This window comes from Eubalaena glacialis, chromosome 15 (genome assembly GCF_028564815.1).
Source record: "Eubalaena glacialis isolate mEubGla1 chromosome 15, mEubGla1.1.hap2.+ XY, whole genome shotgun sequence".
In the NCBI taxonomy this organism is placed as follows: domain Eukaryota; kingdom Metazoa; phylum Chordata; class Mammalia; order Artiodactyla; family Balaenidae; genus Eubalaena; species Eubalaena glacialis.
Window position 1 is genome coordinate 53,513,133 of NC_083730.1, and position 288,358 is coordinate 53,801,490.

Sequence of the window (288,358 nt, forward strand, 5' to 3'; positions counted from 1 at the left end):
ATCAGCTTATTAATTTCTACAGATAAACCAACTGGAATTTTGATGGGGTTTTGTGTTGAATTTGTAGATCAAATTGGGGAATATTGCCATTTTAACAGTATTAAGTCTTCTGATCCATGAGCATGGGGTATCTCTCCATTTATTTTGGTCTTCTTCAGTGTCCTTCAATAATGTTACGTAGTGTTCAGAGTATAAATTTTCACTTATTTTGCTAAATTTATTCCTAAATATTTTGTTCTTTTTGGTGCTATTTTTAATTAATTAATTAATTAATTAATTTGGCCACAGCTGTGGGGCTTGCAGAATCTCAGTTCCCTGACCTGGGATTGAACCCGGGCCAGAGCAGTGAAAGTGCCGAATCCTAACCACTAGACCACCAGGGAACTCCCCTTTTTGGTGCTATTTTAAATGAAATTGTTTCCTTAATTTCTTCTTCACACTGTTCATTGCAAGTGTATTGAAATACAGTTGACTTTTTGATCTTGTGTCTTGCAACCTTTCTGAATTCATCTATTAGTTCTAATAGTATTTCTTTAGTGGATTCATTAAGATTTTCTGTATTCAAAATCCTGTCATCTGTAACAGAGATAGTTTTACATTTTTTGCAATCTGGATGCCTTTAAAGTTTTTTTCTTGCCTTATTTTCCTGGATAGAGCCTCCAATACAATGTTGAATAGAAGTGGCAAGAATGGTCATCCTTGTCTTATTCCTGATCTTAGGGAGAAAAGCATTGTCTCTCATCATTAAGCATAATGTTAACTGTAGATGACTTTTATTATGTTGAGGAAGTTCCCTTCTTTTTTTCTAATTTCTTTTTTTTTTTTTTTTAATTTATTTATTCATTTATTTTTGGCTGCGTTGGGTCTTCGTTGCTGCGCGCGGGCTTTCTCTAGTTGCGGCAAGCGGCGGCTGCTCTTCGTCGCAGTGCACAGGCTTCTCATTGCGGTGGCTTCTCTTGTTGCGGAGCACGGGCTGTAGGCGCGAGGGCTCAGTAGTTGTGGCACTCAGGCTCCGTAGTTGTGGCTCGTGGGCTCTAGAGCGCAGGCTCAGTAGTTGTGGTGCACGGGCTTAGTTGCTCCGCGGCATGTGGGATCTTCCCGGACCAGGGCTTTAACCCGCGTCCCCTGCATTGGCAGGCGGATTCTTAACCACTGCGCCACCAGGGAAGTCCCTGTTTTTTTTGGCCGTGCCTTGCAACATGTTGATGGGATCTTAGTTCCCTGATGAGGGATTGAACCCCGTGCCCCCTGCAGTGATAGCGCAGAGTCTTAACCACTGGACCGCCAGGGAAGTTCCTCTTTTTATGTTTTTGTTATGGAAGGGTGTTGAACTTTGTCAAATGCCTTATATGTTTCTATTTGAGATGGTGATGTGGTTTTTGTCCTTTACTCTATTGATATGGTGTATTGCATTAATTGATTTTTGGATGTTAAACCAACCTCGTTTCCTGGGATAAATCACATGTGGTCATGGTATATACTCCTATTTTATGTTGCTGGATTCCATTTGCTAGTGTTTTGTTGAGGATTTTTGCATCTATATTCATAAGAGATATTGATATTCTTTTTTCCTAAGGGGAATTTAGGAAGTTTCAAAAAGTGTGCAGCCGCTTCTGCTGTCTCTTGAGAATTGTCCACGTGTGCTGTCAAAAAATTCATTATTAGAAAAGATTTGTGAGGGGAAAAAACCCACAAGTTATTGTTTAATCCAAGCTCCCTTCTTCGTTTATTCAAGAAACATTTTTTGAGCACTTACCAGTCAAGTTTCAAAAAGTAAATTAATGACTATGACCCTTTGGTCTCAAAGATCTCAATTAACAATACAACTAGTTAAATCTTTTTGTGTGAATAGAAGGTCTAACACAGTCTCACATATAGCAGCTTGTTGTTTATCAATGTAAGACCTGATAATTTCATTTTTATTCAGTATTAGTTTAGTTTGTTTTGTGGAACAGAATAATGCAGCTTTGGAAAAATCAATACTTCTGGTAAGATCTACAGCACTTTTGCTACAAATGTCAACTTCTATTTGCATGGTTCTTTACTGTTCTGGTTGTTCCTGCTTGTTAAGCAAATTTTGTCAAAGAAAATAAGTTAAGCAATAACTAGGAAATAACAAGGCCTGAATTGAATTTGTTCACCTCTTAAAAGAGTTCAGGGAAATCTCAGGTATATAACAACCATTTATTTCAAGCAAATTCTATTGGGCAAAAAATTTCTTTGTAAGGACTGTTTAGCTCTGAAATAGGTTTTCTAAATATTGTCAAGGAAAATTAACTTTTTAGTTTATTTGTGTTTTATGTGGAGACAATATATCTAGTATTTTCTTGGATAATACAGTTTGATAAGCAATTTTACATTGGGCATACAGATAAGAAAGAGTGAAAGCTTCCTGGTGCATGGGGTATTTCTAAAAATCTGTATGTTTCTATATGTGCGGACACTTGTACCTCTAGTTCCTGACAAAGTCCCTCAGTATGTTTTTGTGCATGTTTACTACTGTCTGCCCGAAGCCTAACTAGGTCATTTTTCCTCCCTAGAGACTAGGAATAGGGGCTGTGCTTGAAACTCTACTTCTGGAAAGATTTATTTTATGGAAATTTCAAAGCAATTGGATTGACTTCTCCTAAAGAAAAACTACACTGATTATAGTTCCTGCCCCCTCAGCCTTCCTTCTTTTAAAATAACATTTCTTGTTGTTAGCTTTTTTGTGTCGTTTGCAAAAGTAGTACAGACTCGATGAAGAAAATTGGGAAAATTCAGTAAAGCACAAACAACATTTTGCTCCCACCGCTTAGAGCTAGCTCTGGACATTTTTTCTTTAAATGCTAATGGACTGTTGTGAACTGTTCTGTCAGCTGCTTTTTTCCCCACTTCTACCATTTTCTACTTTTTTACAGCGACTACTGTCCGCTCTTGCTCTACCTGCTGTCGCAGCCCTGGTGGGCCTATTCCTCCCTCCGCTGTCCTGGGCAGCTGGGTGCCGCCCCGCCCACCGCAAGGCTACGAGGCCTGCGAATGCGCGGCCTCTTTAAGAGGCAGGCACCGGGGGCGGTCCCTGCGCGGATTGGCTGAGCTCGCAGCCACGTGGCGGTCCTAGCAGTAGCGGCGGCGGCGGCGGCGGCGGCGGCGGCGGCGGCGGCGGCGGCGGCGGCGGCGGCGGCGGCGGCGGCGGCGGCGGCGGCGGCGGCGGCGGCGGCGGCGGCGGCGGCGGCGGCGGCGGCGGCGGCGGCGGCGGCGGCGGCGGCGGCGCGGCTCGCGCGTCGGCCGTGGGGCTCCTGTGGGGTCCCCGGGAAGGGGCGCAAATTAACAGATGTGCATGAGGAGGTGCGTGGTCGGCCTCACGTTTTGTACCTGCTACCTGGCTTCTTACCTCACGAACAAGGTGAGGAGGGCGGGCGCGGGGTGCTGATGACTGCCCGTGGGGGATCTGAGTCCCCAAATCGTGTGTAGAACAAATATTGCCTCCAGCTTTTTATCTGATTTGTTCCTGATGACGATGGAGAAGAAAACGACTCTGTGTACGATGCTCTTTTAGAAATAAGATTTGTTGGACGGTGCTGTCCCCATTCCTCGTCCTGTAATGCATCCTTTACATCTCCTGGGAAACTGGATTTTTTGACTGGTGAATTTAATTTTTGGATATGTGGACCACTTTTTAAGGAAAGAAAAAGCAATTGGCTCCTGTTCCCTTGAGGAGGAAGAGTAGGCGAAGAAATCATACACATCCTGCTTTCTCTTCTAAACATGCCCCTGCCCCAGAACCCCACAAGGTTCCAGAAGCCTTTAAATAGAAGATATCAGTCCATCTCCATCTCTGCCTCACACCACTGATTCTCAAACCTATTTTTTCTATGTCTCCATCCCAGGCACTTCCAGTATATTCAAGAGTTTTTCATGGAATTATATAAAAAAAGTAAGATGTAAACTTAATTTTGTTTAATGTCGTAAAACCCTTTTAATGAAGAGGCAGAAAAGCAGTGGTACCATGTTTTTGTTTTGTTAGGAGAGAGAAGCTGGCCTTGGATTTGGTACCATGCAGGGAAATGTTGGATCCCTGTGGGCTAGAGTGGGGCATCACCCCCTGTCCTGGACTCCAGGGTGGACACCAAGCCAAAGTGGCAATAGGGAGCTCAGGACCACCTTCCCCCACTGTAGGGTCTTGACTGCTCTCTCCCCACTCCCTCTTGAGAATAAAACCCTGTTCTCTGGAAAAGAACTATTAACAGATAGCGATAAATGAGCATTTGTTATCGTCATGAACATTGTTGAGGATGATGTAGGTCATGGCCCACATGCTCAATCCTTTCTCTGTCTCAGTTTTACAAAGAAAATATCATGGAAAAGTGGAGGGGAACAAACTGAATTGTGTGAGTAAATAGACTTCAGAGAAGAATGAAGGTCCATTTCTAGGAAACACAGACCAGAGCACAGGTAGTTAACCATAATTGTGGCATTTAGGAGCTCATACAAGGGGAATTACGTGTTGATTAATCCATGGGGAAAAAAAATATAAATGTAAACTTGCCCAACACCAGTCTATTGCGCTTTTCAGATCGTGTGAAGTATCAGTAGAACCCTTGCTTAAAGCCATTTAATGGTTTTTAGGCTTTTAAAAAATTCTTAAAGTGTTCAGTCATAGAAAAAAATAGAAAAAGATACCCAGAAAGATAAAATACAGTTCTCCCATTCATAATGTGCTGTAAATTTGGTTAAAAGACATAATAGAAATACAAGTTGACCTTAGCTGAGTTGGCTTTAAACAAATCCTTAAAAAACACATCTAAAAATGTAATATACCTGAGAAGAATTAGGAAAAAAAATCCTAAGAATGCAAAAACCAAACAAAACCCTAAAAATGGAAGGAAAACAAAGGAAATAATGAATAGGATGCAGTTCTTACTTGAAGAGAAACATAGAAGGCGGTGGATTTTTAGGTAAACTGGGCAGTAGATAAAGTGGATACCCCAAGAAAACAGACAGTGTCCAGGGGTTTGTCCGGTTTTCTCTGGAGCTGCCGCAGTTATAACATGGCACTTCCAGGGTCTGGGAAGATGCTGAGGGGTCAGATGTCCACAATATCTGGCCCAGCTGCTGTGTGTTCCACTTTGTTGCGTCCCCAACTGAGAGATGGTCAGGCTTCTGGTGACCCTGGGGAAAGCAAGTCCCCCCTCTCTTTTTTTTTTTTTTTAATTTTATTGCAGTATAGTTAATTTACAATGTTGTGTTAGTTTCAAGTGTACAGCAAAGTGACTCAGTTATACATATACTTATATTCATTCTTTTTCAGATTTTTTTCTTGTATAGGTTATCACAGAATATTGAGTAGAGTTCCCTGTGCTATACAGTAGGTCCTTGCTGGTTATCTATCTTATGTATAGTAGGGTATGTATGTTAATACCAAGCCCCTGATTTATCCCTCCCCACAACGTTCCCTTTTGGTAACCATAAGTTTGTTTTCGATATCTGTAAGTCTGTTTCTGTTTTGTAAGTAAGTTCACTTGTATCACTTAAAAAAAAAAATTAGATTCCACATGTGAGTGAGAGCATATGATATTTGTCTTTCTCTGTCTGACTTACTTCACTTAGTCCCTCTCTTTAGTATGAATTGGAAGGTCATTTTTTTTCCCAGTGTGTGATTTTTTGGGGAGGAATAAAAAAAGCCTTTTTGAAACTTGAGTATACTTATGTTTCTTTAGTAGGGATTTCTTTGATTATATGGTCTATCAATTCTCTATAATTTGAAAATGTCCATTAATTTGGTATTTGTTTTTCAGTATGTCCTGTCTGTCTTGAAATTTACCTACCCTACATTATTCCAAGGGTGAGTATCTTTTATGCGCTTTATATACATTTGTAGGAAATGTCCAACCAGCATCATTAAATGTTCTTCAAAATATTTTTAATGACTGCATAGATTTTTTCATTAGATAGACATACTGTAATTTATTTAGTCATTCTATTAATGGCATTTGAGTTGTGTCCCATTTTGGGGGTATAAACACAACAATGTTCTCAGACATTTTTTGCATTCAAATCTGCCAAATTTCTAGCTATTTCTTTGGAATAGATTCCTATATAAGAAATTTAGATTAAAGAACATGAATTTCTTTAGTAGTCTGCTTGAATATTAAAAAATTCTTTTCCAGAATCTTTTTACCAATTTACATTGTAACCCAGCCTGTGTATGAAAGTTTCTATGATATTGTACTCAAACCATGACTGTTACTTTTTCCCTCTCTCTGCTGATTTCATGAGCAAAAAATGGTATCACATTATTTTGTCTTATGATTTCTTAGATTATTCATGAAATTAGACAGTTTTCTTATGTTATCTACTTGTATCTCTTTTTTTAGTGAATTGTCTATTTGTGCCTTTTACCCTTTTATTTTATTTTTTCTTTTTTTAACCCTTTTATTTTTACTAGGCTTTTAGTATTTTTTTTATTATTTAATGAATTCTTCATATTTAAAGGATGTCAACCACTTTTCTATCATATCTATTGGCATTTCTTTTTTTTTTCAATTTTTTCTTTGCCATTTCATTTTGTTTATAATTACCTTGATTATTTAGTTTTTTTAAGTGACATCATAGAGAATTCATTGTTTGAACGTAGGAATGAAGCAGCAGAGAGAAACACAGATGAATCCAGTGTGTGATCTTGTGACTGAGCGATGCTATTATTAGAAAGAAGATAGAAAATGATGTAGAATAGGGTCAACAGTCTAGAGAAATGGTAGAGGCAGCATCGAGTGCTCTGGCGTTCACATTTCCCTTTCTCACCTCAAACCTCCACCCCCACCCCCTTCTTTTTAAAATATATATTTTATTTTTAAATTGATCGTTTCTTTTGTGATAGCTACCATTGCTTTTATGTTTATTCTTCTCTATCACAAGACGATGTAGATATTCACCTATATGTCATTAAAGCTTTTTTCAATTCTTAATTATGATCCGTTTATTTTAGTGTATGGTGCAATGTGAAGAAATCATTCCTCCCCTAATGGTTTTTTATTTATACTAGCCCCATTTATTATATTTTATTGTATAATCCTTCCTTTTGCCTTTGGGTCATTAGTATCATATGTAAAGTCATTTTTCTAGGGTCATTTTTGAGCACTTATTTGTCAGTTTTTATGGAAAAGGGCTAGTGGTAAATTGTTTTCATTATTATAACATTTAAATATGTGGCAGAGCACGCCATCCCTCTTCTCTTTTTCCTTTTTTTTTTTAAGTATCACACAATTGCACACAGAAAAGCAGGGATAGAGATCTTAATATCAATCAAGGTTGAATTCAGGACAAAAACATTAAGCAAATGAAGAAAGCTGTGTTACAATGCTAAAGCAATGCAGTTCAAAATGAAAAGACACATTATAATGCTGGAGCATGCAGTTCAAAGTGAAAATAAAATAGTGATGAATATCTGTCAACCAAACAACAGGGCATCGTCATTTGTCAAATAAAAACAGCAGGAATACCAGGGATAAATAGAAACATACTAGTGATAGGAGACAAATTTACTACTATTTTTCCATGACAGATCAATTGGACCAACAAAACACTAGAACATATATATATATTTGATAAATAATACAACTAATAGATAAATATCAAACTCTGTATCTTGAAAATAGAGATTATGCCCCCCTTTCGAATGCCCATGGAATATTCACCATGAATAAAACATCAATTATTTTTAAAAAATATAAAGCAATTTTACAATCCCAGTGCACTAAAACCAGATCTTTATATCAAAAACAAAAATCCCTACCTACAGAGGGCTCTTGAACATATAAAAAGATATTCTTCATTCATAAGAAAATATAATTTTAAACTGTATTGAGATATATTTTTACCAACAAGATTTGCAAAATAAAACTTCAAAATTTGATAACGTAGCATTGATGAGGATGTAGAAAGCAGGTGCTCTCATATATTGATCATCGGTGGCAAACTGGTACAATATCTATGATTGGCACTTTGGCAGAATATAGCAATGGTTTGAATCCTTCAATCCAGCAATTCCACTTCCAGTAATTTACCTGAGAGGTTTACTTGCATTTATGTAAATGAAATATGTACAAAGATGTACATGTGAAACATTGCAGCTGTTTGTGACAGAGAGCATTTTTATTTTTTGAATTTTATTTTATTTATTTATTTCTTATACAGCAGGTTCTTATTAGTTGTCTGTTTTATACATATTACTGTATATATGTCAATCCCAATCTCCCAATTCATCCCCCCCTCCCCCGCCACTTTCCCCCCTTGGTGGCCATACGTTTGTTCTCTACATCTGTGTCTCTATTTCTGCCTTACAAACTGGTTCATCTGTACCATTTTTCTAGATTCCACATATATGCGTTAGTATATGATATTTGTTTATCTCTTTCTGACTTACTTCACTCTGTATGACAGTCTCTAGGTCCATCCACGAGAGAGCATTTTTTTTTTTTTTTTTTTTTTTTTTTTTAATTTATGGCTGTGTTGGGTCTTCGTTTCTGTGCGAGGGCTTTCTCCAGTTGTGGCAAGCGGGGCCCACTCTTCATCGCGGTGCGCAGGCCTCTCACTATCGCGGCCTCTCTTCTTGCGGAGCACAGGCTCCAGACGCGCAGGCTCAGTAATTGTGGCTCACGGGCCCAGTTGCTCCGCGGCATGTGGGATCTTCCCAGACCAGGGCTCGAACCCGTGTCCCCTGCATTGGCAGGCAGATTCTCAACCGCTGCGCCACCAGGGAAGCCCAGCATTTTTTTTTAATAATGACTTTTTAAAAAAAAAATATTTATTTATTCGGCTGTGTCAGGTCTCAGTTGCGGGTGTTAGTTCCCCCTCGGCACGTGGGATCTTAGTTCCCCGACCAGGGATTGAACCCTTGTCCCCTGCATTGGAAGGCGGATTCTTAACCACTGGACCACCAGGGAAGTCCCAGAGAGCATTTTTTAAACAACCTAATTTTCATCTATACAGAACCAATTAAATAAATTATATTGTATTCCTAATGGAATACTATTCAAATGTTAAAAAATAAGGAAACTCTTGTGTATTGACAAGGAAAGGTCTTCAAGATTCATTTAATGGAGAACAAAAGCAAGTCCATAACAGTATAGTACATTACTATCAAGTAGAAATGTGTGTATGTTTTCCTTATTTAAAAAAAAGATGAAGACACTAGTAAGAATGGTTACATTAGGGAACCACTAAGGTGGTGGATAGGGAAGTGCAGATAGTGGACAGGGAAGGGGAGAAGACTTTTCACCACTTTTTTATGCTTTTGAATTTTTGTTCTTTATATTATCACCGATATGTTATTTCAGATGAACTTTAGAATACTTCGTCGTTTCTCCATAATATTTCACAGCAAAACTTAAAAAAAATATCATCCATGATCGTGTATATTTCAGTCAATAAAGCTGGGATATTGTTTTGTCATTTTCTTTTCTTTTTTTTTAATTTAATTTTATTTATTTATTATTTTTGGCTGCACTGGGTCTTTGTTGCTGCACGTGGGCTTTCTCTAGTTGCCGTGAGCGGGGGCTACTCTTCGTTGTGGTGCGCAGGCTTCTCATTGCAGTGACTTCTCTTGTTGCGGAGCTTGGGCTCTAGGTACGCGGGCTTCAGTAGTTGTGACTCGCGGGCTCTACAGTGCAGGCTCAGTAGTTGTGGCACACGGGCTCAGTTGCTCCGCGGCATGTGGGATCTTCCCGGACCAGGGCTTGAACCCGTGTCCCCTGCATTAGCAGGCGTATTCTTTTTTTTTTTTTTTTTTTTAAGATTGTGAAATGAATTTTATTTTATTTTATTTATTTATTTTTTTTAAACATCTTTATTGAAGTATAATTGCTTTACAATGGTGTGTTACTTTCTGCTTTATAACAAAGTGAATCAGTTATACATATACATATGTTCCCATATCTCTTCCCTCTTGTATCTCCCTCCCTCCCACCCTCCCTATCCCACCCCTCTAGGTGGTCACAAAGCACCGAGCTGATCTCCCTGTGCTATGCGGCTAGCAGGTGTATTCTTAACCACTGCGCCACCAGGGAAGTCCCTGTTTTCTCATTTTCTGATCCTGATTGTCCTTTCACTTCTCTCCGGGTAGAGGGACTTAGGGAAGTTAGTGGGAAAAGGTGATGTTTTCACCTGAATTGCCTTTTCCCCTCCTTCTCTGTAGATGTCAGACTGAATGCACCTCCCCCGATAGAATGTAAGGTCTACAAATACAAGAATTAAACAACAAAAAAAATCCATTTTGTCACTGGCGTATCCCTGATGCCTATAACCATGCCAGGCACACAGGAGGCACATAGTAGGGCAGAATAACTCATTCTAAGAAAATTGATCGCATGCATATGCCAGTCACTGTTTTAGACACTTGGACTACTTCAGTGAAGGAAAGAAAAATCCCTGCCCTCCCAGGGCCTGCTCATTTCTTCTTCAGTTTACCTGTGGTGAATGGTACCTTCTATCCAGTCGCCCTACTCAGAAACCTGTGTTATTCTTGATTTCTTTGTCTCCTTCACCCCAACGTCTTCACCCCAACTAGGACCTCTAAACATCTTTAGAACATGTCCACCTTCTTCATCGCCTCTTCCTGGGCCACTATCATCTCTCAAATCACCCTAACAACTCCTAACTTGCTTCCTGGCCCCTGGTCTTGCTTCTCTCAGCAAACATTCTCTCACTTGTAAAGAGACAGAGCTTTCCCCAAGGTAAATGTGGCAGTGTCGCTCCCATGCTGCAGACCCTTCAGTGGGTCCCCAGTTTGAAGCCCCAGCTCGTTGACGATTGACATGGCCCTTCGTGACCAGCCCCCGCCTCGAGTACTCACATGCTAAGGTCAGGCCAATTGAACCTCTCTAAGAAGCTTTGCTGGAGCCATTGTCTCTCTTACCTGTGGGCCCTGGTCCATTCTGGGCCTCCCGCTTTGAACAGGCTTCAGCCTTTTGCTTGAATTTACTTCCTCTAGGAAGAGTTACCCAACCCCCTAGACTGGATTAACTGCCTCTGCTAGGGTGTTTTGTGCTACCTGGTACTCTTCCCATTAGGACTGTATCACACTTTATTGTAATTATTGGTTAATTAGCTTACTTCTCTCTAGACCAGAGTTTCTCGGCCTCAGCACCATTAGTATTTTGCACTGGATAACTCTGTTGTGGAGGGCTGTCCGGCACGTTGTAAGGTGTGGGGCAGCATCCTGGCTTCTACTCATCAGGTGTCAGTAGCAACCCTTCCTCCATCCCCAGTTGTGACAACCAAAAACGTCTCCAAATGTCCCCTGGGGGGGAAGATCCACATGATTGAGATCCACTGCTCTAGACCAAGCTGTTGGAGGACACGACCCATATCTGTCCACTCCGCCTGGCGGTGTCATTGAAGTCTTCACAAGGGAGGCATAACACCTGGATCTTACAGGATGAGCAGGTGTCCACCAACATGGAGGAGAAGGGAAGACGTTATGGGTCACGAGGGCCGCATGTGCAAACTCTAAAAAGTATGAAATGGCCTGGCACATTACAGGGGCTATGGCCTGTTCGGTGTGGCTGGAATGTGGCTGCCACTGGCAGATGGACAGGAGCTGACCCTGGAGAGGGGCAGCTGCAAGTCCTGGAAGGCTTCTATGTCACATGCAAGTGACTTTGTCCTGTAGACCAGGGGTTCTCCAGTGTCCCAACACATGGGCGTGCTGTAATCACCTCCGAGGTAGGTGTCTCAAGTCATAACTAAAAATAAGGTTTTGAAATTTATGAATGACTCACCAAAAATAGAGTAAAAGCAATTAGTGTGGAACAGGATATAGTTATGCCTGTAGTACTGGTCACTCATTTGGCATTTTGCTGTGCTTTCTGCAGTGGGAGAGGGAGGGGTGTTTATCTTGTCACCTGTACGCCACCTAAACTCTGCATGTGAGGAAATGTGTCTCACGTGAGCTTCATGACCCCAAGTGTGTTGCAGCAGAAAAGAGGCTGAGGGCTGCTGCCTACAGCACCAGGAAGAATCAGCCATTTTTAAAACAAGCAAGGAGCACAATTAGGTTTGCATTTTAGAACAAACCCTTTGGCTGCAGGATGGAGAATGGATGGTACAGGGCAACCCTGGAGAGAGGGGGACCGGTTAGGGAACTGATGCTATGGTCCAGGTGTGGGATCATGAGAGTCTGAATTAAGCAGAGGGATGGAGGGGAAGGCTTCGGGTTTCAGAGAGGTTACGGGGATAAAGTCAATAGGATTTTGTAAGTTGTTGAGGGAGGTGATGACAGAGGAGGGCTGGGATGACATCTAGGTTTCTGGTTTGGTTGATTAGGGATAGTAGGAGAATGACCAGGATGGGGAGAGGGAAGTTCAAGGTAATGTTTAAGGCATGTTATCATCGGGAGCTTGTGGGGTATCAGGGTGGCCATATCCTCGTGAGAAGGGGGATATGGGAATCATTAGTGCAGAGGTCATGGAGAAGTGGTGGCTGTGGGTGAGATTGTTCGGGAAAAGTCTAGAATAAGAAGAGGAGAACAGCAGTGTCAGCACTGACTGGTACAGCTGGACTCAGGGAATAGTAGAGGTTGAGAAGGATGGGTCTGAGAATTGGGATAATAATTTGGAGAAAGTGGGAGAAAGGAGTTGTAAGAAGGATCACATGTGTATATTTGTGTCACTCGACAGATCTGCGGGGGGTGGATGGCATTTGAGACCATGGCACTCTGTTAAATTCACATTGGCCATTATCCTTTTCAGGTGGCAGACATTAATTGGTGGACTTTTGCTTCATGTGTCATGGAAACTGGGCTGGGCGGAGATCAATAGCAGTTCAAGGTAGGACCACCTCTTCTGTGCTTGATTCATGACTCATACCCAGCTTCCTTGTGTATTATTTAACTTCTTCTGGTGTTACATTGGGAAACACGGGTGTTTGAGTTGTATGATCTCTTAATTCCCTTCTAATCTTGAGATTAAATGATTTTATAATCAAATAGAGCTCAAGCAGTGTTTTCCTGGTTAATAATGCCACTCTTATAATAATAAAATAAATTGAGATATACAATTTATAATACCGTATTAATTTGGCTTTGTTTTAGATCATAGGACCTCTATGAATAAGTTATTAAATCAGCTTTAAATTTTTGGGGTAAATTTTTAATTTTGAAATTATTTCCTGCTTACAGAAAAGTTAGAAATAGTACAAAGAAGTCCCATATCCTTTACTCAGATTCCCCAATTATTATTTCACCTTGCTTCTCTTATCAGTTTCACTTGATATATACATAAATATATGTATATATGTAATTTTTTTCTGAATTATTTGAAGGTAAGTTGCAGATTTTTTTTTACTTCTGAATTGTTGAGCATGTATCTCCTAAGAGCAAGGATGTTCTCTTACATCCTACAGTAGTTATCAAAGTGAGGACGTTAACATTGATGCAGTACTATTATCTCATGTATAGACCGATTCATATTTTGCCAGTTTTCTCAGTAATATTCTTTATAACCCTCTCCACAAAAATTTGATCCAGGGTCCGACTCAGATCACACATTGTTGTTATGATCCTATTAAGACCGCTTTTCAAATAGATTTAAAAGAAATGTCAAAGACAATGACATTTTTCAACCAAAATTGTAATCCGAATTGGCTATTCAGTCCTGCCTCACCCAAATAAATCCTCATGATTCTTTGAGAACATCATGCCTTGCCTGAAATGATGCACAAAATGAAAAGAAAATGAAGTCAAGGTTTACATGAATAAGGTAAACTACCGAACTGAATGATCAGGCCAAATCATTTGCCTCGTGGTCCAAGTTATTTGCCCAGCTTCTCCATGAATTAGATTAACTGCTTCATTGCTAAGTCATCCCTTGGCTTGGCGCTCTGGAGAAGCTTTGAGAATGAGTCCAGTATGAATATTAATAATTTTGGCTTCTTCTGAAAATATTTAACTGGAGAGCAAAACACTGGTATGAAGACGTTTGACAAGGGGGAGACCCTGGGAACTTAGGCGTGGATTAATTTCCCTGACCCTATTACGTCACAGTCCATATTCTGAAAGACTATCACACGCAAGATGCTTAACTAATCCAAAGGAGTAGTTCATTAAGTCATAATTTTACATTTCCATGGTAGAGTGTCCTCCACTTGATAAAACCCCAAAATATAAAATTTTGGGATTTTATATGTGATATTAAGCACAGGTCTTACTTTATACTCCATTGTTATGATAGATAGTTCAATGAGAATGGGTCTTCATTTAAACGAATAGGAGCCCTGAATTCACAAGCCCTGTGATAGTTCTAAGATTTAGTTAAATGATGAAGCATTTTGACTCCAAATAGTTGAATGTATTCCTCCACAGAAGCAAGAGATTGGACTAGAATCAGGGAATTGGCCGTCAGATTTTGGACTGGGGTCCACTTCTGATCAACATGGATCTTCCACTTTTACAGTGTTCCTGACTATGATTATCTTGTAATTTCTGATGTGAATTATTTACTTGTTCATAATGGTCATTTAAACATTACCTTAGGGAATTCCCTGGTGGTCCAGTGGTTGGGACTCTGTGCTTTCCCTGCCCAGGGCCCGGGTTTGATCCCTGGTCGGGGAACTAGGATCCCACAGGCTGTGCGGTGCGGCCAAAAAAAAAAAAAAATTAAAATAAAATAAACATTACCTTAGTCATATTTCCTTAAAAGCGATGCCATTGTTCATACTCAAACATTTTTTTGTATGTAAAATATACATAACATAAATTTTACCATTTTTAAACATTTTTTAAGTGTACAATTCATTGGCATTAAGTACATTCACAATGTTATGCAACCATTACCACCATCCATTTCCAGACCTTTTCATCATTCTAAACAGAAACTCTGTACCCATTAAACAATAGCTCCCCCTTTCTCCTTCCACCACCCCCCCAAGCCCCTGGTAAAGCTCTGTTCTACGTTGCCTCTATGAATTTACCTATTCTAGGTACCTCCTTTAAATGGAATCATACAGTATTTGTCCTTTTGTGACTGGTTTATTTCACTTGGCATAATGTCTGCAAGCTTCATCTATGTTGAAGTATGTGTGAGGATTTCCTTCCTTTTTTAAGGCTGAATAATATTCCATTGTGTGTATAGAGCACATTTTGTTTATATACTGCATTGTATACCGCATTTTGTTTATCCATTCATCCATTGATGGAATTCTTCATATTTTTATTGCTTTTTTTGGAGTGGGGTAGAGGGGATGACTAGTAGAACTGGGTGAAGTCAAAGATTCTCAAGATGCTTTTCCTGGAAGAAGTGGTCCTTGACAGAGAAGGATCCAGTAGACACTGTTGTCCCTTTAACTTGCATGATGCTAGGTGCCACCCATCTCAGAAGAGCCATAATCATATCCCTTTTTGGTCCCCTTGCTAAATCTCCCAGAGACTTTTTCACCTCTATCCCCTGGACTTCCTTAGGTGGTTTCACAGCCACGCACACATGATGTCAGCTCAGTTAAGCTTCTTGTCAAAGATTCTAGTGTCTTAGTTTGTAGTGGGTCTTGTGGTTAATAACTGTTGTCACAGCTCAGGATTTCTTGTTACCATGGGCCCTGGGCAAAGGGGTGTTAGCAGGTAGCAAGCAGCAAGGACCCAGCTCCCGTGCTCCTTTGTGTGTGCCCGGGCTGGGTTTGTGTTTGCTGTGGCTGCTGTTTCCTACTGGGCTTGGTTTTCCAATGATGTCATTAGAGAACCAAAGCCCAGCTTTTTTGTGTGACTGTGTACTTGTGCAGAGATAGCAGAGGTTGGGCTCTACTATAAATGGAAACAACAGCTGGAAGACAGTTTGGAGACCCTGATGGCATGATGGAATGTCATCATGGAGTTATAGTGATGGGGCTGGAGGGTGGGCCCCCAATTGGTCCTTAATAGCATATGCCATAGAGAACTCATTTAGACTGTCCTTGTAGCCTGGAGCACAGCAGCAGAATCCCAGATTCCCTTGCAAACAAGTCGCAGACCCTGGCACCATGTTTCTTACATTGCAAAGAGGCCATACTTGCTGTGTTGGTCAGCCTCTGGCCACATCATGTATTGACTCCACCCAGTGATCTGATGGAATCATTCTTCTCCCAGGATGTTTGCCTGGCAGCCAGTTGTTACCACCAAGTGTTGGATGATGCCCTGGAAGCCTCTGTCTTGGGAAAGATAGCACTGGTTTTCAGTCACAAGCTTGTCATTATGAGGTGGCAACTGTTGTAGCCAAGACTTTGCAGAGCATTGAAGTGATTTTTCTAGCAGATGTTGGAAGTCCTGTGCTGAAAGCTTTTTGTATTTCCAAAACATGATCCTAAATGAACATTGTGACCTGTTTCAGCTGACTGGAAGTCTGGTAGCACAGTGAGACCATGTCACTCTGTTAGATTCTAGAACCATCGCTGAGGACCGACTCAGGCATGATTTCATTGGAGACTTTAGATGCCATCTCCTGGCTCCTATATTACCAGGCTGCATGTTTAAATAAAAACATTTTGAAAGTAATCTTTAACCTACATGCCACTTTTTGTCCACTATGCATATGAGAGTAAAATTTTGATTCTCAAGGTTTTCAAGTATGAGAAATTCTAAGTTAAAAAACCTATGCCATAATACCTTTGTGACCAGAGATTTCTAATAGATGAAGAAGCCCTCACGCCATAATTTTACATTAAGAGTCTTTGCTGGGGAAGCATAACGAATATCTTTGATAAAACCTCCAAATTAACTCAGCCTTCTCCCTAAAGAAATGAATAGTGAGACAATCAGGGTTGAGATTGTACTTCTTTTTAATTATTGATTATTTATTGTTTTTTAAGTGAGCTAGCCCACCTTTATGAAAGCTACTGGTGGTTGGAATTTCCCAAATCATGTTGTAATGTATTGATATTTCATTTTGAGTGACTCTTATAGTTTTCTAAAAAGTCATCTCTGCTCACAGAGGAAAGTTAGCACTCAAATTCATGTATTTTTGATATTCTTCCCAGTTGTTTTCTCTCCAGAGGAATGCTTTACATATATACATGTGTTGAAATTACTTTTTGGGGATAATACAGTGAACTTTCAAAACTTCTTCAGGAAACATGCTTAGAGCCACCAAAAGGATAAAATATTGAATAAAACCTGATTGGTGTTGGTGTGATGATTGGGGTGGTACCTGGGGGGAGTCCAGGAGGCCAGTGATGGTAAAAGGACAGGAGTTTTTGAAGTATCAGCTTTATTGAAGTATCATTTGAAAATAAAATTTTAAGATGCTTAAAGTGTACAATGTGGTGATTTACTGTATGTATATATTGTGAAAGATTCTCACCATCTAGTTAATGAACACATCCAGCACCTCACATATTTATCTTTTTTTTTTTTTTTTTTTTTGGTGAGAACATTTAAGTTCTAGTCTCTCAGCAAATTTCAGTTATACAGTACAATGTGATCAACTGTAGTCAACATGTTATACATTAGATCCTCATAGGATACATTATTCATCATTCATGAGTAATCAATATACATTATTCATCTTGCAGCCGAAAGTTTGTGCCCTTTTACCAAACTCTCCCTGTTCCCCTCACCCCCCAGCCCTTGACAACCACTTTTCTACTCTCTGTTTCTATAAGTTTGACTTTTAAAAAAAGATTCCATGTATAAGTGATGCCATGCAGTGTTTGTCTTTCTCGGGATGGGATTTTTTGACCTTTGACACCTGCAGGTCATGCCCACGCCACTCAGTGCATAGGAGTCTGCTGAACTCACGATTTGTCATAGATGCACCACGTGTGGAAGTCACTCTGAGTCCATATAACCCTTTCTGGCCTCTTAAGTCCATGGTGTGAAATGTAAACCTCCCCAGGCTGAGATCAAAGGAGTTATGTCTTGCACATTAGGTTGGATTTGCAGGCCCTCGCGGACTGTGCACGGGCAAGGTGCTTGTACTGGGTTTTCTTTCTTTCTCACATCTATTAGAGATGAGATATGTGTCTCTTCTATCCTGCCTCACTTATTATTCGGGGACCTGGGTGGCCTATATTTCTTTTTCTTTTTTCTTTTTTGGACTATATTTCTTAGTACTGACTTCTCTGTTCTGTGCCATGCCTGCCATCTGTCTCCTAAGGCTCACTTAACTGCACATCCAGCCTTGGTCCTCCCAGGGGAGGGGTGAGGCGCCCGAGGGTACCACCACTCGAAAGTTCCAGACGTTGGGACCCAAGCTGCCTTACTCTAAATCAGGGGTCAGCAAACAAGAGCCAGAAAGTAAATGTTTTAGGCTCTGTGGGCCATGCAGTCTCTGTCACAACTATTCAAATCTGCTGTTGTAGCGGGAAAGCAGCCATGACAACGTAAACGGATGGGTGTGGCTGTGTGCCAATAAAATGCTATTTTCAGCAACAGGCAGCAGGTGGGATTTGGCCCGCGGGCCCTTGTTTGCTGCCTCCCGGCTCTAAGCTATCCTCTCTGAGAAACGGTGTCATCACAGGGTTCTTGGGTCTAAGTAATATTAGAGCTGGACAAGGGAGTGTGGCCCTCTGTGAGTCAGGGAGACAGTAAGGAATGAAGGAGAAAGGTCTAAGAATAGGAGGAAGCAGCGAGAAAAGGGAGTAAGACACTTTGAGGACCATATTCACCAGGAATGGACCAAAAAGATGAAATTAGGCGTCTTCTATAAGTAGGAAGTTAATGTATGCAGAAGTCCTTTTGAATTGTAAAGCAAATACTGATTTTACAGTTATAAGGTGTGTTACTGTTTTAGGCAGTGCCAATCAATAGTCAACACATCAACTTTGGTATCTTGGTCAGGTGTTATTTTCATGTTTGGAAACTGCTTTGAGGTCACTAGGTGTCAGTATAATGCAGAGAATTTTTAAGAATTCAGCTCAAGGATCCCGCCAGGCTCCCATGAACAGATAAACTGAGTGTTTTCAGGGAGCAGATGTTCCCTCAATAATGCATTCTCTATTTGAAAAACAAATGTTATAATTTAATTAGCCTTCCTCTCAATAACAACAGTTTTATGATTCATGCCAACAGACTATTGTTAGCTTCTTGTAAAATGCTTTATTCATCAGGGTTCTTAGGGACAGTAGAGCGTGCACAAGCAGAAAAGAAAAAGTACACGATGCAAACAAGATGCAACATTTGTGCTTATAACTCACGTAGGAAAAATTGCATATCACCACTATTTTCAAAGCAGACCCTGTAGCAAATGGTCCTTCAATAGAGTACAGCCTGCAGTCTTTCCCCCAAGGAGTTCCTGTGAGATCCCTCCTACACACACACACACACACACACACACACACACACACACCCCTCCTGGCTCAGCCCTCACACCACAGAGGCTCGAGATTCTTTCAGGACCTCCTCAGGATTTAATCCCATCTTGCCTCCTTTGATGGCACGTAGAACAATGTAAGAATAAACCAGCACAGAAGGCCCAGATGGTGCCACCTTATGAATTAAAGGTGGAGAGGAGGTGCCTTAATAGATGTGCCTCGTTTGTTCCTAATGAGCAGGCTGTTGGGTGTCTCAGAATCATGCAGTGTTAGAGCTGCCAAAGAGCGTCTCAGTCAGCTCAGGCTGCTGTCACAAAAGACCACGGACTGGGTAGCTTAAACAGCAGACATTTATTTCTCACAGTTCTGGAGGCTGGGAAGTCCAAGATCAGGGTGCCAGTGTGGTTGGTTTCTGTTGAGGGTTTCTTGTGGGTTTATAGATGTCTGCTTTGTTCCTGTATTTTTACATGGTGGTAGTGTGTGTGTGTGGGAGAGAGAGAGGGGGAGAGAGGAGGCATGCTCTCTTGTGTCTCTTCTTACAAGGGCACTAATCCCATCATGAGGGCTCCATCCTCATGACCTGATTACCTCCCAAGGGCCCCGCCTCCAAATACCATCATACTAGGGATTAGGGTTTCAACATATGAATCTTGGGAGGACATAAACATGCAGATCATAGCAGAGAATGAGTCAGTATAACGTCTCTGGAAGGCAATTTTGTAACCAGTTACAAACTTTAACGTGTGTGTCTTTGAACAGCAATTCCACTTCAGGAAATGTATCCTGAATATTGTGAAAACATCATAAATATGAGCAGAGGATATATTCAAGGATAATCATTACTGTGTTAGAATAGTAAAAACCTAGGATAAGCTTAAATGTCCAGCAGTAGCCTGGTATTCAAGTATTAATAAATTGGGGATGACTTTTTTGACATGGAAAGATGTTAAGCAGGTTATAAAACAACCTGTGCAATTGGATCTCATTTTTGTTGAAATGTTCATATATGTGCATATGGATGCTGTTTGGAAGGAGATGTAACAAGGTATTAACAGTGGTTATCTTTGGGTAGTAGGATTGTAATTGTAATGTTTTTCTTGATAATCTGTGTTTTCAAAATTTTCTAACATGGAAGGTACCACTTTTTAATAAGAAAAAGAGATAAATTATTATAGGAAACAAAATAACTGCCTCCATTTCAAGTTTCTAAGTTCATGTCTATTGAAGAAAAACATGTTTGTTTTTTAATGCAGTTGGTTTTTTGTTGTCACAGTTATAGGTTACACCATGATCGTTACAAATGTTTATTGAATTTGAAATTCTTAGGATTCTCGCATTGGGGCCATTTCAAACAGGCAGATGGCAGGATATGGAACTTTTTGCTTGCATCCCTGCCTTTGACAACTGAGTAACTGTAAGCACCAGCAATTCTGTTCAGGGCAAAGTCTCTGAAGCGCTTGAGAAAAGCAGAGGAAGAAATGTGAATTAGGGTCATGACTGCAGTTTCCTGATGTATCTTGCTGCTTTGTACCAAACTAGCAAGAGAAGGGAAAACTTTTTTTTTAAGTTACAAAAATAATACATGGTGATTCATTCAGCAAGTATTTGAGTGCCTACTGTATATGCCAGGTATTGTGTTAGGTGTAAGCGGTGCATAATGAACAAAACAGACAAAAATCCTTGCCCTCGTAGAGCTACATTCTAATTGATGCAGACAGACAAGAAACAACTAAAAATGTAAGTGGATGATGTAATAGGTGTAGAGAAAAATAGAGCTGGGTAAGTGGATAATGTGTATGTGTGTGTGCCTGAGTGTGGGCCAGTGGATGGGGGGGGGTTGTTATTTTATATAGGGTGGGTAAGAAGGACTCATGGTTAAGATGACTTTTGAGCAGAGATTTGAATACGTGAAGGAGTGAACCATGCAGGTATCCGGAGGGGGAGGGCTCCAGGCTGAAGAATGTTTGATGATCAACAGTGAGGTCAAAAGCAGTTTTATTCCACTTGTAAATGGAAACATCACCGTAGATATCTTTAAATACCTAAACAACAATAATAATAAATAATAAAAAGTGTAGTCAAGTAGTACATATGTAGCCTCCAGAAAGGTACCAATTTATATCCCACAGCAGTATATGAAGGCATTAATTTTATGACCCCCTATATAAGATACCATTTTTTAAAAATTGCTAGTTTCTTGGGCAAAACTTGGTATATCATTGTTTTATTTTAAAGTTCTTTTAGTATTAGGGCAGTTGAATAACTTTTCACATGTTTATTGCCATTTGTGTTTCTTGTGTGTGTGTATGTGTATGAGAGAGAGAGACACACACACACACACATACATAGACAGACAGGAAAAGGAGAGAGAAAATTACCTCTTTCTGTCCTTTGAATGTTTTTCTTTTTTCTTTTGGGGAGTTGGTTTTTTTCTTATTGATTTGTAAACACTCATTATACATCAAGGATATTAAACTCCAACCTGTTTTATATGTTGCCAATGTTTTTCCTGGTTTGCTAATCATCTTTTCATTTTCTTTATGGTGTTTTGGCCAACTTATGTAGGTGGATCTGTCAATCTTTCCTAGTGGCATCTGAACTTGGAGTTATGTGTGGATAAGCCAGAAGGAGAACATTTATTGAGTGTTGTTGTTTTCAATGTGCCACGTGCTACCCCAAGTGCTGCGTATTCATTCTTTTAGCTAATTGGCTCAATAGCCTTCTGAGCATTATTATCCCCATTTTATAAATGTAAAACTGAGCTCTCACTGCAAACTAGCTTTAGAGTTGGGATATAAATCAACTAGCTTTAGAGTTGGATATAAATCTGCTAAATAGGAAGGTTTGCCTGACCACGTTCTTTCTACTACACAGAGCCTCCTGCTCTGTACTTGTGCATCCTTCCTACTCCCACCTCTAGATGACCTAGATGACCCCTAGATGATCCCAGCCCTAGATGCCCTGACCTAGAAGAAAGGGCACAGCCCAGGGACATGTGTGAAGTTTGTCCATCCCTTAGAGCTGTTGGTTAAAGTTTTCAGCTAACTTCTGGAACATTCCTTGGGAGTGAAGAGAGCTAATTATAATTTCCAAAGATTTGAGCAACCATGTGAATGTTATAAGATTATACTCTCCAGTGCCCAGAACCAGGTACAATTTCCATCACTTATTGCTATATCTCCTGAGGAAAGAATCCTCAGTTTTAGCAGACCTAACTAGGATGTAAAAATTAGTTTCCTTTCTTTCTGAAGAAAGGATTTTAAAGAAATACTTCAAGAGATGGCAAAAACACAAAGAAGCACCACCCTTGTAGCTGGTCCTCACCTTGTCTCCACACTGCCTGGAAGAGTATGGAAAATTCAGTCATCATGAATTTTATCTGCCCCGGTAGCTGTTGAAAGGTCTGACCCCTCCATGTTGTAAGATCACACTTACAGTCGTGGAAACCCTGGAAGCCAGAGGTCCAAATTCTAATTCCTCGAGCAGCCTGTGTATATTTTTTCTGGTTGAAGTTCTTCCTTTTTTTTTTTTTTTTTAACAACAAAAAGAAACTTATGCTTTATTGAGAGAAAAATTCTACTCTAGTAGTAAGATATAGAGGAAAATTTAGTCAGACCTTGTGCTATGCTCCGTACTTACAGAGATGGAAATTTTTTTTTTTTTTTTTGCTTAAAATAACACAGATTTGTTATCTTACAGTTCTGGAATTCAGAAGTCCAAAATGGTTTCACTGGGATAAAAAGTCTTTGGCTGTAAAGAATTTGTTACAATTAGGAAATTTTTCCCACATATTTTATGTTACAAAACTTCGCAGTACATCTTAAGTTTTCAAAGTTCCCAATTCCTTTTCAGAAATTTTTCCCCAGAAAAATTTATATTTATGCATATCTTCTAATTTTGCCTAAACTTTCTTTTTGAAGTTATTTCTTTGTATTTTAGGGCGGAAGGGTTAAAATACAAGAGGTTCCATAGCGCTGTTTTCTTTCCCTCACGTCCATGGCCATTCAGATACCCTGACGTGTCCTGAAGTATGTACACGAGTAGGCAGGAGTTTTCTTTGTTTAGGAGTGGGTGGAGCACGCATGTCTGGGGCCTCACTGACCTTCCATTCTGAAGTGTCGGGCTTGCCGCAGCTGGGCCAGCCGCTGTTTCACCCTGCACATGCCTTCCTTCTTTCCTCATCGTCCTCCCCACAGTACATGCTCTGGGCTTCCTTCTAGGGCACAGCAGGCTATGGGACTTGGCCCTTAATGTCTAACGGGAAAGCCTTTTCCTACAAGAGTAGCAATTGGTCGGTATTAGCTTGGCCCGTTAGGATGGAGGCTGGCATTTCCATTCTTTGTTCACCTTTTGGTTGGAAGTACAGATGTCTGTGATCGCAGCAGGACTAGTAATAGCAGAATATTTCTCAGATAACTAGCTGCTTGAGCTGCTACCAGAGCAAAATCATGTTGTGTTTGCAGCTTATTTATTTATATATCATTGTCTCACGTTAGATTTTTATGAGATCCTTGAGGGTAAAGTATGAGAGGCGGTTAAAAGCAAGGTTTTAAGTCAGACAGGCCTGAATTCAAATTGTAGCTTTGCCATTACCAGCTTTTCTGACCGTAGACAAATTACTTAAACTCTTTGTGCCTCGGTTTCCTCATCTGCACAGTGGGGGTAATAATAATAATAATAATGATGCTTTCCTCGTGAGATTGTTGTGCAGATTTTATTTTATTATTATTTTTTATTTATCTATTTTTAGATAAATATTTTTTGGCCACGCTGCACGGCTTGCAGGATCTCAGTTCCCCCACCAGAGATTGAACCCAGGCCACAGCAGTGAAAGCCTGGAATCCTAACCACTAGGCAACCAGGGAACTCCCACAGATTTTTAAAAGATTACAGTGTAGAAAACATTTAGCACAGTGCCTGGTTTGTAGCAAGGGCTCAAAAAATGTATTGGTGATGCTGCTGGGTTTTTTTTTGTGGTTTGTTTGTTTTTTTAATTAATTAATTTATTTTTGGCTGTGTTGGGTCTTTGTTGCTGCGTGCGGGCTTTCTCTAGTTGCGGAGAGCGGGGGCTACTCTTCGTTGTGGTGCGCGGGCTTCTCATTGTGGTGGCTTCTCTTGTTGTGGAGCACCGGCTCTAGGCGCGCGGGCTTCAGTAGTTGTGGCTCACGGGCTCTAGCGCGCAGGCTCAGTAGTTGTGGCGCACGGGTTTAGTTGCTCCGCGGCATGTGGGATCTTCCCGGACCAGGGCTTGAACTCGTGTCCCCTGCATTGTCAGGTGGATTCTTAACCACTGTGCCACCAGGGAAGTCCCTGATGCTGCTGTTAATATTAACTCTGGCACTGTGAGCACCTTGCAAGTTGCTGTGAGTTTGGCTGAATGACTATATACAGGAAGTAGGGTTTGAAGGCCTTATCTGAGACTAGAAACATTTTCATGCCCTGTTCCCTGGGAAGTTGTACAAAAGCAGGTCTGATGATAGAGTGCCTGCCCATGTTAATAAAATTAACAAAGAACACTTCTTGAACAGGCTCCATCCCAGGAGAGCAGTTCATTGAGTTACTTGGGATTATTATGTTATATCCTGCTGGAATGGCTTCATTAATTTATATTTATTTTAGAATAACTCTGGGAGCTTGAATTAGCGAGCCGAATGCATTTGTAACTGATGGGGGAAGGAAGTGGCACCCTCAGTGATGTGTACTCTATGGAAAGACTGGGATTTTGCTTTTTAAAACTTTATTTCAACATAACTATACTTACAGAAATACACTCATATTGGTTATTAGAATGCAATTTAACTTATCCTACACAATTTGGACCAAAAAACTTGCTACATGGTTTGTTTTAAAAAAGAAAGAAAAAGCATTTGCAATCTGGTTTATTTTTCATCTATTACAAATGTGTATAAAAGACCTACCATGAAATGCTGCTAAAGCAAACAGCATGAACCTTGAGAAATTAAACTTTGGTTTGTCTCTGAAAAATAACACGTATTGCACTGTAAAAGTTTATAAAATTGGTGCCACAAAACATTGTTGTAATGTTTCAATGCCAGTTCACAAAGTTCAATAACTAATGGATGTTGATAAGGTTGGGGAGAGCCTATGTGTATGTATGAAAATATAAAAGCTATCCGATCTAGTTAATATTGCATGCAGATCACAAGTTTACTCAAACCAAGATTCAGATAATTTCTTAAATCTGAATTAACACTACCGGTCCAGTTCATCTGCTGTCAACAAGGAAACTGCACAGTAGCTGTTTTTCTGATTTGTGCAAAAAAGAAAATGAAGTTTCTTCCCCCAGGTTTTCAGTCTAGAACTGAAACTACAGGAAAGGTATTCTGAGGAGAGCAAGATTCTAAACTGTGTTGAAAAAGCAGTTCTTGGGACTGCCTGTCCAGTGGTTAGGACGCCATGCTTTCACTGCCAGGGGCCCGAGTTTGATCCCTGGTAAGGGAACTAAGATCCTGCAAGCCACGCAGTGTGGCCAAAAAAAAGAAAAAGAAAAAGAAAAAGAAAAAGCAGTTCTTGGTGTGGCCACAAGGGAATCAAAGAAATGTGCCCTTGAGAAGTCCTTGGAGATTCCCTAAACTGGCATCCCAGGTTAACGGTTGAGGCTCAGCACGTGGCCACCCAGCTCAAGTTCAGGCACTCTTTTCAATTCCATCCGTTCACACTGTGGTTCCTTTTGTTGTGGTTCTCTGGAGCTGTTTGGTACCTTGCCTAGGTAAATAGCCTTTAAAAATTTTTTTAAATAATTTGGCATGTGTTCAAAGCCTCCGGCAACTTAAATTCCAAAGAATAACATTCACTGCTTCTTAAAAAAAAAATCAGATCTGTTCTTTCTCCCAACCTGCAGGAAACCTTTTCCATCTCCAGCTCGTCTGTGCCCGATTGTGGGATCAGTAACGCCACGTCGTTGGCTGAGTGATGGACTGTAGGCAGGATGGCTTGGTCAGCTTCCGTCCCTCTCAATGATACAGAGCGAATCATGCTTCACAAGTCACCTGGGGATGTTTAGACAACCATGAGTGCTGTATTTGGTGTATGGGAGGGTCATACCTTCCAGCGAGGTCTTTTGGACATAAAGTGACAGAAATCTATGGCCTCTTTCCCTTTTACAGATCTGATGTTTTGACATGGCTTCCTGCTTCAGTGCTGTTTGTGGGTATCATCTATGCTGGTTCCAGAGCACTGTCCAGACTGGTAAGTGTTAGAGGTTTTGGGGGGGACAGTCCCTTTCCCTTCTTCCCCTTTGCCTTTAACTTGTTGCGCCTTGGATCAATAGGGGACAAAGCAACAGCTTTAATGATGGTACAGCTAGATTGAAGAACAAGTCTTGGGGCTCAGCCAATGTGGCGCGCTCCCACTCCCTGAATTGAAGATAACCAGATAACAGGGAAGGACCGACTTGTTTTACAGGATGGAGAGCTGCAGATGGAGACGCAGGAAACCGGAGTAGTGATACTTGTGGAGCTTGCTCTGCGTGGATACATCCCGTCCTTGGGAGCAGGGAGGGTGGGCTCAGTCTGCTCCTTGCTTCCAGGGACCGTGACCCTGCCCATCAGTAACACGGCCTGGGTGGGCTGGGCTTAGTCGTGGGTTCGCATGCTTGGCACGGAATTGATGCCCAGTACACGGGGACACTAGTGAAACGTGTTCATTCTGTCCTCCCACCCAGACCCCAGGACTGAGCTCCTCAAAGGAGGGTACTGTGAGGAACAGATTTCTTCCAGTTATGTTATATATTATATGGAACTCCAAAAATTTAGTTATTTTGCCACCAAAGGAGAATCCATAAATATCAGCATTGACCAGAGTCTCAGAACGTGGCTTAAAAATCAGGAACTTCTTTTTTTCATATAGTTAAGGTTTTTGTTTTTTTTTTAATTGGGGTATAGTTGCTTTACAATGTTATATTAGTTTCTGCTGTACAATGAAGTGAATCAGCTATATGTATACATATATCCCCTCCCTCTTAGACCTCCCTCCCACCCCAACCCCCATCCCACCCACCTAGGTCACCACAGAGCACCAAGCTGAGCTCCCTGTGCTATACAGCAGGTTCCCACTAGCTATCTATTTTACACATGGTAGTGTTTATATGTCAATCCCAATCTCCCAATTCATCCCACTTCCCCCTCCCCCGCCGAGTCCACATGTCCATTCTCTACATCTGCATCTCTATTCCTGCCCTGCAAATAGGTTCATCTGTACCATTTTTCTAGATTCCACATATATGCGTTAATACACGATATTTGTTTTTCTCTTTCTGATTTACTTCACTCCGTGTGACAGACTCTAGGTCCATCCACGTCTCTGCAAATGACCCAATTTCGTTCCTTTTTATGGCTGAGTAATATTCCATTGTATATATGTACCACATCTTCTTTATCCATTCGTCTGTTGATGGAACTTTAGGTTGCTTCCATGTCCTGGCTATTGTAAATAGTGCTGCAATGAACATTGGGGTGCAGGTATCTTTTTGAATTATGGTTTTCTCAGGGTATATGCCCAGTAGTGGGATTGCTGGGTCATATGGTAGTTCTATTTTTAGTTTTTTAAGGAACCTCCATACTGTTCTCCATAGTGGCTGTATCAATTTACATTCCCACCAGCAGTGCAAGAGGGTTCCCTTTTCTCCACACCCGCTCCAGCATTTGTTGTTTGTAGATTTTTTGATGATGGCCATTCTGACTGGTATGAGGTGATACCTCATTGTAGTTTTGATTTGCATTTCTCTAATGATTAGTGATGTTGAGCATCTTTTCATGTGTTTGTTGGCCATCTGTATGTCTTTTTTGGAGAAACATCTATTTAGGTCTTCAGGAATGGTTTTATACTCTAATTGCTGTTTTTAATCTATCAGAAAATGATTGTATTCTAATGTTTGAAAAAATGCGAAATTTTCAAACAATTCAGTCTTTTAACGTAAAGTTTGTTGTTATGTTGGCCCCTTAGGCCTCAGATCTGAAAACAGTAAAAACAAAATCTGCCTCTCTGGATAACAATAGTATTGTTAGGACAACTCCAAAGCTGCAAAACAGTGGCTGAGAATTAACTGCGATAATTTCTAAATTAAATCGATAATTTCTAAATTAAATCATCATTTTTCTTTCATGATTCATAAGCTTGAGTAGATGGGATGATGTGTGCGATGGGGGAGAAAATAGCCTGGGTGACCTAAGAAGTGAGACACAGAGCACGTTGGTGCTGAGCCCAGAACAGGGGGCCAGGCTGGCTCTCAGCTGCTGCTCTTGATGCTGTCAGGCTCCTCCAAGTCCATGGTCTCACTTTACGGCCTCTGGCCTGCAGGGGGAGCTTCCTCTTCTATAGCAGAGTATAGGATTTGACTGGAAAACAAAAAAACAAAAAACAATCTATTGTTGTACAAAAGTTTTTGAAATTTTTTGTAGGCTCTGGATAGTTATGGATGCCAGGGTTTTGAAGTTTGAATAACTAAGGTGTTGTGCTAATAATGATAATAATTTTTTGTTTGTATAGTGCTTTTTCATGTGTTTCCGGAGTGATTTCCTTTGTATCTTTTCATGTGAGTCTCACAGTCACCTGATATGTGAGGCAGATGTTAATAACCTGGCAGAGGAAAACACTTAGGTGTGGGAAGTCTTGGTAACCTGTCTCTAGTCCCAGGTAATGGCAGCTCTTCTGACTCCCCACCTTTTGCCTTTTCAGATTTGTCTCTTTAGGATCAATGTATATGGATTTTAGAATGAGCCCAGGGTACAGTAGTCATGCATAAACTTGAGACTCTTGGTTGCAAGTGTTAGAAAGCTCACCAACTGGTCTAAGTAAAGGGAAATTTCCTGGTTCACATTAATGAAAAGTCATAGTGTAGAAACTGCTTCAGGCATGACTTGACCCAGAGGTTCCAATGACCTACTCAGAATCCAGCTTCTGTCTCTCTTTCAGTTCTGCTCTCTGTCTTTGCTTCATTTCACAGCCAGGCCCTCGCCTCATGGGTGTTGTTGACTTCAGGCTGACATCCTCACAATTTTAAGTCTAATGGAAAGACTGTCTTCCTTGTAGCTTCTGCATGAGTCTCACAATTCACTCTGATTGCATCAGTCAGGGCCACTGCCCATCCCAGGTCTAAAAGCTGGATGGATTTACATTGATTGACCAGTCCTGGATCATGACTTTTCTGAACCATTCACTGTGACTGGAGAGACTCAGAGCACTGTTTGGCCAGCCCTGGTTATACAGGATCCCCAGCTGGACCCACAGACTGAGAAAGGGTGAGGCAGATGTTTTATATTGGAGTGCTTTACCAAGGAAGGGATAAGGAGACTAGGTGGCCAAAAAACCCTCAAAAGTCCATTGTAAATGTCAATCTAGTACGTCTCAGGCAGATGGAGAGTTCTGTAACCTGGAACAATGCTTCTCAGAGTGTGGTCCACAGAAGGTGATAGCCTGTGAGCTCTTTGTTACCTGTCTGTAAGGAGATTGTGCCAGAATGAACATCACGCTTGGCACTAAACATGCTGATTAGTTTGAGCTGACATTTTTTTTTTCCATAGCAGGACTTTTTGAGGAAGGGAGCAGTGCACTGACTTATATTCTGTACGAGCTCCTTATCTTTTAGAGGGACCGCATTTGAGTGCCCCTGGCCTAGAGCACAGACTTCTCTCATAGGCAGAACGAAGCTGCTGCAATTCAAACTCTGAGCAAAGGGAAACAACCCCAAACCAAATATACCCGATTAGAGTGGGAGGAGGACAGAAAGGAGACACTTATTAATGTTTTTTTTAGTGAAATAACTCAACCCAGCATCTGTTCTTTGTTTTCTGAGTTTTTTGTTTTTACATAGTTGCTTAAAAATTTACAGAGTGGGTGAAACACGAGGCACTCGTACAGCTTGTGTTAGATGGAAAACCCGTGTCAGTATGCTGGTGCCAGGCTGGCAGTTTCATGAATCCACGAGGACCTGGGGGAAACATGCTCAGTTAAAATCCGTGGGTGTGTTGTTATGCAAAACACTTAGGAAGTTGCTCTGCTCCATAAAGGCCTCCTTTATCTGACAAGACTTTGAAGCTATTCTTCTGATGTGCAACTCCTGAGAGCAAGCTGATTTAACTCTGCAAAGGCGAGGTGGGGACAGTTCTTTATTGATTTTTCTACCTGGAACTCACAACCGAATGATAGAATTAAGGGAAGGAGATGATCCTTGTGGCTCTCCATTCAGCAAGTATTTATTGGGGAATCTACTTCTGGGGGCTTAATGAGGAATAAAACCTGCTTCCTGACCTTGAAGAGCTTCCAGGGGAATCCGTGAGAGACACACAACTCACCATGGGAACAGGCATCGTGAATAGTCAGCGTTATATATGTGTGCCGGGCACTTCCTATTGTCAACCCTCATGACATATGAAGTTGGACTTAATTACTCCCATTTACAGTTGAGGAAACTGAGATGCAAATTATTTGGCCAAGGTCACCAACTAGTAAACGTTAAAGCGGAGATGCAAACTCAAGCCTGTCCAAAGATAGTGGTTCATCTGCAGCGCTTACCCTCTTTCCTCCCTAAATCACAACAAGCGAAGGAGAGGAGCCCATCAGGATGGAGCTGGGAGGAGGGGAGAGGAGCCGTGTGGCTGTCCTCCCTTCTACATGGGCTAATTTGGCTCTGCTTCGCCAGCTTTCCTGCCCTGAGTAAGGTCACAGTGATGAGGGCTGATGGCATGAATGTCAGTCTTTGGAGGGCCAGGACAACTTCAACCAGTCGTTATTACTCTTATTATAATTTCCCTGCCGCAGCCCTTCTCAGCTGGACAGGATTGCCTCAAAGCCTGTGCTGGTGAGTGTTTAGAACAGATGTGCAGATCCTCATACTCGGGAGCTTGCCAGGGAGAAGCCATCCCAGTGCTGGTGATCTGGTTGCTCAAACCATGCTCTTTTCTTGCTTAGGGTCAGCAGTTGGAAGACTCTGCAAATCTAAATTGAGGCATCTGGACAGGACTGGCCTTGGTTTCCTACCCAGCACTTTGATCTTGAGCCTTCCCTAACTGCTTGTCAGGGTTTCTGTCTTCACTCAACACAATGGAATAGAGATTGGCCGGGGGTGTCGGTGAGGAAACACACATGGATAATCAGACTCGCGTGGAATGAAATTACTCAGTTAAGCAAACTGGAGCCTGTGGGTTCCCTCCCGCTTGGTTTGGCTCCAATATCATGTAAGGGATCTTGGATCCATAGGGAAAAGAACGTAAATGTTGATCTATCAATAGAATGGAGACCCTTCCCCTAAGGTTCCCTGTCACTGTGGTTAGAGGCAGTTCTCCTCTTTCACATGGTTTTCTCATCAGAGGTGATCAGAGTCCGATTGCAAGGATTACTTAAGATGTGGGCGCAGTGGCAAAATAATAACCCCCTCCTCTGCATTTTAGTTATCTTCCTGCTCCATCTAAAGATGTTTTCCATAACCCTTATAAAATGACTTATTAAAGCTGGGCTCCAAGGGGAAAACTTCATGACGCTGGACTTAGCAGTGATTTATTGGCTATAACAGCAAGACACATGCAACAAAAGAAAAAAATAGACAAATTGGACTTCATCAAAATGAAAAACTTTGGTGTATCAAAGCATGCTGTCAACAGAGTAAAATGGCAATTCACAGAATGGGAGAAAATATTTGAAAATCATCTATCTGATAAGGGATTAATATCCAGAACATATAGAAAACTCCTAAAATTCAACAACAAAAACCAAACAACCTGATTGAAAAATGGGCAAAGGACTTGAATAGACATTTCTCCAAAGAAGATATGCAAATGGCCACTGAGCCCATGATAAGGTACTCAATATCATTAAGCATTAGGGAAATACAAATCAAAATCATGAGATACCACTTCGTGCCCATTAGGATGACTGTTATCAAAAAAATAGAAAATAACAAGTGTTGGTGAGGGTGTGGAGAAATTGGAACTCTTGTGCACTGCTTTTGGGAATGCAAAATGGTACAGCTGCAATGAAAAACAGTATGGTGATTCCTCAAAAAATTGAAAATAGAGTTACCATATGACCCAACAAAAAAATTGAAAGCAGGGACTTGAGCAGATATTTTGTATACCTGTGTTCACAGCAGCATTATTCACAGTAGCCAAAAGTTGGAAGCAATCCAAGTGTCTATTGACAGATGAATGGATAAACAAAATAGTATATCAGTACAATGGAATATTATTCAGGCTTAAAAAGGAAGAAAATTCTGATACATGCTACAACATGGATGAACCTTGAAGACATTATGTTAAATGAAATTAGCCAGTCACAAAAGGACAAGTCCTGTATGATTCTACTAATATGAGTTACTTAGAATAGTCAAATTTATAGAGACAGAAAGTATTGGTGCTTACCAGGAGCTGTAGGCTGGGGAGAATGGGGAATTATTGTTTAATGGGGACAGAATTTCAGATGAAAAGAGTTCTGTGAAAGGATGGTGGTGATGATCGCACAACAATGTGACTGTACTTAATGCCACTGAACTATACAGGTAAAAATGGTTAAAATGGTAAATTTTATATGTATATTTTACCACAATTAAAAAGATATGTTTATAACTCCCCTCCCCAGGCTACAACAGAGATTTTCTTGAGGATTATATGGGGGAGGGGGATACGTTCTCACTCGCCTCACTCAGAGCCCTTTCGGGTGCTGTAAGAGGTGCATATTTAATTTAACTGAATTCATTCCTATGCACTCGTGTAAAAAGGGTGAGAAAAATAGCAGTTCACTGAGAGCAGGCCAACCTGCCCTCTGTAGTAACACGTGCATTTATGCCCCCAAGTGAGGTTCTTATTCCCATGCATCTTACAAGCTGGTATTCTAAGCTGCCTGTTTTTCAAACAAAAAGGCCCCTAAACACAGGTCAGCTACTTTATGTGATGAGCAGATGAAGGAGGGAGGTGGCCTCCAAGCTGGTGCTGGAGATACTCTGGCAAAGAGGGAGTCTGGTCCTCTGCCCTCAAGGAGTTGGCCAGGGAGTTCCCTGGAGGTCCAGTGGTTAGGACTCGGCGCTTTCATTGCCAAGGGCCCGGGTTCGATCCCTGGTCGGGGAACTAAGATCCCGAAAGCCAATAGATGCAGCCAAAAAAAAAAAAAAAAGGGTGTTGGCCAGTTAATGACAGAATGATAAAATTAATGTAAATAAACACTCAAATTTATCTCATGCCAATCAATTTGTGAATATATTCATTTATATGTACACATAAACATATTCAAACACCTCAACCGTCTTCCCAAAAGGATGTGTTGTGGCTTAAAAGAATAATGATGATGAAAATAAGATAAGCATTTCGCATGAATAAAATTTAAAAGAAATCTAGGTCAAGGGTAACTGAAGAAGAACTAGATGAGACCACAGAGAGACTTAGCACATAGAAATTTATGCTATAATATCTTATGAAATAAATACAGTTGGGCCTTGGATTCAGCTCTCATCTTTCTGCAGCCGAATAAAGAAGTTACGAGACTCTCAGTGCTTGTAAGAGAAAAGCGGGTTGTTGCCGCAGACATGCTTCTTCCTTGCTGTCATGTCAGGTCCTGAGTCCTCATAAAGGGTAAACTGGGCTACTTAGGGTCTTCAATCACGTCCTTATAACAAACACAATGGTAACCTGATTTCTGGGATTCTTAGTGCATTTTGGAGGCCTAATGACAGCACAGTTCAGTAGGAGTGATTCTCTGGGGCTAAAATCTCTGCTCTCCAATTATCCAGCTCCCTTCCTGTAGGAACAGTTATTTCTGGCATGCGTGATTTTGATGAAAGCTAGGCAGCCAACAGTTCAAAGGTACATTCTTTGGCAAGGGCCTGGCGAGCAATTATTGTATATTGCAGATTAAGGCCACATCCACATATTTAAAAATCACCCAAATTGAAGGTAGGATTGATGTTTTTCTATAAAAACTTAGAAGTTGACCCAGGACTTGGCTAAGGGAGTCATCCCCACTCCTACAGCGTGACCCGAGGCCATGCCTGTGGGCAGGGCCAGGATTTTCCATAGAAAACTGTTTTAAGTCAGTTCCAACACCTGAACAAATAACAATCAAGGCTTGAAAATTCCACTCTGGGAAGCATGGGAATAATGAAAAATCTTAAGTAATAGTTACCAATTTCTCTTTACATCCAGAGAAAAATTTCCAATGGTACATGGATGCAATGTTAAATTATAAGTGAATGTTAAAATTTTAAGAATAAATTAGTTGCAAACTGTGCCCCTAAGTAATGAAATGAATTGGACTGTAGGGTAGTTGAATTTGGTCAATTACATTTTGTGTCAAAAGTGATAACTTGGGCTTCATGGTAGTTGATCTTGAGCCATTTTTCCTGATGAAAGATGGTGGGGACCTTTTGTTATTGAGGCCGTTCCTAGAGCCTTGATGTGAAAGAACAGACTTGTTTTTCTGTTCTCTTTAGCAGCAAGCTAGTGTCTAGATCGTCTAAAAGTGGTTTCAAATTATTAAGAGGCAGGTTAAAAAGGAGAACCAAAATATATCCTTCCTTTTTTCTCATCCGTATAACGGGAATGTTAATAGTATCTCCCTCATAGATTTATTATGATGATTCAATATGTAAAAGCAATTAAAATGGAGTCTGGGGGCTTCCCTGGTGGCACAGTGGTTAAGAATCTGCCTGCCAGTGCAGGAGAGATGGGTTTGAGCCCTGCTCTGGGAAGATCCCACATGCCGCGGAGCAACTAAGCCCGTGCGCTACAACTACTGAGCCTATGCTCTAGAGCCTGCGAGCCACAACTACTGAGCCCGTGAGCTGCAACTAGTAAAGCCCGCGCACCCTAGAGCCCATGCTCAACAACAAGAGAAGCCACCACAATAAGAAACCCGCACACTGCAACGAAGAGTAGCCCCGGCTCCCCGCAACTAGAGAAAGCCCGCGTGCAGCAACGAAGACCTAACACCGCCCAAAATAAATAAATAAATTTATTAAAAAAAAAAAAAAACGCACAGTAACAGCAGTAACATTTTTTAAAAAAAACAGAGTCTGGTACATAGTAAGTATTCAATATATCTTAGTTATTATTGTTATCATATTTCAGAACTTTTTTTTGGTTTTTTTGGCTGCACCATGCGGCTTGTGGGATCTTATTTCCCCAACCAGGGATCAAACCTGTGCCCCCTGCAGTGGAAGCGTGGAGTCTTAACCACTGGATTACCAGGGAAGTCCTCATTTCTCAGAACTTTTGTCTGATTTCACAAAAATAAGTCCTGCTGAACCTCACTCCATAAAGATAAAAGGCAGGTTTTCTAAAATAATCAGTCACTGGAGTCTCTTGAACTAATAACGTAGTTCAGACTGGGGCTTCGTGCACAGAGGTAGAGGCCAAGGGAAAATCAGTAATCATAAATTGCAGACTGCCTTAATACTGTTTTTGATAGATCTCTGTGGAGGCTGATAAAATCAGTCGTAGAATTACTGTTTCTAAAGCCTGTTAGCTCCTCCGTCGAAAAAATGGCTTGAGAAAATCAGATTAAAAAATTTTTAAGTGGAAATGGAAGATATCCCTTTAAAAAATGGCATAGAGTTTACTCCGAGGTCATCTGTTTTAGATCATACCAGTTGTATTGCTGGAGGAAGCAGACTGGCAGGATTTGGAACACAATGGTATTGGACTTTGCACAGTTGTAGGTCCAGGAAGTTTACACTGGGGGCTTGCTGTAATTTGGCTCCTATAACATCGAGGCTGGGAGCGTGGGCGTTGCCGTTACTGGGTTGGAGTCATGGAGTCATACCCAGAACTAGTTGTGAGCTCGCCAGCAAGCTGCCCCATCACTCTAAGCTTCAGTTTCCTTGTCTGTAAATCAGGGCAACAAGCATCCGTGGATACAGTTGTTGAGATATGGTTTAAATAAGAGAATGCAATTAAAATAATTAGCACTGTGCTGAACACATTGTTGGTATCTATTATTAGAGAACTTTAATATCAGTTCTGGGGACTTCCCTGGTGGTCCAGTGGTTAACACTCCACGCTCCCAATGCAGGGGGCCTGGGTTCGATCCGTGGTTGGGGAAATAGATCCTGCATGCATGACTCAACTAAGAGTTCGCATGTCACAACTAAGGAACCCGCATACTGCAACTAAAGATCCTGTATGCTGCAACTAAGACCTGGTGCAGCCAAAAATAAATAATTAATAAATAAATAGTAAAAATTTTTTTTAAATTTAAAAAATCAAAAGGCAACTTTCTTTAAAAAAATTAAAAATAAAATAGAATAAAAAATAAAATCAGTTCTGTATGTGTAGATAGATCCTTTTCCAGAATCTGATCAGAATCTCCTAGGGGGATGGAGAAACCTGTCCATGGTTTATAAAATTGAGAAAAGTAAGCCTCCTTGAAGTCTAGAGTTAGGGTCTAGAGTCACCCTAAATCTTGTTTCCTTACTGATTTTATATCAAGGAGGCAAAAGCATTTTAAATCAGGGCTTAATTTTAAATAAATAAGATCCAGGTTGCCCTTTCATTTTCATGGCACGTACTACAGGATTAACCTCTCTAAGATTTTCTGTGCTATCTTCTTAGGCTCAGACCTAGAAGGCCAGGGCCCATGTTTTCCAAACATGAGCCCAATGGATAAAGCCAATTAAAAAAAAAATCTCTTTAATAATCTTAAAATACATAAAGAATAATTGAAAATATAAAAGTTTAAGAGGGATAAAAAGAAGCACAAAAGATGAAAAACATAGAAAATAATTAAAATAAAGGATGATTTTAAAAGGAAAAAAGTTTCAGCTGAACTTTTAAAGGAGTAGAGAACGTTAAAAAGGCAAGAAAAATGTAAGGTGAGAGCTCAGAATGAAATGAAACAGTGCGAGTTAGAACAAAATACTAAAATAGAGCAGAGCTATACAGTTATAAAAGTCTTAAAGACAAGGTAAAAATATATACTCCCAGGGACTTCCCTGGTGGCACAGTGGTTAAGAATCTGCCTGCCAATGCAGGGGACACGGGTTCAAGCCCTGGTCCGGGAAGATCCCACGTGCCGCAGAGCAACTAAGCCCGTGCGCCACAACTACTGAGCCTGCGCTCTAGAGCCCGCGAGCCACAACTACTGTGCCCACGTGCCACAACTACTGAAGCCCGCGTGTAGAGCCTATGCTTCACAACAAGAGAAGCCACCACAATGAGAAGAAGCCCGTGCACCGCAACGAAGAGTAGCCCCCGCTTGTCGCAACTAGAGAAAAGCCTGCATGCAGTAATAAAGACCCAACGCAGCCAAAAGATAAAGAATAAATCCATCTGGAAGTGGTTGGGCAGCAACATCTGCTTAAAGACCCACTTAAGAGTCCTCGAAGCTGGAATAATTTCCCAGCTCAGGGTCCTCCATCGAGGCCACTAAGCGTGGGCTTGGTACCTCTTAATATTATTGACAGCCTTCATGCCGTGCTCCTGCATTATTTCCATCATTCCTCCCTATAGCTCCAGGTCGTAGATATTGTTATCCTCATACTACAGAGGAGCAAACTGTTTGGATACGTGCCCTGCTCCACTAGCAGATGATGGAGCTGGAGCCTGAAGCCCAGCTGATGCCAAAACCCATGCATTATTCTTGATCTTTTTCTGCTTTCCAGGAGACATTATCAGCAGCAGCAACAACAAAGACAATAGCACAATCCCTCGCCCCTTAATCCCTCCCCTTTACCTTGTCAAGATTATCTATCAAATTAGGAAAGACTGCTGTTCTTAGCAAAGAGCCCAGCGATAGTCAACGTGCAGTGGGTAATCTGTGTATCTTGATAACCCACTGGAGTGTTACATTTTTTTATATCTTCTCTCTCCCCGCCCCCCTTTTTGGGGGTACAAAGTTGATCCCAGTTATCCCATCATTTACCGCAGTTCAATCTCCTAAATATTTCCCTCACGTGACCACTTTTCTCCATCTTTGCTGCCACTACCAAGTTCAGGCCACCGTCTTGTCATTCCTTGTATTAGTTTCCTGTAGCTGCTGTAACAAATTACCACCTACCTAGGTGGCTTGAAACAACAGAAATTTATTCTCTCCCAGTTCCAGAGGCCAGGGGTCTGAAGTGAGGACCAAGGTGTGTCAGCAGGGCTGCGCTCCCTCCAGAGGCTCTAGAGGAGAATCTGCTCCTTGCCTCTCTCTTCCAGCTTCTGGTGGCTGCTGACACGCCTTGGCTCGTGGCTGCATCATTCCAGTCTTTGCCTCTGGGGTCACATCGCCTCCTCCTCTGTGTGTGTCAAATCTCTGCCTATCTCTTAGGAGGAGACCTGTGTTTGCATTTGGGACCCACTCAGATAATCCAGAGTAATCTCCCCACCTGCAGATTCTCACCTTAATCACATTTGCAAAGGCCCTTTTTTCACCCTATGAGGTGACATTCATGGGTTCCAGGGACTAGGATGCAGCTATAGTTTGCAGGGCCGTTTTTCCGTCTATCACACCACTGAACTTTTGCAACCATCTCTTCCTCCTTTGTCCCACCCAGCAGTCCAAGGTCCCCTAAACACACAGATCAAATTATGCACGGTGGGCTTTAAACTCTTTAGTGTCTCTTATGGGCCTTGGGATGGTCCTGATTCCCTGATACGGCCCGTGATTACCTCTCCACCTTCCTCTCCCCACTTTTCCCTTCCACACTATATTCCACCCCACTCAACTCCCCCTGGTTCCCCGAGGAGGTGGGCTTCCTCGCTCCTCTGGGCCCTTGTGTGTGCCTCCAGCCCTCTCCCGCCTTGTCTCTTTTTGCTGGGCTGATTCTTTTTTTTTTTTTTCTTTTTTCCCTTTGGCCGTGCCATGCGTCATGCAGGATCTCAGTTCCCCAACCAGATATCGAACCCACGTCCCCTGCGTTGGGAGTGCGGAGTCTTAACCAGTGGACCACCAGGGAAGTCCCTGGGCTCGTTCTAGTTCATCTTTCTGTTCCCGTTTAGACTTTGGACTTCACTTCCTCTGAGAAGGCGTGCTCTGCCCACGCTGGGTTGGTCATGCCTTTCGGTGCGTTCGGTCAGAGCTCTTACCTCAATAGGGACAGCCTCTCTATCATGTGTCCACCTGTTCACAGGATGTGTCCCCTGCACCTGGCATGGCACCTGACACACAGTAGGTGCTTAATAAATGATGAGAATACCCGTGAGAGGGGAACCTCTACATCCACCCTACTGAGCACAATGCTGCAAGCAAGAACACTGATCCACGCAGAAGAGTTTTTGCTGGAGAGGAATATCAGTGTGAATGCCAAAAGCTCCCACAGATCTCTATTTTTAAGCATAAATCAAGAATTATGTAATTATGAGATCCAAGAAAATATTTTCATGCTTATTCCTTTGTTTTCTTTCAGGCCGTTCCTATGTTTCTCACTTTGCATAATGTAGCCGAAGTTATCATCTGTGGGCACCAGAAGTGTTTTCAGAAAGAGGTAAATGATTACGCAAAAGGCTAGTTTCACTTCCCTTGCTTGAAATTTCAAAGACGTGCTTTTTATGTATGGTCCAGATTAGTGTCTGCCTTTTCCTGCCATCTGTTTCCAGTCAAGCCTGCCTGACGGTGGTCACTAATTTCAAGGATCATGGTTTTGACATCCCTTCAGTTCACCAAACATACGTGGGGATGCTTGTGCGTCTGAATGGACCTCAACCCCAGGCCAGCGCTGAGCCAGGGCCTGGGAGGCCGAGGTAGAGATGACTGTGGGCCTGGATGGTGGGGGGGGGCCATTCCCCCCCTCCCCCCACCGCATCCCAGCACCATGAGGAAATATTTGGCGAGCTTCCCACAGGGTGCTGGGAGCTTTAGCCCACCCTGGGGACATCCTCTTTTCTTCCCGACCTCAGGTCTGCCTTCCACCAGTTGGAACATGTTTCCTCACCTTCCGGGCCTCCATCCGTGAAAAGGGGAGAGAAATGTCACCCACTCAAAGAGTCGTTGGGAGGACACCATGCAGCACAGGTGCTAGTAGGTGCTCCCAACACTTTCTGGCACATAGTAGGTGCTTTGTACCTACTATGTAGTTTAGCTATGATTTTTAACGTTATTGGTGGTTTTAGTTTGGTGCCTCTTTTGAGAGTTCCTTTTTTCTGACATCTGCCTGTTTCAAATGACTTCACATCAAAATTTTGAAACTTTTAAGCTCGAGAGAGGCTAGTGGGCCATGCAGGAAGCACACTTCTTACAGGTGTGCCGGGGACAGAGAGACACCTTTCCTGTGGCCAAGGCCACTCCACACACCACCGCTCCCGGGGGACCTTTCTGACACATGGATCTGATCATGTCCCCCTACATACAGCCCTTCAGGACCACCCAAAAGCTACCTGGAGGCCTGCAAAGCCCTTCGCCACCTGGGCCCCATCCACCTCTCTGGCTTCAGAAATTCCAGCCACAACCAAACTTCTCACTTTCCCTAGACCATGTCGTAGTGTTTCTCTCCTCTGATCTGTCAGCAAACCTCTTCGTGCACCCCTGTCCCATTCACTCTATGAATATTTCTACGTCCCTGTGTACGTGGCCACCCTGCCAGGCCCGGGTCTGCAGTCGTAAGCAAGAGGCATGATTGCTGCTCTTACAGAGCATCAGCCCAGAAGGGGAGACAGACGTTAAACTAAGAATTAGACCCACCTGCTCGATTGTGTGGCCAGAGCAGGCCACTCTGGGGAGGTGACATTAAACGTAGACAAAGGATGAGCAGGAGTTAGACATGGGGGTGAGGGGAGGGCTCCCTGGAAGAGGAAGCAGCAGATGCAAAGGACCAGGCATAGGAAGGGACTTGGTGGAAGTCATTCTGGGCTGTGTGGCTGGAGCTTGATGAGAAAGAGAGGGGGTGCTTAGGACGAGGCTGGAGACAGGCCTCTGGGGCTGAGCTAGGAATTTGGGATTTATACTGAGTGCACTGGGAGCTGGGAGGAGCCGGATGGGTTATAAGGCCCATAGACACTGAGCAGCTTCACAGTGTTAAAAGCTCCCCCAGTTTCTGCGGAGGAGAACGGATTACAGGAGGCGAGGGAAGCCTGTAGTGACTCCAGCGAGGCTCCGTACTTTAGGCTAATCTGCCTGCAGTGGGAACCTTCCCTGACACCTCAGGCAGCTTGGGCACCTTCAGCTGACATTTTACTTATCACACCAGCTTGCAATTTCCATATTTCATCAATTCTATCATGTGCTTCTTTTTTTTTTTTTTTTTTTTTTTTATTCAAGACCCATTTATTCTCTAGTTCTGCCCACATGGAGACACCCTCCTTGAAAAGGGGTTGAATCCTTCCGTTCACTTTAACACCCTGTGCTGAAAACATGTCTTCCGAGGTTTCAACTCCGAGATCCACAGCCTTAAAGCACTGATGCTTAAACCTCATCTAGATTTCTCCCCTTGGATGGCGGGAGATGACCCAAACACAGAGAAGAACAGCTCAGGACTGTGGACTATGCTCGCCCATTAGACCTTGCAGCTCCCTGACCAGCCGGCTGGAGCCAGGATTAGAGCCCTGAGACGAGGGGCCCCTGCTGGGCTGCCGCCCCCGCCCCTAACTCCCGTCCTCTTCACTAGGCTGGCTGTCACCTTTAGTTTCCCTGGAGTCTGGGGCTTCCAGACGGTCTCTGCTCACACTTCTGTATCCCGCTTGCTGCCTCAGCACTGCTAATTCACACCAGGGGGGAAAAGCACACAGAACTGCTTTTCAGCACACCAACGTTCCACACCAACGTTATCTGATAAGCCTGCAGGTTCTTTTTCATCACAGGACACTCCCAAGGCCATGACTTCCTCCGGCTGCCCACTGCCCTTGCCAGCAGACTGGATGTGCGTGGCCACCGTGCTGAGTCGGGCACACCCCCTGGCTCCCCTCCGGCGCGCTCTCCTGGAGAACTGAGGGCGGTGCCCTGGGCGCATCAGCAGGATCTGTCCTGAAGCCAGTCCTAGAGTGACAAGAGCCACACCTGCAGGTCTATTCCACTGACCAGACGCACAGGACCGAGCTGGGCCCACGGACCTTGGTCTGGACTGTGTTGGCTGGTCATTCTTGCCTAGGTTCACAGGCCAACAGCCGCTGTCCTTCCTTTCTTGCTCATCACTGCACCAGCGGGTCACTCCTACCTGCTGCCGTCACACACCTGGCAACTTCGTGTTCCGGGGCCAGCCAAGAACTGAGACCCCAGCAGGCCCCTAGTTCCCAGCAGTCAAACTCCCCATTAAACTACTGCTGCCTAGCCGTGTTCTCGAGACTTCAGAGCCGGGAAAGTGCGGAGAGAATAGCAATCCGCGGCGCCCACAGCCCCAGACCCACGATGCTCCGCGGAGGCGCCGGAACCTCGCCGCACCCACCCGCGCCAATACAAGGAACCTCTGCGCCCGCCTGTCCCGCAGACCCGGACGCACATCCGACCACTGCGACCCACGATGGAGACGCGCGGGGCGGGGCTCGGCCGGCGGCGGGCGCTGGGGCGGGCGGGGATCCGGGCTCCGGCCCCGAGGCCGCGCGAACCCAACACACCGCCCGCCCTCCCTCCCCACCCGCCGCCGGAAAGTATCATGTGCTTCTTTTTTTCACATATAAAATTTTCACTATCAGGACTTCCCTGGCGGTCCAGTGGTTAAGTGCTTCCCCTGCAGGGGGCACAGGTTCAATCCCTGGTCAGGGAACTAAGATCCCACATGCTGCGTGGTGTGGTCAAAAAAATAAATAAATAAAAATAAAATAATTTTTTAAAAAATAAAAAATAAGTTTTCACTATCTGAAATCAGGGTGCTTTTATAGTCAATGGTATGTCCTGGTCTAATGTTTTTGTTTTTGTTTTTTTCTTAGTAGTATAAAAAGTACTAATTTTACAATCAGTGGCATCTTAAATTCAGCGAAATACAGTATGATTTTCCCTGTGTCTCTGCCTGCTTCCAGCCCTCTCATTGCAGTGACCCTGTGGTTGGGTTTTTTTTTGGAGCCCCAGGTCTCAGCCCAAGGACTGGAGCTGAGCTGAAATATTCTCTAACTGGCCACTTAGGTTCCAGGAGCTGCTCAGGTTCTGGGAGACTAGTCAGGCCCTGACTCAATTCCACTCAAATTCCAAAGAAGACTTCTTATTCACAAAATGGATACCTTTTGTGTGAATTAAAAATGAAGATTTACCTGGTCTAGGGATGAGATCCAGGCATCTTCATGGGATACTGCTTCTTTCTTTTTTTTTGGGCCGTACCACGTGGCATGTGGGTTCTTAATTCCCTGACCAGGGATAGAACCTGCACCCCCTGCATTGGAAGCGCGCTGTCTTAACCACTGGACCGCCTGGGAAGTCCCTCCATGGGGTATTGCTTCTTGATGGACAAGTCAGATCAGGTAGGAGAAGGTGAGGGAGGTACATGGGACTGGAGGGTCCTCAGTGTATTTCCACCAAGCAGAGCCCAAGGGCCAGCCTCCCAGACCAAGAGGACCTTTCCTCGGAAGCAACTGGGTGAATACCAAAATATTGTGAATCTTCAACTCCATTTCATTACTGACACAAAACAACATCATTTCTTGTCGGGGAAAATTAGGAAACAATTGAGTGGGTTACATATCTATTTAGTTATTTAAAAAAAAACTCTTTCTTTCCTTTACGAATATCATAAGATATAATAAGTTGTAGAAAATGCAGAGAAAAAAAATGTCAGAAATCAACTGTGGTCTTACTTCTAGAGGAAACGACTTCATTCTTTCAGTTCAGACATACGTAGAATATTTACAGAAATGATAAAATACGTCCTATTTTTCCATTGATCGATTTGTTGGAATCCCTAAATGCATCATTTCTCTCCACATGGAACGCAGTGTGTTGGCCGGTCCCTGTTTGCAGATTTGTAGGTGGTTTCTAGTAGTTTGGCGTTAAAATCTGCTCTGTGATGAAGATGACCGTGATATGTTCTTCATGTGATTTACATTCCTGATCATTCAGCCTGGAGCCGTGACCAAGCGACCGGGTGTCATGAGGAAGATGGTTGGACGCCGCCTCTCAGACTTGACCTGTGACTCCGGACGAGGGCTCTTTGGTCCGTTATGTGTCAGGTTTCCCTAGAATGGCCTTGGGAGAGTAGAGTTGACCTCTTCATGACCTCGCTCCCAGATGATGAGAATAAGCTCTATCTGGGCTGTGGTTCATTGTTACCATCCATAACTAGTTCTTTGTGTATGTGCACACACACACACACAGTTTGACTCTAAGTTAGCGTGTGGCTTGTGGAATTAGTCTCACTAACTTGCAGATATATTTGTCACGGTTTAACCTTAGAATACTGCTATTCATTCATTGGTTCGCTCAACATTTATGAAGTATATGCTACATGTCAAACATCTTGCTAGGTCTACAGCTACAGATGTGGAGAGACACATTTATCACCCTCCCAGAACTCAGGCTGAATGGGGAGCTGACATGTAAACAGGTGCTGGGATGCCCATAGAATGTCCTATGGGCTGGAACAGGCGTGTGAGTGCACTGGGGGGCAACCGCTGGTAAGTCTGCTTGCAAGGGCCAGATTTGAACCCAGTCACACAAATGGGTAGGAATTTTCTGGTCACTCCAGGCAGAGAGGAAGCAGCCAATGAAGGCCAGTGGCCTGAAAGGGCTGGTGGGTGTCACTGCAGGACTGGCTGTGACAGAATAGAGTCCAAAAGGGTCAGGGTCTGGAGCTCGATCGCCTGGGCGCACACCCTGTGATCCCGAGCAACTTACCTGATTTCTCTATGCCTCAGCATCCTCATCTGTAGCACGTAACCCAGGACTGTACATTAACCTGTAGTGACACGAGTCAATGTGTGTCGAGCACCTAGGACAGCACCAGCAGTCCTCAGAGCGCGTTAGCTTACCCAGAGCGGCGTCAGCTACTTACTGTGACTTTGACAAGGTGACTCTTGAGGAGTTATAGTGACCCACGCAGAGCTGAGATGTCGTTGGGACTTATCACTGGGTGATTTGGGGACCGAGGGGCTTGCGGAGGGGAATCCCGGACACAGACTCCTCGGGTGCTCTCGGAGCCTTGGGGGCTGGAGCTCCGTAATGAATTTCTCGCTGGTTTTCACTCTCCATGTCTCAGGTTCTGGGCTCCTGTAGTCAGAGGAGGTCAAAATAAAAAGGACTCTCTCCTCTGTGGGATGGGCAAACTCCTTCAGGCACTAGGGTTGATTTGCTGCCCTGTAACGGAAGCCCCCGAGCACCTGCTGGTGAACATGTCACTCATGGAAGAGTTGAGCATCCTTTTTGTTTCCATCCTCTCCATTCCTTCTCTTCCTCCAAACTCTGGAGAGGTCAGCTTTATTTAGCTCAGAATCTTTTAGTGATACGTTTTCCCATGTTGGAGGCAATTATCCAGGTGGGAGCCAGGTCACCTCCGCGTGTGTCATCCTTTCTGTACTGAAGGGATAAGTGTCCCCACCGGGGGGCAGTGGAGTCAAGGTTGGCTTTGCCTTTGGTCTCTGCTGAGGCTGGTTCCACAAAGATGAGAGATAACGTATAAGAGATAACAAAGGATCTAAAGATGGGAGCCACTGCTTTGTACACACACATCGTGTGTTTATTAAAACAATGCATTGTGGATTATTTAGTCACACATGAAAGCTTAAGATAGCCTTCATAACAAAACACATGTTTCTCTTGCCAGTGCTTTACTTTTTTAAAAAATTGAGATACAATTGACAGATAAAATTATATTTGTTTCAGGTGTTCAGTATAATGATTCAATGTTTGTATATATTTCGAAATGATCAACACAATAAGTCTAGTTAACATCCATCACCAAGCATTTGTTTTTCTTGTGATGAGAAGTTTTAAGATTTACTCTCTTAGCAACTTTCGAATATATTCAATACAATACGGTGTTGTTAACTATAGTCACTGCACTGTATGTTACATCCCCAGGCTTTGCTTATTTTATAATAACTGAAATTTTGTACCTTTTGAGTGCTTCATTTTTAAACAATATGTTCATAGTTCACACTTTATCTGAGCTGGAGTAAAAGAAAATTGCAGTTTGTCCTCAACTAGCAAAATAATCCTTCTGAAATGTCCAGAATTAATCTATTATCCTGCCTGACCATTTCCCCTGTCAAATATGAAAAAAATCTATGCTTCTTCCTGCTAGAGCTTTCTTCCTAAGTGTCAAGGACTAATTCCCTTAAACTGACCAATAAAAAGGAGGTAACAAAGGTAGAGTATGCATTAGAATTTCTTCATTTCAGGGAGCTCTAAACGGCAACTTTAGATTTCCCCAATCTGCCCTTTTTTCCTTCTCTCTAGGGGTGGAGTCAAATGTCCCTTCTCCTTTTTTCTGTTTCCTAATTTACACATCATACCAGAGAATTTATAGCAATGCTCAGGGTCAGAGCTGGATTAATGAAAGGAAAATTTAGAGACAGACCGGAAGAGAAGTTGAACAAGAGCTTAATTTCTTTTCCTACACAGGGTACATTGATTTCTCTCTCCTTTTCACGGTGTGTAAGATATTCGAAGGCTTGGGTGTGGCATCATTTTGCTTTTTTGTGGGTAAACATAGTTCTAATGGTGAGAGTGGTAAAACTACTCATCCAGAGTGCTTTGCTGAAGTGACTCAACTCTGGACCTCTGAGTCATCCTTCATTTGGTCCAAGCAGAAAAAGCCTCAATAAATACTGGAGTGCAGCAAGTTGTTAAGCCCCCAATAAACTTATTCATAGTTTATGTGCCTCTTGATCTAAAATATTTACTTTTAAGGGGAGCAAAAAAGAGTTTTTAAAGACTAATTGTACGTCTCTTTATTTTCATACAGAAAACATCTCCTGCAAAGATCTGTAGGTAAGTTTAAAAAAAACCAAAAAACAACAACTTCACAAACATCTAAAATAGAAGATTTAACCTGATATTAACTTCGATGAGAAACCGTCTGTTGACAATTCATACTTGAGAGTTGACAGAGGAATTTATTACAGACACTTATATATCCCTATTTTGTGTCTTATTCTCAAATTTGCTCTTTTTTTTTCTGAAATATTTTATCCCTAAGGGGAAAACAACTCGTGCTAGATTTCAGCCATTGATGCCCAGAATTTCACTAAGAGTTGTGCAAGACTGATGAAGAATGAAAATGGAAAAATGGAAATGACTTAAAGTTTTAAAAATAATGTTTGAACCTCATTGGGTTTTTAAGAATTCCCATGGTGGAGAAAGTACTGCCTGCGAATCCACGGATCTGAGTCGTGGTCTTGGGCCACACAGCACCGTGACCGTGGGCAGGTTTCATACCTCTCTGTGCCTCAGTTTTCCCAGCTGAAACATGAACTGGGCTGGACCCTCTGGCAGGTCCCTGTGCTCCTGTTGTGCTAATTCTGACCTGGATGCCTTGTCCTCTGGTGGCTTCCTGCTTCCTTGGCAGTAGCTGTGAAGCTCGGTCCTGAAGATAGAAAACCAGCAGAATGTTTTGATACGTGGATTTAGGACTTTTTGTTTCATATATTTCTGGGCTTTCATCCAATCTCCTTTTTTTTGCCTTTATTACAGGCTGCTACTTGAAGAAAAAAAAAATCCCACTGTCAGGACGCATCCTCTTGTTTAAAATATTAGCAGGTGTTAAAGAGAGGCATTAAAACCCATTTATGCCTGATGTAATCAGGTGTTGCTCAAGGCCAAGTTTGGTGGGAAACCAGGGGCTGCCTCATACCTGGCACTTCTCCCCTCAGCCCTGAGGGCTTGTCTGCTTGAGGGGATCTAACGCTCATTGCCTGTGGATGGGGAAGCATCCTGCATCCTCTAAAGCCTCTGTCCACTGCAGGCAGACACCAAAGCCATGAGGGTTCTCCTCTCCCCCAGCCTACAACCTGCCTATTCCTGTGCAGTCCCAGAAACCCTCCTGGACAACCTCCCTCCTCTCACCCGACCCTGGCCTCCGAATCCCTCAGCAGTCGGGTGCCGGGGGATCGTCTCAAGGCTGTTTGCGTGTGTGCCTTTAAAGTTGGCGAGGCTATAGGAGCGGGTGGATTGGAGTGGTTAGAACCGGTCCCGCGTTGTCGTGCCCTTCCTGAGGCCCTGAGGCCCCAGCTCTGAGGGTTCCTCTGTGCCCATCCTCCTGCCTCAGGCCCAGCAGCCGTGCTAGTCTTTTAAGGGGTACACACTATGTGTGATGACGACAGTGAGGACTGTGTGTGTGGGGGGGGTTGTGGACAGAATTGATTAGCATCACTATTGCCAGTGTACTTAGGTGATGAGTATCAGGTTGTCGTGTATTACGTATATATATGTAAGTAATACAGAATTTGATACGTATATAGAACATATACTGGTGTGAGATGTCATATGATAAAGTCCCCTAACAGTGAAAATGCTGTATTCACTGCCCCCGTTTATGTCTTTGATCCTTTGCTGTTCGCCACGTAATGCAATGGTCAGAAGGGACCCAACCCTGAATATGTTGTTGCATCATAAAATGGAAAGAGGGGGAAAGAGCATGTGGTCCTTTGGGTTTTGTGTTTTCTGGTGCCTTTCTTTAGGAGGAGAGAATGATTGGGAAAAGCTATAGGCCAAGATATTTTGGTATATGAAACCCATATAGCATCTAAAAACCACTGATTTCTAAGCCAAAAAGTATCTCCAAATCGACTTTCCAATGAATGAGAAAATGTGAAAATATCTGTGATTGGCAATGTTACTTTTTTGTGCAAGAATTATAAAAAAAACCTTTTGTTATGGAAATTTCTAAAAAGATATAAAAGTAGACAGAATAGTATAATGAAGCTCTGTAGACTCATCCCCCAGATTCAACAGTTTTCAATTTAAGCCTCTACCCAGCGCCTCATTTCAGCAAATCCCAGGCATTGTAGCATTTCAGCCATAAATATTTTGGTATGTATAAGAGATTTTTTTCTAATGAAACTTTTTTTGTTTGTTTTATTTTATTATTATTTTTTTTGGCCACGCTTCGTGGCTTGCAGGATCTTCGTTCCCCAACCAGGGACTGAACCCCTGCCCTTGGCAGTGAAAGCGCCAAGTCCTAACTACTGGACCGTCAGGGAATTCCCTTATTTGGGAAAAAGTTTAAACGGATAGAAAAGCTGCAAGAAAATTACAATGAACTCCCATATACCTTTTATCTAGATTCACCCACTGATAACGTTTTTTGTATTTGCTTTCTTTCTCTCTCCATATATACATATGTACATATATATCACATAAAATATGTAAGAATATATACATAATTATTCTTACTCTTATTTTTTTCTGAACCATTTGGGAATAAGTTGCAGGGGTTATGACTCTACCCCTAAATACTGCAAAGCGTATCTCCTAAAAATAAGCTCTTGTATAACTACAGTGCAATGATTAAGTTTAGAAAATTAACATCGGATACAATACTGTTATGTAATATTGAGTCGATGTTCAAATTTGGCCAATTATCCCGATATTGTCTTTTATAGTAATCTCTTCCCCCAAAGATGTCATGTCTCTTTCGTATCCTTTAATCTGGAACAGTTTCTCGACATTTTATTACCTTTCATTGCCTTCATAGTTTGAATAGTGTAAGCCCATTGTTTTGTGGACTGTCCCTGAATTTGGGTTTGTCTCAGTGTTTCCTTGTGATTCAGTCCAGGTTATGCATATTTGGCAGGAATACCACATGAGTGACATTGTGCCCTTCTCAGTACATCATATCAGGAGGCACATGATGTAGCTCTGTCCCACTATTGGAGATGTTAAGTTTGATCATTTGGATAAGGCGATAAGTTTGCAATGTGCTTTCCATGGTGTTTTCTTATTGGTAAGCGGAATAACTGTAGTCTGCTTGCCCAATTTTCCACTAGTGTATTTTTGGGGATCGGTAGTTTAAAGAAGCCTCCTTTTTCATATACTGTTTTTCTCAAGTGAGCCAGCTGTGGTTTTGCACATGTCCTGCAAATGCCTGTCTCTGGGAAGATGGCTAGCCAAGCCCCAGAGAAGAAACTGGTGTCAGCAGAGCACATAATTGAAAACTACATGGGTAGTGAGGTTCTCAGAGGATGAACGGGGGAATTGGGTGTGGTCTCATGAGATCTTTGCCTCATCCGAGCTCCAGTCTGTGTATTTCAACCTCCACACTCTCCGGGACTCACCTTTGATGTTGACAAGTGAAGCTGCGTGTTTACCTCCTCTCCACAGTGCCCTCTTCCTCCTGGCTGCCGCAGGGTGCCTGCCCTTCAACGACTCCCAGGTGAGTTCAGGCAGACTCACTTTGCCTTCCAGGTATCTCTGAAGCCTGCGTGGATGAGCAGAATTTCCGAATCCTTCCTTTGAGAAGCAGGATAACCCTGGTCTATACAAAGGCATGTAAAAGCAAACTTTTGGGGCCCTAGGGCACCTTTTGGCCAGGCCAACAACTCTCCTGAGGTCTCTGCCTTCTCCCAAGGCTGCAGCAGGGGAGCCCGCAGACCTTGGGCCTCTGGGTGCCGCGATGGGGGCGGGCCACCCTCTGTACCTGCTGGGAGGACCTGCATGTCCAAATGACTCCAGCCCCACACACTGAGGCGAAGTTGATTTTCTTTTCCTCTCATCCCAAGGGCCTCATCTGCACAGTGATTTTCACTTTGTCAGACTGAGTTTTTCTTTATTAGGCATTGAGAACCCACCCCCACCTCCAGGAGTCATCTCATTTCGGGCTCTTTTTTTTCTTTCTTTTCTTCCCCAGCATTTATTCAGTTTCCATCAAGTGTTAGGCACCGAGTCAGGCTCTGGGGGCACAAGGAGGAATTGCCGTCATCCAGGCAGAAGTCGGAGTCTAGTCGGAGCAAAGGGGAGGGGGCAGACGATGAACAGATGATTATAACACAGGGAGGCCAGGGCTCTGTCCGGGGAGGTGTGGGATCCTTCAAGGCTCAGAGCAGGAATAGGGAGCTTGCTGTGTGCCAGGCTCTGTGCCAATGCTTTAGTGCCTTATTTTATTTAATCTCACAGCAATTCCACAAGGGTAGCAGCTATTATTATCTCCATTTCATAGCTGAAGAAGAGCGAGGCCCAAAAGGTCACCAGCTAACAAATAAGTGGGGATTTTAGAATTTAACCCAGATCTTTCTTTTTTCTTTCTTTCTTTTTTTTTTTTAAGTCACTGATCCTTTATTTTGTTCCAGTTAATATATCAAGTATTAGTAACATGAAAGCTATCATATATTGAACACTTGTGTGCCAGGCACTGTGCGAAGACCTTTGTATACTCTGTTTCATTTAATTCTCACAACAAACATTGAATAGTTAGGATTCGTATTTTACAGAAGAAGAAACAGACTTAGATTAAAATAATTTTTTCAGCTGCTTGGTATAGTCAGTGTGTAGATGGTGGCACAACCAGTCTTCAAACCTAGACTTGTCTGCCTCCAAAAGATATGTTTTTAATTACCATGCTAGTTTATAGCAGATGGGCAATAGTCTTTTGGATGTGGGGAAGGGAAGGGGGCAAGAGAATTAACCCAGATCTTTCTGATGCTGGAGCCAGGCTCTGCTTACTGAACCTAAATCGTGAAGGGTGAGGAGGAGCAAGCCAGGAGAAGAAGGCAGGTGCGGACAGAGCCCTAGAGGTGTCCTGAGTGGCCTGTGATTCAACTTTATTGAGCACCTACTATGTGTGCGTCCCTGGGCAAATTCCTGCCCTCTTGGAATTAATCATCTAGTGCGGGGTGGAGACAGAGACAGGTCACAAGTAAAACAGAGTGTGTCAGGTGAGATAAATGGAAAAAATAAGGAAGGGCAGAAGAGGCGGGAGTGCCCCTCAGCTGAGTTGACCAGGGACGTGCAAGTTCTCTTTCTCTGGAGGGGGATGGGCAGTGGATGGGACTGGTTGGGTTGACAGGAGCTTGTCATAGGGATTCTTGGGTGTCCTGAGTTTGGATTTCATCCTGAAGTCACTGGGGAATGACTGGATTGATTTTAAGCAATAGGCGGCACCATCAGGTCTACTTTTTAGAGATGCAGTGCTGGGGAGTGGGGGGATGGGGAAAGAGATGCTGGAGGCAGGGAGCCCTGTTAGGAAATGTTGTAGGCAACTGGGTGAGAAATAAGGAGGGACTGGCCCAAGGGCCCAGAGTCCTGCCTGGCACCATGCCTGGCACTGTGCATTGATGTTTAGTGTTTCTGATCCCGTTTGTCTGTACTTACAGCCTTTTTTTTTTTTTTTTTTTAATCTTGTGTTACAGTTTGATCCAGATGGTTATTTCTGGGCTGTAATTCACTTATTCTGCGTAGGTAAGGGTTTTTTAATCTATTTATTTATTTATTTATTCATTTTTGGCTGTTTTGGGTCTTTGTTGCTGTGCAGGCTTTCCTCTAGTTCTGGCGAGCAGGGGCTACTCTTCGTTGCGGTGCACGGGCTTCTCATTGCGGTGGCTTCTCTTGTTGCGGAGCACGGGCTCTAGGCGTGTGGGCTTCAGTAGTTGTGGTGCACAGGCTCTAGAGCGCAGGCTCAGTAGTTGTGGCGCACGGGCTTAGTTGCTCCGCGACATGTGGGATCATCCCAGACCAGGGCTTGAACCCGTGTCCCCTGCATCGGCAGGCGGATTCTCAACCACTGTGCCACCAGGGAAGCCCCGTCAGTAAGTTTTTAAAGAAGTCTTACTGAAACAATTGAGACTTATTATTCCTTATCATATATCCCCTTTTTAGTGATCCTGGACAGTAGGAAGATTAAATCCAAGGTGTCAAGGTTAAAATTAAATGAGCATTTTTCTGGTTTGATTTTCCTGTTTTGGAGTTTTCCTGAAATGTTTGCAGTTTCCATAGAGTCTCACCTTTCTCGTGACAAACATTAATTAACTCGCCAGGGCCCAGGCTTCGCTTGCTCAAATCCACTTGTGCAGTGCTGGTTGGTCTTCTCTAAAAATGGTGAGAAGAGATCCAGATGCAGAGGTTTGTGTCAAAAACACTCTCTTTCAGCAGTATACCAAAAAAAAAAAAAAAAAAAAAAATTAAGTGGGTGAAATAAAAGGATCATCTACTTTATTTCAAACCAATGTTTCCTATCTGTAGTCTTAAGGGGAAAAACAGTGCCCTGACTTTGTGACACATGGGTCAGAAGTCCAGCGGTGTTTCTCATGTGCACCATCAAAGGAAATCCAGGCTTCCTGTTAATTGTGTCCTTCTGGGGACCACGAGCCTTTCCAGACCAGCACTTTCTCTATGAACTGCATCATCTGGGGGATTACCGAATGTGCATCCTTGAAATTCTCCAAAGTGCTCTTGGTTACCCCCTATTGGCTGCGGGTGACCCTTGCAGGGAAGAGGGGCCCTTCTCCCTGCGGATTTCATGCTTCCCAGGAAGCACGAGCCGCCCCCTCCACAGAATGCCACGTGCCAGTGACTTGTGTTGCTTCCTTTCCAGGGGCTTATAAGATACTACAGAAATCCCAGAAACCCAACGCGTTAAGGTAAACTTTTAAAGTTTGGTGAGTCGTCATTTGGTTAAAGGAAAGGGGTGAGACCCACGGGGTCTTGAACTTCCTTCAGCCAGAGACTCCATGAGTCCAGGATGGGGGGAGGGCAGCAGGCCGGGTCCATCAGTACCTGAACCACCGCCAGTGATGTGCGAAGAGCCTGGAAGTCTCTCTCCTCTTCCTTCAGGGCGGCTGTTTAGATGACATTTTGACAAAAATTGCGTGACCGGCTGCCTTGGGCCCCAGTTCACTTCCTGCAGCTCAGAGGCACAAGTCTTTTTTCTTGTTTCTCCAACCCCTTCCTAACCCAGAAGTCTCCCCCGTCACCAGCTCTGTTCTGGGGTAAAATGAGGCCTTTGTTGAGGGCAGTCAGTGGAACAGAGTTGCTGAATGTAAATGAAGAAGATGAGAATTCAGGCCTCGGTTGGGCTGGAGCCGCCAGGTCAGAGCCCTCCACTGGCCACCTGGCCCCTGGGTTTCGGGGCCGCCTGAGGGCCACAAAGAAAGGTCTGAAGGGACTGACTCCTGGGAGAAGGTTATACATGCTGAGGGTATGTGATGGGTCCCTAGAGCACCATTTTTTCTTTGAATAAAGTGTTTTTTCAGCAAGAAGCCAGTAGAGTTGTTAGATAAAATACAGGATACCCAGGTAAATTTGAATTTCAGATAAGCAGCGAATAATTTTTTTAGTTTAAGTATGTTTCATGCAATATTTGGATCATACTTATACTAAAACATTATTCTTTATGTGAAATTCAGATTTATTTGGGTGTCCTGTATTTTTATTTGTCAAGTATGGTAGCCCTAGAAGCCAGTCCAGTGACCTGAGAGAGCTGACACTCTTTTTAAAATGGCAAATGTACACATAATCGGCCACAAGTGAAAATGCATGTGATAGTACTAAATTGGAAATGTTTTTAAAAAACGAGCCAGGAAATGGTTTTGAATATAAAGTACTTTTCTTAGTGTTTATTAATGATTTATAAATGTAGGAACTTGTACATAGATCTAATTTATTAATGGAAGAAAATGACTACTTTGTGTAAAACACATATTATTTCACCTTTTATTTATTTATTTATTTTTCTCATTTCTTAGTGACATTGACCAGCAGTACTTAAACTATCTATTCAGGTAAAATATAATTTAAATTTTCAAAGAATAACTCATATTCTTCTAGAGCTAATGGATTTTTATTTTCCAATAATGTATATATTTTCTATTAATTAATTTTTTTATTGGAGTATAGTTGATTTACAGCATTGTGTTAGTTTCTGCTGTACAGCAAAGTGAGTCAGTTATATCCAGTAATATTTTGATAAGGGAGATCTGAGCCAGTGTGCCTGCCTGCCAGGAAGGCAAGCTAAATAATTGGTGAGATGATCAGAATTGCGGAAACTAAATAGTAGTCCTGCCGTTAGGCCAGGCAAGAAGCGCTTCCATCCAGCCCCGCACTTCAGAGAGCCATGCCTCTCCCAAAGGCATATGGAGTCTGTAAGTCTAAGAGCCCACACCCTTCCTTCTAGACTGGGACTTGGAATTTCCTACCCAAGTGGATTCCAAGGCCTCCCTGGGTCTGTCTTCTTAACTCATTCCGAGACCCAATGGATGTCCAAAGAAAGGCTGTTAGTATGAGGGATGTGGATGGAGGGTGGGCTTGCAGACTGAGGTGTCCACACACACACATGTTTGAGGTCCTTGGGTGCAGGATGGAGCCTGGTGTCGGGAGAGAAGAGGGTGCACTGGGAGCCGGGAGCCAGAGGCAGGATCTCTCCACACCGCCACCTTCTGACAAGAAGCTCCAAGGACTCCACGAATTCTTAATTTTAATCTGGACTTTCAGGTTGCTTTGAAGGTGTATTTGTTAAGGTAGGATGAAGTTTGAGGCTTGATTTATAATATTTAAGTGTAGTATATGGATTTCCATTTGTACCATTGCCCCAAGCCAAGTAAAGAATAGGGGTTGGCTGCTAAATAGAATAGCTGGGGAGTATTCTTGCATTCTGAGAGTCCCACATGGTGCACTGAGGGGCCTAATTGAGAAATTGAGGTTTTGCTGTCCAGAACTCAAGTTTACCTAATGCAACAACATTCAGTCCAGAGGACCAAGGTCAGAGAGGTGCCTCTCAGCCTTTGGCCACATGGATTTCTGCAGGAAGTTAGCTTAAAACGTTCAAGAGCTGTGTTCTCTACCTACAGGTAAAGTTCCTAAATATCTTAGTATTTATGAAAATACCTTTTTGAAGACAGGATTCAACCCAAACATAGCTGGGGCCTCTTTTGTACTCAGTGGAACAGTCATTAGTTCCACCCTGCCCAGACCCACCAGCTGCCTTTTCAAGAGATGTTTCTGGAAATGCAGAAGACTCTTGGTGTTTGAAATGTTTCCATGACATCGGAGTACTTTAGACAGTTCTTTTTCCCCACAGAGCTTATAGCCAAGGCGAGCAGCAGAGGGTTTTGGGGGTGGAAAAAAACAGCCGCTGTGACCCCCAGCTAGTTCTCCTGCCCTCCCCCCTCCCCGCCCTCCCCCGTGTGAGGGTGTCACTGCCTGGGAGCCAGGTGCTCAAGGCTTCCTGCCTCAGCCCGCTGCACACCCTGCCAAAGCCACGCTGCTGTTTCCACGTCTTCTTTCAGTACAAGTGATGAAGATGAACCAGGGCTGAGATTCGATTTCCCACAGGCCCTGGGTATCAGCATCCAGAGATCTGCATTCACTCAGCTCTGTAGGGCAGCTGTGCCTGTAGGTGCCAGCCCGGAGCTCTGCCTGCTGGTTTGAAAACATAGGGAGAACCTGCTATGTATCTGGCCCTGCTAAATACTTGAGCTCCAAAGGTGAATAAAATATGGTGCTTGCTCCCCAGGACATCACAGTGTAGGAACTAGGAGGGTGTAACTCTATATTTACAAAATTCAGACATGGACTAGAGAGCCAACTCTTTTATTTAATTATCTCTTATTTTTAACTCCCTAGTGTTTTCTTTTAGAGTCACCCTTTGGGGTGATTCCGATGATGGCATTTGGGATACCATGTCTGGCCCTGGGAGATGTTTTGGGATGGAAAGGGGCCCCTCACATCCTGCCATAGGAGCAATAACTTCTGCTGCTGAAGTTGAAGCCGAAAGGGGATCCAGCGAGATAGAATAATGGAGTCTGTACAGGGTATGTGTTTTCCGGAGAAAGAAGAGACAGCAAGCAGACAGCCCATGAGAAGGACAGGAAATCTCCAGTCTTGTTTGTAGTGTGTGTAATTTTTTACAGCTAGCTGCCTGTAAACCCTTGTCTCACAAACCTACAACTTCCGAATGACCGGAATGTGACTATTCTTGTGGCCGTTGTCACAACCCTCCTCTCCTCCTGCCTCTTTCTGTGATGCTGCTCCTCTGAAAACCATCAGAAAAACAGAAATGATGCTGGGAGATAACCCAAGAGCAAGGCAGGGCTGATGAGCTAACATTGGTTTCCCTGGCTATCATGTCACCAACTGGAGATTTGTGGCAGTGGTTCCTGATCCTGGTACTTTATAGCTTCTGGGAGCCATAACAAATAAAAACAATGGATGCCCGGACCATACCCTTAGAGATTCTAGCCAGGATGTTACACTATTTGGATGTGTATCCAGGGTTAAGAACCAGAGCAGGCCATCCAGTGCTTTAAGAAAACATTCCTTCTTATATTTGAATTAAAAGTTTCATTCCTAACCTCCAACTAAATCAGCTGCCTGCGTGGCATGAGTTTTGATGGAAGAGGGTATGGAAGGTGGGCTTAGGACCGCACAAAGCCACTTGTAGACAGGCGCCGGGAGATGGGACAGGCTTCCAGAGATGAAGATGGGAGAGAGCCAAGCACAGGTATGGCCTGCATCATCCCATATAGCATCAACTGCAAATTGGTCCAGGTAGTTTTCAGACACAGGGTGGATGGCATGGGTCATTTTGTGGGCTAGCTTCCTGGAAATTTACCTGTTCTTCTGTGTAGTTAATTTTGTGATTTAGCTCACAAATAGATTCAGCTCACATTCAACAGCTAACTTTTAGGCTGCAGCCTATTTGTAATTTAGACTCTGCTTTGCTTAGCTGACAAATACTCTCTGTAGATTAGGTGAATATGATAATCATTAGTGGCAGGGCTGACCCTCCAAGAGGGGCACGGACCCTCAGAGTCCATCACAGGGGAGATCCAGCCCTCTTGCCAAAACCTGAGGCATTTCAGGAGATACTCACTCTCTCCCTGACAAGTTGGATTTAGGCAGAAGGAGACCATTCAGTGCAGATAATTTGCTTTTAGGCAAATCTCACTATTTCCAAGTAGAATGGGTGAAAATGGATGTTGTTTTCTCAGTGCTGGGGAAGCTTTCTTCACGAGTCTGCTGTTTCTTTTTCAGTGTGGTGCTCCTGGCATTTGCATCTCACCCCACAGGTAAACATCCTTTTGTTCGTTTGTTTGCGTATCTTACATTGCCCATTCGACCCAGTGCTCTGACCCGGGTTATATCTCTGAGGGAAATTTTGTAAGAGAATGTAGCTGCCTTCCAGGGTGTCAAACTTAAGGGTTAGGAATGGCCCACATACTTGAAACTATTCTTAGTATCCCGTTATGGATTTATTGCCCATGAATTTAACCTTTTTCCATCTTTTATGGTTGATGTTTTCATCTGGTGCAATCTCAGATGTACAGGCAGGTTTATTATCTGCCAAATAAACTAGTGCTTGCTTTGTCCTTTTCTAAAATTCTCCCTTCAAGCATCCAGAATTGCTCTTCAATCCTAGGGCTAAAGATTTGGTGGAGAAGTTCAAATTGCCCCTATTTCTCAGTGACATCCTTTTATACATTTTTATCATATATTGTCATCCAGTTTTCATAATTCCAGATTAAAGAAGTCATTTTAAAACTTACCTTCACCCATATATACACTGATATGTATAAAATAGATAACTAATAAGAACCTGCTGTATAAAAAATAAATTAATTAAATTAAATTTAAAAAAAAACGAAAAACTTACCTTTACCCTGTTGCTGCCTCAATTACCCTAGAGTTGTTTTCCAAATTCAGGAATTCTCCATAATACTCTATTTCATTGTGTTTTTTTACTTTGAAAGGTTTTGAAGTTGATGCAAAGATAAAGCAAAAATATCTGTGTGCAGCATGGCTGAAAATACACATTTTATTGGTCACACTCCTTAAACTAATGTTTATTGACCTCTGCTATGCATGAGGCATTACCCAAGCCCTCAAGGTCTCAATCTCTTATCTGGAAATTAAGAAAGGTGGACTGGATTATTTCTGAAGCCCCTTCTAGCTCCCTGCTGTGCCCCAAACAGCAACCCCTTTCTGTTTGTGTTTTTAGCCGCTTCAGACTGTTTGGACTAATATCCTCAGGGAACTGCTGATGGCGACTCGGGTCATGTTTCTAGATTGGACATGACATATCCAAACCGCTGTCTCATTAGCATAATTTGAATTATTTTTTCTCCATGAGTGCTTCTACACTTGCCCATACTGAAGCACATCCACTGTTTTCTGCCCACTCCCATAGCCTGAAAACCTATCCTTTGTAAAATTACAAGTCATATGAAACCCTGGTGTTGACCCTAAACACCTACCTGTACCTCTGAGTGTCCGCCTCCAAATCCTGCCTCTCAGCATTCCTTCGTGCAGCCAGAGGGCTGCCACCCAACAGATATTTCAGAGCCTACTAAGTGTCTTCTGCCTTTCAAATAGGTTTTTAATCAAAGACCTTTGGAGAGTTATGCTTGCTGGTTCTTCTTGGTTTACATGTTCATTTTCTCCCTGAGTGATTTCTAGTGGATTTGGGTGAATGATATTCACTTAAAGAAGTCACTCTGCCTTTCACTAAGAGGTTATGCTAGTTCATTTGTTACACTCACGCTTATCAGAGGTGGAAGGAACCTTAGTGATTATCCAAGGTGCCACCACATTTTACAAATGAGGAAATTGAAACCCAGAGGAGTTAAGTGATGTGACCAAGATGATGCTGAGGAGGTGAGTAGCAGAGGGAGACTGGAGTTTAGCTGAAGCTTCCCTGCGAGGGGATGCCCCACAGCCGTAGGGGTCAGGAGTCCTGTGGGCGGCCTCAGTAGCCATCGTAGCAGGGCTCAGGCAAAGGCCCCAGGGAAGGTAGGTGTGAGGCTACCTACGAACTGGCGGCAGCCTTCCAGAAGAAGCCGGAGATGTTCATCTATACCAACACCAAGTTGGGTATCTAATCCATGAACATCCCAGGGAAACACTGTGGAACCACACCTACTTTTACGTGAATTAAGTAACAAATACAATTGTGGTCTTTATAAACAGTGCAGTTGTTTATCCTGAAGTTGTGTAATGCACAACCTTGTGCAGCTCTAAGCAGTGGCCCATTGTTTCAAAAAGCACACAGGTTTGCTCAAGTAGGTAATTAAGGCAGATGGATATGAAGGTAGGAATTTGGTGTGTGAGATTATGGAAGCTGAGAATCTAGAAGACCCCTTGGGGATCAGTTTTTCCCAGCTTTATAAAACCAGGTCAGTTGCCCTAAACCCTTTGATGGGTCCTGGTGATGTCTTCTCATAGGAGCATAAGGTTGATTACAAAATTTAAGCAAATAAAACAGCTGAGGAAAATCTCTTTCCTCCGGAAGTATTCAAGGACTGCTCTGATTGGGCAGCTTCAATTCCTGCCAATTTTTTAGCTTTCTCATTGGACCCTTGGGTGGTCCAGCCCATTTTTAAGATAGAACAGCACTTCGTTCTTTCCCACTTGCTTATTATACTTTCCATCTGGAATGTCCACTTCAAGGCCTGGGTGTGGGTCAGGGAGAGCAGCTTCCTGATTCTTCCACACCTGCACCAATTAAGACACGGTAAGAGTCAGGACCCATGGGTGCAGCCTTTTTTTTTTTTTTAAAGGCTCTGTTAATTTCTGATGTTTTAAAACAGGGCTTTATTCTTTTTGGTTTCTTCTTACCTCTTCTTTTTTTACTTGTATCTTCATTATTTAGTAGTACTTTCAAAACATTTTAAAATTGAGATATGATTTACACATAGGAAACGCACATATCTTAAATGCACAGCTTGATCAATTTTGACAAATGTATATGCCCATGTAACTCACACCTCTATCAAGATATAGAAAACTTCTGTCACTCCAGAAAGTTTCCTCACGTCCCTTCTTAGTCACTCCCTCTCACCGACCACCAGAAGCCCCTATTGATCTGATTTCTGTTACCATACATAAGTTCTGTCTATTCTAGAGCCTCATATAAATGGAAACACACAGGAAGTATTCTTTTGTGTCTAGCTCTTTCATTCAGCATAGCATTTAGAGATTTATCCAGGTTGTTGGGTGTCTCACTAGTCTATTCTCTTTTATTGCTGACTAGTGTGCCAGTGTATGAACCTTTTGTTTATCCATTCACCTGTTGATGCTCACCTGGGATGTTTCCAGTTTTGGGCTGTTATGAATAAAGCTGCCATCAAGATTCTCATACAGTGCTTTTTGTGGACTTATGTTTTAATATCTCTTGGATAAATATCTAGGAGTAGAATTTCTGGGTCTTACAGTAGATATATGTTTAACTTTTAAAGAAAGTGCCAGTTTTCTAAAGCATTTGTACCATTTTACCCTCCCACCCAACAGTGCGTTAGAATTCTGGTTTCTCCATGTCTTCACCAACATTTGGTGTTGTCTGTCTTACGTTAGCTATTCTACTAGGTGGGTGACGGTCTCTCATTAGTGCTTTTGACTGAGCCGCCCTTCTCACTCACTCCTGAGTGACTAGAAAGATAGGCTTTCTTGCAATGCAGGTGGTGTGGCTTTGGGTCACCACCTTCGGGGTGCATTGGGATGTAGTGGTAAGTAGGGACCAGGTAGATAGTTCTCCATGTCCTAGGTGCAGACCCTGACACTTTTCCTATTTCAGGCACTGGGTTTGCTTCTTGATGGGTGGGATCTAGTTCTCCTTCTAATCTTTCAAAGTCACAGTTCATGCAGAGGCTCCAAGAATGTTAGAAACTTGCACCCCCAGGACTGCTTTAAGTAATAGTAGAGAAAACAAATTCTTCCTCTGTTTGAAAGTTTGCATTTCATCTTTGTATGGGGTCCCTCTGCTGTGGCATTTTCAAGAGAGAAAATTTCAAGGAACCAGAAGGGCAGGAAGACTTTCGGGAATCTGACCAGAAATGAGCTTGTTATGTGGTGTGTCTACTGCTCGTATCGAGATAAAGCAAGCAGTACTAACTACATCCTGGAACTGACCTTCCACTTTTCCACTGATTCTGAGGACTAAAATGTGGTGAGAGGAAATTTTCTTGATGTTCAAGTATCCGTTGTTCTTGATGTGGTAAAATTGTGCCACACTTTTCACCGTGGCGATTTCATGCTCCATTATCTTCAGAGAAATCGGACTCACTCCCTCACTCAGAGAGTCAGCAGAATTTTAACTGTGGAGCACAGGGATGAAGGCTTAACTCAGACTTCTGTGCATAAGCTGCATGTTGATGCCACAAAGCATGTTTACAGCGCTTGAACTGCTTACTTTGTGCTTAAAGTGTGCGTTCTGTGCTAGGTGGTGCAGAAGTGTTGTCTTTTGAGCATCTTTACACAGTTTTTAGCTCCTGGGTCTAGTTCTCATGTGGTTGGGGCCAGCTAGCCACGTACTGCAACATTTTCGGGGCTATTTTTGTAGCATAGTCATTAACCTTTGCTGTTTAGAGGTTGGTGTGCACCCTCTCTGTTGAAGTAAAAGATGAGGCCGGCTGAAGGCGTCAGGGGGGAAGCACCGGGGGCCAATTTGAGATTGAGGACCAGCAGAGCCAAGTGGAAAGTGTTTGGAACATTCTCTCCAGGGAAAGCAAGAGGAGTTGAAGTCTTCCAGATACTCTTGGCTCAGGAGTGCTTGTTATTTGTCAGAGATGGTCCTAACACAGTGGATACAAGGGCTGAGTATAATAGAATCCTTGCTCGCAAGGACTCGATGGCTCTAGAAGGAGAGACAGTCATGGAGTCAACTACGTGAGAAATGTGTGGAGGTTTCAGGAATGGCTCAAAGAGAAGAGCGAGCTATTCTCTCTCTTGCTCTCAATAATTTACAGGATCAATTTTTAGGATTTGAGTGAGGGTTATTATGTAACTGGTCAGTTCCCTAGGATGGTGATTTTTTTCTTTATCTTCCTTCCTCCCAGTCTACCTCTGCCCACTGCACTGCCCTTCAGACCCCTCCGTAGCCTGGGCCGCACCGGGAGTCCAGTTCACCTCCCCTGAATCTTGAGGTCCTGCATTTAATTTATTCTTCTCTGCCCAGACCTCCTGGTCACACTGACTGCGCTGCAGTTTCTCTCACGCTGAGAGGGCGGTTGGGAAAGAGCCAAGAACCAACAGCTGCCAAAGAGACAGAGCAAATCCTCCACGAACGTGCCTTCACCCACCTTACAGGGGGCTGGGGCCGCCTGCTAGGACCTGGGTGCTCAGGGTGTCCTCGGCTGTCACTTCTGTGGGAAAAGGGGCTACAGAAGCAGTGGAGCTCCTCATGCATTGGATGTCTGGGCCTGATGTCAGTTACAAAGTTCCTCCACCAGTATAGGTCCCTAGGAAATGACAGAGGTGTTCAGTGGAGCCGTAGCAGAAAGAGAACAAAAACTCTTAGCCTTTTGTTGGGCTGCACGAAAACCAGATCCTAGGGGACCTCTCCTTTTAGTTAAATACACATACATATGTACAAACCAAATCAAACAAAATAACAATAGTTATGGTAGAAAAAAGCAACCATCCAGAGAAGTGGAATTCAGACCTTTCCTTCCCAGTCGATGGTTGAATCATTTGAGATCATTTAGGTACGAGGAAGTGTAGCGATGCGTTGTGTCTTTTGTTCTGAAACTCTTGATTAATAAGTGTAGTGATGAAGGATGTTCCACTGCCCCTGACGTGCTGTGAGTACTCAGGAAAATCAACCTTTCTTGCTCCAGCCCATCCAGAACTGAGAGACAGACCGAGGCCCAGGGGTCTGGAAGGTCTGGCGCCTCCAGAATCTCAGAAATTCCAGATTTGGAAGGATTAGGCTATCTGCTGTGGAAATGCTTAATTCCTTTTCTCTGGACATTTTTGGAAGGCTTTCTGCTTTTTTAATCTCCTGACTTCTTGTTTGTGACCAAGTTCAAATTCCAGAGAGGGAAGCGGCCAATATGTGTGATTATTTCCTCTTGCACCAAGTGGAACTAAAAGAATGAACTTACTTCACTAGAAATAAATGTACCCTTTGGACCTTAAACTAAAATGAGTATGCACGGGCGGTTGGCCCCTTCTCTGTTTGCGCGGTAATTAAACACAAAGATGAGAAAAGATGTCAGAGGCATGCATTCACGATCCTTTTTTAGATATAAGGCAGAAAAGAATAGAAGAATCTTAAAAAAATATTCTTTTTGTCCTACGCTCTGGGCCAGGGATGGCTGCCTGGTGAAGAGGAAAGATCTTAGGACTTGAAGTCACTGGGGTCCACATTCTGGCTCAACAGTTAGAGAGCTGTGCAAACGTAAACAAATCACTTCTCTGAGCTCCAGTTAAAATGGGGATAACAAATCTTCACAAAGTTGTTACAAGGATTGAAAGAGACAACGTTCGGGAAGCTTTTCACACAGGGCCTTGCACAGGGCAGGCTTTCACTAACTGGGTGTTATTATCATCATACTATTATTATAATAAGACAATGCCAATGACACAGAAACCCTCGAATGCCGGAGTGAATTCACTGCTGGGCAGCTCAACGCTCAGAGGGCTGATGTAATTAAGATCCTTGCCTTGCGTTTCCGGGCAGCCGGGGGCAGGGGGCTTTCGGGCTGTGTGTCTCACCCTTGCTGTTTCCCTCAGGTGATCTCCTCAGCGTCCTGGACTTTCCGTTCCTGTATTTCTACAGATTCCATGGCAGCTGCTGTGCCAGGTAATCTTAACTTGGAAAACCCCTCGCACTGTGTGTGGATTTGTGTTTCTGTACTAGCAGCTGTGTCTTCGTGAAGCCCAGGGTCACTGTCTGTTATCTGAATAAGCGTCAGAAGAAAGTGGTGTCTGGTGCAGGTGAGGTAGTTGCCCCGTCGGCCATCAGAGGGTTGTTAGGAACATTCTCAGGTGCTCAGGGCTGGCCTGGGACCTGCGAGGACCCCTGTCCTGAAGAATTTTCTCGGCCAGGGCAGTGGTTTTCAGACTTGCAGAAGAGAGAGAATTCTCCCACTTTTTTTTTTTTCCCCACAAGCAATTCTTAAACAGAACTTCAGTATATAAAAATGATGACACTGACTCAGTTCAAGGGAAGATTTGGGTACAGAATCACACCCTGTCAGCATCTACCTTGATTTCTCTCTTGTTCCCAAAGGGCAGCCTCCAAAAAATTTTGACTGAACCCTAAGACTCTGAGAGACAGATTTTGAAACCAATGACTAGGAATTGTCTAGACCACAAGGTGATCGTTAATATTTGGCCTTGGGAAGTATCAGAGATGTGGACCAATTAGATGGATACATTTAGATACACAGAAGTTCATCCCCATCCTACCCCCGCCCCTTTCCTACCATGACCCCCACTTCGCTTGACTGTATTGTGCTGAGGAATGGAAAGGCTTCTGTGGACAGTCTCAAAGCATGGATTCTGGTATGGTCGAAAGACCACACTTGGGTTGAATTTCAGCCTTGCTGTTTGCTAATTTGTGTCTTTGGGCAAGTTATCCTAGTTCTCCCAAACCTTAGTTTAGTTTTCTCATCTGTAAAATGGAAAGATAATACCAATACAGGGTGATTGTATGTATTAAATAAGGTACATAAAGCTCGAAGCATCTTGCCCGGCTCAGCAAATGATGGGCATTATTATTATCTGTAGATAAAATGTCAACAGACCAGAAGCAACTGCTACATAAAAGCCAGACCACCTACTTCCACCCAAAAGAGAGTGTACCTTGTGAAGCAGTGATTCTTCACAGAGAGTTAAAGAGCTGATATGCAGCTAGGTGCTGTTTCTGATGGGGGGGATGTTAGGACAGAAAAAATCAGTATTATAGAGTTTGCATCTGCATTTGAGCCTCAGAATGATTTTTTTTTTTTTATCATTCTCAGAAAAGTTTCAGGAAAACACTGACAGAATTTGTCTTCTCAGTTCCTATCCATTTGGTCAGGCCTTGTCACTTGCCCATTAGCTAGGATTGTGTGGCAGGAGTGTCAGTGCCATGCTGGCGCCTGCGGACTTGCTTCCCTTTGGGCCTGCTTCTTTGGCCGCATGGGTGGCCAGGGTGCCAAGGGGGCCACCAGGTTTGGTTATTTGGAGCAAAGCATCACAGTTCATAGCCCATTGGTGATGGCTTTGTGGGGTGACCTGTTTTTTTTTTCTTGGCCGCGCTGCGCGGCATGCAGGATCTTAGTTCCCTGATCAGGGATCGAACTCGTGCCTCCTGCAGTGGAAGTGCAGAGTCTTAACCACTGGACCAGCAGGGAAGTCCCTGTAGGGTGACCTTCTGCCTCCATTTCTGCCCCTTTTAATCTGCAAGTTTTTCTAATCCAACATGAAAACTCAGGTGTTTGTTTTTTTTTTAATTTGAAAGATTTGGAAATCTTTATCTGAATTGGTTTAACTCTCTATTACATTCTACCTCTGGCTTACCCTCTTTTAAGAACGTGGTGCTTTTCCCCACATCATCTCATGACTCCCCCATAACCGTATCTCAGACTAAGAGCTGTCACCTTCAGAGGTCTTGGGGGAGCTCAGGAGGGGTCGTGGAGGCCTGAGGGGTCAGTGGTAGCCGTGGCCTGGAGACCCCATGAATAGGGCGCCCCAGGCTCCTTCACTCCTGGGGTCTGCCCAGTGCTCTTAAGACCTGCCTCCACAGCAAGGGGTAGACAAGCTGGAAGCGGAAGACACAGATGAGGGAGATGAGGGAGGGACCCATGAGTCATTTAGAAATGATTCACCGACATGCAAGTCAGGTGATGGGAAAGAGTCATGGATGCTTTCAGGAGCGTGTTGGTCACAAGCCAGGGGTCGCTCAGTCCTAGCAGAGTCTGTGCTGAGGGCAAGGGTCAACGTGGAACTGTGCCTTCCTCTGGCCAGGGATGGAGAGGACAGGAGAAGTCCAAAGGGGACCGAGGTATGGGGGATGGGACAGCCACCTGTTGGGGATGCAGGGGGTGGACACCACCAAGAGGAGCCCTGGAGGGCCGGCTGCCTCACTGTCCTCTACCAGCCTCGCGACCTTGGGCACCTGGAGCATCTCACTCCGTCTCTCTGGCCGAGAGCACATTTCCACGTTGAGGTCTGCAGGGCCGTGGAGAGCTTCGGAAGAGCCAGGAAACCTGGACTCGAATTACGCCTGTGACCCAGTTTGCTTGTTAATAAAGTGAGACTTGGGGCTGGGGAACCTTTCTGTTCTGAAAATCTCTGATTTCCATAAGATAGGATGAAGAACACTATGCTTATTCCTGCTTTAAGGCCACAGAACCGAACCTGGGGCAAGAAAAAAAGGGAAAAAAATGGGAATTTGGTCAAGGTTACGAGGGTCGGTGAGCACAGCCAGGAATAGAATCCCGGATCACTTGATTTCCAGCTTCCTGCTTCCCCACAGGGGCTCCTTGTGAGAGTGACTCAACGCCTTAATCAGCGCGGCCCAGGCTCCCATGACTGCAAGTGCAGACCTCTGCAAACTTTGTCGGTAGTTAGGCCAAACAGGCTGAAATATATAGAGAGGAAACCTAATCCCTGTCCCTGGTCCTGCCCCAAGAATGTGGCTGTGACCTAATCGAATCTAATGAAATGAAGGCGCACATTTCTGTGAAATTTGGCCTTAGGTGCGTTTAGTCAATTCAACCTGCTTCCAAGTACACCTGCCAAACATTTATGTAATACCTGCTATGATCAGGGCACCTTGTTTGGCTGTGTTGGGGAAATATGGAGAAGCCCAAGATGGGGCCCCTCCCTCTCAGGGCTCATGATCTGGGTGGGAGCCATACCCCAGCACCTATAATAGAGGTCAGATGGCAGTGTGGCAACCGATACCCTGGAGCTACAAAAGAGGAGGTATGTAGAGCTCCAAACCTCCGGATAGCCCCTGAGATGCTGTCCAGCCTCAGGCTCCCTTGGGAGGTGAGGGCTCTTTCAGACATCATTCCCAAAGTATAGCGTCTGTGTAGGTCACCCTGCTTTGGGGGACTTCTATTATGCAGCCCTCCCCTTTAGGTTCTTACCTTGAACCAAGGGGCCAGTCCAGACCCTCTGACTTCATACGGTAAGTGTTCCTTTGGAAGTCTTTTCCTAACAGTTTGTTCTGCTTGAAAAAAAAGTTGAAGCTGTACCTTGGCAAGCACCAAGCTCCAGAAGTAATACAGGAGGGAGCAGGAGATACTGTCCTCCAGATTTTTTTTTTTCTTTCATGGTTTAACCAGAGATCTCCCAAATTTCCATACCCACTCCCCGCCTCCAGGGAAATGATCTCTTCATAGCTCCTTAACATAGTAGAGCTTAATGGGTTTTTAAATTTGGGGTGTTTTTATCCAGAGATCACTAGAAAACAGAGATGAGATAGGGGTGGTGTAATAACTAAAAATCGACTAATTTTTGTAAAGGTAAATACAAAATGTAACAGGAAATAGTTAGCTACTGGCTATAGGAAGACAAGTCTCACTAACAAAAGTATATTTTCTCCTTCCAGTGGATTTTTAGGATTCTTTCTCATGGTCAGCACAGTGAAGCTAAAAAGCCTTATGACCCCAGGGCAGTGTGCAGCCTGGATTTTCTTTGCTAAGGTAAGAGAGAGGGGAGGGGCGGGAAGAATCCATCTCAGGAGCCCTTGTGTCCAGTGTTCTCAGAGTCAGGTTGGTCTTCATGGAGTCATCTCTAGTCCCTGGCCCTGAGCCTGATCCTTCGCTTGTTCAGGTAACAATTTCTGAGGGTTTCTGCCTATTTTATCAGCATGACATACTGATCTCTATCACATTCCTAGAAGGTGACCTGAGTATGCCCCTTAATTTCCCAGAGCCTTAATTTTCCCATCTGAAAATGAGAGATTTTGCCAAAACAAAGCAAAACACCTCTAAGCCTTCTCTTGCTCAAAGAGACTGGACCCCTGGATGCATGGGGCAGTTCTTATCTTCCTTCCGGGGTGCTGTGAGGGTGTCCAGAGCTCCAGTGACTTGCCCAGAAGGTCTCAGCGTGTCAGAGGCAATTGAGAAAGGAAAACAGACAGATGGCCTGATTGGGGGACTCTGATGGACCATTCAAAAAAGGGACTAATAAAAATGCCCAGCACGTATTGACCATGATTGAAGCATAAGATAGAGAGGTGGGAAAATAAGAAGGAGCAGAAAAATCAGCTCTGGGTTGCAGGATCTTAATGCTTTGGGGCTAGCTCTTTCTAGTGGAGCATTTCATTTCCCTAAAGTCTGTGAAGGAGTCAAGTTACAGTGCCCTAGGTGCTGCTTCCACTGAGTGAGATTTCTTAATTAAATCTAATACAGTAATCATTTAAACTTGTGCCTTTAGCCATTTTTATGTTTGTTGGCTGATTTTTTTCCCCCAGAAAGCAAAAACAAACGTTTTTATTTGAAAGTAAGATTTCACAGCGATGTTTCCACCTGCATTGTCTACTTTCTAATAGCATTAATAATTCACATTCCAGCAGAATGTAAAGATTGGTTGTGATACTGACTTAGAGCATGACAGAATGAGGAGGTTGATAAATCCTATCCCCCAGAAGCAACTAGAAAGCTGGAAAAAGACTGTCAAAGATATCCATTTCAGCTCTCTAAAAATTGACCAAAAGCACACAACAAACTGAGAGGCATTTGTTCATGAAAACTCCTAAAGTTCGGGTAGGAACAGCATGAGTTAGTGGTGTTCTTGCTTTAGGTTGCTCTCATTCCCTTCTCCCCATCTCTATAAGTATTCTGTTTCAACCAGAGCAGGGCAGGCTGTGAAAACCAACAAGCTTGCTGCTGCTTCCAGAAGAGGCTCACTCTCTTTGGAGTATTGTCAGGTAAAGGGGCCGTCTAGGTGGTAAATGAACAGGAAGCTCCACTAGCTTGAGTTTACCTCTTTGGGGCAAGCAATGGACCAGTGGTCTAGCTGGGGACTTACCAGGTAGTTCTAGGAAGTGAGACAGCCATCAGGGGCTTGCTAGCTCTCCATAAATGCCAGATTTGCCTTAGTCTGTGTGCGTGAGCTGCAGAGATGGAGCATGCCCAAGACACCTACACACCCCTGGTCAACAGAGCCTGTGTGCACACACAGAGGAGACGTGAGAGACCAGCAGAAAGAAAAGCCGGGGCAGACATGAAAACAGCCTAAAGTTTGAATGTGCTCCCCAGCCCACATACAGAGTCAGAAGCAGAGAGAAAGCTTTCTGGCTTAAGGTGTTTGAGCAAAACCTCTTGACTAGTCTTTGCCAGAACACTAAGCTATGCAGACATGGGGATGATCCCTAGGAAGGCAGGCTTAAAAATAAAAGCAAGAAAAAAAATTGAGTGAAGACCGCAGCAATGGTACCTTATATGGGAGATAGGTTTCACAGACTTAGTCCAGGCAAATTACTAAACAAGCAAAACAACAATGCCAACGAAAATGCTCTGGGAAAAAGTCAGAATCCAGAGTTGCTATACTATCTAAAATGTCCAGTACTCAGTGAAAATTAGGGCATTCAGAGAAACAAGAAAGCATAATCCATGCACAGGAAAAAAGCAGTCAATAGGAATTGTGTCTGAATGTCTATCCTCAGAGGTAGGACTTAGCAGAAAAAGACTGCAAAGCAGCTATTTAAATATGTTCAGACAGCTAAAGGAAACCATGTTTAAAGAATTAAAGTAAAGACTCAATGAATACAGAGTCTCAAAGAGGTAGAAATGATTTTTTTAAAAAGAACCAAATGGAAATTCTGGGGTTGAAAAGTACAGTAACTGAAATGAAATGAAAAATTCTCTAGAGGTACCCAGCAACATATTTGAGGTGGCAGAAGAAAGAATAAGTGTACTGGAAGGTGGAACAAAAGAAATTATTCAATCTAAAGAACAAAGACTTTTTAAAAATTGAAGAAATATGAACAGAGGGTCAGAGACCTGTGGGACAACATCAAGAATATCAACAAATGTATAATAAGAATTCCAGAAGAAGAAGAAAGAAGGTTAGAAGAAAAAAAAAAATGACAATCAGCAGATGACTTCTCATCAAATACAACAGAGGCCAGAAGGCAGTAGAAAAGAAAAAATGTCTCAAATCAATAACCTAAGCTTGCACCTTAAGAAACAAGAAAAATAGGAACAAAATAAACCCAAAATGAGCAGCAGGAAGGATATGATAAAGTTCAAGGTGGAAAGTAATGAATTAGAAAACAGAAAAGCAATAGAGAAAATCAATGTTTGTTCTTTGAAAAATCAACAAAATTGACAAATCTCTAGCTAGACTGATGAAGAAAATAAGAAGATACAAATAATCAAAATTAGAAATGAAAGAAGGGACATCACCACTTATCCTATAGAAACTAAAAATATTGTATAGTTTTATGCCAGCAAATAGATGATTTAGATGAAATGGACAAATTCCCCAAAGGCACAAAATAGGAAAATTGACTCAAGAATAAATGGAAAATCTGAATACGCTCATAGCAAGTAAATAAATGTAAGTAGTAATTTAAAAATCTTTCTACAAAGAAAAGCCCAGGCCCAGTTGGCATTACTGATGAGTTCTATCACATATTTAGAGAAGAAATATTTTTTCTTTACAAATTATTTTAGAAAATAGAGGAAGAGGGAATAACTCCCAATTTATTCTGTAAGGTGAATTACCCTGATACTAAAGCCAGACAAAAAATTGTAAGAAAACTACAGACCACTATCCCTCATGAACATAGATCTTTAACAAAACATTAGCAAACCAAATTTGGCAACCTACAGGAAGGATTATACACAATGATCAAATGAGATTTATCACAGGAATGCAAAGTTGGTTTAACATGTGAAAATTAATATGTTATATTAATAAAATAAAGAACAGGGGCTTCCCTGGTGGCGCAGTGGTTGAGAATCTGCCTGCTAATGCAGGGGACACGGGTTCGAGCCCTGGTTTGGGAAGATCCCACATGCCACGGAGCAACTAGGCCCGTGAGCCACAACTACTGAGCCTGCGTGTCTGGAGCCTGTGCTCGGCAACAAGAGAGGCCACGATAGTGAGAGGCCCGCGCACCGCGATGAAGAGTGGCCCCTGCTTGCCGCAACTAGAGAAAGCCCTAGCACAGAGACGAAGACTCAGCATAGCAATCAATCAATCAATCAATCAATCTTTAAAAAAATAAAATAAAATAAAATAAAGAACAGAAATACATGATCATGTCAATAGGTACAGAAAAATCATTTGACAAAATCCAACATCCATCCATGATAAAAACTCTCAACAAACTAGTGACAGAAGAGAACCTCCTCAGTTTAGTAAAAGGCATCTATGAAAAACCTATAGCTAACATTATACCTAATGGTGAAACTGAATACCTTCCCCCTAAGATTGGGAGCAACACAACAATTGCATTCTCACCACTTCTATTCAACATTATCCTGGAGGTTTCGGGCAGTGCAATAAAGAAAAAAAAATTGTCTGTACTCACAGATGACATTATCCTATACGTAGAAAATCCTAAGGAATCTATAAAAACCCTAATTGAACTAATAAACGATTTCTCAAGGTCTCAGGGTGCAAGATCAATTGTAGTTTTATGTATTAATAATGAACAGTCATGTTCAAAAAAATGAAATTAAGGAAACAATTCCATTCACAATAGCATCAAAGAGAAAAAAATACTTAGGAACTTAACAAAGAGGTGTAAGATTTATACACTGAAAACTATGAAACCTTTCTGAGAGAAATTAAAGAAGATCTCAATAAATGGAGAGACTCAATATTGTTAAGATGGAAATTCTTCCTAAATTGTACAAATTCACAAACTGATCCTAAAATTTATTTGGAAATGCAATAGCCAAAACAAAAGAAAAAGAAAAACAAAGTTGGAGGACTTTGAGCTACATAATTTGGAACTCACTATAAAGCTAGAATAATCAAGACATTTTGGTATTGGCATAAGGGTAGACATTAAGGTCTGTTGATTTTCTTTTCTTTTCTTTTTTTTTAAAGGGTGTCAATGTATTTTTTTTTAAGATTTTATTTTATTTTATTTTATTTTATTTTATTTATTTATTTGGTTGCACTGGGTCTTAGTTGTGGCTCACTGGCTCCTTAGTTGTGGCATGCAGACTCTTAGTTGCGGCACGCATGTGGGATCTAGTTCCCTGACCAGCGACCAAACCCGGGCCCCTGCATTGGGAGTGTGGAGTCTTAACCACTGTGCTACCAAGGAAGTCCCAAGGTCTATTGATTTTCGATAAAGGTCCCTAGGAAGTTCAATGGAGAAGGGGTTTTCTCTTCAGCAAATGAGGCTGTAACTGTCTGTATGATGGGGAAAAAAAGTACTTAGACCCTTGCCTTGCATTGTTAATTCAAAATGGATCATAGACCTAAATGTTAGAGCTAAAACTAGAATACTCTTAGAAGAAAACACAGGAAAAAATCTTAATGACCTTGGTTTAAGCAAAGAGTTCTTAGATATGACACCAAAAGCATGAGCCATAAAATAATTGATAAATTAGACTACATTTAAGTTAAAATACTTTGTAATTCAAAAGACACCATTAAGAAAATGAAAAGATAAGCCACAGTCTAGGAGAAAATATTTGCAAATCATAATGGGCCACTTATACATCAAAATGTGCTGACATTTGGAATACAACATAATTGTACTTTGCAATACAGCCTTTCCCCATGTCATTGTGACTCTACTGGGTGCCAGTATATTCAGAAAGTGAATCAAAAAGATGTTCCATTGGCCCAGAGGAGAATTTGGATTCTGTGAAAAACTCACAGGCAGAGAGGTTAAGCAGAAGGATGTGCAGGTGGGGAACCAGGAGGAAATACATTTAGCTAGAGGAGGAGGAGAATGTAGAGGGGAAGGGAAAAACGGCACAGAAGAGTCAGATTATAGGTATCCCTAAAAGCCATGCCACAGAGACCATTGTGAACCTCTGAATGAGACTGACCAAGCGTAATGTTTTAAGCAGGTTAATATGGCGGCAGTGCTTAAGACAGATTGGAAATGACTTCCAACCATTTAGAAGGGAGGTGAATCAAGGTAGTGATGGCAAGAAGAAAGGTGAAAGGTCAAACTTGACTTACAATTAGAAGGAAAATAAATTTTAAGTACACAACTTACCATATAATTGTTCTGTGATGTGATAAAAGAATTAGATAACAAAGACAAATCATTTTAGAACAGATGGGGGGATAGTTTGGACATAGGAATGATGGGTATGGAAGGTCACAAATGGCTCCAAGGTTTGTAGCTAGACACATGGGAAGTGCATGGCATTACAGACAGAAATGGGGGTGATTGTGAAAGAACATCTTTGGGGAGGAAAGCTAGTGATATACATTTTAGACAAATGTGTATGGTGATAAAACATCTACACGGAGCTCTGTTTTGTTGGAAACATGGGGTCAAATGTAGGCAAGGGCTCGGAGCTCTGCATGTCCATTTGGGCTTCGCCTGTAGAAAGATAGAGTTGAAATCAAGAAAATGTATAAATTGATGAGCTCACTGAGAGAGTGAAAGAATTTGGGGAGAACAGAGAAGAGGCTTACAACTTAGCTTGGGCGATACTTAGATGCCAGGGACCGATAATGAGCAGGAGAGAGAAGTAATAGCCGGGAGGTAGAAGGGGGATCAGGAGAGTTCAGAGCGGGGAAGTCTAAGGGAGAATTTTAAGGAGTAAAGCAAAATGCCACCAAGAGGTCAAAGAGATCCGACTGAGAAAAGACTAGAGCAAGGGCTTTGCTGACCTTTGAGGAAACAGTTTTAGGCGAAGGGCAAGGGTCGGAGTGGGGCAAAAGCTGGATCATAGATACTCAAGAATACAAAAAAAGTGGATAGAAGATTGTGATTGGTGGTGGGTAGATCCAACGAAGACAACTTTGTTCTAGGAAAAGAAGGACTTGGGTGTGCTTGAAACTGGAAGACACCTGTATTCAGAGATTTCACGATGCTAGAGAATGAGGGGAAATTGGGAGAATAAGTTTCAAAGGGAAATGGAAGGAGTGGGGGGGGGGTTAACTTTAGAGAAAATGAAAAGCCTTTATCCTGAGCCTTGGCAGAAGGGCGAAGATAGGAGGGAGGCTGTTCCTTGAGTCACGTGGCAGGGGAACTGGGATTTCAGGGGTTTCAGGGAAGGAAAGACTCTCTGGCTTTGATCACTATGTACGGAACCCCTCTAGTCCTCAGCTTTTTCATCCATAAAGCAAGGGGTCTGGACTAGAAGATCTAAAGATCAAAAACGTTGTGATTCGATTGAGCTCTCACAGCGCTGACTGTATCTGATACTTGGGACTGAATGCTGGTGGCATTTACATTCAATTGTAGGATTATATATAATGTTGATCTGCTGGGAACCATATCATTAACTGTCAGTGCCTACTTAATGAAACATGTGCCAGATTTAAAAAGTCTTTGATAGAACCGATCAGAGTAAAGTAGGAAACCACTCAGCAATATGACCTTCTTCCATCTCTATTACCAAATTCCTTCTGTCGTGGAAGATTATGTGTAAATGCCATATGTGGTTAATTGGAATGTTTGTCCCTGTTCTTATTTAGAGTTTGGACAGTCACAGTTCATGCTTAAGGAATGGGGTTTCCCTTCCCATTGCTGCTTAGGCTAGAGTGCCGCTCATGCAGTCCAGGTGGAAGATGGGGCAGCCTTCTTTTTTTTTGGTTGTATTTGAGAAATCTTTGCCAAATCTAAGGTCAGTAAGATTTTCCTTTATGATTTATTCTATGTGTTTTATAGGTTTAGCTCTTTTTTAAATTAATTAATTAATTTCTTTATTTTTGGCTGCGTGGGGTCTTCGTTGCTGTGTGCGGGCTTTTCTCTAGTTGCGGCGAGCAGGGGCTACTCTTCATTGAAGCCCACACACATTGCGGTGGACTCTCTTGTTGCAGAGCACAGGCTCTAGGTGCGTGGGCTTCAGTAGTTGTGGCGTGTGGGCTTCAGTAGTTGTGGCTCGCGGACTCTAGAGCGCAGGCTCAGTAGTTGTGGTGCACGGGTTTAGTTGCTCCGCGGCATGTGGGATCTTCCCGGACCAGGGCTCGAACCTGTGTCCCCTGCACTGGCAGGCGGGTTCTTAACCACTGCGCCACCAGGGAAGCCCGGTGCAGCCTTCTGACATGGGGTCCCACGTGAGTCTTTGAACTTGGAGCGTGTGGTGGGTGCAGAAGTGGAGCAAGGAGGCAAGGAACAAGGGGTGAAATATTGCAAAATGAGAAAATTCTAGAACCTGTCTCCTCAACGTTTCAAGAAAAAGGCAGAATGTATAAGAAGATAGACCACAAAGTGCTATGCAAACACAGAGCATTATGTAAAGTTACTTAAATCCCGACCAAGACTTAATTTTGACCTAGCTCTGAGTCCCAGCTCAGCCACACTTTCTAGGTGTGTGCTTCATTTTCTCATCTGTAAACAAGTATAATAATAATGTCTACCTTGCTAGAGGGTTGAATAATATTTAGACAGCCCTGGAATAGTGAGTGCCGGCAGCTGGCAGGCCCTCCTTGGCTCTGCCGACCACTAGTTTAATTCTTCCTCCAGATTAACCAGTGATTCCTGAGTCTGGATTTTCCATTTGTATTCGCTAGTTCTAGGTTATGAATTGAGTTGGGAACTGCCTACTCTAGGCACTGCTCAGAATTCAGGGTGCAGGAGAACCAGCTCTCTCACAGCGTTTTTAATCAGGCATTGCCTAACAAAGGACGCAATTGATGTACCATTCACAATGTTTTTAAACCTATATAAAGAGTCATTGATTCAGAACAGTTGCTGTGCGTGTGGAAATGTGTGTTTGTTGGTCTCCATGGAGACCACCCCTGGCTGTTCTGTGATCACTGGCCTTAATTATACACCAGGGTTGCCAGGGAGCCTGCAAAGCTGTCCCCATAGCAACACATCCTTGTGTAGTAAAAGGACCGAAGTCCTGAACCGTGTTTCCCATTTAGGAGTTTCTCTTAAAAGAGTTGAGAAGACTGTACTGGTAAGTTTTAGCCTCCGTTTGATTTATCCTTATGAAGAACTCTTGAGTGGGTAGGAATTTCTCTTGAGTTTCGACCGCCTCTCTCTCAGGCTGTTTGGCCAGGTCTTGGGAGCATGGCCTGACATCTTTCTTTTTCCAGTGACATGTTGACATTTCTCTTGACCTATTGCCAAGATATTGAACTAAGAAGGAGGCTTGGCTATGTGAATTTACTAGATAAAATTCAACCTGTTTTAAATATAGGATGAACTTGTAAAAGTGTCCTCAACAGATGCTGTCAGGGTTTGATGTTCGGAATTTTCAAATGTCTCCCAAGACCGTGGGTGAAATGCTTGCTGTTTCTGGTGGAATTTAAAAAAAAGAAAGAAAAGAAGCTTAGTGTCTTTTATATTGGAATCACACAGATTTTATGACTTCTACATAACATAATTTTTTTCTCCACTGAATTTTTTTAAGATATATTTGTAGGGAAGTTCCAGAGCTTAACGTGAAATCACACCTTGAATTTCTGAGGAGGTGACAAGTAAACAAATCTTCCAGGTTCTGGAATCTGACTTAGATTCAATTTCTGGTGCATGCAAACACGTGTGTGCACGCGTACACACACACACACACACACACACACACACTCAAGAACAGACTACAGACAAGTCCTGGAAGTATAGCTACGATCCCCATCATGTTTCGCTTTCACTAGGTCTAGTCTATGCCTAACAGTGTTAGTTCTCCTCCGCCTTCTACTTCCTGCTCCGTTACTACTCTTCTCCCTTTCTTTAAAAAAAACAGTTTTATAGAAATTTAATTGCCATATAACATTGTGTTAGTTTAAGGTACACAACATAATGATTTGATATTTGTATATATTACAAAATGATCACCACAATATATTTAGTTAACATCTCTCAGCTCCCATAGTTACAAAAAAATATGGAATGCTTCATGAATTTGCATGTTACAGAGAAGATCATTCTCTGTATCATTCTGGTTTTAGTATATGTGCTGCTGAAACGAGCACAGTTACTTCTTTTTCTTTATCATCATCATCTTCATCATCTTCATCACCATCTGTTGGATGTGCAGAGCCTGTTGCTGTCTTTCCTCCCTTCCTGGATGGTAAAAGGCAATCACAAAAGAGAAGCCCACTCCTCTCAGTTCGCTATTTGCGTTTCTTCCCATTTTCTCAGCTTCTTAAGACTCCACACTCCTTTCTGGGGAGCAGCTTTCCTTTCTGGGGAGCAGCTTCGTATTTTTTTAATTTACTTCCTCGAGCTGTTATTCAGCACCTTGATGTTTTCTAGAATGGTCCGATGAAAATAAATGATCAAACCCAATGAAGCTGTGCTGTCATGTAATTTTTATGTTGAAAGAATGCGCTTACAAAATTGAGTTATGACTGTTTTCCTAATTAAATCATTTTTCTCTAGCTGGGCAATAATAACATGTCTATGTCTTTCCATGACATCACCACTGAAGCGACAGGAACGTGAAATAGCAAGTTCAGGAGCTTCTCTGTGTTTGTTGAGCTGTATGGAAACAGTCAGCAAGAAGCTGGTTATCTGGGAATGATTCGTTTATAAGCAAGGTTTTCCCAGAGGACACATGGGAGGGGAAATACAGTTTTGGATTAAAGGGAAAACAAATTAAATTCCATTTCCTATTGTCAAAATAATTCCTAAGGAAGTGAGTGATGTTAATGGACATTTTGCTATTTTGGATAAGGTTGTTGTTTTTCTTGTTTCCGATTATGAACTCCTAATTTTTCTGGGCTATTTTTAGTTCCATTGATCATCACAATGTTCTGTACTGCAAAAATATGATAACGATTCTGGATTTCTCAACTTTTGACCTGAATGAATTCGCTTTAAAGGAAATGCCCGGAATTTCTGTAAATGTTCTGACTGCAAGGTTTATAGGAGTGCTGTCAGTATCCAAGACAATTTATGACACCTAAATTAAAGTGATTTTTTGCAACACAAAGGCCAGTTAATTGGGAAAGTTTACAAAGCCTCCGTTGGGGGGATGAATCAATGTGTCCTTGGTTCACTGTAGGATAGCATCGAATAAATGAGTGCCAAGTGAATGCTTAAACACACTGATCTTATTTTACACATCTTGGCAGGTTTGTGCACTCATGTCAGAAACAAAGATGCAATCCCACATGTATCTCTTGAAGTACCTTCCACTGCCCCCAGCGATGCTCTTGTAATGTACGTATTCCTTTCCTTAATTGCACCATTAATCCAGTTTGAGTTCACCTTTCCTTATGAAGATCTTCTATCCCGATCACTAGAACTAAGTCCCCCAAGGTATGGCCGGACATGGGGTAATTAGCAAGGAGCATTTCATGGCCTGTATGTGCCCAAACCAGAGGGCAAGCTTCAGGCAGCACCAACTGCCCGTGTCATTAGAGAATGAGCAGGCGTAATCAGAGCTAATAAAATGAAGCAGTTTTTGGGAAATCTGAAGAAGCAGAGTTTCATTATGGGACAGCTAAGTTTTGACACATAATAGAAAGGAATGACCTGTGGATTTGAAAGACTTAGTAGATTTTTACTTGGTGCCATTTTGTGAAAATAGCTCTTCTCTCCCACTGTGCCTTAGAGACATCTTGGTGGCCTGGCCCCCCGGGGCCCCCAAGTACCCCACCGGATCCCACCCCACACTTGTTCTCCTGTTTTATCCCCCAAAGTGGAATTTGCTTATAGATAGTCATTTGCTCATTTTTTCCTGTTTAAAATGTCCTCCCTTACAAAAAGTAGTCCAAACTTGCTTTTCCCCTCCTGACTCTGCATCGTCAGATTGAACTGACTCAAGTGGTTCTTTAGGTTAAGATTTCTGATGTTTTTGTTTTTCTATAAGTAGACTGTGTCTAACTGTAAGGCCAGGCAGTTAAGTACAAGCAGGTGTGCTTGTTTATGTGACTCCAAAATAGTCAGTCTGTTAGTCAAATATGTGGCAGGAAAGGTTTTTTTCAGTCAATAATGAATTGCCTGATACCATGTAAACTAGCGTTAGATTGTGTTTGTAATTTTATTTGATTGTTTCTGTGCATATCTGGGTGGTTTTGGGGGGTAGATTATGAGGGGAACAGGCTCTCTCTGTCTACATTTCCACATGTCTTCTTGTCATGTGACTTCTGGGGGTGCCCTGGGGGATACAAAGAGACACCCCTCCTTCAGTTATTTGGAATGAACTCCTTTTCTAATTTCTCGAATGTTCTAGCTATCTGCGAAGGACGAAACATATAAAGTGTACTCCAGCAAAAGGGGAAATCGAGTAATTGCCAAAACCTTCTCTCCCAAAAAGTGTTGAGCTCCCAAATCCTAACTTTTAAAATTAATTAATTAATTAAATTTTTTGGCTGCGTTGGGCTTTGTTGCTGCGCCCGGGCTTTCTCTAGTTGCGGCGAGAGGGGGCTACTCTTCGTTGCGGTGCGCGGGCTTCTCATTGCGGTGGCTTCTCTTGCTGCGGAGCACGGGCTCTAGGCGCACGGGCTTCAGTAGTTGTGGCATTCGGGCTCAGTAGTTGTGGCGTGCGGGCTCTAGAGCGCAGGCTCAGTAGTTGTGGCGCACGGGCTTAGTTGCTCTGAGGCCTATGGGATCTTCCCGGACCAGAGATCGAACCCGTGCCCCCTGCATTGGCAGGCAGATTCCTAACCACTGCGCCACCAGGGAAGTCCCCCAAATCCTAACGTTTTAAGGGTGCACAGAGAGAAGTAAAAAGCTCTGAATGGTGTGGCCAAATGGCAGCAAACACTTGGCAATTTGGAATAGCTGTGCTGACACTGCTTACGGTAGGATTTCTAAGGTGGGAATGCAAGGCCTGAGGTTGTGAGGACATCTCTTACTCTCACTTGAAGGGAAAAACCAGCCCAGTTCTGAGCCCAGTGAACTGGTGCTTTTTCCACTGAAATATCCCTGCTCTGACGTCTAGGTTGAGCTACGCTGTGTGAACCACTTGGATCCAATCAAGTCCTGCCGTTATCTTTTGTGAAGGCAGTCAGAGTTACTCTTATTTTCAAGTTATCCTTGGGTGGTTGACTGTTCACTCTAAGAATTACACAATGCATGGCTCCGTTTCAGTACTCATGCTTCTTATGAGGGTTTTCTTTTCCCTGAAAAAAATTTTTTCAAGTTGCTGCATGAGAAAATGTATATTCAGCAAGTTTATTCAGCAGAGATTTATAGAGTGGCCTGTCATATTCCAGGCTAAGAAGCTGAGACAACAGAGAGTAGTGACGAAAAGCCCCGCATTTTGGAGACAGAGAGCTGGATAAGAATCCCACTCTCCAGCAGTGTAACTTTAAAAAGATTCCTTTGCCTCTGTATGTATCTGTTTTATCATATGTAAAATGGGAGTAACTGTATAACTTCACAGAAATATTGCAGGGATTCTATGAAATAATGTATGTGGAGCAGTTAATGTTTGTTCATGTTAATTGAAAAGAATGAGCTTTTCCCTTGCAGATGGAGAAACGTTTGAAGTGCTCTTTGTATTTTGGATTTGGCTACAATTTGAGAACTGCTGACCTGTAGTTAGAGAACCTTTGCTTCTGCTTTGCTCCATTTTGTCATTTAGTGTCACGAGGAATTTAAAATTACCGGATTCAAGTGGCACCATGGGTTTTAAAGTTCGTTTTTCAATTTTTCAAGTAACTCGGGGAACCTAATTTATCATTTGATGGAATATTTTGGAAGTCACAGGTGTTTATTTAAAAAAAGAAAGAAAAAGGAAAAGAAGAAGCTTCAATCCTAAAGATTGTTGGATGAGTCTTCAGTAGGGGAATGCAGCTTACAGTCTATGCCAGGTTGGTTGTAAGAGAATGGGGATATGAGACAGAAGTGGTTTTAAATCTGATGTGGAACCACACACACACCACCTGCCCCAACCCAGCCCGGCTAAAATTAAAGAGGCTGACAATACCAAGTGTGGGTGAGGATGTGGCATAACATTTCTGGTTTAGAAAACACTAAAGCTAAATAAGGTTTGTTATGACTGAGCAAGCCCGCTCCTGGTGTACACTCAATTGAAAAATGAAGACGTATGCCCACAAGACACGTTCAGTGGTATGGAATTAGAGGCGATGGTTGCATGACTGTGAATATACTAAAAAAGCTATTGAACTGTACACTTTAACAGGGTGAATTTTATAGTATGTGCACTCTATTTCAGTAAGACTGTTATTTTTTTAAGATCCGTAGTAGGAATATCTACAGTAGCTTTACTCATAACAGCCCCAAACTGAGGAAATAGACCATACATCAATCAAGGAGAAATAAAGTTTGATCTCTCCATACAATAGAATAGTCGACTGCAGTAAAAAAAAGAGCCTACAGCCACATAGGTGATTCAGATTTATTGATTGGGAAGGAACCTACGTTCCTTCTCTGTCTGGTGGTGGTTACATGGGTGTTTAAAGGTGTAAACATTCAACAAGCCCTACACTTAAAATTCAAGCTCGTCGTGCATTTTACTGTATTTATGTTATAATTCAGTTTTTAAAAATCCGATGTGGCTGCTGCAGTGGCGCCATCCTCAGAAAGCACAGCTGAGCCTCCTCTCCTGCTGGTCCCTGGGAAGCCCAGGTGTTGGGTCCAGCAGACCCTCCCACCTCTGGCTTTGACCCTGTCTTTGCACTGCAGATGGTCTGGGGTTTCACTTACTGGGGAAAGAGAAGAACCCACAGAGTGGTGCCTCACTCTTCTGGGCACTGGCCACCAGTTCTCTTGAATGTCATGGTTGGAGAGGGTTTCTAATCAATATTCAGCTCAGTGCCAAGGTAAAGAAAGTGAGCTCAGGCTTCCTGGTAGCATTGCAGAAGTCTTTATTGGTCTGCTTCTGCCCCACAGGCTTTACCGTTTCTTCAGAGAAAAGCAGCCTCTGCTGACCGCTGTCTCCTTGATGGAGGCAGGCGGGGCTCCTGGCTGCACTGCCAGCTCCCTGCACTCAGACTTTCTGCTTCCTGTAATGGAACCCAGGCGAGGACCGTGGTGCAGATTTCTCTATTCTCAGCTTCCTAAATTGTACACGGGGTGTACCTTGTAAATGGCATGGGAACAAGACAAGACATTTTCTTCCCTCTGGGTCACTACACTGGGCCTCACTGTGGCAGGTTTCCTAAATTAACTGCTCTCTGCTTTTTTGAAACATATATTTGAATGTCTGTAACTATGTTTTCAGTTTAAACTTCGGAGACAGACTGACATTAAATGGCTTCTCCCAAGCAGTCCGTTTACCTGCATCTTAGGGACACCCGTTGTGTGACTGACCATGGACCTTCACGGCTGTGGCTACAGCCAAACTCCTGAGCTGCTTGCTCCCCTGCTACGTGTAGTCTCCTCCCCACTGCGTCAGTAGACATCTCTGGTGTGGACTTGGGGTCATAGCCTCATCTCTGCCTCCCTGTCTTTGTTCTCCCCCTATCTTTATCTCTCTTATCGACTTCCTACAGATGTTTTAAGTCTGTAAAGACTGTCTTTTTAAGCTTCTTGAAAATTCTCACTGGAACAAATCAAGGAATGAATAAAATTCCCCCATCCCTTTCAAAAAAAAGTTGTAAGTGAGAGAATAAAATTCAGTCCCTGAGAAATGACTTTATAGATGATTCCTTTGTCTTAGGGAGGGGGAAACGAAATCTAGAGAGGGGAACGGCCAGATGAGGTTAGTCAGTGAGTTTGTGACACAGCAAGGGGACACCGGGGCCTCTCAGAGTGCTGGCCCGCTGCTCTCCCACGGACACGGCACAAGAACAGATTGGGATGAGCTCTTTTGAAGTCCAAGTCCAGACATGCTACACGCCCAGTCGTCCTGGACCCAGCTGCCCACGGTCTTTAAGGGAATAGGATTCCCATGGGATTTTTTTCAATACCTTGCTAGGAAAAAGCAGTTTCCAGCTACTGGTTTTTTCTTTCTCTTCAGGTTTCCTTCAGCTTTAATGGTGGCCTCCACCCAACTCACACTTTGCATTTTCCGTTAATACCCAGTGGCTTAACGTCTGTGAGTTTGTTCATGCTGTTCCTTCTACGTAGAAAGCCCTTTTTACCCTTCCTCACCTGGTAATTCTTATCTGTCCTTCAGGATTAGCTCAGGCATCATCTTGGTGTGGGCTTGTTCCTGCAACATTGAGTATACCCATGTCTTAGCACTTATCATATGGTATTGAAATTATTTGCTTAGTAACCTCTGGAAGTAGCTAACCTAGAATGGGGTGCTGGGGGCAGGTTCTTGCCTTTCATTTTTGCCTCTCTAGTTCCTAGCGAGGGGCTCAGTGAAGGGAATTTAGTGTCCTTCCAGCAATAACTCAAAGCCCTTTTCCTTTTTCACTTCTAATTCAGTGAAAGCTTCTTCCTAAACAGTTTGTTGTTTTTTTAGCTTTCCTTTTGTAAACTCTCCAAAAGAGCAAGGAATTATGTCTTAGCTCGGGCTGCCATAACAAAATGTCATAGATTGTGTGGCTTAAACAACAGACGTTTATTTCTCACAGTTCTGGAGGCTGGGAAGTCCAAGATCAAGGTGCCAGCAGGGTTGGTGTCTGGAGGGAGCTCTCTTCTTGGGTAGCAGGTGGTTGTCTTCAGCTGTGTCTTTGCATGGCAGAGAGAGGGCACAAGCTCTCTGACCTCTTCTTATAAGGTCACTAATCCCATCATGAGGACCTGACCCTTATGACCTCATCTAACCCTAATTACCTTCCAAAGGCCCCATCTCCAAATACCATAATATTGGAGGTTAGGGCTTCAATATATGGATTTAGGGTGGAGGAGGGGCATACAATTCAGTCCATAGCAAAAGAGTGCACAGGTGACCCATTGACGTTTTGCAGTGAGTGCCAAGAGTTGTGTAACAAGAGCTAGAAAGTCTTCATGGTTTGTGTAAATCCCTCAAGTGGAACTGAGCTGGTAGAGTGAGTCTTGTGCAAGCTTTGTACATTTCTAAGGAGTTCTCACTCTATGGTCATGTAAAACTGGGTGTGACTAGACCTGGAGCTGGGGTATAGCCCTTGACATCATAGGCTCGCTTCTCCCAACTGATATTTCATCAAGAATTGTTGGGATTAAGGAAGAAGGCAGGTTAGAAGTAGCAAAAAGGTTTTTACCAAATGAGTACCACATTTCCTATCTTAAGCAGGTCTTGTTGTATATCTTTTGGCAAATCTATTCCTTCACCTCCATTATTACTAAGTATAACAATAACGTGAATTGAAGTTGTTAAATGGAGATTAAAAAATCCTCATGACCTTGGAGTAAGTATAATTATGGTGCTTTTATTTAAAGCTCCTTTGAGCTTAATTTCATTTCTAAAAATAGACTGCAGAGATTAGATCTATTCTTTGAGAGGATCAAAATAACTTAGAATATAAAAACACCTTAGCTGCATGCTCCTTTCCAGAAGCACGGAGTACTGCTTAGCTGGGAGACTGATAGAACTTTTTAATCAACAAGGCAAAGTTTGAAAAATAACTTTGGCAGAAATCCATCATTCTAAAAGTAAGTGTGTCAGTAAGTGAGTACATTTACTGAATAAAATGAGACTGAAAAAGTTGAGAAAAAGTACTAGAATGAAGAATCTATTAATACTATACCAGGCTGTCACTGAATTGGATTTGAAGGAAAATTAGAGTAGTCTCAAATTCTCCATTTGTCTTTGACGATTGGATGTTCTGAGTATGTCTACATTATTTTGCTCTTTATACTTCTTGGCAAAGGAGCAATACTTGGCAAATTATAGCCCCTTTATTCAAAGAAATTGTAGTATATTATAGAAAATAAAACGAACAAAAACAAAACAAAACAAAAAACCCAACCAAATCAGGTATTTTAGGATGAGCTGAAGTGGAATGCCCAGAGAGATAGGTGAAAGGAAGAAGCCCCCCCAAAGGTACCAGGGAACACCACTTCAGCAGACATGATTTAATATGGCCTCTTGAGAAATGTGAGTACTAAAGAGAGAAGTCTGACACCCAACCCTTTCTGAGGGAGAGCCAACACTTTCTGCACTGCTGATCCAGGAAGATTGCAAGTCCAAGATAAAAGGTCCAAAGGTCACAGATTTCTGAAGCTGGAACCAAGGGATCAGTGTCAGATGGCATAAAAGACACACGGGTCTTTTCAGCATGCAGCATGTGTTAAAGAGTTCAGAGTTCTGGTACTTGAACTCTTCTACCCACTTCTCCCTTCTTGGTATATGGACTAAGAGAACATATGGACAAAGAATAGTAGGCAAGTGGGAAGCAAAGTTGAGTTGAAAAACTCAACCTTAGTTTAGAGACTTAAGGCTTTCTGCTCCCTATAGGAGGCATGGCTTCCTCTCCATCCTCCACTCCCACCCCCCAACAGGTGAAGACAGGGTAAAGAAAATTTTATTGCATGGATTCAAGAGAAGAAATAAATCATGTGGAGTCTGGATTCTTGCCTTTAAAACACTGGAATCCCACTAACTAGTGTAATGAGCCTCATTAAGTGTACAATCAGATGAATAATTCTTCCCATTAGAGTGAACTTGGAAGAGATTGAAAGGATGGAAAGCAGAAGAGTTTCCTCCCCCCAGGCAGAGAGAATCATGAGGACAGGAAACTGTATGTTCCTCTCACCTCCAGTCTGCCTTATTAATCATCATCAGTTGCATCATATCTGAATCTCTGTGTCTGAAGAGAAAGAGACTGTGCCCTTAAGAAAGTCCTGTTGCCCTCGGCTGATATATACAAGATCCTAGGCTATGATGAAAATACAAGGCTAATTTAAATTGTAATGATGAGTTAATAAGATTGTCAGTGATCAGGAAGATGTTCAGAACAAATCAAATAAAGCCTCCCCACCTTGCCGCACCATGATGACATCCAAGGTGGCTCTAGGGAAATAGTGGTCAGCCAAACCTGGTTTGAAAACCAGTGTCTTACCATCTCTCTATGTCTTAGTTTTCTCATCTGTATAGTAAACGGAAATCCTCTACTTCAGAGTAGACTGTTGTACATTGTGACAGACCAACATTCAGCTGAAACAACTAGGGGAAAAACAAATAAATTGCAAAAATCATTTTTTTAAAGAAATCAGAGATCTTTGAAAGCAATGAGAACTAAATTAAATAAATTTCCAAAGAAGGAAGAACCTTCCTAGGTATACTGAGTAACACAGGCTATTTTCTTCATGGGGTTGGGGGAGGTGAAGGATATTTGCTGATTCTGGGTGTGGCCTAAGGATCTGACTTTGTCCAAGAAAAGGAAATATTCTGTGGGAAAGAGAAACTAGCAGAGCTTTTGGCAGTCATGTGGAACTGGCTTGATGGATTGGAAACTAGAGGAGCCCCAAAGGCAAGTCCAGTATTCCCACGAGACGTTTGCTGAACTCTGGAGCAGTTCTGGAGGCTGCTGGTTGGCCCAGAAAGGCAAAGCAAAAGCTCATAATCTTGGGGGTACTTAAGAGACAAAATCTTGCTAAAAAGAGGAGCCTGAAGCAAATAGACAATGACTCTTCCCCTAAAGACTGTTACCAGATTTTGAATCTACATGGGATGGGAAGCTAAAAAGCTAAGGTCAAAATTTCTGAAAGGCAGAACTTACAGGAATGAGAAGTCAGAGATCTACCAGGCTCTTACAAGTCTGGAAGGGCCATACCTGAAGAACTAGATAAAGTAGAGGTGGACTAAGCCTTACTAGAGCTATAGCCCATCTCTGATTCACTCAATCCCTGATTATAGTTCTTTTACATGCAGTGTTCAACATACGAAGTTGTAGACATGTTAAGAGGCAGGAAAACCTGACTGATAATTAAGTGGAAAAAATAATGAGAGCATAACCACAAATGATCTGGGTGTTGGCGCTAGTGATAACTTAAAAGTGACTATGAATAATATGTTAAAGAAAATAGTGGAAAAGATGAATTAAATGATGGGAGAAAGTCAATGCAAAATTGGAATCGGTAAAAAAAACTCAAAGAGTTATTATTGAACAGAAAAAAAATATGTGTGAAATTAATAACTTAGTGGATGGGTCTAAGAGCAGACTGGACACAGTGTTACAGGATTAGTGAAGCATAGAGAGGAAAAAAGAATGGAAAGAATAGAACAAAGTATAAGAGACATGGGGGAGATTGTCAAAATGTCTAATATATATGTACTTGGAATTCTAGAAGGTAAGGAGAGAAGCAATATATGAAGGAATAATGGCTGAGAATTTTCTAACACTGCTGAAAGACATCAACCCACAGCTTCAAGAATCTCACCAAACCCCAAACTAAAAATACAAAGAGAAATAAGTATGCTTAGGCATATCCTAGTTAAAACGTTGAAAACCAAAGATAGAGAAAATCTTAGAAGTCAACCAGAGGAAAAAGACATTACCTTAAATTTAAAAATTAACTGACATTTCAACTGAAACTATGAATACCAACAGACAATGGAATGACATCTTTAAAGTGCTGAAATTTAGGGGATAGATTAGATAATCTCAACACTCCATTCCTCTAGTCCTACTTTAAAGAACTAGTCATCAGCCTCTTCAAAATTACTATGAATATGTTTGGAGAATTACTACTTGACGTTTTCTAGACTTTTTCATTAAATATACATGCTTATTTCATCTCCTCATTCTCAGATTTCTGTTGTCTTGGATTCATATCACATAGCATGATATTGGCTTCTAAAATTCACATTGGAAACTCATTATAAATCAAGTAAAGTAGTACTTAATTTGGATAGACAGATCATGTTCTAAAGTAGAATATAAATGTTTGAAGGTAGAATGAATGAATGGCTTTATAAAAAGGAAACTGATATAATGGTATGATTCATGTATAGTGTTAGTTAAGGTGTTGGATGGAATAGTGATTTAGAATTCCTTGCTACTCAAAATGTGGCTTTGACACCAAAAGCACAAGCAACAAAAGAAAAAAATAGATAAATTGGACTTCATCAAAATTATAAACTTTTGAGCTGCAAAGGACACCATCAAGAAAATGAAAAGACAACCCACAGACAAATCATATATCTGATAAGGGAGTTGTATCTAGAACATATAAATAACTCTTAAAGCTCAATAGTAAAAAGATAACACAGTTTAAAAATGGGCAAAGAATCTGAAGAGACAATACTACAAAGAAGATAAATAAATGGCCAATAGGCCCATGAAAAGATGTTCAGCATCACTTGCCATTAGGGACATGCAAATCAAAACTACAGTGAGATACCACCTCACTCCCACGAGGATGGCTATAATAAAAAAGACAAATAAGAACAAGGATGCGAAGACATTGAAACCCTCATACACTGTGGTGGTAATGTAAAATGGTGTAATAAATTATTCCTGTGGTGAAGATGGTGATGATGATGGTAATGATGATGTCTTATTTACCAGGTTCTGGCTTATTCATCAATGTTATAAAGTGGTTCAGTGAATTTTGGCAGTTTTGTGGATACTTTTACTGAAATTAAGAACACATCACTAGGGACTTCCCTGGTGGCGCAGTGGTTAAGAATCCGCCTGCCAATGCAGGGGACACGGGTTCAAGCCCTGGTCTGGGAAGATCCCACATGCCACGGAGCAACTAAGCCCGTGCGCCACTACTGAGCCTGCGCTCTAGAGCCCACGAGCCACAACTACTGAAGCCCGCGCACCTAGAGCCTGTGCTCCGCAACAAGAGAAGCCACCGCAATGAGAAGCCCGCACACCACCACGAAGAGTAGCCCCGGCTTGCAGCAACTGGAGAAAGCCCGCATGCAGCAATGAAGACCCAACACAGCCAAAAATAAATAAATTAATTAATTAAAAAAAAAAAAGAATACATCACTAATGAGGGATTCAACCTACCTTCATATGAGAATTCCCAGGGAATTTTTTTTTTAAATGCTGATACCTGGACCTTATTATAAGATATTCCAATTTCATTGATATGGGACAGGACTTTAGTTGTTTTTGTTTTTGTTTTTGTTTTCTAACTTCTCAGGAGATTTCTGTTGTGCAGCCAGGATTGAGAGCTACTGAGTCAAGTTGACATCTCCAGGGTTAAGCAAAGCTACCATTGAGGGTTAACTTGGAAGTAGAAAAGGAGGATTGGCACAGGAACTAGGAGACCTGGGTTTGAGTCTGCACTCTTCCCTTTTTGTGACTGTGTGCTTTGAGCAAGATATTTGACCTCAAGGAGCTTCAGTTTCTTCATCTGTAAAATGGGACAAAGCACCCTCCCCTCCTGTGCAGGGGTGTTGTGAGGAGCAGATGAATTCATATATGTGACACTGCTGAGCCTGACACCCAGGACATTTTTTGCCCTCTTTATTTTTTTTTAAATTTTTTGGCCATGCCGTGAGGCATGCAGGATCTTAGTTTCCTGGTCAGGGATTGAACCCGTGCCCCCTGCATTGGGAGCATGGAGTCTTAACCACTGGACTGCCAGGGAAGTCCCTGCCCTCTTTAAATTTTGGTTACTTTCTTCTCTTACCTTCCATGAACTAGATATTTATGTCACTTTTTTTTTTTTCTAATTTTGTTCTATTATTGCTTTTTCTGTAAAATGTAGGAGTTTGTTAAAAGTCATCTGAGGTTTCTCTAGGTTTAGAATTTATCCTTTCTTCACGTGACCTTGATCTCTTTACGTTCCTCAGCTATATTCTCAGTCCCACTGTGCTTATGGTAAATGTCATTTTTTGATACCTGAAAAAGTAATGGCTCATTGTATATTTTAATGAGGTGATACCAAATGCTGTTAATAGCTATGCCTGGAGTTTAGCATGATTTGTCTGTCATTAACTGATCCTGGAATAAATCATAGGATTGATATTGAATAAATTAATTCAATATTTTTAAAACACCAAACAGGGGCTTCCCTGGTGGTGCAGTGGTTAAGAATTCGCCTGCCAATGCAAGGGACGTGGGTTCGAGCCCTGGTCCGGGAAGATCCCACATGCCGCGGAGCAACTAAGCCCGTGTGCCACAACTACTGAGCCTGCGTTGTAGAGCTCGTGAGCCACAACTACTGAGCCTGCATGCCACAACTACTGAAGCCCACGTGCCTAGAGCCCATGCTCCGCAACAAGACAAGCCACCACAAAAAGCCTGCACACCGCAACGAAGAGTAGCCCCTGCTTGCTGCAACTAGAGAAAAGCCTGCACACGACAATGAAGATCCAACGCAGTCCCCCAAAATAAATAAATAAGTAAATAAAACACCGAACAGAATTCTCAGCCTTAGCCGTGGTTTCTGTCTAGTGGATTTGGCATAGTTTCTTTGGTCCTAGGCGAGAAAGACAGCCTGTTCTGAGATTATACATTTTTATTAGATTTACTCTTTAACCTAAAAGAAAGGCTGGGTTGGTTACATTCATATGTGAATCTGAAACACAGATGGACTCCAGGACAGTCCGACATGTGCCTCTACAGCCTGTGAGAAAGCTAGAGTCCACCCTTCCCTGGAGATGTGGCAGTACCATCTGGACAGGGCTGGAGTTGGATGGTGTGGAGCAGAACACCTCACATTTTAATGTGCATGCATATCACCAGGGGTCTGTTCCACTGTAGATGTTGCTCAGTCGGTCTGGGGTGGGGCCTGAGATCCTGCATTTCCTGCAAGCTCCCAGATGGTTTCGATGGCAGGGGTATAGAAGATAGCTGTTCTTCTGTCTGCCCAGCACTTTCCCTACCTTCCTCCAGGGAAACCTTCCTTCCTCCATTCCAACCATGAAGTTCAAGGGTGAGCTTCCATGTTCTTACATTACTCTGTTTCCCAGGCCACAGTCCATTGGTTCAGGGACCAATCAGAATCTTCCCTGGCATTTTTGGACTTGGAACCAGAGAGCCAGTCTCAGATCTTCTCTGCGGAGCCCCATGGAGGTAATTGGTCCAAGAAGCACAGATGAGGGACAGAGAGATTGTCCCCAGGGTTCTCAGGTCTGGGTCCCAATGTCCCTAATATATGAAAAGTGATTTAAAAATAAACAGCACTGTGACCTTTGGGGTTATGTTACCAGCTCTGACGATCAAGTGCATTTGTGTAAACTGTTTCAGGCACTTACTGTATGCAAGTCTCTGTTGCTGGGCCCCGAACATACAAAGATGAATAGCTCACCTCCTGTGTGGGGAGACCACCATTTCAGTAGAATTCAACGTGTGCAATGGTAAGGGGTTACGGAAGGCCCTAGAAGAAGCTTCTGATCCACTCAGGAAAAGTTTTAGAAATGGATTTTCAAAAGGTGAATAGGGATTGTTTGAGGAGGCCTGTGAAATTATTCCAGGTAGAGAAAACTTGCTGAGCAAAGGCAAGATGATGGGATGAAACAGGGTTTGAAAACCTATAACCAGTTTACGTGGGAGGTGCATGGCTGAAACCGGGGCAGTTATGGTGAAGGGCCTTGTATACACGCTGCCATTGGCCACTTTTTCCTTATGTCCTATGTATTTCAACAACAACAACAGCGACATCAAAACAATAACAAACAGCAAAGCTAAATCTCTGATTCTCTTCCAAATACACGACTCTCTGGCGGGTTCCAATCAACAACTGTTCCTCTTTATTTTCCCTTAAACAAACAGGAAATTTGTCTCAGGATCGAAATGAATGTTTAAAAAACAAACCTGATCTGCTTTAAATACTAAAATCTGTTTAAATAACACAGAGGTTGTGACATCCGTTGACAAATCCAGGAAGTTCAAAGCCCCGCCGTTGACACAATGTATTGAGTTCTGCTGTTGTTGGCAGCCTGAAATGTGGCAGGTCCTGGTGTTTGTCATTCAGGTCCTCATGTGCGCAAGGCAGACATTCCTCAGACCACAGGGCTCTTTCTTCTTTGGGGAAACATTTGTATTTTTTTTTTTTTTTTTACATTTGTATTTTTAAAAATGCTTTTTTTTTTTTTTTTAAGGGGAGTAGTTTTATTTATTTATTTTTATGTTTGGTTGCGTTGAGTCTTCGTTTCTGTGCAAGGGCTTTCTCTAGTTGCGGCAAGTGGGGGCCACTCTTCATCGCGGTGCGCGGGCCCCTCACCATCGCGGCCTCTCTTGTTGCGGAGCACAGGCTCCAGACGCGCAGGCTCAGTAATTGTGGCTCACGGGCCCAGTTGCTCCGCGGCATGTGGGATCTTCCCAAACCAGGGCTTGAACCCATGTCCCCTGCATTGGCAGGCAGACTCTCAACCACTGCACCACCAGGGAAGCCCCTAAAAATGCTTTTTGAAAGCAAGAACAACAATTGACAGTAATGGCTGCTACTTCCATCTCCTGAATGGCAAGCCCCAAGAGTAACTTGGAGTCTTTCTCATGGGCAGATTTTAGCCGTTTTAAAGGTTAAAAAAAAAGTTTATGCTTTTACTGACATTCATCAACCTAAATTGAAACTCTGTACCCATTAAACAGTAACTTCCCACTCCCCAGCCCTCCCGGGCCCTGGTAACACCCATTCTACCTTCTCTCTCTATGAGTTTGGCTGTTCTAAGTGCCTCATATAAGTGGAATCATACAGTATTTGTCCATCTGCGTCTGGCTTATTTCACTGAGCATAATGTCGTCAGGGTTCACCCGTGTTGTAGCATATGTCAGAATTTCTTTCCTCTTTAAGGTTGAATAATATTCCATTGTATATATATATACCATGTTTTGCTTACCCGTTCATCCATTGATGGACACTTGGGTTGCTTCCAAGTTTTAGCTATTGTGAATAATGCTGCTGTGAACACGGGTTTGCAGATATCTGAGTCCCTGCTTTTAGTGGACTCTTATTTTCAAAAACGCTGCATGGAGCTCATGTGGGGCCTTTCTGGCTGTGAGAGAAGGCTGACCTGGGAGTCAGGGCCTTGGCTCCACTGCCCCCTGCCATGAAGTCGCCGGGGCCTGGAGCAAGTCACACACCATCTCTGGGTCACAGTTTCCCCACCTCTGAGCTTAGGGAGTCGGTTGCATCTCTCAAATTCTGCCCCCAGGTGCCCTTGCATGGGACACTCTGTACCCAGACTTGCACAGTCAGCCACTCCTGGCTTCTGTTTGTTCGTCGGTGGAGTTAGAAGTGGAGTGGCCTCTTAGCACAAGTAGATTTGTCATTCACACGCTTCCCAGCGTTTTTGAGCAGCCCTGACAGCCCGTGGCATATGGAAATCTGTTGCTTTGCTGGGCCATGAACTTGAAGCTCATACAGGCTGAGGTGGATGTGTGGGTGCAAGTCACTTAGTGGGTAAGTTGGGCTGGACACCTGCCCAGGGTCCACCCCTCAGTGGGGTGTTGTCGGCTGCTACTCATCCCTTCTTACACTGTGAGTTTTGTGAAGTGGTAGAACTTTGGTGACTCTGTGTGTGTGTGTGTGTGTGTGTGTGTGTGTGTGTGTGTGTGTGTGAGAGAGAGACGCACACACACATGGGGCGGGGGGGGGAGGGGGTGATGGGAAATGCTTCTAAAAAGAGAGCTGACCGCTGGGGCTGGTGATGGAGGTAAAAGAAAGCAGAGAAGCCTAAGGAACTGAGGGTCCTTCTGGAAATAGATTAAAAAGTGGCCCATCTGCCTCCCCAACAGCTCTACAGAATAAACATGTTCGCTATAAATTCCCTACAGAAAGAAGACAAACCTCCTTGTGAAATTTCACTGAGTGTCTCAGCCAGCAGAAGATTTGCTCATTGAGAGAGAAAAATTTAGAGAAGTTTGAAAGAGGGGCCCAGGAGAAAAAAGGCAGGAGACCATGCAAACGTTTCCAGGAAGCAGCAGATGGAAAGGCACCAGTCTGGCTATAAACCAACCTTATTTTCAAGTAAGGGCTGGTTTGAAAATTCTCAGAGGTGTTTTTCTTGGCAAAAGGTGCAGTTAATAGAAACAAGCAGGCCAGCTGTCTATCTCATGGAAGACGAGATTCCTCCTAAGCTGAAGAAACCTGTAGAGGAACAGAGCCACAAGCCCTCAGCTCTGACTGTTGCAGGGCATGTGGAAGGTGATGGTTACACAAAGGAGACTGAAAGTCATGAAAAAAGCCATCAGAGAAGACAATTAGAGAAGGCCATGTATGTATATGTATATCAAATCATCATGTTGTGCAATTTAGATATATACAATTACATTTGTCAACTATTCCTCAATAAAGTTGGAAAAAAAGGAAAAAGCTGGTAAAAAGGGCAAAGGAGATGAAGACAATGGTGAAGAGTTAAAAAAGGCTTCAGAAACGTTATGAGTTGTTCCATTAACACCAAGCTGCCATCACTAACCTCCGTCAGCAGAATGGAGGCCTTTTCAGCGATTCCAAGAAATAAATCTCTGTTGGCACCATCCCAGGAAATGTCCAAGAAGTTGCAAAAGTAAAGAGGGATTAACGAGATTAACTTTGGTTAGGACTAAGGAAGGAAAGGAAAAAAAAAAAGGAAGAGAAAATGACAACAAAAGTAAGAACCAAAGGGAAGGTGATAGGGACTTCCCTGGTGGCGCAGTGGTTAAGAATCCGCCTGCCAATACGGGGGACATGGGTTCGAGCCCTGGTCCGGGAAGATCCCACATGCCGCAGAGCAACTAAGCCCGTGTGCCACAACTACTGAGCCTGCACTCTAGAGCCTGCGAGCCACAACTACTGAGCTTGTGCACCACAACTACTGAAGCCTGCACGCCTAGAGCCCGTGCTGCGCAACAAGAGAAGCCACCACGATGAGAAGCCCACTCACCGCAATGAAGAGTGGCCCCCGCTCGCCACAACTAGAGAAAGCCCACATGCAGCAACGAAGACCCAACGCAGCCAAAAGTAAATAAATAAATTTATTTTAAATAAAGGGAAAGTGATAAAAATGAGCACAAATGAGATAAAATAATATTTCTCCAAACTGCTAAATGTTAATGAGTGGAAAACATAGATGAAAAACATTTTTGGAAAAAATGAAAATGAGAAACTTGAATCCAGGAGAAAGAGAAGACTTGATTAGGATTAAAGGCCACCCCAACTAGAAGCTCCAGGTCCAGAGGCAGTCAGGTCAGAGTAGAGACCACAGTAAAGACCATCTTTATCCTTTATAGGAAAATAAGCAGGGAAGCTGATGAATTAATTCATGTGGTTTGTATAACCTTGTTTCCAAAACCAGACAATTGCATTGCAAGATAATAAAATTTTAGGCCCACTTCATTTATGACCATTGGTACAAAAGTCCTAAATAAAATGCCAAATAAGAAGAGGGCAGGATGGGGGAAGTAGAGCTGCCCTTTGAGATAAAAGCTCTTTAGCATAAAAGCCACCGCTCCGTTTTCACTTTGAGAAATCTGTTTCCTCTTGTCCTTTGCTTTCTACTTTGCAACTGTCTCTCTGACCTTGTTGCCACTTCGTTTTTGTTCCTGAAGACACCACAGGTCTTTTTCATTATCAAGGGTTTTACTGCAAATTAAGCAAGGAAAGCAAACAGAAAGTGACCTTAAATGAATAAACTACTACAAAGGTTCTAAGAGCTCACAGAGTTTCTGTACTGAAGCCTCCTGGTTTATATTTCCAGACTTCTTTTTGAGATGGTGAATGAAGATGAGACCCATTAAACACACTCCCTCCTTCTGACCGTCTGCCTGTTGCCTTGTTCCCAGCTTGGGACCTGAAGAGGCCTCCAAGACCGGACATGACGTCCCCTTGAGTGAGATGGCAGTTGACATCTCTGAGGGCATCCAGCCTGCGTGACCCATCCCGATACAGCTTGCTTCTTACTTCTTCTTATTGCAAGGAAGCAAGTCCTTACGGTGACCTTCCTCATGGAAGCCGTTTTGTATTCCAGAATGCAGAATTCTGGGAAAAAACATCTTTCCTGAGCAGACATTCCAAAGTTGGGTCTTTGATTCTCAAAACTTTTTGTGCCGATGTTTAGAGGCACCGCTGGAGGCTGAGTCCTGTTACTGCCATTCCTAAGCGACTTTTCTGTAATTTCTAGCTCTGAGAGATGTGGACTAACCTCTTCTCTCTCCTGTGGTTTCTAGATGTTTGCAAGTAATTAATTAATGATTTCATTGCTCCCTCCCTTAGGAAGTACCTGGTTTCTTAGAATGTGTGTCATGGGCCGGAAAGACAGGGGCATTAGGGCAGGGCGAGAGACGGTGCTGTTAGCAAAGGCAGGTCGACAGCTAGGTTTTTAGCTGGAGGATCTGGGAACAGGTGAATGAGTACTTCTGACCTTGAGGATTCTTTTTGCACAGCTGAGACAGGATGGAAACGGGGATTCTTGCTATGCCCCTGCCCAGGGGAGAGAGATGAGTTTGGATGCTGGCTTCCAAACTCCTCTTTTGAAGGGTTTGGAAGTTAAATGTTTCTTTGAAGATTCTCACCTCAAAATAGGCTAGAACTTAGCATTTTCCGCTAAATACAGGGGTATTTGGGAAAGGTATTTAGGGGGACTAGGAAGTGTTTGGGGGAAAAAGTCATGAAGTGGGAAGGCATGGCTGATGTCTGGGATCTGAACTAGCACAAACGAAGCTTGTGAAGAATGGCTTTGGAGAAGGTTGCCGAGGCCCTGCTGCTCTGATGACCTTTTGTTGAAATGATTTCTGCAGGTGATCACGGCTGGTTTATCGATACTGCTGTTTGATACGATCCTGACCAGGGCCACCGTGGGATGGTAAGTCTTTTGCATAGAGAGAGGAGAAGAAAATTAGTTGTTTGTGTTTCCTTGGGATACTAATATTTGCTCTCAAATGTTGAAGAAAGGGTGTGTGTTTGGGTATATATTTTATTGACATATAAATATACATTCAGAAGAGTGCATCTATCATGAATATTTTCACACACTGAATATACCACACCTGCTACAGCCGGCATCCAGAGCAGGAACCAGAGCCTCAATGGTATACTTTTCAGCCACTCATCCACACAAGAGTAGCCACTATAGGTGAACCACTAATTATGTGTGCATATAACTATAACTATGTTTGTGTTTTTCGCCTTTGACCCTTCAATTCATTTTCTCCTAGTCAAGTTCCAGATCATCCTTGTTTAGAACGCACCCATCTATTTGCTTAAAGACAGCACTGCCTCTCCCTCCCGTATTTGAGCAGAGACCTGAAGGAAGTGGGGGAGCGAGCCCTGGGGACCCTGGGGGGAAACAGCAAGTGCAAAGGCCCTGAGTGTGCTTGGTCTGCTCAAGGAGCAGTGTGGCCGGAACAGGTTGATAGGGGGAGAGTAGTAGGAGATGAGGCTGGTTGGTGGCTGACCATGTGGGGTCTTAAAGGCCTTTGTAAGAGTGAGGCGGGGAGCGATCAGAGGGTTCTGAGCAGAGGAGCCACTTGCTCCTAGGTTAAAAACACATTCCACAGTCTGCTGTGTGGAAGATGGGCTGTAGGGTGCTACCTCTGAACTCTCTACACAGACTGCCGATTGGATAGCTGACGGAGTTAAGACTTTGATCCACTCCGGCTTGCTAGTATTCAAACCAGCTGATATGATCATTACCAAGGGTTGTGGTTGTCATCTTCAGGGAAGATGAGGCGAGGTGGGGAGTGATGGTGAGTTTAAACTGTTAAGACTGCTGGTGCTCCTCTCATTAGTGGGCGTGCTTTATTTTGGGGGTATATACTTATGTATTTTAAATCTACATAGTAACGGGTGCTATTTGTGAGACGTTTAAGACAATGCAGAAATGCATCGAGTAAAAAGTAAAGGCCTGTCATCCTCTGCTTCCACTGTCTCCACTTGGCCAGAAGTCACACCAGTTTGATTCAACAGTGAGAACAATGCACTGTTTGGTCAGGATGTCCACGCTGAGGGAGGTGGGCTCTATCATCTGCCAAGTGAAACCACACCGACGGGTGTCTGTCGAGCAAGATGAGCCTCTCAGTCACCCGGGAATGGGTCAGTCCTTGCCAAGTCTTCGCCCAGCCTGCCGGCTGCTGGCTGGATGACCCACAGCTTTCCTCCCCTATGACCACGGCTGCCTGCTGTCCGGCCTGAATCACTAATGCAGCACATTATGGAGAATAAGTCATATTTGTTGTTGCTACTTACTGGTCTCTTAACCTCTGTTTTAAAAAGGAAAACAAGCCTAGGGCCACTTGAAGATAATGCTTATTTCCATTCCAGTTTGGATGCATTGTTTGGCAATCCCCCCTCACCCCCGCCCCAAGAATGGCACTCCAAAACTGAATTGCAGACAAGTTTTGGAATAGGTTTTTCCATTTCTTTACCAGCATGATGGAAAGAAAAAGCATATTGTTGCTTAGCTTTGCTCAAATAAGGCGTAGTTCTAGAAAATCCATATTTTTTCTCATTCTGGGGCTGAGAGTAATCCTAAGGGTTGGCTCCTCCCACCTCCTCCCTCCACTTTTTTGCATTCATTTGCACATTGGACCTGCAGAATTGTCACCTGTTTGCTCAAAAGCCACAGTGCTGGTTGGTGGGGCCGGTACTCGTGCTCGGTGTGTCTAGGGCAGCCTCCCCTCTCCCAGGACGTCTTGCAAATAATCCCCTGTCTTGTGCCGTCATAGCCACACACACAAAAATGGTGTCATTTTTAAACATCAATATGAGGTTCCTGCAAGATAAATGTGAAGGGCAGGACCAGGCTCTGGGAATACCATGATGAGGAAGTCCAAGAGGTGACTTTGCATCTCGTGTGGCTTTGGGCTGGAAGGGGTTGGTTCAATAAACAGATATTTCCTGGGGGTCTGTGTGCCAGGAACAGCTCTCGGATAAAAGTGTAAAGTCACTGCCCCTGGGATGTCTGTTATTGCTTGTCTCCCTGCCTGAGGGCGGGTCTGTACCTAAACCATCCAGACTGACAGAAATGAATCTTTTTGCTCACAGCATTTGGTGAAAGCGATTTTCAACCCCTCTCAGGAGCCCCTAATGGGGCATTTCTTCTGTTTTCCAGAAGAAAAACGGAAGGAAAAGCAAAATAAGGAAATACTCCCACACCCTCCTCTTCTTCCTCCTCCTCCTAGTCTCACCTCTTCCTTTGAATAATAATAACCATTTATTGAGCAACTACTATATTTCAGACATTTTTATATTAATATTATCTCATTAACTTTCACAACAACCCTCCAAGTTAGCCCCGTTTTAAAGATGAAGAAGCTGAGGTTCAGAGACATTTAACTGATTGTCCCAAGATTTTAGAGCTACTAGGTGATTGGACCAGGATTCAAACCCGGGTCTGTGTGTGTCCAACATCCCATAAACTTCACATACCTCCCTAGAAATGACGTGGGAAACGCCAAGGACTTAGCAGCGTAGATAGTATCTAGGTAGAAGCAGGTCATGGGGAGGTGGAAGAGACATTGGCCTAAATGTTTCTCTTCCCAGCAGTCTGATCATTTATAAAGAGCATCTAGATGATATGGCAGGAGTACAGAAGGAGCGTTACCCAGGACAAAATGGCTCTATTTCTTGTTCAGGGGTTGACACGGTGAGCTAAGAATGTCCAGTGGAACATTTTTAGGAAAAGGATTTCATTGCCTTAGATTTCTTTTTTTAATTTATTTATTTTATTTTTATTTTTTATTTTTTGGCTGCGTTGGGTCTTCATTGCTGCACGGGCTTTCTTTAGTTGCGGCGGGGGTGAGCGGGGGCTACTCTTTGTTGCAGTGCACAGGCTTCTCACTGCAGTGGCTTCTCTTGTTGTGGAGCATGGGCTCCAGGCTCATTGGCTCTAGAGCGCAGGCTCAGTAGCTGTGGCGCACGGGCTTAGTTGCTCCGCGGCATGTGGGATCTTCCCGGACCAGGGCTCGAACCCGCGCCCCTGCATTGGCAGGCGGACTCTTAACTGCCGCGCCACCAGGGAAGTCCTGCCTTAGATTTTTAATACTAGAGGCTATAATTCTATCAATCAACTAACTATTTATTGAGTGACTGCTGTATGCAAAGCATGTGGAAGTCATTAAGGAACATAAGACATCATCCAGCCCTCAAGGAGTTTTCGGGAGAAGGAGAAGTCATAAAGATAATTTCTGCAGTAGGATAGTAACCGTTTGAATGCACAATGAATGTGAAGACTGGAGGAGAGAGAGAGGGTGGGGTGAGCAGGAGGGCCTTGGAACTGGCTTGAAACTGGACCTGATGCAGAAGGGAGAGGCTTAGTCAGACTGGAGGTGGAAGAGTATTTGGTCCCTCCGGCCCTGGGAGGACAGGGAAGGATGGAGGGGCAAGAGGTGCCAACGGTGAGACTTCGCGATTTGGAACCAGAGCTGGTGCTGGGGGGCAGGGAGCTGATCCTACACTCCCTCCTCCTTACTCTGCACCTGTCCTTCTGGGAAGGCAGGACACAAACGGGCAGGTTGACGTCCAAAAACCTAACCGCCAAGATATCCTGGTGCATCCTCGAGATTCTTCCCCCAATCTCTGTATCTTACCCTTCATAGTGATCATCTCAACTCTTGACAGTAATTTTCTTTCTTACAAATAAGCCTCATTGATTGATTTTGTATACAATTTCAGAATGAACTAAAAAACAGCAGAAAAACAAAAAACACCCAGGTGTTGAACTGAGTGTGAGAAATAAGCCTGAGATGCTCTCCAGTGGGGAGGCTGTGCTTAGTCTGAAGCTTCCAGCAGCTGTCTGTGCGAGGCCATATCTCCAGGGTGTTCCACATTCTGTGGACTTCGTGGTATGCCCTGAACAAGATGGAAAGAAGGGCTGTGTGTACCCAAATCAAGGAAACAGCACGTGTGATTATTGCAAAAGGAACCTTGGCTTTGGAATTTCCTGATTTTTGAGAACTCTCGAATTTAAGGATGGTGTGTTTTCAGCCTCAAAGAATTTTCCAACCACAAAGTGAACCACCAGAAGAGGAATGTCAGACTGTGTTTCAGATTTCCTGTCTTTTGCACAGAGCTGATCTGCATTGTCCATAGACTGGGTGTGTTCAAGCTGTGACTGGGTGACCAGCTCTCAGATCCCGGGCAGGGATCCGAGGCCAGTCTCTGTCCTGTGGGAGCTTAGACTGATCGGAAGTCAGAAGGCAGGGCTGCAGGCCTGTTTTGTTTGGACCTACTGTGTTTGCCTGTATAGTCATTGTTTCTTCTTTTTTGATTTTCAAATTTCAAATTACTCAGCATTTAGAAATCAGGTGATTTCCCTGTAAAAGTCCAGATCTCCAAATTCTTTTGAAAATACGGAACAGCTGTTAAGTTGGGCCTGCACGTCCACACAGCAGTAGTCGCTGGAGTGGGTCGAGGCTGCCCGCTCAGTGGACACGGGCTCCCTGAGTGAGCATAGCTGCCACCGCTGCAGTCTGGCTGAGGGCGGGGACCCTGGATCAGCCGATACCCTCGCCTGCATTTGCTTGTATGTTCATTCATTCTATAAGAAGTGCTTGCTGGGCTCTGAGGCTCCAGACACAGTCCAAGACCCCAGAGAGGTCACCCTCTAGGAGACGAGGGCCCATGTAATTAATTGTCCACCTTCGTGGATGGGCAACAGCTTAGAGGCACAAAATAGCTCATTGTCTAAAGTAAGGTTTTTCACCCGCAGCACTGTTGACGTTTTGGGCCAGATAATTCTTTGTTGTGAAGGGCTGTCCTGTGTCCTGTAGGATTTTTAGCAGCAATCCTGAGCCTCACCTCACTAGATGCCAGTAGCACCCCCTCAACTGTAACAATGCAAAACGTCTCAGGACATTGCTAAAGGTCCCCTTAGGGGCAGAATCTCCCCGGTTGGGAATCACGGATCTGAAGTTGTGAGGTGGTTAGTGGAGACATGCCATTTGAAATTTCAGCAAGATCTTAAGGAACTGCTTATCTCCTAATTAGAGATTTGGATCAGCTCCAGGGTCAGGTCCTGGGCAGCCCTTGCTGCCCGCTCTGTGTTCCGCGATCAGCATGTACCACATGGCGTGACAAGTGTGCACTCCTTGCCCACCTGCTGGCTGAAGCTCCTCCAGGAAAGGAGCCACGTTTCGCTCACCTTTGCGTCTCTCCTTCCGGCACCGTTTGCTGAATCAACAGGTACTAGGCTTCTCAATCCTGTACCCAAGAAAAATGATAAACCTAAGCCCCCAACATTGGTCAACTTTTAAAGCCTTTTATTTAAAGCAGCTGCTCTTGGGGACTTCCCTGGTGGCGCAGTGGTTAAGAATCCACCTCCCAATGCAGGGGACATGGGTTGAGCCCTGGTCCGGGAGGATCCCCCATGCTGCGGAGCAACTAAGCCCGTGCGCCACAACTACTGAGCCTGCGTGCTACAACTACTGAAGCCCACGTGCCTAGAGCCCGTGCTCTGCAACAAGAGAAGCTACCGCAATGAGAAGCCTGCGCACCGCAACGAAGAGCAGCTCCCGCTCGCCGCAACTAAAGAAAGCCCATGCGCAACAACGAAGACCCAACACAGCCAAAAATAAATAAATGAATAAATAAATTTATATGAAAAAAAAGCAACTGCTCTTGTCCAGCTAATTACCTTGTTTTTAATTATAAAAGCCCAGTATTTTAATATCTATTGCAAGCCCAGTAATTTAAATATCCAGATTAATATGTATTCATTTTTAAATTAACAACATTTTAGGGTGCAGATCGATAATGAATTCCCTCTATTCCAAAATTTCGGCAAAGGGGATTCAACACATACAAAAGAAAACAATTCTGAACTGTGAGTGATGTTCCTGTCGAGTAGAATTAGTTGAGTGTGCCTCCACTTTGAATCCTCTTTAGACAAGGAGAGTCACTCTTCTCTGTGGAATAGTTTAGGTACAAGGAGAGAAAGGAATAACCAAAACACAGCCTCTTTGTTTGTAGGATTTCGTGATGAGCTCCTCACCTTTGCCCATCATTCACCAGGCCTGCCGTTGATCCTGGGCTACAAACATGAGGATCGCTTCAACTTGACCCTAGTTCCAACCTCACGAACACCAAGAGTCTTTAGAAAATGGTCTTATATCCTCTCTGAGTAGAGATGTCTGTGCCTTTAATTTTAGGGGAATGCTTAGAGACTGCCCAAGTCTCTTTGTAGGAAGAGCGAATTTAGGGGTGAAGAAAGAACTTCCACACACCCCAAAGTGCATCTAGGATCACAGTGTCTGAAGTTTTTCAGTTTTTCATTTGAATTAAACATTTGAAACCTCTTCTTTAAAATGCTGAGAAAGGCCTTCATAACTATGCTCATTACCTTTCTACACAGAGTAGTTTATCAGATTGTGAACTGTCGCTCAGCAAGTCCCCAAGGGAGTGGTGAATTAGTTTTGGTGAGGAAAAGAGAAAAAAAAACAAAAATAGTTTGGAATCCAGATGGGAAAAGGGGGAGCAGTTATAAGAATTCCATCACTCACTGAGTAAATATTTATTGGGTGTTGTGTTAAGTGCTAGGCCTACAGCTGGGGAAAGGATACAGTCTCTGTCCTCTGTCTGGAGGGTTCCATAGGAATTCATTGAATCACCACAGTAATAAATGTAAAATTGAGATGGGGCCTTTGGCTCCCGATGGGAGAAAAGAGGAGTGGAGAGACGCTGAAAATAACCCCCTGGAAGAGAAGCGAGTGATGACTATTTCTGACTGCCTCTGCTCTGCAATCTGATGTTTATGCCTTGTTACATGAAGTTTGTTCATTTCAGGAATGATGGGGATTATAAGATTTGCAAACAGCCCAGTAAAGCTCTGACTTAACCAGCTGTAATGCGATTAAGATTCCTGGCCCCCTCCTTGTGTCAGCATATCCCGCTGTTTAGAAGACAGCATCAAAGCTCACCTCCCTGGCTCTCTTAACAGTAAACGGAACCAGGTTTGTTTTCATGGCAGGGTTCCCTAAGCTGCTTGGTGTTTCATTAACTCGCTAAGCCAAGGGGATGAAATGCAAGTTCATTACGCTGCAGCACTGTTCTAAGGCTGCAGGTGTGAGGGTGGCAAAGAGCCAACCGATACCCTGTTCTCCCTGGTGATTAAGGAAGATTAGTGGAAATGACTGTGACAACCCCCCCCCCGTTACATTTGCAGAAATAAAACTCTTCCAAAGCCAAAGTTCTATACAGGTCTTGCATCAGGTCACGGTGACTCTGCGCTTTCCCAGGGGTTTAAGAAGCTGGTATGTGCGTTCTTTAAGGGATGTTGAAGGAAACAGCAGATTGGCTAAGAAGGGAAAGCCAGATCTTTAGAGGTGAGCCTGTGTACAAAACGAATGGCTTCCCCTTCCCAGGCCCTTCTTCATCCAAAGAGAAGAGGCAATAGAAACCGCCAGCATCTGGGTCTGTCCCTGAGCTAGACCAGAGACAAGCACAAATGGGTCATGTTTCACAGTACGGTCTTTTGGAACTTGGACCCTAGTTTCTCCCAGGAACAATCCTATAAATGATGAGTATAGATCTAGGAAAGTCCTCAGAAATTTATTCGGTTCGTAATATAGACACAAACTTCAGCTACGTTATTATGAGCTCAGTATGCGTTAAAGAGAATTCATCAACTTATTGTCACTATTATAATACTTCTGTAGGAAAGAGGAAGGTACCTTCCAACTGGGAGCTTAAGCTATCAGGCAGACATCTCCCTCGGGCCCCTCTCCTCTCTCTCCCCCTTGTTAGCGGGCTCGGGGGTCATCCTCCCAGCCCACTCCCCGGTGACTGGCTACTTGACTAGCACCTCTCTGCCCTCACCCAGAAAGAGAGGCCTGACATCACCAGGGAGGGGACATGGCGGGGGTTCAGGGGATTTTCCCACTCTGTAGGGTTGGCAGATGGGTGATGGGGGTGTAGATTTGTTCTCTGTTGCTCTAGAAAGCAGAACTTAGACTCACAGGTGAGGTTGTAAGAAGCAGCTGTCAGGTCAGTATGAGGCAGGACTTCCTCCAGGAGGGAAGAACCTCGTGCCCAGGACCTGCCACAAGATGCCCGTAGATGCCCATAGATGCTTGCCTGAATCCCATGGCTAGAGCTGGCTTTGCAGAGCAGGATGTGTCCTTCACAAGGAGTTTTCAAGCAGAGTTGGGGAAGCCAGCCAGTGGTGAGGGCTGCTGACAAAGGGATCCCTACTCTGGGAGAGCAGTCGAGAAAAGAATAATATTTTATTGCTTGCCTGTTGTAGGTCACACACGGGGGTCAGCTGCTTCAAGTACGTCCTTCTAAGCCTCACAGAGATGGTTAGATGTGATTGTCTCCTGTGGTGCAGCTGAGGAAACAGCCGAATAACACTTGCAGGATTACGTAGCTAAAAACACCTGAGCACAGTTTGAACTCAGCTTATTGTTTTTCTGTTCTCACACTTATTCAGTTCACTGCTATACTGGAAGTGGTCCACGGTACAAGTTATCTTTATGTCGAAGTCACCCACATAGGTGACATTTTTCACTGGGAACAGGATATGCACAGCCTAAGTGTGTTTCGTACATTTGGTGCCTTAGATATATGTTAGGAATATGGAGACGCAATAGCCCAAATGTGAGAGTGTGGTGTGTGCATGTACAGGAGGAGTGGGTGTATAGGAGGAGTGGGATACTGGGCAGGTAAATGGGAGAAAAAAGGAAGAAGAAGGTGGGATTGTGGGGTTGTTGGCACCTCTGGACAAGAGCATTTCATCCTCAGGGACCCCCATCAAAATCCTTTACTCATGGCCCAGCCCAGGCCTTAGAAGTGCTTTTGGGGAAGAATGACAGGGGATTCAGACAGACACCAGGTTGTCTACTGAGAAGTTTAAAATAGGAAATGTGCAGACCTTTCATTGTATTACATTTTAGGCATGTTAAAATATCCAGGTCTTCTCTTTCTCACACTCTTCCGTTCTCCTGCTATTTTTTCATTTTCAAATCACTGACCATATATCTTTCTGCTCTGGTGGGAAATTCATGATTCCCCATTTGTATTTTCTTCATTATTCTTTTTTTAAAAAATATTTATTTATTTAGTTATTTAGGTTGTGCTGGGTCTTAGTTGCCGCAGTTGGGCTCCTTAGTTGTGGCATGTGAACTGTTAGTGGCGGCATGCGTGTGGGATCTACTTCCCTGAGCAGGGATTGAACACGGACCCCCTGCATTGGGAGCGCAGAGTCTTAACCACTGCGCCAGTAGGGAGGTCCCCTCCCCATGTGTATTTTGTTTTTAAATGTTCTCTTAGTCTAAATGAAATAAAAGGATTCAGAGATTGTCAGCTTAATAATGATAAGATTATGGATATCTGCATGATTTTATATTCATCAACCCTCTATGGCAAAAAGTACCAGGCGGCTCTGTGGGAAGCCCTCCTCCAGTATTTCTGCCAGAGAGCATTAACGAAGGGCAGTCACTGTCACCTGGTCAGGATGGTTGGGACACATCACCTTCTTCCCTAAGGGGAGGTATCACAACCCACCTTGCAGCCCACTCCCCTCCCCCCGCACAGCTGAGGCTTACCCTGGACGACTGGGCAGTCCCTGGGCCTGACCTCAAAGCGGGGCAGTGCGGGCGGGGGACAAGATGCTCAGCTGCTGGATGAGGGGGCATCCCTTGCCCTGCGGTATGTGGGCACCAGGCAACTCCGTGTGTCCACAGCCCCCAGGCTCCGGGGAGGGGAAAGATGACCTCTTGCTGTTTCTTGCAGCCTCCTGCTCGGCGGCCTTGGAGAGGCCTTGCTGGTTTTCTCAGAGCAGAAGGGCTCCTAAACACAGGGAGAGTGGACTCCCAGGCTGCAGCTGGAGAACACCGCCCTGGGCTTTGGAGCTCCCTGTCCCGGCGATAGAAAGAAGAAAGCAAGAACGATGAGACACTGCTGCTTGCTGCGTCGAGGAGAACTTTTTCTGGGGTCTCTGGGCCGCTGCAGAGAGTGGACTGTGTCGAGAAGCTCCCCCAAGTCCTGCTGACTGTGCTGTGAGCCCAGCTGTGCAGAAACAGATGCAGGATTTCACCTGCATGGGGATGGCTCCGCCCACCTTGATTGCCACGCAAGCCTCCTTACTAAACACCCTTCCCAGATAAGCGTTCACTGCCTGCTAGCGGGCCCAAGGTATTGTGTTGCCTTTTTGGTTTTGTTTTGTGATTTTACATCCTTGGAGACTCCTCCGGGGACACCCTTTCCTTGCTGTCAGGCTGGCTTGCCTAGAACTCACACTCCCCCACCTAGGGGTGCAGAGAGAATTCCTCGAGTGGGGCTTCTACTGGGGGCGGGGGTGGTGGAGGTAAGTGGGGGTTCTGGGCTAAGTAAGACGCCAGCAAGGACACTACTTCTCCAGAGTGCGTGCTGAAGCCTTTTTATGGTTGTGTGTTGTGTTGAATTCCACACACCCTTTTTTGCCTACCATTAGGTTAACTTGGTGCTAATGATTACCAGAGGGAATAGGATTAATAAGCACTGGTGGAGGAAACAGCAAACAAACTAAATATGTAAACGCACACACAGTTATATTCATAATCCATTTAATTCCCTGATATCTCAAAGGAGGTTTCAGATCATTGAACACTGAAATATATTTTTCAGGCCAGATTAAAAATTGGATGAAAACTCTAAACCTTGCCTTTATGGGAGTCAAAAGAAATGAATTTGCATGAAATGGTCATTTGATTCTGAACCCCAATGAAGGTTTAAGAAAATAATGTCTAGCTCCAAATATTCCTGCTCATAAGAGGTTTTCTGAATGCAGTATACTCTGCCAGGTGTCAGTTTTGGTCATTTTGAGACGTAGAAGGTAATGAAGTCCAGGGAGTCCTGTCCAGGAAGGATCCAGGCCCTGCAGGGTTGGACACCCCGTTAGTGATGAAGGACCACCTCCAGCATCTGGGAAACAAGCCTTGTCCATTCTTGGCCTTGTGAAGACTAAGGTCAGCTCAGTCAGGCCATTCTTCCTGCAGTTTTTTCTCCAAGTTGTTGAAAAAAGAAACAGAAGATGAAACAAATAGGAATGATTTAGTATATTTGGACCTTGAGTACCTTAAATTCATTTCCTTGTCTTTTCCTGGTCTCTGCTTGTCATTTAAGGTAAACATGTTCAGACCTTTATACATATATAGTTTCACGTTGCTTTTTGTTCCCAATCTGAGATGTCAAACCTTCTACCGAGGATCAAATAGAAAATCTGGTTTACAATTTTCTTTGTTCTTTTGCTCCCAGAAAACCGTCTCTGTACAACTGAAGCCAGTTCTCTCTTTGCAGAAAGTGGCATCTGTCCAAATGTCATCTTATGTCTGTCTTTCCAAGTCTCATTTGAGCAAATGGAGATTCCTAAGGCTAGAAAGAGCCATGTACAGTTAACAAACCCCGTCCCCTGTTCCAGCAGGACTGACCTCAGAAACTTCTGCAGCAAACAGAGAAAGACAAATACTGTACGACATCACTTATATGTGGAATCTAAAAAATAATACAAATGAATGTATTTGCAAAACAGAAACAGACTCACAGATATAGAAAACAAACTAGTGGTTACCAAAAAGGAGAGGGAAGGGAAGAGGCAAATTAGGGGTATGGGATTAAGAGATACAAACTGCTATATATAAAAAAGATGAGCAACAAGGATATACTGTACAGCACAGGGAATTATAGCCATTATCTTGTAGTAACTTTTAATGGAGTATAGTCTAAAAATATTGAATCACTATGCCGTACACCTGAAAGTTAATACAATATTGTAAATCAACTATACTTCAATAAAAGAAAGAAATGTACCTCAAAAAAACAAAAAACAAAATTTCTGCTGCAGAGTTTTAAACCTTTTTTTTTTTCTTTTTAAAGAATCTCTAACAAGGATTGTTTTTGGTTTTTGTTTGTGTGATTTTTTTAACTTCATTCCAGAGTCCCATTGTTTTTAAAATCTCAGGTCTTTTCTTACTTTGACACTAGCAAGAGGCAAAGGATAAGATGTTTCTTCCATATACCATCCTGTTTCCTTCAGCTTCCATTTCTTCTTGGGATTTTTTCTTCAAGCTTTTACCACCATCTTTTATGCCCAAGCTCACGTGCTCAGCTCTGAACTCAGGGTGAGCCTAGAGGGCTGTAAATCAAGGGACTGGCCTAGATTACTGCTCTCATTCTCTGTGGCTCTCTGGACCCCTGGCCCCCCTGGTGGGGAATCCTCAGGTTACCCCAGCACTCCCTTTTACCCGAAATGATCCATTTGGTCATGTCCTATCTGGGTCATGTCCTTGCTGGCCCCGTGTCAAAGCCAGGGTGTTTTGTCTTTTTATTTGTCCAAATAAAGAATTTGCTTCCTGTCAGGAGAAGCGAAGTTCTGTGTGATTGTGTATTATTACTAATCTGCTATGGATATAAGGAAAAATATACCATTTATTTTCTCGGTAATTGGCCTTTCTCTTCTCTTCAGCCTCGACAGGAGAGTATTGCAGAAAAGGCTGTTATCCTTGGGGAGTGAGTTCTTGCATCTTAAACACAGGCGCAGACTTCTACCAGCATCCAGGCCACTTAGCTCTGCAGAGGGAGGTCCACCCAACTCCTCCCTCTAGCCCTGCCCTGTCCCGTAGGGTAACCACCAACTGTGTGTGGCCTTTGAATACTGAGAGGGTGCCCCGCCCCCACACCTACCCCAATGGTATTTACACCCCTTGCAGTTCCTGTCTCTTTCTCTTGAATCTGGTCTGGCTCTGACTTGCTTGCTGCCAGTAGGAGGTGATAGAAGCAATGATCCCAGACTTCCAAGGCCAGGTTGAAAGCCTTGCGGCACCTGCCTTGGTCTTCTGGAACAGCCTTTGGGAGTCCTGAGCTGCCTTGTAGAAGTCTGACTCCCCTGAGGTGGTAGTGCTGGAGAGACCAGGTACAGGAGCCCTGTAGACAGTCGCTGCTGCACCCAGCCTTCTAGCCACCCCACCAGGCTACCAGACATGTGAGGGGAGCTGCCCTGGACCTTCTAGGACCAGCCCATCTGCCAGCTGAGTGCCATCAAGTGATCTCAGTCAATGCCACGTGGTGCAGAAGCATCAGAGCCTGCATGAATGCCTGACCACAAAATCATGAGATACAGCAAAATTGTTTGAAGCCACTAAGTTTTGGGAAAACTTGTTATACGATAGAGAGCCTCAAATTCCCTTTGTCTCAGGTAGATCCAATCTGAGCACTCTGAGACCCTCCCCTGAATAGACTTGTTCCAGGAGAACCAGTCTGCCCCAGCTGCCCTCCACCCTGGAGCTGCCTGGAGAAGGGGGCCCCCGCTGAGTGTCCAGGGCTTTCCCAGACCCCCGTTACAGGGCAGGATCTGTGCCTTTGGGTCAAAGAACCTCATTCACTCATTCAGTCATTCAAAAAATACCGAGAACCCACTATGTGCCAGGCTCTGTTTTGGGCTTGTGGATATATCCGTGAATAAGACGAGTCCCCCTGAAGCTTACTTTCTAGGGGTGGAGACAGACAATAAACAAGTAAATAATGGAATTTCAGAGAGAGTTAAGTGCTTTTAATAAAATAAAGCCCAGACAGAGACACAGACTCTTCTGAAAATCTGATGAAAAGTAAGAAATTTCTCTTCCGAAATATGCAGTCACACACATACACACACACACACAATTAAGCATGTAGTTGGGGGATTTATTCTCCCTGAAGTCCATCTATTGGGCCTCTATTGGATTCCAGGTTAAGAACAACTGAGTGAGAACCTCTTTGGGGGACATGGGGTGAAGTCAAGGGTGCCCATAGTGGAATGTGCTGCAGCCCCACACTGGTCTGAGTGGAGGCCAGGTCACTGGGCCTTGTGCAGACAATGGTGGCCACAGAAGGCTCGGCCCTGCCTCTGGGGCACTCTCAGGCTGGTGTGGGAGAGATGCGCAGACTTGAACATGGATCTCATGGTCCATTTCAAGGGCATGACGCACCTGGTAGGAACCTGGAGAGATGCCGGGAGGGAGAGGTCCCAGCTGCGAGGCCCAGCACCGAGAATTACTGTGGGCCGTGCAGAGTGTTTCCCAAAGGGCTTCACTCCTGAGACGTCTCACCTAATCCTCACAAGGAGCCTTTGGCGGAGGAATTGCCATTGGCCTCATTTTGCAGAGGAGAAGGCAGACACGGAGAAGGTAAGTCACGTCCCTGAGGCCCTCAGCTCGGTGGAGGGTGCCTGAGGATTTGAGGGACGTTTGTGACCTCCCAGCCCTGCCTGTCAGCTCCCACGTGTCTCCCCACGCGAGTGACAGGGGACCCGAGTGAGCAGAGCCGGAGCTGGGGAGTCCAGCCACGCTCAGCCAGTAACCGCCGGTGAGGCAGGGCCCAAGAGGCCAGGAGGTGGGTTGGGTCAGGCAAGGGGTGTTTTGAATGCCTGGCTGGGAAATTATGTTCGTGAGCACCCGTGATGCTCTAGATGGGGTGCAGGTGCCTGCCCCGTGCTGCGTCACCTAGTCTTCACAACCCTGGACTTACAGAGGACGCCTCCGAGAGCCTGACCGGACAGGAAAACTCGCCACGCTCACCACTCCTGAGCTAAGATTCCGAGATGGCTTTCACGACCCTTCTGCCCTGGCCCGTCCTGTGTTATGTGTTGTCTGTGGGCACTGCCCACCTCACCCCCACCATGGACCACTGGGTTCTGAACAAACCAGAGGAGCCAAGCTCGCCACCGGTGGCCCTCGTACAAGGTCCAGGGCAGTGCTGTCCCCCGTGGGCGTCGGCCACTCGGACCCCACACTGGCCGTCTGCCTGGCAGCTCCCGGGTCCTCTGACCTGGGCGGTAAACCCCTGAGAAGGCTGAGCCCATCCTGGAGCTCACACGGGGCTTCCCTCTGTTCTGGAGACGTTTCAGGGACTCAGACATCCTGTGCTCCTCGTGGAACGAGGGATGCTTTGCTCCTGCTGTGAGCTGATTTTCGGTGGCCTGGCCAGCAGAGGCTTGCCCTGTGCAAAAGCAAACCTTGGCACACAGACCTTCATCCAGTTCCATCCAGGCCCAACCGGGGAGGGGTCTGAAGGAACCGCGCCCCGCTCCACCCCCCAGCTCCCCTCCCTTGGCCGCTGAGGGTGGAATCCCATTTAAACAACCGCCTGAGCCAAAAGGAACATTTGAGTCATTTATTTCCTTCTTGCTGTGTGAAGAGGCCCACGGGCGGGCGAACACAAGGCCTCTGTGCCTGTTTGTCTTCACACCCATCACTCTGAGTGAGCCTCCGGGAGAGCAGTGGAGCCCTTGGAAACGTGGGGACTTAATCCAGGCACCATTCCCTGGCCAGTGGATTTGCATGACGCATTAAGAAGAGCTGTTCAGCAAATAGGGCTCTAAGTGGGAGATAGACCCCTAGGTTCTGTCCAGGCTCTCTCACCACCCCGGCAAGTGATAGCAATCACTCCTTCGTTTACCTCCTCTTCCCTTCATTCATCACATGCCTACTCTCCAGCAGAGCTGGCCGCTGCTGGAGGGGAGGCCCGGCTCTTCGCACAGGGGAGGCTGTGGGCAGGGTCTGCCTCGCACGGAGAAAGCTGCAAGTTGTCCCCTTGTCCTGGCGGGGCAGCTCTGGCCACCCTCTATGTGACTGTCGACTATAGCAAATACACCCTCCCTATTCTCAGGGAGGCCCTGAGTCGACAAGAAGACCTGCAGACTGAGATTTTTTTAAAAAATAACAGCTTTATTGAGATATAATTCACATACCCTAAAATGTACCATTTTGTTTAAAGTGTTGGGTTTCTTTTTTTTTTTTTTTAAGTCTTCATTGAATTTGTTACAATATTGCTTCTGTTTTACGTTTTGGTTTTTGGGTGTGAGGCACGTGGGATCTTAGCTCCTCGACCCGGGATCCAACCTGCAGCCCCTGCATTGGAAGGCGAAGTCTTAACCACTGGGCTGCCAGGGAAGTCCCTAAAATGCACCCATTTAAAGTGTACAGTTCGGTGGTTTTTAGTATATTCACCGAATTCTGCAACCATCGCCACTATCTAATTTGAGAACATTTCCATCACCCCCAAAAGAAACCCTGTACCCACTGTCACTCATTTCCCCCCCCCCCGCCCACTCCCACTAACCCAGGCAATCCATTTTCTATCTCTACACACGTGCCTGTTCTGGAGATTTCCTATGAACAGGGATCATGCAGTATGTGGCCTCTTGTGTTGGACTCCGGTTTTTGAGCAGTTCATGTCCTTCTACCAAAGGCTGCCTTCCCCGGCAGCCATGCCCCTGCGTGGGGGTGGGGGTGGGGGGTGAGGAGTGAGGTGGGATCCTGAACATGGAGCATGGAAAAGCTGGGGGTGGGAAGAAGGGACCCCCAGCACCTGGAGGTGGGTGAGGGAGCTCCGGAGAGCAGCAGCGGGAGGGGGTGGGCCATACTCTTCCAGAGCCCGGTGGCCACGGTTAAGGTTTATTTTTTAGCCAACGCCCTTTATGATCCCCAGGCCTTCAGTAAAGTCTGTTACACAGCACAGCCTGGTGTTGGCTGTCCTCCGGGGAATAAAGGGCCTGGATCCCCCGTTGGTGGTGAAGCTGGACAGGGGAGAGGAGGCCCGGTCACCACTATCCAGCCGGTGGTACCACTTTAAAAAGCTCCCAGATCTGTCCTCATCTCTCCAGGGGTCTTGAAGGTACAATGGAGTCAAACCCATCATTATATTTGTATGTGTGTGTTGACTACTCATCGCACGTTCTCTAAGTAAAGCACTCTCTCCTGGGAGAAAGGAGAGAACAGACGTGGCGGGTTTGCAGTTTCGCTCTCGACAGAACAGACCCATGCCCACAGGTGACAGAGGACGTAGACCAGGAGGGGAACCAAGGGCACTGCCGTGAGAATTTTGAAACCATAGAAAACAATCAGAAACAATGTATATCAACAGCATGTGTAAAAGAAGCCACAGTTCAAAGTTAAGCTGAATAACCAAACCATGAAAATTACCTCCAACTAATATTTGCTGTTATTTAGAACATTGCACATATTTTCAATAACTTAAAAGTGAATGTATATTCTTCACATCTCCTTATCCCGCCAGGAAGTACGAGTTTCTTTTCAGTAGATTTAAATAATACATCCAAATATTTACTCATAGTAGGAGATTCTGGCATTAACTATAGCTGAGTTTAACAGAAATATAGAAAATCATGAAGATATATGCAGCATTCAAAAATGATCACTTGTAGCAATTCCTTAGACGTCCTAGAGGAGAAAGGCAGTTCTCTACTTCCTAACAGCACCTAAGGTTTATGCTGCATAATGTAATTCAGCAGAACAGCATTCTGACCAATGATAAGCAACTTACAGAAAATTCTTTCGCCTCTTCAATGTTTCATTTTAAAGCTACTATTTTGACCGTCTCCAGCCCCAGCCCCAGCCTTGGCCTCACGGTGGAGGCAGTTGGTAACCTCACCTCTGCGCGTGGGGAACGGATTCTATGACGGAGGGTCCGTGGCTCCCCCCTCGGCTGCCCACCACGCACCCCTCCCAGCCATGTCCATTCGTCCGTCCTGCAGGCTCCGGCTCAGCTTGGCCCCAGCTGCCCCAGGAGTGCTGGGGCTCCGAGCCCGTCTCCAGGACCCAGACGAGCTCAGGATCCAGATGGCTAATTGTTAACCCCTTATACATTTCCTCTTCCTTAGTGTATTTGTTTGCTAGGGTTCCGGTAACAAAGTACCACAGACTGAATGGCTTAAACAGCAGAAATATCTTGTCTCACAGTTCTGGAGGCTGGAAGTCCAAGATCAAGGTGTCGGTGGGGTTGGTTCCTTCTGACGGCTGAGAGGGGTGGCTGTGTTCCTGACCTCTCTCCCTGTATCTCTTCCCATGGTCTCCTCTCTATGCAAATTCCCCCTTTTTATAAGGACATATTGGATGAGGACCCACCCTAATGACCTGATTTTAACTTGATTACCACTGCAAAGACCCTATCTCCACATAAGGTCACTGAGGTACTGGGGGTGAGGACTCCAACATATCTTTATGGGGTGGGAGGACACAATTCAACCCATAACACTTAGTAATAGAAATTAGTTTTATTTGAGTGACTGTGTATAAAGCTAACAGATACATTCCCAGCATCTCTTGTAACCATGCCACTTATTTGAGTAGGTTCCAACCAAGGAGATGTAAGCAGAAGTTGGTGGGTGAGACTTTGGGGACAGTTGCTTAAAAGAGCTCAGATAGGTAAATCTTCTGCCTTCCTTCTGCTTCTTGCCTGGGTTGAGGACGTGATAGCTGGAGTTCTAGCATCTATCTTGGGCCTTGAGACAACCTTGAAGTTGGAAGTTGTGGCCTTAGGATAGTGGAACAGAAGCTAGAAGGAGCCTGGGTCTCTGATGAGATAATGGGGCCACCATGCCACCTGAGGGCTGCCCACCTCTAACCATTTTAAGTGAGAGAAAATAAAAAATTCTCCTTTGTTATTTCTAGTCTCTGTTACTAGCCCCCGATGGCAACCCTAATGGAAAAAGCCTCCAAGGAGCCAGGATGGTGCCGTGGGGAAGACATGTACTAATACTTTGGCACGAGACAGACCTCATTGGGTCTGGACCCTCCTCTGGACCCTTTATACACACGGTTGTCTCACAGCATAGAAATGACCTCTCTGCTTGTCTGCTTGTCTGCCCTACCCCTACATTGTGAGCTCCTTAAAGGCAGGGTCCATGTCTGTTTGTCTTTGTTTTCCTGGTGCCTTGCACAGAGCTGCACATAAAAGTGCTCACTGCGTGTTGATCTGAACAGATTTTAAATCCTCTACACTTACCAGCTATGTGGTCTTGGACTCTGAGTCTTAATTTCATTAATGATAAAAAAAGGAGGTTATAATACCAGGGCTGTATTAAAGATGAAACACGAATAAATGTATAGCATTTAGCACTTGTTGGATGTCCAAGGAACGGTAGCCCTTATTAGTATTAAGACCACATTTTCTACAAAATCTTAGTTCTAGGCCCAGTGTGATGCTCCATTTACTTCTGATGACCAGACTTTTGCTTTGTCCTAAGAACAAGTCTCTGACATACGCACATTGTATTCATCGGGTTCCCGTCTTATTCTCTGCCTTCTTTTGGTCTTGAGAACCTCATCAGTACACAAGTCCCTGGGTTGCCTGGGTTCCAATTCTGGCATCTCCTAGTCTGTCCGTTTGAGTGCAGATAAGCCTTCCATGCTCAGCTTGGTGATCATCTAAGTCAGGACACAGGGAGCATGAGGGGCTTTACATTCTATCTGATGGTCCTGGTCATAGAAGAGGGCCTTCCCATGAAGAGAGCAGCAGAGATGGCCCCAATGTTCCACCCTTCCCAGTGCCCAGGCCATTTGCAATGCGATGGAGCCATTTCCCCACTGCTTGAATCTGAGCTAGCCTTGTGACTTGCTCTGGCTGATAAATGCAGTGAAAGTGACACCGCCAATTTTGTGTTAAGGCCTTGAGAAGTCTCGGACACTTCCACTTGTGTTCTTAGACTTCTCTGAGCCCTCTTCTTGACCAGTTCAGCAAGAATCCTGCCAAGCCAGTTTAGCAAGAATGCCCCCTCCCTCCACTTGGTACCTAACCGAGTTCCTCTTGGTATTTTTCCATCCACTGACTCGCTCACACTGCCCATTGGCTATAAATCCCCAGCTGCTTCTGTTGTGTTCAGAGTTGCATTCAATTTTTATCTCCTATTACAATTGACCCCTATTGCAATAGTCTTGAATAAAGTTTTCCTTGCCTGTTTAACTCGACCTGATGCACGTTTTCTTTGACCGCTTCCACCATGAGAACAAGCCCGGACTAGCGTACTGGAGGATGGGAGACCACGTGGAACAGAACTAAGTCCTCCCAGCTGAGGCTGTCCTAGACCAGATGCCCTCAGCTGACTGCAGTCACATAAACAAGCCGGGTCAAGATTGGATGAACTAGGCTCAGGCCAGCCGACCCCAAGGCTCATGAGAAATAATAAATATTTGTTAGTTTACTCCACAATGATTTGGGGTGATTTGATTTGCAGCAATATTGTGTCAATAGCTTTGGGTACAGAGGAGAAGAAAAGGGAAGAAAAGCAGAGCAGGACCTTTTGAAAGACTCCCCCTGTCTTGAGCACCGTGGGTCCTGCACGGTGTTATGATTCCCGTAGCGATAGTGAGGGACAGCCCTGTGTCTTTGGCTGCCACTCCTGGAAAGGAGAGACTAGAGCTGCAGCTGACTGTGTGGGTCCCACAGGCACCAGGCTGCAATGGAGAAGGGAGGGAGGATGGGGCACTGGGCAGGAAGGGACCGGCTAGCTCTGGGGCTGCCCTCATGGGATGTGCCAGCTGGGGAACAACCAAGTCCTGTATTCCAAATCCCTTCAAGTGAAGGCACTGGGACTGAGCTATTCATAGCAGGTGAAGAACTCTGCAGTGTCAGCGGTGGAGCACGCCCTGTGCGGGAGTCAAAGTCGCCCCTTGAATGGTCTCCTCCTCAGTCCGGGGCTCCACCCTTCCCGGGCCTCCTGTCCTCCCCGCAGCTTCTCTTGCCTCCTCAGCCCATTACTCTTTTTCTAATTTTTAAAATTGTGGTAAAAGATGCATAAGGTAAAATTTATCATTTTTAACCATTTTTAAGGGTACAATTCAGTAGCATTAAGTACATTAACAGTGTTGTACAGCCATCACCACTGTCCATTTCCAGAACTTGAAAAAATCTCAAATAGAGATTCAGTACCCATTAAATAATAACTCCCCATTCCCTCTATTCCCCGGCGTCCCAGCCCCCAGCCCCTGGTAACCTCTATTCTAGGCGCTGTGTTTATGGATTTGCCTATTCTAGGTACATCACTTGAGTGGAATCATATATTTCATTGGCCAAAAAGTTTGTTCGGGTTTTCCTGTAACGTCCGAATGAACTTTTGGGCCAGCCAATATTTGTTCTTTTGTGCCTCTCAGCCCTTTATTCTTTTTTTTTTTTTTGGTTGTGCCGGGTCTTAGTTGCGGCACTTGGGCTCCTTAGTTGCGGCATGCGAAATCTTAGTTGCAGCATGCATGTGGGATCTAGTTCCCTGACCAGAGATGGACCCCGGGGCCCCTGCACGGGGAGCATGGAGTCTTAACCACTGCACCACTAGGGAAGTCCCTCAGCCCTTTATTCCTACCAAAAGTTTTGTTTCTAGACATCTGAAAAGCAGCCCACCAGGGATATGCACTTTCTTTAATTCCCATCCCCCTTCCTTTGACCTGCAAGTGTTGGGTTACATGACCTTGGCCTTGGGGTGTCCCTGTCCCCATCAAATCCCCAAACAAAACAAACGAATCACTCTTCCTGATCACACTGAACAGGGCCTGTGAGGATGCCCCACCTTGCATTTTCCTTTCTGCCTGTTGGGCCCAGCTGTTCTCACCACCCGCTCCGCACCCCTGGCTGCGCTTGTTCCATTTGGATGGGGAGCATCGAGGTCACTGTGAGCCTGAGGTTTGTCTAACCGACCCCCAGAGGGCAGGGTCCACATTCCTTGAGCAGCCCCAAGCGGCCCGCCCAGTTTTAGGTCAAAAGCTCCACAAGTAAGCTGAGCCTCAATAGCAGAAGCCCTGGCTTGAGGTGAGTTGGAATCAGACCAGCCCAGTGGGGTCAGAACAGCCCGGTGGAGCCTGAGGTCTGTAGGCAGCTTGTCTGTATGAGTCAATGAGGTAAAGGAGATGATGGGGAAAATGCAGAATATTTACGTTTCCTCCCTCTGCTGTTCCTCCCTGCACCTTACACAGCCTCACACACACACACACACACACACACACATGCTCTTTCACGCACTCACACACTTGCTCACACCTGCCTCAGGGACTCACGTTTTCAAGGCCTGAGGTGAGAGGGCTACTCCGGGCATAAATCAAAGATGTGTTCTACAGGAGCCTGGGCGCCGTGAACGGTGGGATCAAAGGTGACCCTGAGGGGGAGAGGGTTTTCTCTCACTTCCTTGAGAGCGCAGTGCTGCTTTGGCCCTTTGGCACCCTGGGGACAGCACCTGGGGGCCCGTGGGCAGGGGCAGAAGCGGCCCTTGAGGTGAGGAGGTGGCCTCAAGAGGCTTGAGGGCCTGCGGAGACCCAAGGCGGCGGGGGAAGAGGGAGGGGGGAAGGGAGAGGGCCAGGAGGGGGAAGGGCTGGCGGCTTGTTGTTCTGTGTCTCACCCCCGGGGGCTCTCAGGTTGCCTTCCAACAACTTCGCCCCCAGCAGGAGCACCAGACAGTAAATTCCACCTTGTCCTCAGGCATGGAGTTTATTTTCATGCTTTACTTTCATTCTGAAGCTGATTCTTCATTATTGAGACTTCTCTATTTGCCTTTCCTGCGTGGTCTTTCCCAGCCCCCTTGGTCAGGGGGGTGCGTGGCTGCCTCTGTTGGGCAGGGGGGTCTGGGCTAGAGTTAAGGAACCCCACGGAGCCCCGGTTCTTTACAGTGGGAAAGGTAATCTAGTTCCCTCGTAGGTTTGCAGACTTACACAGGAAAAAGTTATATATGTCTATATGATATGTATGTGTAAACACACATTCACCACACGTGTATGTACATATGTATATGTACGTGCACCACACACAGACCATTTATGAATGTATGGTGCTTAGCCCGGCACCCAGCACATCATAAGCCGTAAGTGTTATGGTTGACACTTATCATCATCTGGGACTTTCCCTAGCAGTTGGCTTTCTGTGGCAGGGGACTTGGGGTGTCCGAGCAAATGGAGTGTGACGAGGTAAAGTGACTTTAAGATCTCTTAGCACGTGGAACATGCTGTCACCCAGAAGCCCTCATGCATTCATTCGTTCCTTCAGGAAGTCACAGAACAGGGCAGATTACGTTCTCTACACGTTCAAAAGCACCAACCTCAAATGGCTCCCTGCACTATGGAAATGATCATTCCTCAGGCTGGTTCACTTTCCCTGTCTCTACAACTATTCCAAACGTTTTCGCTCTCTTCAAGCCCCATCCCCTTCTTGCCCTCCTCCTTCCCGTTTGGGTGGGCCCCGCCACTTAAAGGGAAAATGGAAGCTGTCAGAGGAGAACTGTCACCTTCCCAATCTCATCCGGACAAACCTGCTCACCTGGGCACGTCTCTCCCCTGCTTTCGCCAGTTGAGAAGTCCTTCCTCTCCATCTTCATGTGACTCCCTCGCCTCTGCTCATTTTGATTCCAGCCCCTCCTGCCTCCTCAGGAAACTGACCTGCCCTCTCTTGGTTCTTTGAACTTTCCCTATCAGCTGGCTTTAAATACCCTCAAGTCTTTCAACACAACAACAAAAAAACAAGAACGCAAAATGTCGAACTTGACTTCTTTCTTTAACCTTGCTGTCATAAGCTGGCTCCCCAAGTATGACCAACATACCTCCTGATAAGACAAAGCCGAGGGCACCGCTGCTGCCCTGGCAGGGAGGGGAGAACAGCAATGCTTGGATTTCAAAGCCAGGAAGACAAGGTCAGAATTTTGGTTTGAAGTGAGTACTGTATCTCAGTGTGGGGATTTAGGATCAGGTAACGATCACAATACCACAGTCCAGGATGGGTGGCGACAGCAAGGTGAGGGGTTCAAAGAATCTTTAGGCACAAACTGGAGATGCTTTTCACGGAAGAGTTGTCTTGGGGGAAGTTTCCATAGTAAACACTATTTGCTTGGGAGGACAGTCCCCCCAAGAGTAAAGAAATGCTAATGAAGATAGCAGAAGAGCCCTGTCTTGCGACTGTGGGTGGGCAGTAAGGTGTGGTTTCACTTCCCTCATCTAGGCTGAGTATGGGTAGAACGTTCTGGTTCTCAACCTCGAGCTTCTGCCCTCACTCCTTCCTCCCGTTCACGACTACACTTCTGAGAAAAACCCTTCTCTGCTTGCTGAGGCCATTTCCTCCCCTCCCACTCATTCCTTAGCCCTGCAACCCGACTCCAGGCTCCCTGGAAAGCAGGGCTCACTACGCCAAAGCCTGGATGCCACGGGGGCCTCATCATCTCCCCGTCGAGTTCCTGGGGGCAGCACTTGGGGGTAATTTGGGTGCAGCAAGGCACCCAGAGCCCATCTGCCACCACTCCCAGGTGCTGGGTCACCAAGGGGCAGCCAACACCAGTGTCTGCCCAGCAGTGGGGACACGAAAGGAGCCACAGTGACTCCCTTGGGCTGGGTGGTGGAGAGTAAATGAGTGAAATGCCATGGGAATCAGGAGACTTCCAGCTGGACCCAAAGAAATGGGCTGGGAGCAGGAAATGGAATCAGGGCACTTGTAGGATCGCTGCGGAAGGACACTTCCTTCTCATCTCTCCGAGTCTCCTGAGATCCGAACTCCTCAAGTCTAGGGTCCATCATCACAGGCCAAGACAGGCGGTCTCAGCCCTTCCCAGTCTCTCACTCCAAGCTCTGCAGCCCAGGGCTGGTCTGGTCTGACTAGGGCCAAGTAGGTGGGTGGCCTGGAACTCTGGACGAAAGTGACCCAGAGGCCAAGTGCAACGTCGGCTCTGCTTTGGGGGTTCATTGAGCAGAAGACCCTTCCTTGGAAACATCTGCGCCCCCGTCGCAGTGGGTAAAGTGCTGGCTTCAGGCCCCTCGTGTCCTTGTCTTTCCCCCAGTTTAGCCTGCAGGAAAGTGACCTTGTGAGGGAAGGGGGAGAGGTCCCAGGAGAGTGTCTGGGAGTCAAGGTGAAATAGGACTCCCAGGTGTTAACAGACCTCGCCAAACTCCTTATACTGACCCCCTTCCAAGAGGTGACCACCTGCCCAGCCTCCGCCAGGTAAAGATAGTTCAAGAGCTGGGTCCCTGCACCCTGTACCACTCCTCCATAACCACCATGCTCTGGCCTCTCCACCACCCTCTTCCCTCCCTGGCTGGTGGCCCAGGCAGTTGGGTCCTTGCCGCCTCTCTGCACGGCAGCCCTGACCACCCCTGCTCGCCCTGCACAGAGGCCGCTCCATTTCCTCTGGGTCTCTAGGGAGCTCATTCACCCTCTGCACCCCTGACCATAAATAACACGGCCTACTGGTCCTCTGAGGGGTCACATCACCCAGCTGGCCCACACGGCTCCAGCAGCCAGCTGCCCCATGGGACGGGGCTCATCTCATTGGGCTCGTAGGGGTCCCGGCATTCCCTCTACCCCTACCCTCTGTTCCCTGCCCTCCTACCACCCGGCTCCTCTGAAGGATCAGGAGCAGACCTACCTTTCTCCAGCTGCCTGGTAGAACGTCATCTTCTGAGCACAACAGTCAGAAAGGTGTCCTTTCCTCCAGGCTTGTGCCGTGGACACAACTTGGTGGGTGAAGCTACGGCTGAATTCCAGTCTGCCACCCAGCACCTCCTCACAGCTGCGCAGCTGTGCACTCCATGGAGACCCTGGGTCGCCTAGACCCTGGGAATCCAAGTGAGTTACTGTACCTTCCCCATCTGGTCCTAGATGCCATATCTGTGCTCCAATAGCCTCCTCTATAGAGCAGGATTTTTTATTTATATTCTTTGCTAACTCGGTGAAGTTCAATTATAAAAATAATTATGTCCATTTATGGAACACCTACAGGTGTCTACTGTAGCATCTCACTTGATCCTCCAGAACCCCTCTGATGGGAGGTATTAAGACCCCCTTAGGAGGCCAGCACCCTTCAGTGTCTGGCTTGAGGTCACCCGGTCTGCCGGCCCCGGAGCCCCCTCCTTCCTTTCTCTGCCTGCCTCTCCCAGGGTCACTGCCTCTGGGCTCCCCATGGGCTGCTACTGAAAATCATCCCTCCCGTTCTGGGCCCTCCTGCTTCTGGCTGCATGCTCTTCCCAGAAAAATCTCTTGCCCGCAGTCTCCCCTTGAAAACTGCTTCCGCCCCTCTCTCCAATACATAAGGAGAGGGGAAAGGAATCTATTCCATTTGTGTCTTGTTTATATTTTGCAAATAAAAATGAAAATTGGTTTCATGGGAGAAGGCAGCTGCCTTAGGAAAAAATTGTACCTGGTTTAGAATCTCATAAAACAGTCTGTAGTTTTCACCAGGGACATCCAGATACGCCTCAAAGGGGATCTGCTTCCTTTTTCTTAAGCCAGTAAAAAAATATATAGAGTGAGTGGTTCTGGCAGAGATGCCATCAGCCTCCCCCTGGACCCCTGAATTTTCTTTCTGGTCATCGTTTACGATGAGCTCCTGTTCAGAAGCCCCTCATTAGAGAACCACCAAGAATCCGAGGTCCCCAGGGAAAGCCCAGTTGGCAGAGGGGGACTGGATACCACCAGTGCCCTGAGGAGGGCTGTTCAGGGTCAGGTTCACCATAGCCAAACCGCCTTTTTTTGAAGGGGCGTGTGATCTTCTTGAGCTTTCCCATGCATGTCCTCCTGCTTTCCAGAATGCTTTGGAAGTATAGGCAGCCCTGGCTAGGCCATCCTTGATGGGACACGCTGTCCTCTACTCTGCCAGCTGGCTGTGTCAGGCGGGCTTAGCACCAGCAGTGCCAAGTGAAGTGAGTTCAGTGAGGAAACTATTTATGGAGGCGTGGACAGGTTAAGGGACCAAGAAGGGGTGGTGAGACCCGGGGACTAGCAGGGTCCTTTGGGTGGGTGGGGGTGCTGACTGTGGAACACACCCCTGGACCTGGTTCTCCGCCTGCTCTCACTCTCCCTCAGTGTTTCTCCTTGTCAGAACCTCTTCGGCAGCTGGAGGGCAAGGGCACCTGGGTGGTGTGTGGTCTGCAGGGTGGAACCTGGGTGGGACCCAAGGAGAGAATTGAGAGCTGCAGAGAACAACCTGCCCAGTGTGGTGATCGTTTTGTGATGGTTCATTCAACTCAACCAATATTTGGTAAATTCCATGTACCCTGCAGGCACTGTGCTGGGCGCCTAGGGATACGGCGATGGATACCTTTCCTGCCCTCCTGAACCCTGTGGTCTAGAGTAGCAGCTAATGACCGTGAAAGTGCCTCTCTGCACCTCTGACGAGCGCCTGAGTCCTGCATGTGATAACTGAGGGCTGAGGCACGAATAGTCTCAAACAGCTCATAATCCCTAAGCCATTCTTTGGCTCCACTGTGTGATGTGAGTTTCCCTGCCAGTGGACGGCCTGCCCGAGGTATACTTGGCTTAGCTTTAGAGCAAAACAAATGTGCATTTCCTAGCCACACACAGACAGGAGGAACAGCGGCCAAGGAACACGCAGAGCAGAGGGGCAAAGAGAATTTGTGTTCATTGGGACACACCATGGAAAAGCCATACGTGCGCAATGAGAAACCGATGGGTCGAACGCTGCTGGACTCCCACCCTGGCCGTGTTACCCTCACTGTGATCTTCTGCTTACTTCGGAAAGCCTCTTAGCTCACCTGTTGCAGAATCACATTTCCCCAAAGCCCACATTCTACCAGGGCCCAGGACGGTGTCCCACATCAGCTATGAAGGCTCCTCATACCTGAGAGGATGGCGGTCTGGACTTTGCAGCTCTGGATCCCTTCTCCCCGCTGCATGGAAGGGCTGGCGGCTGCTGGGTGGGGTGGGGAGAAGGCCCCACCTCATCGGAGAGGCCGTGAGTGCAGCAGGTCCAGAGCGACATCTGACATCAGCCTGGCTCTGGCCTCTCCACTTTCTTAGCTTCTCTGTTTTGACCCGAGCTCGAGGCAACACAGCTGGTTGGGCTTGGGGATCAGACAGACCTGGATATGAAATCCCCTGCCTTTGCCACTTCATGGCTAGGGCAAGTAAAGTCACCTTTCAGAGCCTCAGTTTCCTCATCTCTGAAATGGGAGCACGATACCTAATTTTACAGTTTGTTTGTTAAGGGTAAAATAAGAACATGGGCTTTAAGGGCCAAGCACAGGGCTGGCAGGTGCTATATGCTTGGTGATTAAGGGCCCTTGTCAAACATTGTGTCCAAGGGATTATCTGTGTCTCTGGCTTCTCACCAATCTGTCCAGGTGCCCCAGTAAGGAGTCTCCTTGATTTCATCCTGTCTTCTTGATCTTCATTCACTGGACCAAACAATTGCTCTAACTTGCCCACCTTGTCACCTGTGTGCCAGGTTGATTCCGGAGTGGCGATTTCCAACCCTGTTGCCTTGGGATCGTCCATTCCAGGTCCATCCGGGGAGTCTGTCCTGCCCTTGGAGCATCCCCACTGTTGGGGCTCCCTCTGGAGAACAGTACCATGGCACCTGGAGAGGGTGCCTTCTACTCACTTCCAGTGGTCTCTCTCCAACCTCTGGAAGCATCTCAGGGGCAGGCCCTTGGGGTCCTTGCCGTCACCCACAGAACACAGGGTAAGACACATTTTATAAAATGCTACATGGACCTCAGTGAAGGTCAATCTGGAAGCAAACTGGAGATCTGTTCATCATGATGTCCCAAGGTCATGACTGTACAGCTCCCCAGCTCTGGTAGAGGGGGCTCATGCTCCAGCACCCACAGCGGCTCTGACCCTCCACTATCGCAACTCTCCACCTGGGCATGGACCTGAGAACCTGAGATCAGGCCTCATCTGGGCAGGGACCTTAGTCAACACCGGATGAAGTGATCCCTATAAGCCAGCTCTGTGCTTGGGACCTACTATCAGTTAACTGTACCTTTATCCAATTTAAATCTTTCTGGCCATGTGCATCCACAAAAATGTTAGATGAGGCAGTTAGGTAAACAAGTGTCAAAACTACCTTTCAGTGAGAGACTGGCACTGTTCTTTTTGGTATTAAAAACCATCTACAGGACTTCGCTGGTGGCACAGTGGTTAAGAATCCGCCTGCCAATGCAGGGGACACAGGTTCGAGCCCTGCTCTGGGAAGATCCCACATGTTGTGGAGCAACTAAGCCTGTGCTCCACAACTACTGAGCCTGCGCTCTGGAGCCCGCGAGCCACAACTACTGAGCCCGAGTGCCACAACTACTGAAGCCCGCACGCCTAGGGCCCTTGCGCCGCAACAAGAGAAGCCGCCGCAGTGAGAAGCCCGCGAACCGCAATGAAGAGAGTAGCCGCCCACTCACTGCAACTAGAGAAAGCCTGCACGCAGCAATGAAGACCCAACGCAGCCAAAAAATAAATAAATAAATAAAATTAAAAAAAAAAGACATTACAGAGATTTGTAAAAAAAGTAAAACAATGCCACTCTTCCCACTAGATTAAAAAAAAAAAATCTACAGTTCCTCTGTTTTAGACAACTTTATACATGAGTAGTATCTTTTTTCAGACAGAAAATTTATTTCCTATGCGTATATGGAGGAATAATACCTCTCAGATTTTAATGCATACAAATGTCCACAGAATATTGTTGAGATGCAGATTCTGCATTTGTAACAAGGCCCCAGGGGATGACAACTCTGCTGGTCCTCAGACCACACTTTGAGTAGCAAGATGGTAGTGGGAGACGGTACACGGGTAAGTGCCATCCTCGCCAGGTGTGTCTTCAGGGTTCAGCCAGCCCAGTGTTTGCAGACTTTCTGGAATATCTCTTTAGAAGTCTGCATGGCCCTTTGTGCAATGGGGGCTGTCAGAGCGAGCACTCCCTGCTTTGACAGTGAGAGGACCATGCCCTTGAATTATTATTTTCTTCTTTTATAGCTTTTTGCCTTGTTCTGCCTTGCACTTCCACTCCTGGAAGACGCTTTCAAGTTGGTGCTGACAATATGTGACTCCAAATTTATAGCCTTGATGTTTCCTCCCTTGTCCGGTCCTCAACACTCTACCTGGCCCTGCTGGGACCTGGCCAGCAATGTCCTTAACCAAACGGTCCCGACAGCCTCTAGGAGATGAACTCAGGCTGTCCCTGGGGTAGGGGAGCCCTGGGATGCTCCGCACCACACAGAGAAAACAATTAACAGGTAAGAAAACTACCTGGCTCACATTTGCTTTGTTCCAGCCTACCCCTCCTCTGCACAGACAGATTGCAACGGAGGCAAGAAGGCCGGCCGTTCCACTCTGAACCGGAAACGTCTGAGAAAGAGCTCAGCGGTAGGGCGATAAACAGACCTATGTGCTGCTGGGGGAACGGAGGGGCCCGTGGTACGCAGTGGTTTGTGCGGAGTACGGGGAGGCCCAGAATGGGTCTGCTGGGTGGGCGACCAAAAGAATAGAGGAAGTTCTGGTCAGGAGAAAAAAAACCAAGGAAAACAAACAGCTTTGCCTTTGGTGTGGATTTCCTGCTTTAATGCAGGTTTGATTGGGGGGAAAGACGGGAAAGGAGTGACCTCTACTGTCACTGGCCTGAGGCCTCAAGGCCTTTGGGGGATGCGGACTGATCCTTCCCGGGCAGGGCGCACAGCGGGCCCACTGCTTGGGGACAGGGCAGCTGCCACCAGGCCGGTTACTCCTTGCTTTTCATCTCTAACCTGACTTCACAGTCAGGGCACCAGAGGAGAGACACCCCCGGTCCACCAGGCCAGTCTGGGGAAACCAAGTCAGGTGGGGCGGCTCCTGCCATCCCGAGGAGCGTGGGCTTCCCCAGACCCTTGGCCTTGAGGAGAACTGCAGAGGCTTCAGGCAGCCCGAGAGGGAGCAGGGTTTGCAAGGGGTCCAAACCTGCCGCTGTGGTGGACGGTGAAAGGGCGGAGCCTTGGGGTCTTCTAGAACAGTCTGCTGAGCAGCCGCTTTCTCTCCACACAGGCAAAGGCTGCCTCCACGACTCCTTGCCAAAGCCCGAGGCTGGGAAGTGACTGGAAGTCACCACATCCCAGGAGGCGCCGGCAGTGACCTCGGTGCCCTGGCCTCCGCCTCATTCCCCTTTTCCTTCGGAAAGCTCATGTGATGGACAAGGAAAAGGAGAGCTCTGGACAAAAATCTTTCATTCTCAGCCTCCTTCCCAACTAAATTAAAACCAATAAACTCCCCACTTAACAAACCCACAGGTCAAAATAGATGTTTAAATTAAGTCTTAAAAAAAATGGACCCACAACTTCTTAAGTCCACCTCATAAATGCCCCAAACCAAACTGCCCCAAACCCAAGAACGTTAGCCTGGTTTTAAGACACAGGAAGGATGCAGGGTGTTGCCCTCCACACATCTGGGCTGGTGGCCCGGGTCACCCATTGGACATCCCCTGAGCTTGGCAGGAGACTCAAGGCAGATGGGTGGTGGGGAGCTACAATTTCTAGATGCCAGTGGCCTCGCATCTCTGAGAGGCTTTCCACCCACCAGGCCCTCACCGGGGAGCTGAGTGGGCTGGGAACCAGGGGGGCTCATCAGGGAGAAGCAGGTGACAGACACCAGCAGAGGAAGGTCAAGGGCGGGTTATAGTCAGGTGATGGAGACATTCTGAACACTTCCTGTTTCTTTCCCAATTTGCCTCACAAACAGTAGGTGCCCCAGAAATAGTAATTAATCTATCAAGCCCAAGAGATCACGTTCATCATACCCCTCAACAAAATCATCTCACAACTGAATCCAGCTAAGGAAATTTGTTAGCAAAATATTTATGACTAGACTCTGTTACTCTGGGTCCTGTTTGCTCTCCCCCTGGCCACTCCTTGAATTCCTCCAACCTGTGACTGTCAGATTCTTTCAAGCTCTGCTGACTAAAGCTGGGTACCCTGTCGCCCCTTCTCTGGGGTGATTGCAAAGCTCCGAATCTGTGTGTGAAATCGAGGCGGGGATGGTGGCAGATGAACTGTAATGCAGGGCGAGGGTGACTGGTGAGACTTACGCGTCTACACATACACATACATGGATATAGAAACAATAAAATATTTTAATTCTCTTTTTACAGGGCCACAGGCTTCCTTCCGTCCGGTGAACCACAGCGGGCACCTCTCTCCTGCAGCTACGAGGTGACAGAGTGATGAGGTGCCTCCATACAGGTTGTCCCAGTGAATCGGTACAAGTAGCAATGAAAACTCTGCACTAACAGCCCTGGGGACATGGTGATGCTAAGAGCTGTTGCCTCTTCGATTGACTCAGCCTCAGCTCCAGATGCAGTTTGTCCCAGCTGTCAAAAGCCTCAAAACACCAATCATGCGTCTTACCCCTATTTTGGATTTTATAAAACACTTTATATAGATAGGTAGATAGATAGATAGCACAATAAATGTGCCTGTGATGCACTCTAACATAGAGCACAGGAATACACACCACGGATCCCAGCCCCACCATCTCCACAGTGGGGAAAGTGCGAAGGTTCGTGTACACGCAGGACGTGATGGCGGAAAGGTATAGAACGTCACGTGCCATACCTTTCCACGCAGCCCATCCGAGTGAGAGCTTGTCTTCTTTGTCCCATTGGTGGTAGGAGCAGTAACAGAAACAATGTCATTTTCTAAGGGCAGAAGATGTCCACCTGGTACGGAGAGAGTGACTGCTATCCAGAGATTATCTAGAAATAATTGCCGAGGGTCAGCCTGGCTCCTGACCCCAGGCTGAGGTCTGCTCTGCAGAGGGTGGGGCTGGCTTTGCGGGTGGAGGGCTGATGTGGCATCTCTCAGACACACATACTCTCACACTCAGCCACACGCTCCAGAGGAAAGTGCACTTCCAACAGCGGATACAAAAATAGATTGGCACGCTCTTTTGACACACTGAGGGTATCTTTTAGAAGCTTTCTCCCAACTTCTGCAAATTCTCTTCCCCAATCTGCTCTAGAACTTTGCACTCCGAGTTGGAACAGGGCTGGAGAGAAGGCCCTGGACCACGCCTGCCAGGTCTGCGTGTGGTCGCGAGGAAGTCTGGGTGAGGCCAGCTAGGAAATCTGGTGAGTGGAGAGCTGGGGGAGCCATCTTCTGCATGGGTCTCCCCTTCCTGGCTGAGCAGTAAATGGTTCATAGGCCATCTCGGCTGGCCAGACGGAAGACTCCCTGAAAAGTTTCTGGTACTGCTTCTACACAAAAACATGTCGAGAGGAGAAAAGTTTGCTGTGTTGAGTTCTATTTTTGCATTTCCAGTAGTACACGCTGCCCCCGCGAGCTCAGGGGAAGTGGTCCCCTGCCCTCCTAGGAGGCCTGTGCTAGGAGCTCTGGACCAGGCGTCTGTAGTGGGGCATGACTTCGTGCTCTGGCAGATGAAGGGCAAATTCCAAGGCCACCAACACCGGGAACTCAAAGGCAATCAGTTCTCGTCTATTCAGCCGGAACTTCTCTTCCAGTTTCTGCAACAGAAATAAAGGAAACCAAAAGCCTTTTAGCTTTGAAATAAAAATCCTAGGTTTTCTCCACGTGTAATCTCTGTATCCATCAGCCAGAGAGTGTTTACAGAGAAACCCGTTATGGGCAAGACTGTGGAGGAAGAAACGGAGGCATCAGCTGTGTTTCCTGCTCTCAGCCCTGATGGAAAAGGACTCATACCTCCCTGAGGACCCACAGTCTGCCGGGAGCCTGAGATACATCCCGTGACTTCATTACATCTCTTGATAATCTCACACGGTCAGTGTTACATTTATCTCTATTTTACAGATGGGTAAACAGGGTCAAGAGGTTAAGAATTTGTCTAAGGTGACATGGGCAGCAAATTGAAATGCTGAGATTCAGACTCAGCTGAGACTCAAACTGTACCTGTCACAACTAGGTTATTCAAGCTTACAGGTAAGACTAAAACCATAGCAAATCATCTATAACAACAATATCCACGTGGGAGGTTTAGGATTGGGGGGGGCTGGTTATGTGTAGTTTGGTCCTTTCATTTTACGCTCGAAGACCAAGTCCTGGTGAGGCTGCCTCTCTTTCAGAGCATTACATGGCTTGTGTGTATCTGACTGGGCTGAGCCCACGCCCAGGGGCTCCCCTCCTGCACTGCCTCTCGGTCCAGCTGCTGCCGGAGTGGGAATGGAGAACAATCAGGGTGAGGGTGGGTAGGGAAGGCCTCATTTTAGCTAGAGTACATTCTGCTTTGACTTAAACTTAGCTTTTGGCTTAATTAAAAAAAAAAAATCTCAGCATCAGAGTAGTCGGCGACTACTTTCAGATTATAACTGGGTCGGGATCTTGCGTTGAGTTAATTGCTACTGCAAACGGCCTGTCAGATCGTTACCCTTATATTCTGCATTGGTACTATCAGCATTGCCGGATGATATATTTCTCAACTATGAAATGTGTGTAACAGCACACTTGTAAAGATTCATTAGTTCAGCTATTATCTATGTAAACCTATTGATTCTCAGCTCAGATTTGGTATCCAAACATCACCTCCATGGTCCTAAAAGTGTTTACTACACAAATTAGATGATTCTGTACCATTTCTCCCATGGATGGATGAATGGATAAACAAAATGTGGTGTATACATGCAGTGGAACATTATTCAGCCTTCAAAAGGTAGGAAATTCTGATGAATCTCCTGATCTGTTGGCTTTATTGTACCTCAAATTTTCTATGAATACACTGATTTTTTTTTTGGTTGCGCCGCGCAGCTTGTGGGATCTTAGTTCTCCCAACCAGGGATTGAGCCCAGGCCCTTGGCAGTGAAAGCGTGGAGTCCTAACCACTGGACCGCCAGGGAATTCCCAGAATACACTGAATTTTAAAAACAGGCATTCTTGTATCTGTCCAAGAAGATCAGTGTTTCCTTGCTTTAAAGGGGCTCTACTTTGTTTTTTATTTTTAAAATTTATTTATTTATTTATTTGGCTACACTGGGTCTTTAGTTGCCGCATGTGTGATCTGGTTCCCTGACCAGGGATTGAACTTGGGCCCCCTGCATTGGGAGCGTAGAGTCTTAACCACTGGACAACCAGGGAACCCCAAGGGGCTCTATTTTAAAAGGAAGGAGATACCACTCAGTCAAGCCCACGCTCTTCACCAAAAAAGTAAGCAGCCGAGGCCACAGGAAGCCAAGGTGTGTCTGATGGATTTTCTGCAGGTCACACCACCCGCAAGACCCCTGGCTATTACAGTGGCTTCTGTGGCTTGGAGAATAAGCTCACCCTCATGGTGCCTAAAAGTGTATTTTATGGCCAGACCCAATACTGGGGATCTTCAGTCTCATCAAAGTGGCCTATCCCTCTGTTCTAAGACAGCCCGAGATGCAGGGTCTGAGATCTGCTGTAGAAGGGCCGACCTCACAGCCCTGGTCCCTTAGCTGGTACTAAGGCTCAGAAGTCTCCCGGGCTGGGTCACCAACCAGGCTCTTCTGAGAGACCAACGCTGGCCTGGAGCGCATGCCCTGCCCCCCCCAACCAGCCAATCAGAACTCAGCCCACTTACGTCAATTAAATGCTTGACTTCATGTTTTTTGAGGTCGCTTCCAATTTTGGCTGCTAAGAGCACGCACGCCCCGGCACAAAGCTTCCGGTTGTGTTTGTTTAGCTTCCCCTTGAGGGCGAGCTTCTCAAAGTAGACAAAGGCCATGGCCACCGTGGGCTCCTCGAGGCCACAGTCCTCCTGGGCAAGCTTCCGCATCTCTCGCTTCAGGCTAGAAAAAGACGGGAGGGAGGGAAGAGTCTTATCCGAACTTGGAGTTTCGGGTGATCCCAAAGAAAAAGACTACCCTGTCTTGAAAGCATTTTCTCTTTCATTTCCAGAAGGGCGACGTGGAATGGGATTAAATCCCTATGAGTGAGAAAGCTGCGTTATATGCGGCCAACAGACTTAAGTCGCTGGGACTTCAAACCCTTCTCTGTTGGTCAAGCTGTACAGACCACGTCCAGATGGGACCATGTTGAGCCCAAGTGGATAGCTGAGGGTCCGGAAACTAGGAGTAGAGCCGCCCACAGTGACAGAGGGAAAGTAAGGTCATTCCAGAGAGACAGTTACTCGGATAAATTAGGTATTTGGTATCAGCTCTGACGAAGATCGCTTATGGCCACTACCTATGGCTGAAGAGGGGTTAGACTAAGAGTGCAGGAACCAGCCTACTTAGGAAAGCTGCCCAACCAACAGACAAAATATGAATACTTAATTTTTCTCACCTCTTTGGCTAGGAACATGCCAGAATCAAATCAGGATTGGGATACATAAATGTATGAATGCTGGCACATGTTCCAACACTATGTTTGTGTATAGCCTAGCCTCCATTACTACACACACACACACACACACACACGCCCTGAAATCTTGCTGTCCTGGCACACAGACACAACACAAGTCAGCTTCTCTCCAGCCCAGCAGGGCCAGTCCTCTCGATTACTGGGCCGGAAGATGTGGGTCACCACAAGGTCGATCCAATCAGCTGCAGGGGAAATTTGGGCCTGATTTTGCTTTGGCCGTTTTGCTGACTGCTTACATACAGGGCTTGGCTGTCACCTCTGGACAGACGGTTGTGGGTAGAGGGTTATCTCAAACCCTCTGATACCAACTCTGTTCTGTTTTGCCTGCATTTGAGAACGCAGGGAACCGAATGTTTCTTATTCTCAGTTTTCCATAACATAAATCTTACTGAACTGTAAGCCACAGATAGTATGAAATAATTCTTTCATAAGGAACCTCACTCCAGATCCTTGTCAGCTTGTGTCAAGGGCTCCACCTCTGTCCTGCCTGCCTTGGCTCGCTCACATCTGGGCACCGGTCAGCCAGCACCGGCGAGCCTCTTTTAGCTGAACGTGACCATGTTTCACTTCCCCAGAACAACAGAAGACCCACCGTACAAAGCACGAGCTCAGTGCGTGCTGGGAGAGAGGCCTGGGGGAAAGTTTAGGTGGGCGTTCATCCCCACGTACCTCCTTATTTTGCTGAGTGTTAACTTAATGTGAGGAAACTTCTCCTTGAAGGTCTCATTCATGTCCTTCTTGAGATCCGAGGGTTTCACGTAGTCGATCACCGTGGTCTGAAACAGATGGGGCGACACGGGTCACTCCTTAAAATACTGGTCATGGGTATAATCAAGTGCAAGTTAGAGCCAACTTCTAACACTCTGCACCACCAGCAACAGGGAACTCAGATGAGGGCCACCTCAAGGGCTCTGCTGGAGGCAGGAGCCTGACGGGCAGGGCCTCTGCAGGTGGATGGAAACCAAACCCCGTCCATCAGCAGGACAACACTTAGAAATCGTCAGGAGTCTGTGCCTGGCAGAAAAGGGAGACTCTCTTAGTGCCCGTGTTTCAGCCTGTTGTTCACAGAGTGTGATATCTGGACCCTCGCAGATCTGGGTACAATCCTCACGACCATCATAAGTCATCTGGCTGTGAGAGGTGTATTTATTTAATGACCCCCCAACCTCAGATTCCACATCTGTAAAATGCAAACAGCAACGGCGCCTACCTCATACGGCTATTTGGAGAACTACGTCAGAAGTGCTCTGTGCGGTGCTTGGTATACAGCAAGTGCTCAATAAATGTTAGCTACTGGTTTTTTATTTTTTTAATTGTGGGAACATACCCATGACATAAAATTGACCATTTTTGCCTTTAAAAAAAAAAAAAAAATTAATTAATTTATTTTTGGCTGTGTTGGGTCTTTGTTGCTGCGTGCGGGCTTTCTCTAGTTGTGGCGAACGGGGGCTACTCTTCATTGCGGTGCGTGGGCTTCTCATTGCAGTGGCTTCTCTCGTTGCAGAGCACAGGCTGTAGGCGTGCAGGCTTCAGTAGTCGTGGCTTGCGGGCTCTAGAGCACAGGCTCAGGAGTTGTGGCGCACGGGCTTAGTTGCTCTGCGGCATGTGGGATCTTCCTGGACCAGGGCTTGAACCCGTGTTCCCTGCATTGGCAGGCGGATTCTTAACCACTGCGCCACCAGGGAAGTCCATTTTTACCATTTTTAAGTGTGCAGTTCAGTGGCATTAAGTACATTCACCATGTTGTACAACCATTACCACCATCCATCTCTAGAACTGTTGTCATCTTGCAAATCTGAAACTCTGTCCCGATTAAACGCTAACTCCCCATTCTCTCCCCCCAGCTCCTCCTGGAAACCACCATTCTACTTTCTGTCTCTCTGAATTTGACTACTCCTCATAGAAGTGGAATCACACAGTATTTGTCCTTCTGTGTCTGGCTTATTTCACCGTGCATAATGTCCTCAAGGTTTATCCATGTTGTAGCACGTTTTAGAATTCCCTCCCTTTCTAAGGCTGGATAATATTCCATTGTAGGTATATAATGTTAGCTATTATTAACAGTTCCGTGAACCCTGAGTTCCTCCTCCTCCCCTTCCCCTTCCTAATTCCATCCATCCTGAAAGACCGGCTCCTTCGAGCTCTCTCTGCGTACCCTGATCTCCCTTGCTTCTCTGTGCCTTACACTATTAACTCTGAATTAAACTCAGTCTGGTGGGGAGGGATAAATCGGGAGATTGGGATTGACATATACACACTACTATATATATAAAATAGATAACTAATAAGGACCTACTGTATAGCACAGGGAACTCTACTCAATACTCTGTAATGGCCTACATGGGAAAATAAAAAAAAGAGTGGATATATGTATATACATAACTGATTCACTTTGCTGTACACCTGACACTAATACAACGTTGTAAATCAACTATACTCCAATTAAAAAAAAAACAAAACTCAGTCTGGCTGGATCTCACCAGAGTAATCTTACCCCACCTCCTCAGGAACATACTTTCCAAGGGCTGCAACAACGTGTGATGCCTCTCCTGGCTGGTTACGGGCGGTAACCTTTGCCAGGCAAAGCCAGAGAAAGAAGAAACCACACACTGTGATGAGAAGGCCGGTTCCCGTGGACAGCTACTGCCAGCCTCTTCTCAGGCGAGTGCCTGGCCTTTTCCAGAAGACACGTCCAAGGTCTCCTCAGCAGCTCTAACAAAAGTTGGTGGCTTTCTGTGAACAGCCCCATTCAGAAGATGTTTGGTTGGACACGGTTTCAGAACAGGCACATGGAATGTCTCTGGTGTCACTTTTATAACCAAGAGCAGGCAAACAGCCTGCACGTCCAAATTCACACTGATCTCGGTGGCACCTTTGCTTCTCTGGCCAAGAAAGGCAAACCACAGTCCTATTAACGCACACGATTCCACCAAGCTTGTTCAGAGCTTGTCCACTTCTGGGTGGAAGTGGACTCAGTGCATGCAACGCCACGACTTCCGCCTCGGAGCTGTGGTCTTTCCAGCCCAATCAGGAAGGCTGTCCCTCAGCTGACCCAGGACACACCCATCTGGTAGCTGCCATGTGTCCCGGCAACGTGCCGGTGCGGAGCCGGGAAGTAGCAACCAGCCGTGGAGCACGTGTGGACACGTGCACGCACACACGCATGGGCAGTGCTGCTCTGCTGGGCAATGGGAGCGGGGTGCACACATTTTATGGAAGCCACTTACTACCAAAGTCCAGGAGAGTGGACGCCTTCCCTGTGGCAGCTCTCCAAGCCGTGCCTGTCATCTCAAACAAATGTCTCCTCTGGGCTGAACAGGATGTAAGATCTTTCATTTAGGAAACAGGCAGCAGAACGGGGTACCCCATCTAACACACTTACCTCAAGCTGGGCCCATCAGCCAATCAGCCAAGTTTTCTGTTTCCTAAATACCCAGTACCCCCTCCCCCTTTCTCCCACCCCTCCCCACATCCTGACCTCCCAGAGACAGCCCCTCCTGCTCTTCCTCTGCAGACGACCGTCGCGAGGTTTGCAATGATGTGAGCAGGTTCAAGCAAAGAGTTGCCAGCTTTTGCTGGGGGCCAAAGCTGGGTGAGCCCCCAGCAAGGATATTCCAGGGGCTGGAGGAGGTGTGGTTATGTGGGAGGTGTCTGGATCCCTCCCTGTGGCAACCACAGCAGCCCTGCTGTTTTCTGTCTTAAATGTAGATACACGCAACGCTTCTCTTCAAAGAAGGCTCCCACTGTCAGAAGAGTGCCTTCCAGCCACCTCATCTTACAGAGGAGGAAACAAAGGGTCAGAGAGGTGATGGGGCTTGTCCCCACTGAGGTAGGGCACACTGCTTTCCTGCTCTTAATCAGACTGAAAGAGCATGGGTTAGTAGCAGCAGGGAGTAGCTCCAAGAGGCTGGCAGGTGGAAAGGGTTGGGGACGGTGGTTGGCAGGTCCATCTCCAGCGAGTCAGGCCTAACTTGCAAAAAGTGGCTTAACCTCCCTGAGCTGAGTCTCACCTTCCTCTTCTCTGCACAAGGTAAGAATACCTGACGGGCTGCTTCAGAGGTTTATCTCAAAGATCAAACAGAGAACACGATGTACGTAAAGGACACTGAAGAATCTTATCAAGAGGACAACAGGGAGACAGCAGCAAACAAGTTCCGCTTCAGTCCCACTGAGTCAGTGTCTGAGGGTGGCGCCCTGCTCTCTGCACCGTGATCTTGCCCAGGTGATTTTTATGCGAATCAGATCCTCCTTGCCTAGGCTGCCATGCCACTTCTGCAGGATCGTCTTCTCTAAACCCCAATGATTCACCTTCACTATACACTATGGCTTGGATATCCAACCCCCTTCTGGGATGCCTTGATGTACTCCCCGACTCCTTTGCAGCTAGGATTCCAAATACAATTACAGTTCTTCCTATCCCATGTGCTGGTGTCAGAAAGCAGAGCTGAAGCAGAGGCTGGGCTTCGGCTGTTTCTGCTACCAAGAAGAATAGCTGCAGGAGCCCTAGAGTCCCACTTTGCATTTTGCCGGTGTAGACCACAGTAGGGCAGCATGGGTCTGGATCCAGTAGCAGTGGCAGTTTCTTGACCATGGAGGTGGCAGTACTCTTACATCCAGAGCTGACAGCCAGTGCAGATTCCCCTAGTGACCTGGTTCTGCAGTATGGTTTTGGGATCATTCCTGAAACCTAACTTAGGCTGTTTTGTCAGCCTCCCCAGTGACTCTATAAGCTGTTTAGTACCCTGGAAGAAAATGCCTTTCTTCTTAAACTAGCTCGAGTGGATGCTGTGATTCATAACTGAACCATAAGTGATGCATACACTGTTTTCACTGATGGCACTTACTGCTACTGTAACAGGACCTTACTGGGGGGATGTGGGATAGGGCAGAGCTCTGCTTCCCCTAAAGGCACTGATGTCATCAGTTCACCGCAGCACTGGGGTCCTCCCACGCCACTTCCTGACCAGTCCTAGCTTTAGAAGGGCCCCATGAGCACCAACAACCCAGCTCAGCTTGCAGCCCTGGAGGTGGGGCCAGGAGGGCTCCGGCCACCCCCAAGCCCAGACCTTGCAGGAGAGACTCTTATTTTTACAAGTAGCCTCATCCTAGCTCTTGGGATACGGAGCTGGGACCTACTTTTCCTGGCAGCAGGATGAGTGGATAGCTATATTTGTTTCCATGCTGGACCCTGGAGAGGGGTGTAGAAGGAGGGCCAGTGAGCTGATGCTATGAGACCCTTGGCTCAGCACCCGGCCCCCAGAGAGGGCTGCACGTGGCCAAGCCCTCAAGTTCATGTTCTAAGTGGCAGAATTCCTCTGAACCCCAGCTCTGCCCCTGGAGGTACAGAGGTGGCACTCTGTGATGCCTTCTGTGCAGGGTTTCCAGCCACAGGGCCATGTCCTGGTGACTGCTCCCCGCACCGGGCAGAAGGCTGGCTGGCAGCCTGATTTTCCATTTACTGATCTATTTGGCCATCACCTGGCTACTCTCTTTCCTCAACTAGACATAGTACATTTTGGGGGTGAGAGGGTCTCTGCAAACTTCCATCTTTCTGTCAAGGCCCCCCATTTCCTGACCTCCAAGTGGCCAGCAGCCCTGTCCTCCAGGGCAGTATGGCAGAGGGAGGGTGGCTCCACTGGGGAAGGTACAGGACGGACACAAGCCAGCTGGGCCCGCGTTCCTAGGGGTTGGCAGCGTCAGGAAATCCAAGGGCATCTGGGGAAAGAGGCTGTGCATGCTGACTGCTGAAGGCTTGCTATGCCTGGACCTGAGGCAGGTGCCCAATAATAGTCATTCTAGTTCACTTGCTTACATATATTTTGGGGGGTGAGGTAGGTTGGCTTCTGGGGCAACGAAATGCTGCAAGATTCAAGACGGCAGGAGGATGGTGGTAAATCTTGGATGTCAGTCTGAGTGCCTTAGAACACAAAAGTGGTTGTATCCGTGTCCAGTGGCTGCTGTAACAAAGTACCATAGACTTCGTGTCTTAAACAACAGAAATTTATTGTCTCACAGTTCTGTATGCCGGAAATCCAAGATCAAGGTATCAGCAGGGCCACGGTCTCTCTGAAACTCTCCCTTGCTTCTTCCCAGCTTCTGGTAGTCCCAGGTGGTTCTTGGCTTGTATATGCATCATTCCAACCCCTGCCTCCACACGGTGTTCTCTCTGTGTCTGTGTTCACATGGCCATCTTCTCTCTGTGTCTCTGTCTTCTTAGAAGGACACCAGTCCTATTGGGCTAGGGCCCACCTTGCTCCAGTATGACCTCATCTTAACTAATTTACATCTGCAAACACCCCATTGCCAAATAAGGTCACATTCTCAGATACTGGGGTTAGGACTTGAGCCAATCTTCTTGGGGGACACAATTCCACCCACAGCAGTGGCGTCGCTTGTGATGGAGCTGCTGTGCAGCCTCGCTGTACTCTGATCTCAGCCCTCCATCCCAGGCTGGATGCAGCATCGCCCCTGCCTGTGAGGCCCCGCTCTGCCCCAGGCAGCAGGTTCTGGCCTTGACCTCGGTCTGAGGGAGCACGTCTCTTCTGCCCCCACCTCCTCCACCTCCAGATGGCTCTGGCTCACTCTTGCTCTCATCTCTGCTTCTCTGAGCTGCAGCTCAGTGGGGAGGATCCAGACTCTGGAGCCAGATGCCTGGGTTTAAACCGCAGCTCGGCCACTCAGCATGTGGGCACTAGCGCAGGCGGCCTAAACTCTCTGTGCCTCCATTTCTGCATCTGGCTTCTCTGTCACGTGCGTTATGATGATGGCTGCAGGGCACCAGACGTACGGGCTGCTCGTGCTCAGCCGCTCGGGGCACGTGGTCAGGGTGGCTGAATGGGTGGCCCCCAAAGCGACAATCTGCTCCCAGGCCCTTGCTCAGACAGGGCCTTGCACGCACGCTGCACCTGGAGTTTGCTGCTCCAGACCGGCCTGCTCGGGCCAGGCGCCAAGTGTGGGAAGAATAGCCCTGAGCCCAGGACGAGCCCTTCAGGTAGATTCCAGAGGGATGACAGTCCTCACTGCCCTCAGCTCTGGTTCCCTCTAGGAAACTCTTTCTGGAACGTAGCAGCCACGACTCCTCTGCATGGTCCTATCTGTCTGGAGGGAGCCTTACGACATCCTTTAGAGGCTGGACCTCCCCACGTTCCCTCCCTCCCCAACCCCGAGAGACAGTCGTCCTCTTTCCAGTGACGGGGGTAAGCCGAGGCGGCAGTACTGGGAGGCCGAGCTGCCGGCGCGGGTTACAGTGGGCCCCCAGCCACCCATTCGTTCTGGCTCGAGAGAGAATGAATGAAACGGGAGGCCCATGCTTTGTTCCAGGTCCCCTATCAATCTAACTGCATGGTTTACAAAGACGCACAACGCCTGGGTTTTGCCAGTGCGCGTGCGTTCCTATGAATCAAAGTGCTAATAAATGGGCTGTGGTCCCCTACTGGTCTGGTAACAGACCGGGTGACCACTGTGCTCAGTGCCACCAAATTCCAGGCCATGGGATTTGCCAAGTGCAGGGGTCCTTGCGGCCCCAGCAGGGGCCAACAGCTGGGCCCGGCCGCGTGAGGGATGGGCAGCTCCATCCCTGGCGCCTGTGATTCGCAGGGTGGGGTGGAGCGAGAGATCACTTAAATGCACTTTCTCGCAGCTGCCTGGCTGCGGGGAAGCTGTGTGTGCACAGCTGCAGAAAGAAGAAGGAAGGTCAGCTGGGAGGAGGAGACCATTCGAATGAAATGCAGAAGGTCCAGGAGATGCAATTCAGAAAGGAGCCCTGCCCGGCCTGCCCCGCCAGAGAGGCAGGCAGAGTTAGGAAAGGCCCAGCATGGGGGCTGATGCCACACATCCCTTCTGAGATAACAGGAAACGACGGTAAGACCACAACCTAGTTCTCCAGCTGGAAGAGTCTACCGCGCCGCGCCGAGACAACCTTTGCTTTTTACAAAAACAAATAAAGGCTTGGACTCATCATGAGAGAAGGGAGGGAGGCTCCACAGAGCTGACCTTGGGCCTCATTCTGGCCCAGGGCACCACCAGGATGCCCTAAAGGGAAGGCCTCCCAGGGTGGGGTTGGGATGCAACAAGAGAGGGTGGGAGGCAGCAGGTGTGCGCTGGGGGTGCGTGCACCCTAGTAACAGTGCTGGAGGAGAACGAGGGGCTCAGAGCTGACAGGTTGCGTGCTTCCACTCGGGGCCTGGTAAGGCTCTCCTTCCTTTCGTCCCCACCTCCAGGGCTCACGTCTCCCTAGGGACTCTTAGAGCCGCTCTGAACTGATGTGAGCTTGCTGTCGACTCTGCTGACGTTCCCCTCTGGGTCAGAGGAGCCTCTGGGGGGCAGGAACATTCCAGAGGAGCCGGGTTCCAGCCGCAGGGCTACCTGAAACCCAGGAGGCAGCAGGGAGCTCGGGGCAGGTGTGCGGCCTCCCTGAGCCTCACTTTCCTGGCTTGTGAAACGGAGGATACAAGGCAGTGATGTCTGCAGCCCTTTCCGGTGCCAACAGCCAGCCTCCACTGCACTTGCCTGACATCCACGGGGCTCCGAGCCCAGTTGGGCACCGGAAAGCACACGTGACCTGCTCGCTAAGGAAAGCAGAGCCGCGGCCCTTGACGAAATCTATCTCACCACACACAGCTGGGCGTTTCGGCTGTTCTGTGTTTATTCCTTTTCCCTGAGAGGACTGTAAATCACAAGGAAACTACGGGAATGAGTGCACAGACCACTCGGCCTGGGGCTGCATTTGTTGCTATTTCTACCCATCGGATTCCAAACACAGGATCCTGGGTCTGACCTCTGCCCCTTCCCTTAGGCGAGCAGCTCTTCAGGTTCTCTCACTGAAATGAGATGGTTTGCAAATCGAGGAGGGAAAGCTGCCTTTGCGTCAGGATTACACCACCATGTGGACTGGCCAGGTGTGCAAAGCACGTTCAGGGTTTCAGACATGTGTCGAGTGTTTACCTGGTACTACAGAAACTTCTGGAGTAGTGTTTCCACCCACCTGAGATAACAGTGGGTGGACGTGGCCCTGAGGTCACACACACACCCAGACAGTATTTGGATGCACTTTTAAATGCATGCTTCTTAAAGGGTGGTCTCAAAGCACGAGCTGATGAACTGTGTGTGCAGTGTCATGTTAAAAACCACAAAGTGATAATCAAAAATCTGAGACAAATACAGAGAAAGGGAGCAGATGCTACATCTTGGTTGAAATGTAAAGCAAAGTTTCGTTTCATATTATTTTTACAAGAAAAAAAAGATTAAAAAAAACCCCCACAATACTGATGCATGCTACCACACGGATAAACCTCAAAAACATTATGCTAAATGAAAGAGGCCAGACGCAAAAGACCATATAGTATATGATTCCATCTTCATGAAATGTCCACAATAGGCAAGTCTATAGAGACAGAAAGTACACTGGTGGTTGCCTAGGGCTTAGAGGATGGATGGGTGCTTAAGGGTATGGGGGCCTCTTTTTGAGGATGATGAAAATGTCCTGAAATTGACTGTGGTAATGGTTGCATAATTTTGTGAATATACTAAAAACCATTGAATTGTACACTTTAAAGAGGTGAATTGTATGATATGTGAATTTCATCTAATAAAACTGATACCAAAAAACCCAAAATCCCAAAACCCAAACCCAAAACAGAAAACAAAACCCACCACGATGCAATAAGGCATTTTATTTTTACACTTACATCAAAAGCTGGCAGGCCTCAAAGCCACACTGCTCAGCGTTTGTGCAGGCGCCTGGCAGGGAAGTTCCAGGGCCCCTTCAATTCTCCAGAGAGGCCCAGCAATGGTGTTTTTGTAACGCTGAACTACTTTTCTTAAAGAGGGTCTCCCGAATTGAATAAGCTTCACGCATCTGGAAACCTGGGGGCCTGGAAAGAGCCTTGCAAGGGAGGGGCCCCTGGGCTCAAGCTGCTTTAGCTTCTCAATAAATCCACCTGCAGACAGGTAAGTAAGTGCCCACGTCATCCAGACAGCTTTCAGTGAAAAAGAAATATGGAGGGAAAGCAGAATCCAATCTCACGGAAGCCTGGACTAATTTCCTTTATTGTCTTCTATTCCCTCCTGCTCTGCATCTCATACTGTCCTGAAAAATTAAGCTCTAAGATATATTCCCACAACCCTGGGGAGATGTTGAAACGGAAGGAGGGGCTTTTCTATGAGTCCTTAGATCGTAATATTAATAAAAGAATGGGCACTGTATCACAGAGCTCAATCCAAGAGACATCCTCTCGAGATTGAGATACCTATAGATATCACAAAGGTTGTGAGTCAGCTTTCTTTCTGTTGTCAATACAGTTCGAGAGGGCTTTCTTCCTGGGAAAGGAAAAGGATCCAGAAATCCCTTCACAGAACGTTAATTTTGTTGGCATTATCTCAGTCAGTTCTCTTATTTTCTCCTCTTAATTGCTCTCCACACCCATAAGGGGGGGAAAAACCACTACCGACTTCAGCTGCCAGGTTCTAATGATAAATAACCGCTCTCTAGTGAAACTTTAATTATAGGCCAGGAGGCACAGGGCAGGAAGCACCGGTTCTAGTGGGAGGCCTCTGGCCCCCCTCACTGCATTGAGAAACCATATGAAGTTCAGGCCCTACAAGAACCTGCATGTAGCCAGGAGGCTCGACATACTTTCATGTTTCGTGGTCACCTTCTAGAAACCGTAAGGCCAAAACCAGGGGGGCAGCTGCAATTTGATTTCCACATCTGCACCAGGAATTTTTTTTTTTTTTTTTCCGTTCAAACCTCTCCTTTGCCCTTTCACAATGGCTAATACTGGGAGTGACTTGCTTGGATCAAAGTTAAAAAATACAACTGTAACTACAAATGCAAGGTCAGTTTCAAAGGGTTCCACTTAAACTCTGTAAATAACAGCCTTCTTTCTGAGCCTCGGGGAATGTTCAGCTCTGGAACCCTCCCACTTTAAGGCACGTCCCAACAGTGGCAATGACTGGCCTTTTTATCTTCTACTGAGAACAAACATGAACGAAAATATACCTTCAACTACATCCTGACTGGTAAACGTCACCTCCACTGACTCAGAAGGCCCGCTCCTAGGTATTCACCCAAGAGAAATGAAAATGTATATCCACAAAAAGACTTGTATGTGAATGTTCATAGCAGCAATATTCATAATATCCCTAAGTTGGAAACAATGCAAATGTCTATCAATAGGAGAACGGGTAGATAAATGATGGTATATCCATACAATGGAATCCTACTCAGCGATTAAAAAAAAAAAACAAACTACTGACACATGCAACATGAGTGAATCTTACAGATATTAAGTTGTGTGAATGAAGATGGATTAAAAAAAATACACAGTACACAATTCCGTTCATATGAAGTTCCAGTAGAGGCAAAACCAATCTTTGGTGACAAAAGTCAGAACAGCAGTTGCCTTTGCTGGGAGAGGGTATGAAGCAGAACACGATGGAAAGGAGGGCGTTTTCTAAGGGGATAGAGGTGTCCTACGTCTTGGTCAGAGTGGAGGATACAAACTTCATGGAACTATACACTTAAAATTGGTACGTTTGATTAGCTATAAGTTATACCTTAATATGAAAAGAGAAAAAAATGGCAGGACTTGCCTGGTGGTCCAGTGGTTAAGACTTCGCCTTCCAATGCAGGGGGTGCGGGTTCGATCCCTGGTCGGGGAGCTAAGATCTCACATGCCTCCCGGCCATAAAACCAAAATATAAAGCAGAAGCAATATTGTAACAAATTCAATAAAGACTTAAAAAAAAAAATTGGTCCACATCAAAAAAATCTTTAAAAAAAAAACGCTGCTGCAGGATTTGATGGGGTAGAAGGATTATAGCTCAGCACTGTAAAGCTTGCTTGATTCTGTAGAGGCCACGCCAACACCTCAGACCCTGAAATTCCACAGGTATAGGATACCCCAAAACCCAGGACAACAGCCCCTGGTTCTCAGATCTGGGCCTCTGCTTGGCTGGCCGAACTTAAACTGCCCTGGTGGCCTCGCGGGGTCAGGCATATGGCGGCAGGACCCCAGAGGCCTTGGAGGTTGCTATTTAGGGAGGTGTGTGGCGCTGCTCAGTCAGCCTGTGAGGGACTTGCTGGTTCCCTTCCCCAACTTCCACAGCAGGGAGCCGGGGAGGGGGAGGGAGGAGCGGGGCTGCACACGCTTCTCACAGGGCTGAGTCCGCCTGCAGGGGGAGCCCTGCCAACCATGAGGGTTCACCCCGCAGCAGGAACGCTCCAAGCTGTGTCAGCTCTTCCTACCCACCTACAGGCCAAGATGTGCCCCAGACCCTCAAAGAGGGCCTTTAACAACCTGGATTCGATAACCCTGTAGCTCCCTCTGTCCACCTCGGTAGCGGCCCCTATTGAAAAGTGCAGCTCCCTGAGTATGCGGTCAAGTTAGCACAGAAAATTTGTCAGGATCATCGTTCTATTGACTTCCGTGTGTGTGTGTGTATATAAAGGGCAGTGACTGTTACTGTTAAAAATATCCATTTTACACAAGGTCAACCTCTTGCACACTTCAGGCTCTTGCACATGGGGCCATCCCCCCAAGGCCTGGCAGGCCTCTCTCCCCTCAGCGTTCACTTTTGCATGTCTTCAGGGGAGCCTTCCTTGAGGCCCACCTCAAACCCCTAACCCTCCCTGTCATCTCTCACCACTTTTCTAAGATGATTCCTTCCTTACCCTCCTCACTACAGTGACTTGTGTACTGTTCGCTGTCTGAATTCTCCACTCACTCTAAGGTCGAGGAGAATGGGGTCAGTGGCTGGTTTGTCCTCCACTGTGTAAGCAATCACCTGGCCTGGCACATAGTAGGGCCTCAGTCAATGCTGGTTAGATGGACAAATTCTATACCTGTTACCCAACACACAAAATAAAGCAAGCAAACCAAAGCCAAACCCCCTACCCTTGCTCCTGCAAGTTCAATGCCAAAATGCACGTGAAACAGCCCTGGAAGCCACGTCTGCTTCTAGAGAGGAAGTCTCCTGGAAGCCAGTCTGAGGCAGTTTGTAACCATGACATGCACGTCAGTGCTGAAAAGTGGACGGCCCACGTTTTATCAAAGTACCAATATCTGTGGCCAGAGCAGAAGAAGATGTAGGTCTTATGAAGCTGACCAGGCAAATGCAGTTCATGAGCAATTTCATTCTCTAAAAAATGGCCGGTTACAGGAAGCACAGGCTACAGATTCAATGTAGTGAACTGAAAAATGACCCACTTGGGATCATAAAACGAGGAGGGTAGGACATACACACTGACTTGGCAGGTCATCTAGCACACTGTCTGGTGGAGCGGGGGAATGATCTGTCTGCACAGGTGTGCACATGTAGACTACAGCCCAGAACCTCGGAGCTCACAATTAAATCATTTAAAGAAAAAAAAACAAAACAACCAGAGCCACACTGGCCAGACACCAGGCCTATAAAAGGAGAGGTCAATGTTATCACCAGACGTAACATGACTACAGAAGAGCGCCCCTCCAAACCCCAACGCCAATCAAAAACAGTGCACCTTCTTATTCTCTTGGTTACCTAGAAATCTGTTAAACTGTTGGCCCAGAAAATCATCTTCATGTTTTACCCTGAGGTCGGGGGTTCTGCCACTGGCTGCTGAGGGACGTGGATTCAGAGGCGCAGTAGGAAGAGTACTAAGCCCAGGGTTCTAGCCTCAGCCCCTCACTTCCTGTCTGTCAACTCTGACAGCCTCACTCACACTCCCTGAGCCACCGTTTCCTGCCCAAATTACTTAATAAAGTGAACTTTAATAAATAAAGCAGTGAACAACATGAAGAACCCTTACTGTTACAGAAGTCACGAACTTTCAGTTGCTCCCTCCACGACATCAGGGTAAGGATTCTGGTCATATATTGGACATTTATTATGTGCCAGCTGATACGGATAAGCCCTCGTTTTTAGAAAGAAGTAAATAAACTAACAGGTCATAGGTAGAAAAAAAATAACTCTACATGGCTCTGGTTTTGCTTTCTGTGTTAGGAGTTGGAGAATAAGGATAGGAGAGAGAGGAGACGGGGCAATTTTAAACAAAATGCCTTTGGCAATTCATTCTGATTCAATGTGGCATTTTATTTTATTTTATGTTTTAAAATATTTATTTATTATTATTATTTTTTAATGATATTTTATTTATTTATTTAATTTATTTATTTTTGGCTGCGTTGGGTCTCCGTTGCTGCATGCGGGCTTTCTCTAGTTGCGGCGAGCGGGGGCTACTCTTCGTTGCGGTGCACTGGCTTCTCACTGCGGTGGCTTCTCTTGTTGCGGAGCACGGGCTCTAGGTGCGCGGGCTTCAGTAGTTGTGGCTCACGGGCTCTAGAGCGCAGGCTCAGTAGTTGTGGCGCACGGGCTTAGTTGCTCCGCCGCATGTGGGATCCTCCCGGACCAGGGCTCGAACCCGTGTCCCCTGCATTGGCAGGCGGACTCTTAACCACTGCGCCACCAGGGAAGCCCCTAAAATATTTATTTATTTATTTTATTTTTGGCTGCGTCGGGTCTTAGTTGTGGCACGCAGGATCTTTCGTTTCAGCGTGCAGGCTTCTCTCTAATTGTGGTGCACGGGCTCCAGAGCGCATGGGCTCTGTAGTTGCGGTACACGGGCTCATTAGTTGCTGGAGCGCGGGCTCAGGTGCCCCGCGGCACGTGGGATCTTCGTTCCCAGACCAGGGATCAAACCCGCGTCCCCTGCATTGGAAGGCAGATTCTGAACCACTGGACCACCAGGAAGTCCCTCAGTGTGGCATTTTAGAATGATCTCTGAGCTATCTGCCAAATTACAAGAGGATATACGTTGAAAGTGAACAGCGAGGGCCTGAGTTCTGCCTGGTGTTTCTCTGACATCAGCTACTTGCCAGATGCTCAGTGAGAAGAGAAGCTGGGGGGTTGGGGTTGGGGGGGGGGTCCCACTGCTGAGAACACTAAGCTTAGAGTGAGTGCATGGGGTGGGGTCCCACTCTGGTCTTTGCAGACACAGGAGCCTAGAACAGAAAAAGGACCCTCTGCTCACTCCTGGGGCCAGGGCTTCTGACATCAGCCGGCAGGGGAGGAGCAAGGGAACCAGAGTAGGACATTTTCAGCTGCGCTCGCCCCTCCGGGCCTGGCAGGGGGGCGGTGGGGACATCCTGGGTCGGTGCTCTCTACCTGATGGTGTGCGTGGCAGGCCTGGCGCGGTGGGTTTCTCTAAAAGCCCGGCTCCCACAACCCCACAGCAGCCCAGGCTCTGCCCACATCCAAGTCAGGACAAGTCTGCCCAGTGAAAGTACACAGGACCCTGTCAGGCCCCACTGGTGTCTGGAGAAACAGCGGCCAGAGCGGTGGGAAACGGTGGTCTGACAAAAGCAGAAACCAAATTACACAAAGGGAAAAAGAGGAAGAGCCTGTGAAATAAAAACAGCAAGGAAAGGTTTTGCATTTAACACCCACATTGTCCTACTTTCACTTTCCCAGGAGATGATTCTGTCATCCAGAACCCAGTGCCAAATGTTTGCTCAGAGTGTGTGCGGAGGCCTACGGTCACCGAGGAACTCCAAACAGCTGAACTTGAACTCAGCGCTGCCAGCCATGGGGCATGATTGGTGATGCCCTACCTAGTGGGGTCCACGGACATGTATACCCTCAGAGGTGAAGCTACACGCTGAGCTGGCAGCTTTCACAGCTGCCGGCAATCCAGCCTTCTCAAGCCCTCTGAAGTGGTGGTGTACCTGGGCCAGGTGGCCGGAAGAATCCTGGATGTGATGCTGGTCCTTCCCTGAGTGACCCACACTCGGCGGGGGGTGGGGGAGGTCCTCGAGAAGAACCAGGCAGAGCAGTGTCTGAACAAGCCCCCAACCCCAGGAAGCGCCACTGTCCGTTAGGATGAGCATGGCACCTCCAAGTTCTCCGAGGAGGCTGAGGGGGTCCGCTCCCCTGCCACCCCTCCGCCGCCACTCACCATGTACGAAGGAAAGATCAGAACTCGTTTGTGCTTGCCGCAAGGCCACTGGGGGTCATCCAGGAGATTCGGGTCATAGTCCATAAACTCTCCCGGCTCGCTACCTGAGGATCACACGCAAAATGATAACTAGGGCCCGGGACCTCCTGAAGCAGAAGTAGCCGGGTGAATGCCTGGCACAAAGTTAGACTGAAGACAGGGCGGCTTCAGGTCACTGAGCTCAGAGTCACATTGCTCGCTCTGACCGTCAGCAGGCGTCTCTGCACGCCAGTGAAGTGTACGCCGCGGCAGAGGGGTTCACCAAACACTTAACACTCTGCTATTTTTTCCATTTAAAAAAATTATGTATTAATCTCCCCGACCCGGGAGAGCACAGAACCTCACGAGCATGAAAGATGCCGTGAACACTCACAGATTACAAAACGTGGCACGGAAAAGGCTCATTTTCTAAACTTGCAGATCAAATGAGCCTCAAGTTATTGCATGTGAGAAGCACGTTTGGTGTGAGTGGTTCCGGGCAGGCTATGCGGTCTGAATGAATGCAAACCAGAGCAGCCACCAGTGCAAACAGCAGTCAATGACCAGGGGTGGCCGAACATCAGCACAGTGCTTCTGAACTCAGCACCTGGAGGGGCCTAAGGAGCTTCGTGTTCACCTGGAATTTCTCTGACAGTGGAAATAATCCTGCCTCATAAAGCATTTTTCTGCCTGTGTGGATTCTCACAAAGGCTTGTACGGGCCAAGCTGCAAGCATCCAAGTCTTCCGTCAGCAGCCGAGTAAGCTCACCCACTGTGAGAATCACAAAGGAAGTTCTCACACCTGATGGTACGTTTATGGCCCAGTTATTTGAAGAAAGGCCAAACCTGAGCACTAGGAGAATGGAGGCAAGAACCAGGTATTTGGAGAGATGAGGAGCTGAGCGGTGGAGAGAAGCCGGGGAGTCTAGCCATCTCTGCAAGGCGGCCTGGGCGTGTCTCCTCATGGGAGCTCAGGGGCTGGCGACTGAGGCCTCTCATTTAAAGAGCTCGCCCTTCGGCAGGGTTGTGAGCCTGCCTGGCCTGAAATCGGGTTGCCCAAAAGTCCCGTCACCTGCAGGATGAGCTCACGCTCCAGGGCACCTGTCTCCCAATGTGCACAGGGAGACCCAATCCACACCGTCCACCAAGGCACCTCCGGCTGCAAGCCACCCAGACCAGCCAGGCCCCAGCTTACCTGTGTCGAGGCTCCCCTGGGCACTGCTCGCCCGGCCGATGGAGAGGCTGCGGTGGCTCAGGGTACGGAGCTGGGAGAAGGAGGACATGGAGTCTAAGGTGTTTCTCCGCGCTCCAAAGGCATTCGTGGGTAACAGAAACTGGGTATAAGAAACAGTCTAAAAGGTGAAGACAAAAACGGGCCAGTGATTAACCCCGGGCAGTGTTAGGTTTGCGTTCTGACCAAGCTGCGTTGCCATGCCAAGTTCACGTCCATATTCTCATCGCTGCAATTCTAAAATCCAAGATCCGAAAAATGAAATTTGTTTTGGCACTCGTTTGTGCCAAAACCTAAACTGGACTGACTAGAGGCCATCTGTAGTTTTAATTTATCCCACTTGGCGTGAATATTCACGTTATGGGGCAGAGATATTAGTGTGTCTGATAACAAGGTACTATCGCAGAAGCTGCTAGGATGTTGTCTAACGCAAGAGGCATACATCGTGGTACTTTTTCTAATCCACCAAGTGCAGAATTCTAGAATATCAGGTCCCAAGAGTCTCGGATAAGGGACTGTGCCCTCCCATGTTCCCCTGGCAGATGCTGTGTCTATGACGCTCATCTCACTTCATCCTCCCTCTTTCCTCTGTGAACACTCAACCTTCAGGAATGAAGAGGCAACACGTGTTTTTCTTTTCACCCACTTGGAGAAACACGGCTCATACACCCCGACACGTGAGCTCAAGGCCGATGTCATTTGGGCGCAGGGGTGACCAGCTGTTCTGCGGGAGGGGTGACGGGTAGGTCGTTTGCTGCCCCAGCAGCTTTACCTACAAGCAAACTACACTGGACGACTTCCCCAAAGACACCCTTGCGTCGTCTCCATAAACAGGCTTTGGGAGTGTTTACAAAGGCTGCCTGGATCTGGCACAAAAACGTCAAGTTCATATTTCAACCTTCCCTCCTCAGACTTCAACCTAGCAGCTCAGTGAATTGTGGATGAAAGTGGGATGTGACAGCCCTCTGCTCGGTGGTCACTCTCTCAGGCCGAGGGACTCTTAGCCTCTCAGGACTATGGGTGGCAAAAAACACTGTCTAATAGTGGGATTGCTGCCTGCCATCACCACCAGTTAATGCATGTTCAAACCACCCGCCACTCCATCCTGGAACATGCACCTGTGTGTGTGCACGCATGTGTGTGTGTGTGTGTGTGATAAAGTAGTCTCCCCTTACCCACAATTTCAGTTACTCATGGTCTAAAAATATTAAATGGAAAATTCCAGAAATAGACAATTCATAAGCTTTAAATTGTGCGCCATTCAGAGTAGTATGATGAAGTCTAGCACCGTCCTGCCCGGGATGTGAATCATCCCTCTGTCCAGCTGATCCCATCCCTTAGTCACTGAGTAGCCATCTCGGTTATCAGATTGACTATCATGGTATCACAGGGTTTGTGTTCAAGTGGCCCTTATTTTACTTAATAGTGACCCCAAAGCACAAAAGTAGTGATGCTGGCAATTCGGATATTCTCTTACTGTGCCTAATTTATAAATTAAACTTTATTATTGGTATGCATATATAGGGGAAAATATGGTATACATAGGGTTCTGTACCACCCAAGGTTTTAGGCATCCACAGGGTGTCTTAGAACATATCCCCTGAGGATAAGAGCAGGTGACTGAACTGGTCAGGACCAGCATTAGTGGCGAAATAGCTGTGCTGCTATTTAACCCATGTGCACACCCGGGATCGGACACAGCCTGGCGTCACGCACCCAGAAGCGTGTCCCACATCAGGTTACCCAGCACGAGCGCAGCTCGTGGTCCATCACACAGCCTCTGCTTCCTGACCCTTGTGGTGTCCGTCGAACCAGCTGGTGGCCTGGAAGCCAGGCAGCCTTACCTTCCCGTCAGCGCCCAGCTCCACGCCTTCCAGGCCAATGATCTCTTTCAGGCTCACGGCTCCTGCTGACTGTCTCCCTCCGTCCAATTTCAAATCCCTGGGGGGGACAAGCCGAGGATAAAAATGGTTCTGTTTGCACCCAAAGGAGCCATGGAGATGTCTCCTGACGGGACACTACAGTCACACTCGCAAAAATGACAGAGAGCCCTGCCATATGAGACCCTCTCTTTGTCCCTCCTTCTCAGCAACACTCTGTGGGTAGGTAGTTCTACCCACTTTGAAATAAACGAAATCCAATTGAACAGAGAGCCTGAAGACGAGAGTCAGGCTCAGAAGCCAATGGATTACCGATGTCCCTTCCCGCTCGGCAAGGCCATTGGCTCTTAGCTGGTCGGCTAACCGGAAGCCAGGGGGAGACCAGTGTTCCCTGCCACCCCCTTATTAGATGGGAGGAAGAAATTCTTACCCTAAACAGTTCTCAGCTTTAGTACTAGTAACGAAGGAATTAATGCCACAATAGCCACCCCAGCTACCTTGCCAGGCCACTTAGACAATGATTATCTTTCTAGAAAAGAATAATCTCCAGGGTTAACAGCAAGCATTTATAGAGCACTTCACAATTTACAAAGACTTTCACACATCCTCCATTTCATTCTTTAAAATCATCCTACCAGACAGGCATTGCAATTATTATCCTATTTTACAGATGAGAAAAAAGAACCCAGAGCAGGGAAACAGCTCACCAAGGTCACCCTAGTAGTGGGCTGTAGAGACCGGTTTTGCATCTAACGCTGTATCTTGTGCAGCACGTGGCCTCGGTCTGGCTGTGCCTCTGCTCAGGGGTAACTGCTCATATTTTCATGGACAATCCCCCTCCTTACAGCAGTTCTCAGACTTTCGCTGCATATTCGAATCACCTGGGATCTTTGACAAACTACAGGCTCAGAGACACTGCGGGTTCAGTTCCAGATCACCCCAATAATGCAAATATTGCAATAAAGCGAGTCACATGAATTTTTTTGGTCTCCCAGTGCTTATAAAAGTTATGTTTACATTATGCTGTAGTCCATTAAGTGTGAAATAGCATTATGTCTAAAAAAACAATGTACATACCTTAATTAAAAAATATTGCTAAAAAATGCTCACCATCATCTGACAATGCAAGGTTGCCACAAACCTTCAATTTGTGGAAAAAAAAAAAAAACAACGCAGTATCTGTGAAGCACAACAAAACGAGGTACGCCTGTACTGTGTCTGGCTTCCATCCCCAGACATTCATTCTGATTCAGGTGGACGCGGGTGGCAGGAGTTTTCAACGCTCCCCAGGTGATTCCAAATTGCAGCTACGTTTGGAAGCTCTCTCTTCCAGCTTGGCTCTACTACACAGTGCTCATCAGTCAAAGCCGCCCCCGGCAGGCAGCATCCTGCCGTGTGGCCTGGAGGGAGGCACCCCATTCAGGGGTGTCTCCTACAACCTCAGCAAGAATAAACAAAATGTAAAGGCAAGACTCTCCAGGCCAAAGGTGAAGGAATCATGGAAAGAGAGAAAGGGAGCCGGGTGAGAGGTGGGGAAGAGACAAGAGGCCGCCCCCTCCCACCTTCTAAGGAGGAAAAAAAAAAGTATTCTCTCACTTTGTTGAGCAGTCATCCTTGTCTATGGGCGTCTCATGCGTGAACTGACTCCCTAATCCTATCTGATTAATGGCAGTTTCCGTAAGAAACACCCAAGACCTGCATCTAGTAGGTACGATATTTTCTAAGGTAGTGTCCTCGGGGGGCCAAGGTCGTGTCAAGCTCAGGATTTCTCTGGAGCCCCTTTTGGAATCAACACTAACGTCAGGCAGAAAACAACAACAGCAACAAAAAACAACCAACCCATCCCAGTCTTCAAACTTTATATGTATATATACAGTGCATGTGTATGTATGTGTGTTTGGGTGTGTATATATAATATTTTTTAAAACCTTGAACACTTACTACTTGAATCAGTGTCCCCCCACGCCAACTGACCAGATTTCACTGTAAATGACTTCAGGTACTTCCGAACATCAAACTCACCCCTTAAGGACAACACAGAACAGCACAGTAACCCATAGAATTGCAAATACTTCGTTAGGAGGTGCAAATCACCCCCTCGAGAGCCCCTAAAATGTTCTGAGCAACAGAAGTGCTCTCGGGATGTGTCTGAGTTCTCCCGCAGGGGTTTCCTCTGCTGGGGCCACACCTACCGAGGGCTCTGAGGTCCAGGCTGATGTGAGTCATATCACTTTATGAACATGCCATGCCAACAGAGACACCTGTTTTCCAGTTATTGGCCTCAAATCCAAAACGGGAAGGACCAGGTGGGCTGGAGCAGAGCAGGGCTCAGCAAGGCCGCCAGAACCTCAGGTACCCAGAGACCACGTGCCCAGCTGCCTCACCTCCTACATGAGCCATCGGGGCAGCTCTCAAAAGACTTCCTCAAGCAATTAAGGATGGAGACGATGACTGCACCAGGGCAACTAACAAAGGGAAATGCCTTCAGAGCAAGAACCCGAACAAGACATGGAGGCAAAAATAGCAGTGGTGGGAAAGGATGGAGAGGACCAATGGCGGAAGACCAGAGGCTGAGCTGGTACAAAGAAGCAGAGCCTGGTCTTTTGTTAAAGGACCCACGGCGTGCTTCTGCGGACTTAACTGCTTTTCCAAAGCCTAACCCAGCAAGCACGTGCCTCAAATTCCCAGCTCCCAAAGAACTGTCTCCTTGTTTCCACTTCATCCAGATGGAGAACATTATTTAGGACTGAAACTAATACAAAAGCAGGGAATATCTTTATGGGATGAGAAGACCAAAAGAAATAAGGAGTATTAAAATAGGCCCCTATTAAGAGTGCTCCTGTTGAAAAAGAATAGATACATGTATATGTATAACTGAATCACCTTGCTGTACACCTGAAACTAATACAATATTGTTAGACAACTATGCTCCAATACAAAATACAAATTAAAAAAAAAGAGCGCTGCTGGATGGAGAGCTGGCTACAGGCAGGTACAGAGTCTCAATCCATGTCTGTATCCTGTCTACTTGGTGTCTGATGTGTGAAGATGCTTAAAGAAGTGCTTACTGAACGGAGCTAGTCTGACTCTTTGCTGGTTCATAAAGACGGCACAGAAGGTGGGTGTTTTTCCATCGTGCCCCTTTGCATCTGTCTCAATTTGCTCCCAGGCTCACTGCTTCCCTGGGGCAGCTTTGCCTTTGCCTTCGCCAGCTGGCCCCTCGATACTGGATGCACACATCCCACTTCGCAGAACCAAACCAGCCACCTTCACTCCACACTCTTCTTCTTCACTCCTCCCCCGTGGCAAATGGAGCCATAACAGAAGTTATACTTTTTGTGCACACATGAAATGCAAGACTCCTCTCCATGAGATAAACCCCAAGTCCCATTTAAAGGAACAGGGATTCTTAGACTGTCCAAGCACCTCCTGGACACTTTGGACCACACGGAAGAGAAAGCGTGACGGGCAAAACTCCACTACCCCTGACCGAGGGCACCCAACTTTCGAGAATTACTGTGCCCTCTGCTTATTGCAGCCACCCTTCCCGCTGGCGCTTCACTTGTATCTTTCTACTTTCTAAATAACTACGGCATGCTGAGAAAGAAAATAAGCCAGGAGGATAGTGCATCCACCCTCACCGGCTCCTGAGAAAACACACACTGCTCATTATAATCCAAGGGAAACTCCCACAGTGAGGGAACCTCCTCCATCTGAGCTGTCCTACAGGGCACCCACGAGCCACATGTGGCAATGGAGCACTTGCAGTGTGAGAAACTGAATTGTTAATTTGGGGTAAGTTTAGTTAAAATTTAAATAGCCACATGTGGCTACTGTACTGGACTAATAAATCAGCCTTTTTGCAGTGGCCTGGCCACTTTCTGCCCATTGCCTCTGGGGATGTCGCCATCCCAGGCCCCAGCTCACAGAAGAGACCCGTAGTGGGTGGGGGGACAGAAGCAGGACCCTGTGGACGGAGCCAGAGCACACCAATGAACAGTGAGCAACGGTGCTCCCCAAGTTCACAGCATTCCAGGTCCTTTGTGCATCCTGGAGGGGAGAAGGGGGTGCCCAGTGATAATTAAGTCTGAATTTCCCTCCAGCCTTGCAGAAGGGAGTTTATATTATTTATATTACGTAAACTAAAAAAAAAAAAAAATGCTACATTTCTTGTACACCAAAGCTGGTGCACCTGTATTGGTTACACTCACATTTCAGAAACTTCACTGACCTGGTTATAAATATAACTGCTCTAGAAAATGGACTGCTTTGTGGTGGCAGTTGAGGGCACACTTTTCCATTTTTTCTGCCTCAGATTCAGGAAGAGGTTGTTACTAACTTCGGGGCTGCCGTTTTGGCAGCATTGAATTAAGAGTGCCCATGTACACACATCCACTTACACAGCCACGTGTGCACGGAAAATGAAACACATCAAATCTAGTTCCATAATGTTGGTCTCTTTTAACAGCTTTTGAATTGTATATATTGAGACTCTTAGGATATAAAAAATACTTCTTTCAAAAGAGACTGACAAATTTCTTGAGGTGCCTTAGCTAAGTGCTCTCATAAGAGTTGCAGAAACGTATACAGTTGGCCCTCTGTATCCGCAGGTTCTGCATCCATGGATTCAACCAACCTCGGATCAAAAACAGTTGGAAAAAAATTCCAGAAAGTTCCAAAAAGCAAAACTTGAATTTGCCCTATGCTGGCAACTATTGACATAGCATTTACATTGTATTTGGTAGTCTAAGTAACCTAGAGATGATTCAAAGTATGCAAGAGGATGTGTGTAGGTTATATACAAATACTATGCCATTTTATATAAGGGACTTGAGCATCTGTGGATTCTGGTTCCACCGGGGGTCCTGGAACCAACTCCCCGTGGATACTGAGGGATGACTACATAAATAAGAACCATATGAAATTGCTGTTGTCTGTGTGACTTACATAAACTGTAACTTCACATCGTGACACCTAATTTACAGACAAAGTAACTGCTCAGGACTTACATGTAAGTGTAAAGCAAGCAAAAGACCCGTGGTCCTTGATGCCCCACTGTTTTGGGAGCCAAGGGATGAAGTCAACCACAGAAGGGAATCCTGAATGGTGTTGCTGGTTCACCCAAAGAGAGTTGCCAGTGAAAAAAGAATTAAGCAGAAGTCCCAGAGGAGTAGTGATAAAATCTTGATGTTTTCTAAGATCACCCTTTTGAATTCTCATTAAAATGGTGTATGAAAATAGAAATATCTCTTTGGCTCAAATGCCAGCATTAACCCTCCAGTACCAAGAGGCTGAGCTGGATAACAGAACTGCAGCTGAAAGTAATTAAAAGCAAACTGAAGTTGGACTTTTCTATTTCTTTGAAAAGCCAAGAAGATTATCTTTTCCCAGATACTGCTAGAGTTCAAATATTAATTTATTTACGTTCTACCTCCTTCTGAAAATGGAATGAAGGCAAGTTCAAACACCAGATGTGGATATTGTCCAAAACTGTATGCATTAAGGTTTAAATGCTGTAGCTTGCACTCAGAGACAAACATGGTCAGTCAGATCATAGGAGAAAATCTCATTTGGGCAGATGCACTAACAGACCACTAGTTAAGAAACTGGACAATGCAGAGGTCTGATTCCTTCTCTTCCACAGGCCTGGGTGATGCTATGGCTCCGACTTATTTAGGTACAAGAGCTCATTTCTCATTCTATTCAAGTCTGTTAACTTTTGCAGAGGCTGTAGGCAACCAACATGCTCTGACAACTCAGCTCAAAGATTTTTTTTACAACATGTGGCCGATGGGTTGGGGAGTGGATGGCAGCGGTTCAAGGGGGGATGGGGGAGGGGCTCTCAGAAGACTGGGGGGAGATTAAAACAGAAGATGAAAACGCATTTGGGGACACAGCCAATCAGCAGTTGTACCCTTAAGCAAGGAGCAGAAATGTAGGTTGGTTCTTTTTGGGGGTGTAAACCCATCCTTCATAGGACAGCACTGGAAGTCATTTAATGATGCAGCTCTCCTGAAAGCCTGTAGCTTCATGGCTGGAAACCCCCTGAACCTCTTAGTTTTGGCTCCCACGGCATAAAGTGAATGTACATGATTTCACAGTTGTGAAGTCATCCGGTCCGAGCAGATGGCCAGTCTAGATATCCTGGTGCCCAAAGGGGGTTACCCAGGTCGCTATTCATCACACAATGGCCAACTCCTGATTTCATCTTGTGTAATAGGCAAAATGATCTTTCCTTTCCTTTTTTTAAATCTTACCGAGCCATAATGCATGGAACTGATCAAATAAGATTCCCTATGAGATAACAAGAAATTCAAGCTAAGGCCCTTTCCTTAGGGAGCAATGAACCAAAATTCCTCTTACTTAAAAAAGAAAAAAAAGAGATTTAAATACTTAACACCTGGGAAGTAGATGGAACAAGTGTGTGTGTGATCAATTAACTAGTTTCCAGGGCTTTCTGCTTCCAAGGTGGGGATGACCTGGCTTCTGTCTCTAATCATTCCTCTCATGGAGCCCCAAAGTCGAGACCTTGGAATGCCAGCCTGGAGCTCCACCGGGCACTTGCTCTTTAAAGGACCACAAGAGGTTGAGCACTTTGATGTGTGAATAATTTAAAAGCCAGTTAATTGGGATTGACACATATACACTAATATGTATAAAATAGATAACTAATGAGAACCTGCTGTATAAAAAAATAAATAAAATAAAATTCAAAAATTCAAAAAAAAAAAAGCCAGTTAAATATTAACAGGATTTCTGGGTCCTAAAAAAAAAAAAAAAAAAGAGAGATTTGCTGTAAAGAAAGCAAAGCTTGAAAGCTGGATTAGGAAAGAAAATACCACTTGTGAGCTCATTTTAATTAAGAGATCATACATCCACTGGAACTCAACCACACAGCATTTATCATAGTCTAAGTGGTCCTAATTGTCGCTTCTTCAGATACCGTACAGCTGCCATCTTGGATTGGGTCTGCTTCCTTGTATCAGAGCAGAGCATTATAATATCACAGTTCAGTCGATGGAACAAGGCCCAGGAATGACAGGAAAAAGTGAAATCCAAGCAGCTTTTAGTCCAGAAGTCCAGCCCCTCTCACACTCAGCACTTCATTGATAAACCACCCCTCTACCCCCCTTCAGTAACTGGCAGACAATGAAGGGACCGTAACACAGCTTACACCAAAATCTTTGTCTAAAGGCAGCTCCTATAAACAGCGGGGTAATAGCATGATTCATCCATGAGCTCATTCCTGAATCTGTCTCTGGGTGGAAATATGCTTGGTGTGAGGAAAGAAACACAATTTGTGAATGTGCAATTTTCCACAACGAAAAGAGATGTTTTTGGGGAAAATGGGTGGGGAGGAAGGGGGGGATGGGCTGGGAGCCAGGCAGGCAGCATTTAGGCTTAGAGGCCCTCTCTAAAAATAGAAGAAGCTGTTCTCTGTGTCACAAAATGATCAACTCAGGAAATGGACCCAAGAGGATGACCTCATCTGAAATGCCCCAATGCCAAAAAGCTAAGGACATAAACACCATGTGGAAGCTGCTATTTTAAAACACGCCCCCTGAGATACCTTGTGCTCCACTGGGACGCCATTTTCTTCATCACACAGTCTCTGATACATTTATAATAAAACTAACCCAGTGACTTTCAATCAGGTGTGGTTATCTGAATGGGTCTGTACCCACACACGTCTCAGAAACTGTTTTTTGCTGAAATCACTAGCTTGGTTATTTTACATAGCCCCGAATCACAGGTTAACTGGGTTCATTCCTAATTCCTTTTGTTTGGATCCGTACATACAGAAATGCCTACTGATGTCCATATGTTTCAGGAAATAAGAGCATGTGGGCACCCACGTCACTCCCCTTATGCACAGTCCTGGGGCTGGTCCTCAATACAATGCCTGCATCTCCCCCTCAGCAGTGGGTTGTTATCCCAAAGCTTATGAGTCGGCCCTCTGGAACTCAGAATGCACTTCCCACTGACACGATGTTATAAATGGCCATTAGCCCACACAATGCCCTTTTGGCCTACAATGTAACTGAACTAGCCCAAGAGTACCAGCAAGAGCTGTGGTTGCAGGAGCAGCAGGTCAGAGGGGGTAAGAGGGCGAAGAAATAAGAGAAAGTTGGGTTTGTCTTGTGGTTTCCCGGTTTGGGGCTGACCCTCCATAACATTTTTTTTTTTTTTTTTTTGGCTGTGTTGGGTCTTCGTTTCTGTGCGAGGGCTTTCTCTAGTTGCAGAGAGCGGGGGCCACTCTTCATCGCGGTGCACGGGCCTCTCATTATCGCGGCCTCTCTTGTTGTGGAGCACAGGCTCCAGACGCGCAGGTTCAGTAGTTGTGGCTCACGGGCCCAGTTGCTCCGCGGCATATGGGATCTTCCCAGACCAGGGCTCGAACCCGTGTCCCCTGCATTGGCAGGCAGATTCTCAACCACTGCGCCACCAGGGAAGTCCCATAACATTTTAAAAGAGGTCAAGTTTGACTTATTTCCACCTCCCTCTCTGAGCCTCCTTTTCCTTCTCAGGATCCTTCCTTCCAAGCTGTTCCTATTTTTTCACAATTTCCTCTCGCTCTCTCTACTTCTGAACTCATAGATTCCTTTACAGCTCCCAGATTTTCCACTCCTGGTCCCGTGGTGATGGCACAGCAGCCCAGAGGATGGGGTGAGGGCTGAGGAGCAGGAGAAGGGGCAGTGGTCTTAGAGGTGTGGATGACCTGTTGATCAAGTGGGGTTTGCCTACTTAGGAAAGTCGAGCATCTTGCTTGCAATCCATTTCATAAGTGAAGGGTCGCCAAGCCAAACCACAAATCCACGCTAGAAAAGAGAAGGCAATGACTAACATGGATAAAAGGCAATGAGACTCAGACAGGCCTTGGCAACTGGTTGAGAGAAGAGGAGCTGGTTTAAGGCTGGGACTCTTCCCAGAAAATGGCATAATTTACAAGCTTAATCTGAGAAGAGTGTTTACAGCTATGGAAGGTTTGATGTTTCAGTTATAGTGAAAAAGGCAGGCAACATCTGTTCCTCTTCTCAGCAACCAGCTTCTAATAGCTTGTTTTGAAAGGTGGGATTTGGCAGGGCCTCTTAGCACTAGCAACAAAGATCAAAACAAAACAATCATCTTGTCATATTCCCTATAAGCCCATGCACTAGGGGGAAAAAAAAGACTGGAAGGAAATAGATCAAAATGTTAATGATGCCTTTGAGGTGAGGCTCAGTAATTTTTAGCCTTCCTTTTATTTTTATGTATTTTCCAGATTTTTAAAAATAAGCATGTACCATTGAGGAAAACAACGTAAAGACCAAGTAAAAAAGCAGAGCTGCAGATGAATCCCTTTTGTTTGTAGAAACACTCACTGGCTACCTCACCATGAACAGGATTGAGATTTGCCATGTTGGGGCACATCTAGAAAGACTGCTCAAGTGGCTCTGTGACCAGACAAACATGTTACCAAAGTTAACATTTAATGAGTATCTACTAACAGGCTGGCCGGGTGCTCAGACTGTTCATACCTAAGTTTCCAGTTAATGTTCTCAGAACTCTGAGGTTGACATTATAGCCGATTTTATAGGTGAGTAAGCCTGGGACTGGAAAGGTTAGTTAATTTGCTGGGACCAAGGATCCTGTCCGAACCAGCTCTCTCCCATGCCGATGGCTCCTGGCTTCAGGGATGGATAAGGGCTGTGGTTTCACTGATGGGGCCATGAGGGACAGAGTGGACATGAGTGGGTTTCTCGTCCCCACTCCCACTTTTCTGGAATAACTCTGATGTTAGGGGTTTTATTTACTGGTGTTCTGTGTAAACCTGTGTTAGAAGAACGGTTTTTTTCAGCGAAAAAAGAAGAAGTCTGCAAACCACAGGACTAGACAGTCTCCGAGTTCCTTTTAGCTCTAAAAGTCTATCTTCAGATCTGAAGAGTGCTCCCTGTCAATGAGCTCACATGAACGGGCGTTAGCTGGCAAATGGTCCATGCCACTTGTCCTTTAATGAATTAGCTGGGAGACACCCTGAGAAGAAGTTGCGATGCCCTTACATCCAGGAAGGACTTCCACGCACTCGGAAGTGGCTTCTGCTCATCGAGCTCAGCCAATAGGCCTGCTGTTTTGAAAGGCAATCCATCCCTGGTAATGATTCGTGGGACTGTGGGCTCAAGTGCTGGTTATTTGACAGGAGTGAGCACAGCCTGTAGCCCGTCTTCAATCTAAGCGTGCCAGTAAATCCCGGCATCTTCCCAACACGTGCACCCGAGCACAGATGGCCACACGGGGCCACAGAAAGGGCAGGGCAGTGAGGACCGGGTTGTGCACGTGCGTGCGCGTGGGTGGTGGTGAGAAGGACCAAGGCAGAGGCTTCGGTTCACCCCCCAGACATGGAGAGGGGCTCCAGTGACGGGATGAAGGCCCCCTCTCCCCCCAGCACTGACCTGGGAAAACGGCCCTCTAACGCTACGCTAGATTCAATCCAAAGTGTGTCCCTTGCCATAAGCGAAAGCAGGAAACGTGAAAGGAAAATCATGTGTTGCTCTGCTCACAATGGGGCTGTTACTTACACTGTGATCACATGATGCCGGTTCTGAGACGTTCTGGCAACCTGAGTTGACTGAGGGCCGGGTAAGCCAGCCGCTGAAAGCCAGGGAACTCCGAGGTTGGCAGAGACTGTAGAAGCCAGGCGTGACCTCAGCAAAGGGCCTCGGCGCTCTGGGGTTTAACGTGCAGGGTGCAGCATCTGTGAGTGACTCTGAAGGAGCACCGAGTGCCCGGTTGGTGGTGCCGTCCAGGCTGTGAGGCGGACATGGGAGAGACACCTGGCGAGGCAGGTCGGGCTGGGGGACCTTGATGGGGCTCGGCACCTGCACGTGGGTGCAGCTGGAAGCCCTCTGTTGTCGTCACCGGGCTTAGCAACTTTCACTGAGGGTGCGACAGTTACTCGCAGGGAAGCAGGGCCCTGAGGTCCATGTTAGAGCATCCTTGTTAGCACCGTCCAGGGCCTTCCTTCTGACTGTCCAGCACCACTTCTATGGAGATGCCGCAGGGACGAGGTACCAGGCTGAGGGCTCCTGAGAAACAGCCCTTGCTCCTGCTGACGCAGAGGGCGTGGCCGTCATTTGCTGGGGCAGTGATGTATCTTCATAAAACTAGCCACTTTTAATAGCCTGTGGACAGTCCTCAGAAACACCACTTCTCCTCATTCGTTCAACAAGCATAACAGGAAGGAGTACTGTGCACTGAGCACTGTGGACACGGCTGTTGGACTAAGACAAAGTCACGCACTCAGGGGGGTGAGGACAAGCTACAAAGAGGTTAAATACATGTGTGAGCGCTATGACAGGCCTAAGCAAAGGCCCCACAGAACATGAGTGGACTCCTGCGGGGCCTGTGAGGGGGGCCGTAGGACCTGGGGAGGGGTGCCTGAGCAAGAGGCCTGGAGGAGAGGTCCGGGTTTGGTCCCGGCTGGAGGGCCGCAGGTTGGTGGTGCTGCTTGTGGCTGAGCTCAGAGTCCTGGGGTTTGGTTATCCATGGAGTCTGATTAGAACATGTCTCCTTTCAGGGAAGCATGGTGCGGGGAGGGAGGGGACCCTCTGAGGACCCTTCCTATGGATCCTCGCCTGCCGGAGGGCTCCCTCCCAGGGCTGATGCTGGGTTGGGGGTTGGACTCCCTTGGTGTCCTCCCCAGGTCCAGTTCGGGGGCAGGTGGATTCTGCAGGGAGTCACGGTGGCAGAGGCCAAGGCTGGCTCACAAGTCCCTGGAAGGCTGAAAACTGCATTTCCCATACCCCCGCGGGTGACCCAGGTTCTGGCATGGGAGCACTCAGTGAAGCCGGGAGACAGAAGTGAGTAACACACGGGGAGATCAGGGCGTCTGTCGGGCATCAGGTGGAGGCATCAACAGCAGCATTTCCACAGGAGGAGCCCCGGACTGGGCTGCATGTTTGTCCTGGCTGCACGGCCTCCCACTGGGTTGTTCCTGGGCGTCTATACTGGTTTCTCTGTCATTCCTGGACATTCTGTGAACTATCCTAACTCCACTCCCTCCCACCCCAACCGTCAGCGAGGATCCTGCTGTCTGAGTGTACCCGACCCTGCGCTCTGCCCCTCCATGCCCATCACCGCCCCTGTGGGTTCAGGCCACAGGCATGACTCTGAAATCCTAAAGTGAAAGAGCGGGGACAAAGGATAGTGATTAAAAGCATCTTATTTCATCTAATGGAAGACTTCCTGAAGTGTTGTGCGTGAGCAAACTCTGTAGATCCAACGCTATTTTAAGAAATAAAATAAGAAAGCTTATTAAGAAAGAAACAAAGCTCTTAATTGTCAAAAGCCCTGTCACCAAGCCTTTTGTAAAGTGAAAACATATCTGGTGCTGCGAATAATAATCCTCTAATGTAACTGTTTGGCACAGTTTCTCAAAGAGAAGCCTTTTCTATGCATAGTATGAAGACAGTAGAAGACCCTTACCTGTCCCGGAACTGCTTCCTGGTGGTGCCTGTGGGGTGACCTGGGCGTGGCTGGGAAGGTTTGGGGAGATGTGAGTCAGCAGCCCATCAAGGTCGCGAGCCAGTGACGCCCACACACGGCCCAGGTGTCTGCACGGTGTTGACACCTGGAGAACGTGCCTACCCCCCCTGCCCCGTGCCCCGCTATATGCCTTCCTGTTCTACAGTTGACAAATACCCAGGTGGGAGAATTACACAGATGACTTTCCACCCAAGACTCCACCCAGAGATGCCTGGGGTTTGCCCTTGGAGGAGCCCAGGCTACAGTGTAAATGGGCACCCTCCAAAGCCACCACCCAGCACCATGGCCACCAGGTCCCCAGGAGGTGGCCCTCCTGCGGCACATGACAGAGCTCCGCGTCACCCAGTGCTCATCTGTCAGCCAGTGAAGCCCGCGTGTCACTGGTCCTGAGCCAGCAAGCCCAGCCCCAAAGCAGTGATGCTGCAGGGAATCCACTGGGCATTAGCGCTTTCGGGACGGCCTCTGGGGGGTCAGCTGGCCCCAAAGCAGCGCCTGCAGCCAGCCTGCCTGCCCCACCTCCTCCCTCTGCTGCTGCAGCCATGCTTCCCTCTGCCCCAGACTCTGCACCTGTAAAATGATAACTGGAGAATCTGCCTTCTGAGGTTGTTGTGGAAATTAAATGAGCAAATGTTTATAAAGCTCTCAGAACAGTGCCTGGAACACTGGAAGCATTATTTACCTTTCAGCTTATGTTATTACCTGCATTTGTCATGTTCACGCAATATTTGACTACACAATCAGCTAATCCTAAGGAAACACGCTCTTTTCTCAGATAGCTGTATCTGTAAATCAAGGCAGGGAAGAACAGTTTGGAGACTGCTGTAGTTGGTAAGCAATCAGAGGGGTTGCTTCAAGCAGAAGCTCTGGAAATCACTTTGTGAATAAGCCTATTGTCAGCTTTGTATAAATCTGGTAGCATGCAAAATGACCCCAAACATTTCACATTGTTCTCAACTCTGGGTTGCTTTAGTACCTATCCTTTTAGCCCATACCAGAATAGAATGTACCAAATAAGACTGCAGAACGTCACTAGATCTGTACATTTAAAAAACTGCACAGAGAATAATTATTCAGATGTGAGGTCTAAAAGCAGCTGATGGCTGGTGGATGGGCAACGTGAACAGTATGTTTCATTCATAAACTCCTTGTTCAGCCAGCCTTACAGCTTCCACATTAGCAAAGCGGACGAGGATGCGAACACAGAGGCAAGCATTCTGAGCTGGCAGGATCTTTGGAGAGTGTAGTCAAACCTCCCCATTGGACAGTGAGGGAACCGAGACCCCAGGGAAGGCTGGGTGGTGGGTCTGTGACAGTGACATCCCAGGACCAGGCCTCTCAGCACAGCTCCCTTCTTTCTGTCCCCACTCCCTCCCCCTCCCCTCACTACACAGGCCTGAACCCTGCCGTGTCCTCAGCAATGGGATTCCAGCTGGGATGGCGCTTTATGGAATTCTCTCAACAGGTCAGGCATTGTGGAGACCCTGCCCGGAAGTTCATGAGCCAGAGTGTCCTCGAACATCCTTGGAAGTCAATGCTGAGGCTGGAATATCCTTCTCTACCTCTCCGACACCTCACACTTGCAATCTAGCTGAAGTGCCACCTTCTGTGGGGAGCACTCCCCGATCCCTCTGTCCGAATTCACCCAACTCTTCCCTCTGTGCTCCAGCTGCACATTGCGTAGGACTCAACTGTTTGCTCTTTGGCTTGACGGTTAGTTTGTTTACCCGCTTGTTTCTGTCTCCTACCATTAGACAGTGAGCTCTAAGGGAAAAGAGGCATTTTCTTGTTCACCACTGTATCCCTGGATACTGCCTAGAACACAGTAGGTTCAACAGACTTCGTGCAGTGAATGAATGAAGTCTGCTGTGCAGTGTTAGCACCTGAATGTCTACATGGAAGGCAGGCAGGGATGGCAATGTACTTGGAGGGGTAGGCGGGGCTGAAGAGACTATACAGAGCAAACATCTGGCTTTTACTGAAGATTGTAGATTTACTGTAAATGTGGATGTTGATCAAGATTTGGGGGCAAAGCGCTCTCTACCGCCTCTTTGGGGCTCCCCAGTTGTCTTGGTCTGGCCGTTCACATGTCTGGCCTCCTTGTTCAATAATAAGCTCCTGGAGAACAGGTCTTACTCACCCCTGCACCCTCCCAGCCTCCAGCAGGGCCTCACACTCACTAAGGGCAGAAGAAATGACCAAATGCATGAATGCAAGAATGAATGGATGGATGGTAAAACCTCTCCTAACACTGTCCTGTCCGCTTTTGTCACCTGATGTTGGGAGCCAAAATAAGTATTCAGTTCAGTTTAAAGCCAAGAACAAAGCTTTGGGGTCGGGGTTGGGGGGAGGGTGAACCAAGATACGAGGGCAGGACTTGGGAAGCTCCAGCACAGCACAAGAAGCCAGAAAACAAAACCGGAAAGAGATAAGGCCATCCTGATAGATGCTTTCCATGTAAGGGAGGTTCAAGTACACAGTGGATGAACTCTTGAGTTTCCTGTTTTTGAAACTTTCTTACAGTGAAGTTGGAACTGTACATTGTCCCCTTCAGCAGGGGGTTTGTGCTTGTCTGGAATAATCCGGCACATGCGGCCTAGTCCACATGCGTGTGTAAGGACAACGGAAACGCGGGAGCTGGAAACCACAATGTCAGCAGGCCGGGGTGGCCGGAGTCCTGGGCTCTGGCGCTGCTGGGTTTGCTGGCGGTGTGAGTGAGTCTCATCCTCCCGGGGCCCCAGGGGCCTGAGCTATGATGCACGGAGGCCATACCATGTCATCTCTAGAGCCCTTTCCAGCCCTGAAATTCTAAGACTCATGTCCTGGCCACAGAGAGAACTTCAGCATAAAAGCAAAGGAATTTTCCACAGTGGAAAGGCATTAGTTACTATGTACACAGACTATCGTACTTTAAAATATATATGTGTATAATTTACTAGGATAAATATTTTTTATTATTCGAACACAGCTGTTTCCCAATAATTAGTTTGAAAAAATCATAATTATGATGTGGCAGACATTCATAAATAGGATGTCTGCTCATCAAAAAAATTTAAAAAGCAGAATGCTTTTTTTTTTACATTTTAAAAATTGAAGTATAGTTCATTTACAATGTTGTGTTAGCTTCAGGTATACAGCAAAGTGATTCAGTTATATATATATATATATATTCTTTTCCCGATTCTTTTCCATTATAGGTTATTACAAGACGTTGAACATAGTTCCCTGTGCTATACAGTAGGTCTTTGTTGTTTATCTATTTGATACATAAGCAGAATGCTTCTTAACCCTGCCACTAATTTACAATATTTTGAATTCTGTTCAGAGTTTCTTATGTGAGAACTTAAGGAGGATATGCTGCAGAAATAGGCATGCTCTTTTCTCTGTTAGGTATTATGAAGGACACGATTATGTGTTTTATTACAGAAAATTAACCCTTCTGCACCATGGTTTCCTCATCTACAAAATTTGAAGAATTAGTGTGTTCGAGTTTATTCACGTCTAGGATGTAAAAGGTTATCTCCTGTGATCCCACACACTGGTTTTGCTTCTCTATCTGGAGCCATCGGGCAGAATAGCTGACACATCCTATGATATATCCTCCTGAAACCCACGAGGGCTTCCCAGCAGTGGGGAGGAGACCTGGGCTCTGACAGGCCCTGTTTCCCCACATCCCGGCTGCCAGCTAGCACTTCCCTGAGGTGTTCAAAATGTGGAGGGCCACTTATTTCCACAAGGATGTCAAACAGAGATACTCTGGGTGATCTCTTCCCAGGTAATTTAAGTTACAATGCATCCCTATGGGCTTTGCATAAAATGCAGTGATCTTCAAATTAACGGCACAGGTAGTAACCTTCCATCCTCGTTCTAGAGAGGACCAAGCACAGGCTCACAGAAGGTAAGTGATTTGCCCAAGTGAAAAACTGTAAGTCTCTAAGTTCTCCACATGAAGCCCTGCATTTCTTTTGCTGTAAGAAATCCGGGGACCCCACCTGCCTCTCTGTGCCAGGCGCTGGGCTGGATCCCAGGCACCCAGCGAACCTCAGTTAACTTCTGGGAGGCGGTTATCATAAAAGCCCTACTGCACAGACGGGTTTCTGTGAATACAGAGTTTGTCTCACCTGTTGGCCAGAGAGAGTCACAGGAAGCCCTAGGCTGGACAGACTCAGGTTCAAATTCCCGTTCTGACAAAATATATAAAGAACTCATACAATCCAACCACACAAAAAAAACCTGATTAAAATGGGCAGAGGATATGAATAGACATTTTTCCAAAGACATACAGATGGCCAACAGGCATATGAAAAGATGCTCAACATCACTAATTACTAGGGAAATGCAAATCAAAAGCAAAATGAGATATCACCTCATACCTGTTAGAACAGCTATTATCAAAAATACAAGGAATAACAAATGTTGGAGAGGACTGGAGAAAAGAGAACCCTCGCCTTTTCCACTGTTGGTGGAAATGTAAACCGGTGCAGCCACCATGGAAAACTGTATGGAGGTTCCTAAAAAAATTTAAGAATAGAACTACCATACGACCCAGCAATTACACTTCTGGGTATTATCTGAAGAACATGAAAATGCTAATTCAAAAAGATATATGCACTCCTATGTTCACTGCAGCATTACTTATAATAGCCAAGATATGGAAGCAACCTAAATGTCCAATGATGGACGAATGGATAAAGATGTGGCACATAGATGCGCGTGCGCGCACACACGAATACTATTCAGTCATAAAAAACCCTGTGATCTGTGACAACATGAATGAACCTTGAAGTTATTATGCCAAGTGAAATAAGTCAGATGGAGAAAGACAAATATCGAATGACTTCATTCATATGTGGAATCAAAATGAAACAAAATAAAACAAAAACAAACTCATAGCTACAGAGATCAGACTAGTGGTTACCAGAGGAGGAGGTGGTTGTGGGGTGATCGAAATGGGTAAAGGGGGTGAAATGTATGGATGGCGACTAGACTCACGGGGGTGATCACTGAGATATTGAACTGCAATGCTGCACACCTGAAATTTATTTTTTAAAAATTCCCATTCTGGCCCAAAGTTGATGTTTGAGACGTTAAGTCTTGAGGACCAGTGGTTTTATCTATAAAATGGAGATAAGCACTTGGATACCATAGTGAGGGGACCCCAGGACTTGGAAATAAGATCATCTTTTCAAGAATGAAACAAACACGAACACTTCAAAGATGAAAATATGGAGAAGCCAGATTGTGTTAAAGAAACAGAATGAGTCCTTGGATAGGAAGACTTGGCAGTCACCTGACTGAATACTCTTAGCCATTATTAAAGGTGGTGATTAATCATATGTGAAATTTTTATGTGTCTTCCCTCTTGGTTGTAAGTTCCAGGAGGGCAGGAACCAGATCCATCTTTCCCTACCTTTACCTCCAGGACCTAGCCACACAGTAAGCCCTCAATAAATGAATAAATGGAACATAGCTAAGGACAGAATACGTTCATCAGAAAGGTGAGCAAGGAAAGCCCAGAAAAATAAGGCTGGCACCATAGTGTCCAGGCAGGTCCTCGCTGTGAGAAGATGTACTTGCAGACAGACTGATGATTCAGATCTCCTGGAAGTGCACTTACAGGCTAGTCACACTCAAACATTCTGAGCCCTGGGGCCATCACTTGTAATTAGATCAATGAACTGGGCTTCTGCATCACACATAGGTCTGTGAGCTGGTACAAACTACTGACCCAAGAAATAAGCCTGCTCTCGGGGGTGGCCAGACCCAGGACCACAGCAGGTTGAAAAGATAAAGAAAACCTTTCTTTTTTCCCTTCTACTCAGTAGAGTAGAAGTCTCTTAAGGGCAGCCCGCTGACCACACACAGATGGTCCTACAAACCTCAGAGCTGCAGGATTTGCTGTTACATTTTTTAGAGCACCTACTTTGCAAAGTTGTCGTGAGAATGCAGATAATGAAGAGGGCTGGCACAAAGTAAGTGCTCAATAAACAGTAAGATTATTATTGCTCTTTAAGGCACACATCTAATAAATGACTGAGTCGGCATTCCATGAATAAAAGATGCCCGATGTTCTGTCCCATGGAGCTTACAGTGTAGAGTAAAAATAAGGACCATGGTGAGTTTAACAGGATGAAAGTCTGACAGGTCTGCAGGGGGAAAGGGAAAGTCATGGTGAACGGGGATGACCAGGCAGAGCCCATGGAAGGTGGTGGGAGAGGAATAAATGGCAGTGTTCGGGTGTCATTGTTGCAATGACCAGAGGGCAATACCAGCATTTAGTTTGCAGAAACCAGAGCTGACATCTCACGATGCTTCCGGCATCCTACGCAGGGAACCATCCTGCCCTAAATACCAGCAGCTCCCTGACCACAAATAGCGGATGCAGTGACCAGGTGAGGGGGCGAAGGAGTCAGACTCAGACGGAGAAACAGCACAGAGTTCGGGATGTGGAATGAGGAGGGGGAGCTTTGCCAGGTCAGAGCCTCACTTACTTCTTTTTAGAACAAAGGAGGGGCTTGTTGACCTAGAGAAGCGTGCAGCCCTCCGGCCTGTGGCGAATCACACAGGTCTGTTCCTGATGCCACTTTGCTTTGTGCAGCTTGCTGGCCAGTGCCCAGCCCCCAGCCCACAATGCAAGGAGGCAGGATGGCCACGTGGTTTGTCGGATTCCTCTCCTGAGCTGCCTTTCTCCAAAAGTTGATGAGGCCCAGAGGGATGGGTGGGCCCCAAATTGCTCTTGCTTTACAGAATTGTAAGAGGTGACAAAATGCACGTTTAGAAACAGCAGGCAATATGGTAAGGACACACATGCGCGCGTACACACACACGCACACACACACACACACACACACCAATAACAGGGAAGCTTCCTGGCTGAAAAGAAGGTGGAACTTTTTTTTCTTTCAAGTTTACAAATACTAAATTTGCAGTGTCAAAGCAAGGCAAGTTCTTTGAAATGGAAAGGGTGGTCACATTATACACATGGTGTCAGAAGTTTTCACCCAGAGAACTACAAAGCAAGCATGCATATACATACCCAACTTGGGCACTGTCACGATACGGCAGCACTGAAAATATACTACAGAAGGATCTTCTGCCACTGATAAGGACTATTCTAAAAAAAAAAAAAAAAAAGAATAAATAACAAACACACTAAATGCAAAGCCTCTTAAATAAATTAAAAAAATCTATAGCAATTAAGCATTCATGGAATTCACAGCAGTATTTGCACACTCCCGCCACCTCCTCTGACAGATGGTATTCTGCTCCCCTTGCAAAATGCAACCTCAGCGCAGCACAATTACACTGCCTCTCCTCATCCGAATTTTAACATGGTGAGACTCTGGCGAGGGTCTCCAAGGAGCACACGTGAATCCATTCTCTGGTGAGAGAGGCTGGCTGTGGGCCGCATGTATTATACAGGATGGAGCAGACAGAGCTATGGGTCCGGGGTGCCCAATGCTGGGGGAACAGTCATGCCACATTTAAACCATCAATTTCTACTTTGCAGTAAACAATGCAAGAGCAATAGTGCCAGAAACCATGAGCAGGAAAGACACTCAGATGCCACTGTGATCATTAGGGTTTTTCATATGCTGGCAGCGTGTTAGGTTCTGAGAATAAATTGAGGGAACAATTACATAATCAGTCTTAGCCTCCATTCCTGCTATAAAGATACTACTGGAAACAGTTCTACATGACGCTCTTATGCAATCAAAGGCACTTAAGAAAACAGTAAAAAAAAAACTCTCAAAGGTACTTATCTTGGCATCTGAGAATAACTTGCCAAAGAGAACTGCTGATGAAAAATTGGAGAAACAGTGGAGGAGATTAAAAACCAACATCCTTTAGCACAACAGTAACACACATCAGATATGGAGCTTACTGACTTTTGTCATCTTTTCCCTCAATAATTATAAAAATAAAACCAGGGGAAAAAAGCAGTAGTACTAACAGCATCAAGGTTTGGGTATTCTGACCTTGTGTTAAAACTATGATATTAAATTGCCTACATGCTCAGGATTAAGTCAGCTTCCCTGGCAGGCAAACCAGGCCCTTTGTTTTCTGGCTCTTTCTGTCTCTCTGGTCTCAACACACTTGATATTTGCCCCTGCATTTTATCACTCATCCATGCTAAAGTACTTGCAGTACCCCACCTTTAAAAAATTTTTTTCATAAGGTCCCTGGTGGGGACCTTTTTTTTGGCTGTGTGGCATGCATGCAGGATCCTAGTTCTCTGACCAGGGATCAAACCCATGCCCCCTGCAGTGGAAGCAGGGAGTCTTAACCACTGGACAGCCAAGGAAGTCCCCACCCATACTTTAAAAAAACCCTGTTGTTTCATATCTCTGTCCTTTGCATGCTATTTCTTCTGACTGTTGTCTCTTACTAGGTATGCTGGGTGAACTCCTATTTAATCTTCAAAACCCAGCTCACGAGTCACCTCCCCAGGAAGCATTTCCTCCTCTTTCATGGAGTTACTCATTCTCTTTAGGGTGCTGCCTCTACTCCTTATTTCCACTTCCAGGAGCACCCTGATCACAAAGTGCTGCTAAACATTTGCTGCCCTCTTCTAGAGGACGAGTTGAGGGTTTCGTACACGGCAGCCCCTCCAGAAACACAGTCTGGGCAAGGTCGGGCTTCAGAGCAGCACCTGAGTACCCATCCCTGGGAAGGCAGGACCAAAGCTACATTCCCAGCTTCAAATACCAGCTCTGTCACCTTTGTATAACCTCAAGCAGCCCACCAATTCTTTAGTTTCCTCATCTAAAACAACGGGATAAAATGAGTAGATATCTTATTGGAATGTTGTAAAAAGCAAATGAGTCCCTATATGGGAGAGCCCTTGGAACAGTGCCAATAATACACACTCAATAAATATTCATGATTTTTACTGGGAACTGCCTTCTTGGGTCGAGGTAAGTTTTCCCACCAGAGTCTGTGGATTCAGAACCTCTTCAGACCTCTGTGCTAAAATACACAGGCCTGCTAAAGGTGAAAGGTCGAGGAAGGACGCTGAAGGCTGACATGTGTGGCCTGTCACAAAGGTGTAACACGTACACAGAGGCACTGCTTTCAGCCCTTTGGCCCTGTGCGGACAGTGTCTGACCAGGCAATGTCTAACGCCATCCAGGATCCTTAAGTGTTCTCTCTTATGCCAAAAACTGGCTTCTTGTTCTATTCCCAGAACCCTGGGGAGTCTCTGTTGGCTGTGAGAAGTTTTGATCTCTTCCAGGTAGAATATTCTATTATAGCAATGATATTCACTTAAGGACATTAAAAACATGCAAAGAACTTCGAAAGTCAGAGCAAAGAAAATCACAGTTGGTGGGTGAGTACACTGATACATGAACACAGCTGAGGAGCGTCCACTACCCAGGGGTGCATGTTGGGTACTGGACACACATGTGGAAACGCATTCTCAAATTCTGTATTTCATTCCCTCCATGCCCAAGAAGCAAGAGAGAGCATACTTTAAAATGCTGGTATTGTGGTTTCAATCGTGTTCCCCCAATAGATGTATTGAAGTCCTAATCTCTAGAACGTGTGGATGTGGCCTTATTTGGAAATAAGGTCATTGTGGATGTGATCACTTAGGAAGAGGCCATAACATATTAGGATGGGCCTTAGATCCAACGACTGGATTTCATAAGGAGAGAGATTTGGAGATTTCCAGAAGAATACAGAGAGAAGAAGGCCACTTGATGACAGAGGCAGGCATTGGAGTTAGTCTTCTCAGCATGACTGCCAACACCGCGACCACTTCCACGACCACGTCCATTACTGCAAATGTTACTATGACGACAGTGCAGGCCTCCACTGCCTGCTAAGGTGTACCTTGTCCTACAATCCAGGGAGGGGTGGAAGATTTCTGAGAAACAAGTTATAGGATCTTCCTCTCCTCCTCCCTCCCTTCCACAAATATTTTTGGAGCACCCACTCATGCCAGACATGGTGCTAGGTGCTGGGGACCCGCTGATGCATGACACAGACAAGGGCTCATCCTCACAAAGCTTATGGTTGTTGGGTGGGAGGTAGTTACACAGGGGTGTCACTTCTCTGACTGGGGACTAGAGGGCGCTATCGCACATCGGAGGGACAGTTAATCTAGCTTGAGGGAGGCTAGGTGGGCTTCCTGGAGGAAGTGATGGCTAAACTGAGACCTTGGGGAGAAGGGACAACAGGCTACAAGGAGAAGATACGTTGGCAGAGGGATTGGTATGAGTCAAGGCTGGGAGGAGGAGTGGAAGGCCTATTGGAGAACAGAGAGTACTGTAAAACTCTTCACTGACTTCCCTTGCCTAACCCATCAGGGTCTCCACCCCCTCCATAAATCACTTCGACCAACACTCACGGCACACCCAAAGCTCAGGCTGGTAGGCTGCTCTCTAGAACACCCACATTGAGTCGTATACTTGCTAAGATCAGGTCTGGATGCCCTCCACCTGTTTCTGCCAGTTGTATTTGTTAGTTATACTTTGTTCATTAAAGATTGCACAAACTAATGCCATGTGAAAATCAAAAAAAGGAGAAACGCTGTTTCTATAAAAAATAACACTGAGTGCTTTAAAATTTTTTCAAACAAGGCAAATCACTAAAAAAAACAAAAAACAAAAAAACCCCTGCAGTTGAAATAGGTATGGGCAAGACATCTATAAAAAAGATAAGAAAGAATTGTAAAAATCTAAAAGGATTCTACATTTAGTTTCTTGGGTCACTTTAAAGAAGTTCAATCTGGACATGGAAGCAACAGGTGGGAATGATGATAGTGTGAGGTCAGTGCCACAGAGTCTGCTCCGTGAGCCCCAAGGCAAAGAAAGACCTGGCATCACAAACCTATGGAATGGGCGATCGCCAACATGCCTGAAATGAAAGTGTGGTGTTTGAACTACGTATGTCATTTCTGTGGGTATTTTTTCCAGCGTTTACTAACCTCTTCCCTTGACCAAGCGATTACTGTAAATAATTCAGCAGAGCTGGACCTGGGGCTCAGGGGGCCTGGGGCGGTTAGGATGGCGATGGTGGCAGGGCCTTGGCTGGGTGAGTGCCCCCAAGGGTGGGGAGTGCAGTGAGGAGAGGGGGACAGAGAGAGGACAGGCAGCAGAGCGCACGACTGCAGTGAGAGAGAGACTGAGGGAGCGTGGAGTTTGCCAGGGCTGCCGTAACAAGGTGCCATGCACCTTGCCCTGTGGCAACGGCTCCCACAACAGAAATCAATCATCTCAGGCTTCCAGAGGCCAAGGTGTGGAGGGCCAGGTTCTCTCTCTGAGGGCAGGACCTGTTCCCGGCAGCTCTCCCAGCTTCTGGGAGCTCTTTGGCTTGGAGCAGCATAACCCCAGCCCTCACAAGGCCGCATGGCGTCTCCCCATGTGCATGGCGTCTCCCCATGTGCATGTCTGTCTCCAAGTTTCCCCCTTTTATAGGGACACCAGTGATTAGATCAGGGGCCACCTTGCTCCAGCACAATCTCATCTTTTTTTTTTTTTTAACATCTTTATTGGAGTATAATTGCTTTAAAATGGTGTGTTAGTTTCTGCTATATAACAAAATGAATCAGCTATACATATACATATATCCCCATATCTTCTCCCTCTTGTGTCTCCCTCCCACCCTCCCTATCCCACCCCTCTAGGTGGTCACAAAGCACCGAGCTGATCTCCCTGTGCTATGCAGCTGCTTCCCACTAGCTATCTATTTTACATTTGGTAGTGTGTATATGTCCATGCCACTCTCTCACTTTGTCCCAGCTTACCCTTCCCCCTCCCCGTGTCCTCAAGTCCATTCTCTATGTCTGCGCCTTTATTCCTGTCCCACCCCTAGGTTCTTCAGAACCTTTTTTTTTTTTTTTAGATTCCATATATATGTGTTAGCATATGGTATTTGTTTTTCTCTTTCTGACTTATATGACAGGACTCTAGGTCCATCCACCTCACTACAAATAACTCAATTTAGTTTCTTTTTATGGCTGAGTAATATTCCATTGTAAATATATGCCACATCTTCTTTATCCATTCATCTGTCGATGGACACTTAGGTTGCTTCCATGTCCTGGCTATTGTAAATAGAGCTGCAATGAACACTGTGGTACATGACTCTTTTTGAATTATGGTTTTCTCAGGGTATATGCCCAGTAGTGGGATTGCTGGGTCGTATGGTAGTTCTATTTTTAGTTTTTTAAGGAACCTCCATACTGTTCTCCATAGTGGCTGTATCAATTTACATTCCCACCAACAGTGCAAGAGGGTTCCCTTTTCTCCACACCCTCTCCAGCATTTATTGTTTGTAGATTTTTTGATGATGGCCATTCTGACTGGTGTGAGGTGATACCTCATTGTGGTTTTGATTTGCATTTCTCTAATGATTAGTGATGTTGAGCATCCTTTCATGTGTTTGTTGGCAATCTGTATATCTTCTTTGGAGAAATGTCTCTTTAGGTCTTCTGCCCATTTTTGGATTGGGTTGTTTGGTTTTTTTGATATTGAGCTTCATGAGCTGCTTGTAAATTTTGGAGATTAATCCTTTATCAGTTGCTTCATTTGCAAATATTTTCTCCCATTCTGAGGGTTGTCTTTTCATCTTGTTTATGGTCTCCTTTGCTGCAGCACAATCTCATCTTGACCAGTTAATTACATCTGCCAAGACTCTATTTCCAAATAAGGTCTCATTCTGAGGTACAGAGGGCTGGGGCTCAGCATAAAAATTTTGGGGGGATACCATCCAGCCCATAACAGGGAGGTAGGAAGGAGGAAAACAAGCTGAGCGTGGTGTCACAGAGGTTAGAAGTCCCCTCTGGAGCCCTCTCATCCTTGCTCTTCCAGGACAGCACTGGTCCTGAGTGTGTCCTAAGCGTGGCCCCTGCCCCGCCCATCTACTGGCCCTAATGATGGTTTTCTTCTCAGACTGCTGCGGACCACTGGTGGGGACCAAGGTCTGGACTCCCCCCGGCTCCCAGGCCCTCTCGTCAAGCAAAGAGTCGAAACTGAACCACCAAGGGAAGGTTCTCTCCAACCTCTCAACCTTTTTTTTTCTGTGGCTCATTTTATTTCCTGTAAATCAAACTGGTGGAAAAGAAGCAACAAGCATTCCCAGGCCGAGCACTTTTCAGCGCAGTACATCGCACGGGAGAAGCACCAAGCACAGTTGCTTATGACTGAAAATAATTTCTCTCAAAAGCCTCATGCAGAGTCACAGAAAAAGCCAGCATACCCTCCGTGCTCCTTAAAGAGGTACAGATAATAAAACCGTAATAAACCCTGCATATGGTGCTGACCCAGCGCCAGCCCCAGCTGGGCCCCCGGGTCTACAGCCCAGCTCCTCCTGTGGCACCAGGGAAGAAGCAGAGGACAATCAATGGGGCAGTCATGTTTGAGAGCAGCTCTGGGGGCCACTTCGGTGGCAGAACACGCTGTGTCCAGGAGTCTCAGTGAGGTTTGGGGGTTATTAAGGCTCCTTCAAGTCTATCCACTCTCTGTCCTTCAGGACTGAGGTTTTGCTGACAATTGGTTAGAAACACCGATGATGATACTGATAAAGATGCTTCCCTGCCAGCCTCCTGCTGCTGGGGGGATGGAGGGTTCTAGTCTTTTAATAAAGAACAAAAGTTCTGGGGGTGGGGGGCGGTTCCCTGGTGGCCTAGTGGTTAGGATTCTGAGCTTTCACTGCTGTGGCCTGGGTTCAATCCCTGGTCGGGGAACTGAGATCCTATAAGCCGCACGGCGCAGCCAAAAAGAAAAAAATAAAAGTTCTGGGAGTAGAAATGCATGCTTGGGAAGAGGCAGATGTTTCAGGGAACCTCACAGAAGATGCCTGACATCTATCGAATGGATGGAGAGAGAAAAGGCGATGACATATTTCTTCTTTCTAGAAGGCCCGTCCAGAGTTGGTAACTAGCTGTTTTGTTTTTTGAAACGTGCCACTTCCTCCAACTCATTTTTCAAACTAAACTAGGCTGACAGATCGGAACTGATGAGATGACAAACGAGGTTTTAATTTAGTTATGACCCATTCGCCCAGTTCCCTCCAAAACTTTCAATATAAAAATGAAAGGCTACAACTTGACTTCAGTTACTGCACTTTTTTTTTTTTTTTTTTTACCATCTTACTTTACAAAGTAGATAAAAGCTGCGGGAATCTTTTATATTTTTGTTTTTCCTACTGAGTTCACCCTTTAAAGAGACAGCCCTCGAGCTCGATGCTCTGTCCATTATCTCAAATCTTTTTAAGTCTCTTTGAAAACTCCTGTCAAGGGATGAGACAGACCAGTCCACTCACTGCAAAGATCACTTCTCTGCCTGTTCAGAACGCAGTGATTCTCACGACAGACCCAAGAGGGGGGCGCTTCCGGTGCAAGTGGCAGCCATCGCTTGTGCTCGAGGCAGACATTCGAAAACCAGATGACTTCAAAAGGATGCGAAGTAATGCCTGAGGGAGGGTGACGTCCACTTGAAACCAGAGCTCTTGTCTTCCACTGCTCTCAAAGACAAGCGCCCAGAGGAAAGGTCCTGTCCTAACAGGACCATGAGGGTCACTGGACATAATGTGTCTTCGGCCGGTGGCTAGTCTTCAGTCTTCACGCTCACCTTCCATTCTGATGACCCAGATCTACCTGGCCAGCAATCAGCTCTCCGTTGGCACTAGCTAGCCTCATAATGGTTGTCATTTTCAAGGGTGTCTCCTCCCCGAGGGCCGAGATCTGTCTTTACTTCCAGTTAACCCAGGAGACCCGGGGGCCCCCCGTGCCCCCTGTGAAGATGCAGATGAGTGTGAATGGTGACTGGCTCTTCTCGACTAACCAAGCGGCAGCTCCCAGCCCCCAACCACCATCCTCAGGATGTTCAATGGCCCCCTCCAGATGCTAAGGCAGGGGGTCCTGGACTCCTCTCTATCATGACAAAGGGTTTGCTTATACATGTGTGAACAGTTTTTGAAAGACCTCAGGTCATTTCTGAACTTCGTATCAAAATTAATTCACTTTTAGAAGACAATACACAATACACACACCTCCTCTAATTTTCTATAAGAATAAGGTTACCAAAGAAGACCTATGGGACTTCCTTGGCAGTCCAGTGGTGAAGACTTCGCCTTCCAATGCAAGGGGTGCGGGTTCGATCCCTGGTCAGGGAGCTGAGATCCCACATGCCTCGGGGCCAAAAAACCAAGGCATAGAACAGAGGCAGTATTGTAACAAATTCAATAAAGACTTAAAAAAAAAAAAAAAAAAGAAGACCTGTGATGCTTGCCCTTGATTTTTGGTTGGCCAGAGTGCTCCTGATCAAAGCCAAGCCAGAGCACATCAGTGGTCTGCCTAGCACCCTCCCTAGCTCCCATCTCACTCACAGTGAAAGCAGACATCTTCACGATTCACCCTCCCAGGTCTCCTCAAGGTGCATCTCTCCTTCCTCTCTCCCTCTCTTCCACCCACACGGATTTCCTATGGTTCCCCAGGCACAGCCCTTGCGTTCCGGCCTCAGCACCTCTGCAACGGCTGTTCCATCCACCTTGAACGCTCTTCTCCGCTGGGACCACACGGGGCTGGCTCCCTCACCTCCTTCCCACGTCTGCTCAAAGGTCTCTCCAGCAGTGGAGTCTTGCCGCAGCACATGCCCTGCCCCCGCCCCAGCGGCTTCAGTTTTCCTCCAGAGCACATCTATCCCATCTCTGATAGGACACACTTACTTGTCTATCATCTGCCTCCCCGACTAGCCTGTAACTCCATGAGACAGGATCACGGCTTTATGCACAGATAAATCTCATCCCTTAAAATAGTCCCAGTGCAGAGCAGAGGTCAGCACCTAGGTGCTGGAAAGATTGAACACAGGTTATCACTGCATTCTTCATAGTTAAGGAACTGCTTTATTAGGCGCCGTCTATCCAGATGCACTTGTCTCCTTCCAGAAAAATGGCTATTTACACATAGGCGGTTCAATGAAATGAGGCGGAAGACCTGGCTATTCCCATTTGCTATGTGCCATGCCTCCCACCCTCCGTGGTGAGAGGGGCTTGGAAAATCCTAGTCCAACAATGGGGCCATCCTAACAAATCCAGTGTCCTAAAACGTGACACTCGTGCAGATCGAAGCTCGACAGATGCGACTGACCCTGGCTGGGTGCAAAAGTGATACATTTCTGGGATGCTATCTCCTTCTATCAGGACGAGCTACATTAGCTCACTCTGTAGTGACCTCACATCGTTAGCCTCTATGGAGCACACTGTTTAAAATCTAAATTCCAAGATATTTTTCACATGAACTTCTGAAAAGTCTGTACCCTGTGCTGTAATTGATCATCTACCTCTGTTACATTTATCCCTGCTAAGTTTAACCTCGGGGAGCTGTTGAAGGAACCGAGCCTTGGTTCTCCGCTGTAACACAGTCTCCTGCTTTTGGTCTTCCACGTGGCCCACCACGAGGCTGACTGGCCTTCATGCTGCAGAGGAGATGATGCTCAAGGGCATACCACGTGCTCGTCCTCCCAAGCTCCCTTCAGGCTGACGAAGCTTGGCTAACACACTTCAGCTGCCTGAAGGTTCTCCAGCTGCACAGTCACCCAGCATCCCTGGGAGATGCCATAATATGGAACAGTCTAATGTTCTGCTGAAATCAAGAAATGTCAATGTGGAGGTCCTCTAATTTACTAGCCTAGTTATTCAATCAATAAGGAGATGAAGTTAACATGACTCTTTCTCAGTGAAGCCATGTTGGCTGTGGCCACCTCCATTCTTTTCTAAAAGCACACAAACCATCTGTTTAACAATCCATTCCAGAACTCTGCCAGCAATCAGCTCTAGGCTTGCTGGTTTACGATTATTAGAACTTATCCTCTGCTACCACCTGTCTCTTTTTGACTTTTTTTTTTTTGGCTGTGTTGGTTCTTCATTGCTGCACGCGGGCTTCCTATAGTTGTGGCGAGGCGGGGCTACTCTTCATTGTGGTGTGCAGGCTTCTCATTGCGGTGGCTTCTCCTGTTGTGGAGCATGGGCTCTAGGCACACGGGCTTCAGTAGTTGTGGCTCACAGGCTCTAGAGCTCAGGCTCATTAATTGTGGCGCACCGGCTTAGTTGCTCCGCGGCATGTGGGATCTTCCTGGACCAGGGATGGAACCTGTGTCCCCTGTATCGGCAGGCAGATTCTTAACCACCGTGCCACCAGGGAAGTCCCTCTTTTTCACTTTTTAAAGGCAATGTGTGCCTGGCATTCAACTCAGAACTTCTTTCATTCTCCCCGGCACTTTAAAGATCATTTGTATTTCTAAATTCTTTCCATTCCCTGATCTAGTCCTGAAGACTGAAACATTCAAAATGTAAGGCCTCTCCATTCATTTATTCCACAGACACTTGCTGAGGACCTCCTGTGTGCCCAGCACCTTGCTTTGTTCAGTCTACATTTCTTCACAGTTCTACTTGTTAAAGATGCTAATGCTAGCCCAGCAGCTGACATCTGCTCTGTCCTTGTACCATCAACCCCAAGAAGTTTACCATCCCTTTCCTCCCTCTTCTGAATATGGTTTTAAAAGCCCCATGGCTATCACTGGTGTTTTATTTTATTTTATTATGGCAAAATATATGTAATATAAAATATGCCATTTAACCACTTATAGGTGTACGATTTTGTATCATCAAGTACATGGACAGTGTTGTGCAATTATCACCACTGTTTCCAAAACTTTTCCACTGCCCCAAACAGAAACTCTGTCCCCCTTCCCCCAGGCCCTGGTAACCTCTAGTCTACTTTCTGCCTCTATGGATTTACCTATTCTGGATATTTTGTATAAATGGAATCATATATTGTGTTTGGCCCTTTGGGTCTGGCTTATTTCCTTTTTTTTTTTTTTTTTTAATAAATTTATTTATTTATTTATTTATGGCTGCGTTGGGTCTTCATTGCTGTGTGCGGCCTTTCTCTAGTTGTGGTGAGCGGGGGCTACTCTTCGTTGCGATGTGCAGGCTTCTCATTGTGGTAGCTTCTCTTGTTGTGGAGCACCAGCTCTAGGCGTGTGGGCTCAGTAGTTGCGGTACTCAGGCTCAGTAGTTGTAGCTCACGGGCTCTAGAGCGCAGGCTCAGTAGTTGTGGCACACGGGCTTAGTTCCTCCGCGGCATGTGGGATCTTCCCGGGCCAGGGCTTGAACCTGTGTCCCCTACATTGGCAGGTGGATTCTTAACTACTGCATCACCAGGGAAGTCCCGGGTCTGGCTTATTTCAAACAGCATAATGTTTCTCAGGATTCATACACACTGTAGCAGGTATCAGCAGTTCATTCTTTTTTACGGCTGAGTAATATTCCCCTGTATGTATATACCACTTTTGTTTATCCACAATCTGTTGATGGACACTTGGGTTGTTTCCACCTTTTGGCTATTGTGAATGATAATACCATGAACATTGATATGAAAGTACCTGTTTGAATTCCTCTTTTCAATTTTTTAGGTACACCTGCCAGTGGAATTGCTGGGTCATATGGTAATTTTATGTTTGTTTAACTTTTGGAGGAACTGCCCAATTGTTTTCCATAGTGGCTGGACCATTTTACATTCCCACCAGCAACATATGAGGGTTCCAACTCGGAATCTGATGTCTGAAGCTGGACTCCACTCCCCACTTTCTAGCCACGTGCTCTAGTTTCCTCCTTTGTAAACTGAAATGATGAGTGTTTTAGTTTCCTATGGCTGCAGTGATAAACTGTGACAAAGTTAGGGTCTTAAATCAACACAAAATTATCTTACAATTCTGGACGTCAGTACTCTGAAATGGGTCTCATGGGGCTAAAATCAAGGTGTTTGGAGCTGCTTCCCACTGGAGGCTTGAAAGGAGAATCTGTTTTCTCGCCTTTTCCAGCTTTGGGGCTGCCGCAGCCCTTGGCTCATGGCCCCTTCCTCAACCTTCAAAGCCAGCAATGGGCAGTTGAGTCCTTCTCACATCACATCACTCCAGCACTGACTCTCCTGCCTCCCTCTTCTGCTTTTAAGGACCCTTGTGATTACACCGGGCCCACCCAGACAATCCAGGATAATCCTGCTACTATTTTAAGGGCAGCTGATCAGCAATCTCAATTCCATCTGCAACTTTAAGTCCCCCTTGCCATGTACCTGACATAGCCACAGGTCCTGAGAATAGGACAGTGACATCTTTGGGGGACATTATTCTGCCCAACACAACAGTAGTAATACCTTCCTCATGAGGTTGTTTCAAGGATTATTTGTATTTCTAAAGTCTCTCCATCCCTCAAAATATAGTCCTGAAGACTGAACTCATTTAAAAGGTCTCTCCAGGGGGTAGAGAGAGGGGGAGTTGGATGAAGGCAGTCAAAAGGTACACACTTCCAGTTATGAGATAAATAAATACTAGGGATGAAATGTACAACATGATAAATATAATTAACACTGCTGTGTGTTATGTATGAAAGTTGTTAAGAGTGGATCCTGGGAGGTCTCATCACAAGGAAAAAAAACACGTTTTTTCTTTTTCTTTTACTTTGAATCTATATGAGATGACCGATGTTTCCTAAACTTCTTGGGGTAACCATTTCATGATGTGTGTAAGTCACATGATTATGCTGTACACCTTAAACTTATACAGTGCTGTAAGTCAATTATAGCTCAATAAAACTGGAAGAAACATAAAATAGAAGGTCTCTGCTTTAATTTACTCAACAAATACCCATTGAGATGAGTTAATGAAACAAAGCCTGTGAGGTACTTAGAGCCTGGTACCCAGGAAGCACTCAATAAATGTTACCCATCATCACTTTATGTTACTCTTAATTTTATAATCCCTTTTGGCAATATGGATGCAGCCACAATAATCCACTTCTCAGTCTGAACCTTCTGAGATCTGTCTTCCTAAAACCCAGACAAACATTGCTTTCTTTCCGTAACTATCAAGTCCAACATGGCCTCCCCATCACCAGCCTGTCTTCATGTTAAGGCAGAAGTAGACCTAGAAGGTGCCAGCTCCCTCACCATCTGCCCCACCTGCTGGGAGAGGAAACACCCGTCAGCCAGGGAGGACCCCATCATGCCATCTGGTTCTAACAGTGGAGCTGAAGCTCCCACCACGGAATTCGTAGTCTGTGTCCAGGCTCTGTCCTTCTTCGCTCCTCCTGCCGGAGGGTCTGCAGCCCAAGTCCCACACGCTCTCAGCACGGTTCTCTGTTCTTGATCCGACGCAAAGCCTTCTGGCAGGTCCCCAGCGCCAGCCTCATAGAATGCACCAATTCCAGACAGAGGAAGACGGTTCTCACTTAAAGCGGGCTCCATCCTCCATCGGAGCCACACCTTCTATGGAAGAGGCTCACCTCCGCGTCTCGTGCCGTTGGACTCGGTCTAATGTCACAGAATGAAGTGGGTGAGCACGGACCGGCTGGGGCCCCGACGTTTCTTTCTAAGTAGCTACCTTGATATTACGGATCATGAGGTTAACTTGGACTTTTTGTTTTTTCAGTGACACAAGTATTGTCTTTTATTGTATTTGGTTTTCAGTTTTAATATTTTTGTCCCTTTCTATCTCAAAATTTTGCTTAAAACTCTCAGTCAGGTCAGGCTAGAACCTTATAACAGACACTCTACTCATTTCCCACGCTGTACTCTAGTCCTTGCTGAGACCGGAGCCCAAGTGGCCCTTGACGCCCGTGCCTCTGCCCCATGGTCAGCAGGCTTGGAGGCGGGGGAGCCTCAACACCAAGGTCTTCGGGTCCAGAACAGTGAGTGGGTCCTGGGTTCGGCCTGCTGTCCAGGAGGCTGGTCTGTGCTGCCCGGAGGTCACAAGGAGACTCTGGAGCTGGGCAGAGCTGTGAGCGGGCAGAAGTCGGGGCTGGAGTGGGGACAAGTCTGTCCAGCTGGGAGGGTGCCTCCCACGGGCCTGGGGGGCTAAGCAGGCCCCCTTTCAGTCTGTCTTCCCCGGCACAGGAAGAGGCGGACACACCAGTACTCAGGCCACTCTGTTCTCAGTCCAGACCTTTGAAGTGCTTTAGTGAACATCTCCAGGCTTCTCAGTAAAGCCTCTTTCCTCCCAACACGGCAGGCAAACCTGAGTCAAGTGGCTCCCATGTGGGCTGCAGGAAGGCCCCCTTTGGTGTGGTGCTGTGTGTGTACCCCGCACGCCCGAGGTGGGAGCATCAGAGACCCCCAGGCATCGCCCCAGTCCCTCCCTCCCGAGAGCATGTCCAGGCCCCCTCCTACCCACCACCGCAGCTCTGAGCTCATTCCCGTCCCTGACCACCTCCAGCAGGACGGCCTCACGCCTGCTGCCCGGCTGCGGTGGGTCCCCTCCTCCCACTCATCAGCTCCTGACCACAATTTCCTTCTGTCACCTCAGAAATCATAGTTTCTTCCTGGTGCCCTCCTGAGTTTTTCTTTCATCTGTCTAAGAACAGTCCATCCCTGCTAATAAATCAACTGGAGGGAGGAAGGAGAGCATCTCTAGGCCTTTCATCTTCTCTGGCACCAAAAAAGCAGTTCTCACCTAGGCAGGTACAACCGGCTGTTACCACTGCCTATATTATATATAGCCTGTGCTGAGAGCCTGCTTTCCTGCCCTAAAGCCCATTTCTTAGATCTCCAGATAAGCTAACAGTCCCTCCTGGTTCCCTCTGAAAATTCCCCAGCAAAACTGCCAGCAACTGCATGCTTTCTGGACTGTTGACATTGTTCCAGGGTCAAGGGTGTGCCGGGGAAGGCGGCTTCGGAATATACTATACACTGGTGATCCCATTAGTCCAAATCTTTTATTAACTGCATCCTCTCATTACAAACCATGCCAGGTGATTGATTATCTGACTTTGTGTCCTCAACAGCATTGAGAAGTGGGGAATACCATTAATTTGGCCCACTTTTTGGCTTTATCATTGATTTTATTTAGGAAGTCGAGGCTTTCTATGTTTATTTTATGGTTCAAGAGATTATGGACAAAAACACCAACATACATAAATGATGAATAATTATACTAAAAATGGCATAAGTAAGGTTCGGATTCAGTAAGAGCCACAAAAGAAAAGAAAAACACGGTGGTTAAATGAATAAGACACAATAATTGTGACAGTGAGAGCCAGGGTGAGAGAAAGAAACTCAGGGTATTCTATTTCACAGATGACAGTTGGGTTCATTTTAACTAAAAGCTCTGTACTTAAAATAGGAATACATACGGAGTACGTAAAAATTATTTGATGGGAGAGTTCAATTTGGCCATTCTAAAATCGTTGAATAGCTATAAAATTATGTTCTCTATTCAAGTGAGGTTTAAAAACTTGAAGAAAACAAGTCTTTAAATACTGTAATTGTTAGTTATTCAGGTTGTACAGTGTATTTTACACCAAATTATAGTAATGCTGGGCCTTAATCATGTCATGAGTCTAACTTTTTAGCAATTTTCATTTGGTATATATTAGAGAGTATTAGTGGGGCCCATATGAGCTTCTGTAAATCAGGAGGAGATCAAACGAAAATGGTCTTGGGGCAGGAACTCTGCTCTGGGATGCGTCTCTAACTATGATCCAGGTCACAGGTCGGTGGAGAAGAGCCACCCCCAGGAGCACAGAGCATCAGGGGACCCCAGGAGGTCTTGGAGCCCTGTTCCCAGCATTGTTGTGAGGCTGCCATGAACGGGCTTCGCCATTCAATTATAAGCAATGCCGGCAACAAGGATTCACATCCACTTGTCACCAGGAAGGTTTTAATACCAAGGTCATATACATTTAACCATAATTTTCATTTAACAGCCCTTTCCAAAAGAGCAACTCTTTGCTGGAGAAACAATGGTCCAGACGTACGTCAGCAGGCCCAGGAATCTGAATCGGCACCCAGGGAGAATCTGCTGGCAAAGTCGTGATTCTCCCCTCTTAATGAAAATCATCAGAGAGAGAGCCAAATCCGACTTCAGGCGCAGATCTGGCAGGATATTGACTGACCAGAGCACAGAGCCCTGGTGAAAAAAGAAAACAAAACCCAAAAAAGCGGAAAAAGAAAGAAACAACAACAACAAAAAAACACCTAAAAAACTCAACTGTTTTTCTGTTCAAAATTTCCTAAGAAAAATATATTTCAGTACTATTAAAAATTCAGTTTTAGTTAGTCTAAAAAACTAGGCCTTTGGTTGCCATTAGAGAGCAGTATTTTCTATAAACTTCTTTGGATGATTCTGGCAGGAGTGGGGTGGAAATAGTAGTCTGTTAGGGAAGGTTACATGAGATCCTGTTCATCTTAACAGCAGGCTTCACTCTGTGAGGTCTGGCCATTCAACGGGTCCCCTCTTCCCTTCCCCACTGGACCCACCCCCTCCTACAGCAGGGAGGATGGGGGCAGTTTTTGTTAGTATGATACCTGCCATTCCTGGTATCGTGTTGCCGCATATTCTTGATAAAATGAATCTTCTTAAAGTTCTTTGGTCTGGGCGAACCTGAGAGAGTGCGACATCTGAAAAATAAAGCCATTTTGAAAACACAGTCAGTTGCCCGTGGACAGCTGAGACATCTCCACACAAAGACAGGAAGGAAAGACCAGACTCAAATGGTTTGAGTCACCCCAAGGATAATGAGGACTATATAGCTGGAAGCAAGGAAGCTTTAAAAAAAAAACCCAACGACAGACAACTTCCTGGATAATACTGATAATAATTTATATGGGTCTCTGAAGAGCCAGCTAATGAAAACTATTGTCCTCAGTTACAATAACATAACCTACACGAATTCCAAAGACATTATTTGTTCCTGTCATCTTAAAAAGGATCCTCCTGTATCAACACAGGTAACGGGAACAGAAAACTGTAAATTTAAGAATCCAGAGGGGGGGGAAAACACTGGAAAATTCAGTTTAAAAACAACCCCGAATCATTTTTCTTCTGTAGCAGGACTCTGGCCTGAATTACCTGGACTATTGCCTCAACATTCAACTTGGCTCTGCCTGGAAGTCGCAGCTTTACTTTGAATGAGAATCAGAGACTGAGATCCAGCTAGTGGCTGTTTTTTTTTTTTTTTAAAAGATAAATTTTAAATAAATATTTGTTGAACAAATTGACTTGGATTCCAATTAATTTTTCCTAGAATATACAACATGTGTTTGCACTACAGGAATGACAGAACAGACCACAGGCTGAAAAGATCTTATTTGTGTATATTTTTTCAAAGGTACCTGGCAAATTCTAAGATATACAACTGTAATAACAACTAGGGAAAAAGCAAAAATCCCAGCAACTGAGAATCTGAAGTTTGGTCTTGTATTGAGAAAGGGAGCAATGACTTTTCTAGTTGGGTTTTTGCTACCAAATTTTTTTGTTTGCCTTTCTGACCATGGACCCCAAGGGCTGGCTCCTGGCATCAGACATGGGTGCCTGAGACCTTATGCTTCAGAGAGCGAGTCCCAGAGAAGCAGTGCCCGGCTTCCCAAAACCACACTAAGGTCCAGGCCATCACCCGAGTTCAGTCACTTCTGAACTTTGAGGCTTCAGGTAAGAGAATAACAAGATGACCCAACGAGGAGGTACAGTTGAGGGCAGGTGGGGTGTGTGGGCCCACTGGTGGCCAAGGATTAGGGAATGGGCAGCATCACAGACCTGCCTAGCAGCTCGAATCTTTACTCTCCTCCAAGGGCTCCCCTCAAGGGAAATTGAGGGATAGCCCTGGGCTAGGCTAGGTGTACAGCTCCCAAACCCCCTTACCTGCCCTCAAGTAAGGGCCAGTCTTCCTACAAGCCCTTTCCCAGAGAGTGCTGAAAATTATTTTTTTTCCTTAAGAAACAGCACCTTAAAATGTAATTTAACTTGAAAAAAATATATAGTAAAGTGAATGAGTGCAGGTCAAAGCAAAGACATGGTAGCAGGTATCTGGTGGCTTTCATCAGGGAAACAGGGTTCCCTGGGCCTTGGATCTAGAGGAAGGAAGGCCCCCTGCCAGTCATGTCCATTCCACCGCAGCAGGGTTCACAGCACACGGCCACAGCCTGAGTGGCCCTCCCAGCATCCACCACAAACTCACTACCAACCCTAGTGACCTATCACTAGTAATATTTCAGATCCCTCCCTGGAGCTGTTGTGAGGATTAAACGTGATGATTTCTACAAGAGCTTCGTACAGTGTCAAGTGAAACATTCAAATACAAATATTCACATTCATACATATGTACACACATTCATATACACATTTCAAGTGTGTGATTATTATTAAAACCTTTAACTACAAAGGGTGCATATTTTGTTACTGTTTGCCTCCTATATTCTGAAAACCACAGCCCTTATTAAGGGTCCTGAATTCTTGGTTTTAAATAGATTCTTTTAAAGACGTGCAGAGGGACTTCCCTGGTGACGCAGCGGTTAAGAATCCGCCTGCCAACACAGGGGCCACGGGTTCGAGCCCTGGTCCGGGAAGACCCCACATGCCGTGGAGCAACTAAGCCCATGCGCCACAACGAAGAGTAGCCCCCGCTCGCCGCAACTAGAGAAAGCCAGTGTGCAGCAACGAAGACCCAACACAGCCAAAAATAAATAGTATAAATAAAAAAACAAATTTACAAAAAAAAAAAAAAGACGTGCAAAACCCTGCCTGAGGGCATTTTGTAGATGCTTGCTGTGGACCTCAGGAAGGGTTTGAATAGGGAAAAGCACCCACTAATCCCCCTCCCTACTCCAAGCCTCAGAACCCAGATTCAGCTTTCTTGCGGTCCAAGAAGATTCAGCCTCACTCAGCCTTCCTGGGGCAGCTCTCTGGAAGCAGACCAGCACCTCAAACTGCCTCTGTTCCACCTCCAGAATGACTGTTAGAGTCTGCAGGCCACCCAAGGTCCCCAACTGTCTCTCTCACACACAGCAGAAGGTTCTAGAACTCTGTAGTCACTGGAGAGAGGATAATCCTTGAAGGCATAAATGTGTGCTATCACTGGTTGCTGGACCGTTGTTCAGGAGCATCCTCACATCCTTACCCAGCTTCCTCCCAAAATGCAGAGCTTCCTGGGCCCCCCAGTCTGAGGGCAGTGGGCTAAGAGCTAGACTGTGAGGGTACCTTCCTAAGACCCCAAGCTGCTCCCTGCCTCCACATCTGCAGAAAGAGGTGCTGTTACCCTCAGGTTTGGGCACAAAATCTCCCAGCCTTCTGCTGAAACCGGAAGTTGGCAAAAGGGGCACAGGTGGCTTTTGGCACCAGTAATTACTTAATGGCACAGCAGCCCGCACACATCAACTGAGACAGGCTGGAAACTGGGGCAGGTGGTGACGGCTGCCGCATTTGCTGCAGCTGAACTGAGGTTTTTCTGGACACCTAACAGAGACATCCTAGGTCCTTATTTCTGGGATACCACGTAACCACCAGGCAAAGTGGAAAACCTCAGTCTAAAGCCTCTCATTGCAAATGCTCAGTCCTTGGAGTTCAAGGTGGATACAGGAAACTAACCTGTGATGTGCAAGAGAAAAGAAAGACTTTTAAAAAGATAACTTAACAGAGGTGCTTTCTTTCGATACCAGCATCCAATTCTAACTGCATATGCTACTGATATAGCCCTTCGATCAGCAAGTTGTTTGTTGTCTTGTGTTTTTTTAAGCATTCAGCCTCCACCACCCCCCACCTAAGAAACGCTTTAAGAGAATTGTGGCATTACCAACAATTGCCAAGGAAACTGGAAGACTAAGCACTCAGGTTATGGCAGGTTAAGCAAAGAAGGAATTAATTTCAAAGCCACCTGCATTGACATGTAAAAATACCCATTTAAAACCATACATTTTAAGTGATGCAAAATTAAATTAGGATAGAATTAAATTGAAAACTAATTTAATGAAAGATTAGCTCTTTCTTGTTAGCACTGATTACAGGATACACTTAATTATGCAAAAGGTTTTTAATAGATGCCTTGGAGCAGTTTGTTCTACGTGCTGAGTTTAAAAGCAAGTTGGGCTAATAGCCTTCCGCCCCCACAGTTCCCAAAACACTTCAGCATCATTACTGGTACATTCATTTCACAGAATCGGGGAGCTGGAAAGGACAGAGATCAGCTGATTTGCCCCTCCCATTTTACAGGTGGGAAAACCGAGGCCCCAGAGTAGGTAAATGAATTTCCAAAGCCACATAACCAGTTGGTAGAAGAATCAGGCCAAGAATTCAAGTCCCTTGACTCCCAAACTAATGCCCCTTCTGCTATTTTTATTTCTTAGGAACAAGTAAGTTTCTAAGTAAATATCAGAATTTTTTATTGAAGTATAGTTGATTTACAACTTTGTGTTAATTTCTGGTGTAAAGTGATTCAGTTATATATATATATATATACATAAATATATATATCCTTTTCCATTATGGTTTATTACAGAATATTGAATACAGTTCCCTGTGCTATACAATGGGACCTTGTTGTTTATTTTATATATAGTAGTTTGTATCTGCTAATCCCAAACTCCTAATTTATCCTTCCCCCACCCCCTTTCCCTTTGGTAACCATCAATTTGTTTTGTATGTCTGTGAGTTTGCTTCTGCAGTAAATATCAGAAATTTTTCAATTAAAAAAAAGTCCATTAGGGAAACTAAGGACTTCTTAAACTGCCAACTCCCTTGGTTTCAGACTTACTTTTTTTTTTTTTAATTATTTATTTATTTATTTATTTATTTATGGCTGTGTTGGGTCTTCGTTTCTGTGCAAGGGCTTTCTCTAGTTGCGGCAAGTGGGGGCCACTCTTCATCGCGGTGCGCGGGCCTCTCATTATCGAGGCCTCTCTTGTTGCGGAGCACAGACTCCAGACGCGCAGGCTCAGTAATTGTGGCTCACGGGCATAGTTGCTCCGCGGCATGTGGGATCCTCCCAGACCAGGGCTTGAACCCGTGTCCCCTGCATTGGCAGGCAGATTCTCAACCACTGCGCCACCAGGGAAGCCCCAGACTTACTTTTTAAACTTTATATTTACACAAGATTTGTTGGAAATTAAGTATAGCATTCTGTAAGTAAGGGCTGGATGAAGTTACAGTTAAGGCAGATAAGCCATTTTTACTCTGTCCATTTGTGCTATCACAGGACTGAGGGGTAGAGGACCAGCCTGGGCAGATTCTGAAAGGAGGGTACAGGGGTGATGGGGCACATGACCAGGAACACAGCGCCCAGCTCCTTCTCTGGCCCCCCTTTACCACCCAGAATCCCCGAGGAGGTGACATTTTAGAGCCTGTGACTTTTTTTTAACCTGGTTTCCTTGGTCACAGCTACCACATTGCTCGAACGACCACGGCTCCTTGCATCCTCTCCAAACTCCAGGGCCTTTGCAGTTCTGTTCATTGATTGGCATCAACTGTACTCAAATGCCAAAGCCACTCGGCGCCACCGGAGAACGTTTCTCCCTGACGCTCGCTGATTACTTTGGGCCACTTAATAGAGACTGACAGAAGAACACTTGTACCCAGGCCACGTGGATCACACAGCCACACACCATCAGCCTAAGATGGTCCCAGAGGCTATGTGTGTTTTCAAAAAGACTTCAAAAGTGGAAATCGGACTGTCTGGCCCTGACTTTCTCTTTGGAATGATGTTGGTGATGAGATTCACAGTCACTGATGCTTCCAATCAGATCCCAGGCCTGTCTATGCTCCACCCTTTATCCAGGTGGTCTGTGGACAAGATCCGTGACCTGGGGGTGAAACTCCAGGCAGGGAAGGAGCCGGCTCCAGGGGGAGACGCCTCCCTCCACCTCAGCATCCTCCCAGGCTCAAAGGGAGGAAGCCAGGGACTCCCAATTCCTGGCCAGCAGCCAAAGCATGCATGAAGGGTGCAGATGTGGGTTCCCCTAGGAGCTGGTGCGAGGGCATGAGAGCACACACCCTCCCTCGGCTCTGCCCCATCTGCAGCCTGCCACGCATCCCCTGTAAAGCCACAGCGTCCCACAAGGTCCCGTCTTGCCTCAGCTCCTCCTGCACAGCCAGCTCAGCTGGGGCTGCGGTGAGGACTGCAGGGGACGCAGTGTGTGTCTCCTGAACTCCAGGAGGGCCAGGTGGACCGAGGCGCAGATTAGAGGAAGGAGAGCTGCCAGTCAGAGGCCCGGCACAGCTCAGCAACTGCTGTCACCCAAAAAAAGATGCTTCGAAAGCACTTTTCTAATCCGGAGGGAGAAATGGAATGCTTTCAGCCCCAAGGGAGCACTCACAGCTGACCTACCCAAGTTTCCCAGCACCTGGCTCTGGAGGAACATCGTGCGACCTGCTAATGAAGTCGGGGACTGTGGTTACTGTGTCACCGCGCCTGGGAAAGCCAGGGCAAGTGACGCGCTCTTCTTCATCAAGCAGCAATTTTCAAAAGGAACAGGTAACCGCACCTGAATTCACATGCAAACTGGGCTATTCTGATACATAATTGGGATTTCATAGTGTTCTAGTTCTAATGTTCCAAAGGGCTGGGGTTTCCAAACGGAGTCTGGGGATCAGATTGTCATTTTTAGAATTTAATTCTGTAGATCAAAAACTAAAAAAAAATTCACACTTTGGCCGCCGCCTTGTATTGCAGGCCATTCACACACACATAAATGCAACCCGAAAACTTACCTCCGTAGAGGAGCGTTCTCCTCAATATCCTCCAGGGTCTCCAAGGATGATCTCTGGGAGATGAGGCGACGTCTGCAGAGAGAGGGAGAAAAAATCTAGGAGTTAAAACTGCATTGTGAAATGGATCTGGCATTTCTGTAAAGCTAAAACTGTTCTAAAAAATAAAGTCCACTAAGAAAAAAATCAGGCGAAAGGTGTTTTAAGAGGCTGCCATATTCCCAGCCTGTACCCTGAATGCCAAGCCCATCTTGCCTTGCTGAATCCTGAGCTTTCTCCCTGGTTGTAGGGCTGCTTTTTGGTGATTAGGGAAGTGATGGCTACTTTTTATGCTGCCTAAAACCAAAAAAAGACAAGGTGCCTCTGATAGTGTATAACTTTGGTACTGTGTGCACTTTTTCTAAAGCATTAGATAGTCCTGTTAAGTATTCAGATATCAGTGGTCTGAACCAGCTTTAGCTGATAAATATTAAATATTAAAACCGTACTAAATAAAATCTCAAAATCATTAGGAGGCAAGAAAAAACTTACGGTCTCTGGGCCATAATTTCGAAAGCAACTAGAAACAAGGCAGACATTATTCCCCTGGGGGAATTTCTCCGAGACCAGTGAGAATATATATCAGGGCGTGATTAGGCAAAACACAAACTCTTTCCATCTGCTAAAGAACTGCAAACCACCTGCCCAAACCTCCTCAATCTAGTTTCTTTTGTCAGACTGAAATAAGAATGGGTCCTAGTTAATTGAGAATATCTGGTACAGGGACCAGGTGGCATGGTGGTTGGTAATTTTATAGCAAATCCGTTTGAACAAGAGCCGTCACTTCATAGTAAGTGATTTGGCTGAAGGGTGGTGTGGACAGAAAAATATCTGATTGGGTCTTTACCTTGGAAAAAAATGGGACTAAAATGAGAAGACTATGTCTATTTTGTGTTCATTTGATAACATTTAGGTGAAGAACATGCAATTATAACCATGTTCTAATTTGTTCTAAAGAATAAAAAAATGAAACGAATGTTTTTTCTTTGTTCTGTGTGTACTTTTTCTGACCAACCACACTGATACCTTTTTGCTTCGTGTTTTATTTTTAATAAGACAATCAGAAGGGTCATTTTTGCAAACCATTCGAGTGCTTCATCAATTTTCTCAGAGCCTGTCTTCATGTTTTGACAGTCAAATCCTTTCTAAAACACTCAGCACACACCTCCCTGCTTCTCTCTCCAATGAGCCTCGTTTGTCCACATGTGAGAACCAGGAGCTCTCCAACATCGCCTTCACTGTCTTCGTGACACACTGACCTTCTGCAAGATCCGCAGTTTACTCTGTAATTAACTTATGCTAAACTTCCATTTCTGTAATATGGTATTGTTAGATTTCCAGCAGTCAGTCAGACCAGGCAGACACTGGTCTTACCTGAGGGGGTGGGGAACTGATTTTATAGGTGGGGATTTGAGAGGTGGCCAATTCATGAGTAAGTAGGACTTGCCTGTGCAGCCCCCTAAGTCCAGGGACTCAGCACGCCAGGACCCCTGTGACAACACCCGGCGGCTGTGGCTTTGAAGGAAGTGTCCAGGCCATCGTGAGGCACAGTCCCTTCAGGTGCCAGGTCTGGCTGGGACGGAGTCCCAGGCTGGGACGGGGACAAACCCCCAGTTAGTCACACTCCCACCCACTGTAGCTCTCAGGGATAGGTGTCCCCATGCTCCCCATCCAAGGGACGGTATGATGCTACATGTGTGCTGGGTCAGACAGACTCAGATTTCAGTCCTGGAGTCTGGAGGCTCTGGGACCTTAGAACACTCCTTAATCCTTGAGCCTCAGTTTCCTCACCTATGACACGGGAAAATGAGAGTAAGTAAGAAACAAAGAGACATGAAGTCCTTGGCACAGGACAGTTAATGACCAGGAGCTCCTGGGATTTTGATTGTTACTCCAGTTTCCTCCACTGGGGCTGCAGCCTGACCTGATGCCCTCCCCGCTCAAATGACTGGGGTCAGCCTGGCTGTCCCAGCTCTGGCCGCTCCTCCAACCCCTGCCGGTGGCGAGGTCACTCCCAAATGCCCTGTGCCCGAGCCAACCTGTGGCACGTGCTCCTTCCACCCCTACACCCCCTTCAAAGCAGAGCTAACTTGGTGTCACCTTCGCTGAGGCACTGGCCACCTATAAAATTAGAGCCCCAGGCCTCCGTGCACTGTTCTTACTTAATACCAATGTCTCCTCTGCAGTTGTGATTAAAATGATATTTACTCTGTTTATCTGTGGATAATGTTCTGAGTTTTGTTTTTCGTTTTTTTTTTGGCTGCACCATGCAGCATGTGGGATCTTAACTCCCCGACCAGGGATCGAACCCTCACCCGCTGCAGTGGAAGCGCAGAGTCTTAACCACTGGACTGTCAGGGAAGTCCCTCTTCTGAGTTTTTAAATCAAAAGTGAAATATTAATTTAAGTATGCACCCCTAAATTGTCATTAGACATAACATAGTCACAGGCAGAAATAAATGTATGGGTTTCAGATCCTGAAAATCCCAACAAATCCTGTCAAACTTTGAGCCTTCCTCTGCAGGCAAATGCAGAGGCACCTGTCACCTCTGCATTTTCAGGTGACAGGTAAACAGACATTTAACATTTGGCTCAATCAGCAACCGAGGTGACTGCAGCAATTGTGCAGCTTCAAGCTCTCCCTTCCTTCAATTATCGTAACAGAGGTCCCCTGGGAAGCTCTGTGGTTGGCTCCTTGGGCAGTAAAGATACAACCAAGGCTGCAGCAAAGGCCAGGCAGGTGTATCCTTTTCTGCCCATCCACCCGACCAAGCCTGGCCTGCTGGGACCACAAAGCTGATCCCGGCTTAACTCTTGTCCTCAAGGAGCTCATATTCAAGGGGGAATCCGTGGGACCACCAGCAGGGAATTCCATTAACAACCTCTCAAGCTCCTCTGCCATTTGAGGCTGTCTCCCTTTCCCACCCCAAGAAGAGCATGGCCAGCCCTCCAGCTGAAAATGTGTCCAAGTGAAGCCACGGAGGACACATGAGGCCCTGCCAGGCGCCCTGGCGCCCACAGCCTCCCGTCCAACATTCAAACCAGGGGGTTTACCCTAGAAAACTAGGTCAATTCATAAAAGCACACAATCTGACAATTCCCCCATCTAAAAGCAACATCCGGCAATTCCTATGCTGGAAAAGACAGATGTTATTTGGAAAATAATCAAATTAGAATACATCTTTCTATATATTTATAAGGATTTGTTTTCTAAAAGCCAGTACATTTGATATTCTCTTCATGAGTTGAACAGGTATAGATTCTCTCCCTCTCACACACACAGAGGCACTTAAGGTCTGGATTCCTTAGAGGGAAAAAAATTCAAAACCCAAATGCCCACCTGTTTCTTTAAATTCAGCAGATGTGTGCTTCCCTTCTTCATGAACAGAACTAAGCAATATATTCTTTGAGATGCACACATAGAGCTTGGAAAGAACTACCACGGATCATTGTAAAGAAAGTGTCAGGGTTTCCCTGGTGGCACAGTGGTTGAGAATCTGCCTGCTAATGCAGGCGACACGGGTTCGAGCCCCGGTCTGGGAAGATCCCACATGCCACGGAGCAACTGGGCCCGTGAGCCACAACTACTGAGCCTGCGCGTCTGGAGCCTGTGCTCCGCCAACAAGAGAGGCCACGATAGTGAGAGGCCCGCGCAGCGCGATGAAGAGTGGCTCCCACTTGCCGCAACTAGAGAAAGCCCTCACAGAAACGAAGACCCAACACAGCCAAAAATAAATAAATAAATAAATAAATAACTGATCATTTAAAAAAAAAAAAAAGAAACTGTCATATGGTACCAGGAAAACGAAGATGTGATGCCTGCCCTTCCTGCCATGAGGGCCTGCCCTGTGGTGGTAGCTCACCTCTGCCCCTGCCACCCTGCTAAATCCTTCCAAGCTGTGTAGTAACCTTTCCCCTTGCCTTCTATCTTCAGAAAGCCCACACTGGAAGGGAAGGCTAAGGGTGGGTGACTGACCTTCACCAGGCACTTTTCACCCTGTAATCTGCCTCATAAATCAAGTCCATTACTGTGCAGACTCCTTACCATTGGGCACAGTTAACAAGCAGAGGTCTTTGAATATTTTAATGACTGATGAGGAATACTTAGCCTTGGGCCAAAACAGCATGCCCCCTTATTAACCACGAAGACATTCAGTAAGAGCCCAAGCATTATACGTCGAAATCACTAAATGAAAGATTGAGTCCTCAGAATTCAGGGTTCCCCATCTTGTCTGACAATTATAATTTGGGCCCTTCCACACTGGCCACCAACACTTTTGAGGCCGATGTGGTTCACATTCAACACTCATATGTAAGTCAGCCTCCCTAAAGCCCCTAGACTCATTTTAGAAATACTACCCTTTGAATGTCGGACTCTGCCTAGGCAAGGAAATTCTAATCCATGACAAGGTGGCCTATCTGGATATACCTACTTGGACCAAATTAATCCACTTATCATTAGAGCTAATGGTTGATTGTGGTGCAAGTCACTGAGTGCTCCTGGGACCCAGGGCTGGTCACAGTGGGAATTATGGCAGCAGAGCCTCACCAGAGTGGACTCTGGGCTCACTAATGTCCCTGCTGACCAGTGAGGCTGGGGCAGGGTCATCCTAGCTCCAGCTGGGCCCAGGGTTTAGGACGGTGATTTAGGACCAAGCTGGGATAAAGAAGGTGACCCCCAGCCTCAGCATTGGTGTCAAACAAGTAAGTTGAGTTGGATCAATGCTCTCCACCCAGGGAACATTAATAATCTCTGGGGGAAAAACACAAGCTTTGGGAGCAAGAAGGGACCCTGACCATCTGGGCCAACCATCGCTACCCTCACAAAAAGGCAATTTAGCTGTGTGGTTCCCCCCATGTATGGAGTCCCCTTCCTGGCTGTCAGGCCACTGGAGGGCAGGGTTACCTCTTCACAGACGTGAGGGAATGAGGGCCTCACGGATCCCTCAGTTACACAGGGGATGGGCCAGCTGAGGTCATAATTACTTCAGATCTGTTCCAACAGTTATTATGACCAAAAAAAAACCCAAACAAACAAAACCTCCAACCATAAAAATGACTTACTCTTACAGCCACGAGACACCCACACACTTGTCATTTATTTGCTCTGTTACTTGTGCCCTGCTCCCACTGACCACGTCACCTCCCTCCCCCAGACAACACTGACCACTCCAGCCAGTGAGCTGCTGAGGCTCTCCTCACCTGCATAGCCCCAGGGATGGAAGATGCTCAGTAAACAGCAGGGACTCGATCAGGGCCGGCTGAATAAACTAATGAAGTCCACCATCGGCCGGTGGCTGTTTGGGATTTTCCCAGAGAGCACCAGACCTTCCACTCAATGCTTTTCTATGCACAATTATTACTGGCTCTTCTCTATTCAATACACAAGGTCCCGATCTGATCACCAGGAGGCCAGAAATCATCCTCAGAAAGCTTCCCATGGTCTCACTACAGCGAGAAGAAGAGGGAGGCAGAAGACCCTCATCCTGCAGGGCTGGGGTGGTTGGGTGGGCAGAAGGGCCAGGGCCCCCAGCACAGCCCAGCAGTTCACAGGTAGAAGGCATGATCCATTTAAAATGGATTTCTTCTGTTTGAGTTTATTAAACATTCATCTTTCCAAATGGATTTTTCCCCCTACTTTTGTGACTGTAAGAGTACTATGGGGCTTCCCTGGTGGCGCAGTGGTTGAGAGTCTGCCTGCCAATGCAGGGGACACGGGTTCGAGCCCTGGTCTGGGAAGATCCCACATGCTGCAGAGCAACTGGGCCCGTGAGCCACAACTGCTGAGCCTGCGCGTCTGGAGCCTGTGCTCCGCAACAAGAGAGGCCGCGATAGTGAGAGGCCCGCGCACCGCGATGAAGAGTGGCCCCCGCTCGCCGCAACTAGAGAAAGCCCGCGCACAGAAACGAAGACCCAACACAGCCAAAAATAAATAAATAAATTTATTGCAAAAAAAAAAAGAGTACTATGTTTCACTGTTTAAAAAAAAAATTCAAATTAGGAAACGTATAAAGTAGAAACTGAGGAAATGACCTGCAAACCCCAGGGCCCAAAGAGCACCTTCTAAGAGTTTAGTGTATGTCCTTTTAGACTTGTTCCTATTTCCACATCAACTTGTAAACGTGTGTGAGTGTGTGTGTGTGTCTGTGTCTGTGATTGAAACTATGAAAAAGACAAGAAGGGTTTGCTTTTTTAAAAACAAAGGCAGGGCTTCCCTGGTGGCACAGTGGTTGAGAATCTGCCTGCTAATGCAGGGGACACGGGTTCGCGTCCTGGTCTGGGAAGATCCCACATGCCGCGGAGCAACTAAGCCTGTGAGCCACAACTACTGGGCCTGCGCGTCTGGAGCCTGTGCTCTGCAAAAAGAGAGGCCACAATAGTGAGAGGCCTGCGCACCACGATGAAGAGTGGCCCCCGCTTGCCGCAACTACAGAAAGCCCTAGCACAGAAACGAAGACCCAACATAGCAATCAATCAATCAATAAATAAATCTATAAAAAAAAAAAACAAAGGCAACAAGGAAGAGCAACCCGCCATGGGGTGAAGCTGGAATCCGGCTCCACTGTTGGTGACATGTGCAGTGTCTGAGCAAGATATAAGGATGGGATCTCAGAGAGACAGCAGCCAAGAGAGAATCTGGGGTCCTTCCCAGGCTGGGAAGCAGCCCCCGGGGCTGGGTACCCTGTTCTCTGGCTCTGGACCAGCAAGTGAAGAGCAGTGAACACAGAGGGGCTGTGCTTGATTGCTTGCAACACCAGCTAGGGAGAAGGGGATCGAGGACCACCAGTAGGATTAGGGCTCCAAGCTCACCGCTGAGGCTTGGTCCTGATGCCCGCAGGTCCAGCAGCCTTCCCCACGCTGAGGTGCAGATGTGGGAATGGTGGCCCGAGACCTTTCTGGGGGCTGGAGGACTATCTCACTACCTCAGGTAAAAGAGGTACTGCAGGCAAGGAATCAGGGCTGGACAGCAAGCAGTCCCACTTCAACCTAGAGACCACGGGAGTCTTCATCCCTCAGCCTCCTTTTCTGACTCAGAGTCACAAAGCTTCCAAGGTCCCAATCAGGGCCCAGCAAGAAAAGGTGTGAGGGTCACTAACCTAGAAAGCAGAGCTGGCCTTTTTAGCAGTTAGGAAATCCCTTTGCAAAATGTCATAAGATCCCGTCCCCTGGTTCGTATATCTCACGTACGAGAGGAAGCTCACTACTTCAAGGAGCCCTGAAGAGAAGAACCACTATGTATCCAAGAATCGTACTTTCATTGATACAGCTTTTGTGAAAATTCTTGTTTTCACATACCAGGCTTCAAAGTCAAATGCTAACATCCCCACTGTTCTTTCCTTCATTTCTCTAACGCAGCTTCAGGTTGTTGAGGTCACAGCACCAGGAGCTTGATCTCCAGATTCAGCAACTAAGTTGTGATAACTCTGGTCATGATTTGGCAAATTTCAAAGCCAGGATTCCAGATGCTCCTGTAGCAGAAGTCAAATCAGATTGTGCTCCTTGAAGAAGCAAACTGTTTTGCACCAATACATATGTGTTCACAGATGAGAAAGAAAAGTCAGCTGTCCCCTCTCAACAGAAGCTACAGTCTGAAAGCAAAAACGGCCTTGGCTTCAGCCTGAAGGCGTGTTTGTTAGATGCATGCTCAGTTCTGCTTTCCACGATCTAAAGCTTCATCCAGCAGCAAAGGTGCTGAAACTGATTGAGGCCGTACCTTGCTCGCCCGGCAACGGCTGCTTGATAGACTGTGGAAGAAATCCCAGAGGAGAGCTGTGGAATCTGACATAGCAGTGGCGTATGGGCTGGGGCAGGCCACCAGGCTGGGGTGACTGCAGAGCACCCTGCCTGGACCAGTCAGGTCCTGCAGTGCCACTGAGCAAAGAGCACATGGCTGATTTGCTTGTGCAGGAAAAAAACCCTCTCCCTGTGGCAGCATATGTCTCTAAAGGCAGATCCATACGCGGAATACGGATGGACACAATTCACACCCCCCCAGCAGTCATGGAATTTTCCTTGTAAAGGAAGGAAAATAGATCATCTTTAAGAAAAGAAGGGCTGCATGGATCAAGAAACAGACAAAATGCTAGGAAACTGATTTTGAATCTGGCTATATTTTAGAATCTCTAGCTGATAATCAGGCATAGAATCAAACTGAAGTCAATACACCAAGAATTGCCAATCAGCTTGCTCAAATAAGATCTGTTTCTACATTAAAAAATATTCAGCCATTTATTTCCTATTTTTGCAAACATTTATTTATTAATGATATATCAAGTATCCAGCAGCAAGCTGGATGCTGAAATACAGCAGTGAAAAAGGTAAACACTATCCCTCCCTCATGGAGTTTAAATTTATGGTCAGGAAGACAGACACTAAACAAGTAAAATAATTCTAGTTGTGAAAGAGATTAACACAAAGGAGGAAGAAAACAAACTACCTATAATACTGTGGGGCTACTAGCAGGATACATTTCAGTTATTTGTAAACATACTGAGTTCTTGCTTCCGCATGTGCGTCAAGAACTTCCCTGGTGGCACAGTGGTTAAGAATCCACCTGCCAATGCAGGGGACACGGGTTTGACCCCTGGTCCGGGAAGATCCCACATGCCGTGCAGCAACTAAGCCAATGAGCCACAACTACTGAGCCTGAGCTCTAGAGCCTGCAAGCCACAACTACTGAGCCCGTGTGCCACAACTACTGAAGCTCGTGCGCCTAGAGCCTGTGGTCCGCAAGAAGAGAAGCCACCACAATGAGAAGCCCGCGCACCACAACGAAGAGTAGCCCCCGCTCGCCACAACTAGAGAAAGCCCATGCGCATCAACAAAAACCCAAGGCAGCCAAAAATAAATAAATAAATAAATAAATAAATAAATAAATTTTAAAAAGAAAGAAAGCAACTCCAAATGTTTACAAAGAATACAGAGACACTCGGCTTGCCTGAGGCTACATTTGTTTCGAGGTTCTCATCAGACTCACCAAATCCTGGAAAACCAAGGTGTGAGGTTATCTTAGCATTTAGGCCTGTGCAGACAGACTTGTTGGCAGGATTTAATGACTGGCCAGGTTTTCACTCCTCAGATTCCCCACTCCACCCTGCCCACTGTGCCCTGCTAATCTTACAAAACACCCTTTCCATCATGTCATTCCCTAATTTGAAGATCCACAATGATTCCCTCTGGGAACAAGTTCAAACTCCTCTGACAAAGGGACTAGATGGGGAGATCAGAAGGCAGAGCAGACACAGCACACATGGCCATTCCGAAGGCACCTCCCAGTCTCCTGGGGCATCCCAGGAAATAGAGGGGCCATGCCAGAGCCACGAGTCGACAGTGCCACATTCTAATTCCCCCTCAGCCTCATCCCGGAGGGAAGGGCCTGGCCCTGCAGCTGGAGGGAGCAAGTTGGGCCAAATGTGCAGAAGAAGAGAAACCAAGAGCAGGTGTATTGGTTGAAAAAAAAATCAGGACCCAGAAAGGTTTTGGGTTTTGTGTGGCCGATGAGATAAAACGACATTACCCTTGCAATAGAACATGCTGGATAGCCATGGGGGTGACAAGTGGGGCCCAGACCAGGGCAGGGTGAGGGTGGAAAGGAGACATGAGCAATGGAAAACCACTCAAAATTAAAGAATCGCCTTCATCCTGGAGACGAAAGAGCCCTGTGGATCGAACAGAACCAGCCCAAGGAGTTTGGGGCCAACTCACGTATGTTCTGGGTGGGCCCCAGAATCAAAGGAATCAAATCCAGGTGTTTCTGTGACAAGAGTGCCCTGAGCCAGGTGAAGGAGGGTGGCTGGGAACCCAGCACCTGGACCCGGAGTTTAAGGCCAGGACAGACCGGGTGTGGCGTGTGTGGGGGGCGGGCAGGGGAGGGCACGAGTGAGCTCGAAGGAGAGCCAAGATTTAACTGGGAGAGGACCTCCTGGAGAAGGAGCAGCCAGACTAGCCTGTGGGGGTCAGGGTAAACTCAGGAGGGGCCTGAGGAGGGACATACATGCCTCATGGGAGCCGAACAGGATGGAACACCAGGCTTTGCAAGACACAGAGGAATTCCCTGAAGCAAAGTCCGGGAAGGAGCCCAATAGGAGCCGGGAGCCAGACAGGCCCCTATCAGATGGCTGAGGTCAGTTCCAGGAGGAGCTGGCGAGACCCCAAAGGCCAAATGAACACGCAGATGGGTGGGCTGGGGCCTGGCACCACAGTGAGATGGAACAAACACGTGCACCCATAAGCGTGTGTGCACTGGCGTGTGCATTTACACAGCGTTTCCTGCTGAATCAGAACAACAACGGAGGTGCAGGAACACCTGCAGGGCACATGTGGAGAAGCGAGGTGCAGGCACAGTTGGCTGGAGATGCTTCCTTAGACGGAGGCTGATTGCAACCGGTTCTGAGCCTTCCAAAGGCCCATAAGCACCTGAGTCGTGTCGGACCCTCGGCCTCCACTCATCTCCAGCCTCTTCAGGAAGAGTGGGTCATCCTGGACCCTCTTCTCTGTACTCAGGACGGGGCCTTCTCTTAAACAGTCCACCCTGACAATAGCCCAAGCATCGGTGACCTCACCTTTCTTTCCCAGTCATTAGGAAGACTTAACTGTTGCTTTGCAAGAACGCCTTTACATGCTGAAGACCTTTTAAGCCGTTAGATGGCAGAATGGTGCCCTCTATGCCCATAGTCAGTGCTATGGGGCCTGCAGCACAAAGGCTAGAGATGGATGAGAAGAAGCCAAGCCCCGCCCCGGGAGGTGACGTCCTCTCCCCAGCTCCCCTGTCTTGAAGGGCTGAGATGTCAATGGGAGCTAATTTAATTAGAACAGCAGGGTCAGGTGGGGCTGGTTACTTCCCCGCTGGCATTTCACTGAAACTTTTGGAGGCTGCCTTCCAGCATAATCGCTCCCCTGAGTTTCTCCCTTGGTTTCCAGCTTGACCTTTCTCTGTTCCGAAGGGCCTTCAGTAGAAATGGATTCTGACAGCTCGGAAACAGCATGCAATTATTTATAGCAAATTCGGGATGGATGGGGTTTCATCAATCTTTATTTTCTGCTTTTTCCGATTAACCATGGCCCACGCTCAGTCGTAGCTTATGGAAACGAAGACTAATGCTCCCTTGTCTTTCCAGCTTCAAGCATCGGCCTCCCTTTTCCTAACGAGGGGCCCAAATGATCTCACTCCCCTCTGGAAGCCTTTTTAAAATGCCTTGCTTCTCCTTGGCTGCCGAGGTTTATTCCCTTTATTGAAAGCTGATGGGGATTGGGCACAGCTGAATTGCTGGCCTCATAAGGGGCTTATAGGGTAAGGAATGCCCCAGGGGTGACCAAATCTTAGTTCAAAAGAAAACTCAGAATCTGCTTCATCTGCTCTTCATCCAAATGCTACCATCTTCCTAAGGGACAGTGCGGTGTCACCTGCTCTGCGAAGCTACCTCTGACATTTTCTGAATTCCTACAACATTTGGTATCTTTACTGTATTACGTGGAAATTTTGATATCTAGATACTTGTAGAATGATTGATTTCATTCTTATTACACCCTGTATCTCCAACCTGACTGCAAATACCTTGAAGAGATAACTATGTCTCCCCTTCTCTGAAACCCCCTCAGTGACTGACACATTACCTGGTCATAGTAGGTGCTCAATAAATCCTTAAGTACAGCATGAACAACTGTCTGTAGCTACAGCTGGCACACAAAGGGCAAGGATGGATCTTAACTGCTCCAGGGAGTCCGATTAACACTGCTCTGAGGGGCTCTTCTGAGACCCCTCACCAAACCAGCAGAGGCCCAAACCATATCAGGAATGAGGTCCAAATGAAACCTGGGAGGGATCTCTGAGATCACCAGATCACCTGTGGTCAAACTTCTTCTGAGCAGCAGAATGTTTTTTTTTTTTCAAACTAAATCTAATATCAAGTCTCCACATATGAAGCAGATTAGAATAATTATAAATTTTATAAGTAAATTTTTAATATTCAAATGTATAACTCAATCACTATTAGAGCAGTGAAGCTATCTCGCTGTACAAGCAAATCTGAAGTTACGGTGACATTTCTAGTCTGAGGTCAATCTCAGCATCTAGCTTATTTCTTTTGGTCCTGGTTGTACAGTATGGAGATAATCCCAATTGATACAGATAGGTAGGTGCCTATGGTAACCATTTTTAAACGTCTCAGGACCCACTTCAATTAAATAGATGTGGCAGGTGAAGCTTAGTTGCACAAAATCAACTTACTGTGGCAGCATGTTAATTAATGCAAAATTAATGTATTGACAGTCACCAGCACGACAGCTATGAACACTACTGAGTTTGTATTTTTCCACAGTTTTAAAAACACTTTATATATGTATATAAGTGTGTAACATACACACAAATAAATTATACCTCAAAATGTTAAACACAGAATTACCCCATATGACTGGCAATTCCATTCCTAGACATAATCCAAGAGACATGAAGGTTATACTCACACAAAAAGTCGTACATGATTTTACTATTAACAATTTATATGCAAAATTGTTATACTATCAACTTACATTAATAAATAGGGATGCATCAATTAGAATAAGTATATGTATTATAAAAATTCAACTTCAATTGAAATGCTGTATATGTTAATAGTATGCCCTTGAGCTACGCAAGAAACAGAGTTTTGAGTTTTACGTAAGCCGTCGAGGGAGAGTGAAAGTGAAGTCAATAGACTTCTTGAACAAGGGAATTCCGCTCATCAGTATTCCATTTTGCAGTTACTTTACCTGAACATAGATTAGAGAAGATTCTTTGTGACTGTTAATCATTAACATTTTTTTTTAACATAAGGTCTAGTGATTCTTCACACTGTGAATTTTATGAGTTGAATGAATATGGACACCGTTGGTACTACATTGTATTAAAAGAAGTATCAATAAAAAAAAAAGTCGTACATGAATGTTCACAGCAGCATTATTTACAATAGCCAAGATGTGAAAACAACCTAAATTTCATCGACTGATGAATGGATAATAAAATGCAATATTCTTCAGCCATAAAAAGGAATGAAGTACTGATACATGCTATAAAACGGATGACCCTTGAAAACATTATGCAAAGTGAAAGAAGAGAGTCACAAAAGACCACATGGTGTATGCTTCCAATTATATGAACTCCATAGAGGCAGAAAGTAGATTAGGGGTTGCCTAGGGTTGGGTGTGGGGAGCAGAAGGAATGGGGAGTGATTGCTAATGGCCACAGGGTTTCTTTTTAGGGTGATGAAAATGCTCTAAAATTAGAGAGTAGTGATGGTTGCACAACTTTGTGAATATACTAAAAACTGCCGAATAGTACACTTTAAATGGAGACTGTATGAATTATCTCAATCAAGCTGTTAAAGTGATATAGAAAATCTATATATGTAGGAAACTATATTCTGAGAAAAAAAATAGTCAAAATGAATCAACTGTGGAATTCCTTAAAGCCCTTGCTGAGTTCCTTAGTGCTCTATTGAGATAATACGATTATGAAAACTATGGATCTGGTTCCTTTCCTTTGACCAGACCTATGGACACTGAGAGCTTAGCTGACCTGCCCAGGCCAGGGCCAGATGGTCAGAAAGCAAGGACAGTGCCCAGATGATCTCACTGCAGAGCTGGCTCCTTTCCTTTCTAATGTGGCTTAAGCTGGCCCTTTCAGGGGGTGTTTCCAGCCCTCGGTAACAGGAACCAGGTGAGCACAGAAGGCGGTGATAGGGGCAAACTCACCACTTTCACCAGGGCCTCGTTTTCTCCCCCATCTCCCATGGGCATATCCAGCTCAGCATCACCAACACTGCTGACAGACAACATGTCCGTCCCCTTTCTCCCTGCATCCTTGCAGGGCAAAAAGGGACCTCCTTACTGCACACGTCAAAGTGGCATATTTGTTTGGAGTCTGAGACTCCGGCTTCCTTAACTTCCCATTTCCCTCACCTCTGGTGCAAGACACACTTGCAAACGACTCCCTTTTTATTAAAGGCTCATCCTCTTTTCTAGAGAGGAGAGAGCCTGGGAGCAACTTCAGGCCTCCAAGAAGCAAGAAGCAAGACAGTACACCCTCTGAGGTACTTCTGTCAGCGTCTGGGTAGGTAGTTTAATTTTTTAACAGCTCGTTTTGGAGCCCTTTGAAAATATATTATTAGCACATTGGCCTCACCATATACCTAATTTAGCAACCATGGTTCTAATTACCAAGCTGTTCAGGAAAGGTTTCCAAAGTGAGTTTGCAGCCTGAGAGCTGTGCGGAAAACCACATGAATATTTACTTAGATGTTCTGTGGATTCAACTTATTGGATACTCTGGCAAAAGTCTAACCCAGAGGTCTGAGTAGCCCTTTATGCCAGGGCTTTGGTGTGATACCACGTGGTTATTATGGAAAATAATATATTCTTTTTTAATAGAAAAATTTTTTATTGATGTATACTTGATTTACAATATTATATTAGTTTCAGGTGTACAATATTATATTAGTTTCAGGTATACAACATAGTGATTCAATATTTTTATAGATTATGCTCCATTTAAAGTTATTATAAAATATTGGCTATATTCCCTGTGCTGTACAATATATCCTGACAACTTATTTATTTTATACATGATAGTTTGTCTCTTAATTCCCTACCCCTATCGTGCCCCTCCCTCTTCCCCTCTTTCCCATCAGTAACCACTAGTTTGTTCTCTATACCTGGGAGTCTGTTTCTGTTTTGTTATATTCATTTGTTTGTTTTATTTTTAGGTTCCACATATAAGTGATATCATACAGTATTTGTCTTTCTCTGTCTGACTTATTTCACTCAGCACAATACCCCCCGGGTCCATCCATGTTGTTGCAAATGGCAAAATTTCATTGTCTTTTATGGCTGAGTAGTAGTCCATTGTACAAATATACTCACAAATAATATATTCTTAAAAACTTCCAAGGTGGGGGACATACCATTTTCAACCAATGTTTTCACAAAGCAACAGACTAAAATCAATGCAATCAGCTGCCATTTTACTTTCCTAAGGATGCTCAGTGGTGTCATTCTTTAGGGCAGGATCCTTAAACTGGGGTCTCTGGATCTCCTAGGGGTTCTGTGCACCTTTAAAATCAGATGTAAAGCATGTGTGTGTGTGTGTGTGTGTGTGTGTGTCTGTGTGTGTGTCTGTGTGTCCATTTTCTCTCTTTTCTAAAAGAGAATCTATGAGATCCCAAGCGAAGATTAGAAACCACTGTTATCAGGCAAAGAATGATGCTACCAGGGGTAGCAGGGGTGACAGGGCAGAGTTCTAGATCCAGTTCTGTCTCTATTACGTGACTTTAAGCAAGATGTCACTGTCACCATTATCAGTGTCATCGGCACATATACAAATATTCACAGTCCTAGGTATTGGGGATGCAGAGAAGAGTAAAGAAATGTAAGATTCGGTTCCTGTTCTGGGTGGTTCATGACCTAGTATGGAGACAGGGCAAACACAGCTCTGAAACTTGTAGACTGCTCAAATCCTCACAGGCCAGAGCTTGGAATGCAGGCAAGCTCTGAGCTGTGCCCTGTTCGGCAGGGAGGCAAGGCTGAAGGAATCGTGGGGAACCAGAGCTCCATTGAGGGTGCATGCAGAAGGTGAGTCACTGTGGAGCCTTTGGCTCTGCTCAATGGGGGTCAAGCCCAGGTGGCTAGGGTTTCACTAGGTGGCAGGAATCTTGGAAAAAGCTGAGGGATGACAGTCAAAGCAACACCAAAGCAGAGATGAGGGCCTTCTCTGAAAATTGGGTAGATTCCTAAAGATTGCAGGAGAAATAATAACACTTTGATCTATCGAAAGGAAAGTAGAGAAAAGCGAAACAGAAGGACTTTGTAAACATTTACCAAGAGATGGGGGCATGAATCAAGATATGCAGGGCAGAGGAGAAGAGTGCACATATACTCTGGGAAGGTCCAACACACGTGAAACTGCCCCTCTACCACCTGGAACAAAGCTCACCTGAACTACCAACGGTCGTGCATTCGTGCGTTTGAACGTCCATCCACCATTTACTAACTACCCATGACAAGGTGCTGGGGGATCAAGAATGCATAGAGCTCAGTCCCTGCCTTCAAGGACAACCTGATGGGGAGACACCTTCAGAGAGATGATTAAAAAGGAGAGTGCACGGATGGATGTGTCGTGGGAGCAACGAGGAGACTCGGGGAAGGCTCCCAGGGTGCCAGTGCTGGGACGGACCTTGGCGACCACTCATCCAGGTGAGGAGACCACGCACGGCCCGGCTGCACAGGTCACGTGTTAGCAAAGCCCCAGTAATGTACCACACCACCTGGCTCATCTCCAAAGGCAAGAGCAACCTCTGCCCTTCTTTGCTGCCAAAACGTATCAAGGTTAAGAAGGCGGTCTTCACTGTTTCTCTACAACGCAGAGCAGCCCCTCAAACTGCTCCCTGCTCAGCCTGGGAGATTTTGTTCCTGGATTTCAACACGTGTCTTTTGAAACTGAAGCTCGCCAAGCGTCAGAACAGGCAAGGCGCACTCTGAGGCGGGACTGGGCCTATTACATTGGCACCAAGATTTAATGCCTTGTAATCATCAAGAGCCCACTTTCCCAGGTTCATAAAAACCCAGCAGTCTGGCTTCTGCGTTTAGACTAATAAAAAGCACAATGGGCATAAAGGGACCCAAGGCCCGTCCACATGCCACCCGAGAAGCCTTGGTTATGTGGTCCTGGAACCCAGAAACACCCCCACTGCCCACCCTGCCAGAGGCCAGAGAGAAGGTGTGTAAGAAGGCTGATGTCCATCCTGTACACCTGGGACAGCGCCTCCAACAGCACCCAGGCTCTCGGGAGGGACATCAGACCAGACCGAAAGGCGGCAGGCCCTCGTTACCTGTTTCTCCATCATTCTGCGAACATTACATCCCAAGCACTCTAACAGCCTTACAGACTTTTTTTTTTTTAACATCTTTATTGGAGTATAATTGCTTTACAATGGTGTGTTAGTTTCTGCCGTATAACAAAGTGAATCAGCTATACGTATACATATATTCCCATCTCCCCTCCCTCTTGCGTCTCCCTCCCACCCTCCCTATCTCACCCATCTAGTGGGCCACAAAGCACCGAGCTGATCTCCCTGTGCTATGCGGCTGCTTCCCACTAACTATCTATTTTACATTTGGCAGCGTATATATGTCCATGCCACTCTCTCACTTTGTCTCAGCTTACTCTTCCCCCTCCCTGTGTCCTCAAGTCCATTCTCCACGTTTTATAGACATCTTTGTGTTTAATTCTCACAACGCCCCTGTAAGGTCAGTACTATTCTGACTCCCATTTCACAGGTGGAGAAACTGAGGTTCCAACATGGTATGTAACTTGCCCAAGGCCCCAGAGCCGGGAGGTGGTAGATAAGGAACAGGGCAACTTCCATACTGGACACTCTGAGGTGGCACTTTGCAAAGGAGATTCATTCTTGGATCTCTTCCAGAACTAGCAGCTCACATTATGGAGGAAGGAGTGGGTTGTCTTCCACAGGAGAGCTGGGAGGGATGGAGGGCTGCTCAGGGATCCCTCCTTCCCACGGGGCTGGCTGCCCTATCAGGGCCACCATCAAGCCCAGGCAGGAGCCACCTGCCCCGCAGCTGCCTGTGACTCCACAGTGGCTGGCTCTAATTAGGGGAAACCAACAGGTTTCAAAGGAGTCTCTGGAGAGGCTCTGCAGGCCACATGCCGCTTTAAACCCCCTCATGTACTTCTCTGGGCAACAGGACATCTGCCCCCATGGTCCTTTCAAATTCTGATGAGTTCTCCAGACGTTTGTTTCAAAAGAAGTGAAGCTCTAACAGTTTCTGCTAGGTTTGAAAGAAAGCTCTTTTACTTCAAAGTGAAAGCTATTTTGCCAAAGAAATAAGACAGCTTTACCCAACTAGGTTGTAATGGTGGGTTCAAAAAAAAAAATTAACTTTGGAACCTTGGATTGGGTGCAGAGGAAGCTTCACTCTTGGAACTCTAAGGCCCCATTCACATTAGAAATAACTGAGTTTTCCTCACAGACTAGGCTTTTCTTTTTTTTTTTTTTTTTGGCCATGCCACACAATGCATGCAGGGATCTTAGTTCCCTGACCAGGGATTGAACCAGTGTCCCCTGCAGTGGAAGAGCTTAGTCCTAACCACTGGACCGCCAGGGAAGTCCCCTCACAGACTAGGCTTAATGTGTTTAATCATTACATCAGGTCTTCAGGTGGCTGGAGCCTCGTGGAGATCCCAAATCGTGGGCACCTGTTGGGGGGGCCCTCTGGTACAGGTGAGGGCCTCATCACAGGGGGCGTGAAGAGGCCGGGGGCTCTTCTTCCAGGCTCAACTGTCAGCGCCATCTTGGACACAGCTTTGCTCTGTGCCCTGATTTTTATTTCCCCCACACTAAAAAATTTTTTTTTATTGTGGTAATATATACATAAAATTTACCATTTTAACTATTTTTTAGTGTACAATTTAGTGGTGTTAAATACATTCACACTGTTGTACAACCACTACTACCCTCCAACTTAAACTCTGTACTCATTAAACACTCTCTCTTTCCTCCCTCTCCTCCTGGAAACCACCATTCTCCGTTCTGTCTCTGTGGATTTGACTCTTCCAGGTACTTCATCTAAGTGGAATCACACAGTATTTGTCCTTTTTCACTTAGCATAATTCATCCATGTTGCATGTGCCAGAATTTCCTTCCTTCGAATAGGAGTATAGACCACATTTTGTTGAGTCTCATCCATTGACGGACACTTGGGTTGCTTCCAAATTTTGGCTATTGTGAATAATGCTGCTATGAACATGGGTGGGCAAATATCTGTTCCAGTTCTGTGCCTGGATTTTTTTCGTGTGTTTTTTTGAACTCTGAAAGGGCAAACTGGCATCAGTCCCATCAGATGCCCCAGGGGTTGCCCCTGGGTGGCCCGGAGGCGCCTCAGGTGTGAATAGAAGGGAGGCATCCGGGAGCTGCCCACACAGAGGTGTCACCCAGAGGGCTGCCAGCCTAGCTCCGGTGTTTATGGGAGCCGGCCTGTTGCTTTTAAGCATGGGAATGAACGGAAGGGCACAAGCCCCTGCGTGCCCGTCTCCTTCCCCACCTCAAACACACCCTTCCCTCCACGGAGGCAAAGCTGCCCGCTGAGCCCCCCAGGGCACACATGGGCAGCTGGAGCCCTGGTGTGGAGCAGCCCCTTCCCCCATTCCGTCTCTCTCGCCCCCTCTGCAGACGGAGCCCCCTCAAAACCCCCAAATGAACACTACACAAATTATAACCGACAGCATCTACCCAATGTGAGTTTCCTAAGGATGGCACCTTGCTAGCCTTTTAAAGTGTATTTTGAATGAGCTAATACAACTGCAAAGAAAAAGGAGACATCTGGTAAATAACACAGACCCTGAATTTCCAAACAACTTCTTGAAAAATTCGGCCTGCAGCTGGACCATCCGGAGCCCGAGGGTTCTCAGTGGGGGTGGGAGGGGCCGTCCCAGGCTCCGTCTGTTCTGCGGCCCCTTTTCCAGACATGTGAGGGGAAAGATCCAGGAAGTCTCCCAAAGAAGCCTGGAAAGTTTTTGTTTTTTAAGTGGAAAAAAAAAAAAAGACATGGAATTGAAATTACCATTAAGCAAACATAAAAATATGAAAGCACACTCCCAGGAGATTAGGGAAAATAATTTCCGCTGATAGTGATCTTGAGATTAGTTTTGTCGAGTGAATCAAGCACCAGGCAGTGAGCAAGGGAATCTGGCTTCTATTTCTAGCTTCCCGCGCCCTGGTTCAGTCATTCAGAAATAACTTCTACTCCTTGCTTTTTCTACTTTAAAACAAGGGAAATGCCACCCTTCCTCCTCCGTCAGCAAAGAAATTGTGCTCCTCACAGAACGTGCAGGATGCCCGGACTTCTGACACCACGGAGAGAATTCAATAAGCTCCCAGAAAAGCAGCCACCAACAGACGTGTGCAGGATGCGATTTAATGACAAGAGGGGGTGTTCATAATGTATTACTGAGTGAAAAAAGGAAACTTGCAAAATGGTATGTGCAGTTTGTTCTCTAGTATTAAAAAAGAGAGAGAGAGAATATATATCCACACCATAACCAATGTTAACTGACAGATTCTAACGCACCCATATCCACGCATGCCCTACACCAAAACATTAACTGGTCATTTCTGGGTTTATGGGTAATTTAAATTTGTTTTTTTCTAAATGCTTCACACAGGTATTCCTTTTTGTTATCAGGGAAAAAATACATAGTTTTTAAGAAAAACGTATTCATATTATACACAGAGAGATAAATATGTATGTGCGTGTATGTGCACTGTGATTGTATTCCGGGTGGTAGTAAAGAATCAACTGGCGCCATTATTGAAGAAAATAGGTGGACGGGCAAGAAATAAAAGGTTGATAAGACAACCCCTTTTGATTAAGTGATTTCTTGGCCAGCTGCTTGCACACACATCAAAAAATCCCTAGAATTGCTTCTTTCCAGCAGACAGGAAATCACTCATTTCCCCTGAAATGTGAACTTTCAGGCACCAAGTCTGATGAGGAATCATTGCATTCAAACCAACCTTCCCTTTCCTTTTGTAAATCACCTCTAAATGAGAGATTGCTTCTAGATAGGCAGGGAAAAAAGAGCAAAATCTTTAGAGTGATGTACACCCATGTTCAAAGCAGTATTAGTCACAATAGCCAAAAGGTGGAAACAACCCAAGTGTCCATGAACGGACGAATGGATAAACAAAATGTGGTATATATATATATACAATGGAATATTATCCAGCCTTAAAAAGGAAGGAAACTCTTGACACGTGCTACAACATAGATGAACGTTAAGGATTTTATGCTAAGTGAAATAAGCCAGTTATAAAAGGACAAATACTACATGATTCCACTTATATGGGGCACCTAGAGTAGTCGAATTCATAAAGACACAAAGTAGAATGGTGGTGTCCAGGAGCTGGGGAGAGGGAGCAATAGGGAGTTATTGTTTAATGGGTACAGATTTACAGTTTTGCAAAATGAAAAGAGTTCTGGAGATTAATTGCAAAACAATGTGAATGTTCAACACTACTGAACTGTACACTTAAAAATGGATAAGAGGGTAAATTTTTGGTGGGTTTACACTCTACCCGGTTTGGTTTATGAATGCAGGGAGCAATTACTGGCAGGCAGAAATCCCTCTTTTCCTGGGTGGAAGAAAGATAGAACCTGACCCTAGAAGTAAGTGCACCAAAATGTTAGCAGTGATGGGATTACACATGGTTTTATTGGTTACTTTTTAACTGTCAATCTTTTTTTTTTTTTTTTTGGTTGCATTGGGTCTTTGTTGCTGTGTGCGGGCTTTCTCTAGTTGCGGTGAGCGGGGGCTACTCTTCGTTATGGTGCACGGGCTTCTCACTGCAGTGACTTCTCTTGTTGTAGAGCATGGGCTCTAGGCGCATGGGCTTCAGTAGTTGTGGCTCGTGGGCTCTAGAGCTCAGGCTCAGTAGTTGTGGCGCACGGGCTTAGTTGCTCCATGGCACGTGGGATCTTCCCGGACCAGGGCTCGAACCCGTGTCCCCTGCATTGGCAGGTGGGTTCTTAACCACTGCACCACCAAGGAAGCCCTGTCATTCATTTTTAACACAACTTTAGAGACAACTTTTCTGAAACACAGATTTCCAAAAAGCACCACTAAAGTGTTTTAGGAGAAAGTATGAAGGTGAGAGTTGGTGGTTGATTGATTGATTGATTGGTTTGTTTTAATGTTCAAAGCAGGATCTTTATCACAGTCCGCAGGCCAGCTCGTATTTACAAGGGGCCTCCACTGACAAGGGGGTCTCAGGATGAAGTCCAAACCGGGCATATGGCCCCTACAGAGAACATTTGGCGGGTGGGGCGGGGGGGGATGCACGTGCCCACCTCTCCCCCACACACGTTGGGCCTTCTGTTTTAATGGTGTCAGACAACAGATGTGTCCGAGGTCCCTCCTGGAAGGGCTCGCTGGACAGATGGACAGGCCACAAAGGCATCACACGGCAGCGCACGTGACAGCACAGGGCAGCACAGCCGTCCACAGCTCCACACACCGTGCACCTGGCATTGCACCTGGGGCAGAGGGTCTTGCAAAAGAAAACTGGAAGACGACTCTGCCTCTGTCTCTTCTCATTTCTCAGTTTCTCTCTAGTAACCCACCCCCTATCCAAACAGCTATCTGAGAATCAACACATCTTTTTGAAAGTCCTCACTTGGGAGAATCTCCTTTTATTTAGATAATTTCAGAGTAGCCACAGACAAGAATTACCTGACAATTCTCTGGCGACAAGAATCCTAGCACCTGGTGAGGCTATTTTAACAGGTATAACTTGGCAATGAGTTTAAAAAACCAGTCAAACCTTTATCATTTTCTCTACCTAGATTTTTAGGATGAGATAAAAATGGGGAAAAAAATCATAAATTCTTTTGAGAAAAATATAAAGAGCCTTTGGAACAGCAGACTAATTCTAATCTCGCTAGGAGCAACTAACTTTTTGTCTGTGCATGTGTTTTAATTATTTATTTTTAAACTTCAACAGATGTCTTTTATAAGCTCACACGGCCAGGATCATCTGACTGGAATCTATTTAGCAGCCTATCTTGCACTGACGCCTTGGGCTGAGTAAACACTGACATGGAAGAAAGAATCACTTGTTCACTGATAAAAGTGTATACATAGAAAAAAACCATCTAGGGTAAAAGGTCTACTTGAAACGTGTCACAAAATACTTGCTCATAGGAAAGGTGCCCTTTCCCCTTAAGGAAATAGGAGTTTTCTTTCTTTTTAAAAAAATTTTATTGAAGTATATTTGATTTACAATGCTGTGTTAATTTTTGCTGTACAGCAAAGTGATTCAGTTATATATATTCTTTTTCATATTCTTTTCCATTATGGTTTATTACAGGATACTGAATATAATAGTTCCCTGTGCTATACAATACGACCTTGCTGTTTATCCATCCTATATATACTAGTTTGCATCTGCTAATCCCAAACTCCCAATCCTTCTCTCCCCCAACCCCCTTCTCCTTGGCAACCATAAGTCTGTTCTCTATGTCTGTGAGTCTGTTTCTGTTTCATAGATATGTTCGTTTGTGTCATGTTTCAGATTTCACATATAAGTGATATCATATGGTATTTGTCTTTCTCTTTCTGACTTACTTCACTTAGTATGATAATCTCTAGGTCCATCCATGTAGATGCAAATAGCATTATTTCAGTCTTTTTAATGGCTGAGTAATATTCCAGTGTGTGTGTGTGTGTGTGTGTGTGTGTGTGTAGGTGTATGTGTATCACATTTTCCTTATCCATTCATCTGTCAATGGACATTTAGGTTGTTTCCATATCTTGGCTATTGTAAATAGTGCTGCTATGAACACAGGGGTACATGTATCTTTTCGAATTATAGTTTTGTCTGGGTATATGCTCAGGAGTGGGATTGCTGGATCATATGGCAACTCTATTTTTAATTTTTTGAGGAACCTCAAAATAGAAGTTTTCTAACATGAGAACTCCGGCGAGCTTCTGTTATAAAGGCAAGCAGGTGGGACTTCCCTGGCGGCCTAGTGGTTGGGACTTCGCCTTCCAATGCAGGGGGTGCGGGTTCAATCCCTGGTCGGGGAGCTGGGATCCCACATGCCTCCGGGCCAAAGGACCAAAGCATAAAACAGAAGCAATATTGTAACAAATTCAATAAAGACTTTAAAGATGGTCCACATCAAAAAAAAATCTTTAAAAAAATAAAATAAAATAAAGGCAAGCAGGTTAGGCAAAGCAAAGTTTAATATTAGATACAAACACAAATATGAATTTAGCTCTGCAATTTTTTATAAGCAAATAACAGAAAGCCCCACCTCACGCCCCAGGGCTGGAAAGTTCCAAATTCTGTTTCTAGAAAGCAAACAGAAATTTCCTACATTGCTCTCATAGTCTGCTGCTATATGTCCTTGTTCCTAATTGAAGCAACCCCCCCAGAAAGATTAATTTTGTGCCACTCAATTGTGAGACCCAGATCTGTGGAGGGAGGGAAGAAATGCAGAAAGTAACCTGACTGCCCAAGAGTGGGGTTTCCAGAGAGAAAAAAAGAATCGATTCCCAAATCACTACAATATCGTAATTACCCAGATGTGAAAATAATGTTACATCCTTTGTTTTTACCTTCTGCTGGTGACATGAAAGGCATTACCAAGGAGATGGGCGGGCTGCCTGGGGTCTGGTTAGAAAGGTATGTGTCTGATGGGTCCTGGGATGACTCCAGTTTGGGGACCCTCCACACGATCTGGTCTCCCCATTCCTGTGGGACACAGGACTGCTTTTGACTAACATCTGTACCAGCTGCTGAGTCGCAGAAGGAAGGGAAGGAAAACTCTGGCAGTTTTAAATACACTTGATTAGCTGTAAAGATGGAGGTTCTGGGGTGACACAGAAATTTGCTCTTTACATGCCTTAATTATGCTCTCCCCTTGTGACATCTCATGTTCTTGTCTTCTACCACTTGAATGTTCACAGTCAGGGACTATTAAAACCCAGCAGGTGCCCGCTAATATTTGCTCGTCTGATTAGCTGTCCACTCATCAAAAATGGCAGGGACTTGACAAAAGTCTGTTTAATCTGCTGACTGCTAACAGTCAAACTGGATAAATAAAGCTCTAAAACAGATTTTCCAGGTCTGAACTACATAACCCAAATGGATCAAAAGGACTGGAAAATCGCAAAATCTCCTCTTGGCTCTGGGCCACGCAATTACAACCATACTTTACTATTTGCCTAATTTAAGAGCCATCGTTGATGACTGGACACTCATTTTCTGAGCACCTGTCAGCTAAATAATCATCATGGCTCATGCACAGAGGGTCTAAGGCAGGAGCAGGTCTAAGCACTGAATACGAATTACACAGAATTCTCACATTAACCACACACACTTGGTGTTAATACTATACTTTACAAACGAGGAAACCAAAAGCCAGAAAAGGTTTTACTTTATTTAGAAATTGCCCGAAGTCATGCAGGTAGGGAGTAGCAAAGCCAGGATTCAAACCTAGGTCTGGCTCCAGAATTTACATTCTTAGTCACAAGGCTACACCGCTTTTATCTGATTAAATCACAGAGAAATCATTAGGAAGATAACTTTTTCAACGGTATGAAACTGTGATGTCAGCATTCAAATTCTGCTGTTTAAAGCACTCATCCTATCTCGTAACTGTGCCTGCACGGCAGAGTGGGAAGAAAATGGCCAGAAAGTCAGACTCCAATTTCTGCTGGGACCCCCGAGTCAAGTCTGCTCTCTGGTTCTTGGTTTCCTCATCAATACAGGGAAGGCAAAAAACACCAGCCCTTCCCCAATCAAGGGTGTGATCAGGAATAAATATGAGAATGGATGGGGCAGGCCTCTGTAAAACAGAAAATGGACCCCCCCCCGTCCCCCAAAACAGGCCAGCTTTAGGAAGCCTCTAGCACACAGAACGCACGTACTTATACCTGGACAAAGTACAGGCAAGTCTCATTATCTGCAGATTCTGTAGCTGCAAATTGGCCCTCTTGCTAATATTTATCTGTATCCATGCCACATTTTTTGCACTTTAGTGCTTGTTGTTGGTACTTTCGCTGTTTAAAATGGTCCCCAGGCCAAATGCTGTCTAGTATGTGACCAACGGGGAAAACTTGTGACAAAGAAGCTTTGTCCAGGCATGAGTTACTGCTGGCCGTGAGTTCAATGCTAATGAATTAACAATATATATTAAATAAGGTATCTCCAAGCAGAGACACACATAAAACCAGATTATACATTGACTGGATGATGAAAATGTGACCAGAGGCTGGCAGGGTGCTTCCCTGGAGCAATGGTCCAGTGTTCAGTGTTCGCAGCTCACTCAGGGTTCACGGCCACTTGATAGAACATAACTATGCACTACCATATAAGCTAAAAGTTATATAATACAAATTCACTCTCTTGGAGTAGAGGCAGTTAACTTAGGTGGACAAAGCTGAGCTCTAAAGAGGAAACGCTTAAGTACTTGGAGCTCAGTCTTGGCCCTCCCTGGGTCTCCATCCACAGCCCATAAGCCTTTGGCCAATATTAGCCTCAGTGAGCAGGGTCGTGGGCTCTCATCCTTTCATTCCATGGCAGCCTCGCTGCTCTGGGCCTCTTCAAGGTCCCTCTCGTCCACCTGAACGTCCACAGCCCGGCTGCTGTAGGAAACACCAAGGCCCGTCTGGGGGGCGTGGAGCCCCTCTGTTCTAGGTGACCCTACTCCACTCCACTCCTGTGATTCTCCAGCCACCCGGAGGATGGCTGGACATCCGGAGGATGGATGGACAGTCCTCTTTTCCAGGCTGAGCCTCCAAGAGAGATTCTCACCCAAGTCTGACGACGGCATCCAGGGTGAGGAGCCAGAATCCAGACTCATCTCTCCCTGTCAGGTCACCCGGGAGACTCCAACAACTTGAATGGGAAAATCAGCATACATTCTTACACAGAGGCACCTTTCAGAAAGCATTCAAGGAACGCGGCAGAGGTGTCAGGCTACTCAAGACTCATTTTATGAGTCATTCCCAGCGCCAGCAAGAAAATCGGCCTGGAGGAGAAGGGAACGCTGCTGAGACCAAAGACTCAAAACGAAAAACAAACTTTTTTAAGCCACTAGGGGAAAATGTGCAAGTCACCCCATGAGCCTGGGGTCCTGTGGAGACCACAAGAGGCCGGCTGCCCCAGATGCAGTGCTCTTGTGTTTCTCCTCTGACCTAAGGTTGAAGTAGAACAGAAATGAAGCTACTGGTTCTGGACATGGCTATACAGGCTGAACTAGCTCCCAGGGCAAGTGGGAGATGCCAATACTAATAAAATGTCACCTCGATTCCTTCTGCCAGGGTTATAATAAGAAACTGGAGACTTCCTCCCTTGGGCATCCTCTGTTAATTGCCATTTATAAAAGTTCTGTTGGCTGGGCCTGTAATATGCATTATTTTCCCTTTGAAAACAAAACGAAACTTCTAAAATATCAATCGTCATTCCAAATGGCACAGTGATTTGTTTTCCAACTCACACTCTCGGATTAGCTGGGGAGTCTGTCTGAAAGGCAGGCATCTGGTATCAATTTGTGACAATATAAAATCAAAGCTGAACTCCCATGTAAATACACTTTAAAAAAAAAATTCCAGATTTCACCAGCCAGCATGTATTTTACCCATTTCCTTATATTTCAGTCTTGACTGTTATTTTCCTGGCTCCAAAGAACTAAAGGTACGTATAGCAAATGTCGCACCTCTTAATAAAGCTCTACTGGCTAAATTCCTTTCAGCTCTGTGAAACACAGCTTGCAGGGAGGGTGTATCTAGATTGATGACTGGGTTGAAATATACCATTACCATCTCTTCCAATCTGCCTGGCCTCAACTGCTCACTTGTGTTTGGAGCAAACAGGGTCAGATAAAAAAGCTGGTTGAGTCACTCTGTATACACACAGCAGCTCCCTGCTGACACATCCATAGTCAAACATGGGCTGGATAGGTAACTGACACAAACATATTCTTGGACAGTGCAAGTGTCAAGAAAACCAACCGGATCCTACAACAGTACCTGTTTTTTGCTCAGGAAGGTCACAAAACTTGTTTGGATAAAATGTTACACTTGACAAAGGCAATAAAGCTCAGTGGCAAGAGTATGGTTCAGGGTTAGATATGATTCCACCTCTGCCGAGCTCTACCTTGGAAAGAAAAGTAAACTCCCCAGAGTTCAATTCTCATCTACACAGTGATGTCAGCCCCTACAAACATGCAGAGCACCAGCAGCGTGGCTGGGATATAATAATCACATCAGATATTTATTGAGAACTACCTGTGTGCCCAGAACTGTGCAAAGTGCTTCACAGAAATAATCAGATTTAATCCTGGCTGTCATGCTATGAGATATCTGATTATTAATATTTCCCACTCTTTAGAGATGAGAACCGAGGCTCATGGAGTTTCCAGATTCTGCCTACCATCTCACCCGGGAAACAACAGATCTGGGATGTGAAGCGATCTCCACATGGCTCTGCAGCTCGTAACATTAGTGTTCAATAAGCATGCCATTATTATGAAAAACCACCTATAAAACAAGAAGAAGATGCAATTGCTGCTGGAATATTAAGACTGTATCCCAGCCTCACTGTCAATCACAGAGCAAACGCAAAATCACTGGACACTGGGTAGTGTTTAGTTACTGCAGCAGACTGCTATGCAGCTTTGCAAAGGTATCTTTTCTTTTTCTTGAGAATGTTATCTTTATCCTTCACACTCTAGATCACTCAGACTTCAACACCTGGTAATTAGTTGCAAATACGCACAAGCTGAACCAGGAACTGTTTGAAAAAAATCTCATGATCTTGCTCGAGTATTTTTTTTTTCTTTAATAAAAAGAAATTATATGTCTTTAATTGAAATTAAATCAACAAAATCTGATCTGTTTTTGAAACTGACACGTTCAACATTTACCTTAAAAGGTAACATTAGACTTTTTAGACCAAAAGAGTTGGAAATGAGTGTAAAACTTGAGATGATCTCTCTCAAGCAGAAAATGTACACATTCTCGGTCAAAAAGTTATTTAGGACCCTATATACATCACCTTGAGCTATGTGGAGAGTAAAGGCACAAGATTATGTGAAAAAAAGACAACGAGAAGAAACAGGGTCTTCTTCAGGTCTGTAAATTTTTCTTCTAGGGAGTTTCTTAAACGCATAGCATTGGATTGTGTCAATATCCTCCTCTCTGTCAGAGATGGCTCTGCCATCCAATCAGTCTACACACTCAAAACCCGGTGGGAGGGTCTCCCTTGATGCCTCTGTCTCCCCCATCTTCCACAGCCAGTCCATCGCCAAGTCCACTCTGCTGCATCCTAAATCTCTGTGGAATCTGTCCCCTTCTCCCCACCCCCATCACCACCACTCCAGCCCAAGGGGCCACCATCTCCTGCCTGGACTGCGGCGATAGACTCTGATTTCCTCCCACCTATGGCTTCCCTCCAAACACACTGCCTGCCCTTCATCTACTTTCTCCACATCTCCCTGCTTCTTCCCACCAGAGACCCTGCCCAGGCTGGTCCTGAGGTCTGCACCAGTCCTCCCAGCCCTTGCTCACCCTTTAGACACCTCCAGAAGCCAGCCCTCCCCATCAGAAGCGGGTCAAACCCACCAGGGCGCTCATCACAGGCTCCGAGAGGACCAAGGCCTTCCCTTCTGTCCACGCACCACAGCCGCAGCCCTACACTTGTGGGTGATTATTCAAGAGTCTCTCTCCAGCTCCATGGAGAGCTCCATGCCGGCAGGGACCACCCAAGTAACGTACAAGTCCTGTCAATTCTGTCTCAAGTTGAGTCAATCATCCCCTCACCGTCTCCACCTAGTCTGGAACTGAACCCATAGTATCTCCGAGGTGAGCCTATATTTCCAAATAAGGTCACACTCTGAGGTTCCAGGTGGGCATGAATTTTGAAGGACACTATTCAACCCTGTAACCACAAGAGCTGCAGAGATGGGTGACCCGAAGGACTTCAGGGAGCACAGGCAGTGCCCCAAACTGTGTGGGCATCGAGCCTCACAGTGATAAGTTAGGCACCTCTGCATGCCTTTACGCTCAGGCCCCCGCTTCTCTCTGGGACTCCTAACACCAGCTTCTTCGCTGGTCTCCCTCCCTCCGGGAGAAATTTCCAAGCGTCCACGAACCCCCAAAACTCTTTCTAAAATTCTCTATGTGTAAAAATAGACGAACCCCCAGAACAGAAAATTTGGACGTGCACAAGTCCATCTTTCTGAAGCGGCAACTAAGGTGCCAAAGGGTTAAAAACAAAAGGCACTGCTCTCCCTCCTCCATCCAACCCGCCTCCAAGCTTTCAAAACCCAGCTGTACTCACACCTGTCCCTGCTCAACAGCCTCCTTCCTTCCTCTGAAATAAAGTTCACCTCCGTGGCCGGGCGCCCAGCGCTGGGCCCTCACCCGCCTGCAGGCCCGGCTCCAGGGCCACCGCCGGGACAGCCGCCCGCTCCAGAGCAGAAACAGGGAGCCGGGCTGCCTCGGCCTGTAATCCTCCTCTCTCCCGGAAGGCGGGCGCTGGTCCCACGGATCCCTGAACCACCAAGCGACTTGATGGTTCACACAGAGGTGGGTGAACAACCCGGCACGCGGAGGGGTGTGGGTTGCTGCTGACCCCATGCCACGCGGGCTACACTGGGGACCCTGGTTAGGCCCCAATTCTGTCTGCCCAGGGGGTTCAAAGAGCAAAGGCGGGGGCCAGGTGCAGAGGGACCTGCGAGCAGGGACGGGGGAAGCCAAGTCAGTCACCAGAGCAGCATACAACCGACTCCAGGGTCACGGCCATGGGGACCCCGAGGGTCCCCCCACAGGAGCCCTCACACTCCAGGGGTGTCCTGCCTAGAAAAGGAGGCCGAGCAGGCAGCACTCAGACCACAGGATGAGGCCCGTGGCTTCTGCAAAGGGCGGGAGGGAGCAGAGGTACGTCTTCCAGAATTGTCTTGGCAGGTAGCACTCCCCTCCCGTGGGCCCCAACGGGCAGGGCAGCGTCTTCCACGCCTGCGTGTGGGCCGGACCAGCTGTTGCTCTTAACCTCACTGCTGTGCTGCTCAAAGGGCAGGATGCTCAACACGTGAATTCGCCCCTTCTTGTTGCCCTGTCCCGGAGACTGTCATTTTGCAGTGTAAATAGGGGCAAAATGCAGCACCTGACGGACGGGGTGTTGTCTTCCTCAGCTGCTCTGATTTTACTTTACCATGAAATTGAAATTGAAACGATGCGGCAAATTGTCTGCAAGCAAAAAGCTCCACCCTGGATGATCTTAGAAGACCCTGTCAAGTTTCTCAACTGCTTCTTGACTGACGGTGTGTGAACAGAACAGCTACAATTTTACCAAGCAATCATCGAGGACCAAACCTCTGCTTCTCATTTTCATGCTCACAACACCCCAAATGGACAGGAATTATTATCCCCATTCTACAGATGAGGCTACTGAGGCCCAGAGGGTTAAATGAGTTTCCCCAAAAGGTGCTGCTAGGGGGCAGAGTTGCCTGGCTCCAAGGCTGGTCTCTCCGTTCTAGAATCTGTTCACCCAATTTGCTGAGAAGGAGGCAGAGCATCAGGGCTGTGGGAAAGGAGCAAGCGACACCAAACTATGATTTGGAGAGAGCTATTGTTATTGGGAAAAATTTCCACAACTTAGGCCCCAAACCAGGGTTCTCGGTTGGCCTGTCCCTTGAGGTTATCACATGAAAATCAGCATCCTTGCTTGACGAGAAGGCACCGCTGGCCAAAAATATAGCACAATATTTCTTTGTACTTTAACATTCTGACCTTGATTGACTCTAGCCCATAGGTCTGAAATGGATGAGGCCCTAGCATTTTTGTTCTCTGGAGGTTAACTAATATATAAGCGGAAGGTTTGGGGCAGGAAGGAGAATAAAATGCTACAGCATGTAATAGAGTTCTTTGCTTTTCTTAAGTGATACAACTACATTAGAATTTGTGGTTTGTTTTAAAACTCTCGGAATCAGAAAACACAGGTTTCAAAATTCCAGCTCTGCCATGTATGGGGTAGGTGACCATGGATGTGTCACCTCGTTCTTCATGGTCTTGATTTTCTAGTCTATAAAACAGCTACCACATTGCCTTTTTGAAAACGACTTAATCTATAGGAAAGCACTTTGTAAACTGTAAAGCCCCAAACAAGTAAGTAGAATTTAATTATCAGATGTTCATCTTAGGATGGATAAACTGAATCCCTCAATTACTGACACAATCACCTAGGAATTTGTAATCTCATCTTCCTTCCTCAGGTCTTCTCCGAGAGCAAACTTTATTCAACTCAATAAAAATGTAAAAAACTTCAAGAACTACCTTACAACATCAGATCAACCATTTATCTCCTAACATTCCAATTTTTTTTTTACTAGTTTTTAATTGAAATATAGTTGACATGGAATATTATATTAGTTGCAGGTGTACAACATAGTGGTTTGACATTTAAAAACATGGAAGTCTGCACCTCAATTCCCTGCACCTATTTTGCCCATCCCCCCACCCTGACATGCTAATTTTAGTCCTTCAGCAAAACATTATAGACTTTGCCTGTCCTCCAGTGCCTCACATCCTCCCACCCCCTTCCTAAGATGATCAAAGCAGACATTTCACTGTATAAAGCACTGGGTCAACGAGTAAACTGCTTTAAAATAAAAATCAATGTGCTAGACACACAAATCTTTGGCATTGTCACATATTTTATTAGTCTCTTCTTGAATGGCTTGTCATCTATTTGTCATGAAATTAAACTTAGATACTAAGTACATCCTAGCCTTTACGTTTTTTATTTTTATTAAAAAAATTTTTTTTTGATGTGGATCATTTTTAAAGTCTTTATTGAATTTGTTACAATATTGCTTCTGTTTTATGTTTTGGTTTTTTGGCCGCAAGGCACGTGGGATCTTAGCTCCCCCACGAGGGACCGAACCACACCCCCTAAACTGGAAGGCGAAGTCTTAACCACTGGACCGCCAGGGAAGTCCCTCATCCTAGCCTTTAAATCAGGGATAAGATTGGGCCCTTTCATGCACGCACACACACATTATTACAATATTCCAAGTCCTAAACTTCTAGTATTTGCATGCTCTGTGTTACAAGTTTTTGTCTTTGTGACCAAATGTGCAGCAATAAACCTCAAACCACATCAATGATAACCCCGTTAAATATAAACTAGTGTGCAATTATCCAAAATGCTAACACAAACAAAAAGGGAAAAAAACCAGGAAACCCTGATTGATTGTATGTTCTTGGAGACTTTTAAAAACCAAACAAAAATAAAAATACATTACACAATTTGTAAAGGAGGGTAACAGCTAATGATTTTATGATTCCTACAGATAATACTAAGCAGTCTGTTTGAGCCCCAGTGTCTGAAAAGTTTGGTTTTTAAATTGCACACAGGTTGAAACTTGAGGCGGGGGGTTGTTAGATATTTTTTTGAGGTGGAAAATGGGTGGTGGTGACCCTTTGGGAAATTCACAGAATTATGTGAAATAATAAATTCTGATAAAAATGTCTGGTTTTCAACACTCTTCCTCTGATGACATTTTGCACAGCCCCCCAGGGGACAAAGGAACAAAGAGACGTGTGGTGAGGCTCCTGGTACACGTGCTGACAAACCAGGTCTCCGGAAGGAAAAAAGCAAAACCCTGGCTTGTAAAACTGGCTGATTCCTGTGGTGTAAATACTCCCACCATGACTGATTTCAGTTACTGATCAGCTCAGATTCCTCATCAGCCGGTTCCTACCGAGTTATAGGAGCCAGTCCAGCACACTCCCGGCTCTGGCAGAAAGCCAGATTAGAAGAGACCAGGGCTCAAATTCTAGCTCTAGATTCCAGTTATGAGGGCTTAGACCAGCTTCCTTAACCCCTCCAACCCTCAGTGTCCATAGCTCTAAAATGGGTATAATCCCAGTGCCTTAGGATTGCCACACGAATAAAACAAAATAATGCATATGAAGCCCACAGCACGCGGGAAGGTGCTATCTTCCCTCCCTGGGGAGGGGGAGAAGCTGCTGAGCGTGGGGTGGGGTTGGTGGGTGGGTGGGTGGATGATGGGGAAGAAACATTCAGGGAGGAAGGTTCATTGCTGCAGGACTGCGGAAGGAGGTGGTAGGTTGGCTACTTTACCAAATAAAAGTTCGGGAGTGACTGCTGGGTGAAAATAAAAGACCTAGAAAGTTGAGGTGAGGGGCAGCCTCAGGCCTGTCTCCAGCAAGTCCCCCAACCAGTGAGGGGCCAGAGGCAGGTGCACACAGACCCACAGGGAAGTAAGAAAGTCACCCCGGGAGGGCGTGCTCAGTACCATACCTGGGGGGATGGGGGGGGGGCGGTGGTTCTGCAGGGTGATGGGTCCAAAAGGGAGGAAGGGCGTCTGGTGGGGACCCTTCCCATGGAGAAGCCTGTGGGTGCCAGAACCCAGGTGTCCTTTGCAAAGCCAGCACAGCATGGAGATGACAGGCATGCAGGGGAGCAGAGAGGGTGCCATGGTGGCAGGAGGGCCACACATGAAATACAAGGAATCTAAAACTGCCCAGATCGGGTGTGGGCCTCAGAAAGGCCCCTCTGTCGGCCGGGGAGAAGGGCTGGCGGTCCAAACAGAAGCCAGGAGCCTCCAGGAGACAAGGACAGGGAGGGACCAGGCGACCAGCCCACATCTCTGGGGACAGAGCCCTGTGCGGGGGGGCAGAGATCTCAAGCGTTTCGGTAAGGAATCAGAATGAATAGTTCAGGCTCTGCAGGCCACGGGGTCTCTGCCGCAACTACACCACTCTGCTCTTGTAGCACAAGGGCCGCCAAAGACAATACAGAAATGAACAAGCGTGGCTGTGTCCTAGAAAATCTTGTTTATAAAGAGACCATGGGCCATAGTCTGCCAACCCCTGGGCTGGGGAAGGGGTGACGCTGAGAAGATACAGGGGGTCCAAAGAAAGGAAACATGCCCAGGAGGGAGGTGGTATTATTATTCCCATTTCATGGATGAGAACCTCATCCCAGAGTTAAGTGGCAGAACTAGGGCCACAAACCCCATTCCTGGGGGTGCCAGGCTCCTGCTCCTCTTCCACCTCCCTGTGAACGATAGAAGGCACAGAAAGCACAGGTGCACTGAAGAGATAACAAAGGTGACAGGAATTTAGGTGTGGTCGAGAAGGGTGGGGGGGTGCAGGCAGGCCCTGGGCAAGACTGCATCGCTGTAGTCACGGAATCCTGTCCGCCCTGGGCTGTCCCCTGGGCTCTCACGCACAGAGGTCCTCCCTGAGGGACAGAGAGGCAGACACCTACATAAGGAAACCGCAGGGCTAGCAGTGCCCTTCGAGGTCACGTACGCCACCTTCACCCCAGTTCAGCTGCCAGTTGAACAAGCATTTATGAGCCTGGCTCAAACCACAGTGGAGCAGAGACAAGCGGGTTACAGGGCCCAGACCCTGGAGCCAGAATGCCTGCGTCAAACCCAGCTCCCACGGACAGCCTGAGGGATCCTGGGCCGGTAACTTAACCTGTCTGTGCTTCAGACTAGGGGCGATACAGGGGTGCTGTCCAAGGGCTGTTATAAATGTGAACTCGCCTGACCTCCATAGGGTGCTTAGAACGACACCTGGGACATGGTAGTTAAATAAAAATACTGCATCAAGGCACTGAGCCAGGTCCCACGGTGGGGAGCGTGAAGTGTCCCTGCCCTGGTGAGGGTTCAAATAGCAGGCTCACCTCTAACCAAGCTCTCATCACCGGAAAAATCAGCCCATTTACCTGCATCTCCCAACACACGCAGGGACCACGCTCATGTCTGTACCTCCCATAACTGACAGGGGCGCTCCATAATTGATATTCATGATGTTCATGTTTGTTGAATAAATCATACAAGGCATTAGGTCCCCAAACTAGAATTTCCTCCGCGACATACCTGACAGATAACAGAGCACCTAGGGTCACCCTCTACTGGCTCTGTGACCTTGTATTCCTGCCCCTCCGTGCTGTTGGGGGCTGAAATCAACGTCTACAAAAGCACTTTGTAAACCTGAAGGCCCTTTAAAAGCAACAGAGGTGGGGACCACAGATCACTTCCGAGACAGGGGTGGTGGTCCTGGCTTCCAGCCTGGATGGCCGCCTGGGGCCGGCAGGCCAGTTGCGACACTGCCCCAGCCAGAGGGAGCACAGCTGAACATGTCTTTTAAAGTTCTCCCTTACGCCCGGGGAAACCCATTCCTTCATTCATTAGTGCACGTCCTGCCAGCTGGAGCCTCCCAGGATAAACTTAGCTCCACCTCTGCGTCTGACACAGGTTCAGTTACCCACTCATCCCCAGGCGCAAGGGCGAGGACACCCAGGGCACTAGGCTGGAAGAACACAGCACTCCACTATCCCAGCGCTTTCATCCCAGAAGGAAACGGAGAGGCTGGGGGGGTGAAGCGACCTGCCCGAGGTTACCAGCCAGGGCAGGGGCAGGTCCAGAGCCCAGGGGGGCAGGGTACCGGTTGGGCATTCCTGATCGACATCGTGTCACCTCACCCGGCCTCACCTCACCCGGCCTCACCTATTGCTCCTTCCCAGTGTGTTCAAAGGCTACCTGCCCTTGGCCTTCTCCCTACCTAACAACTCTCCTTCCTGGGGAAAAGTGTCCAGCAGGCGGAGCTCCCCAGCCCGGCTACGGGGACACACTGCAAAGCCAGGCTGTGGCTTCCCCCACCCTTCCTGGAGGGCAAAGGGTCACACTTGAATTCACTGCCCTCGCTGGGCACTTGCCAGCAGCGGGCAGGCTTCCGATGCATTTCCCCTGCTGAGTTCACCCATGGCATGACAACTTGGTGACTGTAAGGAAGGGGGCAGCGGGTGAACCTTGGGCTCTCGCCTCAGGCCCTGGCAGGAGTCGTGGGTGAGCATCCTGACCAGGGTGTGGCCTGGCCCGGGACTGCAGCTTTGGCTTCCACAATGCATGTTGCTGGAAAGGTGGCTCAACAATAACTTGGGCTGGCTTACCGCAGAGGAGGTCAAAGTCCTCTCCTGACTTCTAAAATCCAGAAGGGTCAGGTGGCTTCCAGCTGGAACACAGTGTGGTGACTTGCCTGAAGTCACAAAGCAGGGAGGTGACAAAGTGGGGAGAGAAGTCCATCCCCCCTCTCTTACTCTGGTTGGCGATCCCCTATTTAGCTCACATTTTTCTTTTCAGTAAAGAGGACACCACAGACCCAGTACCAGTCCAGGTCTCACCCCAGGAGGGGCCCTGCAGAGGGAGGGCTGGTTAGAAGCTCCAGAGCAGTCAAGTGTTAGCTTGAGCTCTGCCCCAAGGGGTAAGTGACCTCGAGCAGGTTACTTAATCTCTCTGAGCCCTGGTTTCCTGGTCCTTAGAGTAGGAACAATCAGAGTACCAGTAAAGTCTTCTTCAAGGTGCGGCCCATTTGCCTCCCAGGAAGCTAGTTAACAACGCAGACTTGGGACCCCCAGACCCGCAGGATCAGAATCTGCCTTTTCTCAAGATCCCCAGGTGACTCTAAACTCATTTACATACATAATACATACAGCACTTAGCATGTGCTCCCACCCACACAGTCGGCCCCCCGATAATAAATGTAAGCTCAGTCTGCACTTGAAAGTGTCTGGAACACAGGCCGGGGCTCTCCGGAAGGGCTGACTTACTGCCCAAGGCTGTGCACCCCGATTCGAACCCCAGGCTTGGGACTCTTCTGCACCACACGCTCTCTTTCCACTGAAGACCCGAGTCTCCACAAGTCACACGCTAACACGGGTGTTCTAAGAAGCAAAACCCTCACGTTTTAAATTAATACACTGGTCCCCGTGTGCCCCTCTCATCAGGGCCGATGGCGCACGTCTGTTCACCTGGGCTCCATTCTGCAATTCAGGAGCTCTACGAAGTGGAGTAACCCGTTGCCAACTGCTACCTGAGGTGAAATTTTTAAAGTGAAAGAAAGCCTTAAAACACACCGTATAAATTTACACTCCCCTTCACCTATTAACACCTTCCTCGGGCAGAGAACACAACAGAATGTCAAGCTAGAAGGCATCATTTTGGTTTCCCAGCTCTGACACCTAGCCATAGAGCAAACCCCAGCACAAACTCCAGGCAGGCCTGGAGCCGCATGCACGAGGCCCGTGGTCCTAAGTTCACTATACACTTCGGTGGAGACTGGTTAAGTAGCAAGGCTAAATGTGAGGACTAGGAAAGGGAGCACAGAATCACACCAGCACGACTGACCTGCTGTATCCCGGACAAACATTTATAGCCAACAGCTCCAAAATTCTCCTGGGGCCTACTGCATGCAAGGCACAGTGCAGTGGCGGAGGAAAGACATCAGGCTTGGATCACAAAGATCCTGGCCAACACTGGGTCTGAGAAAGAATCTACACATAGGGTGGCTGTGAGGATTCACTGGGATAAATGTCAAATATCCAGCCGAAAGCACAGAGATGGAGTCATCAATCCATGGACACATCTGTGCCAAGGCCTGGGCACAGAAATTTTCCTGTCATATTTCAAGATTTGGAAGTACAAGTAGTAATTGTGATTAGTGTCCAGGTGGAAGTAACAAAAAAGAAAGGGTTTCAAGATTTCAGATCAGGAGATTCTGATTTTTATATACCCATAACAAACCGGATATATGAAATCCCAAATTCATGAAAAAAAAAAAAAGGCAGATTTCAATTAACTATGGCAGTGCTTTCCAAACTTTCACTTGTATATGAATCATCTGGGGATCTTGTTAAAATGCAAGTTTGCACTCAAGTAGTCCAGAGTAGGGCCTGAGGGTTTGCATTTGTAAGAGCTCTGAAGGTCCAAGAACTCAGTTTTGAGCAGGAAGGTTGTTTGGAATTCTTTACATTGCAAGCAACAAATCCAAGGAAAGCATAATATGATTTAAAAACAACACCCCAGGAGAACATCTACGAAGTAGTATATGGAACCACCCAGGCTAGGAGAATTTCTTAAAGGGAGGCATACCAGGAAAACAAATGACATTCTTTAAGTTGGCCTGGGCCTTATTCAAATGAGTCTGTACTCCACATCACCATTCATCTAGGCAGGTGAAAGTACTCTCTAGTGATCACAAAAGCACCACACTTCTGACAAAATTCTTGCAAGCAGGGCGGTGTAGGAAACAAAGTGTCCTAGGAGATTCCAAGTTCCTGGCCACTCCATGAGTAGCGGCCATGCTAGCTCTTCACGGCCTTCTTAAATCTCTGTTTTACCCATTTACTTCCTCTCTGCACATTAAATTTGACACTATTTCTGTTGACAGATGTAATGTTTTAAACGCCCGTCAAGTTGCCGGATATGGATAATTCCGAAGTAGTAAGATGAATGTGACTGTCAGGTTAAGGAAGCATCTTATACTGACTAACTCATCTTAATGTGTGTGTTGGGGGGGAATCAATAAAACATCCAAGGGGTTCATATTTATAGGTTCAGAGATTAAATCTGGCTATTTTTTGTATCAGAAATATCAACACACAAGATCCTCCGTGTCCTCTGAAATGAGATTCTTGGAGACAAAGTGTGAAGTAATTTGATCTCCAGATGTTTTGAGCATGGGAACACATCTGTCTACTACGAGACACAGGCCAATCTTGCACACTGGCTTAGAATAACATGTATGTTTATTACAACTCCTGTCCTGACCCGCTGGACAAGCTGGGCTCATGCTCAAACTATAGAGTCATTAAGAGCCAGTGCGTGATGTCAAGCTGCCCAGAAACTGCTGAGTCCGAACCACTCACCCAGAACGGAAGGGATTCCCCTCCCCTCCTGTGCACTGGCCCAATAACGGGGAGAGGCATGCTCTGACAAGAAATGCCAGGCCCAGGCTGTCACCTGTGCCCAGCGTCACTAATCATCCGTGCAGTCACAGAGCTATTCGACTGCTCCACACCCCTGCCCGCAGCCCATGTGCACTCAGCTAGGAGGCTACATACCAAGCAGTGTCATGATTTCACCACTTGGGAAGAAACAGACTCAGAACAAAATTCTGCAGGAGCCTGGCTTGCTCTTTCCCATCTATCCACTGCAGGAGGAAGTTAAGTTTTCCAACAGGCCACCTTCTTACTTAGGCCAGAAAAAGCCTAAGTGTTCAGATGAGCATTACAGGAGAGAGGCTGTCCAGATGAGCATTACAGGAGAGAGGCTGTAACAGGAAAGGTTCCCCCTTCTCACCTTGAGGCCTGCAACATGTTGGCAAGGTCCCATTCCAGAAGGGGAAACTGAAGCCCCAGGAGGTTAAAATAACTGAGCCATAGGGAGCCTAAGAGGCCTTCCTAAGTAACAAGCCTCCCAGGGAACAGGTCTGCACTTCCTTGGGGCTCCCCACTCCTGTTCTCTCCCAATCTCCAGTCCCACTGCCTGATGCAGACCTAGCTCCCCGACTGTCCCTGGAACATAAGTGACAAGCTCTAGCCATTTCCTGAATAAGCAAGTGTCCAACATTTCACGGTTTTGCTAAGATGCTTGATACCCGCAGATGACTTAAGCGAGCGAACACAACCACCTTTCCACTAATTTCAGCAAATTCACCTTGGAATGGAAAAAAGGATCCTCAAGCCCTATTTCCTCCCTGTCCCCCACCCCCAAGACCTGGTTCAAGGGAACATAAGGACTTCCCTTTTCTTAGAAAAGCAAAAGGAAAACGCCAAGTTCTCCTGGGACACTGGAATACTTTGAGCGCAGGCAGAACTTCTCAGGAGGGATTCACGGCGTGTCTGCGACAAGTTCAGGCTCACACGCTCCGCTTAGCCGCCGGCCGGACCCACGGCTCAACTCTGCGCCCCGCCTAGTCTTGCCTGGCGCAAGGAGAGTGCTTCTCCGGGTCGGGACCCGGTTTCTGGAAGTTCGTGATCTCCTCCGTGCAGTGGGAGGTTTTGGGGCCGCTTTTTAGTGGGCTCCCGCAAGCCCTAACTCGGGACCCACTGCATGAGCATGGTGTTTCTGCTCTGTGAGTGCCGGGCTCGTGCACACACGTGTGAACACACACACACGCTCCCTAGAGACCTTCCCTCTTCCGCGTGCCCTCGTAGTTTGGAATTCGCGCCAGAAGCCCAGGGATCCGGCAGGGCGCGGGAATTGGGAGCGACCGAGTCCCGCAGCAGAGAGCGGGCCGGGAGGGACGCGAGGTAAGGCGCGCGTGGCGTCCTGGATACTCACCGGGACCTCTGCAGCTGCTCGAAGGCGCTGGTGCTGCCCCCCTGGCCCGGCTGCTCCAGGGAACAGTAGTTCTGCGAGGTCTGCCTGGAGAAGGCGAGCGGCAGGATTCCCTGAGTGAAAGAGTTGAGGCGGCCCCGACTACCGCTCCCACTCCCGGGGGTCCCGGAGCCCAAGAAGGCGGCCGCCGGCACGTGCACGCTGGTAAAGGCGTCGTCTTCCTCTAACTCGTCCTGCCCGGCGCCCCCGGGCCCGTCGGGCAGCTGCGGCTGAACGCAGGCGGCGAGAGGCGCGGGCCGGGGCGGCTGCAATTGCTCCCCCGATGCCCGGCCCGCGCCCAGGGGGCTCGCGAACCCTCGGGCCGCCCCGGGGCCGAGCACGGTCGCGTGGCCGCCGGGGACCAGGGGCGGTAGCGGCGAGGGCGGTGGGTGGCAGGGGCCCGATCCAGCTGCCAACGCCGCCGCCGTGCCCGCCGCGGCGAGCGCGCCGCAACCGCCCCGCTCGGCGGCGGCGAGCAGGCTGAGCCGAGTCCTCGCGCCGCAGGCGCTGCCGGCGCCCGGCTTGGCCGCGCCGCTCTCCTCGCCGCCGGCCCACTCCTCGTCCTGCAGCGGCGGCCGTCCGTCCAGCGAGATGTTGGTGAGGAAGGAGAGGGCAGCCTGGCGGCGCCGCGGGTCCATGCGCGGCTTCCTGGGGGGTTCGGGCGGCGGCAGCAGCGGCTGCGGCGGCGGCTGGGCCGGCGCGGCGGCCGCGGGCTGAGGCTGCTGCTGCGGCGGCTGCTGCAATCTTCTGGTGCCCGCGGCGTCGGTGCCGGCGCTGCTGCTGCTGCTGCTGCGGACGGCCTTGCCGGCGGTGGCGGCCGTGGTGGCGGCAGTCGCCGCCATTGTGTCCGTCTGCGGCGATATTTCCGCGATGCCCCGAGAAGCGAGCGGCGCCCGAGTGCTAAGCGGCGGGCGCGAGCGCCGGTGACCCGGGCTGGGCAGGGCGCGGGGCGCGGGCGGCGTGCGCGGCGGCCCGGCCCCCCAGCGGGCGGGCCATGCTCGCCCCTCGGTGCTCGGGCGGGGGGCGCCGCCGCTCCGGCCCACGCGCGCGGCTCGCTGGCTCGCTGGCCGTCTGCCCGCCCGCCAGCAGCCTGGGGGTTCGGTCCCGGGCCCTCTCAGACCCCGCAGTCTCCGACTCTCGGGCCACGGTGTCCGTATTTATAGGTGCGCGCGCCCCGCGCTCGCGCTCCGAAGCGCTCTTTGCAAAAACACTGTATCACGTGTGGGGAATGAAACCTGGGAGGAAAACAAAGCCGCAGGCGGCAGCCGCGGAGGCTGGCGGCCGGAGGCGGGGGGCCGGAGGAGGAGGAAGAGGAGGAGGAAGGGAAAGCCGAGCGGGTGGCGGGGCGAGGGATCGGCCGGGCGGTCCAGGTAGTCCGGGCCGACTGCGGGGAGAGTTGGTGGCTCCCAGGGCGCGCGCCCAGGTGAGGGAGGTAGCACGTTTCCTCGGAGCGCTTGGACTGGGAATTGGGGGCGCGAGCAGAACCCCATGAGTCACCGCGTGAAAATGTGGTCCCGGGAGAGTTGTGGGTCTGCGGGACAATTAATTGGAGCGACGCGGAGATTTGGCCCGCGAGCTTGTTAACTGGATCCCGCCCTGCTGTTGGGCCCCGAGAAATATATCCTTATTAATAGTTACACACCCCTTATGTGGACAGTCCCACCATAAAGCTATCGCTAACCGTTGAGTTTGTGTTTCATTCATTCGCAGACTGAGGATGCAGCCCCTGATTTAAATGCACACCCGAGGGTGCGTCAGAACCCAGGCGCGAACATCAAACGTGTGGCCAGACTAATTGACACATCTCCATTTGATGGTGCTGTCACTTTTCATCTCTTTCTTAGCAAAGGCCAACATCAATTTTTACTTCGGCCCAGAAACGTGCTCCGTTTTCCATGAAGACCAAGGTAAGCTAAGATGGCCTCACAACCTTTTCCCCTTGTCACCTAGCAAATTTTTGTGGGTTATGATCTCTTTTCCTCCCATATAAACTGGGAACAATATGCACAGCTACTTTCTGTCATTTATTTCATAAACATCCATCTGGTACCTACAATGTCTTCTGTAAAGATGAGTACCTGTCCAAGCTGCAGCTCTGGATCTGTGAGGGGTGGCAGAATTCTGTACCCCAAACCCACGCCCAACAAATGCCTGTCCTGGGGGGGTTGGAGTGGTGGGGGGTTACCATGAGCCATCCGAAAACGCCTGCAGATTTCCCTATGCGGTTCGGGTGACTTACCAAATGCAGTAGGAACAATTGTCACACTGACTTGAGTTCTGTGACATCTAAGAAACCCTCTACACTTTCCTGAGGGAGAAGCAATGTGTTTAAGATCAAGGGATTAATTTAATTAAAGGTTTAAATTTAGCCTTGGAGCTAATGGGTAACTGTACATTGAAATTCCACTCCATTTCAAGTTCAAGAAAGTAAATTGAGTAATGTAGAGCAAATACACCCTTCCAGAGACATGCAGCCAGCCTGGAGGATGAGATATGGGTGAGTTCGGGTTACAGTGGTTTAGGACAAACATGGCACATGGCCCTTTACGTGAACAATTGTTCATTTTTTATGTTATGCCATTTTTAGGCCTTTTGAGAAAGTGGAACCCAGTGTCTATATTTAGAGCAGCCTTACTGCAGCTAAGCGACCAGTGCTGTGTAATTTCATTAGGATTTTAATTACTCTCTTCAACTAACTACTTGAAACTTCCAAGTTACTTTATTACAACTAACTTAATTTACTTGACCACTGGTCTGGTTGTGCTGACAGGCAGTGTTTAAAAAAAACACCAACTCTGCACATGTAAAAGAAAAAACTATTTTTATCAAAAAAGTGATACATGTTTATTGCAGAACATTTAGAGAATAAGATAAACAAAGAGAAGTAGGAAAAAAAAAAGCTTTACTAACAATCACATCTCCTATGGAAATTTTGATTTCTGTCCTGTGTATATTTTTAAACAAAAGTTAAAGCGGGCTGTTTGTGTCTTGTGATCTTTGCTTGCTGTGTTGCGATCATCCTTCCTTTTAGAATATTCTTCTATAACATCATTTTAATGACTGCACAGTGTTCAGTTTGATGGAGAAACTATAATTATTAAGCCTGTGCCCTACATTGAACATTTAGGTTGTTTCCTCTTTTGCTGTTATAAAGAGTGATGATGACATCCTTTGTTTTGCTAAATCTTGCTACCATCCAATATTATTTTCTTAGGTTAAATGGATTTTGGGGCAAAGGACATACCATATTTTTAAGGCTTTCTATCCAGAAAAGTTGTTCCAATTGGCTTCCTCACTCTTGCCAGCATTGGGTATTAAAATTTTTTCATCAATATTCATTTCTTTGCCCATTTAAGCTATTTTAAGGGTCAAATATGCAAACTAATTTCAAATATTTATTAAAACATCAAACAAGAATTAATATCGATTTAACCTCCAAACCGCTCCTGTGATCTTCTTTTGGGGATCAGGAGAGATACAATTTACTGTTCATCTACTATGTGCTAGCCACAGAATATTTCTAATCCTTATGACTACGCTGCAGTGCTGGGGGGAGGGGAGATTATCATCAATAGTTTACAGATGAGGCTCAGAAAAATAAAATGATTTGCCCAAGGTCACTAGCTCTTAAAGTGGCTGGGCCAGGGGCTTCCCTGGTGGCACAGTGGTTAAGAAGCCACCTGTCAATGCAGGGGACACGGGTTCGAGCCCTGGTCCGGGAAGATCCCACATGCCGCGGTGCAACTCAGCCGGTGCGCCACAACTATTGAGCCTGCGCTCTAGAACCCGCGAGCCCCGACTACTGAGCCGGCTCGCCTAGAGCTGGTGCTCCACAACAAGAGAAGTCACTGCAGTGAGAAGCCTGCGCACCGCAACGAAGGGTAGCCCCTGCTCGCCACAACTAGAGAAAACCCACACACAGCAACGAAGACCCAACGCAGCCAAAAATAAATAAATAAATTTATATTAAAAAAAAAAAGTGGCTGGGCCAGTATGCAAATCTTACTCCAAGACCCATGCATATTCTTGCGCCCTCTGCTGGTGAGGATGTTTTATGGGGGGCTGTCTCCACATTTAATCTCATATTCATAATTAAGAGTCAACTATAATGGAAATACAACAAGCTTTAGAGGAGAGGGATCTGGGTTTCAAGAGTAAGTCTCTTAACCTCTCCAAGCCAGTTTCCTCTGGGTTATTCTGAGGTACAAATGAGGTTGCTTGAGAAGCATTTTATAAACTTTAAAGTACTTTTTAAAATGTCTGTTACTATACCATCCTAATCTACTTACTCCCTGAATTTTTCCAAATTCACTTATTTTTCACCTATTTATACATGCATCAAGTATTACTGAGCAACTTCTATGAGCACAGCACCATCTTGCTACAAAAGGGATAAAAAGAAGTGTAACCTTTAGCCCTTGTGCCCTTGACACTGAAAGTAGTAAAAACCAAAAGCTCAGGACACAGTTCAGTAAAATGGTAAGGCAGACTCTGATTAAGTGATCAAATGAGCAATCTGACTGGGACGCTCTATACATATTATCATAGTGTGAAAGAGGAGCTTTTCATTTGAGGGGAGGCCTCAAGCAAGAGCCAGGATTTAAGCTGACCTGGGAAATGAAGGAAGGAAGAAGTTCAGTTCGGGAAGAGGAAATTCTGCAAATTCCTCATGGATTGCAAGCTTAGAAGTATAATTCTTACTAAACCAGTTGCCAAGGTTTGATTTTTTTCCATTTCTTTTCATATTGCTCCATTCCAAGCACCCATTCTGAAAACTGTAATTGCATGCACAAACTGTTTTGATTGACATACATGGGAGTCAATTAAAAAAAGAAAAAAGAACCTACAAGTAATCACTGATCCTTTAAAAAAAATAATTCCGCAGACCAAGAAGTCTGAAAATTAGCTTAGAGAAAACAGTGGATATCAGTCATATCAGAAGCCATCTGACATAAGTGGCAATAACAAGAGGTTCTGATGCCAGCTTAGGCCCTTACAAGCTTATGACCTTTGGGGCCTCCTGCTTGGGAAAATTACAAAATTTTTGCGTTTGTTGCCTCGTCTGTAAAGGTAGGTTTAGTGTAATATTTTACCTTGCAGAGTTGTGAGGATTAGTGACAGTATGATGATGTAACTAGCAGAGTATCTTTAGGTAGCTATTATTAGAGAAATACAAAATATAGAAGGTGCTTCTATGTTTTCGGTTCTAGGTTTTTGTAGTTTTCACTACTGTCAGGCAGGTAGGCCCATGAGAAGCTTCAGATGTCAGCTCCAGTTCAGAACAGATTATTGTATTGCATGTTCCCTAAAAGTGCAGGCTGTTGCCTGCTTTTTATAGGCATAAAATACAGGCATAGTGCCGATGAGAAACCTGCTACTTTCCTTAATCAAATGAAAGTTAGATTTTCCAAGACTAGAAATGGAGAATATCCAAGAGACAGTCGTTAACACCCCAACTGTTCTCCCTGAAATTCACCTTCCCGTCGGGACTCTTAATCATCATTTCTGTTATCCTGGGAGAAGGGGAGGGAAATCGATGGGGAGGTATTGTTTCCCCCTTTACAGTTTGGCATAGATACCTTAATTTCCTTACTTAATTCTCCGGGACATCTGAGACTAGATGCAGCATTTAAATATGACTTGACTAGAAGCTCAGGGATATTTAACGAAGAAATAAACTCAATGAGTAACAGACAGCCACATAGAGCAACTTACAGAATATGACTTCCTTATAGTCCTCATCTCAATATTTCCTAAATGCCAATCCCATCGGTGGGATAAGCTTAACATAAGCTCGGTTCTGGCTTATGTTCTGTGAGTAGCAATGATCCTACCCTGGAGCCCTCAAGCTAATAGCAGAAAAAGGCATGGAAATATTTTCACCAAAATATATCAGGTATTTTAAAAAGAGAGAGAGAGAGAGAGAGCTATATGCACAGGGGTCAACCAACCCCAGGCATACCTCCTAGAGTAGGGGCTATTTCAACTTTTGCCCCCCAGCACCACCCATCTAGGGCACTCTCCTCTCCCTACGCAGGAGAAGATGCCCAGAGGAAATGGCATTCCTGCTACTGGCCATGATCCCATCCTCCAAGTCTCCTTTTCCTGTCTGAGAACCTGCCCATCCCTCAGTAACTGGCACCAGCAGCCCCTGACATTGTTAACTCATCGGCCCAAACAGGATCATTTTGTCTCCAGACCCCTCACACTATGTGGAGGAAAGAGGAAGAAGGACGTTTTACCACAGTACCTGCCTAGCACAATGGAGCGCCTTCAGACTTTTATAACTTGTATGAGAAGCTGAGAAAAGTAGGCAATAGAGCATGTCCATTGGACTGTATGAACGGTCATGTAAGTGTGTGTTACTAATTTTTCAAGGACGACAGCTCAGGGCAAGAATGGATTTTGATAGCTGTCAGTCTGGGGAGACAAGTGCCAGTAACCCTTCGTCACTGTCACAGTGTCTTTAGAGTGTAGATCCCCAAAACAGTAATGCAAATGCATTTACTCTTCAGATTTCTTCTGATCCACCAAAATTCTCCCTTGGATGCAGCCCAGCCAATTGTGAAGGAGGAGGGATAGCCATTCATAATAACTGGTCCATTCCACTAGCCCTCCGCCAGCGGGGTGCAGCCAATGGGCCCAGGTTCGGGTTTTCAGGTTCCGAGCTCTCCCGCTAACCTGTGACTGCTGGGCCTCGGCTTCTTCATCTCAAGGCTGGAGCAAATCCTGTTCACCTCGCACGGTTACTGTGCAGATGAGAACCAAGGCATGTGTAGAACACCTCCCACTGTCTAACACATAGTGGGTGCTCGTGAATGGTGGCTGATGCTAGTATACAAGGGACCCCAGAGAAGCACGCCAGACTGGTGAGCAGTGGATGTCCCGTCCCACTGCCCAAGGCATTAACGGCCCTGGAAGAAATGTGGCGTCAAAACTGTGTTAAGAAAAATACATTTCAGGGCTTCCCTGGTGGAGCAATGGTTAAGAATCCGCCTGCCAATGCAGGGGACATGGGTTCAGGGACATGGGTTCGAGCCCTGGTCCGGGAAGATCCCACATGCCGCAGAGCAACTAAGCCTGTGCGCCACAACTACTGAAGCCCGCATGCCTAGAGCCCATGCTCCGCAACACGAGAAGCCACCGCAAGGAGAAGCCTGCGCACCGCATCGAGGAGTAGCCCCTGCTCACCGCAGCTAGAGAAAGCCCGCAAGCAGCAATGAAGACCCAACGCAGCCAAAAATAAATAAATAAATTTATAATAAATAAATAAGTAAATAAATATACTGTGTTTAAAAAAAAAAAATACAGGGCTTCCCTGGTGGCGCAGTGGTTTAGAATCTGCCTGCCAATCCAGGGGACACGGGTTCGAGCCCTGGTCTGGGAAGATCCCACATGCCGCGGAGCAGCTGGGCCCATGAGCCACAATTACTGAGCCTGCGCGTCTGGAGCCTGTGCTCCGCAACAAGAGAGGCCGCGATAGTGAGAGGCCCGCGCACCGCGATGAAGAGTGGCCCCCGCTTGCCACAACTAGAGAATGCCCTCGCACAGAAATGAAGACCCAACACAGCCATAAATAAATAAATAAATAAAAATTTTTAAAAAAGAAAAAAAAAAATACATTTCAGATGCTACCCTGAGATGGCCTCAGTCTTCCAAAAGGGGATTGTTCATGCCCATAATGCCACCCAAAATCCAATTGCAGAATTTTTATGATATTGGCATTTTAAAGAAAAATCAATGCATTTTCTTCATTGTGTTACTTTATACTTCAATTATAGCAAACTCTTGATTCTCTTTGAAATTAACCTGTTTTTATTTCTTTTGAAATTATACTGATATGCATGAATAAGCATCTCACGTACAAAGAAGAAAGCACTTCTTATGTAATTATAGCACTTCTTATGTAATTATGTAATTTCCTGAACATGCAAATTACATATGGCGCTGGCTTCCAGATGAAAGCTCCTCTAGACTGTGCACAAATCGATAGGCCTAGAAGGCTCTATGTCTCCCAGTATAAAAATGTTATTTTATAGTGTTTGCGTTTGTTAGGTCACTCTCACATCAGAGTGGGACGAATGTGGCCAGATTCTGGGGGAAACATCACCACTTTGCCTGCCACTGGAAGTTTAGCTGAGCTAATTAGTGGTCTGTGGGAACCTTCACTGATAGATGGGCAAACCACATGAAGAGACAGCCCAGAGAAACTGAAATGCAAATGCCTACCAATCACTTGAAAAAAGGAGAAATAAGAGTGATGGACACTCTTATATTGCTGGTGTAGACTGGAACAACCTTTCTGGAAAGTCATTTGGCAAATGTATCAAGAGCCTTAAAAAGTTCACGCCTGAGAGCATGGGCTTGGGAGTCACACTGGCCGGGTTAAATTTTGGCCACACTCTCATGGTTTTGAGCACATTGAGCACGTTACCCTTTGTGCTTCAGTTTTCTCGTCTGTGAAATGGGAATGATAATCTACCTTTTATAGCATTGCTATGAGGAATCAGTGCAGTAACGTTGCAGTTAATGCTTGGTACATGGCAAACACTCATGACATGTAGTTACTGCAGTAATCCTAAGGAGCTATTGAGAAACAAGGTCAAACATTTATGCACAAAAATATTCATCGTAGCATTGTTTAAAATAAAGGAAACTTGAAAAAAGAAACCCTAAATGTGGAGCAATGGAAAAACTAAGTAAATTATGGTTTACTCAAACAATGGGATATTGTGCTTTTTGTGCTTCTATTTTTTAAAAAATTATGTTTACCAAGCTTTCTTAATGACATGAAAAATGTGTTTTGAAACAATGCTAACCAAATAAAATAGAGTAGAAACTAGATAGATCACAATATCTCAACTTTGTGAAAAAATTGAATGGAATTGTTGTTTTAAATACTAATATGTGCCTAAAGCGTACATGTGACCAGAGGGGTAAATCACTGGCTAGGATAGTAGGATTATGGTGATTTTTATTTGCTTCTTTTTGTTTATGCAAGTAGAAATAAGTGTGTGGTCATTATAGAAACTGCTTCCCAATGAATATTTTTTAAAATATTTTTTTTTTTTGAACATCAGTTCCTTTTTATTCTCCCAAATCTCGTTTTCAAGGTGTCACTTTCTTTTATTCCTTTCCTCCTGTGTCCTAGATGCCATGCCAATGAATGAAGCAAAGTCCCTCTTTCCTTTTCTTTCCTGAGCACCCTCAACGAGAATCAATACCATTCATTTCACTGGGAATTCCGGAAAGGGTAATAAGGAAAGTTTGCTTTTCCTTATAAAATATTTTTTAAATACGTAGAAATAAAGCTTGGAAGAAACTATGTCCAAATGTTAAATGGTGGAATTATTGGGGAACTTTTTTCAATTTCTTTAGGGATATTAGGAAGCAACTAGCTTTCTCTGCCACTGATGAGTAGGAGGTGGTTAGGCAGAGAGAAGGAAATGCCTTTTAGTAAGGAAACCAAGTATGAATGAAGGTGCAAAGACAGGATGAGAAAGGAAAGGACTTTTTGGAAGTGGCTGGCAATGACTAGACGTCCCAGAACAGCTACATTAAAAGGACTGTAGCAGTGAATAATGGGAGATAACACCAAAAAAGCAGTATGTAGGGCCAGATCATGAGGAGCCCTGAATCTGAAGGAAGGAATTTGAACCTATGGGCACTAGAGAGCCATAGGTGATTTTTATTTTTTATTTTTTTATTTTTTTTTTAAGTTTCATCTGGTTTTTTTTTTTTTTTTTGGCTACTCCACGCAGCATGTGGGATCTCAGTTCCCAGACCAGAGATCAAACCCGTGCCCCCTGCAGTGGAAGCATGGAGTCTTAACCACTGGACCGCCAGGGAAGTCCCCATAGGTGATTTTTCAACAATAAGTGACACATGTGTCGAAAGCCAAACTGAAGGAGTATTAATTTGGCAAAGGTGCACGTGGGGTTGAACAGAGAGTCTTAAGATTGGAGAGAGTTTTTTCTTCATTCTTCCATTTATGTATTTATTCATTCAGCATGCATTGAGCTCCTGCTTTATGCTATGCTCTCTGCAAGGCACCCAGTAAGGCAAGATCCCAGGCCTCAAAGAGTTAACAGTCTGCTGTGAAAACTGGAGAAAGAGAGCAAAGGACACAAGGGTGGGTTCCCTTTTATGAGCAAGCCCTGAAATGGTCATTTCTACCTTCTAGTTTGAATTCTCACCAAAGCCCCGCTATTTATCCTATCTGACCTATGAAGAAACAGAGGCTCAAAAAAGTTAAGCATGGGGTCGTGCTTCTGGTCACACAGCTGATCCCTGGATAATTCCTTCTGTAACCTCTTGTCACAGGGAGAGGCCGAATCCTAGGTGGTCAGAGAGGCCCCACAGTGAAGGTGATATTTGAACTTGGACTCTAGTGCACATGTGAGATAGGGCATTTCAGGCCATGCACAGGCATGGGGTCAGTAATGTTAGGACTCTATTACAACCATTTGGGCCCGAGGCAGTAACACTTGGAATTGGCAGTGAGAATGGAAAAGAAGGGTCAAGGGCAAGAGGCACTGAGGAGAAACTGGCTTCCAGATTTCCAAGCTGGGGGGTGGCTGTAATTCCTGAAAGAACCAACAGTACCCTGGGGAGGGGAGAACAGATGAGAGGGTCAGATGCTGGCTACGTTCTGGCATGAGTTCCTGGTCTACACCATCACACAGGGGCCCAGGGGAAAGTAAGAACGAGTAAGAAGGTCTCATTTTTCTAAATAACACCTTAATCAGGTGGAAAGAGAAGTAGGCTTTGTGTTTGTACTGTCACAACCCTCCAGTCTGGTTACAGATGGGCTCACATGGTGGATGGCTGAGGGCCCTGGTCTCTGGAGCCCCTGCACTGGCCATGACCACACATTCCATTTGCCCTTTGAGACACAATTCAGAGCTGACACAGCATCCTGGCCCCCATTTGTGATGTACGCGAGAGAAGCTGTTGGAAACAAACCATTCCAGGACTGGGCTCATTTCAGCCATTTTCTAGGATCCTTTTGATGGCAGGTGACAGAATCCCAGGTGAAAGCAGCTTAAGGAGAATTTATCTAAAGATATAGGAAGGTCTCAAGGAACACAGAAACAGGAATACGGCACACAGAGAACCGTGGATGTGGGCCTGCCTTTTCTTGCCCCCTAACCTTCTCTGGTGCCTGATTCAGACTCCATCATCTCCCTCCACAGATTCTGTTCCTCTAGCCCACTGGGCAAGAAATGTGGCCTCTGACAGTTTACAACCTTTATAACCTACAGAGCCTGGACCCTCCGGGTTTCCATTTCAAATTTACAAAGAAAGACTGAAAGCACAGCTTGTGTGGAGCTGGCCTTGGACTTCTCAACTAACAGGCATTCACTCCCAGAGGCAGATGGATGGTGTGTGGGTCGTAACATCTCTAGGTCTAATTTCCTTGCTTGGGAAATGGAGATACACTCTCTACCTTGGAGGTTACTACTGTGAAGAGTAAAGAGGATAAAAAGACATTGGTGATATTCAGACTTCCCACCAAGTGCTCCTAAAGGCAAAAAAAGAGACTGGGACTACCCTGGCGGTCCAGTGGGTAAGACTCCACGCTTCCACTGCAGGGGGCGCGGGTTTGATCCCTGGTGGGGGAACTGAGGGCCCACATGCCGCGCGGTGCAGCCAAAAAATAAAAAATAATAATAAATAAATAAATAAAAAGGAGACTGACAGCCTGAGGGGTCTCTTGGTGAAGCTGGAAGCAGGACATTGATTTGAGGTCTTGTTTTTAGCATAAAAATGTGTTGGCTATGGGAATTTAGCATATGATAAAACTGACATCTCAAATTAGTAAAGATAAGATAAATTATTTAGTCAGTGATGTCGGGATTGACTGGGTTGCCAGCTGGGGAAAAAAAAAAAGATCCCTCACAGTCTACAGCAGATTAAATTCCCGATGGAAGAAAGATTTAAATGCAAAAAATGAAATCGTAAAAGTAGTTAGGAAAAGTGCGAAAGACCTTAGCAAAAGAACTCAACATGTCCTCATGGTCTGCCTCGTTCAACACTGCAACTCCATCCCCTAAAGCAGCGCTTGGTACAGAGCCAGGACTTAATAAACTTTTCGTGGAAAGAATTAATGAGAGAATATTTCTTAAAGCACCTCAGATAGGGGAGAAGCTTTTCTAAAGATGATCTAAAACCCAGGAGCTATAAAAGCAAAGGTAAATTTAGCTACCATATATATGTATAAAACAAATGAGGTGAGGGGGGAGGGGAGGGAACCAAACTAATCAAAAGACAAACATACTGGAGGGAAATATTTGCAATTCACATAGCAAAAGGGACCCTTCCTTAATATTTAAAGAAATTCTAAATGTTGATAAGAAAAAAAAGCCAACAATCCAGTAGAAACATGGAGAAATGATATGAAGAAACAGTTCCCAGAATAAGAAATACAAATGGGTCTTGAACATTAAAAAAAAAAGAAAAGAAAGATATTCAACCTCCTTCATAATTTAAAAAAAGCAAATAAAAACTCTAATGAGATACAAGTCTTCACCCATCAGATTGGCTAAGGTCAGAAAGTTTAAGAACACGTTGTTGTCTGTGGTGCATTGGCTAAAGGATCAGGAAACAGATACTCTGATGTAGTGTAGATTGGGAGCACTCTTCAGAGGGCAAGTGGACCATGCAATATGCCCTGTGACCTACTTCCAGGAATCTCTCCTACAGATATACTAACACATGTACAAATGAAGAATATTCAGGGTTATATTTGTTGTAGTGTTGTTTGCAATAGGAAGATACTGGAAATAAGCATCACAGGGCTGGTTAACAAATTCTGACACATCCATACAATGAAAAACTGTGCAGCTGTTGAAAGAGTGAAATAAGTCTCTATGATTTATGAAAAGGTCTCCAAGATGTAGTGTTATCTGAAAAAAGCAAGATGCAGGGCAGTGTGTATTTTATGCTCATTATACTAAACAGCAGCAACAACCCACATACATGGGTACTTGCTTGGACTGTGTGTAGATGATTTCTTGGAGGATTCCCAAGAATCTGGGCATAGTGGTTGCCTCCTGGGAGTGAAGCTGGGTGGTTGGAGAACAGAGGGGTAAATTTGCATTCTAAACTTTTTTATACTTTTCAAATTTTGCTCCATGAACATGTATTACCTCTTCAAATAATAAATTAAGAACGTGTGTTAATTTAGCATTCTGCTCCGTGCTATTATATATCCACTATTGATTAATGTAAAAATCATGTTTTACATTACTTACCTCACACTAATTAACTCTCCCTCCCAAATCTTTGAGTGAAATTAAAATTCTAGAAAGATGCAGCACATTTATCCTGGGACTTTGTCTGCTGGGCACACCAACAAGTGGCCCCTTTCTGAAGAGAACAGAACTTTGCAGAGTGTTTGGCACATTAAGTAGCTGCCCTACAAATGTGAGTTCCTGTCTCTGCAGGAACGGAACTGTTCTGGGAGAGGGGCTGGAGGGAACCTCCGCTCCCCTGGCAAGGACAAGAGGCTGATGAGTGTCTTGTGCCCTGATCAGGACCTTGGGAGACCTGGAAATCCAAGGTCATACAGGGTCCACATTCTTCAGCCTAGCCCAGTCCCTGGCACATAGTAAGCACTCAAAAAAATATGTTTCTGGAATGAATGAACATACCAAGAGTTAACGGGAATCTTGCCTGAGGGAGTGACAAATGCCGTTGGGAAACTTTGGGGAAGTCCCATAAATAGATGACATTTAACCTGGGGCTTCATCTTTTTCTTTTTTTCTTTTTTTGGCCATGCCATGGGGCATGTGGGATCCTAGTTCCCCCACCAGGGATTGAACCGGTGTCCCCTGCATTGGAAGCACGGAGCCTTAACCACTGGACCGTCAGGGAAGTCCCTAACCTGGGGCTTTAAGAAGGAATCCCTCACCTGGAGGACAAGGGGGATAAAGCAGGATTTCAGGCAGAGAGAACAGCTTACCTTTAGGCATAAGAGTGGAGGGATTGGGGATCACAGAACAGCTATCCGCCCTGCTTGGAGCAGCCATCAGATGTTGTCAGTTACCATGGGGGCATCACGTGTGTTGGCGGCTGTCTGACAAAGTGAATTGGGAAAGGTCCAAAAGCTGACAGACAGGAAAGAGAGTAACCAGGTCCCATTCACTTGAAGCCAGAGGAGGCTTTGGGAAGGGAGGTCCTCAGGTGGACCCTCACACACCCCTCCAAAGACTGACTGTGAGATGTGGGTGGAGCCATGCTCGCAGCCTATCAGATCCAGTGCCTCGTTCTTAAACCGCCCCCTTCGTTATATTATCGCCCAGTGAGAGCCACAAAATAGAGGGCCACGATCGCTTATCCAGAATCCAAAACGCTTCGAAAATCCTAAATCGGTTTTTAAAATTTTGTCAACAAAACCCGCCCTGAGCTGATCTGAAGCTACACGTAGACGTAATTCATCGCACTCTTATGTGTCCGTATATACGTTTTGCTGTAGAAATATGTGTGATTGATGACAGGATGCTGTTCTAGACCCCGCTGAGGGGTTATATAACATATTGTAGGCGCACCATACTACTTTTAGTACTTAAAATCTGGAGAATTCTGAATTCTGAAACACATCTGGCCCCCAAGAGGTTTGCATCAGGATTTGTGGTCTAACATAATCGACCAACACACAAAATGTTTAAAAATAAAAGTAATATAATGTCCTGGGTGTAAAAGAAGAAATAAAAGAATAGAAATGTATAAAAACAGAATATGTATTTCAACATGTAAATGCTGGGGCAGGACTATACCAGAAGACGGGGGTGGGGGGCGGCGGTGAGTGGCAGACATAGACCCCTCCTGTGGAGGGGGGTTGCCTCTAAAGTGGACTTTGAATGTGGCAATTCGAATAAAACTGATAAAGTTATATATATTTTTTGCAACTCAAATGCTAGGAGTCCTTTTTGGGTGAGCGGTCTGAGGTGATCTCTAAAAATGGTTCACTATTTACTTGACCCAGAAAACCCCACAAAATCGTGCAAATCAAGAGGCTCAGATCTTCGTGTTCACTTTAAGAACACTCGTGAAACTGCCCAGGCCATTCAGGGTATGCATATCTGAAAAGCCACCACGTATCTGAAGGATGTGACTTTACAGAAGCAATGTGTGCCAGTCTGTCGTTACAATGGTGGAGTTGGTAGGTGTGCCCAGGCCAAAGAGCGGGGCTGGACACAGGGTCGGTAGCCCAAAAAAAGTGCTGAATTTTTACTGCACATGCTCAAAAATGCAGAGAGTAATGCTGAACTTAAGGGCTTAGATGTAGATTCTCTGGTCATTAAGCATATCCAGGTGAGCAAAGCACCCAAGATGCCACACAGGACTTACAGAGCTCATGGTCAGATCAACCCATACATGAGCTCTCCCTGCCACACTGAGATGATCCTTCCTGAAAAAGAACAGATTATTCCTAAACCCGAAGAGGAGGTTGCACAGAAGACAAAGATATCCCAGAAGAAACTGAAGAAACAAAAACTTCTGGCCCAGGAATAAATGCTGCAAAAAAACAAAAAACAAAAAACAAATAAAAGTAAAAGCAAAAAAAAAAAAAAAAAAAATGCTAGGAGTGGCATTGCCATGATTTTCCAAAATGGTGAACAACTCTCGGGAAAGTTCCAATATAAAAAAAAATACAGTCTCCCTCAATTTACTCAATAGTTGCATTCCTGGAAAATCGGGTGCATATAAAAACCATGCAGAATTACTTTGTGTTCATTTGCAAAACGTAATTAGGTTTTAGGCCCAGATGATTATAATGAGGTTTCTTGCTTACAAGATACGTTTTAATGAGACGTTTGGAAGTGATTCACGATGCAGGACAATTCTTTGTTGCGGGTGACTGCCTCACACATGGCAGGGCACCTCTTGTCCCTGGCTCCACATGTTAAATGTCAGTAGCGTCCCCCAGACAGATGGTTATGACAACCAGAAATGCTCCTCACATTTCCAAAAACCTTAGGGTGGTAACCTCAGGAGGGAACACAGCTCACCCCTAGCCGCCCTCGGAACCACCGAGTGGAGAAGCCGGCAGGGTTGGCGGATGCACCAGTGGAGTCCCAGGGCATGCTCCGTCCAGGTGGGGAATCCTGCAGTCAAGTCTGGACTGAGCAGTTTGGATTTGAAGAACCTTTTTTTCCCCAGAATCTAAGGCTCAGGGAAACACACTGGCATTGGGTGTGCCAGCATGGAGCTGTGGCTCTCCAGTTGGCCAACCTGTGGGAGGTTTTGGCCTTGGGCATCGCTTTCCCCTGCCAGTGAGATGGTGCCTTCTCCAGTGGGTGATGGGCCACATAGTACTTGGCTGATCTGCTCAGGTTGGGGCATGTCAGGCAGCCCATGGCGGTGCGCCTTCCTTTAAGACTCATTCTCCTAGTGTCTATGTATCTTAGTGGTTAGGAGTTAAACACAGCAGCATATTCACAATAGCCAAAAGGTGGAGGCAACCTAAGTGTCCTTCCATGGGTGAAGGGACAAAAAAAAATGTGTTACATACATACAATGGAATATTATTCAGCCTTAGAAAGGAAGTTCTGGCACATGCTACAACATGGATGAAACTTGAAGACATCATGCAAAGTGAAATAAGCCAGTCACAAAAAGACAGATACTGTCTGATTCCACTCTTTAGAGAAGTCAGATTCAGAGAGACAGAAAGTGGAATGGTGGTTGCCAGGGGCTGGGGAGAGGGGGGGATGGGGAGTTATTGTTGAATGGGGACAGAGTTTCAGTTTTGCAAGATGAAGAGAGTTCTAGGGGTGGATGATGGTGATGAGTGTGAATGCACGTAATGCCACTGTACTGCAGTTAAAAATGGTTAAGATGGTAGATTTTACGTTATGTGTATTTTAGCACAAATAAAATTTTAAAAGCAAATAAAGAGGGAAGGCTGATGGAAAGACTACGAATCAAGTGTGGGCTCTGCTGTTTACCAGGCTGTTGTGGATCTTGGCCAGGTTAACCTCTCTGGGTCTTAGTCTTCCCATCTGTGAAATGGGGATAATGATGTACTCTCCTCGGGGTGGGGGGGGAATTACGAGGGTCACTAACTCGTGTTTGTAAGCCACAGGGCACACTGTCTGCACTCAGGAAGTGTGGCTGTTATCGTGCAGGTGGATTTCACTTATTCACTGCTCCTGAAACAACCTTTCCCCTCAGACACTCTCATAGAAGCATTTGGGGCATTTAGCCTAATAGCAAGGTCATATGGACACTAACAAAGCAGAATGACTGGGGACCCAAGACAGTGCGTGTATAAGCTTCCTGGGTCTTCCTGCCTGGGGGTCAGCATCCTCCCCGCCCACAGTGAAGCATTCTCAACTGTACTTTAGGCAACTTCACTGTATCTAGACAAAGGCCTTCTTAACTGACCCTCCCTCCCAGAGGGACACTTCTCCTGAAGTGTAAAACCTCCAGTATTCCCCTTTAGACTCTTAGGGAGAGTTGATAATTGTTGACAGCAACAAGCATTCATTTTCTTTTGTTTTGTTTAAACAATAATTTGATTGGAAAATCCTTCCTGGTGCAGTAATTAATGACCGGCTGGAGCTACTAACGCCAGAGGTAAAGCAAAAGGCACTTAACCCAGCTAGCATTAGCTACCAGGAAATGTTAGACCTGGAGGGTAATCCCTGCTGGTACAAACTCTGAAATGGAGAGGAAGAAATAGAGAAAAAAAAAAACCTAAGCAATTTCTTCTTGTGCAATGAAAAGTTTAAAAATGGAGCGTTGTGTTGCCATAGACACAATTCCTGGCTCTGGGCTGTCCTCCATGCCTGCATCCAGCCGCACAGCAATTAGACACGGTTTTCAGCAGGGCAGCTGAGCCTCCCAAGTACCTATAATGAATATCTGCAGCTCCAGGCTCCCGCGGAAATCCTCAAGCCTTCACTTGTCACCATAATTTCCTTGGGAAGTGTTTCTAATTACGTATTTCTTGCTGCCTGCTCCAGGTCAAGTCTTCTTGTATACAATATTCGAATTACATAAAACCACAAAACAGTGAGAGCGACCCTGGAGTGGTCCAAATTGCTATGTAGTTGCTTTTAACTTAGTAGTTAAGCATTACTGGGTGTAATAGGGCATCGTTTGCATGAGCAAAAATAATGTTAAAGGAACATGCCTCATTCTTTTTAAATCTCTGTAGAGGTCACACCCATTTCAGCAAGACATTTATATAATAACAGAATTCCCAACTCCAACACATGGACTGTTTATTTTGACTATTATAGCAGGGTCTTTGTCAAGAGGAACTTATTTCTTTTGTATTATCTCCTGGGACCTGCCATTTAGGGAACTTCTGGCAGTTTAGTTCCCTGGAGGTGGACCGTTAGTTTAGGTAGCTCTCCGAGATGTAAGACAACCTTCACCCACTAATTCTTAGAGGAAACTGAAGTCAAATTAATCTCAATCCAGATGCTACTGTATGGATGTTAAATTTTCTTTGGAGTTGAGTAAATTGGAGGATACTTCAGCTCTTGAAGAAGAGGCAAAAATGGTTTTCTAAAAGGGTGGGTTGGCTAGGGTTGGGGTTCCCCTCCTTACAGGGGCGGGGTCTAAGTCCACCAGCCTCTCTCCCTTGCCTTGTGTTATGGAAGACTGAGCACCTGCAGGACCCAGAGTTACTGACTACCTGATCGTCTTGGTGGGCCTGAGGAGTTGTGCTCAGCTGAGCCCCCAGGCGGTGCCCACTTGGGGAGGGCCGGTTCTGGCCCCGGCTTGCAGCTGATGCTGACGCAAGAACATGTTCCGACCCCGTTCCCTAAGGAGTTTCAGCAGAAAGTGGCAGCCCTGCAAGAAACAGCATTTGCTCTAGGCTTGCTTCTGCCCACTGGCTCCTCCTCCCGGTCTCTAAATGTTGAGGCCTAGGGTTCAGTCCGGGACCTCTTCTCTCTGTCTGCACTCAGTTCCTAAGTGATGTCTCCAATTACGAGGCCCTGAATCAATACCATCTGTAGCAGATTGTGTTTTCCAGAGTTGGCCACAACAATATCTCCATCCCATATGCTCTTCTACAATGTGGTCTTCACACTCTTTCCATGGAGAGAAGGGATCTATATCCACCACCCTCCCCATCCCACCTTGAATCTTGGCAAGCTCTAACTTTCTGGTTGCCCAGAGGATGAGGTGGAAACGATGCTGCATGACTTCCAAGGCTGAGTTAGGAAAGACGATGCAGCTTCCACCTTGTTCACTGGTACACTCACTTTTGGAGCCCTGAGCTGCCATGTAAGTAGTCCAGCTACCCCAAGGAAGCCCAAGCTGCATGGAGAAGCCACTCTAAGTGTTCCAGTTGACAGCCCCTGCTGAGGTCCCAGTGAATAGCCAGCCTCAACTGCCAGATTTGTGAGTGAAGACACTTCCTGGTGATTCCAGCCCCAGTCATCATGTTGCTTCGAACCCTTGAGTCTTCCAAACTCAGACCCAAAATTTGTGGAGTAGAAACTAAACATTCCTGCTGTGCCCTGGCCTGAATTTCTAACCCACAAATTGGTGGGTAAATGAAATAGCTGTTTTAAGCTAAGTTTTGGGGTCATTTCTTATACAGCAGTACAGTCTGGAACACCATCTGTATGCCAATGACTCCCAAGTTTATACCTCCAGCTTAGGGCCTCTCTCTGAGCTCTAGACTCACATATCCCACTGTTGATATCGCTTTTTCACTTGGACGTCAAACAGGCTTCTCATAGAACATGCCCCAGATCCAACTATTGACCTACCCTGCCCTGCAAAGCTGCCCTTCCCTCAGGTGTCCTCATCTCAATAAATGACACTGTCACTTCCCTGAAACCCAATTGCTCAGACTCAAAATCTAGACATAGTCAGTGACTCTTCTCTTTCTCTCCCAACTCCCATCCAATCCATCAGCAAATCCCATCATCTCTACTTTCAAAACATTTCCCAAATAGGATTACTTCTCACCTACTCTACTGGTATAACCCAAACCCAAACTGCATCTTCTCTGTCCTGGATTATTGCTATAGCCTCCTAACTGGTCTCCCTGCTTCCACTCCTGGCCTGTAGTCCTCACCTCCATCAAGTCTCCAGAAGGCACAATAAACATCTCAAGATGTAAATCACAGCAGGAGCCTCGACTCCTCCTTGTTCACTCATCTGGTTGTTGACCAGGAATCTAGCTGGGACTGTTGGTGGGAGCACTCACATCCAGCCTCTCCATGTGGCCTGCACTTCCTCATAATGTGGTGACTGGGTTCAGAGACCAAGTGTCCCAAGAGAGAGAAGGAGAGCCAGCTAGGAGTGCATCTAGGATTTAGCCTTGGGCATCATGCAGCAGCACTTCTGCCACATTCTACTGGCTGAGGCAGTTAGGAAGGTCCACCCAAGTACAGAGGCAGGGAACAGAGACTCCACCTTTCAATGAAGGCTGTTAGGGTCACACTCTAAGAGGAGCATATATAATGGGATATACATTGGTACGGCCATCCTTGGGAAGTATAATCTGCCACACTGTTCAAGAAGATTTAACTATATAAGAAAGAAAACCGTACACCAAAAAATTCCATAAGCATAATGTAAATGGAAAAGACAGTATAAAGAAATGCTAACTCTTTTTCCTAAGCCCCTCACTGAGCCCCTCCTCTAGGCTTTGTGGGTTGATTACAGGCATATTTGGCTGGTTAACATTTTATTTTTTATTTATTAAAAATTTTTTTTTGGCCACGCCACGCAGCTTGTGGGATCTTAGTTCCCTGACTAGGGATTGAACCTGGGCCCTCTGCAGTGAAAGCACAGAGTCCTAACCACTGGACCACCAGGGAATTCCCCCCCTTCTTTTTTTTTTTGTTAATACTGCGGAGGGAAATTGAGTCTAATGTGCCTGCTTCCTCTTCTCTCTGAGGGCAGGAAGAAGAGAATGATGTCTCCTTCATCTCAACCTATAAGGCTCGCTTCAAATGATACTTTCTCCACAGACCCTCCCTGACTTCCACTGTGTGAACGCTGAGTTTTTCCCCATCTCCCAAGGTACTTATACTTTCTTCCTTGTATTTCAGTTATTCATCTGTCTCTTTTAAATCTTACCTCTCTTTAATTCCTCCAGGGTATACTGAACTATAAATTTCTCAAGGGACAGGGACTTTCTTTGGATTCATCACTGTTGCTTTTCTGCCCTGGTCTTTGCACTGTTCACATGTGTTAATTATGCAATGTGTGCTGGTGGAATTCATGAAGAAGCAGTTGTGTCCAGTGTCTGTCTCATCTATATTTAATAATCCTGGAATGTAGTAGGTGCTCAATTAAAACATGTTTTTGGTGAATGGATTGTGATCTACTAAATACAGGACATTTAAGGGGAAAGTAAGCATAAGAGCTGGTCCCAGCCTTCAGTTACTATTTATACCTTGCCCAACAATGAAAGAACTATCACAAGGCAGGGCATGATTATGATTTTTTGACAAAAGTCTGTGGGACTTAGAGAAAGCTTTTCTAAACCTATATAGCCAAAGTCAGAAAACATAAAGGAGAAGACTGATTGTTTCTACTGCATAAGAATGAAACACTTCTGTACATTAAGAAAAATCATAAATACAAGTAAGGCAAATGGAAAGCCAGGAAAAACTTGTCAGTGTATTAACAAAAGGTTACTATCTTTAATATTGGAAGAGGTCTTCTATGTCAGTAAGAAAAAGACAAACATTTTTTAGCTAGGGAAAGGATATAAATACTCAAAACAAAAAGAAAAATATAAATGGTTAATAAACAGAAGAAAAAAAACCTTTAACCTCATTAGCAATCGTAGAAATTCATAGGAAAACCACACTGAAATAACATTTTTCTTTTATCAAATTGGCAAACTATTTTGTTAAGATAATCTGCAATGTTGGCAAGATTAGGAAGACTGAAAATTGATGTTTAAAATGGACATGCTTTGTAACCCGGCATTTCAACATCCCCAATTTATGCCAAAGAATTTATTGCTGAGGTTTGCCAAGATCTGTACACAAAGACACTTCATGAAGTACTGATTTTAATAGCAGAAAATTGGGATTAATGTCCAGCAATTGGGATTAAATTGGTTAAATAAATCATAGCACCACCCTGTGATACAACATTATATAGCCATTTCAAGTGCTGATATGAAATAATATTTAATGAAGTGGGAACATATTCATGTTACATAGTTAATTTAAAGTTTCAATTTATCAAGCAAATGTAGAGTTGTTTTCTTTTTCATCATATATATGTCCATAATCAAAAACATGCATAGAAGAAGCCTAGAAAGATTTACATCAAAAATTTTAGGATTCTGTGATTTTATTTTTTCTCACCTCTTTTTTGTGTTTTTAAACTTTCTAGGGAATTCTCTGGTGGTCCAGTGGTTAGGACTCTGTGCTTCCATTGCAGGGGGCGCGGGTTTGATCCCTGGTCGGGGAACTAAGATCCCGCAAGCAATGCAAGCTGTGTGGTGCGACCAAAAACAAAACAAAGCAAAACAACTTTCTACAGTAACATTCTTTTCTATCCAGGAAAAAAATACCATTATTTATTTTAGGTGGTGTGGAAGTTGCCCCTGCAGTGTAGGTGGGAATGCCAGTTCTGGCTATTTCCTTTGAAAATATCTCTAGGTGCCATGGGTACACATTTACAAGAGCCCATTTTCTCCTGAGAATAGAGTGAGGATGGGAGGAATTTTGGTGAATGTTTGTACTTGCAGCTTGTCCTGGAGTAAATCTTTAAGACTGTGGGAATAGGTGCTTTGCGCTCTGTTGAGCTGGCGAATGTATGTCAGGTTTCCTGTCCTTCTGTCTCCGTCATGTGCAAGGATCTGTGAGTGCAGGGTTTCATTAATCTGAATGCATCTGCAACCCCATCAGGAGCATCTCAGTTTCATGGGCAAGTGGTTTGCTTTATTTGCTTTATTTGCTCCTGACGGAAATAAAGGGATGATACAATTAGTTCTGTCCGCTGCACGTGGGGGTGGAGCTTAAGTGAATTACAACGTTCTGTGGCAAAGTAAACATGAAATGGGCGTGAGAAGTTGGATAGCAAGAGGAAAGCAAATTTACTGATTTTCTCCTTTATTTGGCTCTCAGGTTTACGAGGATACACAAAAATCACAAAAGGAAATCTGACGGGAATTGTCTCTAAAACTAGAAAATAACATCAGCACTGATTTAGCCTTCATGAATCCCTCTGACTCTATTTCCAAATATAAGCCCTATATAAAACCACCCTGTTTCACTTTGGGGACCACTAAAACAAGTGACTATTATAGGACAGAAAAAAAGAAGACGTTTTAATAATATGTGTGTTCAGATGCTTGCATCAAATGTTAAAAACCTGTCAATTCACAATGCAGAATACCACCTGCCCACAGGTACAAACAAAAACATTTCCTTTGCTCCAAGGGATCTTTTTTCCATTTTATTATTGCTAGTGTAAGAGATCAGGAAATGTCTTAAAATGCACAACTTGCTGACTTTTTATGTGGTTTCTTTTGAATTCAGGAAGCTTTGAATGACATAAATGAGCTCTGTACAGATGTTTCTAGAAGGTTTATGGCTCATCTCTGAGGTTCCCAGAGAGTGGTCAGCTCCACATCACACCTCATGGGACCCCATGGCCCATGACAATGAAATCAAAGGAGGCTGTAATTTTCTCTCAGCCTTCTTTGGGCTTGAAAACTGGAAACAGCACAGAAGACCATACATTCAATGACACATCAGATTGGCATCTTCCCTGTGCCAGCAGCCATGCCCACGAGCTGTCATGGTGTGGTGTGTTACAGTTCTTGACCTGCTGGTGTTTATAGCTGGGGGTGAGAATGGAGCCAGGGAGGGGACATTAATTTAATAGGCTTCTGGGTGTTTCCATTCTTATTTCACTCTTGGACAAGCCGAAGAAGGAAATGGTTTTCAGCAACCTCTGTGATAAAACTATTTGCTTATTCAACTGAGTTATCTCTAAAAAATGCTAAAGGACAGTTTAATAATCACTGTCCCCCAACTGTCTCTCTCTAAATATAGTCCACATATATGAACCATGAATCTCTCTCTTCCTTTCCTCCACACTCTCCCCGATTTTCCCCCAAACTGGCCTACTTTAGCTCTTTTCTCCTCTCCTTTTTCTCATCTTTTTTCCAACGGATTTTTCCTTCTTCTTCTCTAGCAACTCTCTGTTCTTCCCCATGTAAAGCAAACCAGCCTACCTTGGCCATTCTCATGTTCCTCCCTAACCCTAACACCACACACAAAGGCCCAGGGTCTCCCGGGAAAGGTAGAATTCTCTTAATGGGTGTGATAACTCCAAGGATTAGATACTATTAACTCACCGGACAGATGAGAAACCCGGGCAGAGAGAGGGCAAGTAACTTAGCCAGGGCTGTGCAGCCCTCGAGTAGCATAACCAGCCTTCAAAATTCCTCCTTCCAAAGCTTGGGCTGTTTCCAAAGTACAAGCGGAGGTCCTCAGGGAGGGCTCTGGGTGGATGAGGAGCAGAATTAAGTCCTATTTACCGACAGCCACATCCTCTAAGATTCACGGAGCGGCTTCCATGCCCAGGACAGGAAATAGCCCTTCTCCCAGGAAGCCCCCTGTGGTGTGCGTCTCAGGCGACACACACATTGTGGACAAAAAGCATTCTTGTTCTCAGAGGCCTGTATCTGCACAGCGCCAGGGGACCACTCACACTGTTTTCCCATGAATGGTGCCCCCTGGAGTTGTGTGAGGGCTCGGCCTTGGCTGCACAGTTGCTTTATTTCTCACGTTGCTTTTTTTTGGAGGTCTTGAGGGGAAGGACTGTGACATCTGCTCTTGGAATGTTTCCAGCCCTGCTGAGGTTCAAAGCCCACATCTGTTCCAGGGTCTTTCACTTCTGGTTCCTCTCAGTTCTCACTGACACTTCGGGTGGGGACCGATAACCTAAGCTTAAAATTCACGTTGTCTTAAGAACCTAGAAGAGGCAACTCGTGTAGTTGGAAGTGTTTGAAAGACTCTGAGAAAAAGGTATCCCAAAATGTATGTGTGAATATACACTCTCTAGAAGTTACTGTCGTGTAAAATTCAGAAATAACCACCTTTAGGTGAGAATCTATGAGTCATTTTGGTGAACGTGGGGTGGGGGAGGGGAAGAGCAGGAAGGGAGGAGACTTCAAGGTTTCTGTAGAAATAATTCGAGGGTAGGGGCATCTTCTCTCCCTTCGTCCCCCTTAGGTAGGTTTCCCGACTTTGCTGGGCCCATTAGAGTCTGAACTCTGCTTTCCTGTGGCCAAAAGGTCACAGCAGTTTCCTAGCTGAAACTCCTGGGAGCTGGTGACCAATGGGAAGACCAGCAACAGTGAGAAAAGCAGCCTTGATCTGTGGACCAAGGGCGGCTTTAAATGAGTGAAACTCCATGTACTTGGGGTTTGAATAAGCCTGTGCGTCCTAACCCATTTTTAGTACCTGTATTTGATCTGCTTTTAGCATGATGACCAATCAACAGACAACTGGCTCACAAGAGCCAGAAGGGAAGGGAAGCTGAGGGAGGCTTCTCAAAAGCAATGCTACCTAAAACAAGACCATTTCTCATGGCTGGCTTTCATCTGTCAGAAAGCTTTGCCCGTGAGATCAGGGGTATTGAAGCAAGAAGAAGGGAGTTATGGGTTTTGTTCCTCTCTATTCTGAATCAATAAAAGTAACAAACCTTGTGTGATTACAATAAGAAATATATACTTGGTCTTCCTCACCGGTTCCTGACACAGAGCTCCTAAATCCCTTGGAATTCCCTGGATGACAGGGACTCTTTTATTTTTTCTTAAACATCTTCATTGGAGTATAATTGCTTTACAATATTGTGTTAGTTTCTGCTGTATAACAAAGTGAATCAGCTATATGTATACATATATCACCATATCTCCTCCCTCTTGTGTCTCCCTCCCACCCTCCCTATCCCACCCCTCTAAGTGGTCACAAAGCACCGAGCTGATCTCCCTCTGCTGTGTAGCTGCTTCCCACTAGCTATCTATTTTACATCTGGTAGTGTATATATGTCAATGCTACTCCTTCACTTCGTCCCAGCTTACCCTTCCCCCTCCCTGTGTCCTCAAGTCCATTCTCTACGTCTGTGTCTTTATTCCTGCCCTGCCCCTAGGTTCATCAGAACCATTTTTTTTTTTTTTTTTTTTAGATTCCATATATATGTGTTAGCATACGGTATTTGTTTTTCTCTTTCTGGCTTACTTCACTCTGTATGACAGACTCTAGATCCATCCACCTCACTGCAAATAGCTCAGTTTCGTTTCTTTTTATGCCTGAGTAATATTCCATTGTATATATGTGCCACATCTTCTTTATCCATTCATCTGTCGATGGACACTTAGGTTGCTTCCATGTCCTGGCTATTGTAAATAGAGCTGCAATGAACATTGTGGTACATGTCTCTTTTTGAATTATGGTTTTCTCTGGGTATATGCCCAGTAGTGGGATTGCTGGGTCATATGGTAGTTCTATTTTTAGTTTTTTAAGGAACCTCCATACTGTTCTCCATAGTGGCTGTATCAATTTACATTCCCACCAACAGTGCAAGAGGGTTCCCTTTTCTCCACACCCTCTCCAGCATTTATTGTTTGCAGATTTTTTGGTGATGGCCATTCTGACCGGTGTGAGGTGATACCTCACTGTAGTTTTGATTTGCATTTCTCTAATGATTAGTGATGCTGAGCATCCTTTCATGTGTTTGTTGGCAATCTGTATATCTTCTCTGGAGAAATGTCTATTTAGGTCTTCTGCGATAGGAACTCTTTTGTTCTAATTAGGCTTCTCTTGGCTGGCCGCTAGGTAGCTTCAGGATGGGGCTAGTCTCCGGAAAGGCCAAGCCATGATTAGAGGCATGGACCTATTGGGAAAAAGGAGGGGTTAGAGACAGAGTTCAACCACCAATGGTCAATGACTTAATCGATCACACCTACGTGATGAAACCTCCATAAAAACCCCTAAACAATGGGTTTTGGAGAGCTGCTGAGTTGGTGAACACGTCTTGGTGCTGGGGGGGGGGGGGGTGTGGGCAGCAGACCCAGAAAGGGCGTGGAAGCTCTGCATCCCTCCCCCATACCTTGCCCTATGCATCTCTTCCGTTGGCTGTTCCTCAGTTGAAGTCTTTATAATACACCGTAAATAGTAAAGTTTACCTGAGTTCTGTGAACCGTTCTGGTGAATAATCAAACCTGAGGAAGAGGTTGTAAGAACCACCAAATTTATAGCTGGTTGGTCAGAAGTACCGGTGACCACCTGGGACTACGGCCAACATCTGAAGCGAGGGGAGTGCGGTTTTGTGGGACTGAGCCTTAAACCTGTGGGGTCTGCACTAATTCAGTGGAGTTAGTGTCACAATTGAATGGAATGGAATTGTAGGACACCCAGTTGGTACGAGGAGCGCTGGAAAATCGGTTGGTACGGAGGGAAAAAAACGCCTCATTTGGTGTCAGAAGTGGTATGAGTGGAAACGGTACACCTTGTTACAAGTGTTCTTTGTTGAGGACTGAGAATTCTGCAACTTTGAAACAATGAACACTGGGGTTTCGAATAGAGCAGGCGGGGACAATTAATAGCCTTCTGGCTGTGTCTGTTTTTTCACTCTTGGACAAGCAGATAAAAGAAGATGGTTTTGAACAGCTGGTTTGATAAAACTATTAGTTCATTTGAGGTTTTGGGAGGGTTGTTTTATTTTTTTAAAGATAAATAACTGTTAACCGCTATACCGTGTTGCAGGGCTCTTGCCTGCCCTGTTGTCCCGGCTCCGGCAACAGTGGGAGAGACTCAGCAGCCTGGGATCCAGAAGTGACCTGCTGGCTATGTTGGTGACGCTGGACAAACAGCTGGGCCATAGACCACATACTTGAGGAATGTTTTCCCAGCCCGGCCAGGGGAGGCTGCGCACTGTCCGGGTTTGTTCATCTGCTTTCTGCAGCCAGTGTAGAAAAAGCAGGTCCAGCAGGGGCCGTTGTCACAAATCGATGATATGTACCTCACATTCAAAGTTCTTCACATATTGTTATGCTATATAAAAATAACATTCTATTTGTCATTTATGTTTTTTAGAATCAAAGTGTGTTCACTATGCAAAGATGAGTTGACAACATATTCTCTAAACATAGCTGAAGAATGTTAAGAAACCGGAATAGGATTTTAGAGAGAAGCGCACTTGGCTTTCAATGAGTAAAACTCCATGTGCTTGGGGTATGAATAAGCCTGAACATCATAATTCATTTTAATATTTGTCTTTGATCTGCTTTTTGCATAATGATCAATCAACAGACATTTGAGTGACTACTCGAAGAAACTTTGATGTAGAAAATGCTAGGCTAGAATCATTATCTCGTGCCCTATTTGGACTCTATGGAAAAGAAAAGTATTCTTTCTCGTTTAGTGTTCAGGAGAAATCCCTTCATCAATTTATGTTGGTATTAGCAATTCAGAATCTACTAAAATGCGGAACAGAATAAAATTAAAAGTTCATAATAAAGAGCTGAGTACAGGCTTTCTAAAAACTCAGTCATCAACACATTAAAGTGATGTGTCCAAGCTGTGGTCTTCTTAGAAACTGTCTAGAAACCTCTGTCTTCATAGAAACTCTCTAGTTCCCCCCGCCCCCCGCCCCAGAGTGTTTTTTTGCTCGACAGTAGTACGTAAACATCACCAACTGCTTTGAGTTGCCAGTTGTTTTTCCCAAGAAAAACATGCTGTTGTTATCAAGTATCTATGTTGTGAAATTTTTACAGCTTCTCAAAAGCTCTTCATGAAGAGAAATGTTCTCCAGCAAGGACAGCAATCACAGCCTCAGACACACACACACACACCCACCCACACCCTTATCCTTCAAAAATTCAGAACATTCATGCCTGTGTCAACATGATTTCAGATAAGCACCAACCCACGAACCCAAACATGGTGTTGGCAGAGCCAGTAAACAAAGAAAAAGCGGTGTTCTGTTTGCCTCCACCTCATCCGCCACCATGGGCACTGTATTGTAATGCATTTTTGTTAGATAGCCAACCCTGCTGTAATTTGTGTCTACTTGGGCCTTTTACTAGGAAGTACAGTTTCTGATTTTTAGAAGAAAAAATGTGTTTTCTTAAAGACAGAACTGTGAATGTCAGTCACTTAATGAAGGCAAAAAAGATATATGATATGAGGTTTTAAGAAATCACATTTAGGGGACTTCCCTGGCGGTCCAGTGGTTAAGACTCTGCACTTCCACTGCAGGGGGCATGGGTTCGATCCCTGGTCCAGAAACTAAGATCCTGCATGCCGTGCAGTGCGGCCAAAAAAATAAATTAAAAAAAATCACATTTAGAAGGAACACAGTCATTTATTTCAGGCTGTCATGAGTATTACTGCCCCAGCAGATACCTGAATTACACAGCAGGGTCTTTTTGGTCACAGTTTGTAGCATGACTCACCTAGATTTATGAACTCCTGAAGGAGCTGATGAAACAATGCTTTAAAAAAAAATAAATTGCACATCTATTTAAATTTTAAAATACTGTATATAAATAGCACTTTCTGTGACAAAAGTCCCCCAACTCCCATTTAAAAACTTATATGGTGTTTTCTCCATGAACATGGATTGCCTTTCTGGCTGGACTGTAAGCTTCTTTTTTTTTTTTTTAAGTGAAATATAGGTGACATGCAATATTATATTAGTTTCAGGTGTACAACTTAGTGTTTCACCATTTATGTATATTATGAATTGATAACCACAATAAGTCTAGTAACCATCTGTCACCACGCAAAGTTATCACAATATTATTGACTACATTCCCTATGCTCTGCATTACATCCCTGTGACATTTATTTTATAACTGAAACTTTGTACCTATTAATCTCCTCACCTATTTCAGCCAAGCCCCCATACTTCCCCTCTGGTGACCACCAGTTAGTTCCCTGTATCTATGAGTCTGTTTCTGTTTTGTTTTTTGGATTCAACATATAGGTAATATCATACAGTATTTGCCTTTCTCTGACTGACTTATTTCACTTAGCATAATACCCTCTAGGTCCACACATGTCTCAAATGGCAAGATTTCATTGTTTTTCATGGCTGAGTAATATACCATTATGTGTATAGATATAGATATTATATAGCTCCACATCTTTATCTATTCATCTATTGATGGACACATATTGTGTCCATATCTTGGCTACTGTCAATCAGTGGACATAGGTGTGCAGATACCTTTTCAGATTAGTGTTTATTCATTCAACCACTCTATGTCCTTTGATTGGAAGCCTTTAGTCCATTTATAGTCAAAGTAATCATTGATAGGTATGTTATGTGTTGGCATTTTAATTATTTTCTGTTTTTGTAGTTCTTCTCTGTTCCTTCTCTTGTTCTCTTCCCTTGTGATTCGATGACTTTCTTTTGTGCTATGTTTGTATTCCTTTCTCTTTATTTTTTTGTGTCTCTGTTATAGACTTTTGGTTTGTGATTACCATGAGGTTCATGTAAAATAACTTATGTATATAGCAGTCTGTTTTAAGTTGATGGTCGCTTAATTTTGAGCACATTCTAAAAAAACTACATTTTTACTCCCCCTCCCACATTTTATGTTTTTGACATTGTATTTTACACTTTTTTACTTTGTGTGTCGCTTAGCTAATCATTTTAAATATAGATGATTTTACTACTTTTGTCTTTTAACATTCATACCACCTTTACTATATGTTTGCCTTTACCAGTAAGATTTTTTCTTTCATAATTTTTTTGTTTCCAGTTATGGCCTTTTCTTTTCTGTCTAAAGTTCTTTTAACATTTCTTGTAAGGCCAGTTTAGTGGTGATGAGCTCCTTTAGCTTTTGCTTGGCTGGGGAACCATCTCTCCTTCAATTCTGAATTATAACCTTGTCAGGTAGAGTTTTATTAGTTGTGAGTATTTTCTTTTCAGGACTTTTAATAAATGGTGCCAGTCCTTTCTGGCCTGTAAAGTTTCTGCTGAAAAAATCAGCTGGTAGTCTATGGGGGTTCCCTTGTATGTAACTAGTTGTTTTTCTCCTGCTGCTTTTCAGATTGTCTCTTTATCTTTAACTTTTGACTTTTTAATTATAATGTGTCTGGGTGTGGTTCTCTTTGGGTTCCTCGTGCTTGGGGTTTTCTGTGATTCCTGAACTTGGGTGTCTGTTTTCTTCACCAGGTTAGGGAAGTTTTCAGCCATTATTTATTTAATAGGTTTTCTGTCCCTTTCTCTCTCTCCTCCTTCTGGGACCCTATAATATGAGTGTTAGTACACTTGATGTTGTCCCAGAGGCCCCTTAAACTATCCTCATTTAAAAAAGTTCTCTTTCTGTTTGCTGTTCCAATTTGATGATTTCCAGTTCCCTGTCTTCCTGATATCTTCTGCATCCTCTACTCTGCTGTTGATTCTCTCTAGTGTGTTTTTCATGTCAGTTATTGTATTCTTCAGTTCTGACTGGTTCTTTTTTCTATTTTCTATCTCTTTGTTGAAGTTCTCACAGAGTTGATCCATTCTTCTCCCGACTTTGGTGACCATCTTTATAACTATTTCTTTGAACTTTTTCTCTGGTAAATTGCTTGTCTCTGTTTCATTTAGTTATTTTTCTGAAGTTTTGGCCTGTTCTTTCATTTGGAAGGTGTTCCTTTGTCTCCTCATTTCACCTAACTCTTTGTGTTTGTTTCTATTTTTTTTCTTTTAATATTTATTCATTTATTTGGCTGTGCTGGTCTTAGTTGTAGCATGTGGGATCTTGGTTGTGGCATGCAGGATCTTTGTTGTGGCATGCGAGATCTTTAGTTGCGGTATGCGAACTCTTAGTTGCAGTGTGTAGGATCTAGTCCCCTGACCAGGAATCGAACCCTTGAACCTGGGCCCCCTGCATTGGGAGCATGGAGCCTTAGCCCCCGGACCACCAGGGAAGTCCCTTTGTGTTTGTTTCTATGTATTAAGTATATCAGCTACATCTCCAGGTCTTGAAAGAGTGGTCTTACATAGACGGTGTTCTGTGGGACCTTGTGGCACATTCCCCACCCCGTCATCAGAGCCACATGCTCCAGTGAGCTGTGTGGGCAGTGTATGCCCTCCTGTTGTGGTTGGGCTGTGATTGCTGCAGGTGCATTGGTGGGCAGGGTTGGTTCTTAGCCATGCTGGCTGAGAGGTCCTGTCACAACTGCTACAGGTGTGCTGATATGCGGTCCTGGCCCCCAGTGTTGCAGTGCCTGGCCGTGACTGTTGCAGGCATGCTGGTGTGCAGGGCTGGCCCCTCCTGGAGCGGGAGCCACCCCCTGGAATGGGCACTGGTGCTGGCCAGGGTGGCCTGCCGGGTGGGGGAGGGCAGGAGCCACTTTGGAGGGGCTGGCTGGGGTGGGCAGGTTGGGTAGGGCTGGTCCTCAGGGGAACACCAGGGCAGGACACATGGTGTTAGCTGGTTTGATGAATAACAACAGACATAGAACCCACCGGCACCAGGCCAGCTAGGTGGAAGGAAAATTTTTTAAATGGCACCCAACAGCATTTCAGTCCCAGAGACAGTTCCACCAGATCGCTGCCCCTCCAGCACATACCCTAAAATTAGTCAGTGAATCACCTGGGAACTTTACAAGCTGCTGCCTCTGCGCTGGGCCTCTGAGCCAGTGAGTTTGTGCCCAAGCTCTTCAAGATCAGCGTCTCAGTTTCCCACAGGCCTCCAGCTCCCCCGGACATAAGCCCTCTGACTTTCAAAGCCAGGCCTTATGGGGGCTCGGCTTCACAGTGCAGGTCCCCTACTGCAGGGGGGCTTCCGCAGCTGTGCTATCCCTCCTGCTTTGTGGGTGGCTGCACGGGGGGTGTGGGTTCTGACTAGACTGCGTCTCTACCCCTCCTACCTGTCTCACCGTGGTCTTTTCTTTCTATCCTTAGTTGTAGAAAGTTGTTTCTGCTAGTCTTCAGGTCGTTCTCAGGGATATTTGTTCTCTATGTAGTTGTAGGTTTTGTGTGTCCGTGGGAGGAGGTGAGCTCAGGTCTTCCTACTCTGCCATCTTGATCTGGAAAACCCGGGATCAATGCTTTTTTTAAGCTGATTCCAGATACCACACTGCTACTGATTCAGTTACCACCATTTTAGTAAATATTATTCCAAAACATTCCAGTCTATCATTCATGATGAATTAACACAATTTCTCTATCAGATTTGGTGCCAATTTTTAGAAAATAAAAAATGAATAAATAAAAGGGTGTGTATCAAAGCCTAGAGAGGAAAAGAGAACATTTTTGGACAGATTTTTCCCTGGGATTTGATTACATGAAAGCTCCCAAAGACCATGATGTCAGTTCCCTCTCCAGGTAAAATGCTGTGCTCCTTCCCTTCCTTGGTAATGTGTCTGAGCCGTTTGTCCAAGGGTGACCAGTGACACTCCCTTGTATCAGGCCGAGGCACTGAGGCAATTGGCCAGAAGAGATCGGAGAGATCTGAGGCCAGAGGACAGGAAAACCCAAAGGCCTGAGCAGCGATGAGTCAGAGGCAGGTGTACCACGGAAATCCAGAGCCCAGAAATATCCAGGGGCTGAGCAAGACAAGAAGGCCAGAGTCCAAGCACACACCTGCTAGGAAAGTTGGTAGGGTTTCTACGTCCTAAGTCAAGACGTGGTCAGAGGATGAGGACTTTGTTCATTTTCTTCCCTGTCCCCCAATTCTGTGCTTTCCACAAATGCACTCTCTCTCTTTTTTATGGTTATTCAAAACCTGCCCCTCTTTTAAGATCAGGGTTACATCCCTTTTTGTTCCACCCCTTGCTGACTTGAGCCACAGCTATTCCTTTCCTTGGCTTATGCTGTTAACCATCTATGCAACTCATTTAGGACTTAATCTTATGGTGCTTTTTTGTTTTGTTTTGTTTTTAAAGTTATTTCACATACTAATTCATTTTACAAGGATGGTACAATCTTTTTTCTTTTTTTAAATTAATTTATTTATTTTTGGCTGCGTTGTGTCTTCGTTGCAGTGTGCGGGCTTCTCATTGTGGTGGCTTCTCTTGTTGTGGAGCACAGGCTCTAGGCGCCCGGGCTTCAATAGTTGTGGCTCGCGGGCTCAGTAGTTGTGGCGCACGGGCTGAGTTGCTCCGCGGCATGTGGGATCTTCCCGGACCAGGGCTCGAACCCGTGTCCCCTGCATTGGCAGGTGGATTCTTAACCACTGCGCCACCAGGGAAGCCCTATGGTGTTTTTTTGACATTCAGAATTGTTGTTTCAACGTATCTTGTTTCCCCAAACCAGACTAGAAGCTCCCTGAAGTTAAGACCTGATCCATAGTGTGAGAGGCCAGACCAAGAACTTTATTTCCAGTGGTCAGTCTTGCTCACCCACCAATGGAGCCATCGGCCTGTGGTTTATTAGATTTTCCTGAGTGGGGACAGGATGCCTCCCAGAGCCTAAGGCGAGGGTTGAGTCTTCCCGGGTGAATGGTCTTGGTGCAGCCTCCCTGGTGTCTGGGCATAAGTTCCTGGTGGTGCTTCCTCACGATTTACCCTCTTACCATTTTGCTCTCCAGCTCTCTTTTAACCACATTTGTGCTACCCTTTCTAGATTATAGGAAATTCTGTCCTCTTTCTGAAACCTGCAAAAGTTATATTGTTACTGTACCTCATTATGGTGTTGACTTTTGAATCTTGGCAAGTGTCTAATAATCCAATCTTTGGCTTTCTTGGAACTTTTCTTACAATTCCATGTGGGTCTTTGTTATTCATCCTTTACTATTTATTCTTCCCATCCATGGGCCATGTGCTCTTAAGGTCAGGTTAATAGAAGAGTTCCTTTGGTTTCATCAATTCAGTGGAGGCGCAACTGGTATTGGGGGAACAATTCTATGGTCCTTGGATTAAAGGACTTTCAGCATGCCTGGCCTTCCACCACTGAGAACCAGCATTGCCCTCAGGTATTACAACAAGCAAAAATGCCTCCACCAATTTCCAAATGGCTCCTGGTTGAGTCACATGGTTTTCGATGCTGTCTCGCCACCCAGCACTCCAAAAGCACACACTTCCTCCCTGAATGGGATTGTTTGTGCGTCTGCCAATAGACTGTTTCTTTTCTGAAAGCTCGTCCTACCTTTAAGTTATTCTTCCTTTTAGAGGGTTTATTTTTGCTTTGGAATGAGTCATATATTATTTTGTTTTGTTTTGTTTTACTTATTATTATGGGAATTGTCAAACATACACAAATAGAGAGAATAGCAAAATGAACCCCCATGAATCTATCACCTGGTTTCAACAATTATCAGCTCATAGACAATCCTGTTTCTTTCTATACCCTTACCTACCACCCTCCACCCACATCCTATGCCATTAGATAATTTTGAAGCAAATTACAGACATCATTCATTGTATGCAGCTTTTGGATAAACTTTGGGATATCTTTTTGTGTTTCAAAGGCAACAAGGGTTAAGGTGAAACACTTGCTTAATTCTCCAGGACTCCACCCTTCCGCATCCCTGCACATTCCTTCTGATTCAGCTAACTTCCTTGCTTCCTCTATATTCTGAGACAAAAATGCCAAGACAAGTCAAGAATTTATCAGATGCTCTGTTTTTAGCAGAGGGAGACTTGAAGCAGCTGTTTGGAGCATGCAAGTCTCGCTGCTGCTCCGTGTTTTCTCTGTGCTAGTTTGGTGATCTGTAACAGGCAATTGACATCCACATCTTCTCTAATACAGTTTAACAGCATCCAAATATCATTTCTATTTCTGCCTCTCTTTGTATTCCCTGAAAAGCTCTCCACCAGGCTGGGAATCTGAGTCTGTGCTTTAAGCGGCCCTCCTGTTTTGTTCTTTGCCTATCCTGCTAATTTGGAAAAGGTATGTCCTTCCACTGATGTACTCGAGTTACAATTCCCATCCTAGCACTAAATGAAGCCAAAGAGATTGCTTTTCAGTTGTGACTATAAAAGTATTTTGAAAATAAGGGGAACACATGTTGAGTCAGGTAATGGTTGAGTGGTAATCCGGCAATGGGAGATCAGCATGATTGGTTCTGTCATGACTGGTTCTTAAATGATTGGGACAATCACATGGTCTGTCCTGCCTTCTTCCCTCGTACCCTCGTGGGATGCCTTTGCTGACTATTTGATTGCCCAATGGTTAGAACTGATTAACCCTGCTGACTTTGGGGCAGCTCTTTGAAAACAAATTGATGAACCATGTAAACACTAAGCTTGACCTGGAGCACTCATAAGTGCCAAACCATTGACTCTGAGGCCCCTGGGGCTCTTCAGTTTATTTGGGGAGCAGTGAACTTGACTTGGGATTCAACTTTTCAGCCAGCCTCTCACTGAATTATGGCTATCCCCTTGGATTTTTTCCCCCCCAGATGTAACTCCCCTCCAACTTCTTGCTTCTAGATGAGTGTTTAAAAAGAGTATAGATCTGTGTTAGGAACAGTTTGAAGGCTTCCTGTATACCTGGGCTGCAAGCAGATCCAGCAGAAGGAAGGGGATGTTAAATGCTCATGCCAGACACTCCAAAGGAATGCTTAGATTGTTGTATTCAATTAGTAAGTGCAACATTGTTTAGAAAAGTCTTGTAAGAATACTTTTTAAAGTTCCACTCCTAAAAAGATGTAATTTTGACGGCTTTATCTTCTTTTGTGCTTGTAACATTAGCCCTAGATTCGAGAGTGGAGTGGTATTATTATTATCATTATTATTGATTTTGGCCAAACACTGAGGGTGATTTAAGGAACTTGCCTAAAATCAAATGGTTTATTAGTACAGAGTCTGGAGCCTATGTCTCTGCTAGAATAGAGAGAGATTTGCCAAGCTTGTCCACTCATTCTATCTGCTTTTGCCAAAGTCATAGTCTGTAATAATTCAGTCCAGCCTGGCCATTTACATGGCCGTCAGCAAACGAGCCAGTCACCATCGTGAGCTGCAGAGTAGAAGGACTTTGAGACAAGAAAGATCCTCATCCTTGCCTACCTCTCTGAGGTGCTGTGGCAACTAAAAGAGCAAATGTGTATGAAAATTCTTTGTAAGCTGTAAAGCCCCATTCAAAGGAAAATAAGGATGCTGATACAAATAGCATATGACACCTGCGGCGTATTTTCAGTTAGCCAGTCATTGAGCTGAATCCTTTATGCATCATCTCATTTAATCCTCACACCAATCTTAGAATGTTCTGTCATAATTATTGTTTTTCTATCTACATATAAATATATATGGTATAGGATAATATAGCAAAAGTATAAATGTGCTTAATAAAAAAATACAGTTTTTAGTGCTGTAAAGACTTCTCTGGACCAATCCCACTCCAAATCATTGATTTCTGCCAAAAAATACAAAAGGAACAAGAAAACCCAATGGGCACCCCCAAATAAATCAGACCCTCAACCATATCCTTCTCCGGCATTCGTAATTCATCACTCACTTAACAGCGGTTTCTAAGCATCTAAATGTATATATATATATATATATATATATATATATATATATACACACACACACACATACATACATTTAGATATATTCTAAAATATATATAAATAAATATGTATATGTGCTCTTAAATATGTCAGCAGTGACCTTCTATTTATAAAGAACAAGAACAAGGCTTCTTCCAAGTGGTCACTTTAATAATTATCCATTTAATAATTAATAATTCCTTTAAAAGAGTCCATAAAATATATCCATAAAATAATTTAATAATTATCCACGCCTTTGGTCAAGTTCCTCTAGGTGGTGGTCTTTTTTCTCACTCCTACTCGTCAGTATAACAAAAGGAGAAGCCTTCAAATGCAGTTAGTGTGAAACCAAAGACAGCTAAGAGATAATTAGGGGCAGAGAAGAGGAAATGACAGCTTCTTTCAGGATGATGTTGCTTCCTTTTTATAGGTGGGAAAACCAGTCTTTTCATATTGGCTTGTCAAGGTATAAGTAGCAACGTGGTTCCTAAATGTCTAACAAAATGGAAATAATTTAATAAATTATAGTGCAGCTATACAATAGAATATTATGAGCCAATTAAAATGATTTTTAGATGGGGAAAATTATAGTGTGGGGAAATCCTCAAAATAAAATGGTAAATGATAAAAATCAGGGTATACAACTGTATGCGTGGTACACCCCCAAGGTTGTTTTACACACACACACACACCAGCACAAAATAGGCATCAAAGTGTTTAAATAGAGGTTATCTTTGGATGTCGAAGCTATGAGTTTTTCAAAAATTTTAATTATTATACTTTTCCTTATTTTCCAAATATTCTATAATGAACATTTATTATTTTTATAATAAGAAGATGGATGTAAAATAGTAAAGAGGTTTATATTGTGATTTAAATGTAGGCAAGAGCTTCTGAAGATTATAGTTTCCAAAGTTAATGTGGTTTTAATAGTCCTGTTTAGTTATGAACAGAAATCTGATTTTTCTACGCTGCTTTCCCTTATTCTAGGGGCTTTTTAGCAGATTCCTATTGTACTGCATGGTTCTTATCTTCTCAGCATGCACAGAATTTCCCGGGAGTACCTGCTAAATGTTTTGGGCAAATGACTTTCAGATGACTGGGGCTCAGCCTAGCAAAGGACTACTGCAGTGCATTGAGTTTCCTTCTAATTTAAAGGAGATTATTTAAATTTGCCTAAAACTCTCAATGTGCTACTTGAAAGTTCTTGCTAAACATAGAACAAAACCAATAAAAATCTCTAGGGAATAAATGTGACAAAAATAGGACTAAGATGCATTTTTATGAGCAGATATTTGAATATTAAGTGGTGGAAAGACGTTTATTAATTGGAGATAAACCTCTGAAAACCTATTGAAACATACACATGGGACATGATCATAATGCAGAGGTATTGATTTCTACCTTAGAAAAGTATTTTTTAAACAATAAAAATAATGCCATTTGCAGCAATATGGATGGACCTGGAGATTGTCATACCGAGTGAAGTAAGTCAGACACAGAAAGACAAATATCATATGATATTGCTTATATGTGGAATCTTAAAAAAGGCTACAAATGAACTTATCTACAAAACAAAAATAGAGTTACAGATGTAGAAAACAAACTTATGGTTATCAGGGGGTAAGGGGGGGGAGGGATAAATTGGGAGAGTGGGATTGACATATACACACTACTATATATAAAATAGATAATTAATAAGGAACTACTGTATAGGGAACTCTATTCAATACTCTGTAATGGCCTATATGGGAAAAGAATCTAAAAAAGAGTGGATATATGTAATGTATAACTGATTCACTTTGCTGTACAGCAGAAACTAACACAACATTGTAAATCAACTATACTCCAATTTAAAAAAAAACTTAATTAGAAAAACAAAACGAAAATTAGATTGGTGTTTCCTAAAAGTTGGCCAGCCCTCATGGAGAAGAGCAGGGCATCTTCGTCAGTACCTACATAGCTAGGGCTTGGTGCCTGTGGGATTATGAGGCGGTCTGTGAACACGCCTGGGTTAGAAGTGGGCAACACTTTGTGTGACAGAGCTTCATCTCTGGGGCACAAAGGCATGGATTGTGTTCCTGTTTGCTGTCAGACCACTTCCCTGCCTCTCCCCTGCTCCTATCTGCTATTTCAGGGAAAACACTTCTCAGATTCCTTGCCCTCTGGCTTGATGTAGTTTCCATTTGGTCAATGGAAGCTCCTGGAAGACTGGGGGAGAAGGGTAGAAGCCATGGTACTTTTCCCCCTCTCTCTGTACCTTGGGCGGTGTCTTTGGTTATAGCTTTTCCTCCTTTTTGGTACTGGCTTCTGCCAGGCGATTCCGAATTCTGGGCTTCATCAACACCCTCAGCTCCCTTTGCACTCCCAGCCTCCGTAGGTTCCAGCTGTCGCTAATCTGTTTGGCTTCTCTACTCTTTCATCACTTATATATTAAATTCTCAGTATTAAATTCCCTGCAAAATACTCAAATTGGTTTCTGCTTTTCTCACTAGACTTTGGCAATACAGCTGGTTATAATTTAGGTTCATGCTGGGAAATGCACCCCAGCTCAAGGGAACATACATAAGGGAAGAAAAGTGGAGAGTTTTCAAAGATGCACTGCATCTCAGATATTTTGTCGCAGTGGCAGCAGGGAAAACGCAGGGGCCGCATAGACTGGGGCTTGTTTATGCACAGAGATTTAGAGAGAATTTTAAGCATGTGTCAAAAGAAAAACAAAAGTTGGCTATCTTCATAATTCAGGGCTGATGGCTGATACCTGGCGAATTGTTTATGGATCATGTGGAGAAGCCGTGTATTTCCTTAGGAATCAGCTTTTTGATTCCATGGAGCTTCAAACAACACTTATTCTCTTGAGTAGAAACTTTCTGGGAAGACCTAAATTTAATAAAACTTGAACAAAGTCTGAATATAAGAGGACGTCTCCCATGGCTGTGCTAAGCATGATTGGGTAACAGAGTGTATATAATTTTTAAAAAACCACTCTGGGATAATTACTAGGTGCTTTTTAAATTTTAAAATTCTCGACTCTATAAGTCAGGACCATAATTTGTGAAATCAAAGAATTACCAGTTGCAGGGGCTTCCCTGGTGACGCAGTGGTTAAGAATCCACCTGTCAATGCAGGGGACACGGGTTCAAGCCCTGGTTTGGGAAGATCCCACATGCTGCAGAGCACCTAAGCCCGTGCGCCACAACTACTGAGCCTGTGCTCTAGAGCCCATGAGCCACAACTACTGAGCCCACGTGCCACAACTACTGAAGCCTGTGTGCCTAGAGCCTGGGCTCCACAACAAGAGAAGCCACCGCAATGAGAAGCCCGTGCACTGCAATGAAGAGTAGCCCCCGCTCACTGCAACTAAAAGAAAGCCCTCGTGCAGCAACGAGGACCCAATGGAGCCAAAAATAAATAAATAAATAAATAAATAGATTTATAAAAAAAGAAAAAAGAAAGAATTACCGGTTGCTATAGTTTTGTCATCAATGGGAAATCCTTATGATAGAGGCAGGCATAGAGCAATTACAAACCGTGCCCTCTAAAGAAAGACGGCAAACAAGATGTGCTCAGTCCATAGCAGACAAAATCTTTGCTGAGTGAAGGCATGCACACCTGAAATCATCAATGAACAAGCAATTCTTTCTGTCCGGACTTAATAGTATCTTTTAAGTGAGGTTTTGAAGAATGGCAAGTCATTCTGCAGGCAAAAGCAAAGTAGGATTTCAGGAAGACCCAAGCGATAGAGTGGAAAGAATGAGCAGTGGCCAGGTGAGGCTGGAGTGGGGAGGATTATAAGACAAGGCTGGCTTTGTAGGTCAGATTAAGCAGTTTCGACTTCCTTTTGTGTCCCGGGGGGGCACCGAAGGCTTTTGAGTTAAGCAATGACATGACCAGATTTGTGCTTTGCAAGTTCCTTGTGCTATGGAGTCCAAGCTGATACTGCTCGCTGCATGACAGGGCAATAAATCAAGAGATGAGCTGGGAAAGCCAGCAGCCCGAGAAGATGGTGGACTAGTGTCCCAAAGAACCATCTTACCCGAGTTAGAATTCAGGCTTCTTTTGTACTCAAAGGGGAGGGGGTGTGACTGGCTTTTGCCAACTTCTTGATGCCTGAATCCTTTGCTCTTGCATCTCTCCACATAGGTCTGGTCACAATGTCCCTATAAACCTCTGACAAGATGAATGTTATTCTCTGTTCTGCAACGTTTTATCTCTATATGAATGGAAAAGTGTTATATATTTAAAGGTCAGAACCTTGAGAATGGGCTATCCTGTATATTTCAGGCTATGGGCAGCATTCTTTTACAAGAGGTGTAGATCCAGCATGACTAAGCACAGGTAACAGAGCACAAAAGTTAGAGCTAAAGGAATAGATCCAATATGGACTCAGGTTTGTTCTTCTCTGTTACACTTGCATGCACAAGTTCAATAAGTATTTGTTAAACTAAATTTTTGAGAGATGATAATGAAACAGCAGCTAAAAATTCTTCTGAATATAATTACAGTGCTTTAGATTGGGAGCATTTTCATGTGAGGTGTGGTTAACACCTGCTGTTGGTTTCCTAGCAACCATGCATCCTTTTGGTGGAGAAAACCAAAGGGTCACTTAACATCTCCACTTAGAACCACTCACAGGACAGTTTGTCTCAAAGGAGACTTTTACCTCATTTGTTCCCTCAGCTTCCAGAGAATACAAGACAGGTCAGAAGGGATGACATGAGGTTTGGGGTGGGTGGGATTGTGCTTTTGCAGGAGGTTTGGTGAGTACAAGATGGGGGAAGCAGTGCAGTGCTCTCCTATCATGCATGCTTGCATCAGAATAAGGTTTTCACAGTAAATTTAAGCACAAAGGAATTGGCAGAGAGAGACTCAGATGACGTGAGAGGCAGGAGATTGTCAGATGAGCTCCAAGGGTGAGAGTTGGGTGAGGGAGGATGAAAACAGAAGGAGTGAAGGGCAGAGCATCACCAAGACACTGAGAATCTTTTTAGTGATCCTTAGAACAGTCCTGAAGGAAGTTGTTATCAGGCCCAGTTTATAGGTGAGCCACCAGAGACCCATAGAAGTTAAGTGACTTGACCAAACTAGCCAGACCAGGGCCTCATCACTCCAGGCATGAGGGGCATGAGCACAGAACTCATTGACCCACTATGGTCACCTGTGGCCAACTTGTGCTAAGTCCACTCTCTGCGATCTTCCTTGACCCCTTTTTGGCACTTGCCCCTCTCCCACTTCCTCCTCAAAACATTGCATGGTTCCTGTCCTCACCTCTTTCCTTCACCTCCTACCTCTCCAGCTGCTCCTTGTTGGCATCCTTGGCTGGCATCTCTTCCCTTCCTCTAAGAGGTGGTGTTCTCCAGACCTCCATGTCCGGCCTCTTCTCTTCTCAAACTACAAACCCTCAAGGGTGATTCATCTACCATCTGGGCTTCAGCCTGCACTTACATCCCACTGATGACCTGTAAATGTATGCCTTTGCTTCAGACAGTTCAGCTGCCTTCAGTTCCATACTTCTCAGATATAAATAGGTGGATATCCCACAATCATTTCAAATATCAAAGCAGAACCCACCATTCCTACCCTGAAGCCCCCATCTGATTCCAAATTCTGTTATGAGTTTCTGATCAGGGGACAATTTATTTAAAAAATATGGCCAGTGTTCTCTGGGGATCCTTTCAGATCTCAAGTCTATAATGGCAGAACAAGCATATCACAACCCCAGTTTAATGCCAGCATGGCTTCTCCAAGAGGGGAAACTAAATCTCAATCTGTAATGTGTGTTTTAGAAACCAGATCATAGCTTTGTCCCAAATGTGAGATTTGCTCAGTAAACCTCTCACTCCTCACTCCCACTCTTCCTGGTGATCTTTTCCTTGACTCTATCAGGTGAGAAGAGGAGCGGACGATGGAGAGGAGGGAGAGACAGGAGACCCTTACAGAACTGGGTTGGCAACTGCTGGGAATGAAGTCGATTGCCAAGCAACAGTGCCCTCTCCTCACCTCCCCCTGGATATCAGTTTGTGATATTCCATTCCTCCCTCCCTTCTTTTAGGGCTGCTCTTGGTATTTATTTTAACTAGATTGTACCTATATAAAATAGGAAGGAAGGGGATGTATATGTCATATTCTTAGGATTACACAGCTGAATATCGAATTTGCAGATCATAAGAGAAATGCACAATTCTTCAAATAAAGATGCCTTCTTTTGGCCATTACTTATTTAACAAATGTTTATTGAATGTGTCTGCTTTGTGTCTGATACTCTGCACAGTATTGAGTTGAAATATCTTCCACAAGAAAGTTTATAAACAAAAATAGGTCCCTTGGGTCCAAGAAAGACTAAGAATTGGCTGAAGGATTACACATTAAAATTCTAACTTTAAGAACATATGTGGGTTGCTGAACATGACGTCAATAGATTAAAAATCAATTGTAAATACACCAGTAATAAGCATCTGAAAAATACCATTTACAACAGCAACAAAACCACAAAAGAACCTAGAATTAAACTAACAAATGATGTGTTAAGACTTGTGTGGACAGAATTATAAAACTCTATGAAAAAAATATTTGAAGAAATCTAAACAAATGGAGATATCTCTCCCATGTTTGTGGATGGGAAGACATCAAATCCTAAAGAAGTCAATTCTCCCTAAAGTAATTTGTGAATCCAGTAGAATTTAGGCAAAATCCCATAGTTGATCCTAAAATTGATACAGATAAGTAAAGGGCCAATAACAGCCATAGAAATTTTAAATACAAAGAACATGGCAGATTTGTCCTACCAAATGTTAGGATTTCTTTTAAGGCTATAGGAATTACGGCAGTGGTGCCAACCACTGGAACAGAATGGGGACCCCTGAAATAGACTTATGCGTAACGGAGTCTTGATACACAACAGAGATAGAATTATCAATTAGTGGTGGAAAAGTGGGCAGTTTAGTAAATGGTGCTGAGAAAACTGGCTCTCCACGGGGAAAAAAATTAAATTACATCACCATCTCACACCATCTAAGCAAAAATCTATTGCAGATAAGTTAAATATTAAAGTAAAACTTCAATAGGCCTAGAAGAATAGGTATGAGATATGTTTATAATCCTGAGGGTCAGAATAATTTCTTAAGACACAAAAACACAGACTGTAAAGGAAAAGATCGATACATTTGTTAAAGGAAATTTTCAGAAAAGGTAAAATCATGACTCTCATACAGATATAAAATGAACGTGTATTAAAGATTTTATTTACTTCATTATTAATGAGGGAACCAGGCAGGCGTTACAACTGTTAAAAGGAGAAAGCAGAGAACCACATGTTTATATGGAATGAAGGAATGTTGAAATAAATTTACAAATGGATGTGAAGCTGGCTTTTCCTGCAGGCAGGTTGTGGGAGGGGGAGTAAGGGGTTTGGGCAGAAGAAGGCAACTGAACCACCACCAGCCAGAATTTATTTTCACGTCAAGAAACAACAATTATTTTGCATTGCTAGCAGTATCTGCAACTTAAAAGTTGTAAAATAGCTCAAAACAATGAACAGCTAAAATCCAGTAACACAGAAGGATGTGCTCTAAACAATGCATGATTTTCCACTGAGAACACACAATAATCTTTTGTGTTTATTCCAAATCTGTCACATATTTGACAACATTAAAAAAAATTTTTGCCCATCAAAAGACATTATAAAAAAGTGAAATAATAAGCCACAGACTGAGAGAAGCACCTTGTAATGACTATAATTAACAAAGGATTAGTATTCAAAATAGATAAAGAATTCCTACAAATCAATTAAGAAACATAAAACAGCCAGTAGAAAATGGGCAAATGACATGAACAGGCAATTCTAAAAAGAGAAACTCAGAATGACAAAGAGATGTATGCAAAGATGCTCAACTTCACCAGTAATCATAGAAATGCACATTAAAATCACAGTGAGATAACATTTTACATTTGTCAGATTGGAAAAAAAATAGAGTAGGCTGACAGTTACAAATGTTGAGGACTACATGGCACTACGGGAAAAAAAACTGGTCAGAGTGTAAATTGGTACAACCACTAGAGCAACTTGGTTATTGCTTGTAAAGTTAAGGCTGCATGCCCTCAAGCCAAGTGATTCATTTCCTGCAGGTCTGAGTTCCTGGGGCAGCGTCATGGCTCTGCAGAATGGCAGCAGTCGCCTTGAGTTGCTCAGGCTTTGGGGGGCAGCACCCCTAGCTTTGCAGTGATAGCCGCAGCTTCCTCACATGGCTTCTTCTGTGGCTAGATCTGCAGCTCTTGTCTGAGTAGCACTGAGCCCAGTGTTTCAAGTCTTGCAAGAATTCTGGGAGATATTTTTTCTGCTTAAACTGGCCAAAGTCAGTTTCTGTTGCTTGCAATTTAAAATCTCGACTGATATGCCTTATAAAGCAGCCTTGAAATCGATAAAATAAAAAGGATTAGAATCACATAGAGAGACTGACAAATACCATGATCAGAATGGCTTATCCATGTTTTGGTTTTTTTTTTAACATCTTTATTGGAGTATAATTGCTTTACAATGGTGTGTTAGTTTCTGCTGTATAACAAAGTGAATCAGCTGTACATATACATACATCCCCATATCTCCTCCCTCTTGTGTCTCCCTCCCACCCTCCCTATCCCACCCCTCTAGGTGGTCACAAAGCACTGAGCTGATCTCCCTGTGCTATGCGGTTGCTTCCCACTATATCCATATTTTTTAAGTTGTAAGAATTATGAACTTACTTTTCTCTCTTTGCAAGATAACCAAGAGGGGACAGAAACTAAATTATAAGCCCATATAATTTATGATTCTCCAAGTTTGCTACTTGGTGAATAGCAATAAAATAACTTGACAATAGTGAGAGGACCCAAGAACACAAGAGGTCATTTGATACGATGCTATTTATAGAAAACATGCCACCGTTATAAATTTAAGAGTATTATTTAAAATAGCCAACTGGGAAACCCATGCCACAAATCACCTTAGATTATGGCCTTCGAGGTCATTAAAAAAAAAACCGACTTTTTGTTTACCCTAAAGTTTGATAAACAGGACTTTATAAAGAAAACTTTTTTTTTTTTTTTGGATAATAATGTTGCCCTGTCTACCTTCTTAAAGAACAGAGAGAAATTATTTATTTCATTTGGCAAAAATACAGTTTCTCTCTTCCAAGAACTCAAAGTATGTGTACAAATATTAACTGATAGCCTTGTAGAGATGGAGGAGAAGGGGTGGAGGGCCGTGAAGGGGGAAAGAGAGGAAGAGGGAAGGAGGAAAAGAAGGAGGCAACTGCAGGGGCACGTGGTCAAGATGATAAAATGATTTTCCTGTTTTACTTAATAATCCCCAAGGTGTCCACACCTAGGTCAGTTCACCAGTAAGTCAGCTGCAGTATACTCTGTCCTCAACCTAACATTTGATCTATAAATGAGAGCACCCTGCTTTATATGGTTGTTCTTGTTCACTTGTGTCTCTGTCTCAGCTGGGAAAACGTGTAAATATTTATACAAACCAATCTGTTATCTCAGAATCCAGGATTTTCTCAAAGCGGCTTCAGTTCAGCTTAATGAATATTTATTGAGCATCTTCTACCTTCTGGGCATTCTAGGGATTTGGTGGTGGATATATTCATGCAGTGCTTTTCACAGTGTGCTCCTGGGGCGAGTAACCTCGGCACCACCCGGGAATTTTTGAGAAATGCAAATTCCAGGGTTCCACCCCATTGCTACACAATTGGAAACTCAGGGGTCCTGGGCCAGCAATCTGTATTTTAGCAAGTGATCGGGGTGACTGTGAAACAGTAACCTTTAAGAGCCACTAAAGTTGTGTTAATGGATGACTTTCAATACCGTAACAGCTCAGTAACTGTTAGATGAATGGATAAATGACAAAACAAAAACAACAACAACAAAAATGAATGAGCTGCTGTAGAGTTCAGGACAGGATAAAGTATTTGCATATTTATAAGAATGGGTGAAAAGGGCTCGGTCTCACAGCTTTCCCTGTTGACTTTGGCACACTCCTGTGTTCCCAGAACGGTTGTCGATTTCTTTTTCTCTGCTCATTAATTTATTGGTCATTGTTCACTGCCAGCTGTGGGAAAAACAAAACGACAAGATAAATGAACAAGATCAGACAAAACCAGAAGCAGCAGCATTTGGGAACCGGTGATGTCAGGACATCAGTTTTGGTTTTCTACTGAGAAATTGGGGTAAACGTGAATAGAGTCTGGTTTGTTATTTATTTAAGAGACGAACAGAATTCATTGTCAATTCACTGTGCCCTGGTGTGGAGAGAAGACAGGCTTCCCCCTCTTTCTGGAAGAGGCTGGCAAAGCTTAGCTCAGCTGTTTTAGTGAAGTCAGAACTTGCTTGGGGACACAGGGCTTCCTCCACAAAAGATTTTTTTTTTAATGAAAGAAACACTTTTGTGTCTTCTAAGCTTCAGCTGGCCCCCAGCCTGGCTCTCTGCAGCCCCTGTCTTCCCACGATCTGACTGCGAGTCTAGAGGGGCTTTCTTTGGCATTCTAAACCCTGCGACGTTTTGCCCAGGCCTTGGAGTGAAATAAGGGCCTCCGAGAACCTCTTGAAGTGAATTTCATGGGAGTCTCAGCTGGGAGCCCTGGAACGTATTCTGCCCCTGGGGAGACTGGAGATGAGGACACTTTGGTTTCGTAATGTGACTTTTGTCACAGTAGAGCACACTTTGGATTCTCACTTCCTGTTTTAATTTTGTCTGGAAATAAGAAAATCTGCTGAGATTTCATTTCAAAAGAGCAGTTCGACTTCGTGAAGAAAATTTCTCTGCAAATTAGAAAAGCGAAGGAGAACAAAACTGTAGTCAGCAGTACAGACAGCCAGTCAAATACTAATTTAAGAGCCAGTTAACACTGGTGGTTAAATAGCCAGTATTTAGCATGTGCTCCGCGTTCCGAGCACCGTGGCGGCGGGGAGGAGGGGAGAGTAGAGAAAGCATCGCACAGGAGGGGCCTTGGAATGAGATCGCAGAGCTGTTGGGGGAGGGGGCACCGGGAAGGCAGGGGGGAGCACAGGGGTCGCAGGTGCGAGCGAATATCACAGGCTTGCAAGGCTGTCGGGAGTCAGGCTGTGAGGGGTCTTGTACCAAGTTAAAGAAACGTGGACTTCACCCCATAGGCCAGAGGGAGATGTTGAAGGTATTTCCTCCGGGAGGATGGGCTGTGCCCGCTGGGCTTGCGAAGATCACGGTGCTGGAAAGGAGGAGGCTGCTGGGATAATCCAGGGAAGCAGTGGCCTGCGGGGGAGCAGCCTCCTAGTCTGGGCTCTTCTTTTACCCCAGAGCCCACTGGCAGAGCAGAGTTCACAGCCCCTGCCCAACTGGAGGCACGGCTGGAAACGGAATAAGGCATGCCAGAAAGTTCTTGGAAGTACCATATTTTGTCTTTAAAAAAATCATGCAAATGTTTGCATCCTGCTTCATTCAATCGGGGCGCCAGGAAGCTGGGCCATATCTGTTTCCTGTGGCCTTTGGTGTCCCCTGCATCCCCCAGGGTCACCCATACCCCAATCTGGGGAGGGGCCTGCCCCGTGTTGACATCCCCTTCAAACACCATAGGAGCAAAGTGTTTGAAGGGGCGGTATTTGCAGAAATAATACCTTTCTGTGCCATGTGCACAATGGCTCCACTTGTCTTAAGGATTTACTGAATTGGATTTCCTTAAATGGATTTTATTGTCATTCTCTAATACCTTTAATACCCCTCATACCTCTAATACCCCTCACTCTAACTGATAAATACGTAACTGACTTTACAGATCAATAGCTGGCTACTGAGTGGGTATAGAGCCTCCCAAATGGGAGGTCTGGCTTTAACTTGATTGCAGAGTATTTCATATTTTATATCTAACTTTTCTAAGATAGATAGTAATAGTTAACATCAACTGGGCACTTACTAGCTTCCAGACACTACACGGGGGTAGGTTATTTCATTTCCTCTTTACAAGAAGCCCGAGGTAGATGTGTTATTGTTATTATTATTATTCCCATTTTATAGATGAGGAAACTGGGATTTGGAGATGTTTTAAGTTTCTTAGATTTCCACAGCCAAGAAATCCAAGAGCCAGGATATGGTCTCAGGTGGTCAAAATCCAACATGTGAGTTTTTAGCCTCTCCACTAGAGGACTGAAATCGAAACTTTGGTGGATGACTAGACAGTAACACTTAAGATCTTTGCAACCCTGACATCCGATGATTTAGTGAACTCTTAAAAGAGCAGGTGGATTCTGATAAGAATTGATGGATAGAATTTCCCTTGAAATTACACTTTTTCTCCAGTATGTTATCTTAAGACAAAATGGTACCCAGTAAGACTTTTCCATTGGATTTTTTTCTTCATTTTCATTGGGTATATAGGTAGAAGTGGCAGAGATTAATATATCTCAAAGAAAACTTGATTTTCTTTTTAGTTGTAAAACGAAAATAAAGATATTGTCACTGTCTTAGCCTCCTAGGGCTGCCTAACAAAATATTACAGACTGGGTGGCTTAAACAAGAGAAATTTATTTTCTCACAGTTCTAGAGGCTGCAAAGTTGAAGATCAAGGTGCCAGCAGGGTTTGGTTTCTGGTGAGACCTCTCTTCCTGGCTTGCTGGTGGCTACTTTGTCCTCATGTAGCCTTTCCTCTGAGGGAGAGGGGAGAGAGAGAGAGAAAGAGAAAGAGAGATCTCTTCTTTATACAAGGCGACCAATCCTATTGGATTAGGGCCCCACCCTTATGCCCTTATTTAACCTTATTTACCTCCTAAAGGCCTTATTTCCAAATGCTGTCACCTTTGGTATTAGGGCTTCAACACATGCAGGTAGGGGACACAGTTCAGCCTGTAGCAGTCTCTGACATTTGCCTTGGCAGGTAAGCTGGGGCAGCGGCCCAGTGACTGTCCCAGGTCCCCCTTGGGCACATGGGGGAGCCAGCCCTTCCCAGGCTGTACATTTCACCTGCCTCACCCTCCTCCGTGTGTCTGGAACACTCAGGGCCTGTGCAGATGCCAAGTCCCCATCTATCACTACCTTGCTGTGTTTTTGTTATCTTACGCTTGCAAAGCTTCCCCTGGGTTTAAAAATGCAGTAGAAGTCTCATAATGAATTGCATCATTCTTTCTGGTGCATTTAAGTGGAAATCACTGTTATATATGTTCTTCCAGTGAAACTCCACTTCCTTTGCATATACATTACAGAACAGCAATAATACAATTCATCATATTTCTAGAGCACTTTACAGTTTTCAGATTGATCTCACTTACCTAATTTCCTCATATGATCCCTAGGTGATCAGCAAGATGAGTATTATTACCCCCATTTTACAAATGAGGAAATCGAAACTCAGAGGAGTTCATCGACTCACACAGATAAGCTGGGAAATTCTTCTATCTGCAAATAGTGTTCTTCCTACAGTGTCTCATGTATCACCTACACCAGCCTCTGTAGACTTATGCCCCAGTTTCTCAATGGCATCTATTCAGTCTCTTATCTCCTCTGGGTTCAGTACCCCCTTGACCCAAGAACAAATTCTTCCTGGAATTAGGTTCTGGATTGTGGTGACCTTGTGTCAGTTCAAGGGCAAAGTTCTGGAAGGTTCGGGGGAGGCTTGTTTGTAGTGTCCCTATGTGATGGCTGCCTCTGGGTGCTTCAGGGTCACTTAGCAGCTGAGACACAGCACTCACTGCCTTGCTCACGAACACCCGTGGCTTGTTTTGACTGTACATCGATGTCATCTCTGAGCTGTGGCTACAGTGGTTTGGGGATGCAAATCTTCACAGATGGCAGGTCAGACTGTAAATACTCCACTCCCATCCCATCGTAAAACCAGTCCAAGGAAAACACCAGAAACTAATTAAAACTGAGACAACAGTGCAAATATTTATGGGGGCAGAAATTCAAACAACGCTAGCAAAAACAAAGCATGCTTTTCAGATCGGTATTAATTAAAGTAAAAGAAACATAATGCTATCTAATGGAAATATATATATATTTTTACCATCAGATTTGATACCTGCAAATGATTGTTTTAACTGGGAGGATAAAGTCATATAAGTTATTTACTCAAAATGGTAATTAATTTCAGCCATTTGCCTTCATACTGATCGTCTAGTGTTGCACGGTGTCATAGGAAGGGCACAGGAACGGGAGTCAGGATAAATGCTGCAAGGAGTTGTGTAACTTTGAGCATGTCACCTAACCCTGTCCAAAGTGACCTTCGGTTTCTTCATTTGAGAGGAAAAGGAGAGAGGAAAAGAGAAAAAAGAAGGGATGGGGAAGAAAGACAGCTCTGAAGACACTATCATCCAGAGGGGCTGAAACGTCTAATCTCTAATGTATTGGCTCAGGCTGTGGACTTGAACTGGGGTGCCCAGGTTCAAATCCCAGCTCCATCATTCACTAGCTGTGACAAATTCCTTAGCTTCTCTGTGCCTTTTTTTTTCTTACTTGTAAAACCAATCTGTGTTGTGAGCATTAAGTTAGTAACTGTAAGTACTTTCAATAATGCCTAGCTCATAGAAAGTACCTCGTAAGTGTTAGGTGTTACTATTATCATCAGATGATCTTTACTTGGAGGATGGAATAATGTGCACTGGAGGAAAGAAAGAATGGAGGGGATTTCTCTAAGGATTCTGTGCTTCTGACTGGGGAATAAATAGCAGAGGGGAAAGAAACTAATATTTAAGTATGTATTATATTGGAAGCTACTGTATTCCCACTGTATTATATTGGAAACTACTGTATTCCCACTGACTAGATCAGAGATGATACAAATGAGGACTCAAAACAATATTTGTTCTAGGAATAAATAATCCTGTGATAATTTTTTTTTAATTTCTGTTTTTTGGGAGAGGAGTCTGAAGATCAGAGAGGTTAAGTAATTTGCTTGAGATCACACAACTAGCAATAGCTGAGCTGGGATTTGAGCCCAGGTCTCCGTGGCTCTGAAGCCCCTGCCCCTTCCATTATACCATGATGCTCTCACAAGGGGTCAGCCAGGAAGGGGACACTAATGTGCCCTGCCAGAGTGAGACAGGGCTCCTGCTTGGTGATTGCTGCACAGCAGACAGAACCAGGAGTGCAGTAATTCTACCAAGTGTTGCCTGGGTGCCCCTTTATCACTGGCTGCCGCCCTCCGTTGCCTTCCAGCTGCTACCATCATCCAACTCTCCCCTCACCCCTCTCAGCTTCCATCACCAATGTTAGGTCGGGGTGGGCTTGATATGGTGGTGTTTCACATGCAAAATTAGCAGATACGTGGCTGACCCTTAGCTGGCACAAGGCAGGTATTCAATATGTTTGTTTTTCTCCCTTTGCTCCCTTAACCTCTGACAGCAGTCAGGCCTGCCTAAGGCCAAGGACCCAGCTGATTTAGATGTTCACGTTAAAGGCCAATCATGGTATGAGCTGTTAGGGATCCTGAGGTGAGTGAAGCCCGCAGGACGCTGCCTTCGGGGAGTTTACGTGTAACCGGGGACAGAGCCATACTGCAGGGGCGTGCAGAGTGGCGAGTGGTGACACTAGTGGAAGGAGGAGGGGTGGCTCAGCTGCAGGAGGACTGGGGGGCGCTCCACACAGAGAGCGAGTTTTGAGCCAGGGAGGGGTGCGAGGAAGGGCAAAACAGAGACCACCACAAATGCAAAGGCCAGAGTCACAGAAGACCCAGAGCTTCCAGGACTTGGTGAGCGCCCAGGGCTGCACGTGGTACAGGCTGCCTGGGGAGGACATGGGGCTGCACGGAAGGGACGTGCAGTGCTCCGGGTCCTGGACCGTCCCCAGGGCCAGGGTCCTGGCGACTAAGGAGGAGAGCAACGTGGTTGGACTGGTTTGGGAGAAACTCCCTCAGGCAGTACGTTCAGATGCTGCGGTGGGGGGATAGGTTTATGCCAGAGGAGCAGTTAGGA

At 45.4% G+C, this 288,358-nt stretch overlaps 2 protein-coding genes, 1 long non-coding RNA gene and 1 pseudogene across 5 annotated transcripts in view; 3 read left to right on the top strand and 1 right to left on the bottom strand.

The window, feature by feature from the left end:
• Window positions 1-3,234: 3,234 nt before the first annotated feature.
• TMEM241 (transmembrane protein 241) lies at window positions 3,235-107,623 on the top strand (the record flags this gene model as incomplete). The annotated part of the gene is made up of 16 exons (XM_061169237.1): window positions 3,235-3,327; window positions 5,778-5,824; window positions 12,729-12,806; window positions 26,379-26,460; window positions 39,581-39,658; window positions 46,991-47,016; window positions 50,347-50,398; window positions 52,371-52,419; window positions 53,552-53,597; window positions 54,702-54,737; window positions 57,988-58,022; window positions 64,462-64,531; window positions 68,276-68,369; window positions 97,189-97,253; window positions 97,447-97,523; window positions 107,117-107,623. Coding segments are annotated over 16 exons (1,089 nt in total), but the record flags the coding sequence as incomplete, so codon positions are not given.
• A 21,103-nt stretch (window positions 107,624-128,726) lies between these two features.
• CABLES1 (Cdk5 and Abl enzyme substrate 1) lies at window positions 128,727-235,998 on the bottom strand. Its single transcript, XM_061169388.1, has 10 exons — window positions 235,012-235,998; window positions 194,260-194,331; window positions 188,091-188,183; window positions 171,819-171,896; window positions 152,228-152,324; window positions 150,348-150,504; window positions 149,135-149,238; window positions 133,870-133,976; window positions 132,419-132,626; window positions 128,727-130,370 (listed from the first exon to the last, which is right to left on the bottom strand). Exons 1-10 carry the CDS (start codon window positions 235,887-235,889, stop codon window positions 130,230-130,232), a joined length of 1,935 nt encoding a protein of 644 aa, XP_061025371.1. The 5' UTR covers window positions 235,890-235,998; the 3' UTR covers window positions 128,727-130,229.
• Window positions 234,890-288,358, top strand: part of LOC133075257 (uncharacterized) — a 55,534-nt gene continuing 2,065 nt past the window's right edge. Inside the window, exons 1-2 of one of the 3 annotated variants that reach the window (XR_009697337.1) lie at window positions 234,890-234,980; window positions 236,758-236,954. This is a non-coding gene — a long non-coding RNA (uncharacterized LOC133075257). Of the gene's footprint in view, window positions 234,981-235,554; window positions 235,645-236,410; window positions 236,471-236,757; window positions 236,955-288,358 lie in introns of those variants that run through there. The other 2 variants (XR_009697339.1, XR_009697338.1) reach the window with 2 other exon arrangements.
• Window positions 250,012-250,566, top strand: LOC133075700 (large ribosomal subunit protein uL22-like; annotated as a pseudogene).

Coding starts and splice junctions, on each gene's coding strand:
- CABLES1 (XM_061169388.1), bottom strand. CDS start 235,889: ATGGCGGCGACTGCCGCCACCACGGCCGCCACCGCCGGCAAGGCCGTC. Junction 150,505..152,227: donor AGCTGGGCGCTGACGGGAAG/GTAAGGCTGCCT, acceptor TTCACCTTTTAG/ACTGTTTCTTATACCCAGTT. Junction 130,371..132,418: donor AAGTCAAGCATTTAATTGAC/GTAAGTGGGCTG, acceptor TTTCTGTTGCAG/AAACTGGAAGAGAAGTTCCG.